At 37.7% G+C, this 288,358-nt stretch overlaps 4 protein-coding genes across 19 annotated transcripts; 2 read left to right on the plus strand and 2 right to left on the minus strand.

Moving 5' to 3' along the window:
• Positions 1-2,794: 2,794 nt before the first annotated feature.
• LOC125106237 (inositol 1,4,5-triphosphate receptor associated 2-like) lies at positions 2,795-91,648 on the plus strand. Of its 5 annotated transcripts, XM_047739989.1 has the most exons (36): positions 2,795-2,812; positions 2,903-2,981; positions 4,104-4,262; positions 7,852-7,969; positions 9,213-9,263; positions 12,356-12,454; positions 15,298-15,354; positions 16,822-16,881; positions 16,980-17,044; positions 18,428-18,527; positions 21,471-21,572; positions 22,650-22,813; positions 42,226-42,340; positions 42,796-42,958; positions 50,077-50,138; positions 51,457-51,537; positions 52,312-52,408; positions 54,410-54,557; positions 55,369-55,450; positions 65,491-65,537; positions 65,637-65,701; positions 66,061-66,168; positions 68,966-69,036; positions 71,911-71,968; positions 74,018-74,081; positions 74,165-74,192; positions 74,454-74,594; positions 76,171-76,305; positions 82,575-82,722; positions 83,612-83,655; positions 85,155-85,217; positions 85,331-85,377; positions 85,657-85,758; positions 87,762-87,869; positions 88,645-88,904; positions 89,975-91,648. In XM_047739989.1, the coding sequence occupies exons 2-35, from the start codon at positions 2,908-2,910 to the stop codon at positions 88,886-88,888; spliced, it is 3,270 nt and encodes a 1,089-aa protein (XP_047595945.1). In that variant the 5' UTR covers positions 2,795-2,812; positions 2,903-2,907; the 3' UTR covers positions 88,889-88,904; positions 89,975-91,648. The 5 variants fall into 5 exon arrangements, with proteins under 5 accessions (XP_047595945.1, XP_047595944.1, XP_047595947.1 ...); XM_047739988.1 differs by having other exon boundaries at positions 88,645-91,648; XM_047739991.1 differs by having other exon boundaries at positions 12,356-12,433; positions 88,645-91,648.
• DNAI7 (dynein axonemal intermediate chain 7) lies at positions 89,348-156,591 on the minus strand. 5 transcript variants are annotated; one of them, XM_047739996.1, is made up of 16 exons: positions 156,462-156,591; positions 153,035-153,052; positions 144,115-144,199; positions 142,116-142,207; positions 139,193-139,294; positions 138,216-138,353; positions 131,880-132,026; positions 128,731-128,834; positions 122,166-122,472; positions 101,288-101,363; positions 98,221-98,381; positions 95,557-95,713; positions 92,750-92,964; positions 91,796-91,963; positions 90,306-90,419; positions 89,348-89,623 (listed from the first exon to the last, which is right to left on the minus strand). In XM_047739996.1, exons 1-16 carry the CDS (start codon positions 156,462-156,464, stop codon positions 89,348-89,350), a joined length of 2,163 nt encoding a protein of 720 aa, XP_047595952.1. In that variant the 5' UTR covers positions 156,465-156,591. The 5 variants fall into 5 exon arrangements, with proteins under 5 accessions (XP_047595952.1, XP_047595953.1, XP_047595951.1 ...); XM_047739997.1 differs by lacking the exon at positions 153,035-153,052; XM_047739995.1 differs by lacking the exons at positions 153,035-153,052; positions 156,462-156,591 and adding an exon at positions 150,273-150,345 and having other exon boundaries at positions 128,731-128,831.
• A 27-nt stretch (positions 156,592-156,618) lies between these two features.
• Positions 156,619-167,149, plus strand: ETFRF1 (electron transfer flavoprotein regulatory factor 1). Of its 5 annotated transcripts, none has more exons than XM_047740007.1 (3): positions 156,619-156,753; positions 162,480-162,567; positions 162,649-167,149. In XM_047740007.1, the coding sequence occupies exons 2-3, from the start codon at positions 162,517-162,519 to the stop codon at positions 162,868-162,870; spliced, it is 273 nt and encodes a 90-aa protein (XP_047595963.1). In that variant the 5' UTR covers positions 156,619-156,753; positions 162,480-162,516; the 3' UTR covers positions 162,871-167,149. The 5 variants fall into 5 exon arrangements, with proteins under 5 accessions (XP_047595963.1, XP_047595965.1, XP_047595964.1 ...); XM_047740009.1 differs by having other exon boundaries at positions 156,670-156,757; XM_047740008.1 differs by having other exon boundaries at positions 156,672-156,820.
• On the minus strand, positions 163,992-206,041 carry KRAS (KRAS proto-oncogene, GTPase). 4 transcript variants are annotated; one of them, XM_047740005.1, is made up of 7 exons: positions 205,625-206,041; positions 201,697-201,818; positions 183,382-183,560; positions 181,770-181,929; positions 173,893-174,008; position 172,194; positions 163,992-168,449 (listed from the first exon to the last, which is right to left on the minus strand). In XM_047740005.1, exons 2-7 carry the CDS (start codon positions 201,805-201,807, stop codon positions 168,333-168,335), a joined length of 684 nt encoding a protein of 227 aa, XP_047595961.1. In that variant the 5' UTR covers positions 201,808-201,818; positions 205,625-206,041; the 3' UTR covers positions 163,992-168,332. The 4 variants fall into 4 exon arrangements, with proteins under 4 accessions (XP_047595961.1, XP_047595959.1, XP_047595958.1 ...); XM_047740003.1 differs by lacking the exon at position 172,194 and having other exon boundaries at positions 173,885-174,008; positions 205,638-206,040; XM_047740002.1 differs by lacking the exon at position 172,194 and having other exon boundaries at positions 173,885-174,008; positions 205,625-206,037.
• Positions 206,042-288,358: the final 82,317 nt, after the last annotated feature.

Here is a 288,358-nt window from a genome sequence, read left to right on the forward strand (position 1 = left end):
CCATGTTCTAACAACTGATTACAGCTAATGCTAATCACTGTTTTTTTTGTGTTGATGGGAGTACTGTAATCCAGTGCTCCTCACACGGTAGCATGCACTGGAATCACCTGAACTATTTATCATGCCTGATTGTTGCCTCCCAACCATGATTCAGTAGGTCTGCGGTGAAGCCTGATACTTTGCATTTCTAACCTATCTCCAAGTGATAATGATGTTGATGAGTGTATGTGTACACATGGCAGGGATGAGCATGCTTTGAGAATGTATTATATTTGTTATGTTAATCCTTGTAACATCCATTTATTGTGATTAAGGGCAGCACATATTACTTTGTTCTCACAAAGAATTGAACTGACATAGGAGTCAAGCAGATTATTGATAATGACTGGCAAATCTCCAAATGCATTTAAACTCAGAGTGAGTACCTTTTAAAGGTCAGTGGGGGATAATTAGGCAGTGAATGTAATTTGAAAGCCTAGGATAAAGGAGAACTAAAGGGAAAAGGAAAAAAGTTGTAGAATGGGGGAGAAAAAAAGATGAAGGTGGAGAGTAAGCCTGATACCATACAGCTATCATTCTCTGGAGGAACCTGGAGAAATTTTTCATTCTTTCACAGGACGCCTAAGTTCTCTGGCTTTTAATCCGCTACCATCTACCAGCTTTTCTATACTAGAAATTTTCTTAAATAAAACTGCAAGCCTAAAAAGTGCCAGAACTTGCTAGATTTCATGTAGGGTTAGGATGTCTGGATGACGTAAGAAAAGATGTCCAAAATGTTGTTTGCCAAGAGCAAGTTAATCATGAAAGCAAGATAAATACATAAAAGTATCGGATTTTACTAGTAATCAAAGAAATACAAATAAAAACAGCATACCAGTTTTGCCCATCAGTTTAGCAAAATTTTAAAAGAATAACTCTACCCTGTGTTGTCAGGGTAGATGGAGAAATAAGTCTCCTTCCATGCATTGTTGGTGGTAGTGCAAGTTGCATAGTTTTTTCAAGAACGATTTAGGAAATTATGTGGTTAAAATTATGTGAGGTATTTGGGCCAGTCATGTAACTTCAAGCAAATCCTATCCCTAATATGTGTGTTTTTGATAGTGATATATGTCAGCAACTTATAAATTTTAATATAGTCAGATTAATTATAATACTTCCATCCACTAGAATCCTAAATAATCACTCGAAATTATAATTAGATAAACATCTGAGAAAATATTCATGTATATTTATTTCAAATATGACCATTAATAGATATATGTATTATAAACCCATATTTATCAAGAAAAATATGCATGAAGAAAGTGGGGAAGAATATATTTGGAAATGATTATCTTTCCATGATGGTTTCAACCTTGTTATTTTCTCCTGCATTTTCCCATTTTTCTGTAATACTTAGGTTTGTGTAATAGAACAATCCATTATAAAATGATGTGAGGACAAAAAAAAACAATTTTTATAACAAAAGTGAAGAAAACATATGGGAGGTATAAACAGAAAATAGAAGTACAGAAACTCAAATGGTGATGATATAGAGCTATCAATAGTAAAGTGGTACGTGATTTATTCTGACAGACCTCTCACATTGAAACGCAATGAGATGTTAGTACAGATATAGAGAATTCTGTAGCTGTTCCAGAAACAGTTTAAGTAGTTGGCATTTAGAAAGATTAAGTAAAACTTACATCATAGTATAGAGACTTAAAAAGGAAATGGCTGAAACTTTAATCTGTTTATTTTGAGGGTTAGAGCTAGAATTTGTGTACTGGACAGTGGACTATAGAGAGCTTTCCCCAAATTTCAGGAGCCAGTGCTCAAATACAATTTGTCTAGGTTCAACTTGGTTTTCCATGAGAAAGGAAAAATGATTAACACGATGAATGTATCCTGAGATATTAGTTGTTCATGCCTTTTCATTCCCAATTTTTTTTAAAGATTTTATTTATTTGACAGAGATCACAAGTAGGCAGAGAGGCAGGCAGAGAGAGAGGAAGAAGCAGGCTCCCCTTTGAGCAAAGAGCCCGACGTGGGGCTCGATCCCAGGACCCTGGGATCATGACCTGAGCCAAAGGCAGAGGCTTTAACCCACTGAGCTACCCAGGTGCCCTCATTCCCAATTTTTAAGATTTTTAAATTTAAGAACTTAAATTTTAAAGTTTTAAGATTTTTAAAATTTGTTATCTCAGCAAATGTTTACTTATTACTCCAAACTATGTTGCCGTCCTAATCCCTTGAGGCCTCCCGTTGCCAACTATAGCTGCTGCACATCATTACCTTCCTGCTTCTGCAGGCACATTTTTTTTTCCAGATTAGATGAAAACGTTATGGGAAATAGAGGTAATGCCTTAAGCTTCTTTTCTATCACCCCATCTAAGCACGATGTTGAACTCCAAATAGTTGCTGAATGAATAGATAGTTTTAAGATTCAGAAAGAGGGGCACCTGGGTGCTCAGTGGTTTAAAGCCTCTGCCTTCGGCTCAGGTCATGATCCTAGGGTCCTGGGATGGAGCCCCACATTGGGCTCTCTGCTCAATAGGGAGCCTGCTCCCCCATCTCTCTGCCTGACTCTCTGCCTACTTGTGATCTCTGTCAAATAAGTTTTTTAAAATCTTAAAAAAAAAAAAAATCCAGAAAGATCTGAACAGAAAAGTTACAGAGCACATCTGAAAAATGAGCTGGGCTTTGTGCTGGTGTAGAATCCCAACTCAGTGGTTTTGTGTCTTTGATCGCCGGGACAGAATGAGAGGTGGATCAGGCGGCAGGATCGATGATTCCGTTTTTGAATAGGACAGCATAAAATCAAGTAGAGCAAGTATGTACGTGTTTCTTCCTGTTTGTTCTGCCGCTTTCTTGTGGTTTAGAGAAATGGATTATTCATAAAACACTCTTGTATGTGTTTCAGTTAAGATGACCACAGATAAAACAGAACCTACGTCACGGAGCTTCGAGGCTTTGAGTGGAGATTCGTCTAAAGGAGTCTTGTAAGCCTTCTTATTTGTATACGTGCTGCCAAAGCGAGCACATAAGCCTTCTTATTTGGAATGCTTTCTCAAGCACCTCTTATTTCTTTTTCTCATTTATTTTATAGGTCTGCGTGTCTTACTTATGATAAAGCCACTTAGCGTGTGTGCTTGTGTGTGGCTAACCAGTCTTTCATTTAACTATCTGTCTCAATTTGCATTAGAACAAATTTTACCAGGAGCATGATTTATATAAGACTAGTATTATATGAATTAACATTTCCTCACTAATAAAATCCTTCTCTCACATTAACTTCATGTGCTTTCCATGGAAAACAAGTTCCATCTGAGGTAGAATTATGACACTGACCTTAAGCACTTTGGGTGATTGTTTTTAAAGCACCTCTTTAATAAACTTATAGATATGAATGGGAAAAGTTGTTTTCCACTAGATGTGTATGAGTTTTAGATATCAAGAAGAGGAAATTCTGTCCCTCCCTTATTTTCTCTTTGCCCCTTTGGGTTTGTCCATGCAAAAAGGTGTGGTAGGAATGTGGACCCAAGCTGTGGGATAAAATGGCAAAATGGTAGAGAAGGCCTGGGACTCCATGAAACCCTCCATCTAGACTCTCAAAGGGACTGTGATCTAATGTCAGGGTTGAGAGCGACACAAACATTCACAGGCTATAGAAAATATTAGGAAAGATGAATACTAAACTGTGAACTACAGGCTGCAAACATAAGTGTCTAGGAATTGTTTCCTAGTTAAAGGCCTGTTAAAACGTGCCAAGATCCCTTGGCTGAAAGAGTAACAATGTGTCAATTCATTTCAGAATCTCTCATAACCCTGGCAGAAATGGAAACTTCATTGTAGTCAGAGGCGAGTGTTAGAAGCAAAGTGGAAAAGAATTAACAAAACTGTGGCACCTGACTTCACAGCTGGCAGATGCTGAATATTCGGCAATTTTGGAAAAATCTCTGCTACTGTAACAGTGCTTGAATAAATATTTATTGTATAAATGGACTACACTTACAAGGATGGAAAGGGATAAAATAGAAAGTCGCATGGTGATATATGCCTTATTTTGATTGGGAGGAATTGGAGATGTTGGAGATGATTCTCATTCATTCTTTCACCCACAGAGAGGTGTCTGATTTGATGACCTATGTAGCAGACCTGCATTCTAACAAGCAGAAATTGGAGGAGGAAAATAATAAGTTTAAATCAGCATTAGAAACCTTGGAGGACGCTAACTGCCAGTTATCAAAGGATTGTACTGAATTGCGCCATCAGATAAAAAGGTGAACCATTGAGAAGGGTAGAGTATGCTGGGAGCTTTCTCTTCTTTTCCCTTTTTTTTTTTTTTAAAAAGTCTGTTTTTTAAATTGGGTAATAGTGCACATGGTATAAAAATTTACCCTTTTAGAGTGTACAATTCAGTGTTTTTTAGTAGATTCACAAGGTTGTGCAGCCAGTTACATTGATCTAATTCATCACTCCAAAAAGGAAACACAGAGCTGTTAGCAGTCACTCCCCATTTCCCTCCCTCTCTGCCCCTGACAACCACTAATCTGTCTGTGGATTTGCCTGTTCTGGCCATTTCACAGAAATGGAACCGTACAATATGTGACCTTTGTGTCTGGTTTCTTTCACCTAGAGCAATGTTGTCAAGGTTCCATGTAGCATATGTGGAACAACTTCATTCCTTTTTGTGGCTGAATAGTGTTCTGTTGTATAGACGTACAGTTTTGTCTACCTATTCTTCAGAGAATGGATATTTGGGGGTATTATAATTTTTTGGCTATTATAAATACTGCTACTGTGAACATTTGTACACAAGTTTTTGTGTGAACATAGGCTTTTAGTTCTCCTAGGTATATTACCTAGACGTGAACTTGCTGTGTAGTGCCTTACTTTGAAGAACGGCCGAACTGTTTCCAAAGCAGCTGTACTGTTTTAGATTTTTGCCAGCAGTGTTTGTCAGTTCTTCTCTAGCAATGATATCCTTTATGTCATTCGAAGCAGTGCTGCCTATTTAAGACCAATATGCCTGTTGACCAACTGTGGATCTATCCAAAGCATTCTGGGGTTCAGCTGAACTCTTACTCCATGCAAATTCCCATGCTAAGTACCATTGACCCTTGAATAACAGATTTGATCTGTATTGGTCCACTTACATGTGAATTTTCTTCAATAAATACAGCACTGTACTGTAAATATATTTTTTCTTCCTTATGACTTTTTTTTAAAGATTTTACTTATTTATTTTTTTGACAGAGATCACAATTAGGCAGAGAGGCAGGCAGAGAGAGAGAGAGAGGAAGGGAAGCAGGCTCCCCGCTGAGCAGAGAGCCCGATGTGGGGCTCGATCCCAGGACCCTGGGATCATGACCCGAGCTGAAGGCAGAGGCTTTAACCCACTGAGCCACCCAGGTGCCCCTCCTTATGACTTTTTTTTTTTTTTTTTTTTTTTTTTGTCAGAGAGAGAGGGAGAAAGCAAGCACAGGTAGACAGAGTGGTAGGCAGAGGCAGAGGGAGAAGCAGGCTTCCTGCTGAGCAAGGAGCCTGATGCGGGACTAGATCCCAAGACGCCGGGATCATGACCTGAGCCGAAGGCAGCCGCTTAACCAACTGAGCCACCCAGGCGTCCCCCCTCCTTATGACTTTCTTAATGACATTTTATTTTCTCTAGCTTTATTGCAAAGATACAGTATATAATACACATAACATAGGAAATATGTGTTAATCAACTATTTGTGTTATTGGTAAGGCTTCTGGTCAACAATAAGCTATCAGTAGTTTAGTTTTTGGAGAATCAAAAATTACACATAGATATTTTGGGTGGGCTGGTGCACCAAATGCCATGTTGTTTAAAGGACAACTATGTTATGAGAGATTCATTGACAAGTCGGGTTTAAAATATGATTTTAGGGTACATGATAAGGATGTCAGATGATAAGAAAAGTTAGGACTTTAGCTTAAGATAAAAAAGGACAAAGGACCTGGGTGACATATAGTATCAAGTACTGATAAAATGAATTGTGAGGAGTTGCCTGAGCTTCAGGTAAAAAGCAACAAGTTTCTCACAAAGCCTGCAGTTACTGATGTAGGTGCTAAAATTTTGAACAGAAAAGTTCTAAGTTAACCTGGAAAGACAGTAGAGCATTCTGACCAAGGATTCTTTCCCTCATCATTTTTGGCCAGCCAGTCCAGCCTCCAAGCTTATCTTAAAATAAGTAAAAAGAACTGCTTACCTTAAGCTTTCTCCATTCCACAATAGGCTTATTTATTATTTGAAATATTCAAAATATTTAAAATATTTTTTAAAAATATCTGTGTCTTAGGTGAATCTATAACTTAGTTCAACTACACATCATCTTTCACCTGGATCCCTCAACAGCCTCCTGATTGGTCTCCCTGCCTTTCCAAAACTCGTGTCCCAGGGGCAGGAGTGCTCTTCCTAAATCCAGTCTGACCACATCATGCCCCTCCCTGCTTTAAACACTTCCATTGACCCCCTATCACCTTCAAGATGAAATTCAGTTTGCAGAGTCCTTCCTGATGGGGTTTCTGTTGCTTACCTCTACTCCTATTTTCCACTCTAGGCTCCCGCAATATCTAACTGCTTGCAGCCCCTCGGTGGGCTTCTGTTTGTTCTTTCTCCCCACTCCTCCTCACCTTCCCATTATCTGAGCTGCCTGCCTTTTACACAGTATCTACAGAACTTGGGTTCACTCTGGTCTTGGTTCTTTTTTTTAAAGATTTTATTTATTTATTTGACAGGCAGATCACAAGTAGGCAGAGAGGCAGGCAGAGAGAGAGGAGGAAGCAGGCTCCTTGCTGAGCAGAGAGCCCGATGTGGGGCTCCATCCCAGGACCCTGGGATCATGACCTGAGCCGAAGGCAGAGGCTTTAACCCACTGAGCCACCAGGTGCCCCTCTAGTCTTGGTTCTTATCACACTGTATTATAATTATGATTGTGTGCTTACCCTTTTAGTCTATAAATTCCAGGAAGTTAGAGTTCTCATGATTGGACACACTTTTGTCTTCTTCAGGGCCTAACATAATGCCTGGTACAAAGGTGGAGCTCCACGAACATTTGTTGAGTGATCAATGTAATTCCTGAGTGAGGAAAAAAATGGCACTTTCTTTGAGTTCCTGCTCGGAAAACAGTTTATAATCCAGTGGGAATACTAATAGGCAATTCAATGATATGGATTACCATAATTCATTTAATAGAGTTTTTTGCTGTTGGACATTTAGGTTGTTTGGGATTGTAAACAATGCTATAATAAACTTCTAAAGTAAAATACACAGACACTATTTGTAATGATTTGTTTGTTTAGTGGTCATCTCCTTCACTAATATTTAACTGTTACAAGGGCAAGGACTATGTCTTGCCCTACCATCATAGGCTTCTTTGTGGCATACAGCACCTGGAACATGGTATTATTTAATATTTGTAGAATTACATTACATTAATTACTAATGTAATTAATGTAATTACATTACATTATGTAAAAAATATTACATAACATTTATAGAATTACATTAACCAAATAGTATATCTTAATGGGAGGAGAGAACCATGTGATGAAAGCCAATGATGAATTTCAGAGGGAGACTCCAAATCTTTATCCTCAAGAATATGTTTGTTTCCTTCTATCTCTCTTCCCCCCGCTACCACACTTCCCCCAAATCTCTTCCTTTTCTAAGGACCATGAAAGATCACGGGTATATTTTTACTATTGTTGGCATCTGTTTAAGCCTTTAGTGGTTTTCAGCTTGGGTCCGAAAATAGTCCTTGGCTTTACTCTGTGTCTTTGACGGTTATATTTGAGGTTTTGCTCATTGCCTCCCCGCCCCCACCCCGCCGCCTCCCGCCACAGTGCCAACCAAGCTATTATAAGAACAAATCTGTTAGAAGAAGAGCTGGAGGAACTGAAAATTGGTATGAATGCTTCTGAAGAGCAGAAGACCGTGATTGTAGCCCAGAACAAACAATTAGTAAGTCATCCAAGTACTTTGAATTTGGCACATAGGTTACATAACTGAAATCCGAAATCTTTATTTGGAGGCAAAAATCAGAAGTCAGTGGGTTGATGAATGAATTGGTAATACCTTAGAAGAGCAAAGGCAAATAGGATAAACTGTTTTTCTTTTCAGCCAAGATTAAAATTCTTTACAAATTAGTCATATTCCAAGTGGTTTGTAAAGATCTAGAAGATCTCTGGAATGCTTCCTGGAGCTGAGAGGTGAATTCATAAATACCTGATACCAAAAGCCACTTGAATTTTCTTAAAAAAAAAAAAAAAAAAAAGTTCTCCACCACATTTTCACGTTCTCGGGTTTAAAAAAAAATCCATTATCTTAGTACTTATAGATTATTAAGGAGCTCCATAAATCAGTCCTTACACTAAATAAACACAGGCTTGAAATTTTTAGAGCAAATATTATTTAGACTAAGCTTTACTGCCAAAAAAAGTTTTTTAATTGAGAATGTTAAACTCTTATCTAGAGCCTTAGTAATAATCTTCCAAATCCTGATATATTCCAGCAGTATTCTAGCATTGCTAACAATGGTGGGGTCAGATGACAGTCATTCAGACTAGTTCTTTCTTAGATCTGTAAGGACCACGAGGCTGGGACTCCAGGCCTAAGGCATTCCCACAACCAACACAGATTAGTTTAGCTCTTGCCTCATTAGCACAATGTGCTACGCATGCTAGACTAGAGGGGACTAGACTCCTCAAGTGTCAGATGATTCATGTCTCTGAATGCAGTATAGGGAAGACTCAATTTGGGACCACAGAGGAACTTGCCTGTGGAGGAAATGTTGAGAAATGAGCGAGTAGCCACTCCTGTGAGTCAGACTGCCGGCATCCGGGTCCTGACTGCAATGGCTGAGTAACTTTGGGCAAACCACCTAATAGAGGAATTCATACTACCCGTGGTAAGCGGACAGTGGGAAAGTAGCAGGGAAAGAAGCCAGGCTATTCCTTTTTTGTTTTTCCTCTTTCCCTCCCTGTCAGATTGAGTCAAGGAGAAGAGTAAATTCTTAGAAATCCCAAGAAACTAGAAGCCAAAGGCTTAGCTTCATACTGAGAATATTCCCAGACTAAGCTCCCTTGTGTCATGTCAATACCATGTTTAAAGTTGATAAAGAGAAAGAATGTCAGTAGTCTTCGAGGTAGATATGTGATATTTTCATAAACTTCTAAATACTTTTTAATTCCTTCCTCTTAATCAGGAGACAGAAAACCGGGCTCTGATTCTTAAGATTCGGATTCTCCAAGAAGAGGTATGCTCAAATTGTTAAACACAGGTACAGATAAACATATGGAAATCATACAGGCGTGAGTTCTGACTCTGGATTAATTAGAAATCATGTGAATATTCCGGCTCCTATGAACCAAAGACCACGTTGCTTTTTCAAATTATAAGTAAAGAAGAGTGGATAGGACTTTCATGTCTGAAAAGAAGTGCATTCTTACCTTTGTAATTATCCATGAATGGGGTTTAAGAAATTCAGATTTAAGATAAAATGAAATTAACCTGTATAAATATAAATCAAGAAGGAAAATGTAGACATTATTAATTTTCCATTATTATTCTACTGCTGGGGAAAGTCTTGAGTCTTAAGACCCAGTCACTGGGTCTGAAAGTCTGACTTTGGAAAATCCAGTTATCTTTTTGGAGTTAATAATACCTATTCCCTACAGTTACTTTGGAGATTAAGATAATGCATATGAAACCATTTGGTGAATCATACTGTGCTTCATATGCATTAGGAAATATTAGTAAAATGTCCAAAAAAATAATTCTTTGCCTTAAGTTTTTTAAGCAACAGCATTAAAGCATTGAAGTAACAGGTAACAGAGCTACTTGTAAGCTACTATTTTGGAGGAAAATTCTAAGTACCTTTTTAATGTCAAGTTTATGTACAGTTTTTATTTGGGCTTTATATAAGTTTATCAAGGGTATTTATTAAGCTGTGATGAACAGTCTGTGATGGAGTGTATGAGGCAACTAGACATTAAAGAACTCTTACAGTGGGTTGGAAAGGAACAATTAAAAGATTGGCAAGAAACTCTGCATTAGAGTTAAACGTGGTGTAACAACAAGACCAGGTTTTCATGAAACTAGTGCCTTGCAGTTAAGGTCTCAGTGTAAGGTATTTTTCTCCTTGTATTTAAGATGATTGACTAGTGTCAAAACATTACACAGAACTGAGGTAGAAGGAGGAACATGTGGAACCGTTCACCATGAGAGAATTGCAACTCTTGACTTGCATTAGAAAAAGCACATAAATATCACTAATAGCCCTGCCTTTAGGGGATTAAAATCTGATGCACAGTGAAGAGTAACAGCACAATAGCTTGGATAGTTTCTTTCATTTATTGATTCATTCATTCAACACACAGTCAATTGGGAGACCTCCGTGAGCCAGGCGCTCTTCTAGATGTTGAGGATATAAGCTTATGTAGAAAGGCCCATGAGGAACTAGCGTGTTAGGTGGTGATTAGTGCTATGGAGGAAGGAAAAGCAGAAAACAGAATTGTGGGACAGTGCAATTTAAACTAGAGTGGTTAGGAAAAGTAGCCCTAGGAAGTTAATCATTTGATCAAAACAAAAGGAAGTTTATTAGTGAAGGAGCGTTCCAGGCAGAGGAAACTAAGCTGTAAGCCCTCAGGTTTAGCCTTCCTGCTCTTTCTGAGGGACAGTGAGGCTTGTGTGGCTGGACCAGAGGTGACAAGCATGAGAAGTAGAGCTTCAGGGAACCAGACTGACAGCATCTCATCTAGAGAGTGCACAGACTCTGGCTGTTTCCACTGACTGAGATGGGAGTCGTTGGACAGTTTTGAGCTGAGGAGAAATGTGATCTAATTTTTATTTTGACAAGATAACTCTGGCTGCTGCATTTAAAATCAACTGTAGTGGGGCAAGGGAAGAAGTGAGAGACCAATTACGAGCTCTTGTAATATGCAGGCATAAATTTACCGGGGGATGACTGAGGCAGTAAGTGTGGAGGTGGAAAGAAGTGTTAGATCAGCAAATGCTTTATAACTTACCCAAATGTATTTACAGTATGTTCTGGTGATATGGAAATACTCTTCTGATGGTTTCTAAGGTCTCCATGAGATCAAAGCAAAGTCATCAGCTGATAGTGAGGAAGTTGGAGGGAGTATTGAATGTTCCAGGAGAGAGGAGGGATGAAATGGGCCAGGAGTTGGTAAACTTTCTGTAAAGGATCTGATAGTAGATATTTTTAGGCTTGCCAGGCTAAAAGGCCTTTGTTGTAATCACTCACTTCTGCCATTGCCATATGAAAGCAGCCATAGACAATATGAAAAAAATCCGGCACGGTTGTGTTCTAATAAAACTTTATTTACAAACCAGGTGGTCAGCTAGAGTTGACATGTGGGGGTGGAGTAGGGTGGGGAAGTTGGTGTAATTTGCAATTCCCTAATTCAAGTCAGTGGCCACATGAGCGGACTAGGGTTGTGTGAAATGATCACCAGTCAACATTGAAGTTAAAAATTATGAATTGAATGTGTGACCTGTTGGTTCATTTGTATTTTTCTTTAACAATGTTTATCTGGAATGGTGCTGTCATGGAGTGGGTGGCAAGCAGAACTTAAGCAAATACTAAGAGGTAGGCAGAGGGGAAGCCAGGGAATGGGGGGGAAGTGGAAGAGAGGTATTATAATGATTGACCATGGAAGAATTTAAGCTGTAGGAAAGAGGGGACTGAGTTCACAGGAAGGGGGAAGGATAATGAGAGAGTGGTAGGACCAAAGCAGGCTTCAGTGGAGCCTGAAGGTTTGTTGGCTCTCAAAGAAGTAATCTGGAAAGATAAAGTGGCTGAAGAATGAGATGTTTGCAATTAAAATAATGGAGGGGTCACACTTGTTGAGAGTGACAAGTTTGAAGGTTAAGATGTGACTGCAGAGTGCATGGCCAAGAGGCCACGGATGATAAGAGGGGACTCCCAAGGGTATTCCTGGATGGTCATGATAAAAGGACCTTGTTACTTTTGGATAAAATCTAAAGTTTTGTTCCTTAGTTTATTTTTATTTATTTTTATTTATTTTTAAAGATTTTATTTATTTATTTGAGAGAGAGACAGTGAGAGAGAGCATGAGCTAGGAGAAGGTCAGAGGGAGAAGCAGACTCCCCATGGAGCTGGAAGCCTGATGTGGGACTCGATCCCGGGACTCCGAGATCATGACCTGAGCCGAAGGCAGTCGTCCAACCAACTGAGCCACCCAGGTGTCCCTGTTCCTTAGTTTAAAATAGATTGTGATGTTAATGATGAAAATACGACTTCCTAAAAAAAAATTTGTTCTTTTATTTTTCTATATCTAAGAATATTATCTTCTTTTCTGTCAGAATACTAAGAACATTATGGATATATATAAATTGGAAAAGAAGATTGAGGAATTGTCTAAAACTGAGACAGAGCATCAAGTAAGCAGTTCCCAAATGCTGGTAAAATATCTTCTTTTGTCAAACCAGTGTTACTTTATGAAGGCGTGTGTAACTCATTGACAAAATAACCTTTGATTATAAAGTTGAAATTTGTGTTCCTAAAGTGTCAGAATTCCAGTGTGTAAAACACTGTTTTTTTAATGTAATGGCTTTCCTGACATATAATACACATGCTATTGAATTAATCCACATAAAGTATGTAAGTCAGTGGTTTTATATGCAGCTATCACCAAAACCAATTTGAAAACCTTTTTAAAAAGATTTTATTTATTTGACAGACAGAGATCATAAGCAGGAAGAGAGGGAGGCAGAGAGAGAGAAGAGGAAGCAGGCTCCCTGTGGAGCAGAGATCCCAATGTGGGGCCTGGTCCCAGGACCCTGAGACCATGACCCGAGCCAAAGGCAGAGGCCCAAACCACTGAGCCACCCAGGTGCCCCAATTTTAAAACATTTTTATCATCCCAAAAGGAATACCTTTAGCAGTCATTCCCCATTCCCCACCAACCCTAGACAACCACTCCAGAGACTTTTTGTCTCTATAATACAGATTTCCTTATTCTGGACATTGCATATAAATGGAATCATATACACTATATGGTCTTTTGTGATTGGTTTCTCTCACTAAGCATAATGTTTTTCAAAGTTCATATTATAGCATGTATCAATACCTTATTTCCTTTTATTATTGAATAATATGCCATTGTATGGCTACACCACATTTTATTTATCAATTCACCGGTTGATGAGCATTAGAGCTGTATCTACTTTTTGACTGTTATGAATAATACTGCTATGAAATTTGTATATATGGTTTTGTGGCAATCTATATTTTCTTTTAAGTATATATTTAGGAGTGGAACTACGGGGTCATATGATAGCTCTATGTTTGACTTTTTTTTTTTTTTTTTTGAGAGAGTGTGCACATGTGAGTGGGGTGAGGGACAGAGGAAAATGGACAGAGAATCTTAAGCAGGCTTCATGCTTAATGAAGAGCCTGACAAGGACTTGACCCCACAACCCTTAGACCATGACCAGAGCCAAAATCAAGAGTCGGATGCTTAACTGACTGAGCCTCCAGGTGCCTTTTTAGGAGCTTCCACACTCTTCTGGTACCATTTTACCTTTCCACCAGCTATGCATGAAGATCCCTCCACATCCTTGCCAACACTTGTTACTATTTATTTTTTTTTATTACAGTGGCAATTTCTAATATAAGAGTATCTGATTTTGTAAATCCCTTAATCAGCAAAGATTCAGCTGTTATGACTTCTTAATGCAGAAAATGAGAATTTGGGGGAAGAAAAAAATCTACCCTTCATTGAATTAAGGGATGATAGCCTACAAAAATGATTTTTTAACCATATTGCATCTGAAAAGTCTATATTTAGTGTATATTTTTGTTATATATTCCATACATTCTTATTAGGAAACTAAAGAATATTAATAAATTTAGGAATTTTTGTCATACTTATTGTCTAATAGTTTCTTTGAGTAATACTTTTTGTTGTATGTGTGAAATGATGTCCTTAAATTTCATTTACGTATGTGGAGTTTTCAAGTTTCCTAGCAGATACCTAAGTTCCATGTGTATGCGTGTGTATACATATGCGTATATTAGGACATGTTTACATATCTCATAGTTTAGACATTCAAATTAATTTTATTCTAGGAATAACTCTTTCTGGAAAACAACTGCCATGAACAAGTAGTAGAAAGAGTCAGAAGACTTGGGTTCAAATCCTGTCCTCTCTACTTAAAATCTGTATGACCTCAAACAAGTAGTTAACCTCTCTAAAAGTCTCAATTATCTCATCTACTAAATGGCCGTGATATTTTCTACCTAATCCCAAAACTTGGTAGAAACTCAAATGAAATGATTATGTGAAAAAACCTTTAGAAGTATAAAGGGGTATCAAATATGTATGATTTTATGACTCTACTTCTGACTATGCTGATTATTTTTCTAGGTTTTCAATTCAACTATACACACACACACACACACACATGTAATTTTTAAAAAGATTTTATTTATTTGACGGAGAAGGAACACAAGCAGGGGGAGTAGGAGTGGGAAAAGCAGGCTCCCCGCTGAGCAGGGAGCCCGATGTGCGACTTGATCCTAGGACCCTGGGTCATGACCCAAGCCAAAGGCAGATGCTTAACTACTGAGCCATCCAGGCACCCTATATATAATATTTAGAAGCCTTTGCCAACAAGCTTGCTTTTGATTTGAATAAACTGATATATTCTAATATTTACTTTGCTAAAAAAAAAAACCACACATCTTGAACATTTTTAAGCTATGCTTTTTAAAGAGGAAGAGTATTTTTTTTTTCTTGCAATCTGGCTAATCAGATTTGGCAAGTCTAGGTTATATTGTTAGATAATCTGTGGGTTTCTGCAGTACTTGTTATCCAAGAGGGAGAGTCTTCTTATATGTTCACATGGACTCTGTGCTCATATCCTATCACACTTTCATTTTTGGAAAAAAAAATAAAATATTCAATTGGTCTTCTTGTTATATGAAGGGTAGAATTGTGGGACGAGCTCTTGGCTAGAGCTGAAGATTCATATTCTATCCTCAGGTCTGACCCATACTGTGTGTGACATTGGGCAAGTCTCCTAATAGTGCTGAGCTTTGATTTCCTCACTGGTAAAGTGAGGGCAACAACCTTGGCCTCTCCGGTTGTTGGGAGGCTGATGAGGAAGTTGTTCATAAAGTAGGAAATGCGTGCCCATTAAAGGTGCTTGAGAAACATGTCTCCCTATTGGAATAATTTCATGGCATTATATTTCACCAAAGCAATGTCTCAATGGCCTTCCCTAAATTTATCTCTTTTCAGATGCAGTTACATACATATGAGAACACTTTGCTTAATAAAGATGCAAGCTTGCGGAAGGTTGGTACCATTTATTCACAGGAAGTTCCATGGGATTTGCTAACTCTCCCTAAATCATAACAGATATGCATTTGAATAACTTCACCCCTATTAAAGTACCTGATCCTACTATCCTGTGGCAAGACTTTCCTTTATATAAGAACATTCACAAAAATGTTCTTCTGAGTGAAGAATACTGACTTCTTTGCCTTGGATAAGTTTTAACATATCCTCTCTAAATTCTGCTGGTATTCATCCATTTATGTAATAAATACTAGTATGCCAATTTATCAGTTACTGGCTAGGTATGGTGATGAGGTTTTAAGTCCTAATAACACAAATAAGTGCAGTCATTTATCTTAGGGAAAAAGAAGAATGTGTTCCCCAATTATTTTCTACCTAGTTTGATTGATTTGATAGGTAGGTAGGTAGATAGATAACATTCTCCTTTATCTTTATATTCTGTGATCATTGTCTATGTGATAACAAAATATTCTGGCTACAGAGATGCTGGTTATGGTGGCTTTAAGAGACATAGGAAGGACACAGTGTAAGTTAATAAACTTCCACATTCCAAGACAGGGAAGTAAATAAAAAGCCATGTTTCTCTTTTCCTTTCTCTGAATGTCATCAAGTTTCAAAGGAGTCATATGAATTGTGGACATGGATGAGGTTACTGAATGTTGTACTGACTTTCTTTGTCGTGAGTGTTCTTTGTCTCCATACAGTGATATTATGGTAGTGGTGGCTGCTCACCTCCTCCATAACTCAGGTTTTCCCACCACTTTGCATTTATGCCCAAAGTTTCTAAGGTATTGATTGAGCACTTCCCATTTGTCAGGTACCATGCTAGTCATGAGATAAAATTATAGGTCAGACATTGACCTACACACTGTGATTTTTACAGATTATCCCTTGAACTGGATAAAAATGGATGCCTTAATAATTCATTTGCAAGTAGACTAAATTTTTTCCTTAAATGCGTCATGATAATAAATACAATTTTGACTTGAACTTAAGAATTACCCTTCAGGGGCGCCTGAGTGGCTCAGTGGGTTAAGCCTCTGCCTTTGGCTCAGGTCGTGATCTCAGGGTTCTGAGATCGAGTCCCGCATTGGGCTCTCTGCTCAGCAGGGAGCCTGTTTCCCCCTCTCTCTCTGCCTGCCTCTCTGCCTACTTGTGATTTCTCTCTCTCTGTCAAATAAAAAAATAAAATCTTTAAAAAAGAATTACCCTTCAGAGTTTGATTTCATTGAACCAGACAAATACAAGCATGATGGCACAAGTTAGGTACAGCTGCCTTGCTGTTCCATACTTTCTGTGTGTTTTTAATCATAAACACAGACTGGCTTGGTTTTCAAATAATAATATTGGTAGAAGGTCTTACCATCTTTGGGCATTTATACTTCTTCTGTGGCTCTGATTAATAGTCTATATAATATGATTTGGTAGACTCATTTATTTACTCTTCTCTCTTTTACTTTTCAGAAGGATTTAAGTATAGAAGAACTTAAGTCAACCATCATAGAATATGGAACCATTATAGAGGTATACCATAATAATCTCAAAGTTTGTAAGGTGGGGTTGTTGAAATGTAAATCCCCCACTAAGTACAATATATAGCCTAATGTTGTATGTGATTGCAGAATTTACGAGGGGATAAAAACAAACTGACTCATGAGTTACAGCATTTGCAACAGGAACTTATTATGTAAGTAGAGCAACTTCTCACCAGCCTTCTCTCATGTATCTCCATCCCACATTATTGGCCTGCTGAGTTATATACGATTCTTTGAACACGCCACATTCTTTTCTTTTGTACTTTCATAAGTGATATTTTCTCTGCTTTTCTCTAATAGAACTCCTCAAGTTTTCTATGACTCTCCCTTGCTTTTCTCTTACCTTGAAATTAAGAAAACCTCTCCAGTGCATGCATGACATGCTGTTCCTATCTCTTAACACACATCACCTTATAATAGTTTGGTTTCGAATATGCAAAATACGGTAGCCCAGGTGTCTACAGAAGCCACACAGATCCCAAAGGGAGTAAAATCACTGGGGTAAGTCCACATACTTATGAGAGTGACAACTGAGAAAAATGAATTAGCCATATGAAGGCCGCCTAATCAAGAGTATAGGGACCCAGGGTGGCTCAGTCAGTTGGGCACGTGACTCTTGATTTCAGATCAGGTCATGATCTTGGAGTGTGGGTTCTAGCTCAGCAGGGAGTTACTTGATATTCTTTCCCTCTCCCTCTGCCCCACCCCCACTTGTGCATGCTCAATCACTCACACACTCTCTCAAATAAGTAAATCTTTAAAAAAATATATAGGGATGCCTGGGTGGCTCAGTCAGTTAAGTCACTGCCTTCAGCTCAGGTCATGATCCCAGGGTCCTGGGATCGAGTCCCACATCGGGCTCCTTGCTCGGCAGGGAGCCTGCTTCTCTCTCTGCCTCTGCCTACCACTCTGCCTGCTTGCGCTCTCTCTCTCTCTCTCTTACAGGTAAATAAATAAATAAAATCTTTAAAAAAAAAATATATATATATATATGGACCCAGTGTAGCTGTATCTTCTGATTTTTTTAAAGAAAAGCCAGAACTCTAGATTTTCAGTGAAGTTTTTAAATTTTTTTTTTTTAAGATTTTATTTATTTATCTGACAGAGAGAAATCACAAGTAGGCAGAGAGGCAGGCAGAGAGAGAGGAGGAAGCAGGCTCCCTGCTGAGCAGAGAGCCCGACGCGGGGCTCGATCCCAGGACCCTGAGATCATGACCTGAGCCGAAGGCAGCGGCTTAACCCACTGAGCCACCCAGGCGCCCCAGAAGTTTTTAAATTTTTAACTATTGGCTCCAGGTCTTCAAAAAAAAAAAAAAAAAAAAAAAGGCATAGCCTACTTGTTTGCAACCACATAGAGTCAGTCACTAATCTATGTAGCTCCTGGAGGACAGATTATCTGTCATTTCTCTCTCTTGCTGAGTATCTTCTACAAACCTTGGCACACATGAGGGCCTACTGTGTTTAGTGATTAACCCCATTTTGCTGACTTATAGTCCCATCTAACCAGACTAGACTATTGCTTTTGTTTTTTCAAGAAATGGGATCCAGTTGAATATTAGTGGAGAGTGTAATAGAATCATCTCTGAAGAAGAAAAATCTTTACATTGTGAACTCATTCTTGCTCAGTCTGCAGAGGTAGGTAATTATCATCAAATGGAATCAATGAGGCCACATGTAATAGCTCTCTATTAGGTGAAGGCCCAAGCTTGTTGACGAGTGCCTATGGCATTTTGAGGAATCTGTTGATTATTTCTAGAATCCAAGTCCAAGGTCTCTTAGCCTGGGGTGGGGGGGAGGGGGAAGACCTTTATCTTTTTCAAGTTATGGCTGAAAACCATAATGAGGATCAAGACTAAGGTTGAAGAAGATCATGTGTTCAGTGAGTCTGGACTTTAGAAATCTTTATATTCTTGATTTTAAGAGAAAGTACCTGTGCTGATCCCCAGCCTGGGGTCCAAAAGGTTACAATGGAGCCCCATGAACCATTTTTCAGCATTTTCCTAAACCTCCAAAGCAAATGTATCTGCCAAAAATAAAGATGCTTAGAAATAACATTAAATCTCTCTGCTCCAAAATGTAATTGTGGCAGCCCAATGTAATGGCATTGATTATTGCATTCTAAACAGAAAATAGAATTTCATGTTTTGGGTTAATTTTAAAATACAAGTGAATTATTACTTCAGTCTTTGTTAGGCAGAACCAGTTTTTTACAGCATGGGAGGAAATAATCAAAAGGCTTTGTGATAATGAAATGTTGGGGAGCCCCCCCAATACTTTATTTTCATGCCTTTGTGCTTTCCAACTTGTGCTTGTTATGTTAGGAAGTGCTTTATTAGCAAATTGCTTTCTTTTCACCATTTTGATGGGCTCTCCATGTGTGTGGACGATGGATATGTCCGAATGTCCTCCTCTTGACAGCTGTGATATAACCCTGAAAGGAGAGGAAAAATGTCTTTGGGGCAAATGCTGTTTGAATTTCTCCTGCCAAGGATGCTGGGGCAACATATGCTGCCTTCATCTAAAGCTGTCTCAGGCAGCCTTGGACATTCTGCTGAGGGCTATGCTTTCCTGACATTCTGTTTCAAATACTCATCATCTTACTGTGTTTTTGAAACCAAGCCAAACTGCCAGACTCAGTGCAATGATGGCAAATCTGCCACAGCAGTCCTCTGCGATAATAATGATGTCAAGATGCCAGCCTGTGAAGTTCTAAACTTCTAAACAGGGGTTAAGCAGCTGGCGAAGTTCTGGCTCTGAGGTTTATCCCATTAATGGATTAGGAAGTTTGCCTTCTAATTGGAGTCTAGAAATAAGAGTTCTATAAATGTTTTCCAATAGACAACAAAAAGGAAGTTAAATGTGCTGTTGTCATATATCTAAAGTATGACAGGAGATGGATGCTTTGAGAGAACTATAAGAAATCGCCTTTGGTAAACATCATCTGAGAGTGTTTTTTATGAAAGGAAGGGAGAGACCAAAGAAGCCATCTGTTATCAGTGGGATTTATTGAACACCTTGCCAACAGTTGTTTTTTCTGTGAATTTCTTTACCTTCCCCTATTTTCATAAAATTAAAACCATAGCAGTTTATACTACCCACATGTAAATGTTACCTATTGGATAAATGCTTTTCCTTAAGAATGAATAAATGTGGGATGCCTGGGTGGCTCAGTGGGTTAAAGCCTCTGCCTTCAGCTCAGGTCATGATCCCAGGGTCCTGGGATCAAGCCCCACATTGGGCTCTCTGTTCAGCGTGGAGTCTGCTTCCCCATCTCTCTCTCTGCCTGCCTCTTTGCCTACTTGTGATCTCTGTCTGTCAAATAAACAAATAAAATCTTAAAAAAAAAAACAATGAATGTTAAGTGGCAGCCATCCTAGAGAGAAAATGTAAACCATTGTTTGGTAACGTAGGAAGACTTTGTAAGTCTTAGAACTCTTCGATGGGGACAGTTAGATTAACTCATGAGCGTCATTTTCATAAAATAAAAATACTGTTCTTTATTTGAATGACAGAGTTGTGGACATTTTAATATTTGTTTCAGAACAATGAAACTGGCAGTGAAGTTTATTTTTTTATTTTTTTAAAAGATTTTATGTATTTGTTTGACAGAGATGACAAGTAGGCAGAGAGGCAGGCAGAGAGGAGGTGGGGAGCAGGCTCCCTGCGGAGCAGAGAGCCCAATGCAGGGCTCGATCCCAGGACCCTGAGACCATGACCTGAGCCGAAGGCAGAGGCCTAACCCACTGAGCCACCCAGGCACCCCGGCAGTGCAGTTTAATCAGTTTGTCGTCTCTGGATATGATGATGGACCAAGAAATGCTGTTACTGAGAAAACTTGAACAAAAGGGAGTAGAATTCACAGCTATGCTTCAAAAGCCGGAATTGTATAACCTATGTACAGTGGCGAGTCACTGCTAGGAATATCTGCAGATAAATGATCTATGGTCTGTTGTTGAGACCCAAGTCACTCCTATGAAAAGAGAAGATTTTCCTAAAACCTTGAGCTTGACTTCTAGTTCTGGCTCTCTCAGTTCAACCTCAGTTAGGTTGATCATTAGATATGAATTGTTTGGGCTTATTTTTCCTATAGGCTAATCTGTAGGATCAGAGAAGATGTGGTATCTAGTAAACTGTGTTTCTTTCTGGCTAGTAGCTAGTACCTCTTACTCCATTTTGATTTTTGACTGGAAACAAGATGGTCAGAGAATGCAGTGAACATACTCATGTTGGTATTTCCAGTCCCTTTCACAGCGTCTAACATACAGAAGGTAGTATTTAGTTTAATGGGTGAACAAAGTCCACAAAAATGCGTGTTTCCTACTATTTGAGAGGGGAATAAAAGTGGGTACATTTCGTTTTGAAAAACCATTCTCTGTATGTATTCAGCATATATGGAGCCACAAGAGTGGACATTTATACATAGCGACATCCTGGGATAAAGGAAAGTCATGGGGTGGCATTAAATGAGAAGGAATTGTCTTCATTGTCTATATAATAGACCTTAGGTCTAAATTACTTCTTATATATGGCCTATGCCTTTCACCTGAATTCCTAGTTGAACATGTGGAATTTTTTCAGCGTGAAGAAGTTTCCGAAGTTGAAACCATCATGGGTAGCACTCTACAGTGGGAAACTGATTCAGAAATTACTGTGAAAGAAAAGTGGGAGAACAAGCTTACTGTAAGTGTTTCATATTTTGTGATTTTCCTTGGTTTTATTCTGCTTTCTTAACACAGGTAATACTTATTATATGCAGTACCATTTCTAAGACTTTATTGTAGTCTTCTATCTCAGTCTGTGGATGTCTATGGAAGGTATGTCTGGGGATGCATGTGGGTGTGTGCATGTGGGTTAGAATAAGAATGAGGAGAGAGGGTAAAGGTAAGTGCGTGTGACTGAGCGTTAGGATAAGTGTGGGCGAGGGTGATAATAAGTGTGTGACCTTGAGGGTGAGAGCAACTGTATATGAGGGTAAAAGTGTATGTGAATGTCAGGAAGAAAGTGAGAGTAAGGACATGTGATGTGTTAAAGAGACAATAAAAAGGATTTAATAAAGTATTTTATTTGAATCCTGTGAAAATTGTTAGTCTAAGCTTGGATTTTTTCCTTTACATACTAAAATTCTCTAAATTTGATAAAATGATTATTGTGCAAAGGAATGTTATTCTGGAAATTCTGATGATATCCCCCAAATTGGCAGAACATGAGAACTTAGTTATTTTTTTGTTATAAAGGAAGCATAGATGAGGAAATTTCTTTTATTTTTCCATTACTTATCTCTACTTCTTGTCTTCCTCAAACATCCATCAGCTTCTTACATTAAGCTAAAGCAAGAAGCAAACTCTGGGAACTCTGGAATATTAATAACAAGCCCTTTAACAAGCCCTTTTTTCAAAGTTGCTTTTGAACATGCTAATAAATAAATGATTTTTATTGCACCTCCTTGTCTCATCCTATTCTAAACCAATTGTGATGATTAATGAAATAAATGGTCAGGGACCACTTATATTAAAAAATAAAAAAAGTCAGTTTTAGGCACATAACAAGTACCCAATATGTACTTGTTAAAATGAGATAATCAGTCCAAGAATAATCAATTTTGGGGCAATTGAGAATTGGTTTCTGTTCAATTAGAATTTGGGGGTTTAATAACCATGAATACTATTGAGACAGGATGACCATAACATTTTGTTTGCCTGTCATTTGTTTATATTTAACAGTGGAAGAGCGGAGTTTCTTTTGTGACTTTTCTTGCAGGAAGTCAAGTATATAATGGAGGAGAAACTAAATCTTTGCATATTAATGCTGAACAGCTTGGGAAACTACGAAGAATCTCTTGATAAAGAATTTGTCAAACTAATAGAGATTTTGAAGAGATTCAGGATGGAATACTTTTATTTCAGAGAAGAATTTCTTTCCAGGTAATGATCATTTATATGTAAGAAACCAATGTTTTATATATATGACACATTTGTGATTATACCATATAGCATTCAGTTTACTTTTTCCAAGTTGTATACAATGATTTCTCATGATACTTTTTCAAAGAAGGCATTTTGTCTGATAATTTTGAATTCTGAAATAGTGTGAAATTGACTTATATATTCAAAATTACAAATACTGAACTTTAAAATTTCTGGAAACCCTGTATAATGAGTTATTTTCACTAAAAAAGGAAGTTAGAATTACAGAATATAGGATTCTTTTAACCAGAAAGGACTTTTAGAGATCATTTAGTAAAATCTTGTTATTTTACAGAGGACTGAGGTGTAAGTATATAAAGTGAATTGATCAAGACCTGGAAGTTATTAATGGAAAGTATATGAAGTGATTTATTAATGGAAGAATTTACTGAGTCTATTGACTTCTGTCCCACTGGGCTTCATTTTCTGCCTCAGTATACAATATATTGCATTAGGCAATAGTCAATTAAATCTCAAGGAAAAGAAGTCAGAATAAAGGATTCTAAATATAAAATAATTTACTATCTTACTGTTCCTCTAACCTTAATTCTTATGTTTATGGGGAAATTCTTAATTTGTATACTCTATAAACAACATATTAAACAAGGACAGCTATTTTATCTTTTAATGACCACTATTTATATAGCTACTAGGACCATACTAAGCATTCACTTAAGAAATGCTTTTTCGGTGAGTGAATGAACATGGGTGTATATTGAATTTGATTAAAGTAAAAAAAAAAAAAAATCAGGGCACCTGGGTGGCTCAGTCTGTTAAGTGTCTGCAGCTCAGGTCATGATCCCAGAGTCTCAGGGTCAAGTCCTGGAATCAGGTCCCACTTCAGGCTCCCTGCTCAGCAGAGAATCTGTTTGTCCTTCTGCCCTTCCCCCTCCTCGTGTTCTCTCATTCTCTCTCACTTTCTTTCTCAAGTAAGTAAATAAAATCTTAAAAAAAAAATTAAAAGTGTAGTTAGAAACAAAAGTTGCTTGAAGAAAGCCAGAAGAAACTATTTTATCCCCCCTCCCCAAATAAGAAAACTGGATACCAGAGACAGTTTAATACCAGAAGGAACTCTCAAGAACATGATCTTCAGCTTTCCCTAAGAAGCAGGGAGCCTAGACTTCCCCATAGTGGTAAAGGTGTGGGTTAAGTGGATATGCAGCTTCCTTACATGGATACCATCTCCACAAAAGGGAGCGTTGAAATTCTTCTAGTTAGCAACAAGGAACTATTTGGATGGGAGCCTGCACTAGACTCATTTCTGAACAAGTGAATCTTCTGTATTATTTTTTTTTAAGATTTTATTTATTTATTTGACAGAGAGATCACAAGTAGGCAGAGAGGCAGGCAGAGAGCGAGGGGGGAAGCAGGTTCCCTGCTGAGCAGAGAGCCCGATGCGGGGCTCAATCCCAGGACCCTGAGATCATGACCTGAGCCGAAGGCAGAGGCTTAACCCACTGAGCCACCCAGGTGCCCCGAATCTTCTGTATTATTCTACAAGACACACAAGCACCCAATTAAGTAACAGTAGGTGCAATTTGTTGAGAGCTCACTGTGTTGGAGGTAGTGCTAAAAATTTGACATACTTTTATCTCCAGAGAGGTTCAGTGACTCACCCAAGGTTATCCAAGAGAGATTAAGTGACAGCTGGGAGCAGCCCTAAATCTGTGCAACTTCAAAACCTGTGTTCTTTCAACTATTAATCCCCCACCATCTGCTTGTTAAAACTGAAAAAAATATTCATTAAAAATATTCTGGGAACCTGGCATTGGGCAAAATACCACTCATCACTGTAAGGATTGTTAAGCCCCTGCCTTTTAGATATAATTTAAGACCGACAAAACCATTTAGTGGCTACACACAAAATGATTTAGTTATCAGTTTTAACTAGGAATAAGAATATGAGTGGAGTGGGGTGCTTGGGTGCCTCAGTGGGTTAAGTGTCCAACTCTTGATCTCAGCTCAGGTCTTGACCTCAGGGTCATGAGTTCAAGCCCTGTGTAGAGTTGAGAGTTCCTTCTTCAGAGTTCCTTCTACTTGCTGTAGTTCAGCATGTAGGACTCCATGCTGGGTGTAGAGCCTACTTAAAAAGTATATCTATATGTATCTAAATATGTGGAATATTTTATGGGTATGAGAATAAGTATTCTACATTTAGATGAGGTAGGAAATATTTATTAAACTTTTAGGGGCTGTTTGCTGAGAAGGAGAAGGCTTTCATTCTGTTGCAAGATAAATAGGCTCCAGTGCTAAGGAATGGGAAAAATTTAGTTAAGTCAAGGAGAGGCAGTGAAAGAAAAAACTGCTCTTGAAGGTCTCAGTGAGAAAAAAAATGTCATTTGTGCAACATTCAAGTCCCAGCTCTTTGCCAGTTTTTTTCCTCCTAGGTACTAGAAAATTAAATGAGACCAAAATCTCCACATCCATGAAACTAGTATCTATGAAGGGACATAAATAGTAAACAAATTAACATATAAGTACATAATATAATGCCAGGGAATGTTAAGAGATATAAAAATTAAAGGAGGATAAGAAGATCAAGAATGAAAAAAAAAAAAAAAAAAGAAGATCAAGAATGATGGGGCAGAAAGCTAATTTTAGGAAAAATGACCAGGAAAGGCCTATGAATGAAGTGAGAGAGTGAGCTAAAAGATGATCTGGGAAGGGTTCTAGCCAGAAGAATTAGCAAGTGCAAAGGCCCTGAGGCTTTAAGTAATTTGGTATACTTGAGCAGCTGCAAGAGGACAGCGTGGCTGGGGTGGAGTGAGTGCTAGGCAATGGTAGTGGATAAAGTTAGAGATATAGGTAGGTGTTAGAGTCACTGCCTTGCAGTTCATGCTTAGGGATTGGGATTTTTTTTTTTTAAAGATTTTACTTATTTATTTGACAGAGAGAGATCACAAGTAGGCAGAGAGGCAGGCAGAGAGAGAGAGGAGGAAGCAGGTTCCCTGCTGAGCAGAGAGCCTTATGCGGGACTCGATCCCAGTACCCTGAGATCATGACCTGAGCTGAAGGCAGAGGCTTAACCCACTGAGCCACCCAGGCACCCAGGATTGAGATTTTATTCTGAGTAGATGGGAAGCAATCAAAGGGTTGTAAACAGGGAAGTAACATGGCATATTTTGAAAGATTATTCTAGCTGCTGGTAGAGGATTGTCTATAGAGGGAGAAAGTGCAAACAGTGACACCAGTGAAAAGAGTTTCTTCAATAACAGATCATCAATTAGAGATCTTGAAATCAATTTACCAGGTTATGAGTCATTTTAAAAAATAAATATAAAATATCAAAGTGTATTTCATATAGTAAGCATGATATTTCATAAAAATATTCAGGTGTGTGTGTGTGTGTGTGTGTGTGTGTGTGTGTGTGTGTGTGTACCTGGTTGAAATATAAAATATTTGCTGGGTCATGGTCAAAAAAAAGCCACTGAGTTAGAAAAAAATTTTTTTTAAAGATTTTATTTCTTTGACAGAGAAGAGCACAAGCAGGGGGAGTAGCAGGCAGAGGGAGAAACATGTTTCCCACTGAGCAGGGAGCCCTGTGTGATGTGGGGTTCAATCCCAGGACCTTGGGATCATGACCAGAACTGAAGGCAAACCCTTAACCAACTGAGCCACCCAGGCATCCTGCAGCTATTTCAATAGCCTAGGTGAACCAGTGTAACATGAGTCTAGGTGAGCACTTGCCTCTGGCTTGTGTTCTCTCTGTAGCTTTCTTACTCTCAAACAAATAAAACCTTAAAAAAAATAAAACATGAAGAATTTTGAAAACAGCAAAAGAAATTTTGTGGTGTACAAGGGAAGGACCATGAGACTATCAGTGGATTTCTCAGCAGAAACCTTGTAATTCAGGAGAAAGTGGGATGATACATTCAAAGTCCTAAAAGCAAAAGATTACCAACCAAGAACACTATTTTCAGCAAACTGTCTCTTGAAAATCATGGTGATATAAAGACTTTCCCATATAAGCAAAAGCTGAAAGAGTTCACTACCACTAGACCTGCCTTGTAGAATTGCTAAAGGAAGTTCAAGTTGAAACAAAAGGGTTTTAAACAACAGTATGAAAACATATTAAAGTATAAAATTTGTTAGTAAAGGTAAATATATAGACAAATACAGAATACTGTAATACTGAAAGAGTGATGGGCATGAGAGACCCTGGTCAGAACCTCCCAGCAAGTCACTTCTGGATTCCTGACAACCCAGAAACAAAATGAGATAATAAATATTCATTGATTGAAAAAAAAAAGTGGGCAAATTGCTTTTAATTTAGGATAAAAGTTTAAAAATTATGTTTATTATAAAAACATGTTAACACTATATACAAAGTTGTAAATTGTGACATCAATCACAAAGTTGAAGGAGTAGAGAAGTAAAAGTGTAGTTATTGTATGTGATTGAAGTTAAATTGTTATCAGCTTTAAAATAGACTTAAGTTTTATATAAGCCCCATGGTAACCATGAAGAAAATACATATAGAAATACACAAAAGAAAAATGAGTCAAAAATGTTAATTAAAAGAAACATGGAAGAAAACAAGAAGGGTGGAAAGAGAAAAGGACAACAGGACGGACAGAAAACAATGAAAAGGAAACAGTCAACAAAACAAAGAGGCAACCCACGGAATGGGAGAAGATATTTGCAAATGACAGTACAGACAAAAGGTTGATAGCCAGGATCTATAAAGAACTCCTCAACACACACAAAACAGACAATCATATAAAGAAATGGGCAGAAGTTATGAACAGACACTTCTCCAATGAAGACATACAAATGGCTATCAGACACATGAAAAAATGTTCATCATCACTAGCCATCAGGGAGATTCAAATTAAAACCACATTGAGATACCACCTTATACCAGTTAGAATGGCCAAAATTAGCAAGACAGGAAACAACATGTGTTGGAGGGGATGTGGAGAAAGGGGAACCCTCTTACACTGTTGGTGGGAATGCAAGTTGGTGCAGCCACTTTGGAGAACAGTGTGGAGATTCCTCAAGAAATTAAAAATAGAACTTCCCTATGACCCTGCCATTGCACTACTGGGTATTTACCCCAAAGATACAGATGTAGTGAAAAGAAGGGCCATCTGTACCCCAATGTTTATAGCAGCAATGGCCACGGTCGCCAAACTGTGGAAAGAACCAAGATGCCCTTCAATGGACGAATGGATAAGGAAGATGTGGTCCATATACACTATGGAGTATTATGCCTCCATCAGAAAGGATGAATACCCAACTTTTGTAGCAACATGGATGGGACTGGAAGAGATTATGCTGAGTGAAATAAGTCAAGCAGAGAGAGTCAATTATCATATGGTTTCACTTATTTGTGGAGCATAACAAATAGCATGGAGGACAAGGGGAGTTAGAGAGGAGAAGGGAGTTGAGGGAAAGTGGAAGGGGAGGTGAACCATGAGAGACTATGGACTCTGAAAAACAATCTGAGGGTTTTGAAGGGGCGGGGGTGGGAGGTTGGGGGAACTAGGTGGTGGGTATTGGAGAGGGCACAGACTGCATGGAGCACTGGGTGTGGTGCAAAAACAATGAATACTGTTATGCTGAAAATAAATTAAAAAAATTAAAACAATGAAAAAAATGGCCATAGTAAATCCCTCTCCATCAATTACTTAAAATGTAAATAGATAAAACTTTCTAATCAAAAGACATAGAATGGCTCAATGGATTAAAAAACAAGAACCAACTATATGCTGTCTACAAGAGACTCACTTCAGATTTAAGGATATGCATAGGCTGAAAGTGAAGGGAGGCAAAAAGCTGTTCCAGGCAAATACTAACCAAAAGAGAGCCAGGGTGGGTATACCTATATCGGAGAAAATAGACTTCAAATAAAAAATTGTCACAAGAGACAAAAGGACATTATACAGGGATAAAAGGACCAGTTCACTAGGAAGATATGATTATAAATACTTATGCACTCAATATCAGAGTACCTAAATATATAAAGCATACATTGACAGAATAGAAGGAAGAAATAACAATATAATAGTAGGAGACTTCAGTATATGACTTTCAATAATGGATAGAACATTGAGACATAAGGTCAATAAGGAAACAATACACTGGAACACTGGAACACTCTAGACCAGATGGACCTAATGGACACATACAGAACATTCTACCTTGTAGCTACAGAATATACATTTTTCTCAAGTGCACATGGAACATTCTCCAGGATCATATGTTAGGTAACAAAACAAGTTTTAACAAATTTGAGAAGATGGAAATCATACTAAGTATTTTTTTTAACCACAGTGGAATAGAACTAGAAATCAATAGCAGATGGAAAACTGGAAAATTCACAAATACTTAGAAATTAAACAACACACTGCTGAAAAACCATAGAGAAGAAATTAAAAGGGAAATTAGAAAATATCCTGAGACAAAACTGAGAGCAACATACCAAAACCAATGGCATGCAGCAAGAGCAATACTGAGAGAGAAGTTAACATCAAATGCCTACATCAAAAAGAAGGAAGATCTCAAATTAACAAACTAACATTGTAGCTCAAGAAATCAGAAGAAGAACATACTAATTGCAAAATTAGCACACAGAAGGAAATCATAGAGTAAAGGAGAAATAAAGAATAGAAAAACTTTAAAAAAATAAAAATCAGTAAAATTAAGTTGGTTTTTTAAATTAGAAATTTTATTTGTTTAACATATTATTAACATATTATATATCCTTATAATTCTAATTCCAGTATAGTTAACATACAATGTTATATTAGTTTTGGATGTACAATATAGTGATTCAATAATTCTATTCATTTCTCAGTTCTCACCATGATGTGTGTGTTTGTAATCTCTCTACCTATTTCACCCATCCCTCCACTCACCCTTGGTAATCATTAGTTCTCCATATTTAAGAACATTTTGGGGGGTGTGTTTGTCTCTTTTTCCTTTGTTCATTTGTTTTGTTTCATAAATTCCATATATAAGTGGCATTTGTTTTTCTCTGATGGACCTATGTCCCTTTAGCATTACACCATCTAGATCCATCCATGTTATTGCAAATGGCAAGATTTTATTTTTTATGGCTGAGTAATATTCCATCAGACACACACACATGAGTGTACACACTCTTACACATACTATACCACATCATCTTTATCCATTCATCAATCTGTGGATACTTAGGTTGCTTCCATAATTTGGCTATTGTAAATAATGCTACAATAAGCACAGGGGTGCATGTATCTTTTCAAATTAACATACTTGTATTCTTTGTGTAAATACCCAGTAGTGGAATTACTGGATCATATAGTAATTATATTTTTAACATTTTGTGGAATCTCCATCCTATTTTCCACAGTGGCTGCAGTCTTACCAACAGTGCACAAGGATTCCTTTTTCTCCACATTCTTGCCAACATTTCTTGTTTCTTGTGTTTTTTATTTTGACCATTTTGACAGATGTGAAGTGGTATCTCACTGTGGCTTGGATTTACATCTTTCTGATGATGAGTGATGTTGAGCATCTTGTCATGCATCTGTTGGCCATCTGTATGTCTTTGGAGAGATGTTTGTTTATGTCTTCTGCCCATTTTTAATTGGATTATTTGTTTTGGAGTGTTTTATAAGTTCTTTATATATTTTGTGTATGTGTTGCCAAAGCGAGCACTATAAGTTCCTTATATATTTTGGATACTAACCCTTTATTGGATATGTCATTTGCAGATCTTTCCAGTTCCATAATTTGTCTTTTAGTTTTGTTGATTATTTTTCTTTGTTGTGCAGGTTTTTTTTAAAAGATTTTATTTATTTGACAGAGAGAGATCACAAGTAGGCAGAGAGGCAGGCAGAGAGAGAAGAGGAAGCAGGCTCCCTGCTGAGCAGAGAGCCCGATGCGGGGCTCGATCCCAGGACCCTGGGATCATGACCTGAGCTGAAGGCAGAGGCTTTAACCCACTGAGCCACCCAGGCACCCCTGTTGTGCAGGTTTTTATTTTGATATACTCCCAAAAGTTTATTTTTGCTTTTATTTCCCTTGCCTCAGGAGACAGATCTAGAAAAATATTGCTGTGACTGATATCCGAGAAATTGCTTCCTGTGCTGTCTTCTGGGATGTTTACGGGTTTATGTCTCACACTTAGGTCTTGAATCCATTTTGAGTTTATTTTTGTGCAGTGTAAGAAAGTGGTCTAGTTTGTTTCATTCATTCATTCATTCATTCATGAGAAAGAGCACAAGTGGTGGGGAGAGCAGATGGAGAGGGACAAGCAGGCTCTTTGCTGAGTATAGAGCCCAACGCAGGGCTTGTTCCCACAACTCTGAGATCATGACCTAAGCCAAAATCAAGTCAGTCACTTAACCAACTGAGCCACCCAGGTGCTCCATAGTTTCATTCTTTTGCATGTAGCTGTCTAACACCAGTGTTCTCCCACACCATTTGTTGAAGAGACTGTGTTCTCCCGTTGCATATTCTTGTCTCCTTTGTCATAGATTAATTGACTGTATAAGCGTGGGTTTTTTTCTGGGCTCTATATTCTGTTCTATTGATGTGTCTTTCTTTTTGTGCTGACACCATACTGTTTTGATTACTACAGCTTTGTAGTATATGTTGAAATCTGGGATTGTGATCCCACTAGTTTTGCTCCTTTTTTTCAGGATTTCTTTCGCTATTTAGGGTCTTCTGTGGTTTCTTATATACTTTAGGGTTATTTGTTCTAGTTATATCAAAAATACTTCTGGTATTTTTGATAGAGATTTTATTAAATCTGTAGATTGCTTGGGGTAACATGGACATTTTCACAATATTTGTTCTCCTAATCCATGAGCATGGGCTTTCTTTCCATTTGTTTGTGCTGTGCTCAGTTTCTTTCAACAGTGTTTTATAGTTCTCAATGTAAAGTTCTTTCACCTCCTTTGTTATGTTTATTCTTAGGTATTTTGTTATTTTTGGTGCAATTATAAATGAGATTTTTTTTTCTTTTTTTTTAAAGTTTTTTTATTATTTATTCATTTGACACAAAGAGAGAGAGAGATCACAAGTAGGCAGAGAGGCAGGCAGAGGGGGAGGGGGAAGCAGGCTCTGTGCTGAGCAGAGAGCCCAGTGCGGGGCTCGATCCCAGGACTGAGATCATGACCTGAGGCAAAGGCAGAGGCTTAACCCACTGAGCCATCCAGGTGTCCCGAGATTGTTTTCTTGATTTCTCTTTTTGTTACATTATTAGATATAGAAACACAGACAATTCCTGTATATTGATTTTATATTCTTTTTTTTTTAAGATTTTATTTGTTCATTTGACAGACAGAGATCACAAGTAGGCAGAGAGGCAGGCAGAGAGAGAGGAAGGGAAGCAGGCTCCCTGCTGAGCAGAGAGCCCGATTGGGGGCTCAATCCCAGTACGCTGGGATCATGTCTTGAGCTGAAGGCAGAGGCTTTAACCCTCTGAGCCATCCAGACATCCCTGATTTTATATTCTGTAACTTTACTGAATTCATTGGTGGAGTCTCTAGAGTTTTTTATATATAGTACCATATCATCTATAAATAGTGATAGTTTTATTTCTTTCTTATCAATTTGGATGCCCTTTATTTCTTTTCTTTTTTTCTAATTGCTGTGACTAGGACTTCCAGTACTATGTTGAATAGAAGTGGTGAGAGTGAACATCCTTCACTTACTCCTGATCTTCGGGGGAAAACTCTGTTTTTCACCATTGAGTATGATGTTACCAGTGGGCTTTTCAAAATGGCCTTTATTAGTTGAAATATGTTCCCTCTAAACCTACTTTGTTGAAGGTTTGTGTCGTGAATGGATGTTGTACTTTGTCAAATGCTTTTTCTGCATCTATTGAAATGATCATATAGTTTGTATCCTTTCTCTCATTGATGTTGTATGTCATGTTGATTGGTGAATATTCAATCATTCTTGCATGCCAGGAATAAATCTGACTCAATCATGGTGAATGACTTAATGTATTATTGAAGTTGGTTTGATAGTATTTGGTTGAGGATTTTTGCATCTATGCTCATCAGAGATATTGGCTTGTAGTTTTGTTTTTTGTTTTTGATGGTGTCTTTATCTGTTTTTGGTATCAGGTAATCCTGGCCACATAGAATGAATTTAGAAACTTTCCTTTCTCTTTTACTTTTTTAAAAATAATTTGAAAAGAATAGGCATCAACTCTTCTTTATTTTTGTTTTTTTAATTTAAATTTAAATTAGTTAACATATAGTGTAGTGTTGGCTTCAAGAGTAGAATTTAGTAGAATTCAGTGATTAATCACTTACATATAACACCCAGTGCTCATAGGAACAGGTGTCCTCCCTAATGCCCATCACCCACTTCCTATCACCCACTTCCCTTCCAGCAACCCTCAGTTTGCTGTATTTAAGAGTCTCTTATGGTTTGCCCACCTCTCCGTTTTTATCTTATTTCATTTTCCCTTCCCTTCCCCTATGTTCATCGGTTTTGTTAGATTCCACATATCAGTAAAATCATATATTTGTCTTTCTCTGACTTATTTCACTTAGCAGAATACATTCTAGTTTTATCCACGTTGTTGCACATGGCAAGGTTTTATTCTTTTTGATGATGAGTAATATTCCATTGCATATATATACCACATCTTCTTTATCCATCAGCTGATGGACATTTGGCCTCTTTCCATAATTTGGCTATTGTTGATAATGCTGCTATAAATGTTGGGGTTCATGTGCCCCTTCAAATCAGCATTTTTGTATACTTTGGATAAATAAATACCTAGTAAGAACTCCTCTTTAAATGTTCAGTAAAATTCACTTATGAAGCCATATGATCCTGGACTTTTGGTTGTTGGGAGTTTTATTATGATTATGATTATAGATGCAATTACATTGCTGGTAACTGGTATGTTCAAATTTTCTATTTCTTTCTGATTCATTTTTGGGGGTTTTATATTTCCAGGAATTTATCCATTTCTTTTAGTTTGTCCAATTTGTTGGCATATAATTTTTCATAATATTCTCTTAAAATCCTTTATATTTCTATGTTGTTATTTCTCCTCTTTCATTTCTCATTTTGTGTGTTTGAGTCCTCTTTCTCTCTCTTTCTCTCTTTTTCTCTCTTTTTGATGAGTCTGGCTAAAGCCCTATCGATTTTGTTGATCCGAACCAGCTCCTGGTTTCATTGATCTGTTCTATTGTTTTTCCCATTTCATTTATTTTTGCTGTAATCTGTAGTATTGCTTTCTTCTACTGGTTTTTGGATTTGCTCTTCTTTTTCTAGCTCCTTTAAGTGTATGACAAAGTCGTTTGTGATTTTTCTTGCTTCTTAAGGTAGGTCTGTATTCTGTACACTTTACTCTTAGATCAGCTTTTGCTGCATCCCAAGGATTTTGACCATTAATTTCCATTGTCATTTGTTTCCATATAATTTTTATTTCCTCTTTGATTTCTTTGTTGACCTACTCATTGTTTAGTATCATGTTATTTAACTTTTGTGTATTTGTGTTCTTCCCATATTGTTGATTTCTAGTTTCATAATGCTATGGCTGGAAAAATGCATGGTATAACTTGAGGTCCTATTTTTTTTAATTTATTGAGGCTTGTTTTGTGGCCTAATATGTGACCTATTTGGAGAATGTTCTATGTGCACTTGAATGTGTATTCCACTGTTTTAGGATGAAATGTTCTGAATATATCTGTTAAAGCCATCTGGTCCAATGTGTCACTCAAAGCCATTTTTCCTTATTGATTTTTCTGTTTGGATGATCTATCCTTCCATGTCAGTGGAATATTAAAGTCTCTTACTATTGTGTTGCTTTCAGTTATTTATTTTATATCTGTTAATAGCTGCTTTATGTATTTGGGTGCTCCCAAGATGGGTACATATATATATCTACAATTGATATATCTTCTTGTCGAATTGTTTTATGATTACATAATGTCTTTGTCTCTTGTTACAGTCTTTGTTTTAAAGTCCATTTTGTCTGGGGTCTAGGTGGCTCAGTTGGTTAAGTGACTGTCTTCAGTTCAGGTCATGATTCCAGGGGTGGTAGGATGAAGCCCTGAGTCAGGCTTCCTGCTCAGTGGGGAGTCTGCTTCTCCCTCACCCTCGCCCTTCCCCCGTTCTTGCTCTCTCTCTCTCAAATAAATTAAAAAAAAATCCATTTTGTCTGATCTAAGTATTGCTCCTCTGGTTTTCTTTTACTTTGATTTGCATGATGAATGCTTTTCCCTCCATTCACTTTCAGTCTGCATGTGTCTTTAGGTCTGAAATGAGTCCCCTATAGGCAGCATATAGATGGGTCTTATTTTCTACCCATACTGTCTCCCTATATCTTTTTATTGGAGCCTTTAGTCCATTTACATTCAAAGTAATTGGTTGATAGTCATATATTTATTGCCATATTGTTACTTGTTTTATGGTAGTTTTTGTAGTGTTTTGTTCCTTTCTTTTGTTCTCTTTTATCATAGTTTGCTGACTTTCTTTAGTGATATGCTTGAATTCCTTTCTCTTTATTTTTTTGCATATCTATTACCAGGTTTTGATTTGTGGTTCCCATTAGGTTTATCTATATAGTCTTTTGCATATAGCAGTCTAAAGTAATTCGATGATTGCTTAAGTTTGAACCCATTCTAAAAACATTAAATTTTTACTCCTTTCCCCCCAGAATTTATGCACATGATGTCATACTTTACACCTGAGTGTGTAAATCCTTGACTGATTTTTACAGATATACATAATTTTAGTGCATCCTATTTTTCTTATTCCTGCTTGTGGTCATTCTTTTCCACTCAAAGAATCCCCTTTAACATTTCTTCTCAAGCTGGTTTAGTGGTGATAAATTCCTTTAAATGGTTGAGTGGTGATAAATTCCTTTAACTTTTTTTCTCCCCTGGGATACTCTTTATCTCTCCTTCTATTCTGAGTGATAGCCTTGAAGGGTAGAACATTCTTGGTTGCAGGTTTTTTCTTTCAGCACTTAAGAAATATATATATATTTTATGTATAAAATATATATATATATATATATATCTTTTTTTCTTCATATTATAGGGATCCCAGGGATCCCAGGGATCTTTTTTTCTTCTGGGATCCCTATAATATGAATGTTGTTATGCTTGATCATGTCATTGTTTTCCCTTAATCTATTTTAATTTATTATTATTTATTTTTCTTTCTCTTGTTCAGCTAGATTGCTTTCCACTACTTTGTCCTCCAGGTCACTGATCCGTTCTTTCTCTACTATATTTTAAATTTCAGTTATTGAGTTCTACATCTCTGATTTGTTCTTTTTTATGTTTTCTATCTCTTTGTTGAGGGTCTCGCTGAGATCCTCCAGCCTTTTCTCCAGTCCCTTGAATATCTTTATTACCATTACTTTAAATTTACTAACAGGTATATTATTTATCTCTGTTTTGTTTAGCTGTCTTGCTGTGATTTCCTCATTTTGTCTAACTCTCTGTGTCTATTTCTGTTTTAGGAAAGTCAGCTATGTCTCTTATTCTTGAAATTAGTGGCCTTATGAAGAAGAGGTCCTGTGGACCTCTTTTGTGCCATGCCCCTGTTCACCAGAACCTGGTCTTTCAGGGGTGTCTCGTATGTGTGTTGTGTATACACTGCTATTACGGCTGAGCCACATTTGCCTTCAGTCCAGTCATCTGCAGTGGCTCTCCTTGTCTGTTGTGGGCACAGTTTGATTCCTGTGTTGTTAATGGGCCGGTCTCAGGCCACCCTGGGCTTGATTTGTGTCAGACCAGGCTTTTGCCAAAGCTGGAGTAGCACCAAACTTCAGGGTATTCTTCCTGTATTGTCCCATAAGAAGCTTTCATTGGTGAGCAAGGACTGCAGTCAGAAAGATACCTACCCCCAATCCACTGCTAGGGTCACAGTCAGGCTAGTGTGTGTGGTTATCTTTCCCTCTTTCCAGGGAAGAAGTCAGTTTGGAGCAGTGTTGGCCCCTGTCAGTCCTGCTTGCACACTGTCAGGCTAGTGGCACTACTTTGAATGGACTCCTGCAAAGGATATTTTGGGGGGATAGGCCTGTGGGAGAATGGAGGGATGGGGTGTACTGCCTAGCCTGGGATAGAGGGGGAGCATCTGCAGGAGAATGCAGGTTGGGGTGCACTATTTTTAAACTAGGCAGAGGGTGTTTGCTCTGTGCTGGTTCCTGCAGGTGTCTGTGTATCTAGATTGGGCTGGGGTGGGGGGTAGGGAGGGGTTTGAAGAGGAAAATGGTGCCCACCAACTCTTTTGTTCTTGTAGAATCTTACAAAGATCCCTACCCCTCCAGCACCTGCTCTGAGATTAGTAAATACATCTCCTTCCCGTATACCCCAGGTTTTTTTTTCAAACGGTGTTTCTATGCTGTATCTCAGTGGGATTGTTTGTTGTGCTGCCTCTTTAAGTGTGGGGACTCGGTTTCCTATTGTCCTCCACCTCTCCCAGAGCTGAGCTACCTGGTTTTTTAAAGTTCAAGGTGTTACACTCCACTGATTATAAGAACTTGTGAAATTAGGCCCCTCTGGATTTCAAAGCCCAATAGGGATTCATATCCTCAGTGTGGCTCCGACATGCCTGGGGTGCCTGGGGTGGGGTATGCTTCTCTCCCCTCTCTGTGCCAATGGCATCCTTCCTTTAGACAGTCCTGTGAGTCAGTTTGGTCCCTGACCATGTCTCCACCCTTGCTACCCTCTTCAATATGGCCTCTTCTTTTATATTTAACTGTGTAGAGTCTGTTCTGGTAGGCTTTGGGTAATTTTCTAAGTTATTTACAGTGATGTGTGTGTTATCTAGATGTACCTGTGGGACAAGGTGAGCCTAGGATCCTCTTCTTCTGCCATCTTTCCTGAAAGCCTGATTTTTTTTTTTTTTTAAGACATAATTGACAAACATGTAGCTAGACTAGGAAAAAAAGTAGATTCAAATAAGACCAGAAACAAAAGAAGAAAAATTACAACTGAAGCTACAGTGAAGGGGTTGGGGGGGGTAATAAAAGACCACTATGAGCAGTCATATACCAACAATTGGATAACCTTGAAGAAATGGATAAAATTTAGGAATATACAACCTACCAAGACTGAACCAGTGAGAAAAAGAAAATCCAAATAGAACAAAAAATAGTAAAGAGATTGAAGCAGTATTCAAAAACCCAACAAAGAAAAGATCAGGACTGGATGGTTTCACTGATGAATTTTGCCAAAGATCTAGGGAAGATTAATGGTAAGAGATTATTGAAGACTTTTGAATCTGTCAAAAAACTATAAAGGTGGGACCACTTCCCAATTCATTTTATGAGGTCCATACTATCCTGACACTAAAACCAAAGACACTACAAGCAAAGAAAACTACAAGTCAATATCCCTGATGAGTATAGGGGCAAAAATTCTCAACAAAATACTAGCAACCAACTTTAATCATGTATTGAAAAGATCATACCATGTGAGATTTATCCCTGCCAGGAAGGATGGTTCAGCCTACACAAATTGTGATAAACCGCATTAACAGAATGAAAGATAAATATCACCTGATCATCTGAATTGAGGAAGAAAAGCAAGTGACAAGATTTAACACTTTTTCATGATAAAAATATTCAAAATACTAGAAATAGAAATTGCCTCATCATAATAAAGGCCCTATATGAAAAACATCAAACCTACCATCATACCTAATGATGAAAGACTGAATGTGTTTTCTCTTAAATCAGAACCAAGGCAAGCATGCCCACTCTCACCACTTCTCAGCAACAAAGAAATCCTAGCCAGAGCAATTAAGCATGAAAAGGAAATAAAACACATCCACATTGGAAAGGAAGAAGTAAAATCATCTGTATTTGCAGATGACTTGATCTTATATATAGAAAACTCTAAAGACTCCACAAAAAGTTGTTAGAACCAATAAAGAAAATCAGCAAAATTGCAACATACAAAATTAACATACAAAAATCAGAGGCATTTTTGTACACTAACAATGGACTATCCAAAAAGGAAATTGGAAAGACAACCTCATTTAAAATACCATCAATAACAATAAAATAGGAATGAACTTAATCAAGGAGGTGAAGACTTGTGCATTAAAAACTGTAAAACATTTCTGAAAGAAATTAAAGAAGATACAAATTAGTGAAGATATCCTGTGTTCCTAGATTAGAAGACTTAATATTGTTAAAAATGTCCATGATACCCAAAGTCATCTACAGATTCAGTGCAATATTGATCAAAACCCTGCTGGCATTTTTTTTTTAAGATTTTATTTATTTGATGGAGAGAGAGAGAGAGAGATCACAAATGGGCAGAGAGTCAGGCAGAGAGAGGGGGAAGCAGGCTCCCTGCTGAGCAGAGGACCCTGAGATCATGACCTGAGCCGAAGGCAGTGGCCTTAACCCACTGAGCCACTCAGGCACCCCTGGCATTTTTTTTTTTTAAAGATTTATTTATTTATTTGACAAACAGAGATCACATGTAGGCAGAGAGGCAGGCAGAGAGAGAGAGGGGAAGCAGGCTTTGCCGAGCAGAGAGCCCGATGTGGGTCTCGATCCCAGGACCCTGGGATCATGACCTGAGCCGAAGGCAGAGGCTTTAACCCACTGAGCCACCCAGGCGCCCCCCCTATTGGCATTTTTTAAAGTAATAGAAAAAAAAATTCTAATATTCACATGGAACTGCAAAGGATCCTGAATAGCCAGAACAATCTTGAGAAAGAAACACAAAGCTGGAGGTAGTATACTTTTTTATTTCAAAATGTATTACAGAGCTATAGTAGATTAAACAGTATGGTAGTGGCCTAAGGACAGTGGAACAGAATATAGTGACCAGAAATAAACCCATGCATAAATGGCCAGCTGATCTGTAAATAAGGGTGCCAAGAATACACAATGGAGAAAGGATAGTCTTTTCAACAAACGATGTTGGGAAAGTTGGATAGTCATGTGCAAAAGAATGAAGTTGAACCCTTGCTATATACCATATACAAAAATCAACTCAAAATGGATTAAAGACTTAAATATAAGACCTAAAACTGTAAAACTCCTAGAGGAAAACTCGGGGGAAGATCTTTATGACGTTGGGCTTGCCTATGATATCAAAAGCACAAACAACAAAAGAAAAGTTAAATAAGTGGGTCTACATCAGACTTAAACGTTTCTGAACAGCAAAGCAATTAATAGAGAAAAGATATATTATGGAATGAAAGAAAATATTTGCAAACCATATATCCAATAAGGGGCGCCTGGGTGGCTCAGTGGGTTAAGCCGCTGCCTTCGGCTCAGGTCATGATCTCGGGGTCCTGGGATCGAGCCCCGCATCGGGCTCTCTGCTCAGCAGGGAGCCTGCTTCCTCCTCTCTCTCTGCCTGCCTCTCTGCCTGCTTGTGCTCTCTCTCTGTCAAATAAATAAATAAAAAATCTTAAAAAAAAATACATGGAAAAACTATAACAACTTAGTAACAAAAACCCAATTTAAAAATAGCAAAGGACTTGAATAGACATTTTTCCAAAGAAGACATAGAGTTGACCAACAAGTATATGAAAAGATGCTCAACATCATTCATCATCAAGGAAATGCAAATAAAACCCACAGTGAGTCATTCACAATGATGAACGAATCACACCTGTTAGGGAAAGCTATTATTAAAAACCAAAGGACAAAAAATAACCACCAAAAGATACCGAATGTTGGCAGAGATGTAGAGAAATAATTAAAATTCTGTACTCTGTTGGTAGGAATTTAATACAGTGCAACTGCTATGGCAAACAGTATGGAATTTCCTCAAAAATTAAAAATGGAACTGTTATATGATCCAGCAATCCCACTTCTGGATATATGTGCAAAAGAATTCACAGCAAAATTTTGAAGAGACATTTACACATCCATGTTTATTAGAGCATTATTCACAATAGCCAAGATGTAGACACAGCCTAAATGTTTATCAATGGTAAATGAATAGAGAAAATATAATTGTGTGTGTGTGTGTGTGTGTGTGTGTGTGTGTGTGCGCGCGCACGCGCGCACAATAGAATATTATTCAGCCTTAAAGGAAATTTTGTCACATGTGACAACATGATAAATCGAGGATATTATGCTAAGTGAAATTAACCAGTTACAGAAGGACAAATATGTCATGATACCACTTCTATGAGGTAACTACAATAGTCAGACTCAGAGAAGCAGAAAGTAGAATGGTGGTTTCCAGGAACTAGAAGAGGGGGAAATGGAGAGTTGCAGTTTAAAGGGTATAAAGCTTCAGTTATGCAAGATGACTAAATTCTAGAGATCTTCTGTACCACATTGTGTCTAGAGTTAACGATATTATACACTTAAACGTGTATTGAGGGGGTAGATCTCATGTTAAATGTTCTTACCATATTTAAAACAAGAGACTGGCTATAAGGGCTCCGTAGGCTGTTTGTTTAGGTAGTTTTTTAATTTTTGTTTAGGATTTTGGTTGCTAGTTTACCATGATGGTAAGCATTCTGCATGACCATCCTTGTCTCTTGTGTGGTTTGTCTTATAGTTAGGGCTATCTATGCCAATATACCAAAAGATTCTGACTGTGTTAATGTTTGAGAGGCATGCACAAGGCCTAAATCTGACAACGTCTTCCTCATTGCTTTGAAGCTCCCGAAGTTAATCATCCTTTTGAGCTAAAGATACGACCCTTATTCTGGTCAAGTCGTTTCCAGATAGTCATTGATATATTGATACCTAGCATGATTTATAATAATCTCATCAGCTAACTGAGAGCAAGTGCATTTTAATAAATTTTGGAAGATTAGAGTTGGATTTGCAAGAGAGGTAATATAGCAACACTAAGATTTGGAGTGAAGAAGAAAGGGTGGGGGAGTCAAGTTTTCAGTCAAATTTTCAGAAATACTAACATCTAGTGTTCCATCTGTGCTTGGGGCAGTCCTTTCTGTGCTTACAATTTAGCATGATTGACAGCCCTTAAAGAGAAAAGGCCACAGTCATGACCCAAAACTCTTATTTCCTTTCTTTTTTTTTCTTTTCCCTCATCTTTTCCTTTCTTTTTCTGAAACCGCTAGCTAGCTATGATATGTAAATACTGCACCCTGTCACAGTGACCTCATTTCCGTACCATCTTCTAAGCACTTGGTGACTGATGCTAATTACTCTGATGAATGTAGCCAGTGGGAAACTGAATATCCCAGTGTAAAAGAGGAGACCAAATGCTCTGGTCTGTAAAGTGAGAGTACCAGCCAACAGATCAATACGATTGCTTTGATTAAAGTTCCCTATTTGTTAAGCATGTATATGTTTGTAAATACTTTCACTTTTTCCTCTGATCTCTGAGGAAGTGCTTTAAGTTTGAATTTGTCAGAACTTCCCAGGGGTGACTCTCAGTTGAAATGTCACTGACAGCTTGTGGTTTGGACTTTTTTTTTTTTTTTTTTTTTTTAAACTCCAGGCAGAATCAAACAGAAGCGCTTGAACAAGTGCAAGGAGATGCTGTCAAGCAGGAAGCTGTTGTTAGGAAGAAAGTCCAAGGAACCAGCCAATGGCCAGAGGACAGAGCGGAGCAGGTAGGGTAGCCTGTGACTACTTTATATTCAAGGGGAAGTTTCCTCAGATGTTCTTGAAACCACGAAGTAAAAAATGGAGGAGGAACAGAAAAAAAAAAAAAAAAAAAAAAAAAAAAACCCGAAGAGGAACTGTGAAGTTCAGTCCCCGGCGACCAGCAGTGAGCGGAGGAAGTACAGGGGGAGTTGTAAAAGAGGCGGTGTCAACAGCCTGCTGAGGAAAGAGGCATCTTTGCAGAAAGAGGCAACTTGACATATCAGGACTTTTACCGCTGTAGAGATAGCTCCGGTATACAAAGCCCATGCAAACACAGAATTGCAGAAGTTCAGTAGAGGCTTATCACTTCCCTGAGAAGAAAAGCACATTTTCAGTTTCGTGTGCATACTACCAGGGGACGCTCCATTGCTTTCTTTCCCTGCCACCCTGCTAAAATCCAGTATTAACCGTATGTGTCCAGGTTGAGGATCGAGATCCGGCAGCCCACTCAGCCGGTGACAAAGCGAAGTCTTTGCTGCATGAATTAGAGGAAGCAATTTTGGAACAACGGAATCTCCAGGCTATAAATACCGAGTTGGTGAGCACTTGCCAGACACTTGAGCAGAAGACGAGAAAACTGAAAAGTGAGTAGCAAATATGTGTTATGTCCCAATTCAGTCCACTCGGAGGTGAGGCAAAAAGACTACAGCCATTTTTGTAGATGACAGCTGCTGTGTTAATACCCACATCTATGACAATAAAATGGTTCCAGAAAGCAGTATCGTGGGCTTCCAGAAAGGCTTGCCTACTGTCCGAGTAGGCTGCTTTAATGGCTAACTTTCCCTTTCAGTTTTTTTTTTTTTTTTATTATGAGCTGGATTTGTCTATGACCGTTACTTCTTTAAAAACTAAAGTTCTCAATATCTGTAAAAGTAAACAAGGAAGGAAAAAATCTTACATGCGTGGGATTTTTGAACTCGCAAATGGCTTACCTATCCTACCCCGATTTTATTAGCTAGCTTGTACCCATTGAATGGTAGAAAAGGACCTGCCCCTCTATTTTCTTTTACATAGTAATTTTAGGGGTGGGCAAAATACTTACAAATTCAGTGTATCAAAATATTAAATATGTGAAAGCCCTTTTTAAATTTTAATCTGCTCTTTACATATATATTTTGCTTTAAAAATTGGAATATTGGTCATTTTTCTGTATTACCTGAAAGTAAGTGTTTACTAAGGATTTAGGTGAAAAGACAATTGTCAAATGACAGATGTCAGATTACTCCGTAGTGAGTTTTATTCTGGAAACATAATTGGGTCAAAATAAAGCTTGCTTTTTGCTTTTATTCGGCCAGCTTCTTGTTCTAGCTGTCCTAGATGATCTTTTTAGACGAAATTATTAATTTGGGTAACAAACAAGTGAATTATCAGCTTACGCTAAGCTAGAGAAGGAGATTTTCAGACCTGGGTTTGTTTTGGATTTATTGTACTGTTCGTACTGCTATCTGAGAATGCTGTTCAAAAGTTTAAATGAGGGGCGCCTGGGTGGCTCAGTGGGTTAAGCCGCTGCCTTCGGCTCAGGTCATGATCCCAGGTCCTGGGTTCGAGCCCCACATCGGGCTTTCTGCTCAGCAGGGAGCCTGCTTCCTCCTCTCTCTCTGCCTGCCTCTCTGCCTACTTGTGATTTCTCTCTGTCAAATAAATAAAATCTTTAAAAAAAAAAAAGTTTAAATGACTTGCTAGTTCTAATGTAATAGTAATTATTCAATAATTTTAAGTACCAGTTTACTCTGTCAGTGTAAGGCTTTAAATTACATAATCTATACATTATTTTATGATTGCTCAGAGGGCACTGGAGAAGATTCCCTTGTGATCAGAAGTGTTCTTGTTGAGACACAAATAATAAGGCATTCCAGATTTGGTTTATGGTATGTTTGCTTTAGACACTGTTTTTAGAGGACTAATTTTTTGGGTTCAGTTATATTTATCTTTGATTAAGTCAACATTATACCCCATAGTTTATAAAACTAAGAATTTATCTCCTCCTACTACTCCCCCCACCCTAACTTCGCCTTTGATTTCCTTTCAATACCTTCTTGGAAGAGTCAACTTTTGTAACTTATCCCAAAATATACATTCTTGATATAACGAAGTTGCTATTGTCTTCCCACTTCATTGGTCCAAATACTACTGAAAGCTATCCTGGGTTGTATGCATATGTTTTTTGGTTTTTTTTTTTTTCCTGGCTGGATAAAGTAGAGTGGATGCCTACTTTCTGTCTTGAGTTGCTCACAACCTGCCTGGGTTTTTTTGTTTGTTTTTTTGTTTTGTTTTGTTTTGTTTTGTTTTCTTGTTTGTATCTTTTGCTGCCCATAGAAGGCATACACATCAGGATTTTGTTCTGAAGACCATTTGCTTATGAGGATTTTTCTAACAATGCCCTTAAAAATCAACCTTTGCAACAAGGGAAATTTAGGTGGCACATATTTTTTAAATGTTCTGCGGAGCAGATTTTCCAGATAGACTGTGAATAAATGTCAGCGAGGTAGGACAGTTATCACATAAACACATCCTGGCACATTCCACCATTACCACTGTCACCACATGCTGTTTGAATTCTGAGTCAGACGTTTGAATTCTGAGTCAGAAAATAAAAATATTTAAATCAACTTAGTTCTTCTGAAACTTTCTGGTTAGCTTACTACATTTATTAAGTGTTTAAGGCAATGGCTTTTTGTCGCATCTAAGAATGGTTCCTTAGCAAATTGGGTGGGGATTCAGTGATTGTGTCCAAATGTTCAGGTCAATGACAGGGTTCATGAACTGGAATTAGGAAGTTGTTCATGACATTTGAATAGAAATCCTGAACCTAATGTTGAAAAAGTAATGTCTAAGTTTTCAGGGGCTGCCAGGATTGGACTGATTTATGAGCTTATAAGTGAACACACCAGCCTCCGTGACATGTGCCCTTAGAACTGCTGGGTTTCTTGAATGGTTACCTATATATTTTCTTTCTTCTGCTCCTTACCTACGTATATATCTAAGTATCTTGTTAACAAAGGCAATCCTAGGTATATAAATGGATGTTTGTTTTGAAAAGGAAGCCAAAAGTCTTCTTAGATCTAGGGTATTTACCTAACATATTAGAGTGGATCTAATGAAACACCGACCACTTAATCTAGTATAGACTATCACCTCTTTATAGTTCATCCTCTTTTTACCCCGTCCAACATGAAATCTTCATTGAGTCCCTGATTTAATAAGCAAGGAGGCAACTGATTACCTTTAGAAACTATAAATATTTCCTTGGCAGGAGAGCCTGAGCAGCTCCTGTATATCATAACTCCTTATCTGAACCTAGTATCTGTATCAACTTTAGAGAAGGCTTTCACCTAGATGATCTCTCTGGGAGCTGTCTTCTAACTTGCTGTCCTTAGCATGGAGCGGTTGGGGTGTGGGACAGATAAGAGCCTCAGGGCTTTGAAGATGGCCATGTGTCTTGAGGCAGTCAGTACACAAGAGGGACATGAGACAAGAAAGGGGGGTTGAGGTGATTGAGGCACTCAAAGATAGGAACAACCCCAAATCATCTCTTGCACAGCAACTCTGATGGGATGGGGGCCTAAATTTTCCCAAATGTAGGAGGCAGAAATGGATGACATAATCTAGGAGGCAGTATAGCCTAATGATTAAGAGCGTGGTATTTGAACCTAAAGGAACCGATGTTCTGATTCTAAGACAAAAGCGAAACTAGATAAAGTTAGGCAAATCTCTTTACCTCTTTGAGTGTCAGTATCTGCTTCCAGAAAGCGCAGTAGTTAATTTATAAATAACAGATGTGAAACAATAGCTAGTGCTCGGGAGAGTCTGTTTGGCTAGAGCACGTTTCTGCCGCGTCCATTCTCATTTGCCTTTAGCCAATGGGTAATGACCTGATTGCAATATGGAAGTTGTATCATTTCATTCACGATTTTCCTAGGAATAGGGTCTGGCTTGGTGGGAGAACTAGAACCTTCAGCACGGAAGGAGAGAGTGTTCGGCTTGGCTGCTGACAAGCAGGAGGAGGCCTTTTAGCTTTATTTTAAAATTACAAACGAGTGTCTCCACCTGGGCGTCCTCCCCCAGAGAAGAGCCACCCAGCCTTGTGGAGCTCTAGCTGGTGGCAGACGGTACTCCCCGCTGCGTTCACTTTAGCAATCCCACTCCCTGAGTTCCACGTCCATCTGCATTTCCTTAGCATCCCACCAGCGCTGTGCCATTTAAATGTCACCAGAATCTCCATGCTTTTGTTATTGTGCATTTCTGTTACCCTGTGAAGCTGCCTTTGGTCATTTTAAGAGGCATGTCTCCATGATCCAAGTTCTCTTCTGAGGCACTAATAATTTATAATTTTGTTTGTTAGTGCTCTGGTTACATGTTGCACATACATTTTTGATGGTCTCTTCCTAACCTGAGTTCATCTCATAAACTCTTTTTTTTTTGTTCTTGTAATTTTTTAAAAAACAAGTTCTTTTAAAAAAATTGATGCATAATTAACATATCATGAAATGTTCAGATATTAAGTGTATTTTTTTAAGATTTTATTTATTTATTAGAGAAAGCAAAAGCAGGGGGAGTGGGAGAGGGAGAAGCAGGCTCCCCACTGAGTAGGGATCCTGACACAGGGCTTTTTCTGGGACCCTGGGATCATGACCTGGGCTGAAGGCAGAGGCCTAACTGACTGAGCCACCCAGGCACCACCTGAAGTATATTGTTTACAAATGCACATTGAAACACAGAACTGTAACCCCACAAAGTTCCCTGTGTTACTTTCCAGTCACTGCCATTCCCCCACCTCCACCACTATAAGGATCTACCTCTGATCTGATTTTTATCACCGATGGGTTAGTTTAGCTTCTAGAATTGAGATATAAAATATGTACTTCTGTGTTTTTGTCTTCTTTCCCTCATAATATTTATCTTAATATTTTGTATTTATTAGTGGCATGCCTTTTTCATGATAGAGTCATATTTCTTTGTATGAATGGTTCCATAGTTCGGTTATCTTTTCTCCTATTATTGGACATCTAAATTATTTGCAATTTGGGGTTGTTATGGAGCAAGCTGTTATGAACGTCTGCGTATGGGTCTTTGTGTGGACATATGTTGTTCCCTAACCTGGGATAAAGATCTATGAGCAGAGTTTTTAGGGCATAGTGCAGCTGTAACTAAGAAACTGCCAGTTTTCCATAGGGTCAGTAACATTTCACACTCCTACCAGCAGTGTGTGGGAGTTCCGGTTTCTCTACAGCATCAGTGCTTGGTGGTGTCAGTCTTTTCCATTTTTGTCACTCTTCTGGGTATCTTCCTGTGATTTTCATTTGTTGTGCCGACTGACTATTGTAAATCTTCTTTGTGAAGTCGTTAAGTCTTTTTTTTTTTTTTTAAGATTTTATTTATTTATGACAGAGATAGCAAGAGAGAGAACACAAGCACAGGGGAGCTGGAGAGGAAGTAGGAGGATCCACGCTAAACAGAGAGCCCGATAGGGGACTTGATCCCAAGACACTGGGATCATGACTTGAGCCGAAGGCAGATGCTTAACAGCTGAGCCATCCAGGCTCGCCTGAAATATCTAAATCTTTTGCCCATTTTCAAATTGGGACATTTGTCCTTCTGTCTTTGGTTGTACAATTTCTTTACATATTTTGGATACAAGTCCTTTGACAGATATATGTATTGTGAATTATTTTCTCCTGGTCTCTGATTTTCAGTGAAACTTAATTTTTTTTGAATACATAGTTTTATAGAACATAACACATCCATTGTGTTATAAAAGTTCACGTTCCATAAATGTCAGCCATCATTGATAGCATTATTATTGCACTGATACTAAAGTTTTAATTATCAACAGCCAATTAATTGTAGGGCCTTTGCCTGACAGTCTCATTGCATAGTCATTTGGACAGTTGTTTTATCTCCGCTTCCTTCGAAGACAGTGTATCCAAGACACCCGGTCCCATCCTATGTCGCAGATGGCAACAGCGGGGGATGTAGTGGCCATTGTTTCATTTGTTTCCATGTAAAATCTAAATGTCTTAGAGACATGGCAGGTCCAACTCCAAACACATAAAAAAGAATGCAAAGGTGAATGCAAATTAGGCTCATAAGGCAATGTATTTTGCCTCATGGAACATATGGAAATTGTTGCTACACGTTGCACAAAACATCTGTTGAAACAAGGTTTACGATTTAAATGTTTTGAGATGGACTAGTCCTAAAACCCAAGATTGCCTGGTGGGAAAGCAGATGGGCAATTTAGATAGTCTTATACTAATTCATTATTTCTTCTGAAATACAAGCCTATTTGGAAATCCACAGAGAGTGTCTTGGAGATACACAACCTTTACAAACATAATGGTCACTTCTGAGAGGTTTGGTTGCTGTTGCTTAGTTGCTGTTGCTTAGGTCGGGAGAAGGATTTATTTAATACAGTTAAAAGAGAATTTTCTAAAACTGATTCTTTTACTAGAGTTTTAAGTATTAAAAATTAATTACTTAAATATGTTAGAAATTTTTAAATAAGTATTTTCCTCCTAGTGGGCTTAGTAACACCAAGTGAAGCTTAGTTGTGAAATAAGTTATTTTTACAAAAAAAATTCTTACAAAATAGAATTTCACATGGTAATTTTCAATATAATTGAAGCTTTTTAAGCCTTTTTTCTTAGAAAAAAATTTTGTTAGATTATGTACTTTTTCACATATATTAGTATTATTTTAATGGCTCAGAATTTTTCAGTCTATTGAGATAGAAAACTGTATGTTTTGGACACCAGAGTATTTGCTGTTAATTTTCCTAAATGGTAGCTATTAATATGTCTCCATCTAGCAGAGCTTCCTACCCTCCTGTAATTTTTGTTTTTAATCATCTGTGGGTTGAGAAGGCAGTCAGAGCTTGTCAGAATCATGTATTAATTCAGAGCCTACTGTACGAGTGGAAGTGTGAGGAATTGCCACAGGAATAAAGGCCATGAATATCAACATCTATTTTGATGCACAAGATTTGGGCCTATTTTCTGGTTCTTGTCTATATTTTAAAGAGTGTAGATTGTCAGGTAAGTGATATGTACCTGTGTAACTCAAAAAGTTAAAAAGATTTTTTTTTCCCCTCATTTCTGTTACTCCAGAGATGAAAAAATGGAAGTTACTGGGAGGCAGATTTCAGTGAAGTAGAAAGACAAACATTTTTAATTTCATGAAAAAGTACACTGAATTGAGTCTCATCCTGTGAGTCTGATCCCAGCATGACTAACCAGTTATCACTGAAATCCACTGGACAACAGTGTTCTTGTCATCTCAGACCTACCCGTAGGCTTCTGGAATCACAGGGCTCTGATTCTAGGGGTTGCCATCCCTCACTCACAGCTCATGCAGAGGCTTCTGGGAGAGAGGATTTCTACATTCTAGGCAGTTGGACTGAATGACCTCTGAGGTGTATTACTGTGTTAAGGTGGAATCGTTCTGACTTCTAGAGGACATCTCTCACATCTGTGGAGGGGAATTTGGAATGCCCAGCGGGGATCATGGGTTAGCTGCTCTAGCCTTTGTTCTGCTCTTCCATTCCCACCAGACATGAGTTGAGAACGTCATTCTCAGAAGTCACTGCTTTCTCTCTCCCTTCCTCAGAGCCCAAATTTAAAGCTCTTAAAAGTTTATGAGAGGAACTGAGGGAAAATGGGGTTACAAACTATCCTATTAAGCTGGTTATGAATTCTCTTTCTAGCAACAACTGAGTCACTGAGAAAGAAGTTAATTAAAGGACACCTCCATGGCTTGTTATTTCAGGTAAAAAAAAAAAAATCTTGTGATATGTATTTACTATGGGGAAGAGGTCCAATTTGTGTAAAGTTTTGAAGCCAATTTATAATAGATAATCATTTTAATCATAAAATTAAATAACCAACTTGGAAGAAAATGCTCTGGTGGACTTTGTTCTCTTCTGCACTGTGAAAGCATTTAACAAAACAAGAGTGGGGGTCTCATTAGTGAATAGCTCCTAAGAACATCTTTCAAAGAGAAAGCGTTTCAGAATTTACTGTACCTATTAGCAAAGGGCCAGTGTTTTAGTCTTAGGCACATCCTTTTTGATACTCTTGAATATGTACTGTTAGATGGGCTGGGATGGTTCCTGCATCTTTTTTCTCCTATTTATTTTTTTGGTTTGTGTGTGTGTGTGTTTTTAAGAAGATTTTACTTATTTGAGAGAGAGAGCACACAAGCAGGGGGAGTGGGAGAGGGAGAGGGATAAGTAGGCTCCATGCTGAGCAAGGAGCTTGGCTCAGGGTTTGACCCTGGGATCATGACCTGAGCCAAAGGTAGACACTTAACCAACTGAGCCACCCAGGCACCCTTGTATTTGAATTAAACTTTTAACTCCTTCCTGTCTGGATATCTCAATATATCCATGGTAGAGTTCAATGTATTTCTTTCACTTTTACTACTTGGTGAATTTCTCCTTTTTGTTCATAAATGAGGAACATAAGGAACAGTAAGGTTGGCACTGATGGCGGGGACTGGAGAAGGGATGAAAGAAGGGTGGTGTCTGCGTGTATCTGTTCCCAAGGCATAATGCAGGCACATCTGTTTAAGTAGGAAAAAAAAAATTATGCATGTGGGAGATTAGGCCAGGCAGAGTGCCTAAAAAGCCCCCTACAGTAAATTGAAGTGGAAAAAACCTCCACATCTAAATATGCTTTAATCTTACCAGGAACACCGATACAATTTTCTATAATGTAATAGTGATAGGTATGTTTCTACCTCTTGGACTAAGGCCACAATTTGATTGCTATGAGATTCTCAGAGGCACCATTTTCACTACACTGAGCTGTCTCCAGACAACCTTCTTTGGCCTCTGCCTGAAGATTTCAGTGACAAACCTGTTGCATGTCCTGTCCCCAAACTTTGACTTTTATTCCTAGAACAAGGGGCAAAATGCAATAAAGCCTTTACCATTACAAGCCTGTTCCCTTAAACCCTTGACAGAATCGGCCAATACCACCCTCCTCAGGTAGCATCATATTTTCTCTTAAGTCTAATATGCTTTGTATCCTTGACGCTGTCGTCATTCTGCCTTTGAATATGCTCCACCATTTTCTCATGACAGAGCTGTTTAGATGAGGAATTTCCTCGTTGTGATCCCTTGTCCTGCACAGATGGAATTCAACAACCATTTCAAGAAAAACTGGTAAGTTTAAGCTTTTTGAAACAAGTTAAGTGCCAGTCGTGAATCACTACTATGTCAAAAAGGAAAGCGAAGCCCAGTGTGTATTACTAGTCTTAGAACTCTAAGCCAGACCACTTTTGGGAGATTATGAGATGAAACAATGAATACCTACTCTTTTTTTTTTTTTAACTTTTTTTTCTTTTGAGAGAGAGAGAACACAAGCAGGTGATGGGGGACAGAGTGAGAGAGTACTAAGCAGTCTCGAAGCCCAACACAGGGCTTGATTTCATGACCCTGAGACCATGACCTGAGCTGAAATCAAGAGTTGGACACTTAGCCCACTTAACCAACTGAGCCCCTCAGGTATCCCTTCCTATTCTTCTTCCTTGTCACACACATGCACAAAATGCCAGTAGATACTATGATACAGTGATACATTAAATTATTTGATTGTGGTATCATGAAGAAGTATTGTATAACTAAGCTTACCCATCACCTATACCTTTATCCTCAAGGCTTTTGCTTATATGACAGTATCGATTATTGGGAATTAGTACAATTCTGTTAAATTATCGAACTGTAATTTTTAATGAGAATTATACGTTACCCATAGGGTATAGCTTTCGATCAAAAGGTTGAAAGCTTTATTACTTGGGATCATTTATTTTCTTCTTGACTTCTCTCACAGGGTTATTTAGACCAGTGATATTCTTTCTACCTTTGGAGATGAAGATAATAGATAATGAAATATGTTATACCCTTTAGATAGCTAATACTATTTAATTTTCTGTTCAGAAGCAGTGTTGCCATAAACGATATAGTGGTCAAGAAGCAAGACTACATCGGACACTCCTGACCTTCATACATACGAGCTGGTATACACCTCTACTAGGTAAGCATGGATAGCCGCCCCCCCTTACACCCACCCTATCAGACATGGCTGAGGGTGAGGTTCTTTTTGAAATGGAAAGTCATTAATCACAAAATTATATTTGTACAGGAAAAGTTGTTGAATACTCAAATATTTATCCTTGAATTCTCTCAGTCAACTTCTGTTGGAGCACCTACTCTGTGCAAGGCCCCATATTTCTGTATAATAAAGAATAAATCCTAAAATAGCTCACAGATTATCAGGGAGGTTAGAATGGGCCCAGAGAAGTCAAAGAAGGCTTCATAGAAGAAGTGAGAGTTGAAGCAGGCCTTAAAAGATGGGTTGCATTTGGAATTACAAAAAGGATGGAAAAAGAGTTTTAGCTGGGGAGGACAAAATGAAACAGAAGAATGCAAAAGTCTCAAGTGTTTGAAGAAGAATCGAAGCTGGACAAGTCTTTTTTAGAATGAGTTTGGTTGTGATGCAGTAGAATGTAAGTTTGGAGCAGGTTGTGGGTCATATTGTGAACTATGACTCAGTGTCAGGTCAAGGAGAATGAATTTCATCTTAGGAAATGCTCATGGTAGTGACATCTCTCATCACAACCGAGATGTGGCTGAAAGCAAAAGTTAATGGCTGGTTCTGAAATGACCAAAAGACATGGGATGGTTTTCAAAATAAAGTTAAGAAGAAATAAAGAGCAAGTAGACTGATCTGTGGATCATTTCAACTAGAGAAGGGAAAACTACTACCACAACTAGTGGAACGGCCACTTTGCATCAATCAATAGCATACGACTTTACAGAGATATTTTACTCACACTAACCCAGGAATAATAACACAACCACAGTCTAGCAGTGCCTGCAGATGCCTGTTCTCTGCTCTTAATGTCACTATTACCTCATTTAATCCTTACCACATCCCTGCCAGAAGATGCTAATGTAAGATAAGAAGGATAAGGAAACAGAGGAATATTGACTTAGTGATTTGCCTAAGGTCACGTGTTACTTCACAAGCAAGTAAGCTAAGGCTCGGAGTGGTTGAGGTGCATATCCAAGAGCACACAACTAGTATGTGGCAGAACAAGGATTTGAACGAAAGCTTTCTGATGGACTCACAAGCCTCTGTTTTTTTCCTATTACTCTTTCCTATACTTGGAAAAAAACACCTAAGATGGTTTCCTCCAAAACTCATGGTCTGGGGGCACCTGGGTGGCTCAATGGGTTAAAGCCTCTGCCTTCAGCTCAGGTCGTGATCCTAGGATACTGGGATCGAGCCCCGCGTCAGGCTCTCTGCTCCATGGGGAGCCTGCTTCCCCTCCTCTCTCTCTGCTTGCCTCTCTGCCTACTTGTGATCTCTGTCAAGTAAATAAGTAAAATCTTAAAAAAACCAAACCAAACAAAAAAAAACATGTGGTCTGTTACCCTATTTCCTTTGTTTCTAATGGGTCCCCATCACCATGTCTGACCATTTTGTCTTCAGGAGTTGGTAAAGCTGTTTCTGTCAGGGGCAGACAGTAAATCCTCCAGGCTCTGGCGGCTGTGTGATTTTTGCAGCAACTACTTGGTATCACACATGCAGCCATGGAATGAATGAATGGGTGTGTCTGTGTTACAGGAGAACTTTATTTACAAAAACAGGCAGCTGGCTGTATTTTACCCTCTGGCTGCAGATTGTTGACCCCTCTAGCTGCTTTTAGGCAAGTATTTTCTGCCCTTTCCCCACTCTGCTTAAAAAAAAAAAAAAAAAAAAAGGCATTTTCACTTCATGTAACTAAGCATCAAGGAGGGGGAGGGTTAATAGAATTGAGTTGACTTCTGCTTTATATATACGTACATACATATATACATACACATATATATACACACACATATAATTTTATATATATGTATAATTTATATATTATTACATTTATTAAAACATAAATTTATTATATATAAAAATAAACATAAATATATGTGTATTTATTATCTAGTTTAAGCCAGAAATAAATTTTTGGTTTTATTCTTGGCTGTTCTGCAGATGTCTTGCATGTAGAGAGTCTCACAGCAATTCCAAGAGTGGAATTGACACTTCTCTCAGGTGTAGCCAAAAAAATCCAGGTTTCAAGTGAAAGGCCCAACTATGGAGAATTAGAGGATGGAGCTTTGGATGTGACTAGAAGACGCAAGTAAGTTAAACGAGCAGAATATACTTAGCCTGTTCTTCACAGGTGGCCTTTTTTTTTATTGCCTAGACTTTTTTTTAATTATTATTTTTATTAACATATCATGTATTACTTGCCCCAGGGGTATTGCCTAGACATTTAGTCAGTTAGACTTTTGTATCCTGAGACCATCATGTCTTTATTACGGAGTTCTTACAATGGAACTTCTGACTTTCTGAAAATTGGCAATTTTAAAACAAAGATACCTCTATAGTTTTCTTGAAGCGACTTTTCTTGTTCTTTGACTCCCCTAATGTCCATTCTAAAATGTAAAAGACAAATTAGGCTAGCGGAATGTTTCCCAGTTTTTAGGAATCTACTATCTACTGCTAAGTTAACTTGGGTCGGTTTTGAGCATATTCCTTCTTCCTCAAGGCTAATGAGCCTCTGCAAATCCCTGCCCACACCCGCCCTCTACCCAAGTTCCTCTGTGCTCACCTTTCTGAGTACGCAGACTGAACTTCCTTAGGAAACGTTTCAGAATGTCAGTAGAGTTTGTGCGCACTGTCCACTCCCATGAAATTTCCTTTCTGTATCAAGGGTAAGGAAGCAAGACTTTGAATTGCAAATTCTTTATTTTCATTTTTGGCCAGCTTCTCTATGGTTTGCGACCCCTCTCCGGTGGAGGTTGGTGCTCTCTTTCCTTGTATCTTATTAAAACCATGAGCTTAATTAGAAATTTGGTTAAGTTGGGACAGGGAAGGGAAGTATTTGATATCTGCCAAAATTCTCGGTCTTTCTCTCTGTAGTAAGGAACTTTGCTTTCTATTGTCAGGTGCCCAGGCCCTAAAGTTGGCCCCTACCTAGGATCAGATCTTTCCGGTTGCATCAGGATGAATAATGACCTAAGGATGGAAGTGAGCATTTGACTATATTTCTACTTTATTTTTAGTACTACTGTTATCCTGGTCATCTTCTATGAGGGGATGTGTGTGTGTGTGTGTGTGTGTGTGTGTGTGTGTGTGTGTGTGTATTTGAAGTATTATGGGCACTCTTACAGCAAGTATGAATCTTACACCACAAAACACAGATGACTGAGAAATGCCAACATTTGATGGCGAGAAATGCCAACATTTGATGGCAAGAAATTAAAATTCAGCCATTTGGGGGCTTTCTGTCCCTTCTGTAGTATAAACTCAAGGAAGCCAAAAGGAGATTTTTGGTGAAGTACACTGAAGATTTTGTTAAAGAGGCAGGTTGGTTTGGGACCTAAAATTCACTCATGACTCTAAGATGTCTTAGGTCTTATTGTCTCTCTAAGAATTGAAGCCAAGCCTAGGTAATATTTGATGTGCTTTTACTTTGTAAAAAGTCACAAAGTAGGGCAATACCCATAGAGTATTCATTGCTGCAGTCAGGTGCTAATCGTACTTCTCCACCTAAATTTAAAAAAAAAATAAAAGAGTAACACTGAATAACATATCATTTAGGCAAACTCTCCAGGTTATGGAGGTATGTGTGGAGTGCTTCCCTCAGTCTACAGCCTGAGCCTGGCCATAATTTTCTCAATCAAATGGAGCCCACAGTTCTGTTTCAGGATATAATAACCCGTCATTCTTCCTTTTTCTTTCATTGCTTAATTGAGCTATAATTCACATATTAAACAATTGGATTAATTAAATGTTTTTAAATAAATTCACAGAATTACACAGTCATCACCAAAATTAATTTTAGAACATTTTGATCATCCTAAAAAGAAGCCTCATGCTCATTGACAGTCTATCCCCATTCCCCCCATCCCAACCTCAGTCTGAGACAATCACTAATCTACTTTCTATCTCTTACACATTTGCCTAGTCTGGATATCTCCTATAAATGGAATAATATAATATGTAACCTCTTGTGACAGGCTTCATTCACTTGGTATAGTGTTTTCAAGGTTCCCCCATGTTGTAGCATGTATCAGTACTTCATTCCTTTTTATGACTGAATAGTATTCCAGTGTATGGATATACCACATTTTGTTGTATCACCCATCAGTTGATGGGCACTTGGGTTGTTAACATTTTTGGGCTACATGAATGATGTTACTATGAATGTTAGTGTATAAGATTTTGTGTACACATATTGGTATTCATTTGGGTATATACCTAGGAGTAGAATTCCTACATCATATGGTAACTCTACCATTTTGAGGACCTGTGAAACAAATTTCCAAAGTGCTTACCCCATTTTACATTCCCACAAGCAATGTATGAGTATTCCAGTTTCTCTAAATCCTTGTCAACATTTGTCTGTTTTTGTTTTGTTTTGTTTTTGTTTTTTAGGATTTTATTTATTTGACAGAGATCACAAGTAGGCAGAGAGGCAGGCAGAGAGAGAGAGGAGGAAGCAGGTTCCTTGCTGAACAGAGAGCCTGATGCAGGGCTCGATCCCAAGACCCTGAGATGATGACCTGAGCTGAAGGCAGAGGCTTTAACCCATTGAGGCATCCAGGCACCCCAGTTTTTGTTTTTGTTTTTAAATTATAGCCATCTTAACAGGTGTGAAGTAGTTTTGATGGTTTGGGTATGTTTTTCCCTAATGACAAATGATGTTGAACATCTTTTTGTGTTCTTGTCAGCCACGTGTACATCTTTGGAGCTATGTCTACCCAGATCTTTACCCATTTTAAAAAATGGGGTCCTTTTTACTACTGAGTTATGTGAATTATTTTTATTATTTCTCTCAAGTGTGTGTATCTGACATTTTTCTGTTCCTTAATACCCATCCTATTGAGTAGCTAAGAAAAGGAAAGAAAAAGGAAATGAATCTATTTTGCTATTACTTAGCAGTTCTTATAAAGTTTAATAAAGGAAGTTGGGTTAGGAAGCTTACAGGATGTTTGGTTATTAGTAATTCCCCTTTTATCTGGCACTGATTTCACCAACAAGGGGGAAGAAACAGGTATCAGTTGTGTACCTGGCACTTTGTAGGAAAGCATGTCCACATGCCATGTTATTAATCTTCTCCACAACTTTGGTAGGTATTCTCTGCTTTTATAGATGAGACAACGAAAGTTCAGAGAGGTTAAATAACTTATCCAAGATCATTCAACTGGTAACTAGCAAACATGGGATTCAAATTCAGGTTTGTCTCACTTCAAGGGATAAAACTTTCTCACAGCCCCTCTTAGAACAATGAATTTAGACCTTTCGATCATAATACTCATAATTACCTTGGAAGTCGTTTTTTTGGCTAAGAAATGTGCTATCTAAAAGGATCTCCTAATCCACTCTCATTAGGATATATGACAGGTTTTGTCTGTGGCCTTGACACTATTAAGAAACAGGAGCTAACAGACCATAATAGAAACTCCTGTCAACCTTCCCTGGGGAAATGTATGCACTCTCTGAGGTTTTCATGCTGTCTTCTGTGTCATTCTTCGAGAGTCTCCAGGAACTAGTCCGTTGGCTGTACTTGGTGGCTGAAAGCACCACTTCTCACCATTCCCTTCCCAGGTGTCTGCTCTGCAGCCCGGCCACTGCATGAGTCCCTCTTTCATGCCTGTCCCTTGAGCAGATCCTCACTTCCTACCCTTAAAACTCCCCACAGCTATCTCTAAACAAATAGCAAGTTCTCCTGAGAAAGCCATTTTCTAAGTATTTTTGTTAATAAGTGCAGGGAATTAGAATGGAATATGAGCTAAAAATTATAAAAAACGTAATCTGTGGCTACTCCAGTGACTCATAAATTATAGCATTTTCTTAAGTCTTTGTCTTCAAACTATAGGGTTTTTGTCACCCTTGATAGCCTTCCTAAGAAGCAGCTTGATTTGGTCTTCGAGCCTCTCTCTAATCTGGTCACAACCCGCCTTTCCATCCTTTCCCATTGTTTTATGGTTGTCCCTGCAGGTCAGCGAAACAGAGTAGCATTTATCATCAGAATATACCACAAAAGCCTGCTTATACTGTTCTCTCTGCCCAGAATACATGCACTTCTCCATTTCTCAAACTCTATGAGAAGTGGGTTGAGGCCCATTTCAAAACTAGCTCTTTCATAAAACCTTGTCGTGGTAGCAAGAAATGTTTACAGTGAAGCATCTCCTGTCCTTCTGGACTAGAGGTAGAAATCAGAATAATTAGAAGCTGAGAGGTGATGAGTTTTTTCCCTGTTTCTACCTCTGTGTAACTGTGGAGAAGTCCTGTCTCTCAGGCCTGTTTCCCCCTTTCTCAACTATCCCACTCAGGGAAAAAAATGAGTTTGCCTCCTTCTTTTAGACCCCAGTAACTCTTTGTCCTCCTTGTTGTCACCTATATACTCTGGTTGCCTTGTAATTCCTTGTTTTCTTGTATTTATTCTGTAGGAGATCAGAAGCCTGGTGGAGAGTGCCTCTGTTTGGCCACTAACAATATGCATCTGGCACTTGGCATAAATTTGGTGTGTGGTAGTCGCCCGTTAATACTCACCGAACGCGTATTTACATACTTATTCTTGTGCTCCCTCCAGGGCCTATTTAAAACATCAAGATTGAGCACTCAGGGACATTGTTGAGTTGACAGCCTTGCTCCATTGTTTTCTGCCTCCTTTCTTGGACTGGCGTTCTTGAGAACTGGAGATTTATTTTTTATTCATCTCCCGTATTCATAGAAGAAGCTACATTCCAGCATCCTTTTCAGAAAGCACAGGGTGAGGTAAAAGTGAATATCTGTATTCTGAAGAGGATCTTTCTGAGTGAGCCAAGGACTCTCATAAGATTATTGTCTCAAGAAGAACATTTCATAATTAAAAAATATTGGGGGCTCAGTTTGGGACATTCTTGGGAAATACAAAGTTCCTTTATTGACCAAGAAAATTCATATTGTAATGTAGAGAGAAAAGAGTAAAATTATTCCAATCCTTGTCTTCTAGAGATTCAGACTGAAATGTTTGATATCGGGGATTTGCATCAAAACAATGAGGGGGTGGTTTTAGTGGGTGACAGACTAGATTGGCCACAGGTTAGTAATAGCTGAATCTGCAGAATAGGTACACAAAGGTTACTTATTCTGTTCTGTTACTTTTGTCTTTATTTAAAAGTTTTCCCACTAATGACTTGGAATTTTTAGCCACATAGCATAGGTTTTAGAATCAAGCAGGCCTGAATTTAAGACTGGCGCCATTCCTTGTTAGCTGTGTAAACTTGGACAAGTCTAACCTCTTTGAATTTACCTCTCTGTGTCCCCTGTGAAACAGATACTACTTTTCAGGGTTCTTTTGAGTTTTCAAACACACAATACATACAATACATGTATGCATATACCTATCTGCAATGGCTAAGTTCTAGCCTAACCAATCCACTGAAGACAAACCAAGTTGGCCATATTTAGAGAGAAGACAAATCTTAATTCTATTTCCCCACTTGTTGCTGAATAGGAAGGCCTTTCATCTCCATGGGGTCCCTTCTCAACATTTCCAATAATCTCTAGGGACATATACTGATATCTCCTAATGTCCTCCAGGCCCCACCAAGTAGTGGGTCCCAGTGAAAGAGATGTAATCTCCCCCAGAGATTGTGGGGAAAAGAAGCTGGTTCCACCACTCATATCTCTGCAGTCTTCTTTGTTCATGATCCCTCCTGCCCACAGGCCCTCCATGTTGACCTCCTTGGAGCTCTGTGTCTGATCACCTAGGGATCTTCTCTCCCTGGCTGGTAGAGAGATCAATTCTCCCTTCAGGTCTTCCTGTGGTGCTGGGTAGATTGCTTGTGATGGGATTGTTCAAATTTCCCTCTCAGTGAATTTCAAGGCACATAAATAATCCAGCAGGCCGGGAGGCACAGTGGTCAGTAAGTAGCAGCCTCCCACTGCCTCCAGTACTGCGGCTCCCTTCAGGAGCTAGGCCTGGTGGTCCATTTAGCACAACTTCCTCAACTCTTCCTCACTCTTGGCAGTTTCTCTCCAGGGCCCAGCTGTCTCTCCTTACAGTCTGTCATCTATTCCTTAATCACTGCTTCCACCGTGGAGTCTGAACAGCAACCCAAGTGCCAAACTAGACATGTGCTTAGGTACCTGTGTGAGTTCCCAAAAACTCCAAAAATTAAGGAACTTCGTAAAAATTCTATGATTACGAAACTGATTCTTCTGTCTACCTATTTCAGTCTCAGATCTGACCCCACCAAGACACTTTATAGTATGTATGCAAAGTTCCTGGTTCCCAGTAAACACTCAGAAAATAGCATCCTGTCCTCCAGGATCAGAATGATCAGCATCGTGAAGCTCAGAAGATCCCTTGTCATGAGCATTATGTAGTGTGCAGACTTGTCAAATCCCTATCTTGTATACCTGAAACCAATACAGCATTGCATGTCAACCACACATCAATTAAAAAAAAAAAAAAAGAGGGGTGCCTGGGTGGCTCATTTGGTTGGGTATCCAACTCTTAATCTCAGCCCAGGTCTTCATCTCAGGGTGGTGAGTTCAAGCCCATTTTGGGTTCTACACTGGGCACGGTGCCTACTTTACAAAAAAAAAAAAAAAGGGAAGAGGAGGGGGAGGAGGAAAAAGATACCTTATCACAGTCAGAAGATATGAAGACGAATTTCTCTGTTTTTACTTTGGCTGTTCAAAAAAAAAAAAAAATTAAGTGTATTGCCATCCCTTTGAGGTGTCCCTCATGTTATTACATGTTTTTGTCTAAGATATACTATCACTAGGAGGAGGTAATTTATGAGACAAAGGACAGAATAAATTTTGAAATATCTCAGAAGATTTTCTGGCCATTGTCTGTCCTGTTCTCTCGGGCTGTGTGTAGTGTGGCATTAATAACCTTGGAGAATAAATAACATTGCCTGTTGCAAAATAGGGAGATGTAGAAGTTGACTGATAACTGCACTAGAGATGAACCTCATAGTGGTAGGTGTGTCCTGTAGATCTGAGGGCGTGGTGTCCTTTTAGTTACAAATTAAAAAAAAAAAAAACTTGTGAGGCATTTTACTTTTGTTTAGGTTACAGTAGTTGTGATCTTTTGGCATTCAGTTTTACCTTCTTTTTAGAACACCAAAACTGGCCCTGAGTCAAGGGCATTTTTTTTTTTTAAGATTTCATTTATTTGACAGACAAGGTCACAAGTAGGCAGAGCAGCAGCCAGAGAGAGAGGGAGAAGAAGGCTCCCTGCTGAGCAGAGAGCCCGATGGAAGGCTGGATCCCAGGACCCTGAGATCATGACCCAAGCTGAAGGCAGAGGCTTAACCCACTGAGTTACCCAGGTGCCCCAAGTCAAGGGCATTTTTAAAGTTAGAATGAAATAGGACCCTATGAATTTGCAGTTTTTTTCTCAGAAAATCCTATTAATTTGTTTGAGTGGCACCAATCATCTACAATAGACCTATCAGCAAAAATTACATTGGTAAGGTGAATGTAGATTAGTGCAAGAGTTTCTAATCATAAAATCTACAGATGAAGAAACATTTCATCTAGGAGAGCAAAAATGAAGTAACCCCAGGAAATTATCTAAGCCTGTAATTACCCTTACGAATATCTTAAAAGCTATTTCTTATTGTTCTTTAACTTTTCCTACCTGAATATTGAAATAATACTGATGTGCATGTGTGTGTGCGTGCGTGTGTGCACATGTGCCTGTGTAGCCTGTATTTGCTGACCCAGCCCATGGGAGAATATGTCTCAGTTTGTTCCATGAGCACCTTGGCTACCACACCCTCCAGTAGATGTTGTCAAAAGCAAATGGGCTGGACCCTGGATTTTCATGTAAATGTTATGCAGGTTGATATTTGAACGGCTTGCGCAGGAAGAACATTCTTCCTGCTCTGTGCTATCGACATGTGTTAGACTCATTGACTTGAGCCAGTGTTCTACGTGTAAGTAAGTCTGTCATCTGAGCTCTTTTTCTTGCTTTTAGTCAACTTCTTAGCTTTGCTTGGTTTTGAAATATAGCCAGCAGGTTATCTTTTTCATGATTTGCCCAGGTCTTGATAGTTATGTGGGGGTTAGGGTTTCCTGTGAGTCTGGGATGCTGGTTTGAATAGTGGTGACTTTTGATGCTGGAAAAAAAAGAACACAGTTGTGGAAAATTTTGCCAAGTTATTTTCCACCCCCACTCCATATGCACAGACACCCCGAGGAGTTGTATTTCCAATTTCATTAACTATAGTTCTAAATTTGAAAAAACTTCTTTTATCCAGTTACACCTGTAAGAAGGAAGAAAATGCTGTTAGATCAAATTTATGAAAATCTGGGGTTGAGATATGTTGTATATTGGTTTTTTTCTGATCAGTGAGATTTATAAAGACTAATGAATTGGAAGTAATATCCAATTGCTTACCTAGCAACTGTTTCAGAACAATAATGTATGACTACTAAATATGTGACATTTCTCCAAAATTACAGAATTAATAATCTATATTTTATATTTATCAAAAAGTTTCTCACTAAAATGTTTCACATAAAAGGTACTGAACAGAAAGGCTTATACAGAATATTACAGCAAATAAGACTAATTTATAATATAATGGAAGTAAACTCTATTTCTGCTGTATTTTTATCTTAAATGAGATTTTTTTAAAAAAATCTATAGAAATGATGTGTTTCCTTTCTCCCCATATTAGAAGTCAGTTTAATTAAATAGAAAGTGACTGTATTCTCTTTTATACCCCTTAAGTTCGGATATAGGTATCTGTAACCCTAATAGGTATAATTAGTTTTTTTCAGACAAAATTAACTTTTTGGGGCACCTGGGGGGCTCAGTGGGTTAAGCCTCTGCCTTCAGCTCAGGTCATGATCTCAGGGTCCTGGGATTGAGCCCCACATGGGCTCTCTGCTCAGCAGGGAGCCTGCTTCTCCCCCTCTCTCTGACTGTTTCTCTGCCTACTAGTGATCTCTCTCTCTCTCTGTGTCAAATAAATAAATAAAAATCTTTAAAAAAAAACAAAATTAGGCTTTTAGTGCAATATTATTATTATATATGTATTAACTATAGGACAGTAATAAGTATCATTTCAAGACCTATATTATCAAATTTTTATATGTTATAGGGTGTTAAGTGTGCCTGATTTTTAAATTATTGTTAAGGAATGAATCCTTGTTGACGTTTATGACGTATGATACTTGATGAAACTGAAGGATATTTAATATTTTCCTTTTTTATAGCTTCATTTCTTACGTATATATTGGAATATAGTTAAATAAGCATATAACAATTACTAATGCATCTCTTAAATATTTTAATGATAGAATTATCATCATTTACCTGTAAGCTATAAGATACAATTTCTCTTCAAAATATAATTCAAATATAACCCCATTCTGTTCTGTGCATATTACTTTCCTCTGTGGAGTGTTGCCTATAATTTTTATGTGTCTTCTTGACTGGCTTACAAACCTCTCTGGGACAAGGACTGTAGTTTTGTGTGTGTGACAGGCTGGCTTCTGTCACTGCTTCTGGGACAAAGTGAGGCTTTGATGAAAGCTGATGAATTAAATCAAGCTGATGTCGTGACAGCCTTCAAGCACCCATGGTCTGACCCAAAGGCATTTAACCAGAGACAAAATGAAATAAAAGAGAAGATTGCCTAACATTGATATGTAGGATTAGGTATAAATTCTTGCTTTGCACGTTTGTGGATTCTTCTAAACATTGGAGCTGAACATCTTAAACGTTTATGTTTAAATCATGTACCAGTGTGTAAGACCGTGACTGGCAAGCCTGTGCCTCACCAACAGCCTGGGTTATGGGTTCTCAGACACAGTTCTGTTCACAGTGGAGAAGACACTGTATTAGTTCGAACTGGGTTTGGAGGCTGATTCCACTATTCAGAATATTCCTGGGAAATTATTTTATTCACTGGTTTTACTTTCTCTACCTGAAATAAGTAAATATTTTCTTGCTAAAACCCACTTTCTAAGGTTGTTGGGAGAATGAGATGGGATGCTATATAAAAGGGCTTCTGTACATTTTAAATGCTGTCATTATATTGCATAACTATATATTCTGCAAACTGTTACTAAGCCCATACTTTTCTGTTGCGATAGTCTATATAGTCTGGGGTAGATTCCAAATACTGTGTGTGATACAGTGTTCCTCCATTGAAACCTGTTGTTGGGTTGTGGCTGTTAATAAGTTCTCTCCTGGGTTATAGAATATGTAAATGTCTTCATCTCTTTGTTGTTTGTGTACATTTTTGATCAGTTGGTTTCAATTTTCAATATTAAATTCCTACATAAACCAAACAATGATGAAAATAGACGTATTAGAAAAACATACTATTAAAGAGTGATGCATGTTCCCACTGTATTATTTGAGAGTAAGTGCGCTAATCAACCCTAACGTCCTAAAGTTCCCTCTAAATTAGGAACTTCTGATCAAGATTAAGAAGTTCAAATAAGACTTTCAAACACTTGCCCTGGCAGCCTGGGACCACGATTTTGTTAAGCTCTGTTTGAGCACCAAGTAATAGGTGCTGATGTAGATAAGGATCTCAAATATCCTTCAGATCTTTGAGAATGGGATTAAGTTTAAAAGGTATTATTTGTCTAGCTAGAAAATTGAAAACCATTTTTAAATCATCAGGTCAAAAGTTTTAGGTTGAATATTTCCACAAATAGAAATGTTGTGTTATGTCCACATAGAATGTTCTGTTTAAAGACGACTTAAGTTCATGAAATAAACTCTATCTGCCCTTTAAGTTTAGAATTTGTTTTGCCCAAGAATTCATTAGGTATTCTTTAAATATTGGACTTGTAATTATATTTAAAATTGGATTTTTTTTTTGAAAGTACAACTTGGAGAAAGTATGTTTATCAATCTGCCCTATAGCGTCCCATTCCCGTATCCTCTTTAAAAGAGCACAGTAAATATGGGTCCATTTAAAATTGTATGAAAATGTTTGCTTAAAACAACCTTTCTGGAATGGAAAATGTCAAATTGTTGAACTTGTTTTTCCTTTTCCTTTTTTTTTTTTTTTTTTTTTTTTTTTTTTTTTTAGGAGAATGATGTTGACCACTTGTATTCTGAGAGCCTGCCACAGTCCAGGTTTGCTTTTTTGTGATGTGCATTTGAAGGTATATTTGGTTAATTTTTAAGGAACTCTTTGGACTTGACACTCCAAAATATTTCCTCTACTCTTGACAGGGAATGTTCCACACTGTCATCTCCTGGACATACTTTGTCCACAGAGAGTACTATAACTTCAAGTGGTGAGTGAACTTAGAAAACATATAAAAATAGAGTATTAGTAGGGGCGCCTGGGTGGCTCAGTGGGTTAAGCCGCTGCCTTCGGCTCAGGTCATGATCCCAGGTCCTGGGTTCAAGCCCCACATCGGGCTTTCTCCTCAGCGGGGAGCCTGCTTCCTCCTCTCTCTCTGCCTGCCTCTCTGCCTACTTGTGATTTCTCTCTGTCAAATAAATAAAATCTTTAAAAAAAAAAAATAGAGTATTAGTATTATAACTATAAGCTTGGTTTCTATGGCCTGCTGAGGTGAATGCAAGTGAAAACAACATAGGCAAATAACTTTTTTGCATGGTGTTCATGCTGTTAGTTTCTTCCTGTTGATAGATTCTGGGTCAGACATTTTGAATATGGCTTCTGATGACCTTGACTGTAAATCACTCTGTGAGAAAGAGGAAGATACAAGATCAGCTTCTGGTATGATAAAGATCACAGGTAAGCTATTGAAGTATTCAAATAGAGTTTCCATTCCAAAGCAGTAAGTAAGTAAACCTGTAAGCTACTGGAGCAACTATCTTCATAGTTCAGTAACATTTTATTTAAAAAAGAAATTGAAGATCTACTCGGGGAAAAGAAGTCTGAGAGGTAATCGTGGCCTTCATATATGCCAGTGTTGCCATTTTTCCCCAAGTTCTATGGAAAGAACAGAAATTACAATATATTTTAATAGGACTTACATATTTCCTAATGACAAAGATTGACTGGCTACACCTGGGTTTCTATTGTGGCTTAGGTGTAGAATCACGTGCTTAGGAAATTTTCAGAATCTTGGGGCACCTGGGGGGCTCAGTGGGTTAAGTGTCTGACTCTTGATTTGGGCTTAGGTAATGATCTCAGCGTCATGAGATCAAACCCGGCACCAGGCTCTGCCCTGAGCATGGAACCTGCTTAAGAGTCTCCCTTCTTCCCCCACCTCTTCTTCCGCTTTTCTTCCCTTCCACTTGTGCTCCTGTGCATGCTTTCTCCTCCCCACCCCCACCCCCCAAATTCTCAGAATCCTAATTAGAATCTGCTTAGTTAAAAGAATGGGCCAATTCGTGATGGTCCACTCAGGGGGCAAAAGAATTAACTAGATAAAACGTTCCATCCTGTTTTGCTCCTTGAGTCTGACAACAGGTAGTTACTCTCAACCATTCCCAGTGAGACATCATACAGTGAATACTGATGGGAAGTGCATAGGCTCCCGTACACACACACACACACACACACACACACACACACACACACACACTAAAATAAATCAGTCAAGGAAAATTCATTCTTTTTTTTTTAAACATTTTATTTATTTATTTGAGAGAAAAGAGAGACCGTGAGAGAGAGCATGAGCGAGGAGAAGATCAGAGGGAGAAGCAGACTCCCCGTGGAGCTGGGAGCCTGACGCAGGACTCGATCCCGGGACTCCAGGATCATGACCTGAGCTGAAGGCAGTCGCTTAACCCACTGAGCCACCCAGGCGCCTGGAAAACTCATTCTTAAGTTGAGATATAGATGCTAGACTAAAGGAGTTGTGAAATCGTAGAAATAGAATCCATTCTTTATTTTAACTGAAGAATATCTTCATACTTTAGCTCAGACTGAATAAGAGAAATTTTATTTATGTATTTTTAAATTTTATTTATTTGACAGACAGAGATCACAAGTAGGCAGAGAGGCAGGGAGAGAGAGAGAGGGGGAAGCAGGTTCCCTGCTGAGCAGAGAGCCTGATGCGGGGCTCGATCCCAGGACTCTGGGATCATGACCTGAGCTGAAAGGAGAGGGTTTAACTCACTGAGCCACCCAGGTGCCCCATGAATAAGAGAAATTTTAATTAGAACTACACAAGATAGCATTTTTCACCAGTCATGTAGACAAAGATACAAAACTTTGATTACACTCTGTTGGTTAGCTTGTAGGGCAAAAAAGGAAATCTCATACATTTCTGTAGGGAATGTAAATTATAATTAATATGGAGGAGAATTTGCCAATATCTACCAAAATGTTAAATATACATATCCTGTGATAAAACAGTTTAGTTTCTGGGACTTTATCCTATAGATCTAAATACTCACATGACTTGTAGAAGTTTCTTTACTACAGTATTTTCTATAATAACAAAATACTGGAGACAAGTTAATTATCAAAAGAAGCCTAGTTAATATATATTGGTATCTCCATGTAATGGAATACTAATATACATCCATAAAATGTATATAAGGAAACTTTCTTAGAAGCATATCAAAGAATTATTGTCTCTTAAAAAAAAAACCCAAATGCAAAAAATTACATATTGCCTATAAAATTCTGTGGGAAAATAAAAAGGATAAGAAGTTTTTATGTATGCATAAAGTATTTCTGAAAGGCTAGACAAAAATTAAATAACATTGTTTATGGAGAGGGAAAGTAAGTTTCTTATAGGCATGGATGAGAGGGAAAATTTTTACCATAAAACATTTTACACTCTAAAATTTATGGACCATATGAATCTGTCTTAAAAGTTAACAAAAAATTAAAGTTTTCATTGGGAAAAGGCATTTTATCTCTGAAGAAAGTGGTTACCATTTTCTTAATTCCCTATAAATTTAAAAAATATACATACTTGAACTATTTCTTTTTCTTAAAAAGAAACAAAACCTATTTATAGCTGCTGACCTTTGTGCCTGTACTGAACTAAATTCAAGACAATGGATTATGTAAAGAGGAAAATCATTATCAAGTACATTGCAGTACAAATAAAGTACACGAAAATAAAGGGAAATTACAGAGAAGAATGGCATAAACCAGAAGTACCTGTTTTTTTGATGACTTTTTTTTTTTTAGAAAGATACCATGCTTTGGAAGGGTATCATACTTGGTTATGAGCCTTAAATCTGTAATTAAAAAAAACCTCTTTTGCAAGCTGATTGTTCATCCTTCCTTCATCCAACTTCTATAAATATACTAGTAATGTGTTTGATTTAAAAAAGCAGCAGCAGCCTTAAGAAAGATTTTAAAAATTATTATTTGAAGAGCTATTTATACAGATACTCATTTCTATTAAGAAATCTTAAATGGCTAGCTTCCTTGGAAACCTTAGCTGTTCTAGTCCTGATTTTTAGTCCATGGGCACATTTAAAAATTTTTGGTACATAATTTGTCTCGCATGTTAAGGTCTTTGACATTTTCTAGTCTGTTCATATTGTCACCCTCACTATTTCCTTCTCTTTTATTTGTCACTGCTCAGGTAACTGTTTAGTGTGTTCCCTTTTTCTCACAGGCAAAAGTGCATCTCCTGAGAATATTGCACTGCAAGGCTCTGTGAGTGAGGACAAAACCATGTTAAATCTGGTAAGGAAATATATGTATGTTAACAGTAAAGGTAATGATATATTACAGCAGTAGAACTGTCCCTTTAAGTTTGCAGAATACTCTTAAAAGCACTATCTCATCCTTCTAAAATATTATGAAGTTAATAGAATTTAATTACTCTAATGTTTAATGGACAAGAAAGTTGGTGCCAAAGAGTCCTTGTGACATGTTCAAGGTCACACAGTAAAGTCAGAGCTAGGACCTCCTGACTTCACATTATTTTTTCATTCACTCATTCACTCATTTATTCATCAAAGGTCTCCTGGAAACAAGGTCAGTATCTATCAATAGAGGACTTTTAAGTAAACAAAGGTGTTAATAAATAAGGTTAAATAAAGCAGTGATATTTACCTTAAAGATATGTTCTAGTTAAGAGAACGTGTTCTAATTAAGGAAAGAAACATACAGTTACTCAGTAATATATAATTTCTCAGTATGGTTAGTGATATAAAATAAAAGTGTTTGGGGTAAGAGCCCAGACAAGTCTCATGGAGGAGGTACTTTGTGAATGGTATTGATGCTATCCAGGCACTTGGAAAACTGATTTAAACATTTAAATGTTTATAGAAAAAGTTAAGTTCCTTTCCTTAAAGAGAAGGTGCATTGTCACTTGTATGAATTTATAATTATTGAGAAGTAACTAGTAGACTATGGATCCAATTCCATGTTTCTTCAGGGTCTTGTTTATCTATCAGTGCCTCTCTGTTAAAAAGGGATCATCATTATTAGTACTAGTAGTAGTAGCAGTATCATTGGGGTGTGTGTGTGTGTTTGTGTGTGTGTGTGTGTATTGTTGTTTTCCCCTCAGTGTATAAATATTGCTTTAGTGAGACACATTTGGTTTTAAGAAACAGACTCATGAAAGCTAACTCAAGTTATGAGAGATGGTTGTGGCATAGATACATTTGAGGCAATAGGGTAGATAAAAATTTTATACTATTCTAGTCTGAATGGAGTGGAATGATTGGGTATATGATTTGGAAATTGTTCCTTGTAGTATCAAGCATATAGAGTGTTGTGTTGGCCAGTAAGTGTGCCGAAAGTGGTTGCCCCTTATAAAACACAGAGGAATATCTGGGCTCCTCTAATTGTTCATGGTAGTCTTTTGAGAAAAAGAATTTCTTCCCATCTCAAAACAAGATAGAAATAAAGAAACTTAAAAATAATGGGTTAGAAAATGTAGTAATGGAGATGGGGTACTGGTTAGGATACTATCGCAACAATTCAGGCAAGGCATGAAGATACTATGAATTTATTATGGATGGAGAAAAGAATAATTTGGGAGAGATTGAGGGGACAGAATTTATAGTACATGGTAACTGATAACTATGATGGGGGTTGGGGATGCATGGGAAAATGTTAAAACTTGGGCTTTTATGGCTTATCCTACAGAATGAATGGAATATCACGAGAATAGGGAGGAAGTAAGAAGAATAGAATTTGGGGGTAAAATAAGATCAGTTTAAGTTTCAGGTTGATATGAGACATCAGCACTCTGGAAGGTTATATAGATAGCTACATAACTATATTCATAAACTCGAATTCCTAGGACTTTTAGGAGCAGACACACATTTGTGAGCTATCAGCAAAAAAACAAGTACGTGAATGAGATTTCCCGAGGATGCTGGTAGTCAGGAAGAGGGCACTGGAAATAACGGACTCTTGTCGATTCCATTATCTAACAAAAGAAGGCAATGGCAGAGGAAACTCAGAAGGAGCTACTATAGCAATGGGAGGACATTAGGAGGTGACAACCAAGGAAAGAAAAATCTTCAAGGAGGAGAGGATTCTAGATCATTTTAGATGCTACAATGAAGTCAAATAAGATAAAGTCTGAAATTTTTCCATTGAATTTGGCAATAGAGAGTTCACGGATAACTGGAGAGGGAGGTTTTTCTTGGGAGTATTGGGTACAGGGACAGAAGAAAACAAAAAAACTGGAAACAGCAGCCATGGACAATTCTTTCGAGAAGAATCATGGCCTTAAAGGATAGGATTGGAAGAAGATGTCCTATCTGGAAGAGGTCAGGGTGTTGAAGGAGGATTCAGTAAACTTAAGGATATTTAAATGTTGATGAAGAATGCTGCAGTGTTTTACCTGTATTACTGCATTTGTTACATTTTTCAAAAATCGTACCTTCAATGCTCTAAAAATTACATGAATGGCTCTACCAAGGAAATTTGTCTTAGACTTGTTTTTCAGGAAAAATTTCTAAGAGTGTTGAATATTATCACCATAAAAATGATTTTATACCTATTATTTTCTCATTTATCTCAGGCAGTATAGTATAACCCTCTTATTATGATAAGATAGATAAATTTGTAGGATAGTTGGTCAGCAACCTTAAAATGTATTTATATGGAGTAAAAGCCTAACATAACATACCTGCAATTTTTGCCACAAGTCCCCCAAGAGCCCATCTAGAAAGCAAGGTGTGATGGTCCTAGATCACCCCTACCTCTTTATCCAGCCAGTCCTCCCACTCCATCAAGTTCCAGCATGTTCCTTGTCTGTAGAGACTTTCCATGCTTCTCAAGCCATGGTGTCTCTCCCCTCCCTTTGTAGAGCCCTTACTTATTCACATCTCATTTATTTGGCAATCAATCCTAGTTTGCCTTACGGTAACTTGTATCACATTTATAGCTGTTCATATGTTTCCCTTTTGTACCTCAACTAGATTGGAAACCCCCTTAGAGCCAGCCCTGCTTTCTTCTTTAACCTCTAGTTCAGTTCTTTGAATACCATAGTGTTTTTGATAGAGTAGGGTTAGTAGAGGACAGGAAGTTGGAACATGATTGGTTATGAAGGATTTCCACTCTACCTACAGCAATAAAATCTCTTTATGATTTTAGGAAGCAAAAGAGGAACCAATAACAATAGATGAGCATAGAAAAGAATGTGCTGCAAGAGGTAAGGAATGTTCTCTCCCAACCCCCGTGAGAACTTTTGTTCCTGCTTATATTTTTATGAGTGAAATCTTTCTGAGTAAAGATATGATACCTGTAATTATGCATCTCTAGGTAAAATCAGTCAATAAAATTGATTTTTGATTCAATTTATATCATTTTTGAAAAGCCACATTTATGTTGCATTGACTATAAAGTCCCAAGGACTTGTAATAACTCCTGTTATTGTGAACAAAGAACCATGCCAATGTTGGTAGCAAATTCTAAGCTCTACTTTGAGATCTTTTTAATTATCTGATCTGAAAGTAAATAATATTTTTTTTAAAGATTTTTATTTATTTGTCAGAGAGAGAGTGAGAGAGAGCAAGCACAGGCAGACAGAGAGGCAGGCAGAGGCAGAGGGAGAAGCAGGCTCCCCGCCAAGCAAGGAGCCCGATGTGGGACTCGATCCCAGGACGTTGGGATCATGACCTGAGCCGAAGGCAGCTGCTTAACCAACTGAGCCACCCAGGCGTCCCTGAAAGTAAATAATATTTTAAAGAATAAGTGCTAGTATGCTTCCCTCTCCATTCCACCTCCATTAGGATGGAGTAGTGGATAGAGTTGGGACTTTGAAGTCACCCAGACTATACTGGGTGACTCTCTGACTAGGTATGACTTCAGAAGGTTATTTAACCTGAGTGTCAACTTCTTCATCTGCGAAATGGAAAGGATGAGTTTAAAAGATTAACCTTTTTTGAGAATATGTCATATGCTAAGTTCTAGACTAAATTCCCATTTTTTAAAGATTTTATTTGACCTAGAGAGAGAACACAAGCCTGGGGAGCAGCAGGCAGAGGGAGAGGGAGAAGCAGACTCCCTGCTGAGCAGGGACCTCGCCCCAACCCCCACCGATGCAGGGCTCGATCCCAGGACCCTGAGATCATGACCAGAGCCAAAGGCAGACATTTAACCAACTGAGCCACCTGGGTGCCCCCTAAATTATGTACATAATTTAATTCGTTCCCCCAAATACCTATGGAAGGTAAATTGCAATTCAATTTCCTAGCCTGTGGACTGTAGATGATAACAGTACCCAACACAGGTTTGCTCTGAGGATTGAATAAATTAGGTATAAAGCAGTTAGAAAAGATGCTTGGCAAAGTTCTCTAAAAGCTACTATAAAAAAATAATATCATCCTTGTTTTGTAGGTGGTTTGATGAAGCTGTGACTTGTTCCAGGTCACAAAGCTATGAGAGTCAAAGCTGGGACTTATATCAGTTTTTTTTTTTTAAACTCTAATACTCTTAATAACTAATATATTGTCCTCTTTGTGAAGTTTTCATGAAGAGTATCATTAATATGTATACAGAGTCCTGTTTGGGGACTGGCGTGTAGTAAACTTGTGACAAATGGGTGATACCATGCTTACTGTTGCTGTTATTTTACTGTTATTCTACTGTACTACGACTATTACTCTTACTACTACAATGACTCTTCCTCCTGCTGCGGCTGTTGAAGCCTTGGTCTGAAGAAGACTAGGGTAACAGAAGAAGGTATGCATTTAGCCCTGAGATCAAGTCAGATAGACATTCAAATGCAGAGAGAGCAACTGGGCTCTTCCTGGACCCAGATATTTTCAGGTTTCAGACTCTTCACATGCTGACGTGTGAGCCAGTGATTTTAATGTCCTTGTGATCCCAGTAGCATAGCATAATGTTATCTTATATTGAAGCAAATGCATTATTTTGTTTAAAAGAGTTTATTTATGTATTTGAGAAAGAGCCAGAGAGACAGCACAAGTAAGGGGAGCAGCAGAGGGAGAAGGAGAAACAGGCTCCCTTCTCAATAGGGCTCTAGCCCAGGACCCTGGGATTGTGACCCAAGCCAGGGGCAGACACTTAAGTGACTGAGCTACCCAGGCACTCTGAAGCAAGTTATGTTATTACCTGGCTATAATTTCAGACATTCTTCAAGGAAATGCCTTTGTGTCATGGAGAGAGGACATTTGATTGAATGTGCCTTCAGCCAGGAACCTTTGTAACCCAATACTATTTTATTATCTTTTAATAGACACTGCTGTTTCCTCTCTTCCTGTAACAACTGTGAAATCCGTTAACTTTAGACAAAGTGACAAGTAAGTTCTTCACATGGCCTGTTCACAGTTTTTGCTTTTCTGTTGAATTATGTTGGAATAAATTTTTTTGTCTTTTCCTACAGCACTTCCGCTAATGAGAAGGAGGTGGAGGTGAGTTTTTTCCCTTTAAGAAAAAAAAAAAAGAAAAAAAAGTGTTTCTGACCCCCTTGTCTATCATTACTCTATACTTTTACCCAAGCTGTATCTGGTGTCTGGATGGCTTGGCAGTGACTAAGCGCAGGGAAAGCCGAGGCATGCCAGTGTTATGTTGCTGGGAGGAAAAAGAATGACTCTGCATAATCCGGTATTAAACTGAAATATTTCCCTACCACCAGTTTTCTCCCCATCACCCGCACATTATTTTGATGACAGGCCGAATTTCTCAGATTATCTTTGGGATTTAAGTGTGATTGGTTCACCCTGGAGAAAAGAGTGAAGCTTGAAGAAAGATCCCGAGACTTGGCAGAAGAAAATTTGAAGAAAGAAATCACTAACTGTTTAAAGTTGTTAGAGGTGAGAATCTTAACATTTGGGAACTCCACATGTGATGATCCTATTGTTAATAATGTTTTCAAAATTAGATACAAGTTTACTTGTGTGACTAAAAACGACAACAGATGTCAAGCCCTGCCTGACTCCAATGTAAGTTAATAGGAAGTAAGAATTCAGGATCAGGCTAAAATAAATGATTCACTAGTAAAACCAGTGCCTTTTAAAGTCATTGTGAGTCACCTGCCTTCTCTGGACATTCAAATAGGTTTGAGGCAGAACAGTCATCATGCAGGAAACTGAGCAATAGGAGATTATGTCAATTTTAAGCTTCAAAGATGAGAATCAAAAGTCTATTTCCATTTAATTAACTGAAAAAAGACAACGGTGATTGATTTTAGTCTTGTCAGATGATTGGCAAGCCCTCTCTAGGTACGCAGATAACAACCACTATTTTTCCATTTTGTGAAATCACCATAAATATAGAGGTGGGTTGGAAAATTAAGAGGATTATTTTTGGAAAGAAATAAAACTTGAGAAACCATATTCTTTTTTTTATTGTTGTAAAAAACATGTAACATCAAATTTACCATATTGACCATCTTAAGTGAACCATTCGGGTAGTGTTAAGTATGTTCACGTTGCTGTAAAACAGATCTCCAGAACTTTTCCGTCTTATATACTGAAACTCTGTACCCATTAAACAACCCCCCTTTTTTCCTCCTCTTATCGCCTGGTCACCATTTTGCTTTCTGTTTCTATGAATCTGACGACTTCAGATACTTCATAGAAGTAGAAAAATCATACAGCGTTTGTCTGTTTTGAGCAATCTCATGGCCCTGAGATCACAACCTGAACTGAAACCAAGAGTCGGATGCTTAACTGACTGTGCCACCCAGGCGCCCTCTACTTTTCCTTTTTTAAATGCTACAAAGTTGATGGTGTTTGGGCAAGTCTTAGAAATTTGTTCTCAGCTAATAAGCAGTGGCTTGTTTGCTTCCGAAACTGTTGTCCTCTTAATTCTGTCTCCACCCTAGTGGGAGGGATGGTTCTCCACCAGAAAGGCCCATCATCTTGGATCAAGGGCACAGGTTTGAAAGAAATATTCATAAGGCAGTGAAGGCCTACCCTGCATCTAGCCAGATCAGTAATGCTTTGTCATCAGTGGACGAGCACATAGCATAGTCAGAGCCATACCTACATCTAGTATGTTTTCTCTACTTAAAAGTTCAAACCATGCTCTTCATATAATACATTCAACTCATTCATAAGCATAATTTCTTTGCCATCACCAATTAAGTATGTCCCATTCTGTTAATTACGGAAAATGATATACAGATATATGAAGAAATGGCAAATTTGGGAAGGAAGAGATTGAGATTAGATATAAAAGGTTTTGGGAACATTTGCATAGGTCTGCTTGATAGCTAACAAAGATATTAATATTTCAGTATCATTCATTATTGGTCATTGTTACTTTTCACTTTATACCAAGATAATTGGGATGTGACTGTCATCTCTATTTACAACATAGTCATTGTTGGAATCACTTGCTGAATACTTGGGTTGGATATATTTTAATACTTTGCTTTCTGTGCAGTCTTTAACACCACTTTGTGAAGATGACAACCATGCCCAGGAAATAGTTAAGAAGCTGGAGAAGAGTATAACACTTCTTAGTCAGTGCACTGCACGAGTGGCCAGTAAGGCTGAGATGCTGGGAGCCATTAATCAGGTAATCTGCCTTCATTTCTGTAGCTCGATGAAATTCCTAGAAGGATTTGTTTTCCCTGAAATCATGGATTACATTTCTAAGAAAAAGTTTTTTGTTGTTTTTTTTTTATAAACATATATTTTTATCCCCAGGGGTACAGGTCTGCGAATCGCCAGGTTTACACACTTCACAGCACTCACCATAGCACATACCCTCCCCAATATCCATAACCCCACCCCACTCTCCCAACCCCCTCCCCCCATCAACCCTCAGTTTGTTTTGTGAGATTAAGAGTCACTTATGGTTTGTCTCCCTCCCAATCCCATCTTGTTTCATTTACTCTTCTCCTACCCCCTCAACCCCCCATGTTGCATCTCCTCTCCCTCATATCAGGGAGATCATATGATAGTTGTCTTTCTCCGATTGACTTATTTCGCTAAGCATGATACCCTCTAGTTCCATCCACGTCGTCGCAAATGGCAAGATTTCATTTCTTTTGATGGCTGCATAGTATTCCATTGTGTATATATACCACATCTTCTTTATCCATTCGTCTGTAGATGGACATCTAGGTTCTTTCCACAGTTTGGCTATTGTAGACACTGCTGCTATAAACATTCGGGTGCACGTGCCCCTTCGGATCACTACGTTTGTATCTTTAGGGTAAATACCCAGCAGTGCAATTGCTGGGTCATAGGGTAGTTCTATTTTCAACATTTTGAGGAACCTCCATGCTGTTTTCCAGAGTGGTTGCACCAGCTTGCATTCCCACCAACAGTGTAGGAGGGTTCCCCTTCTAAGAAAAAGTTTTAAAAAATACTTCTGTGTTACCTAAGATGTACGTGTTTAATATAGAGAAAGTGGAATATGCAAATAAAATGCAAAAAACGCCCTCTCTTAATTGCATTAGCCAGTGACAATCATCCAAATAATCTCTTCCAAATATCAGTTTCATACTTTCTCCTTTCTCTTCAAACCATCATCATGACCTTTCCCATCTTTTCTCTCAGAAAATGACTACTTCCTGCCTCAATGAAAGCACTGAGTCATTCGGAAGGAATGGCCACAGGTTCCAAACCTAATAACATCTGAGCCCTCATACTTTTCCTCCCTTCCCAGTACAAAATATGAGTTGTCTCTAATCCTGTCTAAGGCTAACCATTTCGCCTGTATACCAGAACCCATTCCTCCTAATTTATTCAGAATTTTAGACTCAGGTTCTCTCTACTTTCCTCCATCTTCACTTTTCCCCACGATATTGTATCATTCCCATGAACACACAAATATGCTGTTTTTAAGATGGGAAAGATAACATAAACACAAGCAAAATAGTCTTTGACCTTTTCTCCTCTTTCTCTGCTCCCATTTATAGCAAATTTCCTCAACAGAATTGTACTCACTGTCTCCAATTTCTCTCCTCCCAGTTGCTCTGCAAACTGTAAATGGTCTTAACCTACTCATTTTCCTTAGCTGATCTGCTACATTCAGCATGTCTGAGCTCTTTCTCCTCCTGGAAACACTCTCCTCACTTGGCTTCCAGGTCCCACATTCTCTTGTTTTTTCTCTCAACATCATGGGTCACTACCTTCCAGGCTCCTGTGTGGGTCCCACCATTCTCCCTGGCTTCGTAATATCAAGGGTTTCACCCTTGTACAAGTGATGTCCATCTTCCTTCAGTCCCCACACCATTCTGTGTGGTCAGTTGATGACTCCCAAATTCACGTGCTTGTCCTAAACCTTTGCCATGAATTCTACACTAGAATATACTACTATGGATGCAGCATTTCCACTTGGATGTTGGACAAACTAATCAAACAACACATACAAAAGTGAACTGCTTATGGTATCTCCAAAACCCATTCTATACATAATCTTATCTCTGTCAAAGTTGATCAGATTGACAATCCTTGGGAGTAATTTTCAACAATTTTCTCTTACACTTTACCTCTAATTACACTTTACCTCTAATCCTGCAGGAAATTGTAATTACTCTACCAACAGAATAAATCCTATTTACCATCAGAATTCAACCATTTCTTTCCTTCTCCACTGCTACCACCTTGATCTAAGCTACCATTCTATTTTTTGCAGATTAATACAATATCTTCCTAAATGGTCTCCATTTCCATTCAAACCCAGTACTCCCTGCAACATAGTCTGTTCTCCATAAAGCAGCCAGAATAATCCTTCTAAAATGTAAGCTAGATCATGTTTCTTTTTTTGTTTAAAGTCCTCTGGTGGCTTCCTCACTTTTTTCAGAATAAACCCTGAATCCTTATGATGGCTTAAAAAGATCTACACCATTACCATGCCCTCTTACCCTATGAAATTTATGTCCTATGATAATCTTCCTGCATTATTGCATTCCAGCCAGACTGGTCTCCTTTCTGCTCATGAAACATGGGAGTAAAAATGTAGTTTGTTTACAATGTGTTCAAACTTAAATGACCATCAACTTAACATAGACTCCTATGTACTTACAATGTTATGTATGACTTTCATGCTAACCAGACCAAAAACCTATAATAGATACACAAAAAATAAAGAGAAAGGAATCATAACACTAAAGAAAGTCATCAATCACAAGGGAAGAGAGCAAGCGAAGAAGAAAGGAGGACAGAAGAACTATAAAACAACCAGAAAACAATTAACCAAGTGACAATAAGTACACACGTAACAATCATTATTTTAAATGCAAATAGTCTAAATTCTTTAATCAAAAGACATAGGATGACCGAAAGACTAAAAAAAAAAAACAGTACCCCTCTATATGCTGCCTACAGAAGACTCAATTCAGAGCGAAAGACACATAGAGACTAAAAGTGAAGGGATGGAAAAAAAATTTCATGCAAATGGAAATGAAAAAAGTTGGGGTGGCAATACTATATCAGACAAAATAGGCTTTGTTTTCAGACAAAATAGACTTTTAAACAGAAACTGTAACAAGAGACAAAGAAGAGCATTACATGATGACATTGGGATCATCCAACAAGAGGATATAAAATTGTAAATCTTTGTGCACCCAACATAGAAGCACCTAAATACATTAAGCCAATATTAACAGACATGAAGGGAGACATTGACAGTGGTACAGTAATAATAGGGGACTTTAATGCCCCACTCACATCGACAGATCACCCAGTCAGAAAATCAACAAGGAAATAGTGGTTTTGAACAAGACATTAGATCAGATGGATTTACACAATATTCCATCCCAAACTAGCAGAATGCACATTCTTTCCACAAGTGCACGTGGAAGTTTAGATCAGGTTAGATCACGTTAGGTTAAAAAAAAAAAAAAAAAAAGAAAAGAAAACAAAAAAAAAACAAACCACCAAAACTCAATAAATTTATAAGATTGAAATCGCATCAAGCATCTTTTCTAAGCACAGCAATGTGAAACTAGAAATCAATTACAAGAAAAAACTTAAAAAGATACAAACACTTGGGAGGCTAAACAACATGCTACTGACCAACCAGCAGGCAAAGAAATCAAAGAGGACATTATAAAGACCGAAGAAAATGAAAACACAGTTGTGTAAAATCTTTGGGATGTAGAAAAAGCAGGTCTAAGAAGGAATTTTAGAGTTTATACAGGCCTACCTCAAGAACCGAGAAAAATCTCAAACAATCTAGTCTTATACCTAAAGGAACTAGAAAAAGAGCAAAGCCCAACATTAGTAGAAGGAAGGAAACAATAAAGATCAGAGCAGAAATAAATGACATAGATGAATGAAACCAAGAGATGTTTCTTTGAAAAGATAAGGAGAATTGGTAAGCCTTTAGCTAGACTTAAGATAAAAAGAGAGGCTCAAACACAGGGAACAGAAGAAATAACAACTGACATCACAAAAATACAAAGGACTATAAGAGACTACTATAAAATATTATATTCCAACAAATTGGACAACATAGGTGAATGGATAAATTTCTAGAAACATACAGTCTTCTAAAAATCAGGAAGACGTAGAAAATCTGAATAGAAGGATGAAATGAAATTGAATCAGTGAAGAAACAATAAATGTAAAAGGTAACCTTTGGAATAGGAAAAGATATTTACAAATGACATATCTGATAAAGGGTTAGTATCCAAAATTTATAATGAACTTTTATCAAACTCAATACCCCAAAAACAAATAATCCAGGTGAGAAATGGGCAGAAGACACATTTTTTCCAAAGAATACATCAGTTGGCCAACAGATAAAAGATGCTCAGCATCACACATCATCAGGAAAATAAAAATCAAAATTGCAATGAGAGACCACCTCACACTTGTCCAAATGGCTAAAATTAACACAGGAAACAACAGATGTTGGGGAGGATACAGAGAAGGGGAAATCTTTTTATACTGCTGGTGGGAATGCAAGCTGGGGCAGTCACTCTGGAAAACAGTATGGAGGTTCCTCAAGAATTTAAAAATATAGCTGCCCTATCACCCAGCAATTGCACTATTATTTACCTAAAGGATACAAAAATACAGATTTGGAGGGGTACGTGCACCTGGCGTTTATAGCCGCATTATCAGCAATAGCCAAATTATGGAAAGAGCCTAAATATCCATTGACTAATGAATGGGTAAAGATGATGTGGGGTGTGTGTGTGTGTGTGTGTGTGTGTGTGTGTGTAGTGGAATATTACTCAGCCATAAAAAAGAGTGAAATCTTGTCATTTGCAACAAAGTAGATGGAGCTAGAGTGTATTGTGCTAAGCAAAGTAAGTCAGTGAAAAGCAAATAACATGTGATTTCACTGATACGTGGATTTTAAGAAACAAAGCAGATTAACATAGAGGATAGAAGAAAAAAAAAGAGGGGGGCAAACCATAAAGGAGACTCTTAATTATAGAGAACAAACTGAGGGTTCCTGGAGGGGAGGTTCGTGGGCGGGGGGTGGAGTAAATGGGTGATGGGTATTAAAGAGGGCACTTGTGTGAACACTAGGTGTTGTATGATAGGTGATGAATCACTAAATTCTACTCCTGAAGCCAATATTACATTATATGTTAACTAAAATTTGGTTTATTTATTGTTTTAGACCCTGAATGGATATAAGCTGGCAAAATACGTTCTTGAGTTCTAGAGATTGTTTTGAATTATTTCCTTTTCCACACATTGGGTAATTTTCTTTGCTTTCTGAGTTCCTGTTGTCTGTTGGATTTCCTGAACAGGTTCTTTTTCATCTCTTTTCTAGCCTTCAGTGTTTTTCGTTTTTTTTGTTTGTTTGTTTGTTTTTTTCTCCTAGTTTCAGGGAGAGTTCCCCAACCTTACCCTGAAACTATTTTATTGAGTTACGTATTTTTAATAAATTTTTAATTCTCAGATTCTTTTTATTCTTAGCATATAGCTTTTTTATCTTGTAACACTTACTCTTAACTCTGAAGATACTGCTGGTTCCCTTGAAGCTTTTCTGTAGTTGATCTCCTCCACCTTGCTTTTTTTTCTGTGTTGATTTTCCTCTTTCACAGAAGCAGCTTTCCTCTGACTAGGTAGTGGAATGAGGACTGCACGTTGGGTGAGGAGGGTTCTTATTGGCTCTGAGCTTCACACAACTTGAGATGTTTCACTGGGATATCCTTGGTGTCAGGAGTTTTAAGACTTTTATCTTGCTACATTAAAGTCCTCAGAGGAAAATCTTTCAACTGCCTGCTTTCTGAGCCTAAGCCTGGCTACCAGTGTTTGCAAGTTGGAAGGAGAAAACAGGCTAGGAGTCTCAGTATTCAATATGTATACAGACTTTTGCCTAAATCTGTTTTCTGTATGATCTGTTCACCATCAGCTGTTACTGCCTAATCCACAGGCTCTCTCTCTAGATATTCAGTGTTTAGTCTTTCAGCAAAGTGGGGAAGGAAAGTTGCTCAGTTGGCCCAAATAAGGGAGATCTGCAGATCTCATCACTTTTTCTGCAGGTTTTCCACCATTTCTTCTGTTCCCCTGTCTTCACACTGAATTCCAGAGGCACCACTAATTCCTGAGCCTGAATGGTTTTCTGTGGTGCAGCCCAGGTTGCTCGTAGGCTTTTCCTACTTTTTTTTAGGGTTCAGCTTTTTCAGATCTTGGTCATTCTCCACTAGTTCTTCTACTAACTGACCTTCAAAATTTCATAATACCCTCTTCTGTTCTTTTTGTCCTGTGTCGTCTTTAAAAAACAAACAAACAAACTAAAAACCTTCATTGTCATTTTAGTGAGATTTGGGGATGGAGTGAAGATAGATGTATGTGTCTAATCATTTTTAAACTAGATATCAAGAACAATATTTTCAATGTAGATTTGTTCTTTTTTTTTCCTACTAGGAAAGCCGGGTTAGTAAAGCAGTGGAGGTGATGATTCAACATGTAGAAAACCTGAAGAGAATGTATGCCAAAGAGCATGCTGAGTTAGAAGAACTGAAACAGGTTCTTTTGCAAAATGAAAGGTCTTTTAACCCGCTCGAAGATGAAGGTAATAAAAGCTTAATAGACTCGGTTATGGTTTTCTGAGATTCTCCTCTTTCATTCTCTTTCTTGTTAATTCTTATTATGTCTTTAGTATAAAACACTTAAGGTTATGTTAGAATAATAATTCATTCCTTCTGTTTATACAAAGTATATGTTAAGTTAGAAAGTAAAGTAAATGTAAAGTAAAATGTTAAGTTAGAAACAGGTTGGGACACACAGAGGACTCTTTGGTAAGGACTCCAAAAATTCATTAAATTAGATTGCTGAGATGAGAATATATTTCGTCCAACCCACTGAGTTGCCTCTAATGTTCTCCTACTTAGGGTTTGTTAGATTTGGCTCTTTCTCCACACACAAAGCAAAGCACAGTAAGTTAAACGAGCCACTCTCATCAACAATGGTTTTCTATTTCTTGAAGAAGGAATGACTCCGGCATAGTAAGCTGGCAGATGGATTGGAAAATAAGGAGACATCTGAGACCATGGAAAATGCCTTAAAATATAGGGTTTATATAAATCTTATAATAGTTTTATTTTAAATAATGTGAACTTTTCTGAGGAGAACTATTTTAATGACTCCCTTTTCTAGGAAAAGTAATTATATTTGATAACCTTCTGATCTGTAGTTTTGGATTCATTTATTCAGTATGTATTCATTTAGCATCTCCTATGTGCTGGCTAAGCATTGTGGACGTGGACAGTGACAGAGGACAGTATTCCATCAGTTAAAATGGAAACTGTTATGAATCACCCAATGATAATCAGATATTTTTACCATTTGGTAGTCTCTAGGGTCTTAAATATTTCTATTGCTTTTCTTTGTAAAGAATTAAGACCATTGCAATAAATTGCTTATGTAATTCCTCAAATGTGCAAATGTGTTTTTCCTTTCAGATGACTGCCAAATTAAAAAACGTTCATCTTCTCTAAACTCCAAGGTACTTACCAGTTGACTTAACAGTCTATCAAATGTTTCAGATGAAATGGTTTTAAAATATTACTTGAAACAACACAGTTTTAAATGTAAATCATATGTATATTTATGTAGATATCTGCATGTGTGTGTTTAAGTTTATGTATGTATGCTTTTACACTTTTTACTATATTTGTTCAGTTACATTTGTCTGGAAGCAAGAGGAAAGCCAGATAGTTTCTCTCTCATGTAAAACTTGAGTTGGAAATAGGCAGTCCAAAAATGGTAGTGTGGTTTCACAGAATCCCGAGGACCTAGTCTCCTCTCGCCACTTCACCACCTTCAGCCCTCTGCTTCCACTTCATGGTCTGAGGTGGCTCCATCAGTACAGCGAGGGACAAGTCCTGGTCATTACATCGAGTCACATTGTAAGAAAAAGGAAGACAAAAAACAAGTATTCCCTCTCCTTCTAATGACAATTCCTAGAAGTCCCAAATAATATTTCCTTATCATTCTTGATTGAAAATGAGACTAGAAAATCCATTTGAATTCTGGGTTTTATATCTAACTGAAAATCAGGGAGTTCTTTACCAAGTAAAAAGGGGGGAGTGGGATATTGAAAGTCAACCAGCAGTTTTTGCCAGTTCGAAAATTGGGATTTCACAGAACTTTTGAGCGAGAGACTTTAAAATCATTCCATCCAAACCTCTCTCTCACAGATGAGGAAAATCACTTTCCCAGAAGTTAAGTGATTAGTTATGATCATGTAGTGGCAGAACCATGGTAAGAACCCAAGTTTCTTGGATTGCAATTTGATATTCTTGATACTTAGCTAATCTACGAAATTTGAAATGGTGGTTTAAAAAAAAGATTCACCTTAAGCTTCTTCAGTTTATTTCCTACATTTAATATATTTTTTATTTCCTGAAGTTGTACTTAAACTTTAAGAATCACAGTAGTATGTAACATTTTCCCGTGCACATCTGAGGCTGACAAACATATCCATTATCAAAATATCACACCCATCTTTAAATGTCTCAAATGCAAAAAATGAAACCATGGGAAAAAAAAAAGCTAGAAAATAGGTACACATTTATCTCCTCTTGAGTTGGGAATACCACAACATAAAAGAAATGACAGCAAAAGAAAGACAGATTAGGCTGCATTAACAAAGAAAAACTCCTGCCAGAATTATCATTAATAAAATTAATATGGGCAAAGATCATAGAGTTCCCAGAGCAGATATATACATGATTATTTGCGTAACAAAGTGTTCAATGTCACCAGAAAACTAAATAAGAAACCTTATTTGGCAAAAATTATGCTCGTCCAGTGTTGAAGAAGGTAGAATATTAATAGGCACAATATTTCTGAAAGGCAATTTGGACATAACCAAACTATGTCTACAGGTTAACTCAACAGTGGTCAAATGCAGATATGTGTATGTACAAGGATATCCATTAGGTTGTATCCAATGATAAAATACTAATAGTTTTCTAATGTACTTCTGCCCTCTTTGGGTAGCCATCTTCGCTCCGAAGGGTGACCATTGCCTCTTTGCCCAGAAATATTGGAAATGCAGGAATGGTAAGCAAGTTCCTAAGTGTTCTTCATCAAAAGCATATTCATTTTCATATAACAAAAACATAAACTTCATTAAATTCGTATTTCATTATTTCTCTAACATCTGAAATTTAAAGGTGGCTGGGATGGAAAATGACCGATTCGGTAGGCGATCAAGCAGCTGGTAAGTGTCATTTTTCTGGTTGCTCTTTGGGAACCCTACTGTTTTATAATTGACTGAAATAAATGCTGGCAATAAGTAATAAAGTGACACTTGATTTGCACAGAGTATATATGCACAATAATTATAAAATAGGTGTATAATCATGGAATTTTACTATGAAATATGTGAATGTGCCAACCAAAAATAGAACATAATTTTTGTAATAATTCAGGTAGTCAGAAATAAATTGACAATGGCTACAGATGTATATGACAAGTGGCTCTAATCATCTTTACTTAGGCGTATTTTGGGGTCAAAGCAGAGTGAACATCGTCCCTCATTACATCGATTTATTAGCACCTACTCCTGGGCAGATGCTGAAGAAGAAAAGTGTGAACTCAAGTAGGTAAAACTCAGTGTGTGTGTGTGTGTGTGTGTGTGTGTGTGCGTGCATCCATTCTGATGGCTGAGTAATTTCCTATTGTATAAATCGACCACATTTTCTTTATCCATTCATCTGCTGAAGGATATCTTAGCTCCTTCCACAGTTTGGCTATTGTGGACATTGCTGCTATGAACATTGGGGTGCACGTGCCCCTTCTTTTCACTATGTGTATATCTTTGGGGTAAATACCTAGTAGTGTAATTGCTAGGTTGTAGGGTAGCTCTATTAACACCTTAAGGAACCTCCACACTGTTTTTCAGAGTGGCTGTTCCAGCTTGCATTCCCACCAACAGTGTAGGAGAGTTCTCTTTTCTCCACATCCTCGCCAACATTTGTTGGTTCCTGTTTTGTTTTTTCCATTCTAACTGGTATAAGGTGGTATCTCATTGTGGTTTTGACTTGTATTTCCCACTGGCTAGTGATGTGGAACATTTTTTCATGTGTCTGTTAGCTATTTGTATATCTTTTTTGGAGAAGTGTCTGTTCATGGTATAAAGATGATTAAGATGTAGTGCCTATCCTCAGGTTTTATGTTTCTTTTAAAAATAATCCTAAGAAGGATGCCTGGGTGGTTCAGTCAGTTAGGCATCTGCCTTCGGCTCGGGTCATGATCCTGGGGTCCTGGGATAGAGCCCCGTATCGGGCTCCCTGCTCATCAGGGAGTCTAGTTCTCCCTCTGTCTGCCGGGTCCCCTGATTGTGCTCACTCTTGCTCTGGCAAATGAATAAATAAAATCTTAAAAAATAAATAAATGAAATAATCCTGGGAGCCTACTACATGTGTTGAAACCCCTTTTCAGATTTAGAGTTAACATAATGGATTTTTCTGATCTGGGTTAAAGATCGGTTTTCTTCAAAAGATTATAGTCTATTTTTTGCTCTTGGTTAATATGGCATGATTTCTACTGAGAAGTTTTAGCAAACAAAAAACTGAAGTCTTGAGAATCTTACAAGAATTCAGGATTTGGGGTTTTTAAAGATTTTATGTATTTATTTTTAAGAGAGCAGGCAAGCAGGAGGAGGAGCAGAGGGAGAGGAAAAAGCTGACTCCCACTGAGCATGGAGCCCAATGTGGGGCTCAATCTCATGACCCCAAGATCATGTCCTGAACCAAAATCAAGAGTAGACATTAAAACCAACTGTGTCACGCAGGCACCCTGGGCCAGGTTTCCTTTAAAAACTAAAACCAGCCACATACATTCCCTGTAGATGTCCAAGAAGAGAAAAAAAAAAAAAAAAAATGACTTTCAGAAACATTTGCCTTTGGTAATAGTGAGAGCATTATGAGCTTGGAATTTCAAAATTCAAGTCCAACTAGGAATTCATCAGTAAACATGATAATGAAACAAGTTCTGTTCAGGTTAAAGGAACAACCCTTTAGATAATATGATTTTATTTAAAATATATTTGATCCAATTTCTATTTCCCAGCTCATTGAATAAACACTTTTAAAATTAAGATTTTTAAAGAAGCAATGACACTTTGATGTTACTACAGTTTAGCATAAAATCCACTGTTAATATATTATGTGGTAGAAGGAGAGAAATTTTACCATATGTTGAGTAAAAAACAGAGGAAGAAATATTCACCTTTGTTTTTTAAAGTATGGTTACTACACATAAGCAGAGAAAGAAATCACAGGTTAATAATACTTTTTTTTAAATAATACTGGTTAATTGATGAACTTCTACATGTTCTTTGTAAATGTCTCCTTTTTACTCATCCCCTGGCTAATATCCCAACTTCCTACAACATATTTTTCTAAATATAGCAAGTTTCTAAAATTAAATTCCTAGAAATAAAAATTTAGTGATTTGATTTTAGAATTATATATCAAATCTTTCTAAAGCAAAACAAATACTTGAGAGCCGCTTTAGTGATACAATAAAATTTGCAGTATTTTTATAAATCTGGTATATTATCCATACTTTCAAACATTTAAACTTAATACTTATTTATAGAACTAAAGATGACGCAGAACCATCTGGAGAAGAAATAGCAGAAAGGACAAGAAAGCCAAGTCTTTCTGAAAAGAGAAATAATCTGTCAAAATGGGATGGCTCTTCACTGTAAGTTGTCTGCTTGCTAATGATCCCATTTCTGTGGAATGGGGAAAGATGAGGCAGGGTTAACAGTATTAATCTTAGTCAAGGTACTAAAAGACCTGTCAAATGTTAAATTTAAGAGAAAAAAACAAACTTCACATGGTCTACAGGAGTTATCCCTGTACTGACAACAGGTCACAGTATTAGGAACTTGGTTCTGGAGCCAGATGGCCTAAGGCAAGTTCATCTACTTTTAAGCACCAATTTCTTCACCTAAAAGATAGGGCTGACAGTAGCAGAACATGCAAAATGCTAAGACATAGGTGATGTTATAATAAGCTTTTCTTTGTGTCTCATTTCTTAAACTAAAAATGGTTTACACCTGAATATAGCAGAAGTCCCAGGTATGGTGAGAAATAAGTGGCATGTGTATATATACACACATATCATGCGCCACAAAAATGTAAGTTGCCTTACCTGATTGAAATAATGAGATACTCAACTGTTCTTGTTAGGAGTTAACTAATGCCCGAGTCACCTAATTTTCAGATCATCACCATGGCATTTCTTAACTTTAAATCATTTCTCTAATTCCAAAACTTATTGGGGCGGGAGTGGGGCAAATTGTGGGCCAAACCAAGACAGCAGGTCACATTCCTAGCTTATTGTAAGGCGGTGTTTGTGGTAGGTAGGGCAGAGGGACGACTTGATTGGTACTGTTGGCAAAAGGAGCCAACAGTACAAATAGCAAAACAAAATGTTGCTGTTGCCAAATTCTGAATTTGTATTTTCCTTACAGTTATGACACAGTATCTGCCTGGGCGACAAACTTCAAGATTTCCTTCAGAAAGGCGAATAAGGCACTCTGGCTTTCTGCTGCGTTCATTGTGCTGTTTGCAGCTTTGATGAGCTTCCTCACAGGACGATTCTTCCAGAAGTCTGTGGATGCTGCTCCCATACCAGATGGGGACTCCTGGATGTCTCTAGAGCAAATCTTGTGGCCATTCACCAGACTCCAACACAATGGACCACCACCAGTGTGACTTAGCACATCTTAATGTATGTGTCTTGATTTTTAAAGTTTTAGTATCTGAACTCTGTAAATTAGTGATTTTTAGCTGGGAAATTATAGCGTTGAACCACAGGGTCTCAGAAGGACTGCAAGATATTTTACATCCCTTCTTTCTGTGAGTTCCTCTCTGATTAAAATACAATGGGGAAGAAGCCTGCCTATGATTTTTAGTGAGCTTTTTGAGGAGGAGATATTACATATTGCTTGTTAAAATTTATTCAAATAGAGTAAAAAGTGAAAGTTTCAGTGGGCCAAATATTCATAAGAAAAAAACCCCACTTTTTAAAAAATAAAATTTAAGTACAAAATGCTTATTAGATTTTAATAACCTTTTGAAATATAGTCACTCATTACATTGCTTTTGAAGAAATGCCTGATTTTGCTCTGGGTTGCTTGACTCTTCACACTGCATAAAATCTGTCAGCGGGGATTAAGAATAGCTGAGCACTCTGGTCGAGAGTAGCATATAGCACACGGAGTCAATCAGCTGGCAGCTGGAGCTCCTAATTTTTTCCATGGCTTTTTGGGAAGCAAAATCCTTAACCATGTGATATAAAGTAGAATGAAACTCAGTTTCTTCTTTAAGGGCTTCAGAGAATGTCTCACTGTTTTCGTTGATCTTGAGCCTTTGTGCTCTGTCACCACTAAACATTAAAAGGGTCCAATTAGGTTTCTGAATAGGTTTTTCACTAAGGTGTTCCTTCAGCTACAGGAAAAGAAAGTTAGAGAAATCCATTAATAGTTCCTCTAATAGGTATTTTGGCAGAGTATAATTTGAACTCAGTCCCCAAAATTGCTAATGTAAAAGAAACACTCTTTAGCATCTGAGCTCTTAAACCATGTTTGTATGTATGTACTCATTCAACAGAGATTTCTTGAGTAGCTAGTATTTGCCAGGGAATGTTCTAGGTGCTGGGGATACAACAACAAAGAAAAAACCATATTAATAACAATTGCAACAATAAAATCCTATCCTCAAGGAGCTTATATTCGAGTGGGAGAAACACACAATATACAAGTAAATATGGTGGCTCACTTACGCTATCTTTTTTATCAGGCAGCAGTAAATGTGCCAGAAAGTTCAATTGGAGGCCTGTCTCTGAGGGGAAAAAAGCTTCCGTCTGTTCTCATTTTGATGTAAAGAGTTGTCAGGACACTACCCTGAAGTCCAGAGTGTTTGATACCATAATGGACAGTGAAGGTATAGCCTTTATATAGCTTGGTTTTATATTTTTGACAAAATAAACAAAAATGAAGTTTTAAAACTATTTGAATGTTAATTTTTTTTTTAACCTTTTCAAGAGGAGAAACCATGGCCTACATTCATTTAGCTTTTGAGTATCTTCTTTGGAAGGACAAAGTAATTTTATGGGGTTTGTATACTATACCTTAACTATAACTTTATTTGAACTACATACTATATTCCACTTGCTCCAACCAAATGCAAAAGCAGAACTTAGCAGGGCCAGCTGTCGATAAGCTTTCATTTCTATCAAAGGATCCTGTCAATATAAAAACAGAGTTGATCATAAAGCCTTTCAAAAAGTCTTCCATCTTTGGCCTCCTACAGTCACTTCTTAACACGGAAAAATCCACTTAAAATGTAAGTCAGATGACATGACTCTGACAGGACAGGGCAATGGAGCTGCCTTTCAGAAGAGAAGCCAGAGTCCTAACAATGACCTACCAAGGGCCTCCATGATCAGATATCCCCCTGCCCCACATATGCCCCACATATACCCCATTATCACCTTCTTTGTTTCTCCTTTTGCTCTCTGAGCTCCACTTGGCTAAATTCCCCACCTTCAAGTTTGGTTCAGATCCTACCTTCTTGGTGAAGGCCCCCTCTTCCAATACTATTTGATATTGTATGTTGCCCTATGATTCTTGATCTTCCCTTTTTTATATATATATAAAATATAAGATAATCTAGTATATTCTTGCCTTCCTCTGCTAGAATGTAAGCTCCACAAGGGCAGGAACTTTGTTTTATTCACTAATGGATCTTAAGCATCTAAAACAATGTTCAGAAAAAAAATTCTTGAATATCCTGAGATGACTAGTACACATGCAGCATTTGTAGAGTAACTGGCAGTTGAGTTACTAAAACTCAGGTGGTTTTTTTCCCCCTACACATATGTACACAGTTAATGATGTTATTTTCAGATATACCCATATGGTCATTTTCTGGCATGTTTTAACCTGTTTTGTGCAGAAGAGGTCTATAGCCAAGAACACCTTTCATGATTGGAGCCTACTTTGGCCTCACTTATATATCATAAATATTTACTAAACATCTGATTCAAGGAGTATGCTAGATACTAGAGTCATAGGTGATGAAAGAACAGTCCTCATCCTCATGGAACACACAGTTTAACATGGAAGGATCTTATTTAACTAAAGCCTTAGGAGTAACATGAAGCAGTGTGCAGACAGGGAGCCTCTCCCAAGAAACGGAAGGAAGTGGGTTCTCTCTATCAGTGGTCCTTTTATGTGTTTAATTTCACCAAATTTGTTATGTTTGGGAAACTTCTGAGTCATTTAATCTTTTAGGAAATCTTACATATATCCAGCCTGGAAGAAGAAAAAAAATACAGAAAATTTGAAGTTGCTCTAACTACCTTTGCACTAACTGACCAGCTGTGTGAATAATGGTCCATTTGTCAATATGAAGATCATACTAGAGGCTTACTTTCTTGGGAAAGACTATTAAACTTGAGAGAACTCTGGATTTCTGGTCTGCCATTTATTCCTTCCAATCAATTCTGTGTAAGTGAATATAGAAAACCTAAGCCATACCTGAAGAGTTACCTAACATTGAACACTGGCTACCATTCTAAATGTCCTTTACATTAAATTTGGAAAGATTTGTTCTTACCTTATAATTTATAACAACATAAAAATGAGAGTGTTCACTAGGGAAGATATTCAATCCAGCTTCTTTCAAAGCACAAATGAAAGAAATCGGAGTCATCCATTTTCCTTCCAAAATAGAGAAATGCTTTTTGTTACTTAGTGTGATTGATGCTAACAGGCAGAGGTTTTCCTAGTTTCAAGAAGAAAGATAAATTATTACATCATGATTCCATTTCCAGCCTTTAGCTTCTTCATACTAGTTTTTTGTTTTGTTTTGTTTTAGCTCTATATCATTCTGTATAAAAAAGTATGCAGGACAGATATGCTTTAGGCCAGCTCAGAGAAGTCAGCCATAAAGTCTCCATTACCTCAACCAGTCCATCGGTCAACTTTTTGGGGGCTTTATCTGAACAGTCAAGAGACTGGAAGATCTCTCAGTTCTCCTCCCATTGTAGGAGTTATGATCTAAGAACACTGGTCACATTGGATTACAGTAGCTATTGATAGCTCGTCATGTTGCAACTTTTAAGGACAGTTTTTTTACACATATAAGATTTAAGGTAATAATGCAAAGTTACCCAGTTTTAAAGTTTGCAGAGTGGCAATTTGAAGGTATACAGAGATCACATCCCTCTCCTGGTTTTAGAAGTCCAATGTGCTATCCACTGTGTGACAGAACCACCCTCCTCTTCTGATTTTAAAGAGGAAGCCTCTTTAGAGTGGATCAAAAACTGCAATAGGCTTGTAGCTTCACTAAGTGGCCTATTTCTACTAAAGGGTGCAAGTTTGCACCCTGCTTATTGTATGGTATTACCTATCCAATCACTATTTCATTTAGAAATTATGGCTCAAAGTATATTTTAAATACACTTGCAACATTTCAATATGTCAGTCACCAGTGACTGATTACTTTGACATACTTTAACTGTCATCAAGCAGTTTACCTCTTTCATATGACTTACTCTCTGTGACGTACCTTGATTTGTATTTGAATTGTAGTAAATACTGTAGTCACAGTCAAAAGTACTTTATCCACATCGAGTGGTGTTAGTTCCCATGACTGGAATGGCATGTTAATATGAGCATCCTGAATCAAGGTAACAGGGCCAAGCGTTTCTAGGCTGAATGTTATAAGTCTGTCTTCTGGTTTGTAAGAGACATTACTGATGCCATCAGTTTGCCAATGTTTACCTTCATAATAAAGAAGAAAGTAATAGTTTCATTTTTTCTATACAAAAAAATGAGATGAATGACCCAAATAACTGCAAAGGTGTATAAACTGATCTTTTACATTCAGCAGAGAATCTCTACAAAAAGCCACTTTTGCTGGGAGGTTCTTCCTGGCTACAGGATCAAATCCGAACTCCTCAGCATGGTATCTAAGGCCTTCAGAATGAAGACTCGTGTTTCTGGCTTCACCCCTTGCAATTCTGACACCTGGTTTTAGCTATGCTTCCCTCCCCACCCCCCCCCCCACCCCCGCCAACAGCATCATCTACTGAGCCTCTGCACACACAGCCCTTTCTTCCTAATCAATCCTTTAGAGAATCTCTCATCTTGTTTAAAACAAAAAAAAAACAAAAAAAACAAAAACCTTTAAAATTCACCTGTGTTAAGTATATATTTTAGTAAATTCCCCCAGTTGTGCAACCATTACCACAATCCAATTTAGAACATTATTCTCTCCACAAGCTCCCTCATGTCCATTTTGTAGTTAATTACTCCCATTCTCACCTCTAGCCACAGGCAGCCATTAATATACTTCCTGTCTCTAAAGATCTTTTCTGGACTTTTCATATAAATACAATCATATGTAGGTGGTCTTTTGCGTCTCTTACAACTTAATAGTAAAACACAACCCAATCTGAAAATGGGCAGAAGATCTGGATGAACATTTCACTGAAGAAAATCCAGTAAAGGATAATAAACACATACAAAAAGATGTTCCACATGATGTTATTAGGGAAGTACAATATAAACCCCTGAAATACCACTTCATACTTACTAGAAAGGCTAGAATAAAAAAGATCACAAATGTTGGCAAGGGTGTGAAAGTGGGAAACCTCCTATAATACTGGCAGGCATGTAAAAAGTACAGTTACTTTGAAAAACAACTGGACAGCTTCTTAAAAAGTTAAATTTACCATTCAACCCAGCAGTTCCATTCCTAGGTATATACGCAAGAAAATGGAGAGTGTACATCTGCACAAACACTTGCATGCCAATGTTCTTAGTCTCTTAAGGCCCGGTTCAACATTCCATACCAAGACAAGCCTTGCTTAACGCTCCAGGTGGACCCCCTGGGCTGCTCCATAACACTTCTACCTATCACAGCACTTTACTGTGTCATATTAGGTGGCTTTTCCTTGTCTGCCTCCCCTACAACTTTGAAAACTCCTAGAGGAAGGAAATGTGTCCCATTTATTCTGTATTTCTTATTGTGTAGCATAATTATGGGATACACGAGTCATTCCCTTCCCTCTAATGCCTTATCCATATCCACATGGCTTTCTCCTCACATGAGGGATCCACTCACTATTTTTAACTCTGAAATTCAATATAATACATACAATTATATTGACAAAGTAAGAGATTCATAATTCCTCATTTTTACAGTAATAAAAATTTTTAAAGGTAAAAATTAAGTATCACCTATAAATAAATTCTCCAATTTTTAGTATTTCCTGGAAAAAAGTTTCCCCATGGGAAGAATTACTGGAGTTGTATACTACTGCTGTAGTCAGAGACAAATTTTACACATTATATTTCCCTGAATCATGTGGGATAACTTGTCTAATTCTTAGTGTGACTAATTTTTAACAGAGTAAATACTTAAAAACATTACCATTAAAGGAAAAATGAAACTTCTAAAGCAACATGAAGGGAAGAAATTACCTAGTTCATTTTGACAGATTTTGTAATTTAACGTATTGATGGAACTATACTGTTATTAATTCATAATTTTTACCTAGAATATAAATATCTTTTTTTAAAAAGATTTTATTTGATAGAGATCACAAGTAGGCAGAGGCAGGCAGAGAGAGAAGGGGGGGAAGCTGGCTCCCTGCTGAGCAGAGAGCCCGATGCGGGGGCTGGATCCCAGGACCCTGAGATCATGACCTGAGCCGAAGGCAGAGGCTTAACCCACTGAGCCACCCAGGCGCCCCAAAATGAGGTATTAGTTAATGATTAGTAAATCCTTAGCTTGTATCTCTGCTGGTACTTCTGATTTTGTTATTTATTTCACATTCTGGATAACCAGTAATTTCCCATGGCTCAACAATCAAAAGTTATAAAGAGGCAGAAAGGGGCTAGTATTCATCTGTCTCAGGTTTCCTAATGGCCCACGCCCTACCTCCAGTACTTGTCTGTAATAAGATTTGAAATTTCTAAGTTATTAACATTAAAATAAACTTTAATCACCCCAATCTGAATTATGTACTCATTTCAGGAGAGAGTAGGTTTTTCACTTATTTATATTCATGCGTCTTACTACGGTGCTATTTTTATTAACTATTTTTTTTAAAACATAATGACGTAAGTTATTGTTCAGAGATTATGGCAGATATAAGACTTCAGGAACTAACAGTTGTAACATTCAATACGTAAACTCCAATCCCTATTCATTTCCATCAAGAGCAAACAAAATAAACACACTAGAGTTGCCACAGAAATGTGTAAGATTAGAAATGCGGAGTTTACACACTGTATTTTGTTTTAAGGATTTGTTTTATAGCTCTTTTCATTACATAATTACCAAAGTTGATTACAGTATTGCTGTACCTTCAGCATCCCACCTTGCAACCATAGGATCCTCAAAAAAGATTACATTCTCCTGAACCTCAAGTGTCACCTCTATGGGTGGGAAAGCATTTTCTGTTTCAACGTCTTCCATAGTTTCTGGAGGATATATATATTTCTGCAATCCTTCTTTGAGTATCTTTTAAAAATGACCAAAATAATATCAAGTTAGACACTGACTGGTAACAATTAAAGATGTAAATATTGCTGAGTAAACTATATGTAGTTATTGTTAATAAGTATTGAAGATTGGTCTCATTTACTAAAGATTACTAACAAAATTTCACAACAAAATTAAAAGATAATGATTGAGGAGGAAAATAATCACCAAATCTGAATCACAGACTCTTCCTCTGGTCCAGGTTCTATGCTGGGACTTACTAATCATTTTATTTCTCCAAGTAATCCTATAAAACACATATTTAACAGAGATAACTAGGACTTAGAGAAATCAAATAATTTGCCAAAGATTACAAAATGACTTCAAGGAGGCATTACAAAAACAGAGCTCAAAAACAGAGCTCTAGAACTCTAAATCCTGTATTCTAATTCCTTGGTTAGGGTGTGTAGGTAAAGAGGGAAAGGAGTATAAACATACTTTTGAGAAGTATAGAAACAAATGGATGAAAGTAAATTAAAAATCATCACGTTGGTACACCTTAAACTTACACAATGATTTATGTCAATTACATCTCAATAAAGCTGGAGAGAGAAAGTAAATTAAGTCAACAGCAGATTTCTCTGGGATGGAGGAGATCTGTCCATTATTTGAACATAGCAGAGAAGGATCTAGGGAAGGAAGGGTAGGGAAGATTAAGAATGGTAAAAAATAGAGGAAAAACTGGATGGGTAAACATTCTAGAGGAGGTGGGAAATTATTGAAAAGAGACTTGAATAAAAGGAAGAAGACCTCTTTGTTGCAGAAGAGAAAAACAACTGTAAAGAGGATACTTTGGGCTCAAGTGGAGAACACGGAATGGTGAAATCAGGACACCAACAAAATTCAAGAAAAAATCTTTGAATGAATTCTTAGAAACCCCAGCCCTGATAAAGAATTTTGAAGGCCTACCTTCACCAAAGGGATGCCTTTCTTGGACTTCCCACTGTCCTTTAAGCAACACAGAGGTAGGAAAAGCTGATTCAAATAGACTGTTCAAAGTAGCTACAGAGAGGTTATCTCCCCCAGGTATGCTCTAATAAGTACATTCTCACTTGTGGGGAGAATGGAAAAGGAATAACAGTATCATCCCCAAGGGGGTGAAAATTAGTTTGGGGGGGGCATGAAAAAAATTATACTCTTTTAGGTGTAAAGCACAGCTATATATTTAGTACATACACAAATACATTGTATACCTATGGTATTAAAATTTCATGGGGTGGATGGCTAGGAAAGAAAATGTCTACAAAGGCTCCTTAGGTGATAACGGGGAAAAAAAAATTGAGAAATGCCACTCCATGATGAGAAAGTACCAAGGTTCTTAATGGTAGAACTGCGAATAAGAAGTGGCTGACAGTCTATGTACATGATATGCTGGAGGAGAGAGAGACAGGGAAGGGTAGAATGAATTGGAGGGGGAGGATGAACGAGAGGGAGGGGGAGAACGAACGAGAGGGAGGGGGAGAATTCAGAAAGGCTAGAGAACAAGGAAGGAGGAAGGGGCTATGACAATATAGAGGGTGTATTTGCGACACAAGCTACCATGAAGTAAGTTAAAATAAACCAAGCCAATACCAGGGCAAATGTTACTATTTACTGAAACAGGAGTGAGGAAGTCCTTCAAAAATGATCTAACAACTGCTGTCATGGACATCCTTACTAAGAGTGTGGAACATGCATCAGCAATAGTGCCATCATCTGGATCTGTGCTTCTCAAACTTAAATGTGCACATGAATCACCTGAGGGTCTTCTTAACAGATTCAGCAGATCTGAGGTGAAGCACCAGATTATGCATTTCTAGGTGATGCTGATCCCGCTGGCTCATGGACCACACTTTATACATCAAGGATCCAGACCAGTGGTTCTCAAACTTTAAGGTGTGTTTTGCTAATACATAGACTGCCAAACCTCATCCCTAGACTTTCTGATTCAGTAAAACTAAAATGAGGCCCCTGAATTTGCATTTCTAGAAAATTCCCAGATGATGTTAATGCTTTTGGTCAAGGGAACACATGTAAGGAACCACAGATCTAGACCAGAGTACATAAACTATGGCCCCTGAAAAATCTGGTCCACCACCAGTTTTTGTAAATAAAGTTTTCATTTACATATGGCTGTCTTACTGTACTGAGAGTTGCAACAGAGCTGGTACGCCCACAAAGCTGAAAATATACCCCATCTGGCCCTTTACAGAAAAAGTTTGTCAGCATCTTAAATAGACTATCATTATTAAGAGCAAACTGGCACAATCTAAATATAGTGCTATAGGTTTACAATTAACATGTATGAATTATAGTTTTAAAATTCATATTATTTTAGAGTTCTTTCCTTCAATATTGGATTCAAATTTTATAAATTCAAGACTGTTTAAAATTAGTTTTCCCTTTTTGCTTCCTTAATAGGTTAAATTTCATTAGATATTAGATCATTTAAGATAAAAGTGTGCGAAGTTATTTTACTCATAAATTTGATTCAAAAATCAACCTACTTCCACAATCATCCAGCCTTTCATTGGTTTACACTGCGGGGGAAGCTCCAAAATATCCAAGTGGTACACTCCACCGAGGGTTGTGAATTGGCATAAATCAACCTCATTGTCTTCAAAGATATACGGCTTTTCATTAGCATTCTTTACCAGCAAAAACTGTGCTAAAATTAATCAGATTAATTCAGTTTCTAAATAGATTGTAACAATTTGGCATTAGGAGGGAAAGGAAAAAATTCTGGAAATAAAGTTTTATTTAGCTACTAAAACATCAAAAAGTGGTTAATTCAAAACTATTCACAAAGCTAACCTTCAGAGTAGTAATAAGCATGTATAATGGTAGGCTAAAGGGGAGGGCTCCATTTATAGCTTATTTACCAACACTTTTAAGAATGTGTATCTAAAAAGCATGTTACAATTTAAATAACTTCAAAAATACATTGTATCGCAAGAGGAGGAAAAATAATTTTCCCTTTACCTTCTGAGTTCTCAGCTGAACTTTTGTAATAGAAGACAGATTAACAAGAGGAAATAAACCACTCATTTATTAATATGTATACCTCATGTAAACATGGGAGATTACCCAGGGAAAAATGAGTAACTTAAGAGGTGGCTCAGAACTCTGGCTTATACAGCATCTTCAACTAAGAACAACAAATTTGTGGGGAAATGACAAGACAAAGGGAACCAGTTTCAGGTTTCTGAGGGTAGAGAAAAGGACTAGTTAGTAAAGTTCGTCATGCAGATTCTTCTGGTCCCCTCTCTGGGCTGACAGGTCTGAAGTTGAATCTGGGCATTAACCATTGTCACTCTTGGTAGAGAGAGGAGTGATACCCTTTGAAATTTATGTCTTGTTTTTAGGCAAATAGGGGGAGGGTAGGCAGCTTTTCTTGCATCTGTTTTTTTTTTTAAAAAACATATATTTTTATCCACAGGGGTACAGGTCTGTGAATTTCCAGGTCTACACACCCCACAGCACTCGCCATAACACATACCCTCCCCCAATGTCCATAACCCCACCCCCCCTCTCTCAACTCCCCTCCCCCCATCAATCCTCAGTTTGTTTTGTGAGATTAAAAGTCACTTATGGTTTGTCTCCCTCCCAATCCCATCTTGTTTCATTTACTCTTCTCCTACCCCCTTAACCCCCCATGTTGCATTTCCTCTCCCTCATATCAGGGAGATCATATGATAGTTGTCTTTCTCCGATTGACTTATTTCTCTAAGCATGATACCCTCTAGTTCCATGCATCTGCATCTTTATAATTGTTCTTAACTTAAAATATCCTTTTGCCAAAGTGGCATATTTGGGGTGGCATATTTTGCTACCCTTCATTATAAAATAAGAAAAAGTGGCTTAACACAAAGTTTGTTACCTGACAAATTAATGTTTTTAAACTGGACATTAGGGGGCTAAAAATCTTAAAGAAGAAAGTAAAATGGTGAAAAACATAAATTTTTGTCCATATATTAAAGCTAACCTTTTTTTTTTTCAACAAAAACAGGTCCAGCTCATTAAAAAAAAAAATAAATAAATAAGGACAGAGGCTTTAAAGTGAAGAACTGTATTGGATAATTCCTTCTATAGAGAAACTTTATGGGGAAATTCTATAATTCCATAATTCTCAGTGTACAATCAAGGAAATATTTTAAATCACATATCACTAAGACCATTCCCACCTGTCCACCAAAAGTCTTTCCAGTGTAGATAGATAAGGGAAATCAGACTGCTTATAGGTTCTACCCCTTACTTACTATGTAACCTTATGCAAGATATGCTAATTAACATGTCTTTTCTCTCCTTCCTCTACAAAAGAGATATTAATATCTACCTACTGAATTTGGGGAGTTGTAGTTAATACATGTAAAAAGCTTAGAACTGGTGTCAGACACACAGTAAAACTTAGGAAGTGTTAGTCTTGTTATTTATCATTTTAATTTTCCTCTCCCATAAAAGGAAACACACCGAGAAGTCACTAAATTTAACCCATGGACAGCAGACACTGAAAATTAATGACAATATGCAAATAAAATTCCAGTTAAGCAATTGCTCTTTATCCCTTGTATACCTTCAATAAAATGCAGACTGTAATTTCAAATTTATGTAGTTAATAATCCATTTACCTAAAAAGAAAGAAAAAGAATACTGTATCTAAATTCAGGCATTTATGATTAGGGGATTAACATATATATTATTTGGGGATTAGCATATAGAAAACCTCAGTATTTTGGCAGAAGTTCATGAACTGACTCTAGTATCCTAATTCTAACAGGAAAATTAACCTCCTCAGGGCTATAGAAAAGTTCTGAAGATATAAACCTAGTTGGCTGCTGAAACAAAAGTGTGTTGGGAAAAGTGAAGAAGTAGACAAGAAGTATGTTATGAAAAATATGCTAAAAAGTCTATAGAAATGGATTCCTTAGAAGTTCCTGGGAAGTGATGTACATAAATCTCAAACTAAAAGGTATGCAAATTAGATATCACTATCACTTTGACATTTTTAAACTCTCTTCAGTTGTTATTTTCCAAGATAAGATTGAATACAAAAGGGTTGAGAAATTTACGATTATGTACGTGTTTGTGAATATTCATTACAACATTGTTTGTAATAATAAAAAATCAGAAATAACCTTACCAACAATAAAGATTTAAATAATGTTCCATTATTGGAATGAAATTATACAGCTACTAAAAAGGTTATTAATATGTTTTGACCTAGGACAGTGTTGAACATTATTCATTTAAGTAAAATATGCATTATGTTCTATGTATGTCTATAGCCTATGCTACATAAAATAACAAATTATTATTGATAAAAAAGTAATTTTCAAACATTTGTATGCTACTTCATGGTTTCATTAAAAATCAAAAGAGAGCTACAGAGAGAAGAGATACAAACAGAAGAAATTTTTGTTAATACTGGTTATTTCAGAAGAGGGATTATGAAGAATTTTCACTTTACATATATTTCTGCAACATCTGAACTTTTTTATGCAACATCTGCATTTCTGTTGTAAGCTGGAAAATCCCAATAAAGTTAAATTCTACTAACACAATTTAGAAGAATACCTGATAAGACTGTTTCACTTAATAATTTCATCTCCAGTTCACATTTTGTGGCTTCAGAGTCTTCCTGGACAAAACTCTACAGAAAACACAAGGACAGAAGGGTGACTGTCAGTGTCTGCCGCAGCCCAGATTCACTCTTCACTCTCTCCCCACTCCAGTTCCCACTTCAGATGCCTGCTACCTCAGTTTCTGGGCCCCAAACTGACACTGCTCTGGCAGAAAAAATGGACTCAAAAATAGTACTTTAAATTTCAGTGAAAATGAGAGCATATCTCCACAGAACCTCATGAGGGCGGGAGCTAGACTGCTCAGATTCTCTGATGACCATCCTCAAGTATAAAATCGACTAGTAAGCAATGCAAGCTATAAAAATGTTATTTATATTTGCACTTTGATTTTAGCCAAGTTTTAGATTTTCTTTGGTTTCCAAGTTTTAGATTTTCTTTGATTTCCAAGTTTTAGATTTCCTTGATTTTCCTTGATTTCCTTGATTTTAGCCAAGTTTTAGATTTCCTTGAGTCCCAGAGAGCAATCAGCTCTCTGATAGACTAATTCCAAAGCCTGCTTTTGGGCGAGCCTCTCAAGGAAATTAAAGATGCCATGCATCAAATAAGGTATAAGATACTATACTGTAGAGTAGTAAAATGAATATTTCAATAGGAGGACATAAGATCTAGAATGTATATCTAAATCTGCCACTAACTTACTTTTGTAAACCTGAAGTCCTCAAACCATTTTGGACCTCAAATTCCTGCTCTAACAACATATTTGGTACTGAACTGTGTGCCAGATACAATAACACATCTTGTAAACAATCCTAAGAGATGGCTATATCTTCATTTCACAAAAAAAGGAAACTGAAGCTTAGGGAAATTACTATTTTAAGAGTCAAATAAAATAATAGAAGTAAAAAATTCAAATATAGTAAAGCTGTGTACACTGTAAAACTTTGGTTTGTGTGTGCTTATATTTGCAAACTGGATAATATCCAGCAAACTTCATTTGACCCCATATACTATCTGTACTTGTAGAGCAATAGAAAAGTCTTGTACCAGAATTTTAGTCAGAAGCTAGTTAATTCCATCATCTCTCTCATCTTCAACCACTATACAGTGCCCAGTCTCACTTAATAATTTATCATAATAATCAGTGCCTGGGTGGCTCAGTGGGTTAAGCCTCTGCCTTTGGCTCAGGTCATGATCTCAGGGTCCTGGGATTGAGCCCCACATCAGGCTCTCTGCTCAGTGGGGAGCCTGCTTTCCCGTCTCTTCTGCCTACCTCTCTGCCTACTTGTTATCTCTGTCAAATAAATAAAATCTTTATAAAATAATAAATTATCTTTTCCATCATTCTTGTCACTGTATTCCCCTCTGTCATCTTCTTGAGCAACTTTTACACTTCTGCCTTCTCTGCCAACCCATTCCATGGCATTTCTGAAACTTCTCATTTACGGACTCATTCATTCAAAGAATTTTCACAGAGTGCCTAAATTGTACAGGTATTGCCAGATACTAGAAACAAACAACAAAAAAATGACAAGGTCCCTGACTCAAGGTGCTCCCAGTCTATTAAGGAAAGCAGGTAACGGAATAGTTACACTACAGTTTTGTGGCTACTCTAGTAAAAAGTCAGGGGGTCCATAATAGGAATATAAAGAACAGCTAATTTTGTGGGGAAAAATATTGCATGAGTGAGTGAAAATAGGAAATGCTACCCAAAAGTGATAAAGTTTGAACTAAATCTTGAAAGATAATTAGGCTTCCTGAAAAAAAATGGTGGGACAGAATTCCAGTGTGAGTGAGGGCAGAAAGGCATGAAGCAAAACAGAGTTTCAAGCACCTGAACTACTCAGGTATGGTTGGGGTGAGACATACTAAGAAGGTGTAAAAATCTGAAGCTGGAGAGAGGGGCCAGAGTGTAGAGTTTAGATGACACTTTAAAGACTAGAATTTCTCCTATGGGTAAAAGGGAGCCTAGAAAGGACTTAATGGGAAAGTGGCGTGAAGAAGTTTGCATTTGCAAAGAGTATTCTGGTGGCCAGCTGACGAATGGATTCCTTAGTGGAGAGTAAGAAGTCCAAAGAGGATCAGGGTCTAACTCAAGGTAGAAGCGATCAGGTTCATTAGAAGGAGCATATATGGGAAATGACATGGAGGTAGAATCAACATAACTTGGATGGTAACTTGATACAGAAGATAAGGGACAGGTGAAGGCTGATTTTCAGGTGTCTGCTTAGGTGATAAAGTGCACGGTGATAGTTATCAGGAAAAGACAAGGAGGAAGGACAGGTTTGGGGAAGAGTAATGAATTCAATTGAGGATGTGCTGAATTTGAGGTGCCCATGGACATCCAGGTGGCCTTTGACATTATCATTAAAAAGCCAGTTGCATTTCTTTCTTGCAGGAAGGATTATGATCATTAAAAATACCAAATTGGGCCAAAATTCACATCTTCAAAAAGTTGAGAATTCTTTAGAGTTTAGACCAAACTGGTTTCTTGCCTTGCAGGAAATCTAAAAATTTAGGTTTTTCCAAGGAACTCTCCCCTTGAGAGCCACAGTACCACGGCATGCAACATCAGGGATTTATCAGCCTCGAATTTATCACATGATAGGATAGTCTTGTATTGAATACACTGACTTCACCTAAGTCAGAATTTTTACTATTTTATGTTACTGTTTAGGTCAACTGACTTTTTTCTGAAGCTAGACCACTTGATGCCGGAAGCAATGTGTCAGTTTACATGGTGGTGCAAGCTCCTTAATCTTGCTAACTGCTCCCGAGTGTCCTGCTGTCCTGGCAGCTGCACCAGGAGGACACACTCCTGCAAAAGCCTTCAGCTCCAAACTGCATCTGCTGACCATATAATCCTTCCTGGTTTTTCATACATTATGAAGTTCCTTGTGTCAGTTGGCTATGAAGCTGAAAAAAAAAAAAAAAGCTTTTTTCTTCTTATGATCATGTTTGTCCTGTTTCATCATAACCGTTTTTACAAAACTGGCTATTTTCCATAGATTTTTTTCCTTCTCCAAATAAAACTTCAGCACTGTTCTGTCAAGTCTCAAAAATTACTAACTGGAATTTTTCCTTGAATTGCGCTAAATGTAAACATGTATAATAAATCTATAAAAACAATACGTGCTAAACTGCCTGGAAACATTGACAGAATATGAAACAGAAGGGAGCTGAACTATAACTTTTCAGTGAGACCCGGGCTCAGTAGATACAGGAATTGGCTTATAATTGGGAAGAACTTCACAGTATACTAGCAAAGTATTTTTCATTGTAAGTTAATGTGCAGATGTTGTAAAATGGAAAATTTTTAATATATATAGAATTTGAATTTGATATAAAACAACCTGGATCATGAATAAGATCAGCGGAAACAGAACAGAGTTTCCAGAAATAGATCTCATGGTCCACTTGGGAGTTTAGCATTTGGCATTTTAGACCAGTAAGAAAAACCTACATTCATGTGATAAGTGTTTTGAGACAGTTGGTTAAGATTTGAAATAAACTTAGATTCTTCCTACTTTACACTAAAATAAATTCCAGACGGATAAAAGATTTCAATGTAAAAAAACATAGCTAAGCCAACCAAAAGCCACAAAACTCATGCAAGTAGTTGATGAGAAAGTATATGTTGACATCAACAATTACCAGTGCAGTTGGTGATCCTGATATTGCACAGCTGCAAAACATCAGCACTCAATACAAATTGGTCTAGAATCCTATTGTCCATCAAAAGAACATCTATATAAAGGAAGTTCATTGATCTGAAGTCCATTTTTTTTCATCAAAAGGTGATTTACATTTAGAGCTTCAGAACAAATTGTTGGAATTGGCTCTTCATAAAGAATTAAAATGGATTTTGAAAACAGTGTCATTTGCTTTATTTTGTCTAAAAGCTAAGAATGAGTATCCTGAGTCTGCTGAAGTCTCATTTATTCCTGTGGCTTTAATACCACCAGCAGGCCAGTGGTTTCCAGATTAATGCTAGCGATGCTCTTCGGGACGCCCACCCTCAGTACCACTCCAGTCTAGAAGTGCAGGGCATAATGTGCACGGAGACAGGGTGCTGGGCCTGACTGCTCAGAGTTCCAGGCTCACATAACTTACCTGATATTTCCATTTGTGTGTCCCCAAAGTACCATGCCCAAAATAAAAGTTTTGTTTCACTGTCACTCTCAACCAGGTCAGCCCGTTTCTGTGCATCTCAGTAAACTGTACCACCATCTGCTTAGTTTCCCAAAATAAAAACTCCACAAGACTGTTCATTTTACCCGCAAAACATGTCCCCAAAATAACCACCTTTCCATTTCTCTTACTACCACCTTGACCAAGCACCACTGCTTCTAATGCCTCCCCACTGCTATTTAACCAGATACTGGGGGCTTCTATTCTAGCCCCGCACAATCCATTCTCTACATAGTAGCCAGAATAACCTTGCAAAGCTATAAATCACATCATGCCACCCTCCCTCTTACAAACCCCTAATGGCTTCCCACTGCATTTACAATAAAACCTTAACTTCTTACTCTGGCGAGCAAAGCCCTGCTTCTTCTGGCTTCTGCTTTCCTCTCTGATGTCATCATATACCACTTTCCTTCTTCCACCATATGTCAGGCTACTGGCCATCTTACCTGGCACTCATTTCTGTCTCATGATCTTTGTAGTAATTGTACTCTCGGACTAGAATATTTTTATCCGGGGCGCCTGGGTGGCTCAGTGGGTTAAGCCGCTGCCTTCGGCTCAGGTCATGATCTCAGGGTACTGGGATCGAGTCCCGCATCGGGCTCTCTGCTCAGCGGGGAGCCTGCTTCCCTCTCTCTCTGCCTGCCTCTCCGTCTACTTGTGATCTCTCTCTGTCAAATAAATAAATAAAATCTTTAAAAAAAAAAAAAAGAATATTTTTATCCTATTACATAGCTGATTCCTCCTAGTCATTCTCAGCTTAAATAATAATTCATCATACAAGCCCTCCCCAACCACCCAATCCAGTTACCATCAGTCACTTCCATAATCCTGTTTAATTCTGTACATGACATTATTACTACCTGTTTTCCAGTTTTTCTTATTTATTGTTGGTTTCCTATGACTTGTATATAAATCATGAGAGCAAGAATCTCATCTGTCCTTTCATCACTGTCCTTTGAGGGAAGAACAGTATCCGCATACAGAGGTAGACATTCAAAAAATATTTGTTGAGGGGCGCCTGGGTGGGTCAGTGGGTTAAGCCTCTGCCTTCAGCTCAGGTCATGATCTCAAGGTCCTGGGATCGAGCCCCACATCGGGTTCTCTGCTTGGCAGGGGGCCTGCTTCCCCCTCTCTCTCTGCCTGCCTCTCTGCCTACTTGTGATCTCTCTCTGTCAAATAAATAAATAGGATCTTTTTTAAAAAATTTGTTGAGTAAAGAAATAAGCACAAGTTCCAGGGTATGACCATGGAAATGGGTCACTGAAGCAGATCTGTAAGCTGAAGGTCTTTGAATGTTAATGCTATATTTTTACATGGGTCATTCTCATGGATTTTTAATTTATCCATAATGATGCCAAGGAGTACCTGAATCTCTAAGGATATTTCACATCTTTACACTTTTTCCCATAACCAGAAAAATTTCCTTTCCTTCTCATCTAAACTTCTCCATGCCTATCAAAAGATTTAGTTCAAATATTACTTCATCAGAGAAGACTTCTTTTCACTGTTTTTCTTTTGGATTAAATGTGATCTCTTAACTCCCATCCATAATCTCTCTCGTTGCACATATCAGAATGTATGGTAACTGTTACTGTTCTCCACAAGATTGTTAGTTCATTTACTGTTCTCCACAAGATTTTTAGTTCATTCATTTAGTTCACTCATTCATTTTAGTTCATTGAAAATAAAGATCATGTTGAGTTTCTTATAGAAGGTACTTAGTAATGTTTTATATATATCTACTCATATTTATGTTAAATCTTGTATCTTTTTAGAGTATCTTAAAGACAAAGACTATTTTTAACTTGAACTTTGAAAAGTTCAAAGGCCCATATATCATGCATGCCCCTTAGATCACTATAATATTTCTGAAGGTGATTATTGTCTTTTTAAAAAAACTTCCCATAAATGTGTGATATTTAAATTAGGCTTTTCTAAAAATTTTGTAAGATACATAAATTGAGAAGATATTATCCAATACCTATAATTTTATTGTGTTATTATTAAATTTAAATTAACTAAAATATGGTACTAAGAGCCCTCTAGTGGTGAAGTTCTTAATAGACCTATGGGAAAAAAGATAGTTGGCTCATCTTCTAAGAGAATTAATTTTTTTAACAAGGTGCTAAATGCTTTTTATTTGTGATCATATCACATATCACATACAACTCAGGTATTTGGGTAATTCCTTCTTTTTTAAAAAGATTTTATTTATTTGTCAGAGAGAGAGAGAGCACGCAAGCACAAGCAATGGGAGAGGCAGGCAGAGGGAGAAGCAGGCTCCCTGCTGAGCAAGGAGCCCGACATGGCACTCCATCCCAGGACCTGGAATCATGACCTGAGCCGAAGGCAGATGCCTAAACAGCTGAGCCACGCAGGCATCCCTAATTTCTGCATTATACCAACAATTTGTCTTGCAACCAGCCTCCAAATTCATTAAAAAGGAGAGATATATCTATATTAAAATATGCCAAACTAAAATTTTAAAGGTAAGCAGTTTACCCTAAATGAAAAAATAAAGTTATAAAAATAAAGAAATCTCTTCCTCTAAATCCAAAATATACTAAGTTTTCCTACTGATGTTACAGGTAGTCCCTAATTTATACATAAACTTAAACACATGTACACAGATACATAAAAGTTAAATTTCATGAATTTACGTGCCAATTAAAAAAATTAAGAAAACACTTGCCAAACAGAAGTGTTGAGAATGACATTTAGGGTTATGATAGTCCCTATACCACTGTGATTATAAAGGAATACAAACCTAACTGTCCTTCATATATTTTGCTTCAAATTCATTCTAAGTTCCATAAGGACAACAAGGAGCACTTCCTGAGGCGTGGTGGCGGAAGTGGAGCCTCCCTATCACCACTTGTATTATGTCAGAGCACGAGGGATCAGAACTGCTGAGGACGGGGTCCCAGAGAATCTCTCCTGACAAGCTTGAAGATTGCCTAAACATAGCTAAGTGGTTCCCATCCACTCAACTGTAATATAAAGGGTCTTAAGCATTTCTAATACAGAATAACTTAAATGTGGACAGTAGTTGATTCCTTGATACGGGTGGCTGTTTTTTTATGTAGGTTGTTCACAACAAATCAGACTCAAGTCAGGGCCTACTTTTAATCACTCAACCATACATTCATTCACTTATTTCATCATTCATTCAATAAACGTCCACTGAACCCCTACCATGTACCAGGCCTGTGCTTATGGTAAATACGAACTCTGTCAAGACTATGCTTGTCCTCAAGATCATAATTATTGTTTAAGGTTAAGAATTCTGATAATTAAGCAGAATAAGAATGTAGTAGAGACATCTAATTTAGCCTGAAGGAGAACTTTATGAGGTAAAATTTAAGGTAAGTCTTTAAAGACAAAGAGAGGGGCGCCTGGGTGGCTCAGTGGGTTAAGCCTCTGCCTTCGGCTAAGGTCGTTTGGGGTCCTGGGATGAAGCCCCACATCAGGCTCTCTGCTCAGCAGGGAGCCTGGTTCCCACCCCCCTCCGCCGCCCCGCCCACCCGCCTACCTCTGCCTACTTGTGATCTCTGTTAAATAAATAAACAAAATCTTAAAAAAAAAAAAAAAGACAAAGAGAAGTTAGGTGCAGTGGACGAGGATAATGGGTGGAAGAGAATTTCCCAATGACAAAATAGCAAACAGGGTTATCACAGAGTCTTACGAATTTCTCCCTTTAAAATTAAAAAAGGAAATACATTGTTTCATTTTCTATTAGAAAAGTAATGTGTGAAAAAAAAATGTGTGTGGGTTCAGTACTTGCTTATTGTAAATTCAAACAATACAGAAGTGTAAAGAAAATTTTAAAATCACTGATAATATAGAATCATCTCACTTTTCTCACACTCCGCATACCTGACCACCAAAACAGCCACTGTTTGGTGACTAGCTTCCAGACTTTATGCATTAACAAGTAACAGAAATCCCCTCACAAAACAGAATCTTATGGCTAATGTGGTTTTGTAACTTGATTAAGTATCTTAACAATACATTTTCAGTAACTTTCTATATAAAAGTATATAGGTTCCCATTCAAGATGGTGATGTAGGAGGATCTTGAAACCACCTCCTCCCACAGACACATCAAAACTACAGCTACATATGGAACAGTTTTCTCTGGGGCTGGGGGGAGCCCAAAACAAGCTGAGTGACTCCCACACATTGGGTGGACGAAAAAAAAGCCCACATCAAAGTGGGTAGGAAAGGCTGAGACACAACCTTCCCATGAATCCCACCTCCCTCCAGTGACCCGCAACTGGGAGGGAATACATAAACATCATCTTCTCTCTGAGGACTGAAGCATTTGAACCCCATATCTAGCACCCTAACTCTTAAAACCTGCAATTGAGAGACCAGCTCCTAAAATACTTAGCTCTGACAGCAGATGGGGCTTGTGTCCACAAAACCCACAAGGCCATAGCAAGCTGAGAAAGAGCTAAAAGGTTCCCGTGCAAGACTTACCAGCCTCAGGGCCTAGTGCAGAAGCCGCTGACTGAAAATCACCTTGACTTTCTGGGAAAGAGGCTTATTAACTTATCTTAAAGTATAGGCCTGAGGGCCAGGCATCTAATTTAACACACATCTAGGGGCCTACTGAATTACTCTTCAAAAACAGAAACCAGTGGGCACTATCTCAGCGTTCTCCCTCTGTCTAGCTCCAGATGCCAGTATCTCCCAGAAGGGAGCTTGTAACCTTTTTCTGTGTGCGATTTTTGCAGCTGCCACCCAAGGGGACACCTTTAGATTGCTCACACACGAGTCCCATAAGGCTATAACAAATAGAGAAAGAGTTCTTAACTGGCCACCATCCCCAGGGCACAGCAGAGAGGAAACAGACCCAGGAGCTAGTCTTTTTGTGAAAGAGGCCTACTAAGCTTATCTAAACAGCTGTAGCCTGATGGGCAGGCTTCTAATTAAAAACACATCCAAGGGCCCACTGTAATCCTGTCCAGAGACTGCAATGGGTGGTCTTCTCTGCTCGCTCTAGAGCACCAGTATCCAGCAGAGCTGAGTTAGTACACATGCTTGGTGCCCTGAGTTTTGCATCTAATTCCCTGGTTTTTGTGGCTGCTGCCCAGGGAACACCTCTTGATTGCTTGGGGATGGTGGCCAATGGGCTTGTATTCATGAGTTCAACAAAAAACAGTTGCAAAGAAAGAAAGAGTCTTAACTGGCTATCACCCCAGGGCTTAGCTCAGAGAGGGAGCAGTCAAAAATATCCTTCTTCCAGTACTCCCGCAAAAGATGTATATTTGCATACTGCTGCCTGAAGGCCTGGCTTCCAGTTAGCCTGAACCTAGGTGCTGACTGAGATCCTCAGCTTCGGGAAACTGATAGATCTTGGTGCATTCTCAGCTACTGAGAGCCATTAAAAATAAAGTAGCCTCCTTTGTACAATCGCAAAAGATTAAAAGACAATGAAGAGCTAGGGCAGGGTTGAAAGATACATTTATCTGCTACGTGAAGCTACTCCAAGACTGGGAGAGGTGGCTGTTTAATGCACAGAAACCAACACAGAGAGTCAAGTAAAATGAAGAAACAAAGAAATATATTCTAAAGGAAAAAACAAGATAAAACCTCAGAGAAGACCTTACTGAACTGGAGATAAGTGGCTTATCTGATAAAGGTTCAAAACAAAGGTCATAAAGATGCTCACCAGCATCAACAGAAAAAGGGATGAACAAAGTGAGATTTTCAACAAAGAAAATACAAGAGTGTGGAATAGAAATCACAGAGCTAAAGAATACAATAAATGAACTGAAAAATATAATTAATAGACTCAAAGACAGGGCAGTAGAATTCACCCAATCAGAGTAGAGAAAGAGAGAGTGAGAAAGTGTGGAGATAGCTTTAGAGACTCACAGGCATTATACAGACCAACACTCACATTATAGGGGTCGCAGAAGGAGAAAAGAGAAGGGGGTAGAAAACTTATTTGAAGAAATAATAACTGGAAACTTCCCTTCCCTGGGGAAGAAAACGGACACCCAGATTTAGAAAGCCCATAAAGTTCCAAAAAAGATGAACGCAAAGAGATCCGCACCAAGACACATTGTAAGTGTCAAAAGTAAAAGACAAGGAAAGAATCTAAAAAGCAGCAAACGAAAAATATTTCATGACATACAAGGTAGCCCCCATAATAAGTGAGCAGATTTTTTTCAGCAGAAAGTTTGCAGTCCAGACGGGAATGCCCCAATTTATTGGGCTAAAAGAAACAAACAAAAACAAAAACAAAAAGCCCTCACAACTAAGAATACCTGGCAAAGTTATCATTCAGAACTGGAGGAGAGATAAAGAGCTTTCCAGACAAGCAAAAGGTAAGAGTTCATCACCACTAGAACAGCCTTATACATAAGAAATGTTAAAGTGACTTCTTCAAATTGAAACAAAAGGGTACTAATTAGTAACAGGAAAACACATGAAAGTATAAGTCTCACTGGTAAAGGTAAATATATAGTAAAATTCAAAATAATTAATGGCGTAAAGATGGTGAGTCAACTTCTCATAAAGCTACTATAAAGGTCAAAATAAAAAAGTAGTAAAAATAACTATAACTACAATAATTTCCTAAGGAATACACAAGTAAAAAGATGTAAATGGTGACATCAAACCCATCACACATGGTGGGAGTAAAAATAGAGTTTCAGGGGCACCTGGGTGGCTCAGTGGGTTAAAGCCTCTGCCTTCGGCTCAGGTCATGATCCCAGGGTCCTGGAATCGAACCCCACATTGGGCTCTCTGCTCTGTGGGGAGCCTGCTTCCTTCTCTCTCTCTCTGCGGGCCTCTCTGCCTGCTTGTGATCTCTGTCTGTCAAATAAATAAATAAAACCTTTAAAAAAAAATAGAGTTTCAGAATGTGTTCAAACTTAAATTGTTATCAACTTAAAATAGATTGTTATAAATATGTTGTCTTATATAAGCTTCACGGTATCCACAAAGCACAGAACTTATTAGAGACACACAAAAGATAGAAAAGAATCGAAGCATACTACTACAAATCAAGGAATCAATCAAAAGAAGAGAGCAAGAAAAGAAGAAAGAACAGAGGAATTACAAAATAACTAAAAAACAATGAACAGAATGTCAGTAAGTAAATACCTATTAATAATTACTTCAAATGTGAACCAGCTAAACTCTCCAGTCAAACAACATAGAGTGACTAAATCATAAAAAAGGAAGACCTGGGCGCCTGGGTGGCTCAGTTGGTTAGGCAACTGCCTTCGGCTCAGGTCATGATCCCAGAGTCCTGGGATCGAGTCCCGCATCAGGCTTCCTGCTCCACAGGGAGTCTGCTTCTCCTTCTGACCTTCTCCTCTCTCATGCTCTCTCTCACTATCTCTCTGTCAAATAAATAAATAAAATCTTAAAAAAAAAAAAAGGAAGACCTATCTATTGGCTGCCTAAAAGAGATTCACTTCACATGTAAAGACACACACAGTGTGTGAAGGGATGGAAAGAAATACTCCATACAAAGGGAAACCAAAAGAAAGATAATGTAGCTGCAATTTTATCAAAGACTTTAAGATAAAGACTAATAAGAGCCAAAGGTGATTACATAATGATAAAGGGGCCAATCTAACAAGAATACATGACATAAACACTTATGTCCCCAACATAGGAGCACCTAAATACAGAAAGCAATTATTAACAGATCTAAGGGAGATATAGAGAGCAATACAATAATAGTACGGGGCTTTAATACCCCACTTTCATCAATTATTAGATCACTCAGACAGAAACCAATAAGGAAACATTGCCCTTAAATAATATGTTAGATCAGGTGGACTGAACAGACATTTACAGGCCATTCCAACCAAATGCAACAGAATACACATTCTTCTCAAGAGCATATGGAACACTCTATTCTCCAAGAATGATATATTAGGCCAGAAAATAAGTCTTAATAAATATAAGAAAACTGATTTTATATCAAACATCTTCTCCAACCACAATGGTATGAAACTAGAAATCAATTATAAGAAGAAAACTAGAAAATTCACTAATATGTGGTGCTTAAACAACATGCTACCAAACAACCAATGGGTCAAAGAAGAAATCATAGAGAAATTTAAAAAAACACCTTGAGACGAATAAATATAGAAACACAACATACCAAAACCTATGGGATGTAATAAGAAGAGTTGTAAAAGAAAAGTTCATAGCAATAAATGCCTATATCAAGAAACAAGAAAGATTCCAAATAAACAACCTAACTTTATACCTCCAAGAACTAGAAAAGGAACAAATGAAGCCTAAAATTAGAAGTAAATAATGAAGATCAGGATAGAAATAAATGAAGTAGAGACTAAGAAAACATTAGAAAAGATCAATGAAATAGTTATTTTTAGATTTATTTTATTTGGCTGTATTTATTTATGTATTATTTTATTTTTTTATCATTATTATGTTATGTTAGTCACCATACAGTACTACACTGGTTTTTGATGTAATGTTCCATGATTCATTATTTACATATAACACCCAGTACTCACAGCAAATATGATTCTCAATGGGGAAAAGAAGATCAGGAACACGACAAGGATGTCCACTTTCCCCACTATTGTTCAACATAGTACTAGAAGTCCTAGCACCAGCAATCAGAGAACAAAAGAAATAAAAGTTATTCAAATTGGCAAAGAAGTCGTCAAACTCTCTCTCTTCCCAGATGACATGATACTTTCCGTGAAAAACCCAAAAGACTACACCACCAAATTACTAGAACTAATACAGCAATTCAGTAATGTGGCAGATACAAAATCAGTGCACAGAAATCAGTTGCTTTTCTACACACTAACAATGTAAGTGTAGAAAGAGAAATCAGGGAATCGACTCCATTTACAATAGCACCAAATACCATAAGATACCTAGGAGTAAACCTAATCAAAGAGGTAAAACACCTATAGTCTAGAAATTACAGAACACTTAAGAAAGAAATTGAAGAAGACACAAAAAGATGGAAAAGCATTCTAATCCATGCTCATGGATTAGAAGAATAAACATTGTTAACATGTCTATGCTGCCCAGAGCAATCTATACTTTTCAATGCCATCCCGATCAAAATATCAATGGCATTTTTCAAAGAGCTATTTTTTAAAGAAGATAAACAAAATTAACAAAACTTTGGCTGGGTTCACCAAGAAGCAAATAAATAAAATCAGAAATGAAAGAGGAGACATTACAACTGATACCACAGAAATACAAAGGATAAGAGACTACTCTGAAAAATTATACGCTAACATCCTTCTCAATTGTCTTTCCAACAATGCAATAAAATGGAATATTTCCAAACTCATTTTACAAGATCACTATTATCCTGATAACAAAACCAAACAAGACCACCATAAGAAAATTACAGGTCAATATTCCTGATAAACATAGCTGCAAAATCCTCAACAAAATATTAGCAAAGGGAATTCAACAATACATTAAAAGGGTCATACACTATGATTTAGTAGGATATTACAGGGATACAAGAATGGTTCACATCCATAAGTCAGTCAATGTGATGAAGGATAAGAATCATATGATTATCTCAGTAGATGCTGAAAAATCATTTGACAAAATTCAACAGCCATTTTGAAAAGAACTTTCAACAAAGTAGGTAAAGAGGGAATGTACCTTAATATAATGAAGGCCATATATGACAAGCTCACAACCATCATACCCAACACTGAAAAGCTGAAAAGCTTTTCATATAAGACCAAGAACAAGACAAGGATGCCCACTCTTACCACTCTAATTCAACATAATATTGGAAGCCCTAGCCAGGGAAATTAGTCAAGCAAAAGAACAAGTAAAAATACCACCATTTGCAGATGACATGATATTATACATAGAAAACACTAAGGACTACACCAAAAACCTGTTAGAACTTATCAACAAATTCAGTAAAGTTGCAGGATACAAACTCAACATACAAATATCAGTAATGTTTCTATACACTAAAAATAAACTATCAGAGAAATCAAGAAAATTATCCAATTACAATTTTATCAAAAAGAATAAAATACCAGGAATAAATTTAACAAAGGAAGCAAAAGACCCATATATTGAAAACTATAAAACACTGATAAAAGAAAATAAAAACACAAATAAATGAAAAGATATTCTATGTTCATGGAGAGAAAGAATTAATATTGTTAACAAGTCCATTCTAGCCAAAGCAATCTGCAGATTCAGTGTGATGGCTATCAAAGTTCCAATGACTTTTTTTTACAGAAATAGAACAAATGATCCTAAAATTTGTATGGAATCGCAAAAGATCCTGCTTAGCCAAGGCAATACTGAGAAAGAAAAACAAAGCTGAGGCATCACACATTCTGATCTGAAATTATATTACAAGCCTATAGTAATTAAAACAGTATTACATTGGCATAAAACAAACACATGTGGGGCGCCTGGGTGGCTCAGTGGTTAAAGCCTCTGCCTTCGGCTCAGGTCATGATCCCAGGGTCCTGGGATCGAGCCTCACATCGGGCTCTCTGCTCAGCAGGGAGCCTGCCTCCTCCTCCTCTCTCTCTCTGCCTGCCTCTGTGCCCACTTGTGATCTGTCAAATAAATAAAAATCTTTTAAAAAAAAAAAAAAAAAAAAAAAAAAAACAAACACATGTATCAGTGGAACAGAATACAGAGCCCTGAAATAAACCCATGCATGCCTGGTCAATTAATTTACAAAAAGTACCTGGGAATATGCTATGAGAGAAGACCAGTTTCTTCAGGAAATGGTGCTGGGAAAACTGGATGGACATATGCAAAAGAATGAAACTGGAACACTTTACATCATACACAAAAATTATCTCAAAATGAATTAAAGACTTGAACATAAGATCTAAAACCATAAAACTCCTAGAAGAAAACATAGGTGGTAAACTACTTAACATTAGTCTTGGTGACCAAAAAACAAAGGCAACAAAAGCAAATATGAATAAGTGGGATTATATCAAACTAAAAACTTCTGTAGAACAGACAAAACAATCAAAAACATGAAAAGGCAACTTACCAAATGAAAGAAAATATTTGCAAATCATATATTTGATAAGGGGTTAATATCCAAAACATACAGAATCTACATAACTCAATAGTAAGAAACAATGCAATGTAAAAATGAGTAGACATTTTTCCGAAGAAGACTTTTAAGTACATGAAAGAGGCCAGTGGGTATATAAAAAGGTATTCAACATCACGAGTCATCAGGGCTGTGCAAATCAAAACCACAATGAGATATCCCCTCTTACCTGTTAGGATAACTATTTTCAAAAAGATAATAACAAGGATTGGCAAGGAAACAGAGAAAAAGGAACCCTTGTGCACTGTTGGTGGGAATGTAAATTGGTGCAGTCACTATGGAGAATAGTCTGGAGCTTCCTCAAAATAATTAAAAAATAGAACTACCGTATGATCCAGTAATTCCACTCTTGGGTATTTATCCAAAGTAAATAAAAACACTAACTTGGAAAGATATATGCACCGCCATGTTCACTACAGCATTATTTATCGTAGTCAAGACACAGATGCAATGTAAATGTCCACTGATGGATGAATGGATAAAGAAAACATAGTACAGGGGCACCTGGGTGGCTCAGTGGGTTGGGGCCTCTGCCTTGGCTTGGGTCGTGATCCCGGGGTCCTGGGATAGAGCCCCGCATCGGGCTCTCTGCTCGGCGGGGAGCCTGCTTCCTGCCTCCCACCCCCGTGTCTGCCTCTCTGCCTACTTGTGATCTGTCAAATAAATAAATAAAATCTTAAAAAAATAAAAAAAGAAAAGAAAACATGGTATATATACACAATGGAACATTATTAAGCCATAAAAAAGGAAATCTTGCCATTTGTGACAACATGGATGGACCTTGAAGGCATTATGTGAAATAAGTCAGAGAAAGACAAATATTGGATGATCTCACCTATATGTAGAAGCTAAACAAAACAAAAACAAACTCAAACACAGAGATTTACCAGAGATCGGGAGGTGAGTAAAATGAAGATGGCTAAAAGGTAAAAAAAAGTCTAGGTATAAAATGCATCCTGGAGATGTAATGTACAGCACGGTGACTGTAATTCATATCATATTGTATATTTGAAAGTTCCTAAGAGGTATCTTAAAAGTTCTCATCACAAGAAGAAAATATTTGTAACTATGTGTGATGATGGATATTAACTAGACTTATTGTGGTAATTATTTCATGTGGTAAAGATATCAAATGTTATGTTGTACACCTGAAAATAGGTATGTCAATTTTATCTCAATAAAAATTTAGAATTTAAAAGAAGTACATAAAATCTATATCATTATTTTGAACGGCTACTAATATTTGACTGTTGACTATTTGATAATTACTCTGTGAACTGTATTTGCTACTATAAAAATCTCAATAAACATTGTAGCACATTTTTATTTTACTTGTCATATTATTTCATAATAAATTACTAAAATTAAAACCACTATTGGGTACATTTACATGGTACCAAAGTGCCCTTCAGAAAGATTTGTACAAATTCACATATCTAACAACAGTATGTGAAAATGTCTTCTGCCCCTCATGCTCAACCTGAGAAGACAGGGTATATAATGCTGCTTCTAATTTGATCATTTGCTTGATTCAGTATCTTTTCATTCCTTCATTGGCTAGTTGCATTTCCCCTCTCATCTGCTTATTCAAGTCCTCTGTCTAATTTTACATTAGGAAATTATCTTACCAATTTGTAAAAGCTCTTTTATATTAAAATATTAACCTCTTGTTTTATATGTTTAAATAGTTTCTCATTTCATTATCTTTCAACTCTCTTCATAGAGAGTTTTATTTGGCTATACAAATGTTTGAATCCAGTGAATCTCCTTTTACGGTCTTGATTTTGATGCATTGATAAGATCTCTTATAAATAATAATACATATTTATATATACATATAATACATATATATATTATATATATTTGTATATTATATATACAAATAATACATATAATACATAATAATACAATAAAATAACTTTCCTATGTTCTCCTCATATATTTCTATCATTTTGAGTTTTGATTAGTTTGTTTTTATATTTAAAACTTCAATGTTATTTTTTTTATATTTAAAACTTCAATGTTATTTTTTTTAATCTGTAGCATGAAATACAAATAAAAACTAATTTCAAATCTCAAGCCAATTATTATATTAAACCCATCTTTCCCTTCTCAATCTCTGGAACTTCTTTTATACAGATTTTCAATCTCTTACTCCTTTCCACCCTTTCTTTTATGTCCCCCCCCAATTCCAAATTATCTTCATCCTCCCCTTGTGAGCTGCTGATTCTCTTTATATATACAGGGATTTTTGCCTTCTGCAGGCTACCCACACTTACAAAAGGTGGCTTACACTGTTCAGAATTCGTAGCAAGGGTGACCACTCTCCTTCCCTACCCAGCATAGCACAGCAAGTGCCTGGGGGATTCTTCACACGGAGCGGTTACTGCTCCCCAGGCTTGATGCAGCCTCACCGATCCTCCCTCAGCACAGCAGATGGCGTTTCCCTCCTGCCTCGCACACTTAACCATTACTGTGGGATTCTTCTGCTTCTGTGGAACTCATACATGCTTTAGAATCATTCATATAAACTTTCTCAGAATGCTGTGGGCGTTTTGGAAGGATGACAGATCACATGCACATAAGCATCTATACACACACGCCTGTTCGGTGTGATAAGAGTTTGGGTTCCTGAAAACAGGCGCTAAGTGAATTAATGTTACTCATTTTGGGGCCATTTTCTCTTTTGAAATCCCCTGATAATAGAGTTCCCTCCAGCTAGGTTTCCCTGTCTACCCTCCACACAACTGTAGGTCAAGCTTCCCAGGCTGTGGAGAAGTTTCACAAAATAAAGTAACTTCTGCCATATCATTCATTGCCGGCTCAATCTTTATTCTGGGTTTCCTAGACTACCTGGAGGACAGCTTCAATATTCCATGAAACATGCATTTTACCACTGGGTAGAAAACTTTTCCTGGGCATACTTTTGTGGCATTATCAACATTAGCCATTGGTATACCTTTAGTTATCACTGTAAGTTAAAACTGTTCAATAAAGCATTAAATAAAAATAGAAAAACCAGGGGCGCCTGGGTGGCTCAGTGGGTTAAAGCCTCTGCCTTCAGTTCAGGTCATGATCCTAGAGTCCTGGGATCAAGCTCCGCATCAGGCTCTCCGCTCAGCGGGGAGCCTGCTTTCCCCCTCTCTCTCTGCCTGCCTCTCTGCCTACTTGTGATCTCTGTCTGTCAAATAAATAAAATCTTAAAAAAAAAAAATAGAAAAACCAAATGTACACACATTGGTAAGAGCCATTTGAATTGAGGAAAGCTTAATTTGGTAGCTTTGACCTCCCTAGTTGAGAGGAAAGGAAACAACTTAACTGTACCAAAGGACAGACCTTGAGGAAAATCTATAATTGTGCTACTTGGTATTACAGTGAATTTATATGCTTATATTTTTAATATAAAATTATTTCCAACATTAACAGAATTATAATAAGTCATCACAGCATAAGGCCATTTTAACAGACATACGTGCATAAGAAAGAATTGTGTTAGCCATGTAAATTCACGTAATATATCAAATTATGTTTTCTAATTATTATTTCACAATTTTCAAGTAATGTGAAATTCTTGAATAAAATGTTGATGGGTTTCCAATTAAATATTAATTATAATCAAGGAACTTGAGGGAAGAAATTATCCAATATTTTGAATCAGATCAAGGCCAAACATTTTTAGACACTTTTTTCATATAATAATTTTGTTACCTTGTTTTTAATTTGTTCTGTTTTCATGAATGTTCAACCATAAATCCTGTCAAATTTTAAGTTAATGGGTTTTCATTTTGTTTTTTACTGCATATTTAATTATTGTGAAGTTCAGGGACCATTTACTCATTCTTTATCCTCCTCCCTTAGAAATCAGTATGCCCCTTCCACGCACATCTTATTAGCTAAAGCAAGTCCTAGTCATGTCTAACTTCAGGGGGATGAGGAGAGTAATCATCCAATATGTTCAGAAAAGGCAGGAGAACTATAACTATTGTTAACTCTATCTAGTGAAGCTAGAGAGGTAAAATTTTTTTTTAATTTTAAAAGCTATTGGATTGCTCAAAGAATGTTCTTTTTAAGTACAAATTTTTGAAGAGCAAATTATTTCCCACCTCTCTAAAATATCAGCTGTAAAATATCAGGTTTCTGGCTTCTCCTCCTCTATTCCTTTTCATTTTTACATGGTCATAATCATATTCTAAATACTATTCTTTGTATTGATCATTATGTCATATCTATTTTCTATATTGCTAAAGAATCTCTGTAATTTTTTATTCTGGTGTGATATTTAAAATGGAATTTTTCAACCACACATATTCTTAGAATTTTTAGTAATTCCTATTCTAATTTCAAATTTACATTCAATCTAATTCTTAACCCTTCCCTGTGTTTAAAGAAAATAAACCAATAAAACAACACATATCATGTCTTAGGCACTTGTAGGAAAACCTGCTATTTCTGGTCCTTCCTAAAAATGCAGATTTTTTAAATTTTTAATTTATACATTTGCTTATTTATTCATGTGTTTAATAAATATTGATTAGGCATCTATACTCTTTGCCAGGGATTCTGTGTGTGTGTTTAAGTTTTTCTGTACTTTTATTCCTTTGAATGCCCTGGGTATAAAATTCTGTGTTTTTTTAAAAATAATCTTTTATTTTTTTATTAACATATAATGTATTACTAGCCCCGGGGGTTCAGGTCTGTGAATCACCAGGTTTATACACTTCACGGTACTCACCATAGCGCATACCTTCCCCAATGTCCATAACCCAACCACTCTCTTCCTAACCACTCCCCAAAATGCAGACTGTTTATGGCCAAACAAAAAGGCTTCTTAGTTCTGAAAAATTCTAAAGAGACAATTCTAAGATAGTAACTAAGTAGCTTGGAAATTCCAGAAATAGGAAAGAACAGAAAACGACCAAAGGAATATGATTATTAAACTACCCAAATATGTTATCTCTAAAGATGTCAACTTTTTCAGAGAGTAGTACAATACTTTAAGAAAATCAGTTTTACTTCATAAAATTCTTTCTTACAAAACCTAAGAAAGATAATCCTTTAGTTTGTGAAAGTATTTACCTCAAGTTTCCATATAATGGCAAGTTTCCTTAAGTGAATTTGAAATACAATATATAAAAATTAAATTTGCTTCTAAGTTGTCCCTAAAATATAACTGAGCAACTCCTGTGCTGAACTTTAGGATGCTGAAGCAACAGGCTCAACTATGAATAGCGACTATTAATAGAAGACAAGAAGAAAATATACACATTCAAAATTGAGCTACTGACAAGAAAGTTGGCTTTCAGACAACTTCTTGTTGTTTAGGAAAAAAATCTTTTTTTTTTTTTTAAAGATTGTATTTATTTATTTGACAGACAGAGATCACAAGTAGGCAGAGAGAAGAAGGGAAGCAGACTGCCTGCTGAGCAGAGAGCCCAATGCAGGACCCTGGGATCATGACCTGAGCTGAAGGCAGAGGCTTTAACCCACTGAGCCACCCAGGCGCCCCTGTTTAGGAAAAAATCTTAAGAATGCTCCAAGGTAATCTAATAACACCTATTACATGAAGAAAATATGTATGTTTCAAAAATGTGTCCTACCGTTTGTACTTCACTACCACTTTGTTCCTCAAATTTTGTTTCTTCTTCATGAACAGAGTTAGACTCATTTTCTTGTTTACCCTCTTCTTGGAGCTCTTTGTCGACTGCTGTTTCTTCATACTTAACTTCATCCTTGACCACGTGATTGACTGTGGCAGTATATTCTCGTAAAGATGTTGGAACAGGGCACAGCGGTGTGACATGGTCATAGTGAGTATGTAGGAGGCGTAGAGCAATGTCACTTGTTGCCAAAATCCTTGGAATTTCAAATCCAATTTGTGTTTCAGAGAATCTGACACTTTTGTACCTGTAAATAATTTTAACAAAAAGGATGAGACCCTAGGAAACTAAGTCTGTTGAGAATTTATACCTAAGCAGTATTTCTCTCCACTTGAATTTTGCCAAAATTTGGAGTCTCGATGCATACTTCCTTGCTTTGCAGCATTTGGACCCAGTTGCTAATGTTATCCTTCTCAAAACACTCTCTTGGGATGTATGACCCCATACTCTTGTCTTCCACCTCTGGCAGGTCCTTCTCTGTTTCCTCTGTATGGCCTTCTTCCTAACCATCCCTTAAATGTTAACATTACTCTGCTCTCCATCCAGGCCCTTTTTCTTCTTCCCTCTACACAGTCTTCTTGGATATTATTATTTTGATGGCGTGAATCATAACTCACGTTATCAGGAGTTTTCAACATGAGTTCTGTTTCCTGGGGTGGGTTAGGGGGAGAAGAGGCATCCTTGAATAGGTTTTAAGAGGTCCAAAAATGCCCTTACCTATGATGAGTATATGTAATAAAGTTCATAAGAGTCTAGGATTCCCCAAAGTTAATAACTAGTGATCTATATGATGTCTCCTCAAAACAGATCTCCAATTCGGATTTTTTTCAATGCTTTCAGACAGTTGTATTCCATATTTCGTAAGTACTTCAAATTCAACAGGTCCAACATTGAACTCATCATCTATGCAACCCCCCTTGTGGGAGGCCACGGTAAGGCTTGAGACGAGAACCAAACCAGGACCTGACTTGTGCCTCCTTTAAAGGCTGAATAGCCGAACAAAAGGCTTAGGTTGATAAAGTCGAGTAGCACTGAGAAAGGGTCTGTGCTATGTGTTATGCGCTCGCCTACGTGGCTTCCCGCACATTTGCTAGTCAGATAGAAACGATTTGGTCGGGGTCAGAAATTCTTGGCTGGTCCTTGCTGTCCTTGCACGGGCTATAGACTACACCACTGTAAGACTGTGCTGTGCTTACATAAACTATGTCTTGAGTGGCCTTGAAGTCAGTACATCTGGCGCTAGAGGGTCTGTTATTGGTGCTTGGGAAATAGATAATGGGAAAGCTTGAAGGATTTTCTGTGCATGTTGCAAACTCTTTAGTAATCAGCTAAAAATACTTTCTTATGATTGTTTCTGTTAGCTATATAATGCCTTGCTGCCTTGAATAAAATTGGCACTATTGAACATCCTCCTTGGTGCTCCTCCTGCCCCCATCTCTTTGTCTCTTAATTTCTTTTCAGCATCCTCTTACCCTATCGACCCTGGTCGATTTGTCGCACCGGCCGCGACAAGTGGTGCCCGAACAGGGACCTGAGAACATTTCGAGGGAGTGCACATACAGGCAAGTAGTTGCTGACAATCAGGTAAGAGGAGCCCGGGTTGACAGGTAACAGCAGGAGTAAAATAACATGGGGCAAGGTCAATCAGTGAAACGAACCTTCTTTTTGTCACTGCATTGCAAGCCCTTATGAAGCAAAAAGGGTCCAAGGTCTCTAAAAGGGCCTTGCAGATAATTACGTAAATAAGCCTTCTTCTAGTATAACCAGGTTGCTGGGCCATCCCTAGCAAAGGGGACTCTGACTTTATCTCTCTCTGTTCCTCCTAATAGACGTGGGGGCTTCTCCCTCACTTATTTCCCATGTTAATTCTTCGCTGTCGGGAAACAAAATGCCCCCCACTCCAGATCTTCCCACCCGTGTCTCAGGTAAACATTCAAAGTGGAGTGGGCCCAAGTGGAATGAAAATCAGTATTCGAACTAAGTTAAGTTTGTCGGGTTAATTAGGATAAACATGTCCTTTGAGTTAACAGTAGTAAATGTAAAACTTCATAATTTTTACTACAGGTCAAATAAGCTCATGTTGTTTGTTAAAATCTGTTAGCAAAGAGATGACTAAATTGATGAATAATTGTCTCAAAGTTTTAATGGGTGATTATTAAAGTAGCTTTCAAAGTCTTTGGTAATCTGAAACTTTAAAGTTTTGCTTGGATGACAAATGTAATTAAATTATGGACATTAGGTCTTAACCAAACAGGATAAAATACTAAGTCATTAATTACTAAACATAGGTTTGTACTTTTGACTTCTTACAGCAAAGAAACTAAGAGTATTTAAATCTGTTGGTAAACATGTTTTATACCTAACTGATTGATAAATTTGCCATCTGAAGAATTCTGTTGTAACAGTTCACAATTGGTTAATACTTAGTCTTCACTAGAGATTAAGAGTCTCTAAGACTATCAAATTCTGCTTCGTGTAACTAAGACTGATAGAAATAAGGGAAACAACTCTGTATGTAGGAAAGTAGATGATATGTAAGAAAGATTTAAGGAATGGGAATACATTTTGTTGAGGGCAAGAGAAGGTAATTTTGTCCTAAATGAGATGGTTGTTTGGAAGGAAATGGCTTGGGACAAAACCTAAATGCAAAAAAAAAAAAGTTATAGAAGGTTTGTAAAGGGAAATCTTTAGAAAAGGAATTTTAGCTATGGTCAAGACGGACTAAGATTGAAATGAATGGGTTTTAAAGGTGCACTGGTATAAGACTGAAATTGTCTCTGCTCAAAAGGACAAAGTTTTCTTAGATTAATTGATCTACCGTTACAAAAATGTAAATGGTTTTCTCTTTGCCTGCCCAGAAAACCCAGCTTCTATGTTTTGTTTTATCAGGTGTTTAACATCCCTAATTATATTTAGGCATGTGCTTCAAAACTTTATAGGATTTTAGCAAATGTTGACAAGATTTAAGTTGTAAATCTGTTTAACTCAGGCTTTTCCTTGGTATGCTAAGTTACTCGTGAAATACTGATGAACCAATGATAAACCTTGGGTCACATTTGAAAAAATACTATAACTATTCTAGAGATTCTGTGCATTTCCTAAAGTTGTTTTTTTTTTTTAAGATTTTATTTATTTATTTGAGAGAGAGAGATCGCAAGTAGGCAGAGAGGCAGGCAGAGAGAGAGGAAGGGAAGCAGGCTCCCTGCTGAGCAGAGAGCCCGACGTGGGACTCGATCCCAGGACTCTGGGATCACGACCCGAGCCGAAGGCAGCGGCCTAACCCACTGAGCCACCCAGGCACCCTTTTTTTAAAGATTTTTATTTATTTATTTGACAGAGAGAAATCACAAGTAAGCAGAGAGGCAGGCAGAGAGAGAGGAGGAAGCAGGCTCCCTGCCGAGCAGAAAGCCCGATGTGGGGCTCGAACCCAGGACCTGGGATCATGACCTGAGCCGAAGGCAGCGGCTTAACCCACTGAGCCACCCAGGCGCCCCGCATTTCCTAAAGTTTTAATGTTTTGAGAGATCATTGCTTGATACTGTAATTATAAAAATGTTATGTGTCACAGAAATAACCTGATTTCCTTGCCAGCTAAAGTGTAAACTCTCGTCTCATCAGCTCTAACCATATCCATTCTGAGTTTTTGTCATTTATAATTGTTTTAATTCTCTTATAAAATGAGTTTTATCGGGGCGCCTGGGTGGCTCAGTGGGTTAAGCCGCTGCCTTCGGCTCAGGTCATGATCTCAGGGTCCTGGGATCGAGCCCCGCATCGGGCTCTCTGCTCAGCAGGGAGCCTGCTTCCTCCTCTCTCTCTGCCTGCCTCTCTGCCTGCTTATGATCTCTGTCTGTCAAATAAATAAATAAAATCTTAAAAAAAAAAATAAAAAAATAAAATGAGTTTTATCTTAAAGGAGATTCATATAAAGGACCTTCAGGACAAATACAGATACTTGATATACTTAAAAATCCTGAAACTGAAATGGGTAAGAATTTCCAGAACTAGCTAAAGGTTGCATTCACCAGATTTAATAACATGAAACTAAATAAACTGGAAAATTATAATGTTATATCTTTTAATGTTTTGTCTTATTTTAAACATTACTGGTTCTCTAATGTTTACTCTTCCAGACTAGAAATATTTTTTTTCTTAAGATGTCCGTGACTTACAAAAATGTAAAAATATTTATTTACAAACAAATCAAAACATTCAATGAACATCCCCTATAATTCACAAGGACAAGCCATTGTCAAAAAAGCTAATGGTACCCTTAAATCATACCTCAAAAAAAAATTAAAAGAGGGGGAAATACTACAGGGAACACTGAAATACTCTCCTCATATGCATTTAATTTTAACTCTTTATGTTTAAAATTTTTAAATGTTCACGATATAGGTCACACAGCAGCTTAACGCTTTTGGCATCCAGACTTTTCTCCTCTTCCTTATACTAGGTGGAAAGACCCCCTGACAGACACTTGGAAGGGTCCTGACCCTGTCCTCTGCAGAGGACGCGGTTTTGTTTGTGTTTTTCCGCAGGATGAGGACACCCCAAGCTGGATGCCAGAGAGATGGTGCCAACTCCTCGCCCCTGTGGCAACGAATTGCAACACTAACCCTGAGTCGGAGAAATCAGCGGAGGAGAAGAAGACGTCTCCCCCCTTACAGCCAGAGGGATGTTTCATGCAAAACTCTGGAAACTGGTTGCTCCCCTGGGACCAATCGGAGTACAAATAGCCAGAAATGGTTATACTGCCACAAAAGACTTCGATCTGACTTTGCGGGCCTATGTTCCTAGACATTTTTTACTGGTAGTGGGCTCGGGATCAATAATTCTCACCTCTTTCCAAGGGGGGCATCTATTGTATAATATCCATTGTGACCATTGTGTGTTAACAAATTGCCTACCTGTGTCCCTGCCTTCGTCAGGGACAGGTCCTATGATAATGTTTGTAACTATGCAACCTCCATATATGTTATTACCTGTGAAAGTAAAAGAACCTTGGTATGCTCATTATGGTTATCAGTTTGCCCTTAAAATGCAGTTGCAACTCAAACGAGTCAAATGTTTTCTAAGTTATTGATAGCAGGAATAGCAGCACTAGTAACACTCATTCTGGCTGTTTACTGGCTTTTGTTTTAATATGGTGCATTATACAGATTTGTGCAAGACAACGACTACACGCTCAAGCACAAATTCATATGCCTGATTTATTTAAAAAGGAAGGGGGAGATGTGGGAGGCACGGTAAGGCTTGAGACGAGAACCAAACCAGGCCCTGACTTGTGCCTCCTTTAAAGGCTGAATAGCCGAACAAAAGGCTTAGGTCGATAAAGTCGAGTAGCACTGAGAAAGGGTCTGTGCTATGTGTTGTGCGCTTGCCTACGTGACTTCCCACACATTTGCTAGTCAGATAGAAACGATTTGGCAGGGGTCAGAAATTCTTGGCTGGTCCTTGCTGTCCTTGCACGGGCTATAGACTACACCACTGTAAGACTGTGCTGTGCTTACATAAACTATGTCTTGAGTGGCCTTGAAGTCAGTACATCTGGCGCTAGAGGGTCTGTTATTGGTGCTTGGGAAATAGATAATGGGAAAGCTTGAAGGATTTTCTGTGCATGTTGCAAACTCTTTAGTAATCAGCTAAAAATAGATACTTTCTTATGATTGTTTCTGTTAGCTATATAATGCCTTGCTGCCTTGAATAAAATTGGCACTACTGGACATCCTCCTTGGTGCTCCTCCTGCCCCCATCTCTTTGTCTCTTAATTTCTTTTCAGCATCCTCTTACCCTCTCGACCCTGGTCGCTTTGTTGCGCCGGCCGCGACACCCCGTCACTATCTCTCTCAAATAAAACAAAACTTGTTTCAGCCTCTATTATTCACTATCTGAGTAAAAAGACACCAACTAATTCTCTTCTTAAATCTGGGTAGCTAATACAGGGCTATTCATTTTTCTCCTTTTAAAAGTATACAGATTGTTTTTACTCTTCTATATGTAACACATTTTACAATGAAAAAGGTTATATTATTATATTGTCTCATTAGATTTAAATGACAGGGTATTTTATAGCAAATATAATTTGGAAAATATTTTGTTCCTTCCTGTTACTAAATATCAAAATTAAACCCCAATTCTTTTCATTGTCATATGACCAGTGTTTCCAGAGCTGGGACTAGAACACCTAGGTCTCCTTTTACTTTGGTAATTTTTCCCTAAAACTCACTGCCATACTAACTCAATTAATTTTGCATATTGAAGATTGAACAGAAGAAGGGATCATGATTTATCACCGTCACTATCATTTCTCAGAAAGATGTGATTAGCTGAAAATAACTTGCCTAAGGTAAACAAATAGCAGGTTTGCGATTCAAACCCCAGCTGGCTGACCTCCTAACATAGGTTTTTTCCAAGTGTACCATGCTAGTATGCAACAGGCATGTCCCTGGTCATCCTGAGGCCACTCCCAATGTCTTCTGACCTATAGTATCACCCATGGGAATACCTTGGATTCTTCTTGAGGTTGGCCCACACATATAGAGTAACATTTTCATCTTGAATGACTTTTTCCATATTTCCACTGTCCAGATCTGCTAATGTACTAGCCTGCTATAAGAGAAAAAAGAAAACATTATAAAAGATGAGAGTCCTCATAAACTATGCAACTTAGATGAGTTATTTCATCACTTAGGTGTTAGATTCGTTACTTAAAAGCATAATTTAGGTAAAAGTATCAAAATAAAAAATTGTTTTAAAAAAATTCTCTATTCTCTTAATGATACAAATGTATTTACTTAATTAAATGTGCTTCACCTTTCCACTTAGTTTCTCTTACTGTGTCTAAGGATTAAAGTTGCTCCTATATTTCCCAGGATTACTATTATATTACCCTTTTCAATTTTAACATTATCATGACTTTAACTATACACATGCCTCTTTATTTGTACATTAAAATGTAGATCATGCTACTGCAAAAGTTAGTCTATTTCTGAGTATTATCAAGTTTAGGAAACAAACTATCCAGTTTATGAAATTCAAATGAGTCAAGTTTTACTAGTCCAATACTTGATATCCAACATGAAACACACAATTTAAGGAAGTTCTTTTTTTTTTTTTTTTAAAGATTTTATTTATTTATTTGACAGAGATCACAAGCAGGCAGAGAGGCAGGCAGAGAGAGAGGAGGAAGAAGGCTCCCTGCTGAGCAGAGAGCCCGACGCGGGGCTCGATCCCAGGACCCTGAGATCATGACCCGAGCCGAAGGCAGCGGCTTAACCCACTGAGCCACCCAGGCGCCCCACAATTTAAGGAAGTTCTTAAGTATGTTTTAATAAGGACTAATATAGCTTGATACATATTATCTCTCTTAAATGGTTTAACAAAGTCAATATTGTATGTATTTGTCACAATACAAAAACTTTGAGGTACTGGAGATTGAATTTATTGCCAATTTTTTTTTAAAAAGATTTTATTTATTTATTTGACAGAGATCACAAGTAGACAGAGAGGCAGACAGAGAAAGGAGGAAGCAGGCTCCCTGCTGAGCAGAGAGGCGATGCAGGGCTCGATCCCAGGACCCTGAGATCATGACCTGAGCCGAAGGCAGAGGCTTTAACCCACTGAGCCACCCAGGCGCCCCGAATTTATTGCCAATTTTTAAAAAGTAATTGATCCTGCATGCTTCCCCCTCCCGCCGTGACATTAACTTTTGAAGTGTTCAGAATAGTCTTATAGAACTATTCCACATTGTGAATTTATCTGATTCTTCATGGTATTGCTTAACTTGCTCTTCTGTCCCCTTTATTTTTTGTAACTTCTTTGAAAGTTAGGTCTAGGTAGGTTTAATTATTTTCGGCGAGAAGGCATTGTAGGTTACGCTATACTCTTCACGATGCATCCTGTCAGGAGGCACATGATGTCCAACTGTTAACAATGTGGACTTGATCGCTTGGGTAACGTGGTAAGTATCTCCCACTTGTGAAGTACACTTTTCCCCAATCTGTAAGTAATCTGTGGTCTAATATTTGGCACCATGAGAATCATGCACTCCTCAACTACTTTTCACCTAATTATTTAAGTGAAAATGCCCCTAAAAAAAACCTGCCCTTATCATTTATTACATTGAAGATTAAAAAAGTGGTGATTTTCTGACGATTCCTTCAACATTTATCAGATGGCATTCTTCTATAAACTGTTCTTTCCCTCCATCCCACTTTCTCACTTGCTTTTCTGGAGTATCGCTTTAGACTCACAGATTTTTATTTAGACAATGGTCTATAATCAATTATAATTATTCTTTTTGATATTCAAATAATTTCAAATTTGACCAGAGGGAGCCCCTTTAAGTTAGTTCTGTCCCTTTGGATACAATTCCATTAGTCTCTGAGCATTTATTTGCTTTCTAGCACAAGATAACTCATTCTCATCTTTTACTTACCCTGCTCCAGTTCTGTTATCAGCTGTTCACCCCAATTAGACCTGGTTTCATTTTACAGATTAAAAAGAAATCTGGTTCATAGTAGTATTTCCATTTCAAATTAAACACTACAATATTTGGGGCACCTGGGTGGCTCAGTGGGTTAAGCCTCGGCCTTTAGGTTCAGGTCATGATCTCAGGGTCCTGGGATCGAGCCCCGCATCGGGCTCTCTGCTCAGCAGGAAGCCTGCTTCCCCCTCTCTCTCTGCCTGCCTCTCTGCCTACTTGTGATCTCTGTCTGTCACATAAATAAATAAAATCTTAAAAAAAAAACCATTACAGTATTTTTTCTAATCTCTAAGTTTACATATTTTATCTTTTTTCTCTTAAAATAATCTTGATTACTAAAAATTATAATACATTTCTTTGCTTTTCTTATAATAAAACTGTTCCAAAATTACATTATAAATATTACTACTAATAATAAATTTAGTAAAGTTTAAGCCAATTTTGCAATTCTTTTCATAATTAGAACATATTCTACCAAGGCTATACAGAGACCAACATAAACCAAAAGATAAAATAGACACACACAAAAAATGTGTGACTTTAGGTTGTTTTCTGATTTAAAGAGCACACAACAAAACAAAAAAAGCCATAGAAGACATTCATGGGATAGGATATTAGCCAAAATCTAAATAGGGACTGGACATTAGATTATGAAATTATTACTTCTCAAGGTATAATAATGATTTTAGTTATATGGATATTATCACTAATGATAAGATATTTGGGAAAACAGAGTGACTACCAATAATTATGATCTTAGTCAATTTATCTAGAGTAGTGAAAATTTAGCATATAAAGTTTTGTGAATTTATTTTCATAGTGATCCTGCTAAACCTTAGCAAGTATAAGAAAAAAGGGGGTGGCTCAGTCGGTTAAGCATCTGCCTTTGGCTCAGGGTCCTGGGATTGAGCCCCGCATCAGGCTCTCTGCTCAGCAGGAAGCCTGCTTCCCCCTCTCACTCTCCCTTTGTGCGTGCTCTCTCTCTCAAATAAATAAATAAACTCTTAAAGAAAAACAGTACTTTAACTATACTGATTTTTTTTAACTGACTTTTCCATAGCCTTTTAATTAAAAAGATGCTGGATTTTTTTTATCATATAGTGTAAAATTTTAACTCTTAAAAAGTTAATCGTAATTTATAAGCAAAAAGAAAAAAAAATTACACTTACTCTGAGAAGTATTTCTGTGGCTATGTTAAACTTAAGATGAAGGAGCTCCTGGAGTTCTAGAATTGATCCTTGGTACTGTTTTATATTTTTATCTTCCAAATCATATGGTGGTGTTTCCAGTAAAATTAATTTCAATTTCTCAATTAACTATAAATAAAAACAAAGTAAAAACTTACTATAATCTTCTGACAAATGGTCAAAGAAAAAGTAAAAAGGGTATGTTCTATCACTTTTGAATTGAGGCATACATCATATATAATCAGTAAAACATATAAAAAACTTTTCTTATATTCATTGTGTTATTTAAGATCATGGAAAAATAAAATATTTTCTCCAGAAACTCCATTATAAGAATTCCCAACTACGCTAACAGAGCTTTCATTAGCAAGTTAATACAGCAGGGGCAGCTTGGATACCTAAGACTATGGAACAGTAGAAATAATGGTATAACAACGAGGAGGAGGCTGACAAGAAGAAAGTTACTAATATATACTGACTGTTTATGTAGGAGTCCAGGGTAGGCCACCCCCAAATGAACCACAAAGGCCCAACACTGATCATTTTGAACTGAAGCTACTTGAGAGTCAACCGTACAAAGACACTTAGACCTCTTCTGTCCTCCTGAAAGCAGGAAACAAATCTCCCATATGAAAAATACCGATCCCTGTACTAAGAAAAGACATCTTTATTACTAGAGGCAAGGGCTATCAAGTAGAGAAAACTGTAGAAATAAACCTTGTTACTTTTTTACTAATCTACTACCTCAGCCCAAATTCTGCTTAGAGTTCCTAATTCAAGCTCACAAACACCTGTTTTCCTTATCCTGTAAATGCCTCACAAATCTATTGTTTCTTTGTCTAAAATGTGCCTGCCTTGGTCATTTCTTTCCTTTTTTTTTTTTTTTAAGACTTTATTTATTTATTTATTTGACAGAGATTACAAGTAGGCAGAGAGGCAGGCAGAGAGGGGGAAGCAGGCTCCCTGCTGAGCAGAGAGCGGGGATTCGGGTCTGGATCCCAGGACCCTGGGATCATGACCTGAGCTGAAGGCTGAGACTTTAACCCACTGAGCCACCCAGGTGCCCCAAGTCTAATTTCATTATTGGATCTCCATGTGCACATAATAAAACTGTCTTTTTTCTCCCATTAACCTGTCTCATATGAATTGAATTCTCTGTCCAGCTGAAAGACCTTGAAGGGTAGAAGAATTTTCCCTCTCCTACACTTACTACATGCCAGGAACTGTTCTAAATCTATTATACGTATTCATTCTATCTTCATCATAACTCTATGAGCTAGATACTGTTATTGTGCCTATTTTTATAGATAAGGAAACCGAAGTTTCATCTGTAAGGAATTTGGAAGATCTGACCCCATCCTAACAAGTAAAAAGCTCAACAGACTGAAAAATCAAAAAAAAAAAAACAAAACCCTTCTTTGTTCCACAAGAGGGGAAGAAACAGGGCAAACACCTGCCCTCAAGACTGAAGAGACCTAGATTCAGGAGCAAAAGCCACTGCAGAAACCAGTGCCAAGTAAGAACATCTGAACTGTAAATGCCAAATTATTGGAAGCTCAGTGTAGACAACTCTTGAAAGTTAAAAACTCCAGAAGAGAGGCACCTGGGGTGGCTCAGTCGTTAAGCGTCTGCCTTTGGCTGGCTCAGATCATGATCCCAGCGTCCTGGGATCCCTCCCCAAATCTGGCTCCCTGCTCAGCGGGGAGCCTGTTTCTCCCTCCTCAGCTCCCTGGTTGGTGCTTGTGGTCCCTCTCTATCTTTCTCTGTCATAAATAAAAATCTTAAAAACAACAACAAAAACTCCAGAAGAACACAGTCATGAAAGGGAGAGGGCCCATAATATTGTTAGACTTATCTCCAAACACTCCACCAGGTTCTCATAACAACTATGGAAGCAAAATCCCCTCCTATTTCTAGCAGGGGGAGAGGAAAAGGAATGCTTTTGAACTACACCAGAGTACTCGGTTCTTAACAAGGCCTGATCTCAAGGGAAACTAATTAGAGCCTAATCTGCAGGAATTTTATCAGAGCCTAACTCACCTGGGGGAAAGAAAATACACAACTCCAGCTGGCTCTAGCCATTCCCTCCCACCTAAAAGGGAATAAAAAAAATTAAAGACAATTGTGAAGTTCACCATGCAGAGAGACACAGGCTTTACTGAAAGACTGAGACCTAATTTCAGGACTGTAGAATTCTTCCCCTCTCCCTACCTTACCTCGTAGTCACATTACTAAAGGTCTGTTTACCGCAGCTCCTTTTATCCAGTACATCATGTTGAGCTATCAGGAGAAAATTACAAGTCATACCAAAAGGCAAAACCCATAATTTGAAAAGACAAAGCAAGCATCAGAACCACACATGGCAGGGAAGTTGGAATTATCAGACCAGGAATTTAAAACAACTATGATTAATATGCTAAGGGCTCTATTGGATAAAACAGACAGCATCCATGAATAGATGGGCAATGTAAAGGAGAGAGATGGAAATTGTAAGAAAGAACCAGAAAGAGATGCTAGATCAAAGGATACTGTAACGGAAATGGAGAATGCCTTTAGTGGGCTTATTAGTAGACTGGACTCAGCTGAGGGAAGAATCTCTGAGCCAGAGGACATAGCAATAGAATCCTTGAAAACCAAATGGCAAAGACAACAAAAACCTAAAAAAACAATGTAAAAAAATAGAACAAAATATCGTGGGACCGTGGGTCAACTACAAAGGGTGTCACATACACATAATGGGGATACTGGAAGGAGAAAAAAAGAGAGAAAGGAACAGAAGAAATATTTGACATAATAATAATTGAGAATTTCCCTAAATTAGTGTCTGATGCTAAACCACAGGTTCAGGAAGCTCAGAGAACACCAAGCAGGATAAATGCCCTAAAAAACGACACTTAGGCGTATCATTTCCAAACTACAGAAAAAGCAAAGATAAAGAAAAAATCCCCACAGAAGTCAGAGGGAAAAAACCTTACCTTTAGAGGAACAAAAATCAAGAATTGCATTTAATTAACATCTCAGAAACCATGCAAGTAGGGAGCCTGGGTAGCTCAGGCAGGTAAAAATTTGCCTTTGGCTCAGATCATGATCTCAACGTCCTGGGATCAAGCCTCACATGCAGCGTCCTGCTTCTCGCTCTCCCTCTGCCTGCCACACCCCCTGCTTGTGCTCTCCCTCTCTGTCAAATAAAATCTTTTTTAAAAAATCGAGCAAGCAAGAAGAGAGCGGAGATATTTATAGTGCTGGGAGAAACTGAGGCACAGCAAGATCAAGGAACAACCAGTAAATGGCAGGATTTAGTTCTGAACACTGACACATAATAAACACCTCATACATTCCAAATTAAGGGAGGCAGCTCAGTAGCAGTATGGACTCAAGCCAGAATGCAGGACTTCAATCCTAGCCACTTCTCATTAACAATGTGATCTTGGGCAAGTTATAGAACATCTTCGTGCCTCTGTGCATCACTGTGCCTTCTTCATTTGTGAAATGGGAATAATAGTGAATACCTCATAGAGTTATTATAAGAATTCAGCAAGTTACTATTTCTAAAGCCTGGCATAGTATTATTTAAGAGCGTGCCAAATAAATAAATTTGATCATTTGGAACTTGATGTTTACCGTGGCATCAATGCTATCCAATTCTTTTCTGTTCCTCATGTGCTGCCTGCTTTAGTTTCCTATGCTAGGATCATGCTCTTCTGTCTCCTGCTTTTTTTAAGTTTTTTTTTTTTTTTAAGAATTTATTTATTTATCAGAGAGAGGGAAACAGACAGAGACAGTGCAGCAGGGGAAGCTGCTGGCAGAGGGAGAAGCAGGCTCCTCACTCCACAAGAAGCCCAATGCAGGACTCCATCCCAGAACCCTGGGATCATGACCTGAGCTGAAGGCAGACACTTACCGACAGCCACACAGGCATCCCCTTCTATCTCTTCTTTTGTTACTTATCTTTTTCTCATTTTCCCTACTCCTTGTTATTTCCACTTCTGTAACCCACTCTCACATTAGGAAGATTTCCCTTCCAGCTCATCGCTGATGAACTCTACTTCCGCTACTTCCCACTCTCTTCCGGCTCTTACAGAGCACCAGGTTCCTAGACCAGCATCATGCCGCGGCAACATGGCAGAGAGGGTGTGCAATGGCAAGAAGACCTCACTGTGTACAGGAGGCTCCATGGAAAGTCAGAGTAAGACCCATCTGAAGTCTCATAGGAGTCTCTAAGCATGTCACAATCTCTCTCTCTTTCTATGTAAAATGGGTCTCATAAGTGTGTCCAGATCACATTAGGCAATACATGTTATGAACTTAACAGAATCTGGAGTTACTCCATCTTATAATAACATGTAGAAGAAGGAAACCACACTGACAAAAGAAAACACAAAAGGTGGTAAGGAACTGTAACAAAAAGCATTAGAGGATAAAAGGACCAAGAGCAGTGAATTCCTTCCAGTTTCAACTATTTTGTAGGTGTGTCTAGTGTGGATTTTTCTATTCATCCTAACTTGGGATTCGTTGGTTTCTTGAATCTGAGGGTTTGTATCTTCTCTCAACTCTGGAAAAATGTCAGCCATTTTCTCTTTGACTATTGTCATTCCCTCATCCTTCTGCATCTCCTTCTGGTACTCGTTTTCAATGTATTTTAGCCTCTTTTCCTCTATCATACATGTCTATTAATTGCTCATTCATATTTTCCATCTCTTTTTTTTTTTTAAAGATTTTTTTAAAATTTATTTATTTGACAGAGAGAGATCACAAGCAGACGGAGAGGCAGGCAGAGAGAGAGAGAGAGGGAAGCAGGCTTCTTGCTGAGCAGAGAGCCCGATGTGGGACTCGATCCCAGGACCCTGAGATCATGACCTGAGCCGAAGGCAGCGGCTTAACCCACTGAGCCACCCAGGTGCCCTGATATTTTCCATCTCTTTATCTCTCTGTTATATTCTGGTAAATTCTCCCAATCAACTTGTGATTCACTTATGATTAAGAATCATTTTCTTGTTCCCCTTCTCTAAGCTAAAGATGAGCCTGTTTAAACAAGTTCCTATCATTTCCTTTTGCAAAGTAGGTATTTTCTCTTTTATCCACAATAACTTTTGGAGACTCCCAGTCATATAAGGCATCTTTGATTCAACTTGCCACCTTTCACATACTCTAGGCATTGCCTCCTGATGTGCTTTAAACCAAGGCTAACCCAAGATTTAACAGAGAGGAAAGACTCTGGAGAAGTGAATTCTCTGTGAAGCCACTGATTTTGAGACTTGCCTATTTCTCTGAATTGTTTTATGGCCTCCAAGATTTTCCCTTACTTTGTTTTGAACTTGGCAATGAATTTTTTAAAATATTTATTTATTGGGGTGCCTGGGTGGCTCAGATGGTTAAGCATTTGCTTTCGGCTCAGGTCACTATCTCCAGGTCCTGGAATCAAGCCCCAGGTCAGGCTCCCAGCTCAGTGGGGAGTCTGCTTCTCCCTCTTCCTCTGCCTCTCCCCCTGCTGGTGTTCTCTCACTCTCTCTCTCTCTCAAATGAATAAATAAAATCTTAAAAAAAAATGTAAGTATTTATTTATTTATTTATTTGAGATAGAGGGAGACAGCATGCAAATGAGAGCACTAGAGTGGGGAAAGGGACAGAGGGAGAGAATCTTCAAGTAGACTCCCTGCTGGGCACAGAGCAGAGGACATGGGACTCAATCTTAGAATCCCTAAGATCATGACCTGAGCTAAAACCAAATCAGACACTTAACCAACTAACCCACCCAGGCACCTGTAGGCAATGAATTTAAGTATCATTAAAAATTTTTTTTTAGCATTTTTAAGTGCATAATAAAGTGGTAGTTCCTCCGGGTAGCCTGTCCATCCTATTTGCCAAAGTAGAAAGTACAATATTCTTACTCGTCTTTATACTTTCATGCCTTCAAGAGTAAGTGCCTGACACATAGTTAACACTGAAAAACATCTGTAGTGAACATAGAATAGTGGAAAATTTCAACTCAGGATAAAATCATATACTTTTCCCCCAAGTTATCTACATAAATGGATGCAACCTGATTTTTTTTTTTCCTGCTTGGATTAGACACACATAATGTTTCACATTTATGTCATAATGATCTTATCTAAGGTGGCAAAAATAAAAGTAAAAATAGGAATTGTAGAAATTTTTAAAAATGAAAAGATTAGCAAATAATTTTCTCCACAACCAAGCAAGCAGTAGTGTTATTAATTGGCAAGTACTATGGTTATTCAATTTATTCCTATTTTGGAGTCAATATCAGACAATTTGTAATTTAAAGAATTCAAAATTATAGAATTTTTCAGTACCTACATTTAGCACCAGTTTGCTTTTTGCAATCACTTCCTCAAGTGTCTCATTTGTTTCCTCTTTCCACAGGCTAATGAAAGTATTAATTTCTGGTGATATCGAAGGATCAGGACTCCCATCACATTGAATGTAGTGTTTCCACTGTGAAATAAAAATGTCTGAAGGTTCACACTGATGAAAATTCAAAGATTAAATAACTTTTTTCTAAGTATCAGTTCTCATAATCTAGTTTTTCCAATTTAGGCAAAAAACATTATGACTTCAACTGCTTATTTGAAATATCTCTAAAATAACAAAATTCTTTTCATCAAAATGATTTAAAAGTTTCCATAATTCAAATAAATAGCAATTCTAGTATTTGTCACACTTTTAAAACAGTATTTATGAGTTGATTTTGTTTTGCTTTCCTCTCTAGTCATATAACTTCTATACTTACAAAAGCCAATACGGGCTAATTTCTACTTTTCAGATTGTTACTAGTTGTTAATAATCATTGGCATTTTAGTATGAGTTCTTCCATTTATTCTGTAGTACATGCAAATTCCGCATTTGTAATCATATTATCCTTAACAGTTTTTTGCTTAAATTTATACCACCATTATCTTTTGCCATATTATTAGTTGTTCCTTTTTCTCTGGATAATAATTTTTACTGTTTCCAAAGTTATGCTCTTTTGAGCAACACTAGATTCCTTTAAACTCAAAATTTTCTATTTTAATTTAGAATAATTTTCTTGTATAGATTCCCCCAAATTAAACCAGAGTCAAAAGATCTAAAAATTTCAAGGGTCTTACTATTGACAAATAGTATTCTACAAAGCTATGTGAATTTACTTTGCCACATGCGATATGAGAGGTTTGTCAGATTAGAGATGTATTACAGACAAACTCTAAGTCTGGGGGAAGATTAAAAAGGATATCAGACTATAACTCCCTCTTGTGGTACAAAAGTATTAGTTCACACACATAAATCGGTCTTACCTGAGAAAGCAATCTAGTATCTCGTTTCAATTTCTCTGCTTCAGGAAAGCACCCTTCTAATAAACAAAGTTCTTCAAGTTCTTCATTTCTCCTTTCTAGATCCTATTACATGGGGATAAATACATTGGCCAGCTCTTAAATTTTAGCTTTATGTTTCGTAAGTAGCATCTAAACTTTACTGTCAAAATATTTAGTTTCAAAATGAACACTAAAGTTAGTTTGAGAGTAACTGGCATTTCTAAAAGGTTTCATCTGAAACAGTGGTTTGTGAATGATCTGCAGACTCTGGTGGGTCCCTAAGACTCTGGGGATCTGTGAAGTCAAATCTGCCTTCATAAAAATACTAAAACAGTAACTGCCTTTTCTGTAGTCTATACATTTGCACTAATGGCACAAAATGGTATAAAATTGCCGGTGCCTCAGCACAAATCAAGTCACGAGCTGTACTAGGGGTCACATTCTTTGAGGGAGAGGGGTGGGCAACAGCCAGTTTCACATAAGAATGATGTGATAAAGTAAAAATTATTAATTTTATTAAATTTGAACTCATCAGTATATGTCTTTTGATTATTCTATGTGATAAAATGGGAAGTATGCATAAAGCAATTCTGCTACATATCAAAGGACAAGACCGTCTTGAGAAATAAATACTTGTGCAATTATTAGAGTATTTTGGCAGACACTCAAAAATGAATGAATTGAGTGTGTTAATTCCAGGAAACAACTATAAGTATTTGTTACCAGTGACAAAATTCAAGTTTTCAAATAAAAATAAAATAAATTTAAAAATAAAAAAAATAAAATAAAAATTCAAAATTTAAAGGGGTGGCTCAGTCAGGTGAGTGTCCGACTCTTGGTTTCGGCTCAGGTCATGATCTCGGGTCGTGGGATCAGGTCCTACATCGTGGGGCTCTGTGCTCAGTGGAGAGTCTGCTTGAGATTCTCTCTTTCCCTCCCCCTCGGCCCTTCCTCCCTGCTCTCTCTCTCAAATAAATGAATCTTTAAGGAAAAAAATTCAAATTTTAAGAAAACTTGTACCTACCACTGTTTGACATTTTCTCCCTAAAAACCTTTCTGATTTGCTTGGAGATGACACTAGTGCATGCAATTTTTGATAATGAATAATAAAAATGTGTCAATATTTGGAAGGAAATAATTCAATAAATGAAATTCTTCTAAGCAATCAATCATGATATTACAAAATCATACATGGATATAAGATCTATTTAAAGGGTAAGATAAATCAGTGTTTTAGTGTAACAGAGCATGAAAAGTTCATTAATATGATTTCAGATTCCATGCTGAGAAACTATGACACTGAATTTTGGCATAGTATCAAAAAGAATATTCACAATTAACTGAAAAGTTTTATATTCCTCCTTTTTCCAACTATGAATTTGTGTGAGGCCAGATGTTTCTTCAAAACAACACAGTGAAACAGAATACTGAAGTTGATATGAGAATCCAGCTGTCTTTTGTTAAGTCTGACATCAAAGAGATATTAAAAACATAAACAATGTCACTTATTTCCCTAATTTAAAAAATATATATAATGTGTGGTGATGGATGTTAGAGTATTGTAATAATCTTTTCACAATATATACAAATACTGGGTCACTACGTTGTATACCTAAAACTAATATAATTTTGTATATCAATTATAAATCAATAATATATATATAATTATATATGTTTTCTTTTTTAAAATGTTAATATATTTACTTATTTTTACTAATGTTTATTTCTAACAATAATCTGTTAATATAATGTGTCTTAAAATTTCTCAGTTTAAATTTCTAATATGGTGGGGCGCCTGGGTGGCTCAGTGGGTTAAGCCGCTGCCTTCGGCTCAGGTCATGATCCCAGGTCCTGGGTTCAAGCACCACATCGGGCTTTCTGCTCAGCAGGGAGCCTGCTTCCTCCTCTCTCTCTGCCTGCCTCTCTGCCTACTTGTGATTTCTCTCTGTCAAATAAATAAATAAAATCTTTAAAAAAAAAAAAAAATTTCTAATATGGTAAATATTGATAGACAAAACCCACATAAATCTCCTTTGGGGTCTTCAATTTTTAACTTACAAGGTTTTTCCTCAGATCAAAATATTTCAGAATTACTGATCTGAAAAATTCTGGTGAAAAAGAGAAGTAAAACTAAAACAGGAGAGGTAGAATTTGAGTTTGGGTGGTTGGGGAGGGGGTATCTCTGTTTAATCATCTATAAAACAGACTGAGAAAAATAACTTAAGGCTTACAAGCAAGGGCTCTGAAGCAAGGCTATTTATGTCTAAGTCGTGGCTCCGCTGTTTGCTTTCCTTATTCCTCAATTTCCTTATCTGTGAAATGTGGGTAATAATTTCACTAATTTTCTGGTAGAATTTAATGACTTAAACGAGTTTATATAGGCCTAAAACCTATACCACTACCAATAGTGGTAGGTATGGGGGAGAGCGACTTTACATGGCCAAACACATCTGATAGCCACATAGTTTGTCTTCATTCATAACATTATTAGGGATGCCTGGGTGGTTCAGTTGCTTAAGCATCTGCCTACAGCTCAGGTCATGATGCTAGGGTCTTGGGATTGAGCCCCGAATCCATCTCCTTGCTCAGCGGAGAGCTTGCTTCTCCCTCTGCCTGCCACTCCCCCTGCTCATGCATTCTCTCTCTCTCTCTGACAAATAAATCTTTTTTTTTTTTTTTAAAGATTTTATTTATTTATTTGACAGAGAGAGATCACAAGTAGACAGAGAGGCAGGCAGAGAGAGGGAAGCAGGCTTCTTGCTGAGCAGAGAGCCCGATGCGGGACTCGATCCCAGGACCCTGAGATCATGACCTGAGCCGAAGGCAGAGGCTTTAACCCACTGAGCCACCCAGGCGCCCAATAAATCAAATCTTTAAAAAAATAACATTACTAATGTTTATATACTTTTGCTTCAAGTTGATGCCATTTTTCTTTCTCAATCCGTTGTATTTCAAGCCTTTCCATTTCTTCTTTTTCATATTTCACACGGGCTTCCTCTAAAGAACCAAAAAAAAAAAAAAAAAAAACAAAAAAAAAACCTTTTCTCAGTGATTAAATCAATCTATTTTTAAGCCGTTAAAATTACTTAAAATATTTTCAAGATGTAAGGGTGATAGAATATTTTATAGAAGTCACAACCACATCATGTGGTAGAAATAAGATGAATGCTAGATTTTTTTCAAAAAACAACATGACTCAAACTTTCTGGCTAAGAAAATACAACTATAATGACATTTCTCTTTCCCCCCAAAGTTTACAGATATCCAATAATAATTTTAACCAAGAAAAAGTGACAGATTGATCATGGGTAATTAAGGAGAGGTAAAACCTTCAGATTTCGGTAAGTTTGTGACATCTACATCACCAGAAGCAACTACCCTAATCTTCTCTTCAACCGTAATCTTTCATTATTAAAAAACATATGAGGGGTGCCTGGGTGGCTTGGTTGGTTGAGCGGCTGCCTTCAGCTCAGGTCATGATCCCGGGGTTCTGGGATCGAGCCCCACGTCGGGCTCTCTGCTCAGTGGAGAGCCTGTTTCTCCCTCTCCCTCTGCCTGCCTCTCTACCGACTTGTGTTCTGTCAAATAAATAAATAAAACCTTAAAAAAATATGAAATATATGTTGAAGAATATGAGTTTAATCCAATTTTTAAAAACTTTCCCCAAGATCTAGATTCTGATAATGTACTCTTATCAAGAGCCACCTAAGAAGGATTTATTATGATTACACACAAAAAATCAACATGGAACCTGAGGACAGACTTTTATTTTTTATTTATTTATTTATTTATTTATTTTTTAATTTATTTGTTCGAGAGAGAGACAGTGAGAGACAACATGAGCAAGGAGAAGGTCAGAGGAAGACGCAGGCTCCCCATGGAGCTGGGAGCCCGATGCAGGACTCGATCCCGGAACTCCAGGATCATGACCTGAGCTGAAGGCAGTTGCCCAACCAACTGAGCCAGACAGGCACCCGAGGACAGACTTTTAAAACCTGAATTTGAATCCACACATGTTCTCAATGCTAAAAGCTACAACCACTTGAAATATTCAGATTTTTAAAATCACTTTTTGGTATTTTTTAAATAACTGATATTTTTATGAATTTTTAACTGACTTTCTTTTTTACAAATGAAAATTCATAAAATTTGGCAAATAAACATTATTAAACTATAAGAACTTGGGCTGCTCTGTACATTTCTTGTTTTTGTCTACTTCCAATATTTAATGAATGTATCAGAATTCTTACTGTACAATTAGCACCAATGCCTCTGATTTCATCAGTAAATATAAAGACTTCAAGATGGTTTGCCAGAGTTAGCAAATAAAAATACAGCATGCTTATTTGAACTTGAATTTCAGATAAAGGAATTGCCTTTTTTTTTTTGAAGTATGTTCCATATTGCATAAGGCAAATTATCCCAAATTATCCATTGTTTATCTGAAATTGAAATTTAACTGGGCATTCTGTTTTTTATCTGGCAACTCCCCTTCAAGATATATCGGAAAGTGACTGGTATGTACTAACAGAACTTTCCGGGTACCCTTTAAACAGCAGAAATTTATTATAAAACAGATGAGATTTGGGCGCCGGTGGCTCAGTTGGTTAAGTGACTGCCTTCGGCTCAGGTCATGGTCCTGGAGTCCTGGGATCAAGTCCTGCATTGGGCTCCCAGCTCCATGGGGAGTATGCTTCTCCCTCTGACCTTCTCCCCTCTCTCATGCTCTCTTCTCTCTCTCTCTCAAATAAATAAATAAAATCTTAAAAAAGAAAAAAAACTGATGAGATTTGAAAAATTGAAGAATTTTGAAAATTCTTTTAAAAGATATTGACTGGAATGTAGAAATACCAACCTACTGTTATATTCCCTGCATATGAAAATAGTAACTGTGTATTTTGTACCTTCCTCTTTTTGCCGTCTTTCCTCCTCCTCTTGTAGCTGCTTTAATCGTTCAGCTTTGGTGATTTTCCTCTTCTTCTTGCCAGACTTAAATGTCACAACATAAAAAAAGGCTATTAACAAGTATCCAAATTACTTTTAAACACATATCCCTCAAATAGTAATTATGAAAAACACTTTTGCTTCCATGAATCCAGTCTTTCATTCATTCAAGACTCTATTATGTACAAAGCCTTGACCCAATGCACTGAGGACAAAGTATGGAAGCAAGTAAGAAAAATAAGCATAAAATTTATTAAACGCAAGGTGACAGTGCAAATTTAATTACTATACAATTAATGCTATGCAATTAATATGCAATTTACATAATTTTCTCACTCCTAGTTTCCACATCTTTAAAATGGTGCTACGTAAGACCTCGTTTTGGGGTGCCTGGGTGGCTCAGTCGGTTGAATGTCTGACTCTTGATTTCAGCTCAGGTCATGATCCCAGGGCTGTGAGTTGAGCCCTGCACTGGGTTCTGTCTTCAGCTCAGGGTCTGCTTCAAATTCTCTCTCTCTCTTCCTCCCTTCACTCACACATATTCTCTGTTTCTCAAATAAATAAATAAAATCTTTTTTAAAAAAAGACCTCATTTTATTTTTAAGGATTAAAATGAAATATAATATATATGTAAAATAGATGTAAATAGATATATAAAATATATGTAAAAATAGTTATAATATTATTACATGTCTATAATGATTAAAAATTCTTCATAGAGCAGGTAGGATTAAGTTTGTGCCCAAAAGATTTTAACATTCAGATATGAGGGGAAGGTATCTCAAGAGGGAAATGCAAGCAATAAGATATGAAGATGGGATGGCACTGGAAAGGCCAACAAGTTCATGGGCCCTGGGGAGATTCCAAGAAAAGGTAATAGAAATGAAAATGGACATTATTCTAAAAAAGTGCAAGCTCCCTAAAAGTTTTTGAGAAGGGCTGCGGCTATTAACAACATAATTTTGAAAACTAACTTTGTATTAGGAAGAAAATGATTATGAAGAGGATACTATTTGGGTGATTATTAAGAGAAGTTACTAGGGGCGCCAGGATGGCTCAGTGGGTTAAAGTCTCTGCCTTCCGCTCAGGTCATGATTCCAGGGTCCTGGGATCAAGCCCCACATTGGGCTCTCTGCTCAGCAGGGAGCCTGCTTCCTCCTCTTCTCTGCCTGCCTCTCTGCCTACTTGTGATCTCTCTGAAAAATAAATAAATAAAATCTTTAAAAAAAAAAAAAGAGAGAGAAGTTACTAAAACTAAATCATAACAATGTAATAAATACAGTAGAATGAATCCAATACATATTATATAAGCTAACTTAATTTGATGATTAAAATTGGAGGCAAGGAGAAGAATGAGTTAGGGAATAGTCAAAAAGAAAAACTGTACTCCAGAACAAGTAAATTTGGATGAAAGACTGCTGAAAGGAGTTTAAATCTAATTAATGCGAAGTGTGAGAAGAGCATCCAGGCAATGATTGTAGGCACCGAACCTGGAGAACTGAGGTTTAGCAAAGAGATCAGAACTATGGAATACAAATTTGAGAACTATCTTGGTGATAACTACCTCCTCTCCATTTTCCCTATGGGAAAGTATAGAAAGAAAAGAGCACTATCTCAATTTAGCAACCAGTAGAGTGGTTAATCCTTGGAATATACAGACTTCTGATGACCATCTTCTCTTTTTGGCTTACCTAGTGCAGAATGCTCCATTGGAATCTCTAATCCATTAGCCCTACCATTTCTTCATTGATCATTAAGCCACTCATTGCTCCACTTCTTTACCTAGGTTAGGTTTCATAGCTTATCACCATAATCACTAATTTATGTATTTCCACTTCCTCCATTTTCCTGTCCCTCTAAGAAGCTCAGATGGCAAATTCCCAGTTCTAGTTCAACTCAGCTCTCCATTTATTCTGCACTAGCAATATGAGCAGCTGAACCCTGCCTGAGAAAATTACACACGAACTCAAATTCATGAGCACAAATTTTAAATAGACTTTGTGCCATCCAGTATTCCTACCAGTGTTTCATGCTCCTCATTTTTCAAACCTCCAAAATCCTCTCCTCTTTCCTACTCTTAGCTGTTGACTTTATTTTTCGTACCATTGGAAACTCTGAGAATAATGTCAGTTACACATCCAAATCTTTGAACCTATCTACATATCTTTGTCTGCCTTCCCTTCCCTTTATGCTGTATGATCTGTATGTACTTTCTGCTATTTAAGGCTGAACCTGCCACCTTTATACTGGATCCTAACCTTTATTGCCTATTTAATAAGACCTGGCTCCTCTAATTAATACCTCTAGTTATTCATAAATTTCTCCCTCCCTAGATTTCACATCCCTTTCCATCTTTTGCTCTAATTCTGTTACCCTTTATATCAGACCTCCTAAAAGACTTACCTACTGCTTCTACTTTCCCAATTTCTGCATGGCCTACTCTAATCGGGCTTTCATTTCATTTCTATTACTCCATTAAAACCTCTCCTGTCAAGGAATCTTAAGATGGCCAGACAAGTCTTTCATTTTTTTTAAAGATTTAATTTATTTATTTGACAGAGAGAAAGAGAGAATGAGAGGAAACACAAGCAGGGGGAGGGGCAAAGGGAGAAGCAGCCTTCCCTCTGAAAAGGGACCCCCAGGTGGGGCTCAATCCCAGTTCTCTGGGATCATGACCTGAGCCGAAGACAGAAGCTTAACATCTGAGCCACCCAGGTGCCCTAGACTTCATTTTAAATGTGTTAATACACATCCTCATGATGAGCTACCTTACATTTTACAATGAGCCAGGTATGAATTGATTCCATTTCCTCACATTGTTTTAAAAAGATGCAATTTTAATGTTCTGATCTTAACACCATTTACAATTTAGAGTAAACATTAAACGTTCCATAGAAATCAAGACTCAAATTTTAGGCAACTGAAGCTTGTCTGTGAATACAGATCTTCCTTGTAATGGGGTTACATCTCAGTCAACCGATTTTAAGTTGAAACTACGGTAAGGCAAAAATGCATTTAATACACTTAGCCTACCAAACATCATAGTTTAGCCTACCCTACCTTAAAAGTGCTTAGAATACTTACGTTGGCCTACAATTGGATAAAGTCATCTAACACAAAGCCCATTTTATAATAAAGTATTGAATATCTCAAGTCATGCACTGAATACTGTCTGAAAGTAAAAACAGAAAGGCTGTATGGGTGCAGAAGGGTTCTAAGTGTTTTGGCAGCTTAAGCTTGTGATGAGGAGGCTGGCTGGGAGCTGTGGCTCACTGCCACCCAGTATCATGAGAGAGTATCGTACCACATATTACCTGTGCAGGAAAAGACCAAAATTCCAAATTCAGGGGTGCCTGGGTGGCTCAGTGGGTTAAAGCCTCTGCTTTCAGCTCAGGTCATGGTCCCAGGGTCCTGGGATCAAGCCCCACATTGGCCTCTCTGCTCAGCAGGGAGCCTGCTTCCTCCTCTCTTTCTGCCTCTCTGCCTACTTGCGATCTCTGTCTGTCAAATAGATAAATAAAATCTTAAAAAAAAAAAATCCAAATTCAAAGAATGGTTTCTACTGAATACGTATCATATCATAAACTTGAAAAATCACAAGTAGAACCATTGTAATTTGGGGACAGCATGTATAATATTCTAAAATTAAAATAGGATTTAGAGTACAGATATGAACAATAAGGCCCCTCTCCCCTTTGCCCATTCTTTATAGTTCTATGCTGGGAGGTACTTGGGCACCATTCTTAATCTATTCAAAGTCAATTCAAAGAAAAGTATTCTAAGTTCTGTAAAATCTCTTCACAGTTATTACTAAAGGAATTCAAATATCAAAATTTCATTAATAATCACATTTTCTTTACTGGAAGAACAGTCATAGTTATTAGCTGGGAACAACTGGAATCATCTATGTATTCATCAATATATAAGGTAATTTCCCCCTACAATCTAATGTCTTCTGCTATTCCATGTATTCTATTAAGCACAGTGGTTTCTGAAAAAGAATACTGCTATAAATGCAGTGATAGAAATTTAAAAAAATTTTTATTTGTTCTCTCTGTGACAACAGAGAGAGAGTGAGTGAGCACATGCACAAGAGCACAAGCAGGGGGAATGGCAGACGGAGGGAGAAGCAGACTCCCTGCTAAACAAGGAGCCAATGCGGAACTGGATCCCAAGACCCCAGGATCATGACCTGAGCTGAAGGGAGATGCTTAACTGAGTCACCAAGGTGTCCCAACAGTGACAGATCTAACAGTGTACCTTTTCTGTAGTCTTGTACAATTTTCCTAGGTTTTGCAATGAGTACTAATAAGCTATATAAAGTTTCACAGGCATCTTTAGTGAAAACATTAAGCTTATTTACATTTTTGGTGATACCCTTAATCTTTCTTCATTAAAAAATTAATATTTTTTTGGAGTCAAAGTTTTATCAATAAATTACACTGTGAGAGGGTTTTTTGCAACATCAATGCACAATAATCTCAAAGGTACCGTCACTAAAAATTATTACTAGTTCCACATCTCCAGACTACAATATGTAAGAAATTCAGACTATCTTAATACCTGTAATGCCACATCTCACTACAAAGAGCAAAAGACAAAAAGTCCCTTGGTACCTTGATTAGAGAGAGCTTTGCCAACAATAGTATTTGAATTGTCCTTTAGTTTCATAGTCTAGGCCCTGCAGCAATGAAACACTAAGATTTAAATCCACTTTGGTTTTGGAAAGCAAGAGAATAATTGTGAAAAGGGAGGACTTCAGGACAGATTTTTCCCAGGAAAGGGGAAAAATGGAAGTAGATGATCTAGAAATTTATTTCCACAAAACTATCTGTGTCCTGGCATCCTTAGAAAATCTTTGTGTTTTTTTTTTTTTCTTAAAGATTTTATTTATTTATTTGACAGAGAGAAACACAGTGAGAGAGGGAACACAAGCAGGGGGAGGGGCAAAGGAGACGCAGGCTTCCTGCTGAGCAGGGAGCCCAATGCAGGGCTCGATCCCAGGACCCTGGGATCATGACCTGAGCAGAAGGCAGACACTTAACCAACTGAGCCACCCAGGCGCCCCAGAAAATCTTTGTGTTTTTAGAAAATCTTCATCTAAGTCTCTTCTCAAACTTTACTTCTTTAATCACCCCATATGACATAGCATCACCACCATTTCCAACCCCACATTTCTCACTGACCCCCTCCTTGGTTCTCTGTATTTTGAAAGCTATCTGAAATTATATACCTCACCTCACCTCCCCAGATAGAATATAAGCTTTATAAAATGAAACCACGATCCTGAAAAGATATTTGCACCCCCATGTGCACTGTTAAAACATGGAAACGAAGTGTCCATCCATAGATGAATGGATAAATATATGTAAATGGAATATTATTCAGCCATAAAAAAGAAGAAAATCTTGCTATTTGTGACAACACAGATGAAACTTAAGGGCATTATGCTAAGTGAAATAAACCAGAGACAAACACTATAAAAAAGCTAAACTCACAGAAACAGAATAAACTGGTGATTGTCAGTAGCTAGGGCATGGGGGAAATGGGCAAATATTTGTTAAAGAGTATAAACTTCCACTTACAAGATGAGTAAGTTCTGAAGATCTACTGTACAGAATGCTGACTACAGTTAACAATACTGTATTTTATACTTAAAAATTACTAAGTTAGTTCATCTTCAACGTTTTTACCACACACACACACACACACACACATACATAATGGTAATTATGTGAGATGATAGATGTGTAATTAACATTTTGTTTGGTAATCACTTCATAATATATAAGTATGTCAAACTGTTACACTGTATACCTTAAACTTATACAATGTTATATGTCAATTATATCTCAATAAAGTGGATAAAGAAATAATGTAAGTTTCAGAAGAAATAATGTAAGATAAATATGTATAAATAAAATGAATATAAATGAATATAAAAATGAAGAAATAATGTAAGACAAAGAAATATGTATACATAAAGAAATAATGTAAGTTTCAGGAGATCAAGACTGTGTCTTGCTACTGTTCTCTTAATATCTAAAACACTGCTAAATCAATGAAGTATTCGTCCCTTAATCTGCAAGGATTTATATACAAAGATCTTCATTCTTACCTTGTTTGTGGTTGCAAAAAAGAGGGACAACATAAAAAATCATAATACATACTTTCAATGAAACATGATGCAGCTGTAAAAAGAAGTGACCCGATCTCATCATGCCGAAACAAAAAGATCCAAAGACATACTTCTTCTATTCAATCTACGATGCCATCAGATGTAAGAAGTACCTTTAAATTATTACTACCAAGGGACCCCTGGGTGGCTCAGTTGGTTGGACGACTGCCTTCGGCTCAGGTCATGATCCCGGAGTCCCAGGGTTGAGTCCCGCATCGGGCTCCCAGCTCCATGGGGAGTCTGCTTCTCCCTCTGACCTTCTCCTCGCTCATGCTCTCTCTCACTGTCTCTCTCTCAAATAAATAAATAAAATCTTTAAAAAATAAATAAATAAATAAATTATTACTACCAAGAAAGGGAATGCCCAAGATGGGAGTCTTAAAGGAGATGCCTGCATAAAGCTGGATATATGACTAATGAGACGTGAACCCATAACACAGAAAAATACAGCAAGAAAACCTGTAGATCTTAATCCTGAAAAGGAATAGAAAGAAGAAAAAAAGTCTTGAAAATTTAATCCACAAGCCAGCTCATGTGGATTTGCAGTTTGACTGATACCATTAGACGGGTCCAAAAACTCTCAAGCAGAGACTTTATAGTAGCATCACCTATGAGTAAACCTGTGTGACTGACAGAAGCAAACATCCTCTCTGGAAGAAGTGGATGTCAATCCAGGACGACGATGATTGTAAGATGATATTGACTATAAGACACATCTCAATTTTAGTAACGTTAAATATAAAAAGCTGAGTATCCTAGAATTAATGAAATACAATATCATTAAAATGATAAAGGGAAGGTGCAGAACGCTCCCATCTGTGGGGAGGAAAGGGATGCATGTGTACTTTTTAATGCTCAAATAATTTATGAAAAGATATGCAGTAGTTCTCCCAGTCTTGAGTAACAGGAAATTTTCCATTTTTATGCTATTTTAATTTTGTACCATGTGCATTTATTACTTTTCCCTTAAAAAAAAATCTGTGGCAAATCAGAAAGAATAAAATATATGTTTCAATGCTTTTCTAACTCTACTATAAACTCCCTTATAAACTCAATCCCCAAGCCACAATCTTTAAGAATGGAATAAATTAAAAGTGAGTGATTTATTCCTTATGTTTGATCTCAAATTTCATAGGCTTCCTATCACCATTCTCTCAGGGATACAATACTCTAAACAAAATAATCCAGGAATATTTATTTATCACCCATGCACACATAATTAAGCACCAAAGTCATTTAGAACAGTGAGTTTTCACACTGAAAACAATGTGCCTAAGATTTCACTATCTAAAACCAAAAATGAAAATCCACACAAACCAATAAACTATTACAGACCCACATACAAATAATTGTAATCCTCCACAACACTTCCATGAGAATGTGTCCAGAGCCTTCATAAATTTTATTCAGTTACATCCACAGCCCTTCAAATAGTTTCAGGTTGGTAGTGGGTACAAATGGCTGAGAGAAGCAAACACAGAAGGCACTCAAAAGCATCTCTTAAAGAAATGTTTGTATAAATATTGCACACACATTTAAACAAGCATTTCCTTTAAATGGTCAAGGGCCCAGATGTTTTTAAATGTTGGCAGGGTAAATGGGTTTCACATATTCATTAGACAAATAATTGATTGAATTTCTACTATGTGCCAGGCACTGCGCTAAATGCTATGAACATAAAAATTAATGTGACATGTTCCTGACCTCAGACAGCTCACAATTATAAATCATTACACTAAAATGATATAAGGGTTATAACTGAGGTATGAACAAATGAATGCTGCTATGAGAACACAGCATAACTTATTATGGAAGAAAGAATACTAGAAAATTTCACAGAGAAGTGACCTTATGAAATATGCCTTAAATCCAGCATTCCAAACCCAAATCCCTTTTGGGATCAGGAAGGTAAATAAAGTAGGGAGTCTGGTCATAGTCAAGACCATGGCAAACTTGAAAAAAGAGATTATGCATTTCTAAAGGGAGGGGCTGCTACTCAGTCTAGCCAACTGATGCCTTACAGGACTATGGGCCCAATGTTTTCATAGGTTTCCCATTTTTTAAGAATAGATGGCAATCACATTTTTGTATGAAAATAATTTGGCAACTAATGAAAAACCTTTTCAGGTCAAACAAAATATTGTTAGGGACTAAACCTGGCTTGCCAGTCAAGAGATTATAATCTCTGCTTTAAGGTATAAATCTACTAAGCGAAAAAGAGAAGAAGGCATTCTAGACGTCCTTTATTCAATTCAAATTTCTACAAAGTATAAAAGAAAATCAAGTATGCATTACGACGCAATCCATTTAAAGACGTATTACCTTAGGGTCCACTCTTAAGGTTTTGTAATTAAATTTTTGTGTTTGTCTAGAATAAAGAAAAGGGGTTCCTAATCTAACGTTTTCTAGACAACAACTAATAAAAAACCTTGAAGGTACAAGTAAAAATTAAGGTACAAGGTACAGGTACAAGTAAAAATTAAAGACTGTGAAACCAGAAGTATCTTTTTATGTCAAATTTGAAGTATGTCCTGTATTGTAAAGGATTACCCATGATTTAAATAGCATTACTATCTAAAAAGTAAGCTTAGTAAATCCTATTATCACCTATAATAAAACTAACTAGAAAAATATTTAAAAGTTCTATTCATACAATGTCAGTGCTTATAAAACTCTATTTTGAGAAAATAATTTCTACCTACCTTTTTTGCTTTGGGACCCTGAAAGTTGGAAAAACAAGAGGATTGATAAATTTTAAAAACTCAGATATTTTTAACAAAAGCACCAATATTATATAAAATGTGAAAATTAAGAGTATCTGGGTAAAAACCATAGGAAACTCTCTGCATCATCTTTGCAACTTTCATGTAAATCTAAAATGATCTCAAAATAAAGTCTTTTAAAAAAGAATTTAGACAAAACTACAAGCAGGTCTAGGGAAAAAAAAATAGTTCACCCACTGAAGCATCTTTTTAAAATTATACATTTTTTAAATCCTACACTCTTTCTTATGACAGTCACTCAGTGATCCATGTGTAAGGAAATGACCTACCGCTACGCAGAGCAGCAGTTAGGGAGATACTGGTCTAAAGGGTTTCAAGGAACAGTAAGTGATTGACTGAATACAGGCAATGATGTCAAGTTTGAAAGTGTGGAAATGAGCTCATAAATAAATAATCTTTCTGTAAAATTAGACTACTGATTTTATAGAAAAAAGAATCAGTTAATTTAAAGCAGGCAAAGCTATGATAAAAAGGTTCTGTTCAGCAATGAATCTTAAAGCAGATCTATTCTTTGGAAATTAATTTGGAAAGCACAATATTGCAATAAGTATTTACCATTAGCTTTATCATTACATGTGTTTTTCACTTAACACTACTTGTAATTTCTTGATTAGGCTCATGTGTCCATTAGATATCTGATAAGGAATCTGTAGGAGATCATGTGACTGTAAGATTATACACATTCCACCTCTGAAGACTTTCCCAGGAAAAATTACTGGTTCAAACTACAAGATTATAACTGTATTAAATATAAATGTTGAAAATGACATGAAGCAGATTTTATCTTCTTGAAAGTACATATATTTCATTAATTCATTCAGCAAATATTTATTAACGATTTGCACACAGGATGCTCTGGGACAATGGAAATGATATAAAGAGGAATAGTAGAGACTTCGCTCTCATATAATTTTTACAGTTGGGTTCTATTTTTATTATCATATTTACTATCAATTAATAGTTAATACACTCCCATCTTGAAAAAGTACTATAAAACAGAATATGTAAACAGTATTGTTCCTGTTCTCATGTAGTCGTATTTTAAGATAGGCAAATTATTATCTCACTAGTGCTTCTTATGTGAAATAGGTTTGGGATTAGTATTTATCCTAACCCCTCCTGCAAAACATAAAAAGAGCATCATGTAGTACAGTACAGTTGACCCTTGTACGATGTGGGGGTTGGGGGGGTTCCTGACTCCCATGCAGGCAAAAATCCACATACAACTTTTGACTCCCCCCGAAAACTTAACTATTAATAGCCTATTGTTGACTAGAAGATTTACTGATAACATAAACAGTTAATACACATTTTTGTATATGTATTATATGCTGTATTCTTGAAATAAAATAAGCTTGAGAAAAGAAATACTAAGAAAAATAAGAAAAAGAATACATTAACAGTACTGTACTGTATTTATCCAAAAAACCTGCCTGTAAGTGGATTCCTACAGTTCAAAGTGGACCAGTATTATTCAAGAGTCAACTGTAGTTCTCAAAGTTCAGAGGGCTTATTAAAAAAATGCATATTCCTGTGGCACTTCCCCCCTCCACCACAATTCAGTAGATATTAAGCATTGAACTGTATCCCCGTCCCATCCCCTAGTACCTTCAAATTTTACCTTATTTAAAACTAGAGTTGTTACTGATGTAATTACTTAAATTCAGATGAGATAATAATGGACTAGAATGACCTCTACTCCAATACAACTGGTGTCCTTATAAAAAGGAGAAATTTGGACACAGACATGCACACAGAAAGACCACCACATAAAGAAGGAGGGAATGTTGCCACAAGCCAAGGAACTACCAGAAGCTAGGAAAGAGGTTTGAACAGATCCCTCCCTAGCACCTGCAGAGGGAGCAGAGCCCTGGAAACATCTTCTTGATCTTCCATTTATCAGCCACTAGAATGGAGGAACAGTAAGTTTCTACCGTTTAAGCCACTTAGTTTACTTTGTTACTTGGCAGCCCTAGGAAACTAATACCGTAGGTTTGCTTGGTGTCCAGTCTGTTCCTAGAATTTGCAACCTAACAAGCATTCCAGATGTAGTAGAAGCAAATGTTCAGGGACATTTTGATAAACATTGCTAGAAGCATGAAATTTATGTTCGTGGAAGATAGAGGCTTATTGTTCCCTCAATTTATCAGGAGTTTTTAGGCTTAAAGTCCATTTACTTCCTATTCTTCCTGACATGAACATTCTCCATCAATTCTGGTAAACTCATAGTCATACTTTAAAATACAGTTTGAAAAGCATTGCTCTTCCCTTTCTGTGCCCTTTCCCACCCCAATTTTATCATTTCCAACTTAATCTTACTCCACTGTAGACATTTCAACTGTTACAGTTAAAAATCTGTATTCGTATTAGTTTAGCCTGTCTCCCATAGCAGGGAGGGGGTGTAATAATCACTTAGATCCTTGACTTCTAGCCTAGTGTCAAACACAAAGAATGCACTCTGTATTTCCCCTTAATGAATTAAATAATTAAATACATTTTCTACTTCCTTTGGTTTTAACCACAAAAGAGGGTAGTCACATTTAAGAAAATGGGAACAGAGGGGTGCCTGGGTGGCTCATGGGTTAAGCCTCTGCTTTCAGCTCAGATCGTGATTCCAGGGTCCTGGGATCAAGCCCGGCATTGGGCTCTCTGCTCAGCAAGGAGCCTGCTTCTCCCTCTCTCTCTGCCTGCCTCTCTCCTACTTGTGATCTCTGTCAAATAAATAAAATCTTTAAAAAAAAAAGAAAAGAAAAGAAAATGGGAACAGAGATCATCTCATGGAGCAGGTTGGTCTGTGTTCCAGAAAAAGACAAAAGGGCTGAAGAGTGCATTAAAACAAAACAAGCAGCTTTATTATATTTAAAAAATTCGAGGCAAGCTGAGTAATTTGACTCACAAAACAATTCATATTTCCACAAAAGACCAAATAAAATGACTTTTCAAAGCAGAATAAATTACAACAGCTTTTAATTAACTACCGAGGAGGCACAAAAACACATTTTCGCCAAGCTGCCAATGAAAAAAGCCATTTAATGGAAAGGTCTATCGTTCTTGGAAATTACCAGGTTGAGGCCAATTCTTAAACCTACCAACTGTGCGCGATTAGGACACCATTTGACCGCACTGGCCATCCCCCGTTTGCAGAAAGCGGTTTGTGACTCCCTTCTGTCCCTGAGATCCCGGACCGCAAGGCCACGGATCAGAAGGCCGATTTCCCACAGCGGTAAGGGTTCTTTCTTAAACCCACCCGCTCCCCTCTAAAATATGTCAGGCTCCAACACATCATTTTTACACGAGTGAAACGCTGCTGGCTCCTTCACCTGGGGCCCCCACTTGCCCTGCTCACCATTCTGCAGCCAGCACAGCCTCAGTGCTGCTGTGGTCCACCAAATCGGAGATCAGAGTGTGTGGACAAACGCTCCCGGGTTGTCGGGACGACAAGCCCCGCCCACTTGCGCCTAACGTAGGAGCGCACATCCTCGCATTCGGGTCCGCGCAGTCGCGCTGGGGTTCTTCCGTGAGGCTCCCCGCCCCCTCCTCTGACTGGCTGCCTAGCACCAACACCCGCCCCGCGTCGCTGTTGACAGATCCCGGAGTCGAAGCGGTCGGAGGGGTTTACGGCTGTGGAATGCCGAAAAGTGCGTGAGTGCAGCCGCTGGGACGTTTTATTCTGTCTTCCAGATCCGGGGGTCTGGAGGTGATGAAGTACGGTCTGGGCAGGGACCACCGGGTGTGGCGTAGGGTTTCGGAACGTCTTCTGACGTTGACAGTCTGTCTTCCTCCCTAGGAGCGTGTTGGGGCGAATCTTTGTGTGAGGGGTGTCCAGAGGGAAGGGAGACGCCGGTTACGGGATTGGGTAACGTGACTGACACCAGGGTGGGCTGCCTGGGCCACCACAGCGTAGGCCCGCTTGGGGACGGGGCTCAATGGGCAATTTAGAGAAAGCGGTGTTTCCAAGAGGTTCAGTTATTTTGAAATTAAATGACCTCTGGATTCTTCTCTCTGCACGTGGTTCGGTTTACTTTCTGTGCAAGTTATGTGTGTGCCGTTTTTCCTAAGAGCCGCTCTAAACATGGACTGGAAATTACTTGAAACGATTCCTGGATAAAGGATTTCCTGCAGCTGAAGGTCGCTGGGGCCCAGTAAGACTCATTAAGACCAAGGTCACAGGCTAATTGTGCCAGCCGGGTAGCGCAACCTTCAGAATTTGTCTCCTCCCCACGTGAAGAAACGCTGGCAATTTAGACCAGCAGAAAAACTAGAAGAAATTAAGCAATTAAGAAATTAAGCCCCTTCCACGTTCTCAATTCTGTGATTTAATGTTCCTGTTTTAGCTTGACAAAACATCGAATACTTTAAAATCATTGGCACCATTTCTTGTCTCTGAATTCTAATTTTATAAGGCTCTCTCCCAGCTGGACTGATTAAATGTATTAAATAGTGAGTAAGGATTACGGAGCTAGTCTTGTGATAGAAATCCAGATTGTCAGTTATTACATTACATCCCCAAATCCTGGGTAGCAAGAAAAAAAAAATCTTAATGTCGACTTCATACAGAGTTCTGAACCCATCTGGTATGGAAGTTTTTTGATTTAGTGTTTCACACTAATAATGTTTATGGTGTAAAACCTCAGTCAGCTCAGTTAGGATTGATGGGCATACAGTGGTGTCAATGGGAATCCCAAATTACCTTAAAACGGTAGGCCTCTAGGGGAGAAGACTTGCTGAAGTTCTCACTCTATGACACCTCCCTCTTAGGAAGGAGAAGTGCTAGGGATGTGTGAGAACACACTAGACTGTGCTGTAAAAATACACAGTGAGTTTGGCTCTCCTCTAGTACTTCTCTTGCAAGCTGCCTAGGCGTAAGGGTGATTTCCTGTTCTCTCTTTGCCTTCCGACGGGCATAGAATCCAAGCATTCTGAACATAGACATAGCCAGCGCCTTTCAACTCCCTTCTATAATCTGGCTCCTGGGTATGCCTCCATCAAGCCAAATGCCAGCCGGGGGGCAAAAGTCTTTTGCCACCTACCTCTCTGATGACATATCTTTTGGAGCTGGTGTTAAAAGAGTTTTTTATGTGAAGCTTTTTAGGCTTAACTGGTTTGGGGAAACGTGTATCAGCTGTTTGAATTCAAAATCTACCAGAAACCAATAAACAGTAACATTACACTGCCTTTCTTTGCCCATTTTCCTTCAGCTTTTATTGCCATCTGAACTTCATGAGGAAGACTTGAGTAACAGCAGCTTTGGTCACCAGTAAAATGACAATTCTTAGTTAACCCAGGACTGGAGTTGGTTAAGTCTAAACTCCCCAGCCCATAGTCTTTGGAAAAAAAGCTGTCAGTGGGGATTTTACCTCCTTCCCCTTGCCCACCACACACATTTTCAGAATGATAGAGGGCTCCTCTCAGTCCCTAATAGCTTGGCTCTGTACAAAGAGCAGTAACCTCCATGACTTCATGTAGGATTAAGGAGAAGCCCCAGATCCCTGCTACACTTTTTTTTTTTTTTTAAGATTTTATTTATTTGACAGAGATCACAAGTAGGCAAAGAGGCAGGCGGGGGCAGGGGGAGCAGGCTTCCCGCTGAGCAGAGAGCCCGATGTGAGGCTCTGTCCCAGGACCCTAAGATCATGACCTGAGCCAAAGGCAGAGGCTTAACCCACTGAGCCACCCAGGCAGCCCTCCCTGCTGCACTTTTAACTTCACCAGGTGAGTCCAAGGAGACCTTTTTCTCCCAAGGGCTAATAAACTTAAATGCGTGGGGGGCGTCCGGGTGGACAGTCATTAAGCATCTACCTTCTGCTCAGGTCATGATCCCAGGGTCCTGGGATGGAGCCCTGCATTGGGCTCCCTGTTCGGTGGGAAGCCTGCTTCTCCCTCTCCCACTCCCTCTGCTTGTGTTCCCTCTCTCTCTCTATCTGTCAAATAAATAAATAAATAAAGTCTTAAAAAAAAACAATTTAAATGCCTGAAGGTCAACATAAACTGCCTTAATTTCTATACATTAACATATCAAAGATCAGGACAATTTTACCCTAGTCAAACCAGCTACATTTTTTGCTGGGTAAATCCTTTATTATGTATGGTTTGTAAAAACAAGCAATAGCTTAAAAGGACAATTTAAGCTTTTACATATTATAAATTTTGAGTTAAAGCTGTGTTCTTTGCCATAAGATTAAACAGGCTATAATTTGCAATTTGAAAGTATGTCTGCATAGATTTAGAATCATTTTTAAAGCATGTGATTCTTAAGAGCCATTCTTCAATAAGATTAAACCATGCTGGAAACTGGCTCTCAGCAAACAAGAACAACAAAGGTTTAAAATGGAAATTAGATTAATAGAAAATAAATGTACCCTACTAATTTCATTCCCTTTCAAAACTCCACTGATTGTCAGTGAAGGGATATAAAAATAAATTTTAAAATGTGAGAAGAGAAATGACAACAGTAAAATTTTGGAAGCTGCAGACCAGATGAATGAGTGTGACTCAACACACCAGAAGCCCAATTTATACTACATAATTCTCAAAAGGCACTGGAACAGGGCCAATGGAATTGGAAATGAAGAATGAAGTAAATCAAAGAGATTAAGTAAAAGCTATTTGAAAAACACCTCCAGAGGAACTGTACCTCTCACTCCAGAGAAGCATGGAGATATATTTCTGACCAAATAATACTATTTATTCTCTGCACTGGGGTGTCCTCAGGTATACTAAGTACATGAGAACCATACTGAAAACAGAAATTAAATTTGGTGTACGTAATGCTGAATGTAAGGCCCCTATTTTTCTTCCATTTCTTAAGACTGAATAGGCAAATTCTCAGCAGACTGGAAGTTTCTTCTCTGGTGAGTCTGATCAGCCCAGGAGGAATGACTGACTTCAGATGTTCCCCAACAAAGGGTACTCTCTGATCATCCTAACTGAAACTCAGAGTCTATTAAGTTGCAACCATGTATACAAATCTTCTAAAAAGCTTTTTTTTTTTTTTTAACCGTTCCACTTGTAAAAATGGGAAAAAAAAAAAAAAGATTTGGGGAGAAAGCTCAGAAGCAATCCAGACAAAAGCAGAAAAAGCAATTTGGAGAAAAACAGAAAATTGCAAGAAAGCTCAAAAAAAGAAAGAATTGTGCTGCTACATTGTATGTTTGCTATGTGAATTAGCTTTAAAACTACTAGTAAAGTGGGGAATTAGGTAGGAATAAAATGGAAATAATATTTGTTCACATGTGATTTTTCGCCCCTTAAGAAAGAGAAGCCAGAGAATCAGACTTTATGAACTTCAGCAAGAAATGAAAAGGACTTCATTTAGCTGCCATCCTGGAAGCAGGAGTCTTCCAAGTATATTTTTAAAAAATTTAAAGTAAGCGTTTACAACCAGGGTTCCCACCCCAGAGAGGCATACCGGTTTTATGCAGCTTGACTGGTGGCTGGTTGAACTACCTACCCTGACCACTAACTAGCAGCCTTGTGGTTTAGATCTCTATTTCCATGTGTACCTCACTGTCTACCAGCCCTCCTCTTAACATTTTGCCAGCACATTTACACCAGTTTTTAAAAAGTTTTACTGAGGTATCATTGACATACAGTAGGTTAAAGTGTAAATCGATCTGATAAATTTGAGATGTGTTTACAGTTATAAAACTATCATCACAATCACAATAATAAACATCTCCATTATCCCCAAGGATTTCCTCCTGCCTTTTGATCCCTTCCTGTTCTCCAGTCCCTTGCTTCCCTTCCCAGGCTACTCTGTTATTTCTGAGCACTTTAAACATCTGTGGTAGTCTCCAGCAATTCTACAAAATAAATGGCTTGTGATCTTCACAAGTATGAAGTTCATGAAAGTCAAGGAAACTCGAGGAATTGTTTCAGACTGAAGGCTAAAGAGACACGAAAAGTAAATGCAACGTGTAATCTTGGACTGAACTTTCTGCTATAAAGGGCATCTTTGGGATGATTGCCAAAACATGAAGGGGTTGTGGATTTCATGTAGTAATGTAGTAGTGTTAGCTTCCTGATTCTGAGGGTTGTACTGTTTTGTAGGAAAAGGTCATTGTTCACAGAAACTATACTCTGAAGCTGTGCTCCCCAGTATGGTGGCACCTAAGCCACTGATACCTATAAGCACTTGAAATGTAGCTAACATGACACATTGAAATAATATTTTGGATATGAACAAAATATATTAAAATTTTTTTGTTTTATTTTTTAACATGGGCTACTAGAAAATGTAATATTACATAGGTGTCTTGGATTATATTTCTGTTGGATGGCACTGCAAAGTATGCACACTAATTGTTTATCATGTTAGCAACTTACTCTCAATTCTCAAATTCTTAAGTATATTCCTTAAATTCTTGTTCAGGAAATATGTTGGAACTTTTCTGCAAGACTGAAATTATTTCAAAATAATTTCAAAACATTTCAATAAATTCAAAACAATTTCAAAAATAATTGTCAATAAAGGACAAAGTGTAAGTTTTCTTAGGTCATTGGGAAAATAGGAATAACACAATTTTAAGGAAGGTTATACAAGACAGAGACATTTACTCTGGGCCTATCATGAACTAAATCCTTATGGTATTAGGAATTTTATGATTTAATCCCCACAACCGTAACAAGTCATGGGAATTATTTTCTATGTTTAGACTGTCATGGTGCCTTTAAGGAGCCACCTTTCCCTAGTAGCACTAACAAATTACACATAAAGCATAATTTACTCTACTGGATGTTGCCTGCTTGTCACACATGGACTCGCTTAGGGGTTGTTCACTGGTCTCTTTACCACTCCTATTGCCCATCTACCATTAGCTGTGAACTGACTTGATTCCCACACTCAGCTTCTACTCTTCAGCCTTTCTTAGGATAGCACCCGTCTAGATATGACTAGGCCTCTTTACAGTTTCCTCCAAATGAGTCTGGTCTTGCCTTGAGAGCAACATGGACAGTCTTCCTTTCAACAGTAAGGAAACTGAAGCTCATAAAGGTTAAGTAACCTGCATAACATTATGCAGCTGGGATTCAAATCTAATTCACTCCCCTCTGTATAAGAAGGTACATCTACATAACTATCTTTGACCATTCATTTTCTCTCATTACCCCTTTTCCTTCATAGGACTTACACAATTCACAATTCTCTTGTTTGCTTATTATGTCTCCCATAGGAGATGTCAGTTCTGTGAGAGCAGGTATTTTATCTGACATTTCGTACCTATGTCCCAGTACTTGGAACCTAAGTGCTCAATAAGTATTTATTGAATGAAAAAAAAGTTACCATTTTTTTCCCAATGTGTAAAATCTTTGATTCTTTTTGGGGGCTACAGTGCAGTTATTTACAAAGGTTTTTCTTTTTCTTTAGGTATGTTATGTATAAAAGTGGCTACTTTCCATAATAAATGAAAATGGCCAATTCTTTAAGAGGAGAAGTACTGAATCTTTATAAAAATGTAAGTAATTATTTGCCAGTTTTATACATATGTTACTGAGATACAGATCGTTTAGAAATATATTAACCTTTCTTTTTTAAGCTGCTGTATCTTGGACGAGACTATCCAAAAGGAGCAGACTATTTTAAAAGGCGTCTGAAGAATGTTTTCCTAAAAAACAAAGATGTGAAGGACCCAGAGAAGATCAAAGAACTTATTGGACGGGGTGAATTTGTAATGAAAGAGCTAGAAGCCTTATACTTCCTTAGGAAATACAGAGCGATGAAACAACGCTATTATTCAGATACCAACAAAACTAACTGATCTATAGTACTATAATTTGGCTGGAATTCAGTGCCAGCTCTTTATGTACACCAGATATAACAGTAATTGCAACTTAAAATGGCAAGATATACACATTATGTAAAAAATACCTGAGCTGCCTTAATGAACTAAAATAAGCAACTTTGGTTCACAGAGCTTTATCAGCAACCCTTTGTTAATTTTTATACAAAATCAGCAATATAGCCAACTACCAATTAAAAATTAATGAGTACCCAATTTTGAATGGACTTAATTTCAACTTACTAAATTTTTTTACCTATTACTCTTAGCCCCCTTTCTCCATTTTACTGACAAGAGAATGCCATTTAATGCATTTAAGCAAAATAATTTCTTGCCCATTAATTTCCTGTAACTTTTGAAGGAGTACCACCTTATTTTTGAACATATTTGGTACATTAACAGCACACATTCAAGGTTCACTGCAAAACAAATAGCACATGGCATTGATTTAAGTGCAGTTATAGAAATAATATTTGTGGAGTAAGATTATTTCTGATCTTGAAGTAGGCTGCCAGTAACTGGCATTATATACATACCTATTTAATAACTTCCGTTATTGGGGCACCTAGGTGGGTCAGTGGGTTAAGCCTCTGCCTTCGGCACAGGTCGTGATCTCTGGGTCCTGGGATCAAGCCCCGTGTCAGGCTCTCTGCTCAGCGAGGAGCCTGCTTTCCCCTCTCTCTCTGCCTACTTGTGATCTCTCGCTCTCAAATAAATAAATAAATAATCTTAAAAAAAAAATAACTTCTGTTACTGATTCTGCTGCTGGCTCCCTTTCAGTCTTGAAACAAATCACCTCCTGTGTATCAATTACCCTTACTGATAAGAAGTAATAAATAATGTTAATCTGTTCTTTCATCATAAAGGCAGATCTGTTTTACATCTACTTCTAAATAAGTTAACACAGTAATGGACCTAAATCTAACATGGTTTTAAGCAAACACTTAAACCTATAAAATAATGTTCACAGCACCTTTCACAAATAATAATATATATAACACATAAGCTGCAAAAGATTCACTAATATAGTGTGGCTTATAAATGATTCCATATCAACTGTGGGGCAAATGTTTCAAATTTCTGTCAAGAAGTACACACGATCATAGTCACCATAACTATTTTTATTACATTACAATAATTAGGAGCAGTACAGTTCATGACAAAAATATTACAAATTTCAGATCACTTCACAGCACATACTCCTATAAACATTTAAAAGTTAATTTTAATTAAAAGAGTGGTCATTTTTAAATTTAATGTTTGATATGACCAACATTCCTAGGTCAGCGCAACCAAATGATGGAAAACAACTGGATCACACTGCATATGTCCCACAAAAAAAAGCACAATGTACAAAATGTGCATGTTTCAGTTTACACTATACAAAAATAGTTAAAATACATTCCAGGTAAACATGTTACATTAAGAAATAGTACTAGTAAGAAATTGGCACTCAAAGGAAAAATGCAAAAGTATTTTCAACATGAAAACACAAGACAGTGGAATTGGAAACTTTTGGATAAAACATTACATAACCCATTTAGCACTATGGGGAGGGGGACCCTTTGTAATGGACATTTCTGCAAGTAGGAACTTTGTTCCTAAATTCATCTAAATTGCCTATCATCATCCCAAACAGGCACTTAAAACTATTAAACTAAAACAATTATTAATCTTGTTATGACTATTCTTCAAGAACTGATGTAAATATATCTTTAGGAAGAAATAATTTTCATTTTCTGAAGGAATTTACAGCTACCAGTTGTATGCTGTTCGATTTTTCAATGCAGATTTCATGCTACCCAATACTAACACAGAAGTTATTAAATATAAATTCAGCTTTAAAGTAACTGATGGTTGTTTTAAAAACCATTAATACAGTTATCAAGAAATTACTTTTTAACAATGGAAATGACAGTTTTTATTGCCTACCAAAAACCAATGTGTATTGTTTGGAAAAATATGGTTAGAAGAAAAAAGTCACTGAACACAAATGAGATGAACTTGTGCAAACTGCAACTGAACATGCCTCACGAAGTTTCTATATATATTAGGACAAAATTGTGCAATGGTGGCAAAGATTTTGATAACCTATAAGTTAGGTTCTAAATTCCTATGCAGTGTGACTCAGTTAAAACAGAGCCTAGAATTCCTAATTGGGAATATTCACTCAAATTATACTACATACTTCTGCTACATTCTTCCACAAACATGTTAATGTCTAAAACTATGTAATTTTAGCAATTTTTTCAACTCCAAGGGTTTTTATCTTTAAGGCCGTAATAATTACATAATATTTCTTTCTAGGATTATCGCTCCCCTTTTAAAATCTCTACAAAAACAAACCTTTTGTCAAACCATTCAAAATTCACATAATAAAGGATAATTACCACTGCCTAAAAAAGCTGCCCAGCTACATCAAAAAATTGAAGAGTCCTAAAAATCCCTCAGTTATGCACTGCAATTCCTGAAGTATGGCCATTTCTTTCTCTTGTGTAGAAACAAGAGTAAGTACTATATAAAGTCTTAACACCCTATCTAGATAATGTTCCATAAACCTGTAGTTTAGCATAGCATTTCAGAAATTGGACTCTTTTTTACACAGAAATTTCCTTTTCTGTGAATTAGTTCAGGCATCTGTTTATTCATACCCAGATAAATAAAACTATTTTTGAATTCAATATTTAAGTCTATTTTAATTATGATACAAAGAGACCAACTAGAATATTACACACTTGGGAATTTTAATGTTATCATCTGACATACGATTTAATGTGTACTGCAACTGTCCCAAGAAAATCACATAATTATCCCAAATAAAAAACATTATAGTTAAGTTTACTCCTTTAAAATAATGAAGTAAAGTGATTTATATAAAGTAGCTTGATTAAACAGCTTTACTGGAATCAGAGCATAACAATTATTTTAGAACTGGAAGAAACCTTAGAGACCATATCACTTCTTTGCAAAACTAATATATGCATTATATTATCTCTGGGTCATGTGCCAAATGCCTCACTAAGCTATTACAGACTGCTAAAATATCAGCACTACTTAAGGATAGGGATTATGTCCCTCATTGGGAATACCGTAATATCCCCAGTGCCTTGTGTAGTACCTGGCATCCAATAGGCACTCAAATATTGGGTGGACAAATGAATTCCACTAAAAAGTAAGCTTTATGAATTAAGTTTTAAAGTATTTTTTCATTGTAAGAAGATTTTACTTACTAAAATAATGGAATGTACCACTGTATCCAGGGCTAGTCCTAGTTTTAGATTATCTAAGGAAATCCTTCAGTATTTATGAATTTATTAAATTCTACTGGATAAGGTCTGTCTTTTCATAGCAGTTATGAAAATTCCTACTTTTCCTATTTAGTCATTAGTGGACCAGGTAGCAAAGAATGATGTTCAAAGGATCAAAATTAAATTGCTATAGCTACCACCTGAAAATTAGCTATTAGGTCAAACCCTACTACAGTATCTGTCAGATTATGTTGAGCCTGACTAGTGTGACTTGATGGGAAGCCTTTGTGGAGATATCTAAAGCAGCAATAAATCTTGAGGTTAGGGGAATTAGAAGTATTAAAAGAAAAAGCATCAAGTCACGGGGCATATAGAAGGGTAGGCAGGCAAGATGACACTAATATGGGAGAGGAGTACTGCTACTGGAGAACAGATACTCAAAAATAAACTTCACCTCTTGCACAACTTTGTCTAAGACTGGCGCTGAAACACAGGTAAAACACAGGTAAAAAGTTACAGATTGTGCTGACACTGACAAATAGATATAACCTTATGTAAACTGAATGTAAATCACATAGTTGTAATGCTAAGCTATAGCCTTTGAGATGACTTATTTTAACATGAAGAAATGGATAGCAAGTGATTTGCCCAAAACTGAAGTTGTAAAAGACACGTAACTAGAATCTAAGTCACCTTCCTCCTAGTCCAGTGATATTTTCACCTCAACACACCATCTCACTTCAGATATTTAAAAATACATTTTAAACACACTGAAAGAATCACTGTTATTAATTTATTATTTAAGCATTAGTTATTCTTAAATATGGACCATACTTGTAAAGTGTGTATGAAATATTACTTTAGCCAGTATTGAGAACTAACCAATACTAAAGATTTGGAAACTTTTTCACATCATTGTTTAAAAAAATTAAAGTCTTGCCACCCCCTACCCCAAAATCTTATTTGAAATAATGCTTTTAAAAAAATTCTATTGTGGTTTTTGTTTTGTTCTGTTTTGTTTTTTTAAAAACAAAAGTGATGTTCCTGATAATGTCCGCAGGACCACCACATAGTGAGGATGCATCTTATCCAAACTCTCCTCGCCCCCACTTTTCACTACCCAACGCAGAGCAACACTGGGACTACAGGGATGCAGTCCATACCATGAAACTCTTAATGAAGCTCAAAGGTTCACACAAGGCCTGGCCTTGCAACCTTGGTCACTTTAACATCTACCAAAGCTAATTGGCCCAAATAATCTTTAATGTCACTACCAGAATTAAAACTATTTTCTAAGACCGAAGATCAAGAAAAGATTTAAAGTTATGCTAAGAAAGAGCAATCTGACACAGGGAGACTATATTTAATTCCTATGGGAATTTTTTATACATGTTAAAATTTTTTCAATTGATACAAAAATTTAGTAGCATGTAAATATAGCCCCAAAATGGTTGCTATAATCCTCATTACATACTGGGTCTGCCTTAATAGGAAAAGCTATTCAGAGTATTAGAGGAATTTATCTAATATGGAAAGTAAATGCCTTTTAATATTTTCCATTGCCTTGTATTTTTTTTCCATTTTTTCCCTTTTTATAGAAAAAATATAATATTTTTGGGAGTGTGACTATGACAAATAGCAGTGAAAAGATGGAGAAAACTTTTGTGAACAGTGTAACTTTACATTCATTAAGGGTAACTGAAACTATAGGACATTATACCTGTAAGATGAATCTATAAGAAGTCCATAAATTCATGTTCCCTCAATGTTTCAGTAAAACCCATCATGAAATCTCAACTGAAGTTATAATTAGTAATTAATCCATGTATGTGACTAGATAAAACACAGAATAGGGATGATTCAAAAGCTTCATTAATTTGTTTCACACCAAAGTTCACAATTGGTAAGAAAAATAGAAAGTAATCAACTGCATGCACCAAAAACCCCAAGACAGAAATCTCAGGTATTCAGTTTCTTTTTCACAGGCATTGCTAGTTCAAAAACCAAAACTCAGGGAATACTGGCACTTAGAGGAAAAAAAGAGTTTCCACTGTCATTTTAAAATAAGCATTCAAGATAAAAGCTAACAGTTTGGATGGAGCAGAAAATTAGGTAATGCTAATAATTTAGTGTAATGTACAAAAATTACCACTTTTACTTAAGTATGCCTTAAGAAAAAAGTACAAATTGTATTTACATAATTATACACTTTGTCTTTGACTTCTTTTTCTTCTTTTTACCATCTTTGCTCATCTTTTCTTTATGTTTTCGAATTTCTCGAACTAATGTATAGAAGGCATCATCAACACCCTGAAACACATAACAAGTATTAAAATGTGGGTATATGTGATGGGTTGAGGTATATAGATAACAGAAAGGACTATGACTACCGGAAACTCTAATACTGATAAAGAAACAGGACACTTTACATTTCTCCTTAGGCAACTGAATATGTATCAGACTTTTAGGAATCTTATAATGTCTTCTTCCTGACTATTTCATCAGTATCATAAATAGTAACACTATTTCTCACAAAAGGCAAGGACAATCAATGTACACAATCTTACATAAGCTGAACAAATAACTTTTTCCCAGAACTTACTTTACTACTCATCTGTCCATATTGGCACCCTTGGTCACCAAAATCCAAATGCATTTGTGTGTTTTTTCTATGTGTAAATATACATTTACACTTAATTATCCCAGAATTTCTAGATATTAGATATAAGCCATGCAAGTATATATTACTTTCATAAATATTCAGTAACAATATTTGAGCTCTGGGTTCAATACTTAGATGTAAATAATCCCCAGGAAGTAAACAGTATTCAAATATCCTTTAAGTTTTCAAATAATATATATTAAGGCATTAGTTTCAACTCATATACTTAACATACTGAAACTTCAAGTGGCTCCAAGATAAGACACAATAGTTTGAAAAATATAATACCTTGATTTTGTAGAGAAATGAGCTAAATCATTTAAATGATGGTGTAGTCACCAATTTGGAGTACATTCTCTTTTACTTATTATTGTTTTAGTTTCTGTTTAATATATTATGTATGTATCCAGGAGTTTGCCATATAAAGCCAAATGCTATTTCTTCAAAGAAATTTCCATTTGGTTATTTTGGTACATCTATTCATGATCAAAGCAAGGTATATCAATAAGTACTGGCTGAAAGTGATTTCAAGTCAAAATAATTTTTGACCTAATAATTTTCAGGTGGAAAATGGCACTCTGAAAGTGGTAACAGAACCGGAGATTTTAACCCTGCAATGCTGAAATTATACAAGATTATAAAAGTCAATTCCTGTCATGACCCCATTAAAAAGCAGATTAAGTATAAAAACAAAATTAAAAAAAAAAAAAAACAGGAGAAAACAAGAAAAAATTTAAAAAGTATGATCCTCTATGTATCTTAAAATCTGTTCTATAGAATAGTAATTATTCTTAAGCCTGTTAACCTAATGATGCTTTTAAACAGAGACACTAGAGGGAGTCCTAAGAACAAATACCCAGTAAATACGGTTGTCTAGATTAAGCCACTTTAAGAACAATGGAAATTGGATTTTTTCTCATTTCAACCACTTCTGTTAAATATTCATATAAATAACATTCATTAAGTTATATTATGTTAAACATAATTTAAAAATTTAACAATGATATAGGATTTCTCCTTTACTGTGCTACTAAGATAATTTACAATTAATATTTCAATATAATAAAATTAATTCAGGGCATTTTCATTCAAGTTACATTTAACTAATTTTCACAATAGACCTAAAAATCAGAACAACATTATCAATATTTCTAAAGAAACACAGAGTAGGAATGACATACTTGCTTAGGTTTAAATAAACAGTTGTAGGGGTGCTGGGTGGCTCAGTCGGTTAAGCAATCAATTCTTGATTCTAGCTCAGGTCACGATCTCTGCTCGCAAGATCAAGCCCCATTACCAGCTCCGTGCTGAGAGCAGAGTATGCTTAAGATTCTCTCCCTCTGCCCTTCCCGAGCACACCCCTGCACACCCATGTGCTCTCTCTCTCACTAAGGGGTGCCTGGATAGCTCAGTCGTTTAAGCATCCAACTCTTGATTTCAGCTCAGGCCATCATCTCTTGGGGTCCCGGAAATGAGTTCCACACTGAGCTCTCCTTTCAGCAGGGAGTCTACCTGAGGATTTCTCTCCCTCCCACTGTCCCCCCCCCCCAAAATAGATCTTAAAAAAATAAAAGCTTTTAATAAGTAAATAAATAGTTCTAGGATAAAAACCAGAATTTTTGTGTGAAGTCTAGTGAAAAAAGTCCCCAATAAAACACCCAACCTGCACTCACTGATCTCCACTTTCTGATATTCATTACTGACACACACCTGCCTTTCCTTTACCGGAAGGAGAGAGGAAAAGTGATAAAATGTAATTTATCAGCAATACAATCAAGACTTAATATAGAAAAACCTTCATGCTAGCCCTTTTAATATATAAAAAGGAGAAACTTCCACTGGTATAATAAAGAATAGTTATTTTATAGCTCAGCAACCCAACTAATTTATAATCGAAAATCCTTAGAATGGTAATGGAATCTTAAAAGAGGATCTAGTCCAACTCCCCCACCCTTCACAAATTTCCTTTGATCCCACACACAAGCTTATGCAGTCTACTCCACTTCAACTGTTTTTATAATAAAGAAAAATGTCAATGATACTAAAATAGTGAAGCAGATAAAATTAAAACCATGATACGGATATAGAGAAGACACATTCTAAGGTGAAAACAAGATAAAAGTGTTTAAGAGACAATGAAAACAGAATTGTTAACATTACCTTCTTTCACTAAGATTTTGACAAATACTTTAGGTTAATATTGCATTCTTTCTCAATGCTGAACTCTTTTTTATGTAACTTATTAAAATTAAACAATTTCAGGGGCGCCTGGGTGGCTCAGTGGGTTAAGCCTCTGCCTTCAGTTCAGGTCATGATCTTAGGGTCCTGGGATCGAACCCTGCATCGGACTCTCTGCTCAGCGGGGAGCCTGCTTCCCCCTCTCCCTCTGCCTGCCTCTCTGGCTACTTGTGATTTCTGTCAAATAAATAAATAAAATCTTAAAAAAAAAAACAATTTCAATGATTAGGGATAGGTTATAATTAGTAAAAAGAGGGCATTGAATTCCTTTTTTCCATATGGGAAATGGTCATTTTCATATACACATGAAAGACAAAAACATTATCCCAGTAATTTTGCTGAAACCCAGCCATTTTAGAACTAAGAAAAACTAATTTGTATATATTACTGTGAAAATAATTTTTGAAAAACTACTTTTATTTAAAATTTTAAGTATTACCAAGTGCACTTTTTAATTTAAATGCTATCCATGCCCAGAAGAAACAAGGATTCAATTCATCATACCCACCAATTATTTGACATTCGCAATACATAGTCACAAATAAGAAATCTTAGAAGACTATGTGCTTCTACCTTTGTTTTTAAAAAAAGTTAAAGTGCAAAACTTACTTTATTCTAAATATTGTACTTTAAAAATCACCTACTAGTAAGAAAACAGAAGGAGAAAACTAAAAAAAATCCATCACCTAATTCTGGTCATGGCTACTATTAAAAACGTTTAACTTTTCAAATTGCATTGCACTATTAAATTTTTAAAAAAATTTTTTTATTTGACAGAGATCACAAGTAGGCAGAGAGGCAAACAGAGAGAGGGGGGAAGCAGGCTCCCCGCTGAGCAGAGAGCCCGATGCGGGGCTCAATCCCAGGACCCTGGGATCATGACCTGAGCCAAAGGCAGAAGCTTTAACCCACTGAGCCACCCAGGTGCCCTGCATTGCAATATTAAATTTTACCAGAACTTCTAAATTAAGATATTGCTCTATACAATGATACTCAAAAAATATTGAGTTCATAAATCTCAATAAAAATTAATTCCAGTCATGCTTTATTTATTCTTCTGAGGTTAGCTCATTAGTATAGCATCTGTCTTTTGGGACTGAACCTATTATTCAGTACATTTTATGCTTTTGGGAGATACACTGATTACTTTAGACCCTAAATCCACATAATAAAAACTACTGAGTGAAATCTTTTTTGAGCAAGACCAAATTTAATATGAGTTGGTTGGGAAAGGAATACTGGGGCACCTGGGTGGCTCAGTCAGTTAAGAGTTAAGAGTCAGTTAAGAGGGACACCTGGATGGCTCAGTCGGTTAAATAGCTGCCTTCGGCTCAGGTCATGATCCCAGAGTCCTAGGATCAAGTCCCACATCGGGCTCCTCGCTCAGCAGAGAGGCTGCTTCTCTATCTCCCTCTGCCTGCCACTCCGCCTACTTGTGTGTTCTCTCTCTCTGTCAAAAAAATAAATAAAATCTTTAAAAAAAAAAAAAAAAAGAGTCAGTTAAGAGTTAAGAGTCCAACTCTTGATTTGAGCTCAGGTCATGATCTCAGGGTCATGAGATGGAGCCCCATGTCAGGCTTCCATGCTCAGCATAAAGTCTCTCTCTCCCACCAAAGTGCACGCGCACACTCTCTAAAATAAATAAATCTTAAAAAGGAAACTTGAGAATGCCACTCAATAAATTCAAATGGGCAGCTACCACATGCCAGGTAGCACATGTTAGGCCATCATCATGCAAAGATTGAAAATAAATGATTCTGGCTATGATTCTACTGTATAGGAATCAAACATAAAAGAGATTATTTCAATTTAACATGGCAAGCATATAACAGTTAAAAACAGTATATTGGGAATACACAGGAAGGGCACTATGCCTAGTCTAAGGCTATAAAGAAAGATTCTTGGAGAATAAAGAATCATGAAAAAAATGTTAATAATTATTAAGACTATGGATAAAGGTACTGGCATTCCAACCAAGAGCAACAGGCAAGAAATAACATGGTGTTTATTTATGTAAGAACCAAACCAAACCAAACCAAACCAAAAAAACAAAAACAAAAACAAAAACAAAAACAAAAACAAACCCACCAACAAAAGAAAACTTTAAGGACTTTTTAGGGATAAGACCAAAGGCTAGAAGGGTAGGAAGATGTTTAAAAAAAGACACATATAACATACTATGAAGTTTGAGATTTTATTCCATAGGTAACAGAAAGTTAGTGACTGGACGTCAAGAAAAGGGAATGACATTTCTTTTAATTGTATCTCTCCAGCTGCACTGTGAATAAAGGCAGCAACAGGTAAACCAAATAAGAGGATATAACAGTCCCAGCAAGAGATGATAGGAACCTGAACTAACAATGTGATAAAAGTCAAAATGTAACATCAAAGGAATTTCTGGTTGCCTCCAAATGGGAGTGCACAAGAGGGAAATCAGAGTCATCCCAAGACTTCCAGGTTTCTTGGGTAAAAAAATGATACTGATGCCACTGAGTTAGAGAACACAGGCAGAACAAGTATTTGCTTGCAGAATGTCCAAAAGAAAGAATACACTTTAAGAGTGGGCCCTTCCCCACCTTCTGGACCATTCAACCTTACTACTCTACGCAGTTTCCTTTCTTTTTTTTCTACACCCAATGACAAATGTACTCTACAGCTATCAAAACTGCATCAATTATAATTAATACACATTAGATTAAAAATAAATGAACTAATCATAGAAACAAACTACCAATTTCTTATCTTTTAATACAGAACCCCACACCTAGGAAGTTCTAAAGTGGTTGCTACTTTGTTACCTTGGAAAGACATCTGCTTTCTGCCAAAATTAATATGCTGAACTTACCAGATTACATTACAATGCATTTTTTAATTTTCACACAGCCAGGAGTCTTTTCTTCTTTGTTGATTTTTTTCAATCTGTATTGTCGGATCTCTCTCACCAATGTATAAAAAGCATCCTCCACTCTCTGCATTGTAAAACACAACTTCTTTAAAGTCTGTTTCATTGGTAATGTTAATTTATTGGGACAACCTTGTGTAAGAAGTTTGAAATTGTGACCTTTACTTGAGAATTTCTTTTTAAAACAGACATCAGATTGTTTGAATAAAACTGGGGATGAAGCTTTAAAATATGGGCTTGAATCCTGGTTTGTTCTTTAAAATCATTTCTTATAATGGAATTAGAATTTTTAAAAAATTTTAATTAGCAATTAGGGGAGATTACGAAAAACCTAAGCACATATATTAGCATCTGTGGATCAATTAATGCAAACATTTTAGTTTGTTAATCATGGAATTAATCAAAGCTTAACCTGAAGTTAGATTTAAATTATTTAATTTAGGAAAAATAAGCAGCCCTACCTCTCCCACCCTGCCCTACCTGGGGAATGAGGAGAAAAATGGTACAAAAGGGATGTTTAAAGTTAAAACACACACACACACACACACACACACACACACACACAAAATACCTCAAAATAAAGTTGGGTCAAGAGACTGGAATCTTGAGTTCTATATTCAATTAAAACACAGTCCAGCCAATTTTTAGAGCCCACAAGTGGAGCTGAGACTGGAAGGGATTTTTGTGGGTGGACAGCTATATTATTTAAATAAAAATGCTACATGAGGGCTATTTATCATAATATGAAAACACCATGAATTGTTTCAAGTACACACCCAAATAATAGTAATGCATTTTGTTTTCTTATTTGAAAGAAGTCTTAAAAATAATTTTTAGAACAGCATCCAATAACAATGGCTTTATACCTTCTATTCTAATTTAAATACTCTAAAGGGAGAAAAGGGACATTTGCTTAATGCCATAGTAAGAAAGCTATGATGACAAACACAATCATATATGGCCATATGGTCATGAAGTTTTTAATGTCTTTTCCATTCCAGAAAGTAAGCAGTAGCCAAAAGGGACAGAGTAGTCAGTTAACTGTGCTCCTAGTTTGTCTAAGAAAACATACCACCAAAAGTTGAAACTTACATCTAAAGATAAATACACACAAATATTAATCTACATGTACTGATTAATTTCAAAGATTAATAATTATGTTTATTCTTCTAAAAGAAAATATAAGTATTTAGAAAGGCTGGTATATTTTATTATACATTTAATTTTAAGCCTAATCTGTTTTTAATTTTTAAAATGTATTACTTAATATGGGAATTGGCATATTTTAACTCTCTGGGATTGGTAACATCAGTCCTTTTATGAACCAAATGTGACAAAATGGGCCCAGTACGTAGGAAAGCTAATATATATAAAAAATATGATTTGTAGTTTTAAATTTAATCAGGCACAGAGAATTGGCCATTTAAATATTAACTGAAAGTAAACCAATTGTTAAGGTTCAATTTTTGCATGTCGAAGTTCATCACATATTCATTGTGTTTAATAATAGTTAAGGGGAAAAAAAAAGCACATCAATTCTTTAGGGCATATTAATTTTTATAAATCTCAAGAATATACTAAGTACTGCTTCAGTAGAGTTCAGTAGCTTACCTTTGAAGTAAAACTTTAAAATTCATAATATTAAGTTTCAGTTAATAGGCATTTAAGTATGTTGTTTACATGTTAAAATGTACGTCTCAAATTATTTATAACCATCCAGTGATATATTTTTATTTGGCTATCTAATAAAAAATCATAATAGCCCAAAAAAAATCTACATCTCTTTTTTAATGGAATCAATTTACTCAACTAGCTAGCCAGCTAGCTAAGTCAACTACAAAATAAAGATTTCTAACCATTTTCTGAAATTATTAAATACATTGGTACTTCAAGTTAGATACTTACTTGTGCCTGTATACAAATTTTTAGTATTTTGTATTTATCATTCTCAAGAGGAAAGGATTTTTAAGTCCTTAAAAAATTATATATTAGAAATTCTCATTATATAAGATAAATAATTTAACGCATTAACTGACTCCTATTTGGGGCGCCTGGGTGGCTCAGTGGGTTAAGCCTCTGCCTTCAGCGCAGGTCATGATCCCAGGGTCCTGGGATAGAGCCCGACATCGGGCTCTCTGCTCAACAGGGAGCCTGCTTCCTCCTCTCTCTCTGCCTGCCTCTCTGCCTACTTGTGATCCCTGTCTGTAAAATAAATAAAAAATCTAAAAAAATAAAAAATTTAAAAAAAGACTCCTGTGAAACATGTAAGATGTAAAGTATGAGATGGCATTTAAGATATTAAGATATTTTCATAAATTACTCTCTTTCAATTAAAAAAATTAATGCAAGAAATTAAAAAAATATATATATACACACACTTAATATGTGTATACACACACACACACACACACACACATAAAACAAACCAGGTAAAAGCTCATATTTTTTAAGAATGTAAACTCTTATTCCTATTTTTAAAAAAGTTACAAGGTCAGTAAGAGAAGTAGTAAAACATGCTAGGGGCAGAGGACAGGGATTTGGTCCTCCACCAATTTAGGAGAAGCAAATTTTGATTGTAATTTGTTTCTAAAATCAGTTTGAATGGGTCTACTTTTTAAGTGTTGTGTGCATCCCCATCACCAGTACAGAATATATGATTTTTGTTTCCAGCAATGCAGAGAGAGAACTGGAGGCCAATAATTAAAAAGAAGCAATTACTACCCACCACCAAGAATTCAGCATTAGGACCTGAGTAGCTAAGATAATTAACACTGAGAAATAGTTCTTCCAGAGTGACTCTGGTCATTTCTTATTTTTACTAAGAGGAAATTATATTAGATTTTAAAGAGTCAGTTATTTACTGTATTTTCTCAGACTTAAATTACTTCTCATTTCTTTTCTTTTCTTTTTTTTTTTTTAAATGTGCAAAGGACTTGGGCAGACCATTTTTTTTTTTAAAGATTTTATTTATTTATTTGACAGAGAGAGATCACAAGTAGATGGAGAGGCAGGCAGAGAGAGAGAGGAGGAGGAAGCAGGCTCCCCACTGAGCAGAGAGCCCAATGCGGTACTCGATCCCAGGACCCTGAGATCATGACCTGAGCCGAAGGCAGCGGCTTAACCCACTGAGCCACCCAGGCGCCCTACTTCTCATTTCTTGATAATATGCTTTAAAAGTCATACGACATCAAGAGAACATTATTCATCCTTGTTTGCACCTTAAGCCACTGGCACTACCAAAGAACACTGGTTTCATACTCTAAAATGTGTAGGTAATTTTTGAAGACAAGGTATAGCTGAAACAGATTTTCAATACCCTCTTAGCCAGCTGCTGAGCTCTTAACTGGCACTCAATGATTTATTCTTGAGAATATGGCTTATTGCCACATATATTCATTTTCAAACATCACTTACTAAATTTTCAGAACTGAAAATATGTAGGAACAAAAGTATACAAGTTCATATGTGTAAATTGTTTATAAATCAAGAGATCTGACAATAATTTCAGCTCAGCTATTATGTGAAAACACACTTATGAGACTAAGGAAATAGGGCATTCCATACCAGAAAAGAAATGGTCAACAAATAGCACCATACTACATTCTGGTGCCTATAATGCTTTCACTAAACAATTTTTCTCTAAACGAGTTCCTACTGAGAAGCTTATTACAAAAAAAATTCTTGAAAACACTTTCAAGGAAGTAACACTTCCAAAACTTCAATATAGGCAGATACAAGACTACTAGCCTTTTCTTGGGAGACAGGAATGGGAGATACTAGATGCATTCTTTAAAAGAATTCTGTATTAATGAATTTCTCAAGAAACCCTGCCAAACCAAAGCTCATGTCAGGTACACTGAACTGCAGCACTACTGCTAACTTGGGAGGTCATGCTTGCCGCACATAGCAGGTGCTCAGTTACTGTTTTATTTTTAACTCATAAAAAAGCTAAAGTTCAAAATATTTATCTCCTGTACATAAACTCAACTACTAACGAATAGAAATATGGCACATAAGGAGGTTTTTTATTTGGTTTGCTTCAAAACAATGTAATAGAGGTCTTCTAACACCTAATTTTAAGTAGCTAGAAATTAACAAAAACCAGGAAATTAATCACTCAACATTTTTAAATTTGTAAAACTAATTTTCACATAATGCTCAAACTGAGACCTCCAGAAAATAAAAAAGCTGAATTAGGAGTGGCAGATATGCTTAGAATTCTGCTTCTGTCATTCACTTTCCTGAACCCTCCCCAATTCTGATTTTAGCAGACTGGAAAACACATAGCTGATTACCATGGTGTCAATGTTTTGGTTTCAATAGTCTTTGTCAACACTGCATGCACTGCCCAATGAGGCCAGAAAAATCTGGCAATTACTAAACTACTCAGATAAATGTGAAGTAGGTAAGATCTTTATATACTTGGAACATAGGTGCCACATAAAGCATACTAGCAGAAAATAAAATTACTCTGGCTTTTCAGATGTGGACTAAAATATTGTAAAAAATCTGTAATTTACTATATTCTAGCCCATATAATGGGCTTTTTAAAATAACAAAGTAATTTCATAAAATATATATTCTGCAAACCTATCTTAAAAAGTACTAGAGTAAAGCTACTATTTCCCTTTCATAGAATATGTAACTTTTATTTTTAAATTACTACTCTTAGCCTGTAAAATTTAAGTCAAAAGTCTGACCTAACTTCTAGCATCTAATCGAACAGTACAGTTCCCCAGAGAATCAGGGATCAGCACACTACAGCCCGCAGGCCAAACGTAGCCACAGCCTATTTTTTCCTACTGGCCAAAAACTAAGACTGATTTTTGCATTTTTAAAGGGTTATAAGAAAAAAAAGAAAACTCCAACAGATACCACTTGTGGTCCCCAAAGTTTGGGCTCAGTCAGTTAAGCATCTGCCTTAGGCTCAGGTCATGATGGGACTGAGACCCACATCCAGTTCCCTGCTCAGCAGGAAGCCTGCTTCTCCCTCTCCCTCTGCCTTCTGCTCCCCCGACTTGTGTGCTATCAAATAAATAAAATCTTAATTAAAAAAAATAAACCACTTATTGTCTGTTCCTTCTAAATGAATGTTTTTTTCCTACCAACTTTAACATAAATAATTCTTTTTGGTGTTTCGGTTTTAAGTTCATGCTCAAGACTAAAACTTAGGGTATGAAACAAGTAACTGCTGATAAAATTCAACAAGAGTATGCATATTTAGTTTTGCTCAAAAAACAAATAATAGATAAGTAACAAAATACTCTGCAGAAAATAGGGCTTCAAATTTTCACAAAAACTGGGAATGTAAAATTTATGAAAATTTATATTTATTACAATCTCCACAATTACTTAGAACAGCTCTTTAAAGTCTTCCAAAAGCATGCAAATATCAAATTAATTTCAACAGAAGATGATGAATAAGCTTTTGAAAGGCAAATCAACAAGTCCATAAAATAAAAAGAAATCAAAGATCAGAAACTAAAATATCTAAGTTATAGTTTAGCAACATAAATTATATAAAGATGTAAATAAAACAGGTTTTAAGAAAAGCTGAGCATTAGAAGAAATAAAGTACAAGTATTCCTTTACATTACTCTATATTTTAATTAGATGATTTACATAAATGTCTACAAAGCAATTTTAAATTAATCCACTTCCATATCATACATACTACATTTACTTTCCCTACCCTCCCCCAAAACTGTATAAAATCTACTTTAAAAGGAATCCAGGTAATCTTCTGATTATTATGAATGCTGTGGTATATTAAAGCATTAATGTCAAACACTGAATAAACTAGTACTTCTTAGATAGTAACTATACAAGAAAGAAGACACAGCTATTTCAGGCTCTTAAATAGAGGGCAACATTGTCAGAATAACAGACAACTCCTTTTTACTGTCTTCTTTTGTCTTTCTACCCCAAGTACGGTCCATGTATCAAAATCAGCATCACCTGAGAGCCTGTTAAAAATGCAGGATCAGGTCCTAACCTGAACCCTCTGACTAGAATTTGGATTTGAGTAAGAAGCCTAGTCCATTCATATGCATATTAAGTATAAGAAGCCCGTTCCATTTGCAACCCTTTATCACATTAGGCAAAATCTCAGTTTTCTTCTCTTTTCTTTTTTTTCAAAGTTTTTTTTAAAAGTTACAAATAATGCAAATTAATAAAATGTTACTGGTATGATTTAGTAGTAGGCAGTATGTTGACAAATGTTTTCGATAATGTTCCTTGTATTTTATATTAAAGTTATAAATATTGTAATCATGTTTTCTGAGTATCTCTTCTATAAGGGAAATCAAGAAGTCTGGTTATACAAGACAAGCAAAAAGAAGACAAAACCCAAACTTTCCCTAGTCTCTTGGACCTGGGAATGGATTTGAATGAAATCTTAATTCCTCTAAAGTAAAGTGAAGTACTGTATACCAACTTCTTTCTTTAACCTATAAATCAGGTTTTAGAATGAGATACTTGTACTATAATCAAACTACAGAAATTCAGCTTTTAATCCCTCCAAAAGGACTTAAAATAGAATTCATTGTTTCTTCGGTGTGTGTCAAATTTGTACAATCAGGAAGCAGTGCGTACAATCTTCCACTGGTGAAACAGACATATGCATTAGCTGAATGATGGTTTACTTTAAAATTTTTACCCCTTTATAAATTCAGTGAAAGTTACAGAATACCTGTTATTATAATTTTAAACATGTAGTGAGTTGTTCATCAATTTTCTTACCTCCTAGCATTACAGAAGTTAAATTCCACAAAATTGGTTTTCTGGGTTCACAGGTACATGTAACTAGCAAAGTCCAAAATAAATGTTCATCTTGTATGGAATATAAATTGATCAATTTCTTAGTGTATGAAAATTATATTCTATCATATCATTATGTATTTCTCTCTAGAATTTTTTCTATATGTTAAACTCTCATTTCATACAAATAGGTTAAATAATGTCAACTGAAATTGTTTTACCTAGAAGAAAAAGTTGCTTTTAAAAATAAAGATAATTTTTTAAACAAAATTCAGAGTTAATCTGGCATTAATTTTTGTCAGAACACAGTAAATGAATAACTTAGAATTCCTATTTGCTTTCTAAATATCCTTTTGCTTTAATGAAAACTTTCTCCAAAAATAAATATATCTTTCTTTAAAAAAACTCTACCAAAAGCGGGTAGGGGGATGCGGTGGCTAGGTGACAGACACTGGGGAGGATATGTGTTGTGGTGAGAGCTGTGAATTGTGTAAGACTGATGAACCACAGACCTATACCCCTGAAACAAATAATATAGGTTAATAAAAAAATTTTTTTTAATTCTACCAAAATAGAATTCTTCAAATACAATAAAACTTAATCTAGAAACACATGACATAATACTCTTCAAAACACTTCTAAAATAGGAAATCAGTATTTGTTCCCCTGTTCTTTGACCTTATAAATATAACAGTTAAAAAAAAATCCTACATTTCTTGAATGCTTAATGTAAGATGTGCTGAGCTGAAGAGAAATATTCAATGTGGAAAGAAACCAAAGCCAAAAGTAATACCATGGACACTGGATTAAAAAATGCTGCTCTTTCATATCCTTAAGAGAACATTTACCAAATAAACATTGTCTTATTTTCTATATTAGCATTATGGAAAGAAAAATTAAGTTACATTAAATGATGTAACAGTTACACAATCAGGTATGTACATTTATAAATGTTCTTGCCTTCCAACCCTAAGAATGATATTAACAGAATATATGTCAGCAAATTATAATTAAATTATCTGATATAGTTTACAGGGAATAGATTCATATTTATTAAAATTTTACTTACCTGTCTTGTCTTTGCTGATGTTTCAATAAAAGGAATTCCATAACTTCTTGCTAAGTCCTGAGCCTGTTTTGTGTCTACTGTTCTAGAAGGCAAATCACATTTATTTCCTACTAGGACCATAGGTACATCTTCAGAGTCTTTAACTCTTTTTATTTGTTCTCTGGGGAGAAAGAAAAAGTTATAGCAGAGATATTAGTAACAAAATATATCTTCCAAAAATTGTCCATAATTCCGTCTTCTAAATTAGATATGGCTGAGAGAAGACATTTAATGTAATTCCTAGTTTCCAACCACACCAAATTTTCCTTGCTTCTCCTTCTGTCTCTTAAAAGATAAAATACCAAAAAATATGGTAAAACTACAATATAATAGGTCCATATGCAGGTAGGTCACAATGATAAAACAGGAAATATTGAAAAAATTCTAGGATAAAAATATGCTGTGCCTAATTTTTAAAATTGTAATCTTAGAAACATATACTATGTTATTAAATGTACATGTATAGAATTAAAGATGTTTTTACAAAAACATGGATTACAACACTGACATAATTTTCATATATGTTTCTTAAAAAAAAAAGAGCACCAAGTGGGAAGATTCTGATTTCTATGTGGGTAACGCTGACATTATTACAGGTTTATTCTGTTAAAAGTCCTTCTACATGTTGATTTTTTTCAATAAGATGTGCATAAACTCTAAATTTGGGGTAAAATTATATTATTTCACAATTTTAGGTGAATTTTAAAAATACAGCATGGAATAAAAGGTAGGCAATAGAGGCAGAACTGGTCCAAATTCCCAGTTTCTCTACTTAATAACTAAGAAAACTTCATAGCTTAACATACATACTGACACCGATTTACTATTCTACAAAAATACTGTCACCCACTCAAATTTCTTTTTCTCTATTACTAGACTAGAAAGAAAATGGGCTATAAGAAATGTATTAGAATGTTACACCTCTTAACAAGGCTAATTCACTGTTATAGAACATAGCTAATGAATGGGATATTTAATATGCACTTTTTTTTAAACTGTAAACCCTCAAAGACATAGAATATAAATTATATTTAATACTATTAATGATTTTAAAATAGTCAGTTTTATTCAGACTTGCCTGATTCTTTACAAACTGTAACTGTTCTAATATTTCAATCTTTTTCACAACTTCAGAGATTGTTTTTCTTAACTATCTAAAGCCAATGTTCATCCAGTTCCAAGAAATTCTACACTATACCCGATTATTTTTAAGGCTATCTGAGTGGTACCTACCTCCATTACCTTTTCATATTTTTGTTGATGGTTTTCATTTTTATGATGGTTCTAGCTTAAAGCATTGTGACCCTAGTGTACAGTGGTTAAGAACACAGGTTTTGAAGTCAAACAAGCCTAGATTTCAATTCTAGCACCACTATCCATGCTACCCGGAACAAACTGCTCAACTGCTCTAATCCTCAAGAACTTTATTTGTAAAACAGGGATATATTACCTACCTCATTATTATTTTAAAATTCAGATTAGATCATTTATGCATGGTAGTCAGCAAAGACATAATAAGTGAAAGATGTAATTACTCCTCAATGTCATTTTATTATATTCAATTTAAACCCACCTATAATGGTGAATATCTTCAAATGATTTAGTATTATTTATGGCAAATACACAAAGAAAGCCCTCCCCAGTCCTCATGTACTGGTCCCTCATTGCACTGTACTCCTCTTGACCTGCTGTGTCGAGAATATCCAAGAGACAGGTTTCTCCATCAATTACTACTTGTTTCCTGTAGGAATCCTGAGAAGGGAGAAACACAGTCGGGATTATTATGGTGCACCTTTTACTTTTAAAAAGGTGTTATATGTAAACCAACAACAAAAAGACAACCCAATTCAAAACTGGGTAAAGGACCTGAACAGATTCCTCCAAAGAAAGTACACAAATGGCTATTACACACATGAAAAGATGCTCAACACATCATTAGGGAAATGCAAACCAAAACCACAAGGAGCTACCATTTCACACCCATTAGGATGGTTATTATTAAAAATTTAAAAAGAAGGAAGACAAGTGTTAGCAAGGATGTGGAGAGACTGGAAACTTTATACATTGCTGGTAGGAATGTAAAATGATACAGCCATTGTAAACAACTGTTTGGCAGTTCCTCGAAAAGTTAAATATAGAATTCCCATATGATCCAGCAATTCTGTTCCTACATATATATAACCAAAAGAATTGAAAGCAGGAAGTCAGATACTTGTATATAAATGTTCACTGCACCATTTTTTAGAATAGCAAAAATGCAGAATGTATATATATTATGTATATATAATATATATATACACATATACACAGTGGAATATTATTCAGCCATAAAAAGGAATGAAATTCTATATGTGTTATAACATGGAAGAACATCCCAAACATTATGCCAGAAACACAAAAAAGCCAAATATCTATAATTCCACTTATGCGTGGTACCTCAAATTGGTAAAATCATGGAGACAAAAATGTAGAATAGAGGTTACCTGGGACTGGGAGAGAGGGGATTTGAGAGCTATTGTTTAATAGACACAGGGTTTCAGTTTGGGATGATGGAAAGGTTTTGGAAATAGAGCTACTGGGTGTTCAACATTGTGAATTTACTTAATGCCACTGAATTATGCACGCAAGAATGGCTACAATGATATATAAAATACATAAGATAAATGTATATATCTTACAATTTAAAAAAAGGTTTACAAGAAAGTGTTATGCAAAAAAAAAAAAAATGATGCAAGTACTCATATTATTAACAAAAAGACCCAAATGCTCTATGAAAGAAAATAATTACTTCAAAAATGGGATAGCTCTAGCAACTCTATTATTCAGGATGATTTAGAATGACAAGAAAAATCAATTTACAAATAGTTGTCACGCATCTATTTTACTTACAGTCAGAAGAATATATAACAGAAAGGTCGATACTGAGGATTTTAATGCCCTTATCCATTTCTGAAATCCTGGGAACAATATCTAACAGCCAGAGAGATACTAGGATAACTCTAGAGGACATGATTGTTTTATCTGCAAATTCTATGAGGCCTCTATAAAAGGGGGAGCAAGAAGAGCAAAAGGGGAGCAAGAAAGAGATGGATATCTTAAAGAGACTGTGCAACTCTAAGACTGAATAAAAGGAAAGGGAGTGGGTAACATTATAGAATCTTAAAATGAAAATCTGATTTTCCTCTGACGTTTGATTAATACTTATGCCTAGAAGACTTCATGTACTTTCTGCCAAAATAGGACTCAAAAAATAAGGAAAAGGGATGGTATAATATGAAGTCATGGAATAAGAGGCAGGGCTGAAAATGGATATAACATGTAAACCAAGGACACTTCCTTACTGTTCCACATGTGGGCTGTAGTATTAAAGTGCCTTAGTTCATGAATTACCGTATAGACCACTCTATCAAGAAAAAAGAATGGCCATTGAAAATCATGTTTTTGGGGGCGCCTGTGTGGCTCAGTCATTAGGCATCTGTCTTCGGCTCAGGTCGGTCCCAGAGTCCTGGGATCGAGCCCCGTACTGGGCTCCCTGCTCAGTGGGAAACCTGCTTTTCCCTCTCCCACTCTCCCTGTTCGTGTTCCCTCCCTCACTGTCTCTCTGTGTCAAATAAATAAATAAAAATCTTTTAAAAAATTAAAAATAAATAAAAAATCATGGTTTTGGTAAAATATCTGAAAAATCTTTACAACAGAACACAAAGATTTACATGTAGCATGATCCCAAATATACACATGTATCTATACAAATGTATCAGTATATATACTTAAGAACTGGTGGTATATACGTCAAAATGTTAAAAGGGAAAGTTTTTGGTAGATAGTTAATTTAAGAAATAAAGAACTTATGTCTTGCTTATCTTTTTATTTTTTGGGTACTCGATGCTATATTAAACATATTGCTTTCTAAGAATTTTAATTTAAAAAAAATTTTTTTTTTTTTTTTAATTTGACAGACAGAGATCACAAGTAGGCAGAGAGGCAGGCAGAGAGAGAGGAGGAGGCAGGCTCCCCGCAGAGCAGAGAGCCTGATGCAGGGCTCGATCCCAGGACCCCGGGATCATGACCTGAGCCGAAGGCAGAGGCTTCAACCCACTGAGCCACCCTGGCGCCCCAAGAATTTTAATTTTTAAAAGTGTGAAAAACTACCATATTAGACTATGATCTCATGCTTACCTTTTAAAGTAAACTAAATTTTCCAAACTGTCTATAAAAGAAGGATATCTACTTATTTTCTAAAAAGAAGCTTTTTACTAAAGATTTGAATATTTGATTGGCATTTTATTTTATTTTTAAGATTTCATTTTTAATTGTTTATTAACATATAATATATCATTAGGCCCAGGGGTACAGGTCTGTTAATAGCCAGGTTCACACACTTCACAGCACTCACCATAGCATATACCTTCCCCAATATCCATAACCCAACCACCCTTGCCCTACCCCACTGCCCCCAGCAACCCTCAGTTTGTTTTGTGAGATTGAGTCTCTTATGGTTTGTCTCCCTCCCAATCCCATCTTGTTTCATTTTTTCCTTCCCTACCCCCAAGAACCCCTGCTTTGCCTCTCAACTTCCTCATATCAGGGAGATTATATGATAATTGTCTTTCTCTGACTGACTTATTTTGCCTAGCATAATACCCTCTAGTTCCATCCACATCGTCGCAAATGGCAAGACAGTATTCCATTGTATATATATATATATATATACCACATCTTCTTCATCCATTCATCTGTTGATGGACATCTAAGTTCTTGATTGGCATTTTATTATTTTAACCTATTCCCTTAACTACTTGAAAGAACTCCTGTATATTATAAATTGAAAACCAGGGGTGCCTGGGTAGGTCAGTTGTTAGGTATCTGCCTTTGGCTGAGGTCATGATCCCAGAGTCCTGGGATCAAGCCCCGCGTTGGGCTCCCTTCTCCACGGGAGGCCTGCTTCTCCCTCTCCCACTGTCTATCTCTGTCAAATAAATAAAAATCTTGGAAAAAAAAAAAAAAGAAAAGAAAACCAGAGTTTTTGAAGTATGATGAAAGCGCAGGAATTGAGAGCAAAGTACAGTGTCTTAGAGTCAATCCATTCATTACCCAGGTGTGGCTACAGACCAAAGATTTTCTTTACCTATTGCTGTTGCCTCACATTCTTCACTTACCAATGCTAACTTAAGTTAACCTTTAGTTGTTAGTTTTCTTAGTTTTTACATCTAAGATTTTCTCCCATCAATGAAATTAAAGACCATACTTTCTGGAACCCAGGGTGTGGCTCAGGGATTACTTACCATCTACCCACATATAATACCTCCAAGATGTACCTCAATGAATTCCCACGTTGTGTTTCAAAAGTATATAATGTGGAATATTAGTATTTTCTGTGTGTATTTCATAATATGTTTCCATGAAGGAACTGAGAAACTGGGAAAACAGTCCCTATTGACCAGTACAATACATTCCCATTATCTTTTCCCTTCTAAACTCTAAAAAAATTCCAGCGAAGTTCTGAGTCATACACTCAGTTACTGAAAAAAAGTAATCTAAACCTCAGAGCAATAAGTAGAATACCCTGATTAAAAATAACAGATTTAGGTTAAAAATTCAGTATTTCCAAAGTGAATTCTAACTAGAGTCATCCTTAGAAGTGCAATCACTGAGCCACATAAAAAGGCAGTGCAACTTGGTAAAAGCTTAAGAACAACGTATTAAATGGCACAGTATAATTTGAAAAGAACAGACAGGTGTGGTGACAAAATAGAAAGCAAGCACAACAAAAATGACATACAAAGATTTTGTTCTAACTTCTGGTTAGCCATAAGAAAAGAAGTATATAGAAAAAAAAAAAAGAAAGAAAGAAAAGAAGTAAATGGAAGTCGGGGCACCTGGGTGGCTCAGTGGGTTAAGCCTCTGCCTTCTGCTCAGGTCATGATCTCAGGGTCCTGGGATAGAGCAGAGCATAGGGCTCTCTGCTCAGCAGGGAGCCTGCTTCCCCCTTTCTCTCTGCCTGCCTTTCCACCTACTTGAGATCTCTCTCTGTCTCTGTTAAATAAATAAATAAAAATCTTAAAAAAAAAAAAAAAAGAAGTAAATGGAAGTAGAAAAAATTTAGAACAATGTAGACTCCTTCCCAGGATTAGAGTCTAAATAAGGGTTCAGCAAACTACTGGCCACAGGCCAAATCCTGCCCACCTGTTCTTACATGGCCCATAAACTACAAATAGTTTTGGGGCTTTTAAATCAACATTTAAAAAAAAAAAAAAGCAAAGATTATGTGATGAAGACCTTTACAGAAAATGTGATCCTCTGCAGAAAAGCTTAGCAACCCCCGCTCTAAGCTAATAATTTTTCACAAATCTGAAGTAATCTCAATATGTTATTCTTTTTATACTTTAAAAAAAAAAAAAACCACTTTGAGAAAGTACAGATTATCAAAACCCAGCCAATTCAAATACACATAGATTCTATAATGAAACTAGGTAAGAATGAAGCAAGAAAAGGTCAAGACATTATTATTTTTCTTTTTTTTTTTTTTGCATTTAAGACTTTATTGTCATTGGGCTTTTTTAATTTTATTTTTTATAAACATATATTTTTATCCCCAGGGGTACATATTATTATTTTTCTTAAAGTAAGCTCTATGCCCAGTGTAGGGCTCCAACTGAGAACCCTGAGATCAAGAGTCCCATGTTCTACCAAACTGAGCCAGCCAGGAATCCCAACACCTTACATTTCTAATTAGTATTATCTCCCGCCTTTCAAACAGAATGAACTTTTAGATTGGGTACATAGGTTATTTAACATCCTTTGCAAAAAAGGCTAAAGCCACTTAAATTAATTCAGTATAACATTATTAGAAGGAAAGTTATTCCATGTATTTTCCTTTACTCCTGCCTAAAGTGCTGTTTTTTAATTTGCTGAAGTGGTTAAAAACAACAACAACAAGCAACAACTTTTCTAAAAGAAATATACCATGCTGGCAAAACTTAATCATGATAGAGCACAAACATTTCTGGTGATATAATGAACAGGCATAATCCTTCTGGAAAGCAATCACAGCATTTATCAAGAACCATACAAATGTTCATAGCCTTGGAAACTGTAATGCTACTTCTGGTAAACAATGCTGAGGAAACATGGTTTACCTTTATTTTATTTTATTTTATTTTAAGATTTTATTTATTTATTTGACAGACAGAGATCACAAATAGGCAGAGAGGCAGGCAGAGAGAGAGGGAGAAGCAGGCTCCCCGCTGAGCAGAGAGCCCAATTCGGGGCTCGATCCCAGAACCCTGGGATCATGACCTGAGCCGAAGGCAAAGGCTTTAACCCACTGAGCCACCCAGGCGCCCCTTTACCTTTTTTTAAATGATAGTTATAACAGAGATATACTAAACATGGCATCCTAAAATGTCTTCCAAAGAAGAAATTACATAGGCATTTAATAGTGACCACATCTTATGCTATTTATGTTTTCAAAATACACTTCACATCCAAGCATCCACCACCACCATCACCCTCATCCATGACAACTGTTTTGTCTCATGCAATTTCTTATAAGTGCTTCCAACAGAGATCCCCATTATTACTCTTATATGTTCTCCACAGAGCAGCTAGTGACTGTTTTTAAACGTTGGTTAGACCATGTCACTTGCTTGCTTTAAGTCTTCTAATAACATCCCTTCCTTTCTAAAAATAAAATCCAAAGAACTTACCAGTCTTCTTCAGCACCTCTGTATTTCCTTCACAAAATGTATTATAATCTGTACCTACGGTTTAAGCGTATACGCCCTACTATGCTGTGAACTCCCTGATAGCTGGGCTCACATCTGCTCTGCTCACTGTACACCCTATGTGTAAAGTCCTGAATACCAGAGGCAACCGGTACTGTCTGATGAATAAATGAATGAACTCATTCAACATAAATACATGCATACGCTACAACAGTCTTACAAAAATAAGCACAAGTTTAAGATACTATAAATGATATTAAAACAATGAAGATGTAAATTTTAAAATGATAATATATTAAGAGTATTTAAACAAATGTATTCAAGCAAGTTTTATAGAATATGAAACCTTTAATGTAGAAATATAAAAACATGAGAAAAATTTTAAAACATTTTTGGGAAGAAAGAGAGTAAGACTACAGAGAACACAGGGGCTTTCAACTGTATTAAATTTTTATCTTGAAAAAGAAAAAGGATCTACACCAAATATGGCAGAATGTGAAGATATGAAAAAGCTGGTTGGTGCATACATGATGTTCATTATACTAATTTTCTATACGACATTAAGAATGTACCAATTTCGTCACCACTCACTAAAAATAATTTTATATTTTTCTTTAAATTTTGTCAACTTATTAAGCTAAGAATTCTTATTATTTTAATATCCATTTCTTTGAGGACTAGTAATGTTACTTTTTTCTCTGTATTTCCACATTTATTCCCATCACCTGGAATTTTCGTCTTTTTTTCACTGACCTGTATAATTTTTTAAAGTGTTTTCCACTTTATTAAAACACCTTTAAGGGGGGGGCACCTGTTGGCTCAGTCAGAAGAGCATGTGACTCTTGATCCTGGGGCCATGAGTTCAAGCCTCACATTAGGTTGGAGATTACTAAAAAAGTAAATTAACTGAAAAAAAAAAAAACCCCACACCTTTAAGTGTTGTTTTATGTGAAGAAACTTATCTGTAGACGCATTAAAGGAATTGAAAATGAAGACTAAATCATTCAAGATGAGTTAAACTTGTTGACCAAGACATCACTTTGTCAATTTTCTTTTACAATTTATAGTAACCAAGTTACTTAAGAATGTTCATCTTTTAACACTCAATTTAGTTTTTCAACTCAGGTAGTGAAACCCTGATGTGGAAAGATACTATAGTAAACAACAAAAATAGTTCGTCAGATGCTGTAATAAGCATATTACAAGCATTATCCCATTTAATCTCCATCTTCATGCTGCTGATTCCATCAGATACTCTTGTAAATATGAATAGGACTGCTGAAAATGTCAGCTAAAGTATTATTTGAGGATTTACTTTTGAGATGTTTGTTAGGTTTTCTTAACGCATTAAGTGCCAAAAGTACTTTTCATTGTACTGCTAAATATAAGTAACACCTATAGGGAAAAATGAGAAACTTTTACTCTCTTAATGCTCAAGTATTTTGTTACTCTTCCAAAAAATTGTTTGAATCCATCATAGAATGGTATGTTCCACACTACTGGTTGTAAGCCATCAAAGGATGTTGTAGACAGCTAGTTTTCAAAAACAGCTAGAATCATGTATAACAGCCAGGTATGTTAGAATTAGAGGAGGAAAGAAACACGGACTTTGGGAGATCTAAACCCAAGCTTATTATTAGTTCATTCCCACGTACTCTGTCCATTCTCCCTTGCATCTTAGGGATACTTACTATACATCTACTAGCTGTTATATACTATGCCAGGAGTTATAAAGTTTCTGACCTCAAAGAACTAGGTCTGGAAGAAGATATATGGTATACAAATAGTTAAAATATATTGAAATAAATGCAACACCACATGCAGGACAAAATACAATGGTAGCTAACAGGAAGGAGAGATCAACTTTGCTTACAGGAGTTCAGAAACAAAGCAAAGAGAGGGCCACTCCAGGCAGTAAGGAGCAAAAAGAATGCATAAAAACATGAAGCATATGTTGAGTACATGGTAACAAGAAGTTCAGTAGAACTTTAACTTAGAGGGATTTTAGGTAAGTAGAAGTGAAACCGGACAATCAAGCAGAAGTCAGCTTATGGAGGGTCTTTATGCCACATTAAGGAATTTGGAACTTCATCTTATACTAAATTACTGCAAGATTTTTTAAGTAGGAAGGAAACATCAGATTTACCAGATTCACTGTTAGTATTATGAAAAATCACAGAAAGGGAGCAGGTTGGAGGCTGCAAGATGAGTTAGGAAGCTATTACAAGAAATGACAGAACCTGAAGGCAGCAACAGCAATAGACAGGGAGAGAACATTAGCTTAGAGAAAGAGTTATTGGGTAAAATTGGCAGAACTACTTCATATACTGCTGGTGGGAATTTAAATATTGCAAATACTGTGGAAGAGTCTGAGAGCTGCTCAAGAAGTTAAACATAAAGATACCACATGACTTAGCAATTCTATTTCTAGGTATATACCCAAGAGAATTGAAGATATATGTTCACACAAAAAAGTATACACAAATGTTTACAGCAACATTATTCAAAATAGCCCAAAAGAGGAGACAATCTAAATGCCCATGAACCGACTGATAAACTCAGTAAGGTATTATCCATACGACAGAATATTATTTGACCATAAAAAGGAATGAAGCATTGAACTATGTGATAGTGAGGATGAACCTTGAAAACATTATCCTACATGGAAGAAGCCAGACACAAGAAGACACAGACTGTAGGATTCCAGTTATATGAAATATGCAGAATAGGCAAATCCACAGAGACATTACACAGTCATTACCAAGAGCTGGCAAAAGGGACTAGGGAGTGACTGCTTATGGGTATGGGGCTTCTTTTTGAGGTGACAAAAATGTTATGGTAGTATAACTTCATGGATATACTAAAAATCACTAACTGTATATTTTTAAAGGATGAATTTTATGCTATATGAATTATATCTCAATTTTTTTAATGGTAATTTACTGACTGGGCATAGGAACAGAAGGGGAAGAGTACAGGAAAAGATGAGTTCAATTTGGGGTATGTCGAATTCCACGTTTAGGATTGTTCTGATGGCCATGACCTGGAAGCAGCTTGCTATACAGATCTCATGCTCAGGACCGAAATCTAGGCTAAAGATATACTCCTGAATCTTCAATCTATGGGCAGCCACAGAACTCTTACTTGTGGTGTGAGTGCAGGCAAACTACTTAATATCTCATGTACTCTAAGGCATTGTTCCTTCAGTGGTAAAAGCTAGTAAATAATACCAGACAGGATTCTGTATACAGATTAGTATTAAAGACTATGAAAATCCTTTATAAAAGTGCTATAACAAGTTAACTGTATGATTTTATTTATTACATTGCACATGCCCTTACAGGCCAAAAAGTTTAGGAGCCAGGCCACTGGTTACTATGAACTCTATGGCAACAGTAGTATCCTGTCTTTGTAAGATTATTGAACAACTACCCTTGGACTACTTTTTGCAAAATCAGTCACCATATTTCAAAATAAACATAATGGCGCTGGACAAGCTCCAGGGAAGGAGAGCTAAAGCTCTGAAGATTACAAAGGATCTCTGTTTTAATTAGGCAGCAAGGGTGTTAAAAGAGCTTGTTCTCATGACAGAAGTTCTGATTAAGATATTCATTAATAGTAAAAATAAAGAAAACAAATTTTTTTAAAATTTCTTTACTAAGGGGCGCCTGGGTGGCTCAGTGGGTTAAAGCCTCTGCCTTCAGCTCAGGTCATGATCTCAGGGTCCTGGGATCGAGCCCCGCATCGGGCTCTCTGCTCAGTGGGGAGCCTGCTTCCCCCGCCCCTCTCTATGACTGCCTCTCTGCCTACTTGTGATCTCTGTCTGTCAAATAAACGAATAAAATCTTAAAAAAAAAATTTCTTTACTAAATGAAGAATACTTTAAATTACGAGAATGTTGACTCTCTGCCTAAGACTACTTGCAAGTGGGGCACCTGGGTGGCTCAGTTGGTTAAGCATCTGCTTTCAGCTCGGGTCATGGTCCCACAGTCCTGGAATCAGCCCTGCATCTGGCTCCTTGCTCAGTAGGGGACCTGCTTCTCCCTCTCCCTCTGCCTGCTGCTCCCCCTGCTTGTGCTCACGTGCTCGCGTGCTCTCTCTCTCTCTCTCTCTGTCAAATAAATAAATAAAATCTTAAAAAAAAAAAAAAGACTACTTGCAAGAGATAAAACTGGTTCAAAAATCTGAATAAACTCAAGGAAAATTTGCATAACAGATTTTGAAAATAAAGACATACTACGCATGCATCTGTAACCACTGAAGTCATGTGGCATTCTGCCATAAATTATCACTTAATGCTAATGTCAGAATGTGAGACAGGATCGAGTATGGATCCAATCTTAATAATTACAGATGCCAATAGAATCTTCATGTTTTGCATTATATTTCTCTCAGCTCTTCTTTAATTGGCCAAATACCAAATTCTTAATCCAAGATACCTCTGCATTGTTCAATCTGTTGAGGCTTTAAAAAGGGGGAAGAAAGTAAATATGAAGCAATCAAATGGTAGATAATATGTTAGGGACTTTTCTCCCTCAAAAATGAATATTTAATTTTCCCTCTCAAAAAGTATACTTTTTTAAAAACCAAAAACTCATTTTTGGTTTTTTTAAAACCAAAAAACTCATTTTTAAAAACCAAAAACTACAGAGATTAAGTCTGACCAAACTACCATATTTTATGTACATATTCACAGTTTTTATATAAACAGAATCACACTCTACACAATGTACTATGATGCAGCTTCACTTCACAATGGGTATTGTTCAATGTTAGTACAGATAGATCTACCTAATCTTTTTGACAAGTATATAATTTGTATAGATATACTATAATTTACTTTACCCACTGGTAGCCATGTGGATTATTTCAAAAATTGAAAAAATGAAAATACATTTTCAAAAATTATAAACAACACTGCAAGAAACATTCCTATGTATTACATATCTTAAACATTTATCCAATGGAATCTTTGGGATAAATTCCTAGAAGTAAAATTACTTGGTCAAAGAACATGCAGTTTACATTTTGATACATATTGCCAAACTGAACTCCAGAAATTCTCTAAGAAGGTACACTTCCACTACCTCATAAAGAGTATACTTGCCTACATACCCTTCCCAGCCAGCACCCCATCATTATAAGCTTAGCCAGTATCAAAGTGCAAATCTTTACGGTTTTGAACTTGCATTTCTGTATTAATGAAGTATCTTTTATATGTTTGTATGTCACTTGTTTTATTTATTTTTGATGGATAGGTTGTCTATTTATATCCTTAGCCTCTTTTTTATTTCATTTGGATGTTTGCTTTTTTCTAACTTATATATGAGAGCTTCCTGATGGATATATGATACAAATACTTTCCCAAGTTTCCCTGTATTTTTGTTAATGATATCTTAATTCTCATGTACCCAAAGAGCTCAATCTTTTCCTATGTGTTTTCCTAAGTGGTTATGAATATTTTGAAAATGGAAAGGATCTCTACTTTTGTCAGTGGGGAAAAATGTTTAATCCCAATTCCACAAATATGAAAGCTAACCTAATGTTAATTCACTTAATCTGTATTAGTTAAGATAATACTTCAAGAACCAGGACTGAAGACTGACATCATTTTATTTCAACATAGTCTGATACTTAACAATGAAATGTATACAAGGTAGAACTAGGGTTCCCACCATGGGAGAAAAAGATAATGGAAGATGGTGAGGAAGAAGAAACTCACGATTTTTAAATAAAATATATTTCTCAGTTTTGTCCATTGAAAACGGTCTAAAAGCAGGGGCACCCCAGCAGCAATAAGCATATCTAACATCTAGGTCTCTCTTTTTTTTAAGTAATCATACCCACGGAGGCAGCCAGGCACCCCTCTAACATTTGGGTCTTAATTTCTAAATACCATTCCCCACTAAAAGGAATTGGGACTCCTTGGACAAATGGCTGAATCCCAGGTGAAGACAGGGAAAGTACAATATGAACCTGGAACACACTGTGCCAGAGAATAAGAAAGAGCTCAGAATCTGATGGAGACAGGTCAAAAGGATACAGAGGCTAGTTTGAAAGGGATTCACTGGCCAAAAACAAATCTGAGGGGCGCCTGGGTGGCTCAGTGGGTTAAGCCTCTGCCTTCAGCTCAGGTCATGATCTCAGGGTCCTGGGATCAGTCCTGCATCAGGAATCTCTGCTTAGCAGGGAACCTGCTTCCCCCTCCCTCTCTGCCTGCCTCTCTGCCTACTTGTGATCTCAATCTCTCTCTGTCAAATAAATAAATAAAATCTTAAAAAAAAAAAAAAATCTGAGGGGTGCCTGGTTGGCTCAGTGGGTTAAAGCCTCTGCCTTCGGCTCAGGTCATGATCCCAGGATCTGGGATTGAGCCCCGCATCGGGCTCTGTGCTCCTCAGGGAGCCTGCTTCCTCCTCTCTCTCTGCCTGCCTCTCTGACTACTTGTGATCTCTGTCTGTCAAATAAACAAATAAAATCTTTAAAAAAAAAATCTGAGATCAAAAAGTTAAAAATTACAGTAATAGAATTGGATATGTTAAAAAAAAAAAAAAGAATCCATGTGTCCACACTAATACAAATAAGAAAAAAACAAATAAGGAGAGAGAAGAGAAAAGAGAGAGCCCTTATTTATGGTAGATGTCAACTAATATGTGTGGAAGTAATGACAGGGTTATAAGATGACCTACCATTCTGCAACCATTATTGTAGTAATTTATTCTGGTAAGAATTATCAGTGGATGCTACATCCCACTGAGTGCAAGTACGTTGGAGAAGAGAATAGTTAGAGTCTCAAAGCATCTCCCCACAGGGTACGTACTAAAGAAAAAGAAGGTATCTTTACATCACGAGAAAGGTGATAGATATCACCTTAGCCAAATAATCAATGTAACTTGTTTTAGGGTAACAGGTATTCACAGTACTACTTTTCACTACTTTTCCATAGACTGGAAATTTTCAAAATAAGAAGCTAAAAAACTACCTAACATAAGCACTGTGTCCCTACTTAATTCTCTCAAATATTTTATTTTTACAACCCATTTCTTATTTTATTAAGATTACAATAATGTAACTATTCCAAAAAACCTAGGCACTCTGCGACAAGATAGTTAAAGGAGATGCAAGAAATTGAATGCCCCTGCTAAAGCGCAAAGCCTCCAAATTACATTAAATAGAATTAGGATCCCTGTCTAGAAGCACTGCTCTTCAAAAAACATCTAAGGGCAGTAAGCTTCATGAAGGCAGTGTAATCTGGTCCCTTTTGCTCCTCAATGTATCTCCAGCCCCTAGGAAGTCTGAATGGTACAGAGTGGACACTGATTAATTATTAGGAAATTAAGGAATTAGTCATGTTGTTAAAACTAGAATCTTGGGGCACCTGGGTGGCTCAGTGGGTTAGGCCTCTGCCTTTGGCTCAGGTCATGATCTCTGGGTCCTGGGATCAAGCCCCGTGTCAGGCTCTCTGCTCAGTGGAGAGCCTGCTTCCCCTCTCTCTCTGCCTACTTGTGATCTCTCTCTGTCAAATAAATAAATAAAATCTTAAAAAAAAAAAAGTATTTAAAAAAAAACCCAGAATCTTTAGAGATGCTAAATCATAAAAACATTTTTTCCTTTCACTTATTTCCGCCACCAACTTTCATTTCTATGTTTGTAAAGCTTTGTATTCATAAAAATCCAAGTAAGACTAAAACATGTTGGATAATTTTTAACATTCAGGTCTAAATAAGCACTTATTATTAAGTACATACTTACTTTTAGACTGACCTAAATACAGGGCCTGAATTTTGTGTTACTTTATTCTAAAAATCAGGTGTTCACAACTATTCTATAGTACTATATAAAAAAATCTACACAATGTTAACTGTCACAATTTGCCACTTTCCCATAGGCCCTTTCCTAACATCCCATGTAGCACATCAGGAAGCTTTGAGCTCTATAGCATAGCTCCTGTGTACATGTAAAGAAATTCAGAGTCAAAGTGTCACTTTTTATTCCTCAAAGTAATCTCAATCAGGGTTAACAACCGAACCACCCTATTTTCTCCTTCACTGCCACATTTCCTTTCTTAGCTAAAAATATTCACCTACCTATTTAATTAGTTAGGCCTAACTAGCCCACACAGAAATCTTAATATAAGCAGAGAATAAAACTGACACTTTAGATTTTTAAAAATTATATAAAATCAGACTTTTAAATAAAACTTACACATTTATAAATTGATTATACCCACAGTTTAAATAGGAAAACACCCAAACATGGTATTTCATTATTTATTATAAAAGCAAATAAATTGACCAGTAGAGGGCACTCACTTGAAGGTGGGGAGGGGGGGGAAGCTGGCCAAAGCCTTGAGAAATGCATTTACAAAATTACTGCGTACCTTATTTTAAAAACAATGTTTTAACAGAAGGCTAGAATAAGCTCATATAACATACTATTAGTTTAGAAAAGGTAAAGTTTAAATCTGTGCTGTGTTAGAGTATCTGGCATAAACCTTATTCAGAGACTTGGAAGTTGACAGAGATGTTTAAAGCTTTATATAACACAGAGGAGGGTCTCAGCCTCAGCACTACTGCCATTTGAGGCCATCTCATTGGTTGTGGGAGCGGTCCTGTGTACTGCGGGCAGCTTAACAGCATCCCTGCCTCCACAGATGCCAGTAGCAGTCCCCCTTTACAAGCTGTAACAACCAAAAATCTCTAGATATTACTAAATGTCCCCTGGGAAACAAAGCCACTGACCCCTCATTGATAACTACTGGTACATAAGCAGGAAACCAGAAAAATAATGGCTTTCAACATTATACAATGCTTTTCTCACACCATTCTTCAAGACTTAATATTACAAATGTTCTAGCTATTACACCTTATTCAGCAAGTAAAATAAATTCCATAATTAACATGAAGAAGTAAAAAGATAGAGAAACTGGTAAATCTTGAATAAATACTCCACAGCTCAGAGCAATAAAGATGGAGCAAATCAATCCAATCAAGAATCCATCATCCTTACTTGAGTAGGAAACTCACTGAAGAAGGGCATAATACTTAGACTGAATTATAAGTGTCACATTAACAGAAGCATGCAAATGTCAATGGATTGGAGCCTGAAAAAAAATACATCTTTCTGTATCTATTTTTACTAGCATATTAAATCTAGTAGATACACAATATCTATTTTCTAATCAATCAGATGATCATTCTGATCTCCATGTCTGTAACTACTTATATTTTTTTAAAACAAGATTTTTCTCCTGCCAAATTTTATCTTGGAAAACACATTTCAGAGAATGCGTTTTAATAACAAGTGATCTCTAAACTATAAAAGCATATATTATTTCTAGCCTGGTATTGTGCTTGGAGATTACTTTGACTTTTTAATATTCTTGCACCATGAACAACGTACTTCATTATCTCTGGAACTCTTTGGTGAACTTCACAAAAGATAAAAGTAAGATGTTTCAAAATAGAAGTTGATTATCATGTGCACAGCCTCAAATATAAGCATGCTCTATCTATGCATCATACCTGTTTAATTTTATATCCTACCTCTGCTATTAAGATGCCACTGGAGAGGAAGGTAAGTTCAAATTTTGGTATATTGATAAATCTGAATCAGCCTCCATTATTAAATATCTTCCTAACTTAAAGATTAATTTCTCATTTCTAAAGTTGTATATACAAGGTGGAAATTCCCCTTAACTTGGTCTCAGAAAACTTAAAAGTCCACTATTTACTAGCTAAGTATTCTCAGGCAAGTTACAACCTCTCAGAGACCATTTTTATCCATAAAATGAAAGAAAAAATGACCACCTTCCTTATCTCTCTCCTAGGGTAAATCTTTATAAATTCTAAACCACTAGAAATGATATTCTTTAATTTTTTTAAAAAATTCCTTCCCATTTGTTTTAGTGCAGGAAAACTGATGAGAATTCCAAATGTGCAGGCTATGTGCTCCCTCATTTTCTCTCTGACCTACATTATTCACCAATCAAAACCTAATAGCAGTAGTGATATCCCCACATCTCCTTTTTAAACTCTTTATAAAAACATCAAGTCAACATTTTTGCTTAACCACTGTTTATTTAAAATAAGCTACTAAATTATCTTGTCTTTCTTGCAGTTGAACTACACCATGAATTTAATGTGTCAGTTCCCTGAGACTCACTGTAATTTGGAAGACAACAGATGATCTCTGACAGCTTTTCCCAGATGGCTGCACTGGTGAGGGAATGTCTAAGTTTCAAAGTTCACAGGTAACTGATGCTTCCCCCAGAGTCAAGTCGTCAGGTCTGGCAGAAATCATAATCAGAGCTAGGGGTTTGAATTTATAAACTTTTTCTACCCTCACTCAAAATAAAGGATTAACTTTTGGCTTTATTTTAGACCCACACTGTACTTTAGCAAGTTGGACAGAAAGACTTCCTAACAAGTCTGATCACATTATCTCCTATAGCACACAGGAAACTGACTGTAATGGAATCCCTCAGACTTTCAAAGAAACGGAGAGCACTTCTGCTAAAATCACCTTCCAAAATCCCAAGAAAACTTCCGTGTTTAACCTGATTCTATTAAAACTTCCTTTTACTTCTGATTTAAATGGATTATGCCAAGTAACCTTGGTTTTCGAACTGGGTGATCTATTTAATCCTCCTCAAAGGGGGAAAAAAAAAACCCATCATATAGCACTGAACTGCCTTGCCAAGAGAAAATATAGAAGACTACTGTACAGGTGGTCCACTTCAATTAGACTCTTCCCCTTTACTCATGCCAAATAAAAGCTGGCTAGGTTTAAATCAAATCTTTGCAAATAAGTGTTTTTTTTTTTCCTGCAGTACCAAAATATTTGATATTACCTTATGAAGCTGTTTACTCAATCCTCAAAGTTCTAATTGCATAAATATCTTGCCATGGCCACCAGTACCCTCAGAATCTACCTCAATGCAGTCAAAGTGTTCTTGAAAACATCATACAGCATTGTCCCTTAACAGGGCATCTTAACCTGTTTTAGATTCCACAAAGAGAGACTCAGAGAAAGTTCTGGGAAATTTTTCAGAGCTGATTAAAAAAAATGATATGATCTGTAGATCCAAAATAAAAACTAAGGGATTAGGACTGCTTAACCTGGGGTAACGAAGTCTAAGAAATAATCTAACAACATACCTCTATTTCAAAGACAGGTGCTGTATTTATTTCTATCTCCACCGATGTTACAGTTAATATGGTTATTCAGATTATGTATAAAATACGTTCATAATTACATTCTGGAAGTGAGTTAACAAGGACAGTGATGTGCGATCCCCTCCTGCAGGTCTTTAGGATTAAATAAATCCTTATCTGCTTGAGATAATTTAAGTACAGTGCTGCCAGAAGGCAGCAGAAAGTATTATGTGACCACTCAAGGTCTCTCGCAGGCCTTTATTCTATCATTTTGCTGTTGGCCTTTACTTTGGCAATTTTTTATGAAATTTAAAAAGTTTAAAAATTATTCATTAATCAATCTGTAATAAAAGAAATTCTAACATTTGAGTAAGTTAAAAGAGGGCTGCAAAGCAAAGGTAAGGATTGATCGTGGTACCATTATATACCACCTGATATAGATAGAGATAAAAATACACAAAGAATGAGATTTTAAAATGTATCAAGTAGCTGTAGGTTCTCCCCTACTTCAATGTGAAAATAAAACAGGAAAATGCTACTAATTAAATGTTTAAAAAAAAACCAAACCAACCACCAAATGATTACATTTTACTGGTACAATTCAACTATAACTTATGAATGTGACATTAAAATAGCAAACAAACAAGCAAGCAACAACCATAAGACCATTTTTTTAAATGACTGTCTAGGTAAGATGTGAATTTACATTTTTACCCTCTCACAAAACTCTGAAATACACTTACAATCAAAAAACACATATACTAACACAGAACGAATGTTATACATCTTAGTACTCTAGTGAGAATAAGGGCTATCCGTATCTCTAGTTGCATATGTAACTTCAGAATAAAGCCAAGGGACACAAGTACATTTCAGAGAACTTAGTAAAATCATTTTCAGTATAATTGCTTGTAATGGGTAGTCGTAAAAAATGATCAGAGAAACCTCCTTTTTGTACCCAAAGAATGGGCCTGCACAAATCAATATGCATAATATTAAAATAAAGTTTACCTCTATTGTAGGATCATACTCATCCACAAAGTGATTCTGAATTAGCTGTATCGTCAAGGCACTCTTGCCTACGCCACCAGCTCCAACTACCACAAGTTTATATTCAGTCATTTTCAGCAGGCCTTATAATAAAAATAATGAAAATGTGACTAAATTAGAACATGTGGTTAATATAAATTAGAACATGAAATTAATATAACCCACTGTATCAAAACCTTTTAACACAAATTCACCTTTACACAAAAAAATTATTCCAAAATGCTTCGCAAAATTCAGGGAGGAAAACTTCAGTTGACTACAGATGGGTATTGTAATGAACTGCATTTCATTTACAAACTCCCCCATCAACGTTTGAGAAAAATGCATTCAAAGTACAAAGTTCTTTTATCGTATATTCAGGTTGTTCTATCTGAACAGCCAGTCTGCTGCTCTGTAGCAGTTAATGGCTCTCAGAGGAACATGCTATGACTTCACTCAGTACAAGTGTCTATACCCTGTGGATACACCCACACAAAACTTGTTGACAGCTACCTCTACAGTATTCCTAGTTGACTCTGGCCCCTAAGAGTTACAAGTGGATATGCTGAGTGCCTTTGTCAGAGCCAACAGCTATAGGAAACTTTTTAAAAGCATCATCACAGTAGTTCTCCTGAAGTTAACAAGAGTCAGATGGGGGTGAAGAAAAGACGGTCACATAAAGCTGGACTATGTAGTGGGGAAATAAACATTGAGACACCAAAGCAGATTTGATAACATTTCAATCTGTAAAATATCTGCTGGGGAAAATAATGGTGTATAAAAACTAAGAGAATTTTAAGAATTTTGAACTATTCAGTATGGATGATTTCATCATCTGTCACAATATGTAATCCTATGTTAGTGCTGAAAAAAACACTTTGCACCAAAAAAATATAATTATATAAAATTTAAAGATATGCACTGCTTTTAATGAGAGGGATTTTGAAAAGCTGTAAGTGGATACTTCTCAGCGACTTACTCTCTGCTTCTTGTACAGTCTCTCAACAACTGCAATAAGTACTGGCAACTTGTAAGGTTGACTGCTCAAGACAGAAAATATTTTTTAATCAGCTGTTTCAAATGTTTTGAAATAAAGTGATTTTTAAAATTTTACCTTCTTTCCCCCAATAACCACATTACTAAAAATAAGGACAGAACTGCACAAAGAATGGCAGTAAGTACACAATAATTACAGGATAAGTTATTCTAAATTAATGAATGTGCAAATATGAACACTACAGTGCATGCAGTATCCTATTAACTGAAGACCAAGAATCCAAATAGCATCCCCCACCGCCCCAAAGAAAGGTAATATGGTTTTCCAAATGATAATATACTAACCCTTACCTCCTTACACTATTCCTGAGTCTTCTCACAAAGAACAGGCTAGACAACTGTCCTATCAAAGACTATTACATTACAGCCCCCTGGCTTATTCTGTGCTACCTAGCCCTATTTGCCAGGCCACCTTGGGAGCCTCTCCAAGCATGTATCTTATCCTGATCGCTCCCACCTTTTATTCCAAATAGAGGCCATAGGAAATGGGGAACAATGAGGAGAATCACACCAAAATGTACTCTGGCTCCCTGCCTATCCCATCCCCTAAAACAATTTGGGGAGCCTAGAACAGTAGTTATCAAACTATGGTCCAGGAATCCAGGAGCATTCCTGGGGGGGTCCAAGAGGCCAAAATCAATAATACTAATAATACCATTACTACAGCAATGTTATTTACCCTTTCCACTCTTATTCATTAATAAGTGTAGAGTTTTCCAGATGTGATCACAATAGAATGAACACAGAAGCAGATATGCAGATGTCTTCTATTAAGCAATATAGTTAAAGAGATCAGCAAAAATGTAAAACAAAGCCACTATTCTCACTAATTTTTGTTTTGAAAAACAAGTTTTCATAAAAATGCTATTATGTTATCAAGTAATAGGCTTATTTCTATTTTTAAATGAATTAATCAATTTTTTAAATTCTCAGTTTTAATTTGTATTATGGTACATACTGACATATCCCATATAGGGATCTTCAATAATTTTCAAGAGTATAAGATGTCCTTGCAACTATAAAGTTTGCTAGCCTAAGAGATACTGTGGACAGATACGAGATTACAGCTTAACTGTGTGAGTTCTGAGACACACACACCTTCTGGTCTACCTGTTTATGCAGCTGTTGTTTCTGGGGAAAAAAAAAAAATCCCTGAATTGGATTTTATAAACCAACTAATATTTAAATCCACTGAAGAGAACTGGGTTTCCAAGGAGTCTTACTGAAGATCATAGACCAGAAAGAGCTCCCTCACCCAAAGCTAAAATAGCTATGGAGGGGTAAAGTGGGACTAGAACCCAACATTCAGTTAAGGAAAAAAGAAAACCACTTTTCTCATAAAACTGAATTATCCTCTCATCTATGGTCTCTTAAAATCAGGTATGCCTGTCCATGGCTACAGTATCAAAGTAAATAATAATGGTATCAACCATATTTGATGTCTATAGTCTAGCTCATGGTCGAGTCAGCATTTTGGACCTTAGTCACTTAAGAGTGACATCACTCATATGGTTGATTCTGAGATGATGATTGAATTTCTCCCTTTGTAATTTCTTTGTAATTTTTTTCCATTACAAACATAACATGAATATTGTAAGAAAATGCTTTTCTGTTTTAACCCTTATTTTGATAAATGTCAAAATTTAAGAAGGCTAGCTTAGGACTTCAGCTAAAGCATGCACATGCTTAGGAGTATTTCAGGCAGTTGGCTGGAAGACTGCTACAATTAACTCCTCTGCTAGTCAGTTTGAAAAAAAAAAAAATGTTTAAATGCTATTTAGGAGTACCGTAATAACTCTTGGGATGGGAGGGTCAAATTTGTAAGGCTAAAGGTAACAGACAAGAGACAGGGGAAAGGACAAGAACAGGCAAATTAAACTTTAAGTACAATTTTTGCTATTGCTGTCTACACTCAACTAGCAAGGAAAAAGCCCTGCTTCTGCTCTGCGGGTTTTCGGTGTGTGTTTTAACTTGACAAAGCAAAACAGACCTTCTGGGATTAACTTTTTCCTTTTCACTAAGTCACAGGCTTTACGTTGTAGGGTGTTGGCCACCTGTTCTTCCACCACCATCTCTACCTCCACCTCCTCCTTTGTGGCCACAGCAATGTCACAGCCCATACATGGGGGAGGGGAGCAGTCAGGAACTCGGCTGCAGATGCATTTTTTCCAAACACAATAACCACAAACAGTGGTCTCTAAGCACTTTCCTAGCCTCTCCCAAAACGTGACCTCTCCTATTACTCGTATACCCCCCTACACACTGAAAAGGACCACTACCCGTCCAGTTGCGCTCGGGGGAGAAGTTTATACCTTCGTCCTAGGGATGCTAGATGCAGCAGAGAAGGCAGTAACCGAGAGAGACGAGGGCTGGAAAGGGAGGAAGAGGTGCGGGAGCGAAGGGAGAGAGAGAAAAGAGAGAGAAAGAGAGAGAGGACGACGAGGGGGAGGGGAGATCGGAGCGCATCTGGAGTAACCTCCACCGCACCCGACCGCCCCGAGGGGCAGCCCGCCCAGCCCGCGAGTTTCTCCCCGGCCGCCTCCAGCCGAGGCTCTCGGGGAGGAGGAAGGAAGGGGTTCCCCGTCCAGGAAGCAGCACAAGCGGCGGCCGCCTCTAGCCTCACCCTCCCCAGCCCCGCACCGCCCATTCCTCATTCCCCTCGTAGCCGCGTCCCCGCGCCTCCCCCTGCAGACACCCCCACCCGGTCCGCTCGCCCGCAGGGGCTCAGCGCCCGCACCCCCTCCCCGCCCCTCCGGGGACCCCTAATTCATTCAGTCGCCGCCGGCCCCGCCCGGCGCCGGCGAGGAGGGTCGGGACCGGGGCAGGGGCCCAGGAGGGGTGGTCCGCTCCGTACCTCTCTCCCGCACCTGGGAGCCGCCGAGCCTCTGGCCCCCGCCGCCGCCTTCAGTGCCTGCGCCGCTCTCGCTCCCAGTCCGAAATGGCGGGGGCCGGGAGTACTGGCCGGGCAGCCGCCACCGCCGCCGCCGCCACCGCCGCCGCCGCCGCTGTGCCTCCGCCGCCGCGGCCGCCGCCTAGGGAAATCGAGCTCCGAGCACACTGATGAGTTCGGGGCCTGGCGGCCGCAGAGGGCAGAGCTATCGATGCGCGCGGCGCTCTATTCCTCTCCAGACCGGCGTGCGGGGAGGGAGCGGCTGAGGGTGGTGTGGGAAGAGGGAAGAGAGCGAGCCTGCGAGCACCGCCGGGGAGAAGAAGGGGGCCGGGCCGAGCCAGCGGAGGAGGCGCGGGGGCCGGGCTGGCTGGGGAACCGGGTGGCGGGCGGCGAAGAGTGGGGGAGCCGGGCCGGCGGAGCGGGGGGGGGGGGGGGGGTTTGGGCGGCGCCTCGGCGGGGCGGGAGGAGGGACCGCGGGACCCACGCGGCGGCCCGCCTCCGGACTCTCGCCGCAGAGCCCAGCTCGCGGCCGCAGACTCGCACCCCGGCCTCGGGGCGCTGGGCTGCGCGCACGCCAGGGACTTCGGGAGCGACCCTGCCGCACCCGCTCCGGGTCTCCTGGGAGAAGCCGCGGGAAATCCGCCGCCCTTCGGGGTCGGCTGCACTCGTGCACGTTCATTTACTGTCATTTACTGCAAGTAAATAAACAGCAGTCACCAAATGTGGGAGGCGACTTCGGTGACTTAGGGAGACGTCGGGCAGAGAGTTCCCCACCCAGGGGCTTTCTGACCATGGCTTGGTGATTACCGGCCTTAACGCTCTGGGGGTTGGGAACCTATCCCCAAGCCCTAACGGACGCGACACAGGCTTTCATCATTAATCTCAACGGGGAGGAGTTCTGTCTTGTTGTTTTTTGTTTTGTGTTTATGGATGTTTTGAAGTCATCGCAGGTCTTTCTAAACAGCGACCTCAAATGTATCTATTGCCCATGAGGGCACAAACAGAAGATAAACTGTGTTTAAGTAGAAGTGCCCTTGATAGTTTAGACCTGAGGAGAATCACTCAAACATTAATTAGAAGACTGAGATTAATCAGTTAACGTTCAGGGAGTTAACACGTCTAACAACAGAACAATTAAAACTGCTAGCATAACCCAGAGTCTAATAAACTACCTAGAGAAGTAAATTGTTTGGGTGAGTTTTCAAGGTTGAGGCCTGGGAGACCAGCACCTGCATCTAACAGGACTACCTGAGAATTTCCGGTTCTGTCTCGCTAGTCCACATGGTAAAACACAATAAAACGATTATTTTAAATCCCAACTAATAATCCCAACTATTATTTAAATCCCAAACGGTTATATTAAATCCCAACTATGTCACTTAACACAGTCCTTAAAACAATGGGCACCCTTTTCTTCCTACCCCTTAGGTGGGCTGTCACCTGCAAGCCTGATTTTGGTCTTTCTCTCCTAGCACCTGGTACCAAGTAGAAGAGACAGAAGAGAGGAAGTGAAAGACAGGAGGGAAAAGAATGTCCCTACTCTGTGTCAAGTAGTTGCTAAATCTTTTGAACATATCGTCTTATTTAATCATCACAACAACCTTAGGATGAATACTTTCCAATACTTTACGGATGAGGAAACAAATTTAGAGAGGTGAAAAGTTGGGCCCAAGTTCAGCCCGATGAATTGAAGGATCCATGTCAGATCACGTTCACTCCTCTGCTCCCAGCTCTAGAGTTTCCCATCCTGCCTGTGGCTCCCATCCCACTTAATGAAAAAGGAAAAATCTCCAAGACTTATGGCCTTAGATTATGTAACACCCCTCACCCCTTTTGTCTCTGAACTCTATCCTAATACCCCTTTCCTCACTTAAACACACACACACACACAGGTTCCTGGCTGTTCTTGAAAATGCCAGGCAGGCTTCTTGTGGGGGAATTTGCACTTGCTGCCTCTAACAGAACGTATGTCCACTACATAGTCATAAATCTTCCTGACACTTATAAATATTATAGGAGACTTAGAAACATCTCCTTCCAATGAGTTATTCCCAAAAGATCATCTTTGATACTGTATCTATCCCTCCCCTCCCCCGCCGCCAAATCCTCTCTTCCTGTTTTATTTTTTCCAAAACACCATTTTCTAATATGCTATATAACATTTATTGTGCTTTCTTGTCTTTCTCCCACCAGAATATTAAGCTCCAGGAGGGCAGGGATTTTTGTCTATTACTTACTGCTATATTTCCAGTGTCTACAACACAATAGGTACTTAATAAATATTTATGGAATGTTGAATGAAGTTATGTACCCTCTCTCTGAACTCTGTGACTCTAAATCCTTGCCTAGAGTGCCTTAACCTCTCAGTAATCTGTTTTTACTTTCTTTTCAAAATCTGCCTTTAAACTCACCCAGGTCACCTTCTGATAAACCACACCCTGTGGAGTCAAGGAAAGTGTCTGCACGTAATGGACACAATGAGTTTTTGTTAAGTGAATGAATTTGCACTTATTTGGATGTTGCTTTGTAGTCGCTCTTAAATATAAACTACAGATTTATTTTGTCCAACTTCGAGTACATGATAAGCTCTTGTTCTCTTTGACAGCTGCTAATACAATGTTCTCCCTGTAGTTGGTGCTCCATAAATCTTACAAGGACTATAATAAAGAGGAGGGGAGAGCTTTATATAGCACTTTTATGCTGATTGTTAAAACTCTGGCATTAACAGAAACCTAATCCATCTCCATGGTCTCAATTATCATCTGAGCTCATGATTCCCAGAGCAAACCTGCATCCCACTCTCTATTCTGCTCACCCTATCCTTCAGCTTGAGCTCACACACCTTCTCTCTTTCTTTTTCACTCCTACAGCAATGTATGCATATGTTGTGCCAAACTTTTCCACCCTTCAGTCCTGAGTACTTTCTCATAAACAAGCATTCTCTATCTTTCCTTGACACAGGGCTCATAGGGGCTGATCTCCAAGGGAAGCGCCTTGCATACTTACATAAATGCAAGTTCCTAGGACCCTCGCTTAGAGATTCTATTCAGCTGGGGCAAGGTGATCTAGAAATCTTCATTTTTAACAAATCAGGTGATCCTAAACTGGTGGTTTGCATTCCGTACACTGAGAAACTCTGATCTTGACACAAGGCTCTTCGCAGCTACACTGTCTACTGTCTTCTGGGGTTTCCTTCTTTAAACTTGGTGCCTGCACTGAATAGTCTCCATAGCTCTCCCATTTCTCTGCTCTCCCCAAGGACAAGCCCACAGACCTACACTGTGATCATGCTGGGAAAAGAGAGAAGGAATAGCACAAAAGTATAAACTTGAGGATTCGAGGTTTGCTCTAAGATGTAACTGAGGTTTTTGCCCTCTACCGCTACACTCTTCTGGGAAGGCAGCCACATACACACGTGCCCTTGTGAATGTCCTTTTGATCATGCTTTATGAAGATCATACTGACCTATCCTTCACAAGATACTCTTTTCTGCAGACATAATGAAAGCCCAAACAACAGAAATTCCTTTGTGCTAGCTGGGCTCTTGTGAGATCTAAAGTGCCAGGACATGTTCAGAGCACTGCGAATGCTGAGGGTTTATTTTCAGGAAATAAGGAAACTAGAAAAACACATCATCAGCCAGAACTACTGTTGATTCCAGAAATCAACGGCAGTTCTTATGATCCTGCAACAGGCTCTGGTGCCCGGCTCATTCCCTCATTGACAGGCATCTATTGCCCATGCTCTAATACTTTTGCCATTCTCCTGAATCAGCATCTCTCTGCTGCTTTCTCATATACGGTCCCAACTTGTACTGCCATCTTCTGCTCTCTGCAACTTACGTTTAAAACATCCCAAGCAAGAGCATCGACATGTATCTGTCATTCACTATGCAATAAGAAGGGCTGTTACGGGACACAGTTGTCCTGACGGGCCACCTCATTGGTGGTCGATCTTCTTTATGCCTGGCTTAGAGAGGATTGCCTCCACTTGGAGGCCATTCCAAAGTCCAGACACTTGTGACCAGAGTCACAACGGGACACAGAGCAGGAAAAATTAAGCAGAAGAAGCTACCTATGGATACTTTCATAGACTCTCCAGTTTTCTCTAGTGGGCAATTTGTGTTACTAATAGGTACTATTTAATTCACTTTCTCGGGATATAATCTCCTCTGGATACTTACTACATTAGACTTTATATTCCCTTTCACACATCTGTTTTCCCCCATTACATTAATTCCTCAAGGTTTCTGCCTCATTTAATTCCACAACTCACAGCCCTTAGCACATAGTAGTGCCTCTGTGAATACCTGCTGAAGTGAATAAAATAATAACAATACTTCAGCCCTGTTTCTACATAGTCACTTTACTCTCACCTAGCCAAATTCCTAGGCCATTTCTAAATGAATGTCCTGTCATCATCTTGGATCCTGTCTAAAACTATATTCTTCGCCTTATTCCCCCAAACCAATTCCCTCTCGCGATTTTTCCATCTTACCTGAGTGGCATCATGGCTCTTCAAAAGACTTGGACTTGAAGACTTAAATTAATTTTTAACCCACTCCACATTCAAATTGGCTCAGTTTCTTTGAACTCTACTTCCTAAGTATTTTCTCGTATCTGTTTCTTCCCCATTCCTTCCTTCACGCCTATATTTCTGGAACAACGTCCTCATGATTTCTCTACCTCTTGGCTTTCTTCTTTCCAATTCAGGCCATATGCTGTTGCCAAATTAATCTTCCTTACACATGTCTTTCATCATCATCAAACATTTACTCCATACCTATTCCACACAGGTTTCAGCCCTACAGATTATAGAGTTTTAAAGCGCAAAGGGTTACAAGCTAAGTACCTAATGGGTACCTAAAGATGATGATAATTACCTTTGAAATTTTTTTTTTAAGATTCTCTTTTATCTATTTGACAGACAGACCACAAGTAGGCAGAGAGAGACAGGAGGAAGCAGGCTCCCCACTGAGCAGAGAGCCCGACGCAGGACCCGATCCCAGGACCCCAAGACCATGACCTGAGCCGAAGGCAGAGGCTTCAACCACTGAGCCACCCAGGCGCCCTATTACCTTTGAAATTAGAGGAAGAAATGATCATCGGTCCCAGCAAAGTCTCCACTCCGACCGAGTCTTGCTTAGAGGTCTTTAATAACGCTTTATATCTAGCTGAATCAGGTCCAAATCCTTGATGTCCAGCTTTTGATCCCATGCATGGTCTGGCACCATCCCGCCCTGCCACTTTGTCTTCCACCTTCCCAGAGCAGATGCTCTCCTCTCACGTACGTCCCCACTCCCTGCCACAAAACCAGCGTGTTTTTTTGCTTCTCTTTTCACCTAGCATCTTTTTGTCTCTCTCTTTACTGAAATGCTCTCTCTTTCAAGATCCTTTACGGAAGCTTTGTTAATTATGCCATTCTCTTTTTGATCTATTATTTCATTTTCATTAATCATGTCTCCCCAAGTAAATTCTAAAATCCCAGAGGCAAAACCCCTGTCTTAGGTGTGTGAACCAGCCCCTCATGCAAGCCTAGTTCACTGCCATTACTCAATAACTGCGTGAATACATACAATGAGTGTTAGCAGCACGATAGATGTGACGAAAGCAATGTTCGAGGATGATCAGGATGGCAGCTAAATGCAGAAAAGATGGGAAGGTAGGCCTCAGGTAAGGCGTTTTGTGGTTGGTCTAACAGCACTCAGTGACAGTGGGAACAGTGCCCTGGCTGAATTTACTAGTCCTGTGAGCTAGAACAAATTCGTTAATCTCTGCAACTTCTTGCTTAAGAAGAGAGCAGTGACATAACAGCTACTGTTTGTTAAACTCCTCCTATAAGCCAGACAAGCATTATGCATGATTTTAAACAAAGAGCACACGGTTCCCATATCTGTCTGCTTGTCCCCTTCTTTACGGCTACCGCTGCAGTCCAAACCACCATCCATCGTCCCTGTCCCAGGCAGACAGTCATCTCTCACGGGTCTCCTTGCTTCTTCTCTTGCTCCTCCGCAATCCATTTCCCATGAAGCAATGAAGCAGCCAGTCTGATTCTTTTCTTTTCTTTTTTTTTAAGATTTTATTTTATTTATTTGTCAGAGAGAGAGCACAAGCAGGCAGAGTGGCAGGCAGAGGCAGAGGGAGAAGCAGGCTCCCTGCCGAAAAATGAGCCCAAAGCCAGGCTCCATCTGGGATCACGACCCAAGCGGAAGGCAGCTGCTTAAGCAACTGAGCCACCCAGGCTCACCCAGCATCCTTTTCAAAATGCAAACTGAGTGGCATGACTAGATCAAGCTCTTCGAAGGCTTTTCATTGCACTCAAAAATAAAATTCAAACTTCTGCAAGCTATTTCATGTGCTTTCTGACCACAACATGTAGGACCCTTCTAGATTCTGGGCTCCCACTACACTAGCCACCTTTTGCTTCCAGCCTCTTTGGGGCCCTATCCTTGCATGATCCTCCCAGCAAGACTCTTCCTGCCTTTCAGGTGTCAGCTTAAAACCTCCACTTCAGTAAGAGATTCCCCAACACCCAGTCTACATCATCTCTCCCTGACCTATTCCCTCACTGCTACCCTTCAAATAGTCACCCTTTAACACAATGGCCTCTTTCATCGCTCACCGTGCCTGAGAGTATCTCGGTAGTTTATTTGTTTGCTTGTCTCTTCCTCTGCTGAAATATAAATTTTATGAGCTAGGAACCACTGAATTCTCAGATTTTATGAGCCAGGGAGAGTTGAGCCCATAGTAGTTACTTAATATTAAGATTTGCTGATAAGCCGCTCTAGAGAAAACAATAGGACAAATAACGTACTCAAGAAAAGTCTTTGCAAATCAATTTAAGTCTCTTGTTTTTGCTTCTACCTATCCAATGCAATAGTAACTTTATTTAATGCTTGTTTTGTTTTTAAGAATACTAAAAGTCAGGGGCACCTGGGTGGCTCACTGGTTAAGTGTCTGATTGTTGACTTTGGCTCAGGTCATGATCTCAGGGTTGTGAGATCGAGCCCCATCTCAGGCTCCATGCTTGATGCAGTCTGCTTGAGACCCTCTGCCCCTCCCCTGGCTCATGCACACCCATGTTCACTCTCTCTCTCTCTCAAATAAATAAATATTAAGAGTCAGATTATTATTTCTTAATTGCTTTCTTCTAGTTCTCCAAGGGGGTGCTCATTGGATGACTATTTTTATTTTAAGATTTTGTTAGTTATTTAAGAGAGGCAGAGAGATTGAGAGAACAAGTGGGGGGAAGAGCAGAGGGAGAAGCAGACTTCCGCACAACATGGGACTCAATCCCAGAACCCTGGGATCATTATCTGAGCCAAAGGCAGCTTAAACAACTGAGCCACATGATCAGTTAAAAGCCTGAATTTCCCAGTTCCTGTCTTTTCTCCTTAATCACAGTTATTATATATTTTATAACATCAATTCTGGAGTCTAGGGGCATCAACCCTTTGGAACTAGGCTTCTAATTTAGTATCCGTAGGTCCTCAGTTGAAAGAAGTCACTTTTTTTGCTAAATTCTTCTTGTTTCAGTTGAAGATTATTTTCCTTGTCAAATGTCCAGTGAAAGTAGAGTTCCTTGGGGTGCCTGGGTGGCTCAATTGGTTAAGTGACTGCCTTCGGCTCAGGTCATGATCCTGGACTCCCTCATGGGGCTCACTGCTCAGTGGGGAGTCTGCTTCTCCCTCTGACCCTACCCCCCCTCATCCTCTCTCTTTCAAATAAATAAATAAAATTTTAAAATAATTTATGGAGTTCTTTATTCATTTCAAATAACAACAATAAACTCATTGCATGTTAACATAAAAAACATTTTTATAAAGATAACCTATATCTTTAAAGAAGATATCTATATCTTTATATATAAACCTATATATCTATATCTTTATATATATATAAACCTATATCTTTATACTTTTAAAGAAAAGTAGCGAGAAGAATAGCATTGTTTTAACATGTTTGCAAATTTCTGTAATGTCTGACTTAATACAAGAAGCTAGATTCTCACATCTCCTCCTGATTTCTATCTATTTAGAATGAAACAGTCTCTAGAAAATTCTACCACGCACTCATAAGAGAAATGAAGATGAAAAAAGAAAATAATGGCTTGGTGTTATTCTAAATATGTTTGACCTTGGAGACCTCCTAAAAAGGTCTTGGAACATTGAGGGGTGCCAGGACCACACTGTGAGAACTACTATTTGAAAGAACTTTTGTTAAATTTTTTTTTGGTAGTAAAACAGGGCCACACTTAATAAAGAGCAGAGTGCTAATTAGCTTTTTCCAAAAATTATTGTTTTATGTCTCAGAACAGTCTCTCTGAGTCCCTATTAGACAGTATCTATTGATACCAGTATTTGGGAGAAATTATCACTAAGATAACATATAAAGGTAAAGCAGATGCCCCAAATAATGTACTTACAATAATTGAAAATTCTTTTTTTAGGTCAGTTTTGTTCTTCAGGATCTTGAAGTACTTTACAGACATTACTTAATTGAATTTCCCAGAATGCCAAGGGAATGTTTCCAAATACAATTTTTGTACATTTTGCAGATGGTTTAACTGACACGGCGGCAGGGCTTGTCCCGGCTTGAAGAAAAGCTATGAGTAAAAACAAAGAATTATCATGTTTTTATTATGATTATAAACACACCACAAATCTTCCTTATGATGGGTTCACACCCCAGTAACCCCATCATAAATTGAAAATATCGAAAGTCGAAAATGCATTGACTATACCCAAGCTACCAAACACCACAGTTTAGCCTAGCCTGCCTTAAACATGCTGGGAGCCCCGTACCTCAGCCTACACTTGAGCAAAATCGTGTTTAACACACAGCCTATTTTATAACACAGTGTTGAATAGCTCATGTAATTTGTCGACTACTGTACTGAGGGTGAAAAACAGAACGGGTGAACAGGTACAGAACAGTTGTCAGTGTACTGGTTGTTGATCCTCCTGACAGCAGGGCTGACTGGGAGCTGTGGCGGCCGCGGCCCGGCACCACAAGAGAGTGTCACACTGGATATCACGAGCCTGGGAAAAGATCCAAATTCAAAATTCAAAGTATGGTTTCTACTGAATGTGTATGGCTTTCTCACCGTGTAAAGTAAATAACTGTAACTTGAATCCCGGTAAACTGGGGACCATCTGTGTATATTCTCCAGATTGTTTTAACGCACCAGGCTCCTCAGGAGCATGGGTAATGTTATAATCAAACTTTCTACTCTCAGTGTCTCAACAATACTGGATCTTTTCCTCTCTCTCTCCCCCTTCTCTCCCTCTTCCCTCCTTTCTTCATTCTTCTTCTTTTTTTTTTTTTTAAACCAAAACAAAACAACCCAAAAAACCAAAACTGTGAAACTTCTCGACACTGAATCTTACCTCAGCTCCATAACACACCTTGGCTCTCTAGAAGTCATCCTTAGTAACTTCAAACTCATATCGTATCCCATCCACTGATGCTCGGGTCAGTCAAAATAAAACCTTGTCACTCCTTTGTTCAAAACTTCCAATAACTTCCCATCTCATTCAAAGGCAGAAGAACCCTCCAAATGACCCATGAGGAGGCCCCCTAATTTCCTAATCATATATTTTCCTCCTCTTTGTGTGTGTTTGTGCTCCAATAAAACTTTATTGATAGACACTGGCTTTTTTTTCATGCAACTTTCACATACCAGGAAATATTCTTTTGATTTTTTTCCAACCATTTAAAATGCGAAAACCATTCTTAGCTCCTAGACAGTATAAAATCAGGTGGTGGACCAGGCTGCAGGCTGTAGTTGAATGACTCTTATCCCAGAGGGCAGATTTCCAGCAAGTTCCTCAAGGCAGGTATTCAGCAAGTGTTACCAGTGGAGCCCACAGTAATTTCTCTGCTTTTCGGTGAGCCACACCTGCCCTCTCCCACAAGGTCTGGATCTCAGTCCCGGTTGTGGCGTCCAGGGGAAAGTAGAGCGTCTCTGCTTTTCCGTGCTCTGTCTCAGCCCTAGGGGTAGTGGCTGCTTCTTTATCATCTGCTATTCCTATTCTCTTTCAAGTTCTGGTCATTTTCTACTAGCTATATGAATTTCTGTCGCTGCATAACAAATTTCCACAGATTGAGCATCTTAAGATGCTTAAACATTTATTATCTCAGTTTCCATGGTCAAGAGTAACTGGGTCCTTTTCCCAGGGTCTCGAGACAGCAGTGAAGATGTCAGCCAGGGCTGTGACCTCATCTGGAGCTGGGGTCCTCTTCCAGGCTCACTGGTCTTGGCAGAATCCAGTTCTTGTGGCTGTGGTGGGGAGGCCATCCGCGAAGCCTGCCAGGACCCTCTCCACAAAAGGACAGTTTGCTTCAAGTCTCCCAGGAGAGCACATCTGCAATGTCTGCTTCTTGTAGAATTCTTACCTTTAGGCACTCTTTTATAATTTCCCTTTTAATTCAGTCAAGTGATTAGGGATCTTAATTACATCTGCTCCTCCCCTTCTTTTGATGCCACACCAGCCTCCTCCTGTTCCCTGGACAGACCAGCGCACAGTCACCTCAGGGCTTCCACAGCGGGTAGTGTTCCTCCTACCAGGAAGGCTCCTCTCCCCAGGTAACCACAGGATTCACTCTCCCGCTCCCTGCAGCTCTTTGCTGAAACACCTCTTTCTCAGTTGAGGTCCCTGACTACCTTATTTAAAATGGCAAATTCCACTCCAGAACTCTCTTTCCTTTATCTTCATTGCTTTTCTCCACAGATCACCATCTGTCACACAATATGTTTCACTTATTTATTTGTTCACGGTCTGTCTTCCCCCAACTAGAAACTAAGCTATACGTGAGCTAAGATTGGTGTCTGTTCTATTCACTGGTGAATTCCCATCACCAAACACAGAGTAGACACTCAAAAAGTATTCGTTGAATAAAAAACTACAGAAATCCTAAAATGAACTTTGACATGTGTCAGGAGGATAAGAATGTGGGCAACCCAAGAAAATATACTAAAATATAATTAATATGTACTTCCAAAAAACCATCCTGAAGACAAACTATTATATCAATAAATAAGGACAAATGGATGCTCTGCTCAATTGTTTTTTTCTGGTTTCAGAATGTGACAGAGCTTGTATTTTAAAAAGTTAACGGGAGGGTGCCTGGGTGGCTCAGTTGGTTAAGTGGCTGCTTTTGGCTCAGATCATGATCCTGGAGTCCTGGGATCGAGTCCCGCCTCGGGCTCCCTGCTCAGTAGGGAGCCTGCTTCTCCCTCTGCCTGCCATTTCCATGGCTCATGCACACACTCTCTCTCTTGCAAAAATATATAAATAAAATCTTTAAAAAAATAAATGTATCTAAATCAAAGAGTAAATTCTGTGCAATTGTATGTAATTGGTTTTTTTTTAAGATTTTATTTTATTTATTTATTTGTCAGAGAGAAAGAGGGAGAGAGAGTGAGAGCACAAGCAGGCAGAGGCAGAGAGAGAAGCAGGCTCCCTGCCGAGCAAGGAGCCCGATGCAGGACTCAATCCCAGGGCCCTGGGATCATGACCTGAGCCAAAGGCAGAGGCTTAACCCACTGAACCACCCAGGCATCCCAATTGTATGTAATTGTTGAGGGAGTTTGAAAAATCAAAGTTCAGAAAACAAAGGTTTAAAAAAGGAAAGGTCTTGTCTAGTTAGGACTGGGAATGCACATGCGTGTGTGGATAGTGGGACGGGACAGTATGTCGTGTGTGTGTGTGTGTGTGTGTGTGTGTGTGCTTTACTGATACTGAGTAATACTTGATGTTGACAAGATCATGAAGGCTAGGGGCTCTCAACTAAGCAAGGTGTTGAGATGTATTTAGTGGTGAGGATATCCACAAGTCATTTCTAACTAATGTTAAAGTCTTTCGTACTTGAATTGAATTTAAAATTTTTTTTAATTAATTTATTTACTTGACAGAGAGAGAAAGAGAGAGCATGTGCACAAGCAGGGGGAGCAGCAGGCAGAAGGAAAAGCAGGCTCCCCGCTGAGCAAGGAACCTAATGCAGGACTGGATCCCAGGACCCTGGGATCATAACCTGAGTTGAAGGCAGATGCTTAACCGACTGAGCCACCCAGGCATCCCTGACTTTAAAATTTTTAATTCGTGTACAGGTTTAAACCTAGCACATGCTTCCCAAACTGAAGCGAATGTTCATACGCTTTCTTGAGCAGGATTTGCAGCTAGTTCCCATGGGAGTATATGATGACTGTGATTAGCTCCAATCATTTGTCTCAGATGGAAAATATTGAGAATCCACTGGTCTGGTTCTTTTTCTAAGGAAAATCAGAATTCCTACAAAATAAAGCAAAAGGAGAAAGGAAAGCTCTGATGTTATTATCAATAGACTGTTGGGCCATCTTTCTCAAATACTTCTCGAACAGAACACTTGAAAACCATCACAAGTTTGCTTCTAGATAGTCAGAGGCAGGCTGCTGCAAAGCGTGTGATTACACATGGCGAGATAGATGTGACTTTAAAAATCCCGACAGGTGCAGTGTTGCACCCTGAGACATCAACTTATAAAACTCAACATCCTAAAGTCGATTGCTTTTCAAATCTCAGAATTCTCAAAGTATCTGAGAAGAAAAAAAAAGAGAAATTACTTTGTAAAAAAAAAAAAAAAGTTGGGACTGGTTAGATTTCAGTAACATCTCTACCCAAAATAGTAAACAATGTGTGGAATGGTTATTATTTTTCCTCATGTGCTGTTGAAGAAACAAGCTGTTAGGGAATTTTGCATCTTGTACGCAATCCCACTGCTGTAAATTAAAGAAAGCCGTGTAGTATTGCCGTGGTACTGACTTACCATAAAGAGGAATAATAAATAAGTAATGAAGGTGGATATAAATGCAAGACACTCACACAAATCCTGAATAGTAACGCTGTAAAAGTACGTGTACTTTTACACTGACCAGCATGCCCATTACCTCTCGCCTAGACTTCTGCACTGGGTTCCTAACTTGCCCCCACTGACTCTTCAAATCCACTTCCTATACTATTTTCAGATGAATCCTCTTGAAGTACAACACTGACATCCTCCCCCACCCCTGCACCTTGTTTAGAAATCATCAGTGTCTACAGCATAAATACCCAGAGAATAAAGTTCAAATCCAGATCTACTTTTCTAACCTTATTTCCCATGAATATTCCCCTTTTGGTGTTGACTTGAAGCTAAACTGCTTCCCTCCCCACCCTGCCACTAAGACTTTGTCTGCAGACTGTAGTTCTTACTTCTGAGTCCGTACCCTCCCTAACCCTCCTGCCTTCTCAAAGACAAGTTCTCTGAATGGAGAGGGGGAGGGGCAGAACCCCAGGTGTAAGACCCAGCCCTTGGGTTTTAGGGGGAAGTGATTACTTTCAAAAAGCGCAACTACGTTCTCGCCAGCGTATTTGCATTCTAACTTTAAAAACTATCCAGACAACATAATAGTGAAAAACAGCTTAAAATCCCCTTGTAAGGGAGTGTGTTGGGAAGTCAGTCAGTCAGTCAGTCAGTCCCTCCCCTCACTCCCCATAAGGTACGCTCTGAATTGCAGAAGGCTTTGTGAAGGCTGGTCTCTGATTCTTTCAGCAAGGGATAATTTCCTCTCTTACCTCCCCTTATACTTTGCCCACTTCTCTCTCTCAACAATACTCATTCCAGTATCTGTGAGCCTTCTAAGTGTCAGATGCCAGAACTCCAAGGTAAGAACGATTCTACTGCTATGCGTGGAGCCCTTTAAACTTCCCATGTTTTGTTGTGCTGGGAGGGGTCTTCTCAGAGTGTGAGGAATAGGCACACCCAGGGCACCCAGGAAAGACCATCGCCTCAGCTGGCAAGTCCATGGTAAACAGAACCTGATTCTAGGGCACAGTCATGCTTGGGACCCTCTGGGCTCAGACGGGCTCTAGCGTTCTGCTCAGGTGTCCATTCCCATTCCTTCCAGTCAAGGAGTGCATCGGTCCTTGCTCCTTATTCTGATTTTCTGCTAGCACAGTGAGGTAGTAAGCATCTATTTCTACGTCTTCAACTTCAGCCACATTACCAACAAACTTACTCTCTCTGCCTCTTTCACACTCACACTTCTGGAAGGTGAACTTAATCAATGGACTAGTGAAGCATTTGGCAATTTTGGAGTCCTGTCTTGGCGAGGGCTTATGCTCCAGACCATTTCTGGATTTGGGTATTGGTCTCAGGTTGAATCTTTAAAGCCTTGGGATGCATAACATATACAGAAAGTAAATCTTCAAACTATTTTTCTTTGAAGATGTGTATGAATATATCAGACAAAGTTTCATATCAGACCTACCTTTATGATCACTGTTTGTGTAATAATTCAGGTCCCTTCCTTATTGTAAGCCCCTTGAAGACATCATCGTAATCTGTTCCTCTTTGCCCCTTGCATAGTGAGTGGCTTAGTACCTGGCACAGAGTAGGTCCTCAATAAATATACATTAATATGTGCCAACACTATACCCTGAGTATAAATCCTATGCCTCCCTACAAAATGCTGAGAAGTGCGATCTGGTATTCTCTCGGATGGTTATGTGCCACCCCTCTTCTCAGCAGCACCCACACCAACGTAGTTGCATTGTTTTTTCCACATAGTTCTAGCCAGAAGGGCGTAAAGCTAAAGGTGGGGGTCATTTGTCAGTTTGCTTCTTTACTCCATTGTGGAATATATTATAAGCAGTTTTATGAGATTTCGCTAGAGCCCAGGGGTCTTATACACATTAGCAGTGCTGAGCTAATTGCCAATTGATGGTTTAATGCAGTAGAAAAGAATTTCAGGGGTGGAGCAAAGAATGCGAACCAAAGATCAGGCCTTAGATCCCATAACCACATTTCTAGTCCAGTGACTTGGCAGCCATCCAGAGGGGCCACATTATGTTATAGAGTACATTCTGAAAATAGAGATTTACTAGTGAATTTTCTGTCCCCCCCCCCAAGTAATTTGTTGTTTCTCCTTTATATCTTTTGGATTGTATCTCTAGGCAGCAGTCCTATGTTCACATAAAGGAAAATGTTTTTGGTTTTCATCTTTAATACCACTCTCCTGGAAGCGCTTTATCACTAGTTTCTTCCTCATATTCACTTTGCAAGGTTTCTTTATTTCTCTAATGCAAATTATCAATAACTGTACTTTGTCATATATATATTTTTGATACGTTCATATTTCTTTTAGTAATGACTCTTTCCTGAAAAGAATACCAATAAAGATAAGCCCATAAAAAATGTAAAATGTTTATATAAAATCTCATTTTACTTTCAAATCACTTATCAAATATGAATGCTTTCAACCCAAAAGAGAATGATTTCTTTGCTTTTCCTGCATGATTTCCTCAGTACTGGAAGAGAGAAACACAAAATCATTTTCTGAGACATTTAGTTTGAAAATTTTTCATTAGAAGCATTGCTACTTGAACTGGAAAAATGAGAGGAATGACTGTTACATGCATAGTAAGAAAAATCATATGGATCTGTGAAACAGCACCAGCCCTGTTTGGAGAATGATTCTAGTTTAAAGCACTAACAATGTAAAGAAATGGATATTTTGCTTGTCTACAGGAAAAACAAAACACAATGAATTCTTTAGAACGTTCTTTTTCAATTTATTATCCATCAGTTTTAACCTCTTGAGTTGACTTGTGAAATTATATAGGTAGTTTCTATAGTACATGTTTTGTTGACCAGGAAATGCAGGCTTTCCTGGCCTGAGCTCTTCAAGATTATACATAATGTATGACCACCACTGGCCTCAATTTCTATTCAGCACGTCTTTGTTGCAAAGCATCCGTACCATTAACAGAGATAAACCTATCTACCCCAAAATTTACCCACACTCTGCATTTTCCATAATGAAAATGTTAATAGTCCAAATAATATTCTATTTTACTACTAACTGCTCTTATTGTCTATTATTTGCAAATTAAGCTATGTCACTTGTGTGCATAAAACTAATATCATCAACATACAGAGGGTCCTCCAAGAATCTCAATATAATAAGCCATCTGTGCCTTGCTCCTGTAGGAATCCGCAGAAGCCAACAATATGTTTAGAGTCAGAGGTACTCTTGCAGTTGAAAATTTCTGCTAGAAAATCCTTTTCTGTGTCTACTTGAGAACGAGGACCCATAAAGTAATGTTCAACAGGATACTTTCCTTTCATTTTAGGAGATAATTTTCCTTCCTCAAGGAATACTTTCTCTTTTTAGGTCTCAGCCAAAAGATTTTCAAGGTAGAACACAAATTATTTTATGACAGCATGAAGTCAAAGTGCAGCTAGTAATGGGGCCTGACCTTCAAATGTCTCACTTGCATATTTAGATTAGAATGATGTGGTGAGAGGCTTTGGTAACTTTACTTTTAACTTCTAGTTTGTTCTGTGATGGGAAAATTTCCCTTTAAGTATTTGGTGCAGTTTTTAGAAACTAGGTCCCACTAGTAACTCAGTAATCCACAGACTCCCTCCTTCTGATTTTGCTGTTCCTGGGGGACTCCAGGGATATTTCTGCTCTTCTCCTTCTCTATTTCACTTTAATAATTGATCAGAAAGAACAATGCCTACTCCAGTGATAAAAAGGAAGGTTATATTAAAATTAGTTACAGAAATTTATGTTTGGTGGGACGCCTAAGTGGCTCAGTCGGTTAAATGTCTTGCCTTCAGCTCAGGTCATGATCCCAGGGTTCTGGGATCGAGCCCTGCGTCGGGCTCCTTACTCAGTGGGGAGCCTGCTTCTCTCTCTCCCTCTGCCCCTTCCTGCTGCTTGTGCTCTCTCCCTCTCTCTGAAAAATAAATAGATAAAATCTTTTTTAAAAATTTATATTTGGATTCCAATGATACACAATAAAATGGAAATAGGCATACTAAATGTGCACCCAGCCGTGAAGAAAAGCTAAAGTTACAGCTACACACTAGTGGGAAACTGACAGAGAAAAAAAAGTTTGACTCTTCAATATTTTGTCTCTTGAGCAGAACCATTTGGCCAGGAGACAGAAGTATTCATTTGAGCGCCCTCCCAGTCTTCCTATATAGCCTTGGGAAGCTGGGAAGACCAAATTGTCAGACCACCTCTAGGCTGGACTTGATGCCTTTACCATATGTGACGCCACAAGAACATGTATTCCTGTGCTGTCTTTGTCTCTTTTACTAGAATGTGAGTCCGCATTCACCCAACAAATAACGAATCAAACGTCTACTACGTGCCAGTAGCTCCTTCAGGTACTGGGAAGACAGCCATGTAAAACCCGAACAAAACCAAACCAACCAACAAAACTCCCTCAGGTTCGGCGTTGCATTGCCTTTCTCAGACCTACTTGCCTATGTGTTTTCTGTGCTTTGATGTCTCTTACCCCTTCAATGTCTTTACTCCCTGACCCTGTTCCAACTCAGCATTGCTCAGCATCTGGTGTTCCATAGATATTTGTTGAATTGAATAATTGTTTCTCTGTGTTTCATGGAGACATAGCCTGTGGCATTCCTAAAGCTAGAAAAACAGCAGCACATTGTTGTGGGGCCCATTGGCAGGTAATGTGGGACCTGCAGAGAGAGAAAGGTTGGAGCTGGTGACTCAGGCATGCAGAACGGGAAGGAGCGGCCCAGGGTCACTGTCACATGGGCTGTGCCTAAGCAAAATGCACTCAGGACACTGGCTGAGGAGACATGGGAGTAGCAAAGGACATGGACAAGGAATTTAAGAGATACCAGGAAGCTCCCTTGAATCACCTAAGAGTATAAGCCTTAAAGAGCAGGGCAGAAGCTGATGAGCTTGTTGTAACTGGGTAGGTCACCCTGACCTGTTTTTCTCTTTAACTTGATGAAAAATTTTCTGTCCTGCCAGGATTACATTTTTTGACTGGGAATAATGTTAAAGGGAGGATGAACGTGTAGGTGGACAATAGATGAGGCCTTCTGAAAAAATCTAAAGATAAATCAGAAGATGGATGGGGTGAGGAAACCGTGTCATGGGGCAGCAGCCCGTGATTAAGGTAAGAGAGGAACTACAGGCCCTTAGGGACCTCTGCAAAGGGCCTTGCACCTGTGGACTCTGAGAGTTACCAGCTCTAGTATCCAGTTGTGAACGGCTTTCTGTATTGCTGTTCTCTCCTGTTAACCTTAGTCTTCAGTAAAGATTTGGTCAATGTTTAAAAACAAGTAATGACAGATATTTAGCATTGTTGTACTAGCAAAAATATTGTTAGCATAAAATACAGGATAACCCCCTAGGAATGTCACATAGCTGCTAAGAAAGTTGGCATAAAAAAGTATGTTTCTTATCAGTTATTCCCAATATATTATTCAGTGGAAATACTAGATTATCAAATTGTATGATCCTGTTTCTACAATAAGAAATAAATATCTGGCTAAGTGGTTAGAAGGTTGTCCAGTGAACTATTAATGCTGAAAAGGAGTAGGTGGTGAAATTAAAAGTTTAAAATTATTTTTAAATTTTAGTAACAAGTTTGTTACGTATAAAATAATCAAACCCCACATGACTTCTAAAAATAGAAGTGAAATGCAAAGGAATTAGGGATAAGAATTACTCTTATAAAGGCTTTGCAGTCTTTCTAGTTGCCAATTGGGGGTTTCTTTACCTGTATCCATATTTTTTTCCCCAAAGTGATTAGGAAGGGAAATGGTAAAAGAAAACATGCATTACCTACTCAAGCTATGGATACTTTCTGAGCACCCACTTTGTGCAGGAATACCAAGTTAGATGCTCAGTGTGCGCGAGGGGTTGGGTTGGACGTGACTCCTAATCTCACGAAATTCTGAACAGAAGAGCGGAACCATGTGAACGGTTTGCCAGCGTCTGTTCCATAATGGAGCTGCCTGAGGTCTGTCTTTGCAATCTGGCAGAAGTATGCTCAGCTGTCTTGCATAGAAAGCCTCCAAGTGGAGAACTCAGTCACTGTTGTCCAGGCCTCCCATCATCCACTGGTGCACAGCCATCACCCCGTCCTCTAGAATCATGCTTTCTGGCCTTCCTTGCCTAGACTCCAGCAGGCTTTTTTTTGTTTTCACCATCCCTTTTACTAGAGTTGCTCCCCCAGTAAGGGAAACTATGCAGTGAGACACTTTCTCCTTATCACCTTCCGTAAAAAAGCATTTATTGACTTAATGGAGCAATTTTTAAAGTGTGCAAGTCAGACAGTATGGCTAGTGAATGGAAAGCATTCTAAGTTATGTGTGTGCAAAGGTATGGGGGTGAGACTCGGGGGGCATCCCAGCAACCCTTAGACTGCGTTCCCTTCAAAAAGCTAGTTCTACCCCTAACGCAGTAAGTTCCTGTACAGCTTACTGATTAAAGACTTTAATGGAAACAATGCCCAATGACATGTTTGATTAATTACTGATATCTACTCATTGCATTTCCCAGAGGCCACCAAGGAGAAGGGGGAATGTACTCACTCATTTAATACACATTTATTGTGCACTATTTTATGGATTGGATTGAATGGCGAAGATAGAACAATGAATAAGACAAGCAACACTCCTATTCTCACCCAGTGGTAAAACAAAAGACCCCATCCACCTAATGGTTTCTGTCTTATAAATCCCATATGCAAGTGCTAGAATATGCATATGCAAGAGATGAATTCAAGGCAGAACTGGGTTTAATCTCAGGTCCAGTGTTTTTGCTTTTGTTTTTTGTTTCCAGATTCCATGTTTCAGAAATTTATATTTTTAATCAACATTTCCTTCTGAGGATTTCCATTTACAAAGGAAATGTTTTTTTTTTTTTTTAATTTTTAAAATAAACCTTATATTTTGGGGTACCTGGGTGGCTTAGTCTGTTAGGCGTCGGGCTCTTGATTTCTCTTGATCTCAGCTCAAGTCAATCTCAGGGTCCTGGGATCACCTGAGCTCCATGCTCAGTGGGGAGTCTGCTTGAGACTTTTCTCTCTCTCTCCCTCTGCCCCTCCCCACCATGCTCTCTCTCAAATAATTCAATCTTTTAAAAAATAAAATTAACTTCATATTTTATAATAGTTTTAGATTTACATAAGAATTGTGAAGATGGTACAATCCAGCATTTATTTTTTTAAGGGGGAGGAGAGAGAGAGAAAGAAAGAACACATGTGTGAGTGGGGGAGGGGCAGAGAAGGAGAGAGAGAGAGAATCCTAAGCAGGCTCTGTGCTGAGTGCAGAGCCAACTCAGAGCTGAATCTTGACCCTGAGATCATGAGTTGAGCTGAAATCAAGAGTCAGATGTTTAACCAACTGAGCCACTCAGGAACCCCTTAAATCTGTGAACATTTGAGCAAATGATTTAACCTAATTGAGTCTCAGTTTTCTTATCTGTAAAATGGGGAATATTAGGGAGGCTTTCATAGGTCTGTTGTAACAATTAGAAATGATATTTTTAAAAACATCTCACACTTGGTGGGTGTTCAATAAATTCTAGCTCTTATTATTCTCCGGCCATGTGATTGGGTTCAGCTGAAGGCTAATGTCATTCCTGGACTTACAGGCTAGTCACTGATGGGCTTTCAATCTCTGTGTCATCTGTCCAAGGGACACTTGGGCAGTGGCCACATCTCCAGAGTGACCCAAGTACACTCTGTTCAGGGTCAGAGTCATGCCAGTGCTGGAAAAAGAAAAATCTTACTCTAGGAATTCTTGATTATGTAACCATTAAATCATGGCCATCCTCTTAGGCAATTGACATACTTATTAGGCTGGAAGAATCTAGAATTACAATGCTTCATCCAACTGAATTCAGCCAGAAATGAGTAAGATCAAATGACTCACTAATGGTGAGAACGGCCAACCAGCCAATTGGAGAAAAAAGAAGTTCGAAGAGAGTGTCACCAGCAATGCTTCAGGCTGTGCTGTTAAAATGTGTGTGACTAAATCACAATGTGTATTTTAAAAAATCTATCTTTAGTTGGGTTTTATAAAAACTTTTTTTCAAAGAAAAATACTTAGATTCATTGCCATGGGAATTACTAGTGATTATTTTTATAGCAAACATTTTTTGAGCACTAACAAAATGCCAAGCACCATATTGGAAGCCACACGCATATTTCCTCACATAAGCCTCAGGGCAACTCAGTGGGGCAAGCACTGATACTGTTTCTACTCTTCAGATGTTGAAAATGACACTGAGTTTGATTCCAAAATTTGTGCTTTTAACCCTTAGACATCCTGTGTTATAATGTTTTCTTCAACAAATAGTTTGAGCACCTGTATTATCCTGGGTTCTGGGAATAATGGGGACCAGACAGAAATGGACTTTATCTTCACACCGCGTACAGTGCAAAGGAAAGGTAGTCAATTATGAAGTGATTTCAATAAAGTCTGATGACTATTGGGAGAATGGGAGAAAAATAGGGTACCGAGGGAACAGAGTGAAAGTATAATTTTACACCAGCTGAGCTTGCCAGATAGTTCTGAGACTTATTGCATTCCATAACAAAACGTGGCTTGTTGATTACATGTCATTTAGTTCAGAAACCTATAATCCTTTATCATCTCAGTAGGCTTTTTTCCTTCTCTTCCTCCTTCTCTCTCTGTTCTTCCCTTTTCTCCTTCCCTTTTAACACCTAGATTAAGAATATGTTTCGTTTGGTTGAGCAGCTGATGCTTGATTTTTGCTCGGGTCAGGAGATCAGGGTCCTGGGATCACTCCACAAAGGGCCCAAGCTCAGTGGGGAGTCTGCTTGGGATTTTCCCTCTCCTCCTTCTGTTCTCACTCCCTCCCTCTCTCTCTCTCTCAAATAATTAAATCTTTTTTTTTTTTTAAATGAATATGTTGCCTGTTAATTTTCTTGAATTCAACTACTGTCTTTTTGTTCATAATGGAAAGAAAGGAGATTTTCCAGAGATTATTTTTTTCTGTGTACAAAGGGAGGAAAAATATTTGGTAAGGTTTGAGTCCAAGCTCCAAGACCCTTTTAAGAAAACATCTAATTCAACTCTTTTTTTAAGAAGGCAGTTTCACTGTCCAAAAACACCTCTTAGTTAAAAAACTTACTGAATTTTCAAACATCAATCAATTCCTATAAAACAATACTGAGTTAAGTAAATGAGTTAGAAATATGTACATTACATTTCCCTTGAGACCATTTGAATGTTGAAAAGGGAAATTCTTTTAGAAAATCATTTTGTTTTTGCCAAGCTGATAATATCTGAAAAATAATTTGAAATATTTTGTGAAACCTCATATCCCAAGAGATTCATCCATCTCTCCCAAATTGTTAGAACATATGTTTTATTTCCACACCTAACTTATCCAATTTGGGCCCTCTCATAGAATTAAAAAAACAAAACAAAACAAAAAACTTTGAAGTAGGAGGAAAATACAGCTACCAAACTACAAATCTAAACCAACTGTGACCCTTGGATTTGAGTGTTAGTGCGCAGTTTTTGCTTTTGCTTGAATTATTGCTTTTAAAATAATAATAGCCACAACATATGGAGCTCCTGTTATGTTCCCGGAGCGATGCAAGCTTTCGATATTCTGTTAATCGGATTCTTTTGGGGTGCAAAGAACAGAGAGATAATCACTTGGCTCAATTACTGTAGGTTTCTTAAAAAAGATATGACGTAAGAACTAGGAAAGATAAGTGAAGGTCTCACTGGCAGGCTTGTGGAAAATTAGATTTTTGTTACAGTCCATCAGCAACAACTGAGTAATAGCTCTCTAGTCTAGTAGTAGAGGCTACTCTTTGGTGACCTAGAGGAACTCTTGGCTTCTTGCCATGCACATGATTCAGCTCTTCTGTCTCTGTTTCTGTCTACCTGCTTATTTTTCCAACTACTGCTACTGACTACACTCCACTCACTTTCTCTCTGCCTCATGGCTTTGCTTACTCACGGCTTCTGTTTCCTGTCTTCCTTCTTTCCACTTCTGCATTTACCCAGTGCTGGCCCTCCTTGGATGTTTTATACTCAAACTCTGTAAGAGAGAAGAAAGGGCACTTCTTTTGTGCCAGACCTCATCATAGGCCATTCGTCTTTAGGTCAAGTCAATCCCTGTTGAATTGGCAGAGTCCATGGCAAAAACACATGGTTCACGCACCTTAGGGAACCTCTCACAAAGAATTATTCTGAATCTTTTCAGGAGAGAGAAGAATGAAACTGGCTAGGTGCCTTAAAAGGCCTGCACATATGCTATTATTTAACTCTGGAACTAAGCAAATGCACAGTTTTTATATAAAGTAAACTCTCTCCTCGCCATTATCATCATCAACGTCATCATATCTATCTTGCATAATAATACCTAAAGCTTGACAAATATTACCTTGTGTAAGGGTATTACTCTATCAAATACTCTTGTTAGTAGAGAATGGTTTGGTACATGGAGGACTGTTACTTTTAGAAAAAGTCAAATAAGGGCGCCTGGGTGGCTCAGTGGGTTAAAGCCTCCGCCTTTGGCTCAGGTCATGATCTCAGGGTCCTGAGGTCAAGTGTATCAGGCTCTCTGCTCAGCAGGGAGCCTGCTTCCCCTCCTCTCTCTCTGCCTGCCTCTCTGCCTACTTGTGATCTCTGTCTGTCAAATAAATAAATAAAATCTTAAAGAAAGAAAAGAAAAGAAAAAGTCAAATAAGAAGGCATAATGGTGTCACCCAGTAGTTTTCTAACTGGGGGTGTTACAGGGCAGTTGGGGGGGTGGGGCATGCTGGTGATCAGAGGCAGGAAGAGAAGTGAAGCAGGGAAGCCAGAGCATCCAGTTTATCTGTTGTATATTTTTCACATGTACAGAACCTTTGCCTTAAGATTCCATAGCATGACAAAAAGTTTGAAAGCTATTTTTAGAGATATACGTTCAAATCCCAGTTCCTTCTCTTTATTGCTATGTCCAAAATGTGCTAAATTACTACCTTCTTTTGCTTTTCTTCCTTTGTTTTGAAAATGGGGATAATGGGAGCTCCTTCCCAGGCCTGATGTGCAGATCTGTGCCCTGAAACACAGCACGTCATGCACCAGGATCACTGTAACTAGGTAAACATTCGGTCCTGTCCCCATCAAACACCGAACAGTAAAACTCTGCTGGTCATGACTTAACTTTCATTACTGGTCTCAAGGAGGACATTTCAGCAGCTTCACAAATAAAATGTTGGCCAAGAGTTTACATCCAGGGGCGCCTGGGTGGCTCAGTGAGTTAAGCCTCTGCCTTTGGCTCAGGTCATGATCCCAGGGTCCTACATCGGGCTCTCTGCTTAGCAGGGAGCCTGCCTCCTCCTCTCTCTCTCTGCCTGCCTCTCTGCCTACTTGTGATCTGTCTGTCAAATAAATAAATAAAATTAAAAAAAAAGAGTTTACATCCAGAGTTTGCTGTAGAAATATTTAAATTCTTTTTTTTTAAAAGATTTTATTTATTTATTTGACAGACAGAGATCACAAGTAGGTAGAGAGGCAGGCAGAGAGGAATGGGAGAAGCAGGCTCCCCACTAAGCAGAGAGCCTGATGCGGGGCTCGATCCCAGGACCCCAAGATCATAAGCTGAGTCAAAGGCAGAGGCTTAACCCACTGAGCCACCCAGGTCCCCCCAAAATATTTAAATTCTATTAAAGATACCAAATTATACTATTGTGAAAATCATGTGTTCCAGAAACTTTGCATTGTACCATCAAGGAATTAGGGAGAACATAAGGAAGAAACATTATCCCATCAGATTAGTCCCACATATTATTTAATATGTAATTCAGTTGTAATTTAAACCATAATTCCTTGAAAATATTGTGTTTTTCAAACATAAGGTATTATCATTTTTATAATTATGACTCATTCCTGGCTTCTATGTACTTTTTCTTAACAGCATTTTAAAACATTAATTTTACCTTATTGATAATGTTTCCTTTTCACAATCTTTCCAACAGTGAAATTAATTGTACAGAATGCAACTCCAGTTATCAAGAAAACAAATGTGACTAAAGACCTATTGCCTGTTACACATACAAATGTTAATGGTTTTTGTTTTTTATTTTTGACTTGTCAATATACAAGTTGGTTAATTGAGGTCTCAATATTTGGTGACTTTCCCAATTTTATAGAATTTGAGGACTGTACATGTTTGAGGCACTTATTTGATAAATGAGGGAAGTAAGGCAGAGAAGGTGTGTGGAGTCATACCACAGTTAATGCTGGGGCCACGAACAAATATAGATCTGTTGGGTCTCAACCTTCCACCTCCCATTGAGACCAATGAACCACCTGCTGAATTATCATTTGGACAGGAAGTTGAACTAGAGTTTATTTTTTTGAAGTATATAATCATGATTGAAACTAGAAAACATAGAGAATAAAAGTAGAAAAAAGCAAAAATTTGATGCTATTTAACAAGTTTAAAAACATCACATCCAAACCAAAACTTTGCATTGAATTTGTAAATTATTTACATTAAGCTAGAAATCCAGTATTCTTTTTTTTCTTTTTAAGATTTTATTTATTTATTTGACAGGCAGAGATCACAAGTAGGCAGAGAGGCAGGGAGAGAGAGAGAGAGGAGGAAGCAGGCTCCCTGCTGAGCAGAAAGCCCGATGTGGGGCTCTATCCCAGGACCCTGGGATCATGACCCGAGTGGAAGGCAGAGGCTTTAACCCACTGAGCCACCCAGGTGCCCGTAGAAATCCAGTATTCTAATAGAGAAGTCAATGAGAAAATCCGATGATTAGAGTCCTCTTTAGATTATAGCAGCAGAAATCCTCAATTATTCATTTGTCTGAAAGAAAGTCTTACCTTTATTTTATTAAGCAGTGGGAAAATGTGTTTAAATATCTACAAGTTAATATTTATTTTTCTATGAGTAACAGCGACTGAGATTTAATATGTTTAAGTAAGTGTCAATATAGAATCTTATTTAAACTAACAGATCATGAAATGGAATTCAAATGAGTTGATTTGCTATTTTTCTTCTATATTGAGATATTAGCTTTTATGATGGTTCGTGCTAATGTATATAACCCAGGTAAGTGTGTAAGGGAGGTAGGAGATAGGAATACTGGTTATTAAAGTCAGTGACCATGTCTTTGGGAAAGAACCATATCATTGGATTAGGCTTCTCCCTCTTCTTAACAATATCCTCACAATGTATGAGTTGTCTGATTTTATATAGGTTACATATTTGCTTAGGCTAATAAATTACCCCCAAACAAGTGGCTCCAAACAATAACCTCTTATAGTTTCTGTGGCTCTGGGATTTGGGTATGTCTCGGTAGGTGGTTTTAAATCAGGTTTCCCATGAGGTTGCAGTCACCTGAAGGCTTTTCTGGGGCTGTAGGATATGCTTCAAAGATGGCTTACTCGCATGGTGACAAGTTGACACTGGCTACTGGCAAGTGGCCTTCGTTCGTCTTCATGTAGGCCTCTTCTTGAGACTACTTGGGTGACCTTACAACATGACAGCTGGCTTCGTCCTTTGCAAGCAATCAGAAAGACTGAAATAGATGACAATATTTTCTATGACCTTAGCTATAGTAGCCACACACCATCACATCCATTATACTTCATTGATCTTATTCCTGTTGAGTCTCTGAGGATACTACACAAGAGTGCTACTCCTAGAGTTTGAGATTATTGGGGTTTATCTCGTAGGCTGGCTACCCAAAGGGTAATGCATTAGCCAGGCCTTTTTTGGTCCTCAACTGAGAGAGACACAACTCAAATTTACTTAGGCAAAGGGGAATTTATTGGTTCACATAACTGAATTGTCATTGGGATGTATCTGTGCCTTAGATATTCATGAAATCAGATACACAAGCCCCTGAGAACTCTGTCTATTGCAAGTCTCTGCTCCTCTTTGCGTATCAGTGGTATGCTCTCAAACCTATCACATGGTGAGACACACCCCTTTTACCTTTGCATTCTTCAAAGAACTGACTCTCTCTTCCCCTAATTCAGTTACAAAAGTCCTACAGAAGGACTCTCTTCAGCATCATGTGGTCATTTTTATGGCCATTGGTTTGGGTACTACACTTGGCTGTTCACACCAGAACCACCAGGTTGGAGTGCAAGGCAGACAAGTTTCTCAAAATAAATGGTGTTGTTCTGAGAAGAAGAGAAGATCTGGGCGACAATCAAATGATAGGGGTCTACAAAAATTAAATATTTTGGGGCATCTGGGTAGTTCAGTCAGTTAAGCATCCAACTCTTGATCTTGGTTCAGGTCATGGTCTTGGAGTCGTGAGATTGAGCCCCACATCGGCTCCTTCCATGCTCAGCGGGGAGTCTGCTTGATTCTCTCTCTTCCTCTCCCTCTGCCCCTCCCCCTACTCATGTGCATGTGCTCTCTCGCTCTCTCTCTCTCTCTCTCACAAATAACATAAATAAATAAAATCACTTTAAAAATTAAGTATCTTAAGATACTTACCTAAAAAACAACCACTTAGGCACTTTTTAAAAAACTATTCCACTCTGAGTAGGCAAAAACTGCCTCTCTTCACTGCCACTATTTTCTTTTACCTTTTTTTTTTTAAGATTTTATTTATTTGCCAGAAAGAGATGGACGAGGGAGGGTCTATAAGCAGAGGGAGTGGGAGAGGGAAAAGCAGGCTTCCTGCTGAGCAGGGATCCCGACGGGGGGGCTTGATCCCAGGACCCTGGGATCATGACCTGAGCCGAAAGCAGATGCTTAACGACTGAGCAACCCAGGAGCCCCCACTCATTTTTATCATTAATACACTTTTTAATTTTTGCCAACAAGTATTTGTTGAACAAGAAAGTCATTTAAAATCCTCTTTCAAAGCCTTATTTTAAAGGTATAGATTATATATTCTTTTGATTTGATATCAGTATAACTTACAGATAGTTCAAAAGGACAATGTGGATGCTGAATTAATGTGAGGTTAATAAAAGATAATTACACTGGTAGACTGGACAAGTAAAATATCTGAAATCTGGAATGATATGAGTTTGATGAAAATGCTAAGAACACAGATATTGGTTCTATATCTTTGTCTACCTATGTATATATAATATTTAGAGTAAGAAGATATTATAAATGTCTATATAACATTTCCAGAATAGAAGAATAAGGAACAGATACACTCAATGCTGACAATGTATGATAAAATATTAATGGACCAGAAAATGCAGAACTCCTAAAATCCTCCTTCCTTTTTCTACCAAGAAAATACTAAACTTTCACCTGGGAAGTATAGATCAATCACTGCGAAGGGAAACTTGAAGCTAAAAATAGATAAAAGTGTAACAAGAGAGCAACTAATTGCTGTATCATATCTTCTGAGCCAGCCAAAGACTTACTAAGTTACTGTGTAACTTGAAAATGGGCCTGAGGACTCAATTTCAGTAATCTTTAAGGAATCACGAGGTTCTTGGGGGCACCTGGGTGGCTCAGTCGGCTTAGTGGCTGCCTTCGGCTCAGGTCATGATCCCAGGGTCCTGGGATTGAGACCTGCATTGGGCTCCCTGCTCCATGGGGAGTCTGCATCTCTGTCTGCCTATACCTGCTACTCCTCCTGCTTGCATTCTCTGTCAAATAAATTTTAAAAAAATCATTAAAAAAAAGAAATCACAAGATTCTTCAAGTAGGCTATGTTGACCAGCTATTATTACTGAGTCTAAACTAAAAGTATTTCTCCTCATGGATGTGAATAAACCAGAGGTGCTTTCAAAAAGTAATCTCCATAGAAAGGGGAACCCTCCTACACTGTTGGTGAGAATGCAAGCTGGTGCAACCACTCTGGAAAACAGCATGGAGGTTCCTCAAAATGTTAAAATTAGAACTACCCTATGACCCAGCAATTGCACTACTGGGTATTTACCCTAAAGATACAAACGTAGTGATCCGAAGGGGCGCGTGCACCCGAATGTTTATAGCAGCAATGTCTACAATAGCCAAACTATGGAAAGAACCTAGATGTCCATCTACAGACGAATGGATAAAGAAGATGTGGTATATATACACAATGGAATACTATGCAGCCATCAAAAGAAATGAAATCTTGCCATTTGTGATGACGTGGATGGAACTAGAGGGTATCATGCTTAGCGAAATAAGTCAATCGGAGAAAGACAAGTATCATATGATCTCCCTGATATGAGGGAGAGGAGATGCAACATGGGGGGTTAAGGGGGTAGGAGAAGAGTAAATGAAACAAGATGGGATTGGGAGGGAGACAAACCATAAGTGACTCTTAATCTCACAAAACAAACTGAGGTTTGATGGGGGGAGGGGGGTTGGGAGAGTGGGGGTGGGGTTATGGACATTGGGGAGGGTATGTGCTATGGTGAGAGGTGTGAAGTGTGTAAACCTGGCGATTCACAGACCTGTACCCCTGGGGATAAAAATATATTATATGTTTATAAAAAATAAAATAAAATAAATTATTAGGAAAAAAAAGTAATCTCCATAAATCACCTCATCTAATAATAACAATGGCCATATGCCTCAGAAATGTGGACTGGAGAGGCTCAGTATGATCCAAGTGTTGGAGTGAGTCCATAGAAGTTATCCAGAAGATAGTCAATATCATTCACATTTCATTGAAGATGAAAGAAAGACCCTGGGGTCATTTATTTGAGCCAGATTTGCTACATCTTTTTTTTTTTTCAGAACACTCAGAGGCAAGTTCTCAGATCCTATGACCATTTTGAAAAACTGTTTCAATGGTAGAACTTCTGTAGGACAATTCTTTATCTCCTAGGTAAACTGGTTTCCAACAGGTATATAAGGCAATCTGCAAATGTGAATCACATTTTAAATTTAAATGATTTTAAATTTAATAGCTACATTTAAAAAAGCAAAAAGCAACATGAAATTAATAACATATTTTATTTAACTCAATGTATCAAAAATTTTATACTCTGAACATGTAATCAATATACAAATTATTGAGGTACATGACATTTTTTGTTTGTACTAAGTATGTATGTAAATTAAACTTACAATACATTTCAACACGAGCTAGTCACATTTCAAGTGCTCAGTAGCCACATAGAGCTAGTGACTGCTGTTTTGGACAGTATAGGCCTAATCCAGAATTAAGGACAGTTGGTTCTCAAACTAGTGTTCTTCTTTTCCAGGAGGAACTGAAGACTTAACAAGATTGTCCTTTGCCCATGTCAAGGGAGCTGTGAAACCAGCTTACAATTCTTCAGTTTCTTTGCATTCTCTGTCACATGCATGTTCCTTTCTTTCAGTCAACTTGATAGTGCTAAAAGTGGCTCTAGTTCAACACATTTTCTATATTTGTCCCCAGTGAACAATTCTGCTTTAGAAAGAATATGAGGGCAAGATGTATCTGAGTTCAAATCCCATCTTTGTCACTTATGCCTGCTGCAGGGACTTCTAATTGTCCCTAATATCTGTCTTCCCCTTCTATAGACAAAGAAAACTTGGCTGGGCCAAAGCCACTTAGAATAAGAACTACCACATTTTCAGAGTAATTTGATTGCAGCTAGAGGTGACTACATGCCTAAGTCCTGACCAATGGGTAAACAGAAGTGTGTCATGGGAAAGCTTCAGGGAATCTTTCTAAAGAGCAGCTTGTGTGCCCTCTTTGGCCTCTTCTACCTTTCTCCTGCTTGGAACACTTATGCTGCCATCTTGGACCGTAAGGTCAAGGCCACGTGTACTTTGAAGCACCATATCAGCTCACAGACGTTTACACTTTATTTTTTTGCTTAAAATTTTTAAAAGATTTTATTTGTTTATTTGAGAGAGAGAGAAAGCACAAGCAGGGGGAGCAGCAGAAGGAGAGGGAGAAGCAGGCTGCCCACCTAGCAAGGAGCCTGATATGGGACTCAATCCTAGGACCCTGGGATCATGACCTGAGCCCAAGGCAGACACTTAACCCACTGAGCCACCCAGGTGTTCTTCAGACATTTACACTTTCATATATGCCACTTCAGCTTTGGATTTTCTGTCACTTGCAGCAAAATCCTTGAAAAAAATGACCTTGGGTAAAGGTTTACCCTCTAAGGTTATAAGAAAGGTAAAAGTGTCTGTTCTAATGGCTAGTACCAAGTATGTACTTGATACTTTTTGTTTGTTTTAGTTTTTGTTTTTAGTTTACTTTTTTTTTTAAGTATATTAAAATTACAAATCTGCTTAACTCTGTAGGATTCCAAATAATCTCATTTGTTCCTCTTGCAGCTCGGTTTCCTGGCTTCGTTCTGAACTGACCTGTAGATAATACAAAGAACTTCATCATATTTGCATTTCTTTCCAGAAAATTGCCTTACTGCCAGTATAGCGTGTTCATGAATGCCTAATGGGTCAGAAAAGCCTCTGCAAGCACTCCTCATATAAATATTTAGAAAGGCAATATGAGAGCACTTGGCAATGCTCCTCTAGAATTTCTAAAGCTACAAGATACCAAGATCATGAGGCCTTTCCTCACTCTAAGCAGATCTGTTTACTATACTATTATTTTTAATAGGCTAAACAATATTATGAAAGGATTCTTTTAACAGGTTTCTCGCTTTTTCAGAGAATGAGAAGAAGACAGTAAAAAAACACAGGGAACATAAAATTTCTATCATTTGTCTCCAAGTTCTTTTTTTTTTTTTTTAGTGGAACAATACATGAAATATTTTAAGGAACCCCACTTTCTAAAATAAAAGTTTAACTAAAAACAGTGATATCAGGAAGCATTTATTACAGAATGTCATAATAAAGGTAACTGCCAACCAAATTAAGGTTCTAGGGGATGCCTATGTACTTAATTTGTATATAACACATTTTAGTGTACATTGCTTTCAAAGAATGGCTAAAAACAAAAAGGTTGAGAGCATGTCAGAAAGACACAGGAGTTAACTCAAAAGCACTCCCAATGACCAAAGCTGGAACAATTTGAGCAACAAAATTAATAACAGTCATATTGGTTTATAATTCAAAGAATCACATAAATATCTATTAATTAGGTCCATACTAATATAAATACATGATTGAATAAGTACATAAATTGGGGATAAGCCAAAAATCTTTCTTATAAGAAACTGCAAACAATATATTTAAATAATCCCACTGCAGGAGGTGGCACTTAATTCCCTGCCCCTTGGGTGTGAGATGGACTTAGTGGATTACTTTCAAAGTATGGACACGCCACAGAATACCTGACTGGTACCCTTCAAAAGTATCAAGATCATGAAAAATAAGGGTGGACTAAAGCACTGTTGCAGACAGGAGGAGACTAAGAAGACATGACAACTGAATGGCATGTGCTATCCCAGACTAGCTGCTATACATGTATATTATATATATAGTAAATATACTACATATATTACATGTGTAATATTCATATTATGAATAGTTCTCCCAGGAGCTGTTAAATAAGAGAAGTGTGGTTGACCTCAGAGAGTTAAACTATAAAAATGATTCAGAGCAGATATAATGAAAATCACCTTCAAATGATGGTTGACATTTATGTAATGCTTTATGTATACAAGACACTATTCTAAGCACTTTGCATAATCATATCATATCATTTAACCTCCCTAAAACTCCATGAATACGTAATATTACTATTCACATTTTTTAACATTTTATTTTGAAATAATTACAAACTCATGTAAATTTGCAAAGAAATGTATAAAGAAGTCCCATGCACACTTCCTTCAGACTCCCCCAGTGTTAACATGTTAAACATCTACTATAATATTCAAAACCAAGAAGTTGATATTGGTATAATCCATTGAGCTTATCCAGATTTCACCGCTTGCATATGCACTCATTTGAATGTTTTTAAGATCTATGTATTATTCCCATTTTACAGATGAGGAAACTGAGGCCTAAAAAGGGTAAGTAATGTTCCCAAGGTAAGTCAAGTGTGATGAAGCCATTCTTCAGATCTGGGCAATTTGGCTCCAGAGTCCATACTCTTAATCATTAAGCTCTATTGTATCTCAATTTAGAATACTGCAGTAACTTAAATGGTCATATCAACCTATCTAAAGAAAGTATGTAATCAAAATATGGGTAAAGTTCAGGGGATAGGGTATAAAAAATAGCTTATGGAAAGAATAATGCACCTACCCTGTAACTAAGGAGAAAGATGTGGAACTGTCTTCAAGTGTTGTGATGCAATCACCATAAAAAGCAATTCTTTTTTTTTTTTTTAAGATTTTAGTTGTTTATTTTGACAGAGAGAGAGAGAGATCACAAGTAGGCAGAGAGGTAGGCAGAGAGAGAGGAGGAAGCAGGCTCCCCGCTGAGCAGAGAGCCCGATGTGGGGCTTGATCCCTGGATCCTGAGATCATGACCTGAGCCAAAGGCAGAGGCTTAACCCACTGAGTCACCCAGGCATGCCAAAAAACAATTATTATAATAAAAAAGAGTATTTCAAGCTACCTTAACTAAAGAACACACCTCAGGAATAACAAATAGCCTTCGTTCTTATTCATGACCCCAGAACAACATTTAGTTATATATTTCCTGGTAATGTCTCATTGAAAATGGAGTCAAGAACTAGTATGTAAACTCAGCTGGAAGTTCCTTTGGTGTCCATGTTGTTCATGCTGCCTCTTGTTGAATGAGTGAATGAATGAATGAACAGACCAATGCTTTTTAGCACCTGCTCCCTGCCCCCATTTATCTAGAATTCCTGAAATTTTCAGTGCTTTTCAAACCTATTCCATTCCTAACATCCAATCAATCCTCAAGTCCTAAGGAGACTCTTTCTAGTTTTTCACCCCTTCATTTATTTTATTTTGTTTTTCCACCACCCAAATTATCATCATACCTGCATTAGTACCCAAGTACTCTGCTTCCTTTCCTCTTAAGATGAGATAAATGTCCCTTCTGTTTGAGGTCAAGCCCTCATTTTGTGCTCTCATTTCACTTCCTCATTTTAACAAGGACATTTCTGCAGCTTATATGTATATAAATCAAATAGAAAGTAGCCATTTATTCATGTTTAGTATGTTAATAAACTGTTTTAAATTATAAAATAAAAGATTATATTAATACAATCTTTTAGAATACTCTGACATTCAGATCTCCAGGGTCATGTATGAAGATGGACTCTTTTTCAATCAGTGCCATTAGCATTTTAGTGAATGCTAGCAATTCATAGCATTTCAGTCCATGCTAACAGGGAAATACTGATAGCAAATTGAGATGGCAATGATAGATATACTAATGAGAGATTGTGTGTGTGTATGTTTGTGTGTATTTTTTTTTTTAAGAGAGGGAGACAGGGGAGGATCAGAAGGAAAGGGAGGGAGAGAATCTCCAGCAGATTCCCCACTGAGCGTTCAGTCTGAGGGCGGGCTCATCTCACAACCCTGAGACCATGACCTGAGCTGAAATCAGGAGTCACACGCTTTATGGACTAAGCCATCCAAGCTCCCCAAGACTGTATATTTTTAAATATCAGTAATACAGTGATCTTCACAATTATGCCTGATACAAAAGAGTTGGAAAATAGCAGAAAAATCACTGCATTTTGTCTAGGGGATATGTATTTGATGGGTTTTCTCACTTCCTTGTGTAGGTAAAAAGTATCCTTCAGTTTCTGCCTTATTTTATAAAAAAGCCTTTTTTTTTAGAAAAAAAAAGTAGTCATCAGATTTAATAAAAATATTTTTTCAGCTTTATTGTGATATGAATGACAAATAATATTGCAATATGTTTAAAGTGTGCGTGGTAGTCATTTGACATACATATACATCATGAAAGATTCCTACCGCCTAATTAATTAACACATTCATCACCTTATTCGTTCATTCATTCATTCCAACATTCATTTATTTAGAACATATTAAGGATCTTGGCTTCAAAGTATCTCCTTTTCTATCACTTTCTCCCTCATGGCTGGGTTATTTCCATCTGCAGACAAACATGTCTTAATGTCATCTATGTTAAAAAATAGATTATAAAAACACATTCTTTGATTCAAGTCATCTCTGACGACTACAGAGATCTTTGATCACCTTCAGAACAAAATCTTCAAGTTGTCCATGTTATCTGTCTCCTTCTTTCTCCTTTACAATCACTCCTCAATCCACTGTGATCAGGCTTTTGTGAATATCACTGGACTGAAATGGATTTTATGAACGTCACCAAATAATTTCATTTTGCAAGGTTCTTACAGGACAACTTTCCACCCATCCCTTCATTTGATCTCTCAATTATTCTCTGTTGAAACATTTCCTTCTCTAGGCTTCTTTGGTATCACAGGCTCCTGATTTTATCCTCTCACAACAGTTGCTCTTTCCCAATCTCCTTTGTTCCTCAGTCCTCTTTTTTTTCTTTGTAGTGATCTCATCCAGGTCTATGGTCTTGGATACCTGCCATATGCTTACAACTCCAAAGTACATGCAGTTCTGACCTTTCCTCTGAGTTCCCGACTCATATATCCAAACATCTACTTGACATCTCTTCTTGGATATCTAAAGGCATCTCAAATTTAACATCCCTACAGTGGAACTCCTGACTCTTGTATTCCCCCCACCCCTGCCACTCCCCCTGCCCAAAAGTGCTTCTCCTCATCTCAGTAAATGGTCCCATGACACACCCAGGCCAGAAAAAGTGGCATTCATCCTCGATCCTACTCTCTCCATGTCTCATATTCAAGACCTATCGGTGACACCTTCAATATAGCCTGGAGGTGACAACTTTTCATCCATTTCACTGAAGAACTCTGGTCCAAATCTTCCTTATCTCCCACCCACTCCACTGCAATAGTCTCCCATCTGGTCTCAAGGCTTCAGATCTTGCCCCACCCCCTATGCTTATTTGCTACTTAGGACCCACAATGGTCTTCACACACACATACCATATTGACTTCTGACTTTAATGACTTTTCTCTGCCATCAGAATAAAATCCAAACTACTTTCTAAGGTCCACAGACCTGCATTATCTGGCTTCTGCCTACCTCTGCAATGTCACCTCCTACTACCCTCCCCTTTGACTGTGTATTTCTCCTTGCCATATATAGTTCCCTCTGCCTAGAATATTTTCCCTCTGCCTAGAATATTTTCCCTCTGCCTAGAATATTTTCCCTCTGACTTCTCTTACAGAATAACACCTACTCATTTTCTCAAGCCTCAGCTCTGTGAAGCTTTCCCAGACACCCTTCTCTGCTAGACATACTGTTGCTCAGTAATTGTCCCTTCCTTGGTCTAAGCTTGATTTCACCTCAGGGCTTTTGTATTTTCTGTTCTTTCTGCCTGAAAGTTTCTTCCCCCCCAAAGCTGTGGAAGCTCCATTTTTATCATTTATGTCTCAGCTCAAATGTGACTTCCTCAGAGACCTTCTACGATGATCTAAGGTAAAGTAGTTGCACCATGCTCCTGATCACTTCTACCTCTTTTCCCGGTTTTACTGTCTTTATATCATTTAGCATTATCTGCAATGATTTTATTCATTTATCTGTATACATGTTTCTTTCTGTGTCCCCAGTTAAGATGCAAACTCTGGTATATAGTAAAACACACAATAAAGAGTTTAATGGATAAACATTTAAAGATAGTTTACTATGTGCCAGTTGCTATACTAGGTAAGGGAGAATAACTAAATAAGATATTGGTCCCTGCTCATGACATTTCAGAGTAGTTTGGAAGAAAGATATGTAAGCAAAAACAATCATAATATAATATGGTAAGTCCTAGTGTTGTATTTATAACTAGTTGTTATAGGAGCTCAAAAGAAGGAATAAGCAACTAATTCTACCTGCAGAGAAAGTTGACTGGGAAGACGTAACAGGAGAAGTATTGGAAAATGAGAAAAATGAGAAAAAATATATTTCAGGCAGGAGGACTAGAGTACCAAAAATCATTGAGAAAAAAAAATTCTTTTGAAAGAACATGAAAAAAAAAAAAAGAAAGAACATGGTACAAAATTGATCTATAGATCAATGCCATGCAAATTATAGTTCCAGAAGGTTGTCTTTTTTTGTTTTGTTTTGTAGAAATCAACAAGCAGATTCTAAAATTAAACGGAAACACAAAGGATCTGGAGTGCACAGCAAATTTGAAAAGCATTGGAGCATTTATATCACATGATTTCAAAACTTACCATAAAATACAATAATCAATAAATTATGGCACTGGCATAAATATCAACAAGATCAATAGAACATAATTGTTCTATTTGAAAACCCAAAAAGAAATCTACACTTAGAAGGTCATTTGATTTTGGTGAAGTACCAAGGCAATCCTATAGGAAAAAGAAATCCTTTTCAGCAAATGGTTCTACAGTCACTATGCATCAATATGGAAAAAAATTATTCTTAATTTCTACCTCACACTGTACACAAAAAAGTAAATCCAGTTAGATTATAGATCTAAATATAAAAGCTAAACCCATAAGATTTCAAGGGAGGACATAGAAGAATATCTTTGTGACTTGGTGAAAGTTTCTTAAGATATGGAGAGCAAGTGTCATAAAAGAAAAACTTGATCAACTAGACTTCATGAGATGACAAAGTTCTGATTATCAAAGATACCACTAGGAGAAGAAATAGGTAAGCCACATAACAGAGAAAACATTTAAAAAACTCCCATCTGAGAAAGGACTGGTAACCAAAATACGTAATGATCTATAACTCGACAATTAAAAAGCCAACTATTGGGACGCCTGGGTGGCTTGGTTGGTTGGACGACTGCCTTCGGCTCAGGTCATGATCCTGGAGTCCCGGGATCGAGTCCCACGTTGGGCTCCCGGCTCCGTGGGAGTCTGCTTCTCTCTCTGACCTTCTCCTTGCTCATGCTCTCTCTCACTGTCTCTCTCTCAAATAAATAAATAAAATCTTAAAAAAAAATAAAAAAAAATAAAAAGCCAACTATTTGGACAAATACAAAAGGAAGTCTAGGTAGATGCAGTGAGCATATGCAAAAGGGCTCAACATCATCAGTCAACAGAGAAATGCAAACTAAACAATTATGAGATGACACTATACACCCAGAACATGTGCATATATCTAAAATTAAAAATGGTTAAAAAATTAACCAAACGCTGATAGGTATGTGAGCAACCAGAACTCTTACACATACGTTGGTAGAGAAGTGTAACATAGTAAAACTACTTTGGCAAGAAAACTTTATAGTACAACTTATAAAGTTAAATGTATACCTACCTTATGACCAAGCAGCTCCACTAATATTTACTCAAGAAAAATGAAAACATATGTCTAAAGAAAGAGTTGTCCAAGAATGTTCATAGCACTTTTATTTGTGATAGCCAAATACTGGAAACAGCCCAGATTTCTGACATCAGAAAAGTGGATAATCAAACTGTGAGATATCTATGCAGAGGAATACTACTCAGCAGAGAAAAAGAAATGAATGACTATACACTTAGCTATACTCAAAAACAGTAAGAGATGAGTATACGCTGGATAGGTCCATTTACATGAAGTTCTATGACAGGAAAAACTGATCTTAGCTCTGGTGGAAAAAAAATTTAATGGTGGTTGCTTCTGGAAGGACGGACTGGAATAGACTGGAAAAGAGTGTGGAGGAAATTCCTAGAATGATAGTAAAGTGCTACAACTCAATGGGGTTTGTATTATAGGCATTGGTCAAATATCAGTGAATGGGGGGAGTGGTGGTTGGGTAACTCAGTCAGTTGAGCGTTAAACTCTTGATTTCAGCTGGGCTGGTGATCTCAAGGTTATGAGATGGAGCCCCATGGTGGGCTCCAGGCTCAATGGGGAGTCTGCTTGAGATTCTCTCTCTCCAAACTTCCCCCTGCTCTCTCTCTCATTCTCTCCCTAAATATATGTAAATAAAATCTTTAAAAAAATCAGTGAATGGTATACTTAAGATTTGTACATTTTACTACTGTATGTAAATTTTACCTCATAGGAAAATAAACAGTCGAAAGTAAGTACTGATCTCTCATTAGTGAACATACATGCTGAGGTGTTGAGGGGGAAAAGTACTGGTCACTGCAATTTCCTCTGATGGACAGAGGTGTAGAGAGATAGGATGGGTGGATACATAATAAAATAAGTACAATACAATATTAGTGATAGAATTTAGGTTGCGGACATCTGGGTGCCCACTATAAAATTCTTCAAACGTTAACCTGAAAATATTCAAAATAAAATGTTGAGGTAAAAGACAAGGAGGTGTGAAGGATATTGGGAACCTCAGATGGTGTTCAATGGTGGAATGTGGGGTGGTTTGGCAAAACATGAGGCAGGAAAGGCAATCAATCACACACAAGCCAGACTGTGAAGCGCCTTTCATGTCTTGCTGAGGAGCTTGTATTTTATCCTGTGCAGCAATATTGCTTAATTGTCTTGCTGTTCTCACTGCCAGTGTCTTTAGTCACACCCTCATTAACCTTCATCTGGGCTTTGGCACTGCATTTGTTTAATCAAATCAGGTTGAACTGAGTCAGATGTGAAGGATGCACTTATACTTCTTGTGAGTTTACATAATTTATCCTGCTTTCATGTCACGTAACTTTAAGATTTTTGCATATAAATAGAAGATGCCATTTGAATGCATTTTTGGTTGAGAGTAGTTTCAAAATTGTACTTTTGTTTCTAGCCCTTAGGGCCTTACTTTGAATTTTCCCCAAAATAAGTAAGACGCAGACTTCACAGGAAAGTTTTACAATTGGACAGTGAGAAATGAATTCTTCGTTTTTATAAAAGAATTATTAAAAGATTTATTTATTTATTTGTTTAAGAGAGAGAGAGAGAGAGAAAGTGGGGGGGCACAGAGGGAGAGGAAGTGAGAGAGAATCCTCAAGCAGACTCCCCACTGAGCACAGAGCCCAACGTGGGGCTCGATCCCAGGACCTGAGTCCAAATGAAGAGTCTGCCGCCCAACTGACTGAGCTACCAAGGTGCCCTAAGATATGAATTCTTTCCATTATTCTCAGTGAAAAATATGCAAGCAAATGTTTATAAAATATTGTGGGAAACACTAAGAAGTTGCATAAATTAACTAATTATTAAAAAATAGCTCCTGCCTCCACGATCTTCGCAGTCAAAATTCCTACATTTTATGAAACACCAATACAGTTCTTTAAAATGTATGCTTTGTTGCTAAATCTGTGGGTTTCTCCCCCTTTCGTTTTTCTAGTCACATTTGATAATGAGATAACTATTTACAAAGGTGTAATGGTAGATGATGTCATCGGTTTGGGCACATTGTTTACCATCTATGGAGATAAGGCAACAGAGACTGAGTGAGCCTTATATTTCCCAACAGCTTCCTCCAAAATGCAAACTCCTATCCACAAGAGGCTTTTAAGAAAATAATTCTTAAAACACAATATTACTTATGCATCAGGCAATTTCTCCCTTTGAAGAAAAATTGGCTTTTTTTCTTCTTCTTCTTCTTCTTCTCACAAGATCTGGTTTCATTTGAATGATTTTTAAAATATGGATATCTCTTAAAAAATTAAATCTTCTGGGGCGCCTGGGTGGCTCAGTGGGTTAAGCCACTGCCTTCGGCTCAGGTCATGATCTCAGAGTCCTGGGATCCGGCCCCGCATGGGCTCTCTGCTCAGCAGGAAGCCTGCTTCCTCCTCTCTCTCTGCCTGCCTCTCTGCCTGCTTGTGATCTCTCTGTCAAATAAATAAATAAAATCTTTAAAAAAAAATTAAATCTTCTAAGCCTACTTATCCATTCGTTCATGTGAACTCTTTGTTTTCACCAAACTTTGTATTTTGGGAGTTTTGACTAATGCTTGGCATAAAATATGTAGATAATAAATATTATTTGAATAAGTAAATGGATGATACCAGACACGATACCAGAATACTAGAAAATGGAACTTTTGGGGCGCTTGGTGGCTCAGTGGGTTAAAGCCTCTGCCTTCGGCTCAGGTCATGATCCCAGGGTCCTGGGATAGAGCCCCACATCAGTCTCTCTGCTCAGCAGGGAGCCTGCTTCCCCCTCTCTCTGTCTCTGCCTGTCTCTCTGCCTACTAGTGATCCCTGTCTGTCAAATAAATAAATAAAATCTTTTTTTTAAAAAATGGAACTTGGGGCGCCTGGGTGGCTCAGTGGGTTAAGCTGCTGCCTTCGGCTCAGGTCATGATCTCAGGGTCCTGGGATCAAGCCCCGCGTCGGGCTCTCTGCTCAGCAGGGAGCCTGCTTCCTCCTCTCTCTCTGCCTGCCTCTCTGCCTACTTGTGATTTCTCTCTGTCAGATAAATAAATAAAATCTTAAAAAAAAAAATGGAACTAATGACCATGCATTAAATAGCAAATTAAGCAACATATAATCCCCTCTTCGTATTAAATCATAAAACACTAGATATCCATGCATGTATCAGATTAACACTTCACGAAATTGCAGGGGTCCTGTTGTATCTTGTCTGTGAAATCATTGGTACAAGAAACAGTTGTTGTATACTAGCTTTGGTGGGGAAAAGGAGGCATAACGCCCTAGGTAGTCTACCTAGATAATTCATTAGTAGAGTGCTTCTATTAGTGGGTCTTATTGGCAGGTGTTGCTGTGACTGGTATACAGTGATAATGGATATTAATTAAAGAGGAGTTTAAAGCCAGAGTTGAGCTCCGGGGAAGAGCTTGACAGTCACGAGCTGTGTATTGGGAGCCTTCCCCTCTTGTGTCTTCTCCTCTCTCTTCCACTTCATAGATGCGTGTTCTTCATCCCTTGTAGCAGACGCTGGCTGCCAATTTTCTTGGTTATTGATTAGGTTATAGATTTAGGTTTCTTAGTCATTGATTTGGTTTTCTTTCTGTGCTAATGGAACTCCACTTTTGTTTAGGGCTCCATCCTCCTCGAGGGGCTAGATGCTGGAAGCGATACTGGCCCCATCTCTAGCTTCCGAAGCAATCGTGACATTCTCACTCCCCTGGCCAGAGACTAATACAGGCCCTTGTTTCTGACCTAATTTCAACAGTACAGCAGCTTGGGCAAGTCTGCCCAGGAACTTTGGGGAAAGCCATCTCGTGACTCCCCGGGAACGGACAGTGCCATCTTCCTCTGGACATTGTTGTGCTGGATCTGGAATTGGCACTTGGACTTGTGATGGCCCGCCTGGCTCCGAGGCTGAAGATGCATGAAAGGCAAGAGAAAGGCAAGAGACGGCAGGGAGACGGAGCTGAACTCTTTGTGGTCTACCTGACTTCGGTGCGAGCCAATCTTATCTGACGTTTTCTGCCACTTGCTGCTGAAAGCGACTTACTTAATAACCTTTCCTCTGAGTTCTGGATATTCTTACGTTTTCCTTTGGTACCCAAAGCCCCTCATTAGAAACCATCCAATCTACTCTTTACAGTATTCCTCCCTCTACATTTACCGCTTCTTTTAGCTCATTATTAACTAAAACTGCATTTATTGGACTGCCTCTGTTTTCAGCTAGATTCAAGGGGAGATTTATCTGATGCTAATTTTCACTACAATTTTTCCAGGCGACAACCAATCTGATGCTGAGTCCTACCGAGCTGAGAATAACTGGACCCCTTGGAGCATCCACATTCTCAATGCAGAACTCATTCACAGAAATAAACCTGGGATGCAATTTAAGTTTAGGAAAAGTAGCAAAATGAAGAGAATTTCAAGCCATGTGAGGAAATATCTGAAGTTGGCTCTTAACTCACGCTTCCTTGAAGCTAAGCTAAATTATATCCACATATTTACAATGTTACAGGATTTTTATCGACTCTTAATCTTGGGAAGTTGATCATCTATGAATGACATACCTAGAAATACAGTTAACTAGAATCTTTGGCTTTTATTCTCAACTTGGTCTGGAAGATGAGAATTTAATGTGTATGTTTAATAATTAACATATAACCTTTCCTTAAAATCTTTTTGTTAGGGCTAAAAGAATATTAAATGAATTACATCAGAAAAGAAGAAGGTCAGGGCACCTGGGTGGCTCAGTGGGATAAGCCTCTGCCTTCAGCTCAGGTCATGATCTCAGGGTCCTGGGATTGAGCCCCATATCGGGCTTCCTGCCCAGTGGGGAGCCTGCTTTCCCCCTCTCTCTGCCTCTCTTCCTAATTGTAATCCCTCCTGCTGTCAAATAAATAAATATATTTAAAATAAAATTTAAAAAAAAAGAAAAGAAAAGAAGGTCATTTTCTTTCTTTCTTTTTTTTTTTAAAGATTTTATTTATTTGACCGAGAGAGATCACAAGCAGGCAGAGAGGCAAGCAGAGAGAGAGAGAGAGGAGGAAGCAGGCTCCCCGCGGCCGGGAAAGCCCGATGCAGGACTTGATCCCAGGACCCTGAGATCATGACCTGAGCCGAAGGCAGAGGCTCAACCACTGAGCCACCCAGGTGCCCTAAGAAGGTCATTTTCTTAAGCAAAAGGAAGACTTTAGCATCATATCTTGCTCCATGCACCCTTAGAACTGTTTGCAGAGGAAAGCTTACTTGATGGTCTGTGATTATTTACTCTCAGCAAGGCCTGTAATCTGAAGGGTTTCATTCAAACAGGGCGAGCTCACACCAAGGACATATGATGGGCTCTCCAGCGTAATTGGCGCCACTTAATAGGATGGTGGTTACTGTTGCTGTCTGAGTAGGGAGAACACGTGACCAAGGATCAATTTCACATCATCACAACCGAAGATGCCTCTTTTCAAATCAGATCCTTCGGGGGATACTTGGAAAACCTCAGGTCAAGTGACAGAGGAGCTGAGAAATGCTTTTATGAGCATCGAGGATGAAAGGAGCTATTTTAAAGGCGAAGATAAAAAAAGAAAAGCTGATCCTTTTGGAATGGGATATTCCAGGCATCTGCTGTGAGGGAAGGCAAACGGGAAGCTACTGTGCTCAGACCCACTCCTGATAGCTCCGTTATTCCACCAGGTGTGGACTGTCCTGACGACAGGATTATGACTCAGTGTGGCCCAGTACCTGGCACAGTGACTGGTACAGAGGAAACATCTCATTATTACATACTGAATATCCGAACAATGGAAAGGCTGAAATGAAGGGGTCCCTTCTCCTCTAGCAGCAGCCGTCAATAGGTCCCCCAAAGGAGTGTCCTTATTCATTTGCTACCATTGCTTTTATGTTCCCTAAAGATTAGAAAAAAGAAGAAGAAAGAGTTACATGTTACTGAACACTGACAATATGCTAGGTGCTGTTCTAATAAAAAAGGTCAATAAAATAGGGCTGTTGGTCTTAAAGAAGAAAGAGATAGAAAGCAATGATCGAGATAGGAACAAATCACTTTGGGAGCCCAAAGCAGAAAACAATTTAATGCCTGGGGGAGCCAGATGTATTTCCATACAGGTGTAATAGCCCTAGAGCTGATGAACTCTTATTGAATTCCTACTGTGTGCCAGTGGAGAGACATGGGAAGCTTACCCAGGCCAGGAAGTCTGGGTTAGGACAATGCCCAAGGTTCAGGGTAATGATAGCTTTAGGTATGCCTGGAGTTCATGAGAATGTCTGGGAGGGATGGGTGGCAAGAGAGGAAACCAGAAGCTGAATAAGCCATCGAAATTTCAAAGAGAGGGACTGACAGGATCGAATCTTGTGTTTTGGAAAGTGTTTCATGTGAAGAATAAATTTGTGGAGAGAGAGATTAGAAGCAGAAGAGCCAGTGAGGAGGTCATTTTAATAGCTCATAGGAGAGCATTAAACCCATTTCCAGTGAAAAGGAAGAAAATACAGAATCCATAGATTTTTTAAGAAACAAAACAAAAGTACGATCAGGAGGACCAGGTGATTGATTTGTTGTGGAGGGAGAAAAGGGGAAGTTGGGGATTATTCCAAGGGTTACAGTATACAACTCCAAGGAGATATACAAATAATTTCTTCCATAAAAGGTCTGTGTTTATGTATGTCACTAAATCACTGAAGAGAGAATAGCATTATGAAAGTAATGTATTAATAATTCATTAATAATAATAGATAACAGATTGTAGACATGGTAGGGTGTAGAGAACTGAAGAAAAGAGTCTCACAAAGTTCACAAAGTGAACGACATTAAATAAAACATTTTCTGAAATTCAGCATATATAATTAGTATTTTTTAATTATTCATATTATAGATGTTATCAATAATAATAAATAGTAACTATTTAAAATAAACATCAGCTATACACAAGAAGCAAGAAGAAACATATTTTCTGTAATGCTTCTAGATTTTCAATTTGAAATTTTCCTCCTTGGTTTAAAATTCTTACCTTGAGCTTTTTTACTTAATCTTCACATAATTTAGCCCCAAAGCCCTATCAGTGAGCATTATTAGCCATATTTTAAAAGAAAAGGAAATAGCTAAGTCATCTGTTTTCACTTTTGATGCTGAGTTGGTCTAGACAGGATGAATTTATTTTAACAGAGCTTTCGGCTAGTAGCCATTATGCCCTTAGAAATGTGATTTTTCAATTGAGTATATGCTACTTGAATACTTCCATTGTTAAGAATGGCTCTTTGGTTCTTTATAAGTATTTACCTGTTGCTATTACTAAAAATAATGATACTATAGACATATGGTAACTTGTAGTTTTAAAAATGCCCTACATTTCTTACTTGACTCATAACAGATGTTTGATGTTGACAGGACTGATAGATTAAGTCCTTTAAAATAAAAGTTAATTTCTTTATTATGAAATATAATGAATACAATAAACTACACAAAACATGTACAACTCAAGGAATTATGACAATCAACTGTGGAGCCACCTCCTAATCATGAAACATTGTCAGAATGCCCAGATCCCCTCCTGCCCTCCTCAACTCTCACGCCAACCTGTACCCAATGGGGAACCACCAACACTTCCTGGCTTTTCTTTACAATTTTGCCACCCACACATGCATCCTCAAACACTGTAATGTTTGTTTGTTTGTTTAACTTGACTTAAATAGAATGTACTCTATGTCTTCTTTGGAGCCTGGCTTCTCTCACTCAAGGTAATGTTTTGGAGATATATTGATATTGTTTCCAGCTTTAGTTCATTCATTTTCATTGCAATGAAGTATTTTCATTGAATGAATATCCCACAACTTATTTATCCCTTTACTATTGATGAATATTTGAATCATTGCCAGGTTTTGGGTAATGTAAATAATGCTTTTATGAACTTTCTCCTACTTGTGTTCTGGAGTGCGCATATGCGTATGTTAGGGTAAATACATCAGGTAGTAGAATTGTTGGGTCACAAACAATGTACATACTAGATAATGTCAAATTGTTTTCATTTGTTTATATCAATTTATATCTCCATTAGTAATAAATGAATATTCTTGTTCTGGCTACTCATTAGCACATTGCTATTTGGTCTTTAATTTCACACTTTAGGGTGGGGAAATATAGTACTATCTTATTTTAATTTGCATTTCTTTGATTATTACCAATGGGATTGAGCCCTTTTTCATGTGTTTATTACCACTTGGGTATTCTTTTTTCTTAAGTAGCTGTTGAAATCCCTTGCTTGTTTTTTTTTTTTTACTATTGGGTTACCTGTCTTTTCTTATTGATTGGTAGGAGTTCTTAATATATTTGGGATGTAAGTGCTTTGTCATTTTTATTAAAGATACATTTTTTTTTTCTGGTTTATGGCTTGCTCTTTCACTTTCTTCATTGTGTCTTCTGATTAACAATTCTTAATTTTAATGTAGTCCAATTTATCAACCTTTTCCTTTATGGTTATCATCTTTCATTTGCTTTCTTTGTTGTATAAGAACTTTCTAGTTACCTCCAAAAACTGGAAATTGTGTTCTATTATAAAGAAAAGGAAACAGAAAGATGGGGTGGTTTACCAAAACTTGTATCCGGTTATTTTGATACCAAATTCTGCTGTATCTCCATTACACCATGCTAATGTCAATTTTTTTACTGCAGAATTATATTTATTTATTTTAGTCACTAAAATAAATTTTATTTATTTTTATTTATTTTAGTTTTTATCTTTCCTCATTGCTTGAGGTAAGATAAAGCTTTAAGAGTATGGAGGAACTGGTGATATGTACTTAGGGATAAGAAAAGTCCATAAGGCTCCCACATGTCCCTTTATGTCCTCAGCCCAGACTAGAAGAATATTTGGAGATACTACAACTTTAATGCACATACAGTCTTTCTTCAGCTGATTAATATTCCCACACAACTTCTGGCCTCATTTCTGTCCTACACATTTAAGACCAGGCAAAATACAGTGCAATGGGGATTTAGGTTTGTAGAGAGTATATATACGAGGCCAATAAATCACCTTTTTTGGAATAGCAAAATACATGGAAAGTTTGGGGGACAGATCTATAAATAAAGCAGTAACCCAGCATGTTCTCAGTTGAAAATAGGTCTCAAGTCTTCACAGGGATATAAAGCTACAAATGATACCACCTATACTGGATAAAGATCCCACCAGATTTTTTTTTTTAAGATTTTATTTATTTATTTGACAGAGAGAGATCACAAGTAGACAGAGAGGCAAGCAGAGAGAGAGAGGAGGAAGCAGGCTCCCTGCTGAGCAGAGAGCCCGATGCGGGACTCAATCCCAGGACCCTGAGATCATGACCTGAGCTGAAGGCAGCGGCTTAACCCACTGAGCCATCCAGGCGCCCAGATCCCACCAGATTTAAGAAGCACCTAGGGTTCCTGTAAACATTCTGGCAACTTCCCCTAAGGTTGCCTGTCTGCTTGCTCACTGGGAATAAGTGAGTGGTACAGACCAACTCTAGTACATTCCTACCATTATATTGTATAGCCAATTCTGACATAATTTTAAATTTGCAAAAAATTGCAATAATACATACATCTTCCATATGCCTTTATGCAGCCTCATTAATTTTTTACCTATTTCTCTATTCGCCTTATCATTCTATCTATCTACACTGAATACGTTTTTTTTTTTTTTTCTAAAGCATGTAGGAATGAATTGGAGACATGTCAACTTTCCTCCTAAATACTTTGTTACACTTCCCATTGTCAAAATCAGGACATTTAACATAGATTAAGTGCTATTATCTCATCCATAGTTCATATTTGAATTTTATCAATGCTCCTGTAATGCTTTATTTCTATTTTTCCCTAATTAAGGATCTAATCCAAAGGTAGACATTGCATGTAGTTGCCTTGTCTCTTTGTCTCCTCTAAACTGAAATAATACCCTGGCCTTTCTATGTTTTTCTTAACCCTGTTATTTTTAAGGAATATAGCTATTATGTCATAGGCTGTCCTCAGTATGTGTTTGTCCATTGTTTCCTCATATTTAGTTGTGCATTTTGGTCATGAAAATCACAGAAGTGATGGGATGTCCTTCTTTTTGTATCAATATATCAAGACACATACTATTGATAACATTAATTTTGATCACTTGATTAGGGTGGTGTCCTCTAGGTGACTCCACTGTGAAGCTATATAAATATATCATTGCTCAGCAATGTTTGACATACTTGTTTTAGCCTTCACTGAAGATTTTTAAACTCTTTTATTTCTCCTATATTGAATAAGTAGGCATTCTACTGTAAGGAAGAAGAGCTTTCTTGTGTGTATGTATGTCATGGATTTCTATTTTACTCGATGGGCTATAATCCATTGCTACCATTATTTATTTTGATGTCTAAATTGTCCAAGATTTGGTCAGTGGGGAGCCCTCTACAGATGTCTCCTGTGTCCTTTTGATAGGGCGCCGTCATTCTTTCATTGTTGAACAAATCTGAATTTTCTGGTACAATGAGATATTCCAGGCTCATTTGGTATTTTCCCTGCCTGAGCTTTGGAATCTTTTTTTTTTTTTTCCCAAAGATTTCTTGTTCTATTTAGTGGAGGATGGTATTTAGGAAGCTAGATTCAGGTAGCATTTACACAACTGCATGCATTTATTAAAACTTAGAGAACCGTAGTTTCTACTTCTTTGCATTTATAAAATAAAATATGTAATCATTATAATAATAAAAATAGAAGTTTTAAAAATGAAATTCAGGTCATTAGCAAAGTCTATATCAATCAATCAAAATATAGTACATTTCCAGAACCCACAAAAATTATTTGTGTCCCCTGGGGCACCTGGGTGGCTCAGTGGGTTAAAGCCTCTGCCTTCAGCTCAGGTCATGATCCCGGGGTCCTGGGATCGAGCCCCGTATTGGGCTCTCTGCTCAGTGGGGAGCCTGCTTCCTCCTCTCTCTCTCTCTCTCTACCTGCCTCTCCGCCTACTTGTGATCTCTCTCTCTCTCTCTGTGTCAAATAAATAAATAAAATCTTTAAAAAAAATTATTTGTGTCCCCTTCATGTCAATCTCTCCTTCCATCCAGCCCCTGACAGCCACTGACATATTTTCTGCCACTATACTTTGCCCTCCCAGAATGCCTTATAAATGGAATTATATAGTATATAGCCTTCTTTCTCCTAACTTTACTGATTGAGTCTTTTCCATGCTAGTGCATATATTGGTAGTTTGTGAGGTTTTTTGTTGTTGTTGTTGTTGTGTGATATACCATTGGATATATTAAGTTTATCCATTTGTCTGCTGAAGAACATTTGAGCTTTGGCAATTACAAATAAAGTCACTATAAACACGTATGACAAGTTTTTGTGTGAACATACATTTTTCTATTTCTCTTCGGTAAATACTCAGGAGTAAGATTACCAGATTGCAAGATGCGTTTAACTTTATAAAGCAAAATTTTATGCTTTATAAGTTATTGAAAAATGAAGTATAAAAATACCCTTCACTTTATAGAGTTAAAAAAAAAAACCCACAAAACCTTTATAAAGTAAAACTGCCAAATTGTTTTTTGCTTGCATTCACACCAGCAATGAATGAACATTCTACTTGCTCTAATCGTTGCCAGCATCTGCTATTGTAACAATGACGACAACAAACATTCTAATAGATCTACAGTGATATCTCATTGTGTTTTAATTTGCATTAACTTGATTACTAATGCTATTGAGCATCTTTTTATATAATGCTTAAGCTTTTAAAAAACAAAAGTGGATTTATACTGCATATACTGTTTGTAACCTACTTTTTATTTCCCACTTAACATGTGTCATTCATATTGTTCTATAATACAATCAACTATTTTGTCTGAAGTCTTAGTAAATTATTGGCTAGCAGATGTGAAAAATAGAGAATAAGTACTGTAATGTGATGCCACTTTCTCTAATTAAAAAACGAATCTAGAATTCACATTTTGGTGCCAGAAGGACACTTAACCCTAAATCTTTCCCATTATTTGCTTTCCTTCTTGGAATCGCCTACAGATTATTATTTAGTGTCTAAATTCTCCATTTCCCTGATCTCTTGCCAGAATAGCCTTCACTTGGAGATGGGGATGGCAGAGTAATCTGCTTCATAGTTCAATCTTTAAGTCTTCCTTCTCTTCCCTCCAATTCATCTCTCACTGTTTGATCAGCCTCTCCAAGAGGGAAGGGTTCGGAGAGATTATGCTTCTCTCCCCACAGTGTAGGAGACTTTCCTTACCTAGTGACTTTAAAAAAAAAAATTAATTTAATTTTTGTGTGTGTGTTCCAAAATTCATTGTTTATGCACCACACCCAGTGCTCCATGCAATTCATGCCCTCCTTAATACCCACCACCAGGCTCACCCAATCCCTACCCCCCCACCCCCCGCCAAAACCCTCAGTTTGTTTCTCAGAGACCACAGTCTCTCATGGCTTCTCTCCTCCTCCGATTTCCCCCAACTCACTTCTCCTTTCCTTCACCCAATGTCCTCCATGTTATTCCTTATGCTCCACAAATAAGTGAAACCATATGATAATTGATTCTCTCTGCTTGACTTATTTCAGTCAGCATGATCTCCTCCAGTCCCATTCATGTTGATAAAAAAGTTGGGTATTCATCCGTTCTGATGGAGGCATAATACTCCATTGTATATATGGACCATATCTTCTTTATCCATTCATCTGTTGAAGGGCATCTTGGTTCTTTCCACAGACTGGAGACTGTGACCATTGCTGCTATGAACATTGCATAGCAAGTGTCTTTTAACTGAGATCTTAGAGAGAGTCTACTACCATGATGACTCCTAGTTCCCTGGGATCCACTGGACCTCTCAGGACCCAGTCACTAACTGCCCTGCTCTCAACCAGTTCCTATTTTATCATGGTTGTGTTAGTTTTCCAGAGTATGCCACAGCCTTCTGCTGGGGTTGATTTTGTCAGGTAATTTCTTCTAAAGTTACTTTTTTCCCTCACTATTTCCATGGGGTCTTCTGTTAAGCTGGATAGGTTTCCTAGCACAAAACAAGTAGTCCAACTTGCTGTTTTGTTCACCTCAACCACATGGAAATTTGACATAGAAATTGGATCAATCAAAATAAGAGAATGACTTCTCAGAGTTGGGATTTTATTTTATTTTATTATTTTATTTTTTTTTAAAGATTTTATTTATTTATTTGACAGAGAGAGATCACAAGTAGACAGAGAGGCAGGCAGAGAGAGAGAGGGAAGCAGGCTCCCTGCTGAGCAGAGAACCCAATGCAGGACTCGATCCCAGGACCCTGAGATCATGACCTGAGCCGAAGGCAGCGGCTTAACCCGCTGAGCCACCCAGGCGCCCCAACAGAGTTGGGATTTTAAAGTCTCCTTCCCTGGGTATGTTTCTCTCTGGTAAGAGGCTGTTCATGGGCTTCTGTGCTCTCCCTTTTTCCAGAAGGCAGAAAGATCACTTGGAAAGGATCATGGTGAATGCCTGGCTATTAGGCCCCCACCTTCCCAAGTGATCTCTGACTCTGCTGGTGAAAAATAAGTTAAAGCCCTTCTTGTTTTGGGGGCGCCAACTCCATTCATGCTGAGAGGACAAGTCCCAGAGTAAATTAGAAAACAGCTACAACAAATATTGACAGAAGATATTTTATATCATTTCTCCTACTAGGATGGATGTTACATTTAAGACAACATCCTAGATTCCAGGGGCGCCTGGGTGGCTCAGTGGGTTAAGCCGCTGCCTTCGGCTCAGGTCATGATCCCAGAGTCCTGGGATCGAGTCCCGCATCCGGCTCGCTGCTCAGCAGGAAGCCTGCTTCCCTTCCTCTCTCTCTCTGCCTGCCTCTCTGCCTACTTGTGATCTCTCTCTGTCAAATAAATAAATAAAATCTTTAAAAAAAAAAAAAAAAGACAACATCCTAGATTCCAAATTAATTTCCAGCCACGTGGTTTAACTCTGGCTTATTTCCTTGGTTTGCACTAAGAATAGGAAAGGCATCTAGAACATTCAAAAGAGTTTGAAAGTTCTGGAGGACAGGCTCTAATCACAGGGACCCCTTGCTGTGACGAGGAACCCTCAGGATGTTATCTTTCCTTTGTACAATACCTGTTACTCAAATCACATACGTAAACTGCATCAGTATTCCCTGTCCCTGGGATGGCAAGAGGATTTCCTATCAAGGGCCTGGAGTATTGTACTGTGAGAAATGATAAGGTTGCATTCGTGATGAGTAGCAATGAGTCTCTATAATTGACCAGAAATTTCTGCTCTTGGTGGTCTTGTGTAGATCAAGTGCCATGAACATGCTGTGCTCACCCAAAAACATTGTCTTGTTGGTGGGCTCTGGGATCTTGACCATCAGCCCATCTAAGCCAAATGTGCAAGATGCCCAATTCCAATTAGGAGAGAAAGTGTTTATTTATCTCCTCCTCCAGTCTGTGGAAGGTGGACTCAAGTAGTTTTTTTGTTTAACAAGGTCAACTAAAAGAAAAAAAAAAAAAGAGGAAAAGCTAAAATTTTCTTATGTATGCCCCTTTTGGCAAATTTGCCTTTTAAATGGAACAGGTTTAAATCACATAGCTAAACTGAAAAGTTTAAAGGAATTTATGAAGTTGCTACAAATATTCAACAACGTTCACCAACATGAAACAAATTGTATTTGAAAAGAAGCTCAAGAGGACAATAGTTTCTCTTGAAGCAAAGGGGAGGGAAAAAACAACCCTCCTGATGTGACTTTATAAAACACCACACCAAATATTTTAGGCATTCATGAGAACTAGTTCTGGAAGCTTGTGTAAAGAAAAGACATATTCTTTTCCAGCACCCACATAGTTGTAACTACCCTCCCAACAGTCTCCAGAGTTCACATAATTGGCCCTGAGATTTTCAAATGATTTAGCCAAGTCCCTAGAGTAAAATATTTGCCATTTAAATGTTCACTGCTTCTTTCAATCATGCCTCCTTTTAAATATCTTACTCACTTCTTTGTCTAGTAATTCATTTACCAATTTGTGTAATCACTAAATTTTTCTCTTTTAGGATAACCATACAGTTTCAGGGCAAAGAAGAATTTCTAGGATTTTGGATATGCTATATTATCAATATTAAGGATCTCTACGATGGTAAATATGGAGGATGGGAAGGAAGACATCTTTCTATACACTTGAAGATGGGAAGAAGTTACTAATACTGCCATGTCAAGTCTCCCTTTAGGTAACCAGCTAACATTTAAAGTATTATAAGTGATTCAATCACACAATTTTTGAAACCAATAAATATTTGCTAAATATGTACTCTGGGCATACAGCAGAGGCTATAAAGATTGATAAGAATCCCTGGGCAGGTAGGGCAGGTAGAATCCCTGCCTAAAAAACTTGAAACCTCATGAAGAAGGTAGGCACATGAGTATAAGTTCCTCTTCTTCTGAGATAACGGAGTCATAATGAACTGAGGTTCAATGGCTATGTTCCCAACCCAAAAGAAACATGGTTTAGGTCTTTTTAATAGAGGATAAAGAATAATGTCTTCTCTAAAGGTGCTGTTGAGATGGAAAAGGACTTGGCGTTTATACCTGGGACACAACAGTCATGCTTCATACATGCACAGTATTTCAGTGTCTGAAGCATCACTCTGTTGGGTTATTATGATCCTGTTTTACACATAAAGAAATTGGATCTCATAAAGATTATATTATATTCCATTAAAGCCACATAATAAGTAGGAGTTAAAGCAGGGACTCAACCTCAAATGCTTGTACTCCAAGATCAGTTCCACCATATATCCAAGGAACTCTTCTCTATATTCATATAAGCATCTTCACTATCTAGGATAGTCCCACATGCAGGGGTGTATAACTCCACTAAGTCCATATACTAAATTTTCTCATGTCTCTTCTTAAGAGAAATGACTTTACAAAGTAATTACCCAAAGTTACCCAGTTGTTCTTCAGCTCCACTGAAGAGAGGAAGGGAAAGAAATGTCACAGAGAAGATGAGATTAGAAATAAGACTCGAGCCATTAAACACAACAGGTTACTGGTGATAGTTGTGCAATCTGCTTTAAAGGAATCTAAAAACAGGGCAGATTCTCAGCTGCTCAGGGAAGTTTGAAAGCATAGTTCTCTCTGAAGGTCAGAGAGTTGTTCCAGTAATTTCAAAATCCCTGTAATTACACGATTTAGGAGAAATGGCCATAAAAAACTCTTTTTTGTCCCAAGTGGAAGCGAAACATTGCATGTCTAGGTTGACATTCAATAATAAACAGAATAAACTTTACTTTGTAAGCTTTTAAAATAGACACATTTATCTCAAACTTCTTCCACTATTGTTAAATCCTAGAGTTGGAGACTTTTGACAAATAACCCAGGTTTTTCTATGTTGTAACAGCCAACTTTCCCCCAAGGAAAACACCTTTAATCTTCAAAAGACAAAAAGAGAAAGTGTTCAAATACAAAATTTTCACTAGCATTACTTATCACCTAGCAGACATAGCGAACCTACTATATTTAGAGTCTCTGCAAGACACCAGGGGGAATACAGAGAAGCGAAGGCACGATGCCTGTCATTGAGCCATGTAGCAATTTTATTGGGATCAAGTTTGATTCACCAAATGGCAAAGAATCTATGATACATTTGCAGTTCTAATTAAAACTCCCTGGAGTGGTGTCTTTAAGCCTCAGCCCTAATTCATATCCAGATAGCCCGCTGTTTTAGGGTGATCTGTAGATCTTCTGCAAAGACCGTGGAGAAAACCCTTGGTAATCAGATGTCTTGTACAAATATAATTTACAGATCCAATCAAAGCAACTCCATGGAAGGAGCCATGAAATGCTCTTAAACCCTATATTGTCCCTAGCACATACAGGCACCTGATAAACGTTGGTCCCCTCAGTAAAGGTGTTATGTCAGACACTGTGGAGGTGATAGAGGTGAGGAACACATGTCCTCCTCTCTGGAGGCTCATGTCTCGTGGGGACAGGGCACACAAATGACTATTAGGATAGACGTGCTTGCATCAGATCCCTGAGCCATTCCCGACATGACCGCAGCAGAAGTCACGGGCACTGCATTCAAAGCAGTCATGAACCCCTGAACTTAGCTTATGTAATACCTGACTGCTCATCTTGCAACTGTCAACCTTGAACCTTCTCACACATCCATGTATGTCATTTCTGATCCATTTGGCTTCACATCCTTGTCCTGCCCATTTGTCGAGCCTCCCTCGGACTGCTAACCTTGGTTAGAACTGCTCACCGTGGCAAGGCCCCAGCAGACATTTAGGAGAAATGGCATGGTGATTAGTTGAAGAGCACAGACTCTTAACTATCTTTAACCATCTGTATTTGAAGATTGGCTCTGCTGCTTCTTAGCTTTTTATTTTTATCTTGGGCACATGATATAACTTGTTAGTGTTTCAGTTTCCTAACCTTCTGAATTAGGATTATAATAGTATCTAATTCATAGGTTGTTATAAGAACTGAGTTAATCATTCCAAGACCTTAGAAAGGTTCCTGACACCTGATTTCTGTATTAAATTGAAGTCACCTTCTGGTGGTGCCTCTTAGTGCTGTTTGACTAAATTGAAAACAATAGGCTCTATGGCTGCCCGGCCTGGCTGAGCACTACACAGCTCCGAGTGAGCAAAGGGAAGGAGGTGGCCAAGTAAAGAATGTGTAAGGAAGAGTCCAGTCTGACTGAAGCACTGGGCCCAGGGACCTGCATATGTAGTAGTGATTTTATTTATTTATTATTTTTGGAATATTTTATTTTATTTATTTGTCAGAGAGAGAGAGAGAGCATACAAGCAGGGGAGAGGCAGGCAGAGGGAGAAGCAGACTCCCCTCTGAGCAGGGAGCCTGCTGCAGGATTCGATGGACCCCAGGACCCTGAGATCATGGCCTGAGCCAAAGGCAGATCATTACCTTAATGAGCCACCCAGGCATCCCTGTAGTAGTGATTTTAAAAGGTTGGAAGGACCAAGTTTTGATCCTTGAATACCAAGATGGGGTGCTTATAATCTCTTCTGTGTACCATGTGCCATCTCCTAGCACTATATCAGTGCTCTAGAAAGAATCCTAGTGATAGGAAGGAGGATGGATAGGAGGTTGGGAGATGATGCAGGCAAGAAAATATTTTTCAAAAAGTTGCAATGACATAGGTAAGCAATAATTCAACATGAAACTAAGATGTTGACAATGTCAGCAACACAGAGAGAGAAAATGCTAAGAAAGTAGATACTATTTGGGAGCAAACCAAAAAAAGTAAAGTAGAGAAAAATTATTTGCATGTCTAATATATGTCAGGCCTGTACAAGGTGCTTTGTAAAACATTTAATTGATGCAACATCTAGTTGGGTAAATATGGATACTTGATTAATTCAGATTAAGAAATTCAGGGAGATTAAGCAATTAGCCTGAGGTCACAGCTTTAGAAAGCAGCAGAAGAGGGATTCAACCCAAGTCAATTTGGTTCCAAAGTCTGGTCTTTTTTCACTGATTAAGTTCATGAAGGGAATGAAAAGAAGGAGCTGAATGTACTCCCAAATGTTCTGAGTGGTTGGAAATGCATTAATCTAGGCAAGAAAGTTTCAGAGATGAGAGGACTCCTTTTGCTTTGATTTTAAATTTTAAATTGTTTTAGGATATGGAGGCATAAAGCAGGCAGTTGGAAATTCAGGTGCTGAATGAGGAGAGAAGTCAGGATTGAAAACATAAGTATTCATTGTAGGGGGGTGGTAAAAGATTGGAAACGTAACTTTTGGAATCACACGCAAAGAGTTATAAAGCTCTCAAAGGACAGCACAAAGAGAAAACTGGATTAAGGGGATCCAGAAGACCCTTCACAACACTTCATTTACTGGAGAGAAGAGAAAAAGTAGTCTGTGAAGGATAGTGAGGTCAAAGGTGAGGTAAGGGAGACTGAGACTTCAGGGAGTAAGTAGACGGTCAACAGTGTCAGATGCTACTGAGGTCAGACAGGATAAGAACAGAGAAAAGGCCACTTTTCTCTGTGTGCGCAAGGCCACTGGGACCTATGGCAAAACCCTTTTAGGAGAGTGGAAGGAACAGACCTGGGTTTAAAAGTAAAGATTTGGTAATACAAGAAGGAAAAGAGGTGGGACATTTGCACCAGGATGAGGAAAATAAAATATGCTTGTAGGATGAGGAGAAGTCAAGCTAGCAAGGATGACTGAAACTTCAGGGAAGGATGACTGTAGGGAACAAGGCCATAGAGAAGATGGAAAGGATGAGAGCTTATGTAGGGGAGGAGCCTTCCCTGGAGGAAGTAAGTCCTCTTCTATTCGAAGATCCAAGGAAATTTGTGGTGAAGGCAGCATAGTGAAGGAAATCCATGGTGCCAGATCTCTGTTTCCTCAATAAAGTAGATGCAAATAATGGTCTGCTGATGTTGAAGGGCTGGAGGGACATCTAAGGTACATGAGAAGAGCAAATAATCCAAACCCTTCTCTTTTACCTTTTCCTGCCATATTGTTGAATGGTCCATGAAGACATGGTTTCTCATTTCCCTTTATTGACTTCTTGTTATCTTTTTTGGCCTCATGCATGAGATACAGTAGGTTTCCAGCTCTTTAAATGGTTCTCAGTTTTTCCTGGCACTTACAAAATATATTTAACATTCTATGAAAAAGACTGAAAATCTTGTAAGAGGACACCATTGTAGCAAAACAATAAATAAATAGATAGGTAAAATAAGACATCACGACAACTCTTGTTACAGAAATACCCACGTGAAGAACCTGAAATAAGATTTTTGGCAGATACCTGAAAATAATAGTTAAATCACGTAAGCTTTGTCTTCGATGACCAATGACATCTTCTACATTTTCTAAGCATTATCCTAGGAAAATGGGAAACATATTTTTACTTTTAATGATTGTTCCTCGTACTTCATTTGCCCTATTTCAAGACAAGAAGAAACATCTTGGTATAGTGTAAGTAACAATAACATCACTGTTGATGATAACAATAAATAGAAACATTTCTAGTTCTTCCAAACTGTAGGTCAGGGACTGAACTTTATGTGGAATGGGATGAATTCCAGCCCAGCTCCTGTAGAGCACTCCCCCAGTCCTCCATTTTTCTAGAGATATGACTAGTCTTGGGGATTTCCTGCTTGTAGAGAAAGGGCTGGCATGGAGTGGCTCTGCTTCAACCCTCACAGCTCTCTGAGGAACACAGACAAGAGCAGAATCCAGAGAAAACATGCGAGGGGGATGGTGAACTGAAAACTTTCTGGATGATGCACTTGCAATGTGGCTAAAAGCACTGATCAGAATATCACTTCTCTCTGTTACCAGCTCAGCTCAAAGAGCTGAGACCCATTTGGCCTACAGAGAATTCCCCTCTCAGGATGGGCATAGGAACTAGCCCAAGGCTAAGAGGAGGCACCCGGGTTAGCCGTTCAGTTCCCTTAGTCATAGCCGAGGTTTAATCACATCTCACATTCACCTTTTTAAAACTTTTTCCCCTAAGAAGGAGGTCACATAGTTTTTAACTGTTTTACTAAGTGATTAAAGTCTGTGTTATTTATTCACATAAATTAACTTGTCTCATATTAACAACTCTGAAAGGTAGTTTTTATTGGCTCAATTTTAGAAATGAAGATGCCATCTATCTGGGAAATAGTTTTCCCAAGATCATTCAGCTAGAAAAAAGTAGAGACTGTATATATATTTTGAATATAGACTGTATATATGCAAAGCTCATGGTCTTTAAGCCCTAGGAAGCCACTTATCCATGAACCCCCTACCCTCACCCACATATATACTCTCCTTCCGCCAGACATAGAGTCTTATCCTTTCCCTTGGTTGAAAAAGAATATTGCTTTTCAGTAAATTTGTGCTTAAAAAAGTAATGAAGATGAAAGCACCATAATTTTATTTCTGAAAAGTAATTACTGGTGTTAAAAATGCTCATTCTGTATTAAATGTTATGGGTCCAAACTACTTCGAACTATATATGTACTAATGCATTTTCAGAAAAATTTGAAACTACATATATAATCTGTGTCCACTGAAGTCTGGTTTCAACTTCAGGGCTCAGCCAAAATTTACTATTTGACTTCAGGTTCAGACTTAAACTGGGCTTCTGGAAAGTCGGAATAGTTGAATGCCTATGACATAATGTAGTATCAGTGATACAAACAAGTTACATTATTCAAATTAATATTAATATCTGAATATCCACTTTCAAATATAACTGATTACATGCTTACATATTATATATTTGTAACATAAGCTTTCTAGAAATGAGATTTTATATGAAATTTATAATATATTTATTTATAGAAATATTATAATACTTGCAAGCATTTTAGAAAGTAGAGTAAAAGTTCATTTGTGTGCTTTGTTCATACTTTGTCAGTTGACACATAAGTGCATTTTGACTATTCTGAGAATAAAATGCTGCAATAACTGATCATAATTGTAGGCTTACTAATTTTATGCACCCAAAATGGCCCTTAACTACTAAGAAATTTGAAATAAAGATTGAGTTACTATAAATATAGGTCTATAATCCTTTGTCCCATATATCTTATAGAGTTCAGAAATATTCAGATTTCAGGAAGGTAATATATTACATGCACCAAATTTATTGACTCCTGGGGAGTGGGGGACTGGGAAACAAAAGAAAGAAACATATTATTGCATAGTAAACTGTATGAATATTTCTACTGAGTTTCACATCAGATCAGACAGATTTTGGGGCCAAGCTGTAAAATATTTTCATTTTTCAGAGCTTTTGGATTTTTTTAAAGGTTTATTTATTTAAGAGAGAGAGAGAGAGAGAATGTGTGCACTCATGGGGGAGACAGAGGGAGAGTCTTAAGCAGACCTCCCGCTGAGCCCCCTCCCCAACAGGGAGCCCTGCGTGGAGCCCCCGAGATCAGAACCTGAGCCGGAACCGGGAGTCAGTCACCTAACTGACTGTGCCACCCAGGTGCCCTTCAGAGCTTTGGGGTTTTTAAACTGCAGGTAAAGGATAATGGACCTCTTTAGAAGAGACATTGACTAGATAACTTTAGGAAGGGTAACAAATGTTTTACAAATAAATGTTCAGAAACATAAAAGTTGTAATGTAAGACAGAAAAATAGAGATAGATATTGTTGACATCATACTGTAATGCTAATCTTGATAGTCTTTTTGTGAAGTGAGATTCATAACATTAAACAACAATAATCTTTTAGAATAGTATTTAATTTTTAGCTAGTTGGTTCTATTTAGGCCATTTTCCAAGAAGGTCTCTATTTGGGATTTCTTTATACCTTGTGAGGATGAATTTTAAAAATTCAATGTTACCATCTATAAATTCCACAAGGATAAAAAGTTCTAAAAGAATGTACAATAACATTCGTGCTGAAGATAAAATGTATGAAGGAAAGAAGATAATCTTAGAGAAAGATAAGGTATTCAAAACATACCCTGTACTCAGCACTCAAATTTCAAAACAATAGACTTTATAGGAATGTTTTAGTAAGATACTTTCTTCTGGTTTTGAGTCCATGAATTAAAAAAATTTAAACAAAAAACTTGTTTAAATGATCATTATAGTTTGCTAACTATGTAAAGATTGAGGATTTTCAGACTTAAATACACTGTGAGTCGTAGGTACAAATTTTCTTCTAGAAAACATGTTACTGAAAAACATCTTCTGCTTTGCACAAAAAAAAGTGAGTGATGTCACCCAAAATGGGGGCATATTTCCAATGACACAAATGTAGGATCTAGAATAATCTAACAGATGACTATGCTAAGAAATTATTGTTCCTGACTACAATATCAAACCTTGAAAACTGATCTAATTTTTAATAATAAAACTGTAAGCATGCAACTTTTTTTTTTTTGAAAGGCTTTATTTTCAAGTAAGTTCTACACCCAAAGTGGGGCTTGAACTCATGACCCTAAGATCAAGCTTTGCATGCTCCACTGACTGAACCAGCCAGGATCCCCAAGCATGCAACTCTTGATCTCAGGGTCATGAGTTCGAGCCCCACATTGGGCATACAGTTTACTTAAAATAATAATGATAATAATAATAAAATTTTAATAATAAAAAGGTTTTAAAAAGTAATACCCCAAATTTATTTTTGTATCCTAATGATGATATGAGGCTTCAGCTTCACCAAATACTGATTTTAACACTTGGCCGCATATATATATTTGGTGATGTAAATGTATATATTATTGTTGTATAAATGTATGTTATTATTATCTTATAAACAGAATAGTATATAATATCTAAGTCACTCTTGTTATTTGGTTCATTACCTTTGCTGCCCAATTTGACTGTCTTAGCTAGTCTAGTAAAAAATATAATTTCAAACTGGAACTATAAAAAAACCAGAATAGTGACAAATTTTGATATTGTTACTGATGAAAAATCAACTATTTATCAAACTCTTATTATGTGTCATGCATTGATTGAGGTACCTTTAATCAATGGCTCTGGGAGAAAGGTGATGTTAATGAGAAAATTGCCCAGGTGAGAAAACAGGCTCAGATGGATTTAAATGATAAGTTTGAACCCCATTCATTTTTACTTCAATTTTAAAAAATGAAAGACAAGGGTAAAACTTCTAATTATTATGGCTCTCATATGACAATCAAACCAAAGCAAATTTACAAATCAATGCCAAGTTAAACCAATACCATATAAATCTACAATATTAATATGATATTTGATGTTATTTTGCTGAAACTAAACTGTCAGGTTAAATAATGGAAAGACGTTTTGTGGATTTTACTCTACTTGTCTGCATGATTCCTTTGCTTTCCCACATGATTAATGCTCTAATGGATTACCATTAGACCTGCAATTAGCTTTTCTTTTTAATTTTTAACCTTCCTTTATTATTTTGTTCTGCTAATAATTTTAATAATGTCCTGCAAAACACAATCATTAGGACAATTTTGTAAAGTTTTTATAATTCTAACTGTGCTAATGTTAATCAATTGTCATAAGTTGGAATGCATACAGACACATACATGTCACACTCCCACTCTAGAATAATGAATTGTCAACTAGAGCAGAGTTTCTCTTAAGTTCAACAAGCCTGTACACTATGCTCAAGGTAGTGATTCAATTTTCCTACCACTTTTCTCTATTCAAATTACTGGGAAATCTTTGCTTGTGCAACACAGCATGATGTCATTTGGCTTGCTATGAACCCAATCATAAACAGAAATGTAAATGAGAACCCTGAAAACACATGCCATCACTCAGATAGAAGGTAGTTGTCCCAATGATCCAGACATACTTGGATAAAAAAAAGAAAGCACAAAATTAAAAAAATTTCCTTGAATTTCCAGACTCCCGAGAAAATAAGGACAGAAATGGAGGTGCCGTTAGAGGCTAGTAAATGTGCTGTAGGAAAAAAACCCTTTCCATTGTTGAATAGGTTTGGGAAACTCATTATCATATTACAGGCTGTGAGATTTCTCATTAACTTTGTTTCACTCAGTTCAAACCAGAATGCATTTTGGCAAAAGCCACTCTAAACAATACACAGGGTACTGAATCAATACAGGCTCCATAATACAAAGACTGATCTCAAAATATTGACCAACCAATTGTTTTTAGCTTAGACTTTCTGAAGTTTGTTCTTTGTTTGTTTGTTTGTTTATCGCAGCTCAGTCTTCAAAAATCTATAGAAATCAGCTGTTTCTACTGCATTAAACACATAGTAATAATATCCGGGTTCAACTCAACTCTCATTTCAAAGAAGAGAATTTCATCTTTTATTCTGAATTTGACCACAGTGCCTACCACAGTGTCTTGATTGTTGTAAACACTTGCTAAATGTTTGATAGTTGGCTGCTGATGCAATTTCTCTAAGCCCCAGGTAAAATTCACAGGAGTAATTTTTGTTGATAATAACAAAGTCCATAGGGACTGAATCACATGAGCACCAATGTCAAAGGCGTGATATTGTCAGGAACCTTCAGCCCTGGTGATGTTGAATAAATATAAATAAATATTTATGATATATGCAGAAATAAAATATAGAGGACATTTTTATTTATGAGTATAGCAAACAGGATTGGAAAGAACACAGGATATATTTTTAGCCTGTGTTTTCCCTTCTTAGGAGACTAGATGGTTTGATGTTTCATGTTTTTAAAAAGATGTTTTCATTTCCTTTGAGATTTTTTATGAGTTTTTTCGGTTGGGAAAAACTGCTGCCTCCTGTGGCACATAGGTCTGTAGAAGCTGCTTGTGGATTTTGGCCCTGGGGATGTAGGCGTTATTGTGTATTTCTACGATAAATTTTTAGGGATATGTAACTTGCCTATAAAAATATGCCTGTGGGCTGAATCTTGGCAGTCAGCATTTTAGTAAGAGAATATATTTAGTAATATCCGAATGTCTAAACTAACACATAGGTAAGCTATTTTTAAAAAACTGGGTGACAAAAAACATTGCCACCTTTTGAGTGTGTTTGGCTATAACTAAATATCAACTTCCAAATTTATTTTTTTAAAAACATTTGAGAAGTAAGGACTTGAGTTAGCCCTGCCTCGGGTCACCTCGTCACGAAAAACAAATAACCCAAATCCTTCATTTGGAAAATTGGTGACACCAAGCGGGACTTCTTGAGTCAATATTAACACACCTGGACTTAGGTCCTTGGGTTCAAATTTTGAGGGCTAGCAATGATTTGGGGTTCTCATTATGGTCTCCCTTTTTTTTTTTTTTCACTAATTCAGGTAGTTTAATAAGGGTGTGGAGAGTGTATTTATCACCCCTAGCTTTGTCCTGAAAGTACGCAAAGATAGCACCTAAGAACTGGAGGACATTAGCTCTAACAGGTGTCTATAACTTACACGGTTGGCTGAAACAGAGGGAGCAGCATTGCAAACTAAGCCCTTTGTTCAGCGGGCTTGTCATGAATAGTTTATGGATGGGGACACAAATTAATTAACCTGCAAACTAAAACACCCAAATGAGTGAATAATAAGTGCATTTGGAAGACAGATTGCTGTCCTTAAAAACTCCACGCTTTAGATCTGAGCTCTGGCATTGGTTCCCTAATCTCTTTTTGCCATCATACCCACATTTGTAAAATTGGGATTGTTTTGCAGGGTTGCAGGGTTGTTATAAAAATTAGACAAATACAAAGTGCTCAAAAACTGGGGACTACATGATGAAAATGTCTTTATGGCCAAACGTCTGTTGGAGTTCCACAGCTAGAAAGCATTAAAGGAGTACTCAGAAGGCTGAGGTAGCCCACACAGCTGAGAAAGGCCTGGTCCTCGCAGAGGTGAGACCTGTGTGTGAGAGACTGTAGATGATGGATGAGGTGGGAGGGAAGAAACTAGGTTTAGAAAGAAGCCTTCGGGGCGCCTGGGTGGCTCAGTTGGTTAAGCCACTGCCTTCAGCTCAGGTCATGGTCCCAGAGTCCTGGGATGGAGTCCCATATGGGGCTTCCCCTGCTCTGCAGGGAGCCTGCTTCTCCCTCTCCCTCAGTGTCTCCCCCTCCCTCAGCCTCTCTCCCTGCTTGTGCTCTCTCTGTCAAATAAATAAATAAAATCTTAAAAAAAAATAAAAACATTTCTAAAAAGGAGTCTTTCTTTGATCTCACTTAGGACTACATGCTCAAGCCACATGGAAGGATCATAAATCCAAAATCTCTGCATTTTCATGGTCAAGTGGATAGTACATTGTTCTTAACTCTGTGTTTAAGCTGGATATGGTTATTATGACTGAAATATTCTTTGACGAGAAATGAGAAATAACAAAGAAATCTGTTATTGGCCATATTTTCATACTTTGAAAAATACACCAGTTTATCTTCCAATCACAAGTTAAGTTGAGCATTGGCTTGGTGCTTTCACAGACATGATCTCATTTCACCCTGACAGCAATGTTGACAAGTGTGCATTATTATTCTCACTTTAACTATGACAAAATAGGCTCAGACCGCCCAGCAGAGCCAGGATTAGATCATGGGTGTTGTTTGCCTTTAAGTACACCTTGTTGCACATTCTCTAAATGTCCATATCTGTATCATATATCACAATGATTTTTCTACTGCTGTTCTTAAATTTCAAAACAGTATTTGAGGTAGGGGCACCGGAGTAAGAAAATCAAAGTGTGGAGGGAGATGGGGAGCTCTTGGTGTGGAGGTGGGATTGAAATGGAGACTGGGGTGGGGGGCGCCTGGGTGGCTCAGTGGGTTAAAGCCTCTGCCTTCAGCTCTGGTCATGATCCCAGGGTTCTGGGATCGAGCCCCGCATCGGGCTCTCTGCTCCGCTGGGAGCCTGCTTCCCTTCCTCTCTCTGCCTGCCTCTCCGCCTACTTGTGATCTCTGTCTGTCAAGTAAATAAATAAAATCTTAAAAAAAAATAAATGGAAACTGGGTATGAAGGAGACTATCAACCATATTCTAAAATAATCCAATGTACTATTAATTCAAATATTTTAAGGTTCCCAGGGAGACCCCAGAAATATTTGTTTCCTCAGTTTCTTACTGGATCTCACAGTTTAGGGGGTGGGAGGCAAAATTTGTTATCACATGGATTTCTATGATAACTCTTTTTGAGATAAGTGGCTGCTAAAACCCCACCTCTTCCAGCAAGCCTTCCAGGACTACCACCAAGGATGTAATGACTGCCAGCAACTCCACCCAGGGTGGGCAGTAGTCAACTCCTGTGATTCCTTCCTTTGTCATTCTTCCTTCCTCAGGCCTGCTGACATTTTGGTTTTTTCAGTAAGTCTTTACTGTTTGTTTTTTTCTTAAAGATTTTATTTACTTATTTGACAGAGATTTTATTTACTTATTTGACAGACTTGACATCCACAAGTAGATGGAGAGGCAGGCAGAGAGAGAGAGAGGGAAGCAGGCTCCCTGCCGAGCAGAGAACCCGATGCGGGACTCGATCCCAGGACCCCGAGATCATGACCCGAGCTGAAGGCAGCGGCTCAACCCACTGAGCCACCCAGGCGCCCCGGTTTTTTCAGTAAGTCTTACCCTTTCATCCAACTTTGACAGTCACATTGTCTAGACTCCTTTTATAGTCCGCACAGTGTGACCCGCTTATTGGTCCACCTCATCTTGCAGAGCAGAACTTCCTGTTTACTGGAAGACTTAGGAAAGATCTTGAATTTGAAAACTCATGAGTGTTTCCATTTCAAGGAGGGCAGCAAAGCTCCCAGGAGCCAGACCGGCTTGTCTTGAAGCTTTGGGATATCTTCTAGACTCTCCCTTTTGCACTTGGAATTGCCAGGTTCACTCTGCATGTGGTGTAGGTAGAAATTTTCAAAGATGACGAGTATCAGCACAGTGTCAACAAGAGCCTCAGCCTCTGGAGCCTGTGGTGTAGACTACCATAGTGTCAGTGCTCCCACCAGTGAGCAACAAGAGTGTTCAGACAATTGGTGAAGAAAGTTTAGAGCAGATTATAGAATAATTTAAGCATAATTTTAAGGCCTGTTTTATGGGCACCTGGGTGGCTCAGTGGGTTAAGTGACTGCCTTTGGCTCAGGTCATGATCCTAGGATTGTGGGATGGAGTCCGGCAGCAGGCTCCCTGCTCAGCGGGGAGTCTGCTTCTCCCTCTCCTTCTGCTGCTGCCCCTGCTTGTGGCCCCTCTCTCTCTCAAATGAATAAATAAAATCTTTTTTTAAAAAAGCCTATTTTGGGGCACCTGGGTGGCTCAGTGGGTTAAGCGTCTGCCTTCAGCTCAGGTCATGATCTCAGGGTCCTGGGATCGAGCCCTGCATCGGGCTCTCTGCTCAGCAGGGAACCTGCTTCCTCCTCTCTCTCTACCTATCTCTCTGCCTCCTTGTGATCTCTTTCTCTCTGTGTGTCAAATAAATAAATAAAATCTTTAAAAAAAAAGTCTATTTTACTTTATTACAAAAGGAATCCCTATTTATTGTACCAGCTCTGTGAAAGGTAAGCATTTTGATATGATTGACAATAAAGCAGATGCATTTCTTAGGTAGTTTGGGGCCACTCTCCTTCCACAGCCTCTGCTCTCATTAAAAGACAAATGTGACAAAGGGTATCAAGAAGGTCCTTTTCTTTTCTCTCTTTTCTTAATTGCATCTTCCAGAGGAATGGCAGATCTAGCTTCTGGGCCATGTTCTATTATTATAAAGAGAGGGTTAAGTCTGTGAGTTTGCACAGCACTTGACCTAAGACCTGGAACATGTCAATTGTTCATTTTAAAGAAAGGCCCATGGAGATGATCTGGAATATAATGTCCTCCCAAGCTGTGATCCTAATGCTAAAACCACTAGAGAGGAAAGTTCAAGGGGGCTATCCAGTTGTTTGTTCATCTTCTACGTGCAATGCCATCAAGTAGATTCTCGATGAAAAGAGACACAAGAAATAGGCAAACTTTGGTTTCTGCCTTTATGGAATTTTTTTAAATAACAAAAAGACTTTGTTTGACATTTAGGTCATTTTCTACTAAAAATAATTCGGTGATGAAATCCCTGTGGTTAAATTCTTTTGCACATCTATAAATATTTCGTTGGGACACATTTTTAGAAGGGGATTTGTAAGGTGTCATTTGGTGATCTTAGAACTTAGGATAAAATAACCAGACAAATGTGTTAGACATAGATAGAACTTAATGGATTATTATTTGTTATCTGTAGAGGTTGGATGGCTCTAAAACTATAAAAATATGTAAAGAGAATGCAAGCATTTGACTGAAAAGACATTTAAATATCTCAAAGTCCAAAGAAATAAAAAAATCCAGTCCAATGAGGCATTTTCTTTCTTTCTTTCTTTTTTTTTTTTTACGATTTTTATTTTTAAGTAGTCTCTGCACCCAACATGGAGCTCAAACTCACAATCCCAAGATCAAGTGTCACATGCTCTACCTACAGAGTCAGCCAGGTGCCCCCAATGAGGCATTTTCAAGAGTGGGTGTCACAAATTCTAATCTATCTTGAACATTAGGTCATAAAATGACTCAAATCTAAGGTCCTTTGCTAAATGTCCACCTTTTGTTTTAAATGATTACTTCTCTGTTTGAGGTTAAAAATGGGATTCAGTATGCTGGTATGCCCCATCAGTGTCATAAACAAGGACCCAGTATTGTCTTAGTCTGTACCATCTGGTCCTCAAGAGGCTTCAGCAAGCTGAAGATACAATGTAAAAGTTACATGGGGAGGTAATCCCCAAACTATAAAGGATGACATAATAACTTCATTGGTGGCTAAGCATCTTTCAGTTCAAAGATTTAGAAAATTTTTCTTGGTATTAATATATTTTGTGTTAGGAAATCTGTGCATACTTCATATTTTTGGTACTTTCAATGTTTGGAATTTGGCTAGTAGAGTCAACAGATCAGTTTTTTAGTTACAGTTTAGAACATGTAATACATAAGGGATTTAGGCTTGCAATTTAAGCTAAAATCTTATTGAGTTGATATACCTATTAGGATAACTTAAGTTAAAGTTAAGTTAAAGTTCATTGCACTTGTGAGTTTATTTTGTTAGATTTATGGTTTATTAGATACCAGGAAGATTTTGTTTGCTAAATCAGACAATTATAGCATGAAAAAAGAAAATGAATATTTTAAATTTGTAAATAGACTTTAAAATGTTCAAAAGCAACGATTTAACTGTGAGATCAAACATTAACTGATGGTCTTTAAATATGATTGGAAGTATTTTTGGGTGTAGAATATTATTTTTAAGCTTAATTTAACACTTTAATAAAAAAAAACTACTGTCTAGAAGTTAGAAGTTAGAACTTTAATTTAAAAGTTCTCGGGGCACCTGGGTGGCTCAGTGGGTTGAGCCTCTGCCTTCAGCTCAGGCCATGGTCTCAGGGTCCTGGGACCGAGCCCCGCATCAGGCTCTCTGCTTGGTGGGGAGCCTGCTTCCTCCCACCCCCGCCTGCCTCTCTGCCTACTTGTGATCTCTGTCTGTCAAATGAATAAATAAAATCTTAAAAAAAAAAAAAGTTCTGAATCATCTTTACTACACACAAAATCCTTCAAAGATTAAAAAAAAAAAACTGACCTTTAACACAGGATTAATACAAAACACAAGTCTAGTTATTTGGTAACTCTTGGGTTGTCTGTGTTTGAAGTTTTGAATTCTCTGCCCCTAATTAAGATATCTCCACAATACGCATAGCATTATTCCCACTTTTTTTTTTTAAGTTTTTATTTATCTGACAGAGAGAGAGAGATCACAAGTAGGCAGAGAGAGAGGCAGAGAGAGAGGAAGGGAAGCAGGCTCCCTGAGAGCCTGGCAGAGAGCCCGATGTGGGGCTCGATCTTCAGGACCCCGGGATCATGACCTGAGCCGAAGGCAGAGGCCTTAACTCACTGAGCCATCCAGATGCACCCCCCCCACAACACATTTTTAATCTTTCTTTTCACTCTCTTATTTTATTCTTCTTATTCTGCCAAATTTTGAACAATCTTGGTCTAGGGCACACATTCTGACTTGCAAGCTGATTGGCATAATGCTTCTAGGGGATATAAATGCATGTTTAGAATTCCGAGATTCTAGAGAAATCTACTGGTTGTAAAGTTTTCATATTATTAGGTAGGAAAAAAAAAGAATTGGGACGACTTTATGAAAGAACCACAAAACTAATTAAGGGTTTGTGAAATAAGCCCCACAGGATAAAGTTTAAAGATCTGAAATATGTAAACTAGAGAAAACCAAAATGTCTAAACAAAGTGGGTTTAAATTTGCTTTGTAAATACTAGTTGGAGTCCTTCCAATATACTCCTCCCTTCCTCTCCCCACACGAAAGCAAATGAAGCTGAGATTTTTTTTTTTTTTAATTCATCAGGTAGTCTATTAAGTACAGAATTTGAAAGTCTTTCAATACAGGAAAAGATAGTCTATGAATAACATGCTAAACACGTTTTCTTTCCATTAGAGATAGTATGAAACAGAATTCGCTTTAACTACAGAAAGAAGATTATAGGTTGACATGAAAAAAAAGCTTTAGATCTCAAGATATCATTGTACAAATAATATAATACCTTTTTTTCTGGAAAAAGAATGAAAATAAATAGAAACCATTTTTTTTCTTTTTTTGTTTTTAACAGTGTGATTATTTGCTTATAACGGAAAATTTAGTTTATGTTTTGTACGGATATATGAAATGATAATGATAATGCTCTACTACTCTAAATTCTACCTATAATGATCAGTATTACTGTTTTTCAATAACATTAAGCCATGACCTATGCTTTCAAAGGTGCTGTTTCCTCCTTAAAATATCTGATACCAAGAAAGTGATCTCAGGATGGATTCTCCACTTAATTTACAAGTTATTTAAAAGAATGTTAAATTAAATTTGCATGTAGCTGGATATTAATTGTTGGTTACACTTTTTTAAGAGTTCTTATTGCTATTTCAGAAAGCATAGCAAATATGAGCTGTTGGAGTTCTCCTTTCATAAAGATAGTAGCATATTTTTTACCTAAAACTCTCTCATTTTAAATAGTTTTCTGGTATTGGAAAAATAATGTGTTTTCTTTCTTTACTGGTAAAAAAAAAAAAAAGGCTATCCATATGACTCTATTTTAATTAACCAAACCTTATGATAAGTTCATTAACATTCTTTTTGTTCACTTGTTTGTTATTCGCCCAAACAATTGATTTTTATGATGCTTTAATGTCAAATAATGTGGGGAGTCTGGCTGGCTCAGTCAATAGAGCATGTGATTCTTGATCTTGGGATTTTGAGTTCAAGCCCCATATCGGGTACAGAGCTTACTTAAAAAATTTAAATAAAATAATGACAACTAATATGATTGTAAATATGTCAAATTATCATATTCTATGAACTTTCTGTCATACATTTTAAACCCTTAAGTATAAGTCTATATCTGTAAATGGCTTACTGTAGTGTCTAACATATTTCATATGCTAAGTATTGACAAAAATTCTGAAAACTCAACCAAAAGATCTAATCAACAAATTCCTTAAAGTTGCAGGATACAAATTTAACATACAAAACTCAATAGCATTTCTATACACTAGCAGTGAATTTTCTGAAAAATAAATAAAACAATTGATCCCATTTACAATATCTTTTTAAAAAAAACTTTTTAAAAGGTTTTATTTATTCATTTGAGAGAAAGACTGGGCGAGAGACAGCACACAAGCAGGGGGAGAGGGACAGGGAGAAGCAGACTCTTCACTTAGCAGGAAGCCCAATGTGGGGCTTGATCCCAGGATCCCAGGATCCCAGAACCCTGAGATCTTGACCTGAGCCGAAGGGAGACACTCAACCAACTGAGCCAGGCAGGTGCCCCACATTTACAATACCTTAAAAACAATGAAATACTTAGGAATGAATTGAACCAACACCATTCTTGGATGAGCAGAGATGACCAGTAAAAGGTGCTGAGGGAACCTCACAGAGTAGAAACAGAAGGAAAGGAAGGGAGGGTAAGTAGTCCTGGGGCATAGTCAGGTCCTAGACAAAATTTTAAAGATGTCAAATTCAGTCGTCTAGTTATTCCAACTTCCCTACCTCCCATTCAGGCCTCGGGAAACTAGCTCCTCAGAATCCTCACTGTCACAATCCCTGCTCTGAACCACACTTGTCTTTCTCTAACCAACCTGTCTCTGGCCCTCAGGGCTTTGTTTTTGATGAAATAAAAATCTGTTCATCTGACAAGGCAGTACTTATTAGGTTGCTAATAGGTACCCCTTGGCTAACGTGATCTTTGCCAAATAGCACATTTACTTTATAATCAGTTTCTCCTGAGTATTTAAAACTTCACTGAGAGAAATTACTTCAATAATAAAACTCTCTGGTACTTTGTTAGGTCTGGGTGGGTAAAGCAGATTTGGTGGGGGTGGGGGTCCTAAATACTCCACGTATATTCATTCATTCAGTAAATAATTACTAAGCAGCTCCTGTGTTTCAGACACTGTTCTAGGCATGATGACATCAGAGAGGAAGAAGATATGTGATGTCCCTTTCTCATAGGATTCTGTTTTAGTGGGATTTAGGGGAGACAACTGTAATTTCATATGGTGACATGTGCTATGGAGAAAACACAAAATGGTGATGAGACAGAGTGACTGGGTGAGGTTGGGCAAGATAGGGGGTGTGGGTGGGAATGGTGGGGGGCATGCGTTCCTTCTTCTGGATTGGGCAGTCTTGGGGCTCATCTCTGAGGACGTAACACTTGAGCTGAGAATCTGAGTAATACGGAACTAGCAGGTAAGCATTTGGGGCCAGAGAGTTTTCCAGGAAATTCTTTCAGTGAGATTGGATGGTCCGCATAAATTCAACTGAAGAATACTAGTAATCCTGGCAATACTGGGCTCTCATTGTCACTACAGATTCTAGAAAACCAGGAAATTCAGACCAAATTTCTTTTTAGATTTCAATCTTCTAGTCAATTAGAAAAGTCATACTTGGCTCATATAAGCTTCTAATTATTAATTTATTCATTAGTTCTTCAATATTTATTCAATAAATATCTATTATCTACCATGTGCCAAATGATACAGCAGGAACCAAACAGATAAAAAATCCACATCCAGGGGCTCCTAGGTGACTCAGTTGGTTAAGCATCTGCCTTTAGCTAAGGTCATGATCTTAGGGCCCTAGGTTTGAGTCCCATGTGGGGCTCCCTGCTCTGTGGGGAGCCTGCTTCTGCCTCTCCCCCTGATTGTGCTCTTTCTCTCACTCTCTCAAATAAATAATTAAAATCTTTTTTAAAAATCCACATCCATATGGAGTTTGGATTCTAGTGGGAGAGAGATACAATAAAGAAAATACCCTATTTCATGAAACCTCAGATGCACAGTTTCTCACGTTTCAACATTTCTGAAATTGTAATGTGGCTTATTCAACACCATCTTACATTTATAATTGGCAGCTGTTTTTCTTTCTTAGAGATACAAAAAATAATATTGCATCTTATAATCAAAGTCATCTTAGATTCGATGAATTACATTTAATAAAAAATAAGTGCATAGTTAGTGCTAAGTACAAAATAGAAAAGTAAAGCAAGAAGGGAGAGGTAGAGTGCTGGTGATGTTGGGAGGCAGGGGAGAAATTGCAGTGTTAGGGGAAGGTCTCATTCAGGTGACATTCATGTACGGACTTGAGGATGGTGAGGAACCTGAGGGATGGGGAGCCATGGGGTCATCTAGGGGAAAAGGATCCCAGATAGAGAACTGCAAGTGCAAAGGTCCTGAGGTAGGAGCTTGCCAGTTGTGCTTAAAGAACGACAAGGAAAGATCTGTGATTGTGACAGAGTGAGCAAAGGAGGCAGCGGTTCAAAGAGGTAATGGAGTTCCAGTTATGAATGGCTTTGTCAATTGATTTGGTGTTGATGGAGAAGGAGACTGCAGGAAAGGATTTGAGGAAAAAATATGAAGAAAACCAACTCGGGCCATGTTGGGAAATGTCAAGCAGTCAGTTTATCCTTGTGTCTAGACTCAAGAGAGGTCCATGTTGGAGGTATAAATTTGGAATATATATATATGGTTTATAAATTTGGGATAAGAATGCTAAGGATTGAGCTGGAGGGAGGAGTGGTACTCCAGCATTTGTCTGTGAACCAAATAGGAAGCTTGTTCTCAAAGACGAAGGAACCTTACTCACAAGAGAGTAAAATTTCCTAGTTCCAACCCAATTAATTTAAAAGACCTTGTGGGATACATTGAACTATACTGCATGCATTTTTATCACAGTGGATGACAGGAAAGGTGGTTTTTCCTTGGGGAGCAGTGTTTTGATCTTTTTTGCATGTTCCAGATACCTTCCAGTACTAATATATTTCAAAATTGAGCACAGTTGTGCCATACGTATCATTCAACTAGATTTTTCCCATTCCTTGAGAGGTTACAAATAACAATACCAATTTCCTTACTCTTAAAATAGGAATATAATAACTACGTCACAAGATTGATGAAATAAATAAACAAAGCATCTGGGAGCACACTGGGAAATCCACAGGTGCTTATTTCTTTATTTTTTTTTTTTCCAGGAACAGCCTTGAAGACTTGAAGATATACATTTTTTTAAAATCCACTGGACCAGAGTGTAAAGATATGTTCCAGGAAACTACCCAATGGTACCTACGATTATAAAAAATGAATGTGCAAGGATATTCCAAGATTATCTTGGAATCATATGAAAAGATTAAATACACCATCTTTCCCCCTTTTGCAATGTATAAGGAACGACTGTAATCCTTTTCATCATTGAGACCACTCTATATAGCTTAAATTGTATCAACAATATTATTTGCTATTTATCTTAATTTTAAAGACCGGTACTAAAAATCTAGGCTTCTAGAAGCAAGAGAACTTTCTAACGTGGCTGCTTCATCATACCTATGACATAGTACTGCATATCCATTGGTCAATAGATTAATGTAATGGATGTCCATGTATTTCTTTAACAACTATTTTTTTAGGGACTTAATATGTACTGGGTAGTGCAGTACCACTGGAAATCCATCGGTGAATAAGATAGCACTTGTGCTGTCAAAAAGATTAATGGAAAGAGTAAAGTGGAGAACGAGAAATTTTACATTAAGACTAAGTTCAATGCATGATGGGAAGACAAGAGCATCAGGATTTTCCCCAAATCTTTCATAACTCGCTGGTAATTTCATTTACCGGAGGTCTAGCTTCTAATGTCACAATTCCACTTCACGAGTAGCAGATGATTTCAAATATAGCTTTGAAATAGACTACCTCATTAGTGTCTTAAAGTTCTCCTTTTCCTTTCTACAACCAGAAGTGTGAATATGAATGCCGGATTCTAACCCAAGTGTGGTCAGCCACTATGAGAATAGGTATTATAGCCATTTTGCAAGTCAAGCTTGAATCACAGTCTCAATGAGCAAATTATCTCTCTGCAGATCTTTCTGTAAAGGTGCAAGAGTATAAATGTCTTGGCTAAATAGCACCAATGCTGTTTTCCTGCAGGGAAATCAGACCTCATAAAAGTATTTTGATTTTCTTCCTGGAGTATTTACATTCAGTAGTTCCTGGAAGCAAAATCTCCCCGTGGAGGTAGTTCTTGTGTGTGATAACTTCTTAAGCCACTTCACAGTGTTGGTTTTTGGTTTTTTTTTTTTTCCTCTCGAGTTTCGAAGTAGATTACTAGCCTCCCTCAACACTTATCAAGTGCTTACGTGTCCTGGGCTATAGGGGTGAGGAACTGGATTGTGTTCACGTCCCAGCCTTGCACCTCTCTTTCTGGACATTGTGAATTCTCTTTAATCAACTTTCAACCACAGAGGTCTCTGTGATATTTGTTCATGGAATTTACCATTTTGATGCTCACCAAGACAAAAAAAAACCCCATAATTAAAATTCAACAATATCCTGAACCACCTAGAAATGACCCATACATAGGGAGAAACAATTCTATTCAAAATTCCTTGCTTATCCACTAACAAGTAACTTCAGAAAACATCCCTAAAAAAGGCTGACAATTTCTTTTTTTTTTTTTTAATGTTAAGTAATTCAATGAGGTTGAATCGGGGGCAAGATATTGAGGAAATTATTCATGGTTTAAAAATTTGTCCTTTTTAAAAAAAATTTAGAAGTATATACTCCATTTTAGTGGGAAAGAATTATTACAGGTTTTGCCTAAAATAAAAAACATCTCTTTTAAAACTTATATGGTGAGTAAAAATTAATCTTATACAGTTCTCAGTTAAAAATATATCACACTCAAATTCAAATTCCCATCCTTCTTGTTGCCTCTGTAGACCCCAGTGTATGAGGACTTATACAGATACATATTTTCAAGCAAATTTGAGATTTGTTGAGAAGGACATATACCTACAGTTTTGTTAATAAAGATAAAGCATGTACTAATTAGGTCAATTAGTGAAGGCCCTAGGTCCTCAGACTTAACAAATGAGTTGTATTGTATGAATCTTTTTTCATCTCTCTCTGATTAGATTGTCAGTTACTAGAGATCAGGTATTAAGTATTCACAGACCCGACACCTAGAGGAATTTCAACGAATAATTCTTGAGCTGGATTCTCAAATGGGCCCTAAAGACAATTAGACTATGGATAAATAAGAATTGGGATGAAAGTTAAAAATAAACTTTCAATTCTGGTCATGTATTTCTTTAAGATATTTCATGCCCTGGCACTGTATATAGAATTGATAAGATAATAGTAGGTAGAAGGTGAGGCCAATTCCCAGAGAAGTTACACATTTTATGAGCAAACTAGTCTGAGAGGAGATTTTCTTCCCTGTTTTTTCTTGGTTGTTGTTATTTCTAGTATCTGCAATTAGAGGAACGGAACTGCTGCATCCAACAATTTTCAGGGCTTATTGTCTGTTTAAAGCCAAATATAGCAAGATTCCCAGAGCAGTGGATTCTTATAATGGCTTTGCTTCTTTACCTTCTCAACAGCTGTGTGTCCGTGTGTGTGTCTGTGTGTGTGTGTGTGCTTTTTAATATCATTACCTACCTATTTAAAGAGGAAAACTTCTGAGAAAAATCACCAGAGAACTGAGTTTAGCCTGCTCTGACAAACTAAAAATACGAAAACAAAAAACCAGTTTCAGCAAATCATCTCTTACCTCACTTTACAAACACTTGATCCATTTGCAAAATCACAAACTTTTAACTTAAAAGTTGTCTTTCCCTAAAAAATGCATAATTTGAAAGGGAAGAATAATAAAGTTATATCATTAATGCAAAGCCAGAGTTTGTACCAGGTTGTAATAAGGTTTCTAGGGTCCTTATTAATGCATGTGAGCTAATATCATTCAGAATGTCTCCCTTTAAAATGTTGGGTTCATTTTATCCTCTTTTCACAAAGGACAATCCTGGGCATAAGGAAGAGAACAGTCTTTCAAAACAGCATCTTTTCCAGTTGTCTTTCCTTCAGTTAATCAATGAAGGCCTTAACTATTTATTGAATGCTTAGTAAGTATCCCCTACACTAGGAGATAAAAAGATGAATAAAACTAAGTCCGTCTCTTTAGGGAGAGTGACAACAATACATAGGCCAGGCACACTGTGAGGAGCCATGTAACCTGTCTGGGGATGCGGGGGAAGGTTTTCCACAAGTGTCTTTTCCCTGGAGCTGGGAGCGGGAGTCAGTGTGCTGGGGAAGCAGGGAAGAGGAGAGGTGGAAGGAGGGCCCTTCATTTCAGGCAGGGTGGAACCAGAGGAATAAAGGCAAGAGGCACTGAAGGACTGCCTATGTTTGACGAATGGGGAGGCATGTGGAAGGCTCAGAGGGTGGAGAAGTAAATAGTGTGTGGATTCTGAAGGCCTGAAGAAGGAATATGGGCTTTGTTCTCTAGACCTGAGATGGCTGCTTCTCTAACTGCTGTGTATGTACTCACCTAGTGGTATTTGAGGCTTTAGGATAAACATAGCGCGGCTTCCTGGAGTACCAATTTAAGGTGAAGATTTGGGGATGGAAAAACCATCATTTTTATACAAAAATAACCATGTATATATTGTAAAGGAGAAAGCAACATTTTCTGTTTGGCACAGTTGCCTAGGGCTTTGCCCTAGAGCCTCAGATTTGCTCTCCTTCCAATTCCTCTACTAATGTCTGGGCAGTGCTGGGATTTGCTCTCCTTCCAACTCCTCTACTAATGTCGAGGAAGTGCTGGGAAGTCATCAGTTAGCTGGTATAGATCCCCAACCTGAGTACAGCCACCCAATCCAGATCAAGAGGCTAGCACCTTCAGACTGGCTCCCCTCCCCCGCTAAAGAAAGCTACCCCTCCGTGTTAGGTGCCATCGTTCCAAGCTTTGTCCCTTCTCAGGTGTGTATTTGAGTAGGAATTCCAAGTTTAAGTGGAAAGATAATAATGATCGCATCCTTTATTAAGACCACTACATGTCATGCTCTGAATCTACACTATGACATTAAACTCTTAATCTGCTAGAAACTGGGCTTGTTTTGCACAGGAGAAAACGGAGACCTAAGAGCACATAGTTTGGAATGTTGGGGTCAGAACTTGAAGTCAGGTCTATCTGACCCCAAAGTTCCTTTTCTAAGTACTTTCCTTTATCCAGCTCTGCTTGGAAAAAGAGTGGTTGACAGAATTAGTCAGCCATGTCTGTGGTGAGTCCTGATGTTCAAAACAGCGGACTTGTACACAGTGTCCTAAATCCACAGAGACAAAGCCATGCCCAGGTATAGGCCTGCCCACTGTGCGCTTGCAGAATCTTCATCCCCGGTTGCCAGACCTCTTTCAAGGCCACAGAACCAAAAACAAACAGGGTGGGGGGGATTGCTAAAATGCAGATGCCTCAGGCGGGGGTGGGGTACTCTCTCTGCCTCTGCGCCCAAACAGAAGGAGAGCACCCAGTACTAGTCTCACACCTGCCCGTAGGAACTCAGACCCAAACCAGAGCTACTGCAAGCATTCTCGTTCAGCACTCCTTAGGTGTTCCTGACCACTGCATGTAAGTGAAGGCGGGGTTTGTTGGCAAATTTGTATAAATTGGCACCTCATTTCCTAGTTGATCATTGTTTTTCTTACACTTTGTACTCACCCCGTTATAGAAAGTTCTTTTTTTTTTTTTTCAATCTAGCAAAGCATTAATTCACCAGAAACTTGTAAATTGTTTTTATGGAAGCTTGCAGATCATTTTATTTTTATTTATTTATTTTTGAAGGTTTATTTATTTGTTTTAGAGGGGAGGGGCAGGGGAAGAGGGAGAGAGAGAGAATCTCAAGCAGATGCCCAGCTGAGCACAGAACCTGACCTGGGGTTGGATCCCAGGACCCCGAGATCATGATTTAAGCCAAATCAAGAGTCAACAGCTCCACCGACTGAAACCTCCAGGCGCCCTGCAGATCATTTTACAAAATAGACATTTTCAGAATCCTACCTGCTCTTATATACTTGGGGGGGAAATTAGTACTTAAAGGGCAGGAAATTAAATATAAAGTTACGAGCCTAGTTGCAGGACTTTCGTCTACCTGAAGAGTCACATGTGAAATTGATTTAGTGTTGATTCTGGGTCCTGGCCTCAGGGATACTGATTTAGTCCTTCTGGAGGGTCCATGAAGGGGCAGAGTTAACAAGCCATCAGGAGATTCTGAAGCAGATCACATTCTTGCGAAATACTGTCTGAGCTACTGTTCTGGAATACTATATAATCACTTTGCTTGTTTCCCAACTTTTCCAGTTTTGAGATTGTATTATTTTTGTAATCAGAACCAAACATCTAGTTTTAACAAAAAGAAAATGATTCCAGCTGCCGCCTTAGGCTAACATAAATACTTTGCAAAACTTCCAACATATCCATGATTTCTTGCTGAATTTTAGTCTCTAAAAAATATGCAACTGGGCATTAAGAATTCTCTGTCAGTGGGCACCTGGGTGGCTCAGTTGGTTAAGGGATTGCCTTCAGTTCAGGTCATGATCCCAGAGTCCATGATAGAGTCCCACATTGGGCTCCCAGCCCCACAGAGAGTCTGCTTCTCCCTCTGACCTTCTCCCCTCTCATGCTCTCTCTCACTGTCTCTCTCAAATAAATAAATAAAATTAAAAAAAAAAAAAGAATTCTCCATTGGTGCTCATTCTCTTTCTCCAACCTCCAAGCAAATTGAATTAATTGAGCCAGGCTCTTAATGCACAATTACAATAATGAAAAGGAAAAAGGAAAAAAAAGACGTACAACTGATAAATGCATCAATCCTGTGAAGTAAGGATTATAATGAAACCATTAAATTTTAACTTATTAGCAATTAAATAGCAATGTCGTATAAATGCTTCATCAAGAAGGAGGGACAGAATGCCTTATAGAGAAGAGCTAGGAAGGGGAAGAATGTCTGCTGTGCCAAGTAGGACACAGATCCCACAGGTCAGAATGGGCTGAGCTTGCTTTTTTCCCATGCCTTTACACCTCTGAGCTTTACCAGGCATACCCCAGGGGTCCTGTGCATTATGGGTCTCAGGTTCCCAGGTTAAGAAATCCTGGACCAGCCTGTTTAGGGAGTTTGGGAACTTGCCTCATCATCCAGGTATTTGCTGTCCTGTCAGGATAAGAAACTATTTTGAGAAGAGTAGGGCCAGCTTCAGGGACTCCTTCGAGAGACTCAGTTCTACATGGGTTACCAGAGGTATGAGCCGAGTAAGAGGACAACTTGAAATCTAGGTAAAATACTGTATTAGACTTTCACATCCATAATCTAGTTTCATCCCAACTTCAGATTATCCTATGTTTTAGAGATGAGATTCAGAGAGGGTAAGCAACCCTCCCAAATTCACACAGCCAGTAAGTGGTACATCTGGTTTCAAATGAAATTTTGTCTGACTTTCAAGCCCAGAATACCTCATGTCCGGGGTGGAGGGTGGGAGGGGTTCACATAAGGAACCCTAAGAAAGATCTTGCAAGCCACGAAAAATAATCTGAAAATATTACAATCTCTGAGGCCAATGTAGCACTGGAGGGGGCAAATGAGAGACTGTGGAGAAATTAAGAAATGATGATGCATGCTATGAGGTACATTTCAATGTTTTGTTTACTTCTGCACACTATGAAGCATATTTGAAAGGACAGCTTGAAGGTGCCTGGTTGGCTCAGTAGTTTAAGTGTCTGCCTTCAGCTCAGGTCATGATGCCAGGATCCTGGGATCGAGTCCCACATTGGGCTCCTTGCTCAGCAGGGAGCCTGCTTCTCCCTCTACCTGCCACTCCCCCTGCTTATGCTCTCTCTCTCTGACAAATAAATAAATAAAATCTTTCAAAAAAAAAAAAAAAGGATAGCTTGCATCTATAAAAGCTAGGATAGAAAATTCATTAAGGGAAGGAAAGAGATGTTTATGCAACTAGATTCTAAGTAGAACTAGATAATCAACAGCATCAGCAGCTTAATTAATAGATGATGACAAAGGGCATATTTTCAATTAAGAAGAACACTTATTCAAGATCAGCTTAACTGATACATGTTCTGCAAAGCTGAAAAAGATTATTTAACTGTGATCCTATCTTATTCATTGAAAGCTTAATGTACTAGGAAAGATTTGTTCCATTTTGTTTCAGTTCAAGTCAGAAGCCTATAAAATTTTTTGTTAGATAAGCAACAAAGAGACATGAAATATGTCACAGAAAGGCTTCTCTGCTGTCAGCTCAGCCCAAATTGCATTGCCCTCTTTTGTTTTCCTCAGAATGCTTGGTACTACCTGCAGTTACCTTAATTTATATACTACTTGTGTGTTTTGTACACTGTCTACTAGAACATGATTTCCGCAAGAGCTGTCACCGTACACCCGGTCATACATCTGTGCCTGGCACATGGGAGGAGCTGGTTGCAAATTTGTTCAAGAAATGAACAAGACAATCAAAGCACTTGCAGGAGGGATTTTACAAAATTGTATCTGGCTAAGTTTATGTTTTGGATCTGGTAGCAGAAGAAGAATCTAGCTGCATCTGTAAGTGTTACCTCATTATTTGGATTGTAGTTACTATCCTGAATTTTTTTAAAGATTGCTTTGAAAAGGTATAAATTTTATATAAAGTAGAAAAATACATTACATAGAAAAGCCAATATTTATTGTGTGATTACTATGTGCCAGACACATATTAGCACATAGCTAATATTAGCACATAGCACATATTAGCAACTAAATGCCACACCACCATGAGCTAGGGCAGTATTTTTATCTTCTAAATTTTACAGATGCTAAAATTAAAGCACTGGGAGATAAGGCGGCTTACCAGAGTCGTCCAGCAGAGAGGTTGTGGAATTGGGATTCAGACCTGAGCCATCACACTCTGGAATCTAGAGTCTCAATCACTACCTCCTACTGGCTCTCTGTTATATATATCATTGTTACGCATGGATTTTTTTTTTTTTTTTGCATAAACATGGCAGGAATCATTACACATTTAGAAAAAAAATTTTTTTTAATTCTATGAGGGTCCTGACATTGAGTGCAAACACTGGTCTAAAAAGTAGACGTGACCCCATAGAATGCATATTAGTCACAGGGAGGAAACCCTGTAACTATGCAGGAGAGAAAAAGACTGCACCCTGACTAGATAACCAAAATTAGATCGCCCCTGAGAGGAGGTGGCACCATGGGTCCACCATGGATACCTAGAGAAGGATGTCACATCAGTTATGTAATGATACACAACCTGAATCTAATCATGAAGAAACATCAAACAAGCCCAAGCAGAGGAATATCTCATAAAGCAAAAGCTATAAATCAAAAACGTCAATGCCGTGAGAGACAAAAGAAGGCTGAGAACCTGGTTCAGATTAAAGGAGAATGAAGAAGAAATGGCAATGAAGTCTAACGCAGGATCCCAGACAAAATCCCGTATCAAAGAGAGAAAATGTGATACATTATTGAATAAATTGACAAAATTCAAACACGGACTACAGATTTAAGTACTCTAGTAATATTGAATTTCTTCCATCTAATTACTGTATTGTGATTATAGAAAGAGTATTCCTGTGCTTTGGAAATATACACCGAAGAGGAAAGGGATAAAGGGGCATGTTGTGTGCTCTTAAATGGTTAAAAAAATAATAAAGAGCAATTGTGTCTGTAGCAAGTTTTTAAAAATTGGTGAATTTGTCTAAGTTGTATATGGGACTTATTTGTATGAGCACATAGCTAATATTAGCTTGAAAATTTTGGTAAATTTTAATTATTTCAAAGGAAAAAAATTTGAAGTTAAAAAGAATCATTTAATAATTTAAATCTACATTTAATAATAATAGTAATTTAAAGTTAAAAAAGGAAAAGAATGCTTCAAAGAGGCATTCAGTTCATTATTTGATATAACTGATTTAT

This window comes from Lutra lutra, chromosome 8, assembly GCF_902655055.1.
Source record: "Lutra lutra chromosome 8, mLutLut1.2, whole genome shotgun sequence".
NCBI lineage: Eukaryota > Metazoa > Chordata > Mammalia > Carnivora > Mustelidae > Lutra > Lutra lutra.

Bases quoted from the DNA above. Each gene is read 5' to 3' on its own strand.
- LOC125106237 (XM_047739988.1), top strand. From the start codon at position 2,908: ATGACCACAGATAAAACAGAACCTACGTCACGGAGCTTCGAGGCTTTG. The intron at 50,139-51,456 runs GTAAAAAAAAAA...TTCTCATGACAG, and splicing joins TCCATGGCTTGTTATTTCAG to AGCTGTTTAGATGAGGAATT. The intron at 51,538-52,311 runs GTAAGTTTAAGC...TTTTCTGTTCAG, and splicing joins AACCATTTCAAGAAAAACTG to AAGCAGTGTTGCCATAAACG.
- DNAI7 (XM_047739994.1), bottom strand. From the start codon at position 150,305: ATGTTGTCCCTCTTTTTTGCAACCACAAACAAG. The intron at 139,295-142,115 runs GTATATAAACAT...CCCATGTAATAG, and splicing joins GGCATCAACTTGAAGCAAAA to GATCTAGAAAGGAGAAATGA. The intron at 138,354-139,192 runs GTAAGACCGATT...TTTATTTCACAG, and splicing joins ATACTAGATTGCTTTCTCAG to TGGAAACACTACATTCAATG.
- ETFRF1 (XM_047740007.1), top strand. From the start codon at position 162,517: ATGAAAATGGCCAATTCTTTAAGAGGAGAAGTACTGAATCTTTATAAA. The intron at 162,568-162,648 runs GTAAGTAATTAT...TTCTTTTTTAAG, and splicing joins TACTGAATCTTTATAAAAAT to CTGCTGTATCTTGGACGAGA.
- KRAS (XM_047740005.1), bottom strand. From the start codon at position 201,807: ATGACTGAATATAAACTTGTGGTAGTTGGAGCTGGTGGCGTAGGCAAG. The intron at 181,930-183,381 runs GTGGGTTTAAAT...CTTTCTCCCCAG, and splicing joins GAAGATATTCACCATTATAG to AGAACAAATAAAAAGAGTTA. The intron at 174,009-181,769 runs GTAAGTAAAATT...TTTACAATGCAG, and splicing joins CATCAGCAAAGACAAGACAG to AGAGTGGAGGATGCTTTTTA.